The sequence below is a fragment of the Tyto alba genome, unplaced genomic scaffold (assembly GCF_018691265.1).
Source record: "Tyto alba isolate M040663 unplaced genomic scaffold, T.alba_DEE_v4.0 Super-Scaffold_41, whole genome shotgun sequence".
Taxonomy (NCBI): domain Eukaryota; kingdom Metazoa; phylum Chordata; class Aves; order Strigiformes; family Tytonidae; genus Tyto; species Tyto alba.
In genome coordinates, this window is record NW_024881317.1 from 14,592,241 (window position 1) to 14,880,598 (window position 288,358).

The 288,358-nt window shown below is 35.3% G+C and overlaps 1 protein-coding gene across 1 annotated transcript; it reads left to right on the plus strand.

Moving 5' to 3' along the window:
* The first annotated feature begins 14,322 nt into the window (after positions 1 to 14,322).
* On the plus strand, positions 14,323 to 226,706 carry UNC13C (unc-13 homolog C). The gene is made up of 36 exons (XM_042804059.1): positions 14,323 to 14,357; positions 35,108 to 35,174; positions 59,043 to 59,077; positions 59,639 to 62,859; positions 78,377 to 78,399; positions 78,923 to 78,987; positions 95,439 to 95,517; positions 97,330 to 97,335; positions 103,782 to 103,853; positions 108,719 to 108,938; positions 116,689 to 116,916; positions 119,838 to 119,979; positions 130,702 to 130,871; positions 132,874 to 132,989; positions 134,505 to 134,668; positions 143,037 to 143,187; positions 146,634 to 146,702; positions 148,080 to 148,169; positions 149,153 to 149,281; positions 158,358 to 158,491; positions 171,427 to 171,512; positions 184,181 to 184,307; positions 185,302 to 185,398; positions 185,836 to 185,979; positions 186,960 to 187,037; positions 191,488 to 191,565; positions 191,989 to 192,018; positions 199,421 to 199,509; positions 201,744 to 201,893; positions 204,607 to 204,730; positions 208,139 to 208,195; positions 209,299 to 209,379; positions 211,586 to 211,733; positions 223,344 to 223,436; positions 224,183 to 224,342; positions 225,310 to 226,706. The coding sequence occupies exons 4-36, from the start codon at positions 59,895 to 59,897 to the stop codon at positions 225,593 to 225,595; spliced, it is 6,651 nt and encodes a 2,216-aa protein (XP_042659993.1). The 5' UTR covers positions 14,323 to 14,357; positions 35,108 to 35,174; positions 59,043 to 59,077; positions 59,639 to 59,894; the 3' UTR covers positions 225,596 to 226,706.
* The last annotated feature ends 61,652 nt before the right edge of the window (positions 226,707 to 288,358 follow it).

Sequence of the window (288,358 nt, forward strand, 5' to 3'; positions counted from 1 at the left end):
ATCAATGTGACAAATATTTAGTAGCTGGCTATAAAAATCAACTTCATAGACTGCAGATGTGCATTGATCATTTAAGTCGATGGGAATGTTTCTTGCAGCCTTTAAAGGAAGTCAAGTGCAATGTGTAAATTTTGCGTTCTTGAAGTGTAGTTGAACTGCTGCAGTGTTTGGACTCTGATTGTGCCTCAGCGGCAGTTTGGCCTCTCCACATTTGCATTGAAAGTGAAAGTTTTCTCAGTGTTAAACATAATGGAATTATTCAGGCTGTCAGATAAACATTCTGCAAATATGATGCAATTCCATAGAATTGTTAGGGATGTTTAGGGATAGATGAAAGCAAGAATAAGTAAAAGGAAGGTAGGTGAAGTTAGGCTAGAGGGAAAATAATCAGAAAGCAATGGTAAGCTTTTGGGAACCTTTGCAGAGTAAAGTGGACTCAGCATTTTGTTTTATTGGCAATTACTAGGTCCTAAGTATAGTAGTCAGATATATGATATACGTAAGTATATCTTTAGAGCAGGTTTAATTTTTTAGTATTGTAGTGATATTTCATTCAAATTGAGCTGGACTGTCTTATGTGCATTGATATGGCAGGAAAATTTAAAGAATATTTAATTATATTGTTAGAAAGTCTAAATTCAGTGAACTTTCCATTAATGGAAGTGATACCATAGCATGGAATTTAAGGCTGTTGAGCAAAGTCAGGATTTTAAATGTTCACTTTTTAATTGGTAAGGTGTTTACTGAAGTATATCTTTTCTGATAGGCAGAGTAAATACAGTATGATAAAGGTTCCTTTATAAGATGATAGAAGCTTCTTTAGATTCTATGAAATCTGTGAGCTTTCTGTGACTATTACTGAGAAGAATTTTAACTACCATTATGAGGTGATGGATAGTATACTACACTTCCTGATCACCTAGTCTCCATTCTGCCCTTTGTGTTGTATGCACCTGTTAACTAAGTCTCTGTAAGCTGCAAAGGCTTTCCACATGCTTTCTTTCCCCAAGAATTCCGAGTAATCATATTCTCTTACCACAATGGTTCATACTTCTTTTTTTGAGTACTTTCTCATTTTTGACTGAGGTTATTTATACCACAGAAATCCCTTAGATTTTCTTTTTTCATAAAATCTATTGTCAAGCATTGTTAAGGTATTGTCTGACTATAATATTTTTTTATTATTATTTGTAGTGAAAAAAGGAAGGTTGGATAAAGCAGCTGGTAAGTCTGATTTCCTTTTAATTTCTGCTTTACATTTTTATTTTTTTGGGCATGCATGTGTGTATCACACTAAGGAATCATTTAAGCCTAGGATTACTTTCATGCATTTCATCAACATTTCAGTACAAAACAAATGAGGAAAAAATATAAATATATTTTAAAGATCAAATTAACAAACAAGATTGTGGCCTCAGAAAATCTGTTATTTTCAGTTATGAATTGTTATTATCTCTCAAACTAATGGTATTTAAATGATATTTCCACTATAAAGAACTTTTACGTAATTTGATGACCTAAATGTGGTGATCAGTCAAGAGAAACTATTTTTTTATATAAAGTGATGGATTTTAGCTTCAGCAGAACAGGGAGGAGATGGTGTCTGAATTTTCCCCCGTGAGGAAATACAGACGGGAGATACCTGTGGACAGTTATAGAGATGGAGTATAAGCCCTAGACAAGAAACATGACCAAATTAAGCTACCCATGACTCTGGCTAATTCTTGGTCCTTGAGGCAGATTTACAGAGTGGAAAAGAAAGTCCAAACAGAGCCAGAGATTTCTCACCCATAGGTAGACTATAAATTTAAGGCCTTCAAGATCTTTGTAATTACCAGTTCTGAGGATAAACTGGTATACAACTTAGTCAATGCAGCAACATTTGCCAGTAGAAGTCTGTTTAATACATTTAAGAAACCTCTGCAAATCATTTAAAGTAATCTGGATTAAATAAAGGTAATTGGAACTAGCACAGGTTAAGCTGCTTTCTAGTAACATGATTCTTCTTACTCTCTGTGAAGTAGTCATTCTTCACAGTAGGCTATGAAGTATGTGGATGAATTACAGGCTGAAGGATCATCTTCCTTTCAGTGAAATCCTCATGCCACCAGAAAAATATTCTCCTGGGTTCAGCAGATCTTGTATTTTGTTGATACTCAGGTGATAATTTACAAAAGGTGATTATCAAACAGAATTATTTGATAGCACTTCAGTAATTTTTATTTTCCTTTGAATGCTGTTGAAGACTTGCTAATGCCATAAGTAATGGCAATGAAGTTCGAATGGTGTATTCTCTGATAATTGGCCATGGTTTTTTGGGCAGAAAAATTATGTAGGTGGTGACTGAGAGCAGTATTGAGATACCTGCATGTTTCTCAAAACTCTGTAATTCTTCTGTGGTTTCTTTACTACTTTGTGTAAGCTGCCATGAAGCTGCTGTGCTCTGCTTTGGGTTGGAAGCTGAAGATATGAGCAAGGGGATAGCCTGCCCTTTTTCTTTTCACAAAAAGTTGCATTAGATGCCTCCATTTTTGTCATCCAAAGGCTTGGGAACTGTAACAATGGCTTTGTGGAAGAAAAGCTGTTTATCATTAAGCACTGAATTATAGAAAATAGATAACTTTGATAACTGTTGATTTTGTTTATTGAAAAAAAGAGTTGCCACTACATAACATCCTTTAGTCCTTTTGTCAAACACTATCATCAGTCCTAATCGACAAGATCTACATAAAGGATGTGCAGAGCTAACTCTCCTCCTTCACACGTTTTGTTAACTGCAGTGTAATTTGAAACAACCTAGTCAATAGCCTATTGTAGACAGCAACAGCTTCTCTCAACCTCAGTCTGGTTGATTGACCTGTGATAATATAGGCAGCTCAGAAATTACTTCTGTTCTTGTCTACATCTCATATGTATATTTTGGCAGTGGTTCTATTAAAAAAAAAAAAAAAAGTTCTCTTAACCATATGTCAGTGTTGATCCTTAATGTAAGGTGTTGGAGGCTAATGAAGGATGTGTTGCATGTAAGCTGAGAAGCTTTTCTGAACAGCCACATTCATCAAGATGACATAATACTCCTTTTTCTGCCTTAGATTCCTGTGTGAGGCCCTAAAGGGTAGAGCTTTCCTTAGTTTCCTTAGTTCGTTTGGTTTGGTTTGTTTTTTTTTCTGTCAGTGATATTTTCAAACAATTTGAAATTTTAAAAAATTTAATTCTTTTTGCTGAAAAGGTCTGATTTTATGAATATTCATATTGTGCATTTACAAAGATATTTACAAAAATATTTGAGTTCATTTGGGCCTGCATTTGAAAGCCATTTTGCTGCTGCATTTATATACAGAACTAGATTCACACACAAAGAAAGACTGAATTACATGTTACAAGTCTGTGGCCTTGCATTAATTGGACATAAAAGCCCATTAGCCAGTCACCAATATTATCATATATATTGAAAGGCAAAGAAAATCCTAATTTGCAGAAAGAGAGTGTGTTCTTGTTTCATGCAAGATCTGTCAGGGAGATCAACAAATAATCTAAGAAGCCCTGTCTGGAAGCTGATTCATAAAATATTTGCTCACATTCAGGATTATGTTCTGTCCCACCCGTGATGGGCAGAGATTTTCCTGTCATAATCCCATTAGAATTAAGAATTTCCTTGTACAATTCCACATATTTGAACCACACCTCTGAGTGTTTTGTACAGAGTAAGAATTAAACCCCTACTACCATGGGGCTGAATGTTTCCAGCCTCTAGGAAGAAATAAAGTGGGTTTTAATGTGCTGGTTATTTCTTTTTCAGATGCATTCAAAACCTATGTTGTTTTAAAAGTCCAAAATTTAAAAAGCACTACAATAGATAGAAGGGGAAGTGAACCTTGCTGGGAACAGGACTTCATGTTGTAAGTAACAGGGAATTCTTACCAATTGGTTTTGTTGTATCTTTGCTGTGTTTGGATAGTTTTGAGCAATTAATAACATCTGAGACTACATACAGACTGCAAAAGCAAGGAAAAAATATCCAGCTCAGAGAAAAGGTGCCGGGCTAGCTCTAGGGAACAGAACAAAGGTTAATTTTGCAAGACACATTGCAGATCAAGGCCAGCAGTCAATCAACAAGCAGAAGAATATATTTGTCTCCAGTGTCTTTAATTTCATGTTACATTTTAGGATTGCAGGAATGAGAAGAAAGAGAACTCAAATTGATCCTCATGCAACTTGATTTTTGTTTTACTCAGCTTTGTTTCTGTATGACTCATATTTTATACATTCATTTATCTATTTAACTTCCAATGTAGGTAGTTTCTTTATTATTCACCCATACTGTTTCTCACCTCTGCACATCTTTGTCCACTTCATTCAACTCTCCATCTTGTTATTCAGTTATCATTCTCATCTTTTCTCTAGAGCCTTATATTACAACTCATGGTTCAGGAGGGTCCAAACACTTATATACTGACTGAAATTCTGAGGAAACCTGTTTTCAACTGTCAATTTCAAAGCAGTTAAAATCAATAAATATATAACTTCATTAGATGCTGAGACAGAATGTTAATCTGTACTATTTTTGGCCTTGCCTTTCTCCCTGCACAAATCTTTCTCTGTCACCACATCATCTCTGTGGAAACATAGATTTTATTCCTGAGGTCTAGAGTTGGTTGAAATATTTTTACAGAATTAAATATTTGATTGGCTTTAGTTATGTTTTTTTTTTTTTTTCAATTTTGGGTTTTTCTAATCCAAGTATTTTAATATTTTGTGAGAAGAACAAGTTGTTTTAAATAATTTTTCCATACTTTCTGATTTTCAAAACTTATAAATATCTTTTGTCAGGCTCTATGTACACAGAAACTGACATTTTGATTGAAATAACACCCCCAAATTTAATTTTATTCTATTTTAAAAGAAGCATTTCTAAAACCTTCTCCATGATTTCTTCACAGATATTTCACATAAATTAATTTTATTTCACGCTGCTCTTAAACTCATTTAAGGGCTTCATCTTCATCACAATTTTTTCCTGAAGTTATTAATTGAATTTGGAATTTTTTTTTCATCTCAGACAACTGATTTCTTAGACAACTGTAGCAGACTACCAGCTTGCTTAACTGAAGACTCTGAGTAACCGAAGGGCCTGTTATGTTAAGCCAACATATATACCTTCTTTACATGTCATTTTATGGTTAGATGTAATGGCATATCAGAGAAGCTGTCAAAAAATCTGATTTGTGACCATATAAAACCAATCTTAATCAGGGGTTAGTTTCTCCCCCACTCCACAGTCATCAGACTGTTCAGAGCCACAGCCTAAATTATCCAAACAGGAGGATCATATCTGTCTTTGAAAATGCTAAGGAAAATTAATAGAAATAGTTAGCATTTTTAAATACCATTCTTATACTGCAGATTTGACCTGTAGAAAAGGTTGTCATGTTTCAGTGTAGATGAATCATTTCTGTTTGATAATACTGTGTTAACATGATTTTTTTGGCACTTTATTAATCCAGACATAATAGTTTGATAAAACATTGGGTGTGGATTGGGTGACAATGTAATAGTATATCAGGAAGTATATCAATTAAATTTCTGCATTTGCCCTATCTGTTACCTTTAGTGCAGGAGGCAATTAAAAAATATTTTAAAATGGGTGTGTGTAACCTATCCTCTAAATTTTCCTAAGGAATGTGTTAAAATATGGATACATTTCCTTTTCTGTTGTATAAATGCTTTGATTTTAATCATATTGTATGTAAATGAGTGTTCCATGGCATCAATGAAAATGAGATATTTATTAGGATTATTTTCTTAGTTTGCAATTTAAATGTTACCAAAGAGCACTAAACCACTTTTCTAACAGATAAGTTATGAGGTTTCTGTAGCTCCATCTACTGCCTACTCAACTATGCAACACTGCATACTTGTAAAAGGCATTATAAATTGGCATTTATAAATACATTGATATAGACTTTGTAAAGTCATACTTTAGTTCATTTTATTAAGGGCTCTCTCTCCATCTCTGCCTGTAAAATACCTGTTCTACTACATGCAGATGTTACCAGCTTGCATTTAAAAATGACATATTGTTTAAGCTTTCGATATGCAGTTTCATTGTTCAGTTATCAGTGCAGCAGTTTTAAAGCTGGGGTCCAAAAATACCAGAAGACAAGAATTTACGATCTGTCTTCCATAACATATTTGTAAAGGGAGAAGCTGAACAAAACAAAAATTCACGGTATCTATTCAACTGCATGCGTACAGTGGAAAATTAGACATTGAGGCAGCCAACATAATTTTTTTGAGAGTAATGTGATGAGTTCAGTACCTCTCTCAGGGGTGGCACCCTTTGCCCTTCTCAGATTTCACTTGCCCTTTTCCTGGTAACTTTAAGTACACAGTAATTCACCATGCTATATCACACAAATCAGTTGATTAGTTTTAGTACTTAAAATTCATTCAGTCAAATGGAGATTACATACAGTCAGTTACAGCAGAGAAACCAATGCCTACTTTATTATATTGTTCATATTTACAGAACTGGTCTGTAACTGCTTATAGTAATATGTAAAGGAATGCCAGATATTCCATAAGGAAATAACTTCTCTCTTAATTTTAGTTCAGTGTCATGTGTGAGTAATATGGCCTGGCAAAATTTAATTTTAAATTCTTGTAAAATAAGGTTGTGGTGTGATATGGCATTGTTTTGGTCAAAAACAGCTAGTAATAAAATACATCCATCCTATAAGTAGAACTAAAATAGAGCCTGGGTCTGCAGCTCTTGAGGTTGAGAACTGTTTTCCCATTGAATTTTTGTTGTGTAGTGCAACTTCTCAATTTTAATGCAGGAAAGAAGCTCCAAACATCTTTCATACCTGGTCTCTTTTACAATGAAAACAAGAAACTGGTTCAGTTTCCTGTAGGAAATGGTCTGGCACTTCCTTCTTCTAGATTTTTGTAAGGGAAGATGAATATTTTTCCTATAGCATTATAAATAATTCTTAGCTGATGGTCCATATTGACTGACAGTGTGTGCCGTTGTGGTTGACATTGCCAACTGTCCTGGTATGGGCTGAAATAGAGTTAATATTCCTTTTCAGGGACTAGATGCGTGCTGTGTTTTGGATTTAGCTTTGGGTTTGGTATGAGAAGAATGCTGATAGCACACTGATGTTTTCAGCTGCTACTGAGACTTCAAGGACTCTCCCACTACTCATGTTCTGCCCGTGCGCAAGGGCACAGGGAGGGAGCACGGACAGAGCACCAGACCCTAATTGGCCAGTGAAATAGTCCATATCATGGAACGTCATGCTCACTGTATAGAGGAGGGGTGGTTGGGAAGGGGCTCTCTCTCTCTCTCTCTCTCTCGCTTCCGGGATTGCGACTGCGGGATCTTGGTATCTAGGGGTCGCTGGCCGGGAACGGGCTGGGTATTGGTTAGCGGGTGGTGAGCAATTACGTTGTGCATTGCCTGTTTATATATTTCCTTTTTTTCCTATTATCATCATTGTTCTCGTTTTATTGCCATTATTAAACTGTTCCTATCTCAGTCTGCGAGTCTCCCTTCACCCCTCTAGTTCCCTCCCCCATTCCCAGGCGGGGAGGGGAAAGGGAGGGTGACCAGCTGTGGTGGTTGGTTGCTGACCAGGCTCAAACCACGACACCAACTCTCACTGTTTCATCGAAAATATTCCTCTGAGTTTTATGTTCAAAAGACTGATAATTTCTGTGGATCATAGTTTTACCTAAAAACTCACCTGACAAAAGTCTAGCTATATTATACAACTCCTGTACCTAACAAGCTAGCTACAGTGGAACCTGAGAATGCAGGTTCTTCAGGGCTGTCATGAGGAGACCAGTGTCCTGCTGAGGCAACTGAGGGATTCCATATGCAGAAACTACACAGAAGAAGCTAAAGCTGAACTAAAGGCATTTCCTGGTCCTGGTTTCTTCTTGGGTTATATCCAAAAGGGCCAAGTCTTGTAGCAAAATAAAGCTACTGACAACTGGGTCTTCTGTGTTACATTTTCAGCAGAATTGTCCTCATCAGTTTGTAAGACTAACCCTGAACAATAAGACTTGAGACTTGGCTTGTTCAGTCTAACCTTTGCATCATGCCTGCTATCTTGCATTTTATGAGTGTACTGAAAATAAAACAGCTCTGCATCTGATGTAAATCACTAACTCAAGTTGTTATGATAGATTACTGAGCAGTTGAGACTGTTTACAGTTTAATGGTTTGTGTATTCATTGTTTTTAGTGAAATCTGTGCTGATGGGAAGGGCTTCATTATAGAGCTGTGGAAGAAAGGCTTGCTCTGGGATAGCATTTTAGGAGTTTTATGGATTCCCCTTGCAACTGTGGAACATGCAACAGATGTAAGTTGACTTTCTGTGGAAATGTAAGATACTGAGTAAAATCCCTTTAATTTCTCATTCTTAGCCTTTCCAAATACTGTAAGGACACTTATGATTGATGTATATTTCTTTCTCATTTGTTTCAGTCTGTAATATTGAGGTATAATGCACATGTGACTCTCAAAGTGACAGCTTGTATGCGTTAGCCATATATCCTGGAGAAATGGCTCACATATTGAGTCAAGTATAATTCAGTAAGTGGTTTAGAGTTCATCTGCACTCACAGATTGTTAGGGAGGCAGGGACAGGTTGGTTTATGTGATTAGAGTGAGGGAATTTCAAATTGAGGTTCCTGGCCTGGCCATTCTTGTGACCTTGGGTGAATCTATTAAAATGGGCAAAATACTATTTTTTCTGTCTCTCAAGGGAATTGGCCATTGTCTCAAAGATGAAAACAGAAATTTGCCCTGTGGTACAATGGAAGAAATTAATAGTACAATGAGTGCATAGAGAAGGATGAGTGGAAAAAATGAGTCAATTGCAAGAGTTATGTATCCAGCATAGTCATACTTAGCCCCCAGAATGAGCATGCTTGCTCTCAGTAGGCTTGAAAATAAAGAAAAAAGGGTTCTGGGAATGTGGAAATACTGAAGCAATTTGCAAGTGCTGCAAAATTGTCTGAAATTGGAAAAAGTTAGAGGTGTTTTATTCTACTACTCCACAATTCTACCATTCATAAATATGCTTCCTTCACATAGTCCATGGAGTCTATTTTTAAAAAAGTAACTCTGAATTAGCGATTAAATTAATCTTTGCAAATAAAATTGTTTGCCTTCTTTAAATTTTCTAAAAAAATAAAAAAAGATAATTGATGATGAGGTAAAGGAGAGAGAATCAGAAAACTTCTTTCTACAGCATCTTCCATCAGTCTCTATGATTATTTCTTTATAGGAACTAATAAATATTCATATATAAACTGAACTGACATTTTAATGATTCTACTCAGAGAATGGAAGCAGGGGAGAAGAAAGTAAATCCTGCTTACATTAGAAATTTCTCTGTATCACAGGTGCCAAGTCTCGTTTCAGGCCCAAAGGCAACTGGATTTGCTCTGCTACCCTAGCTGTTGTTGAGTTACAACTTGCTGACACAGCAGTTGTGGCTTAAGAGTAAATACTAAATTTTAATCAAACAGAGATGCAAAAGTAGAGATTGTTTCTTAATTTCTTCAGACCCTCTAAGACTTAATTTATAATTAGGCCACTGTGGAGCCTTCCTAGTTATTTATCCTGCTCATCTTAACCCTGCAGCTTTGCTCTAGGCTATATAGCTCAGAAAAAACCTATAAGAGAGTGTTATTTCAGAAGCTATTTTTTGGTCTTGGTTATTAGCATACATTGATTGCTTCAGTCTTGCTAGAATATACTTGTTTGGTACCAGTTCAAAGGCAAACTGAAAAATCTCAGTTCATAAGAGTAATTTTCAATATTTGTATTTCTTGCTTCTTAATCATCTGACCACCTTAATGTACATTTGTCTATATTGTAGAGAAAATATTCTTTTGAATTTTATGTCGGTGAGTAAACTGGATGAAGTCCTAACTGATACTTACATACACAAATGTTGGAAGTGTCTAGAATGGATCCTAAGCCTATTGGTGTCATAAAAAACTCCTATTGACTTAGGGGAACCTCTTCATTCAGGAATAAAGTGGATAAGTGCTTTAAATCCTACCCAGGTAACTTTCAAATGTTTTTTCCTAGGAAGGTCCAGGTTCCTGGTGGACATTGCATTCTGAAGTAATAAAAAATGGGAGTGAGATTGAAGGTACAAAAACACCAACTTCACATGAGATCTTACTGGATGTCTACTTTGCATTACCATTTGGTGAGTTACAGGTTGAGATCTTGCTCCAGCTTTCCAACCATTCTACTCTACTTTAAGTTCCGGAAATACAGAGGCAAATAGTCATATTCCTATAGAATCTTAAATGCTTATTCATTACTGGAGCATTTATATAATGGATACTGGTAAATAATAGAATCACTGAGAACCAATTCCTGTGAGGAGGTGGATGAACCATTTCACTGGTTAATGTTCACCCACACATGGATTGTAGAGCTGAAGAAAGTGCTTTCTTAAGGATCAATCTACTAGAGCCTGTGTGTTTTAACTGTATCATGCCAGCTTTGACTAGCTGTTTGCACAATGTGTTAGTAAAATCTAGACCTTCAACAGCATTTTTTATCTTATTAGAAAATGTTGTCTGCCTTTATGAATAGTGCATATGAAGATGAAAACTGCATATATGTGTATGAAAATAATTCATATGAAGGTAGAAATGGAAACCGAGCATCAAATGATGCATCACCTCACATTATTTCTAGATATAATACAATAAGATTGACTTTATCGAGATTATAAGTCCCTCTACATGACATGGTCTAATATGCCAAATAAATTCACAAAGAAAAAAAAAGTTTATATTTTAGTCTTTAGACAGTCTAATGAGCTATGACTAAAAAACCTAATCTGAAAATTTAGACAAGGATAAAATTTAAAAACTTGAAGAAATGTGAATGAGAAACATTAATCTTTTGAAAGGGAAGAATAGAAGTCATACCAAAAATACGCTCTTCAGCCATTTAATGTTCGTTTTGAAATGCATTGTCTGAAAGTGAACTTGGCAATACAGCTAATGGTGATTATTACAGCAGACTAGTTATTTCTGATGCTTGAGTGCAGTCTCCATGACTACACTCCTGTTAATACATGTGGTAGAACGTATACCTTTTCACAGAGTAACTGTGGACTGTTGTGGATTCTTATCAGTCACAACAGGGCCTACATGCTTTTTTTGTTTGTTGGTTTGTTTGTTTGGTTGTTGTTGTTGTTGTTTGTTTTTTTTTTTTTTTAATAAAAATTACTCCTTATTTAGTAATTTTTAGCTAATAAAACATTTTAAAAGATAACCTAAGACCTAGTCACTTTCTGGTTTTTGTTTGGTATATTTTCTCCAGCAGTCACAAATACTTTTCAGTTGTCTGAGTAAAAATTCATACTTTCTTGCTATTCACATGTATCTCCATCTAGATTATTCTCACTTATGAGATAAATCTATTTCCTTGAAGTATGGTGGAAAGTGTCCATATGTCAAAGAGACTGAATCCTTAAGTATGATAAGAGCATAGTAGTACAAAGAAGGAGGCTTATAGAGAAGATGACAGAAAAAGACAACAGTTTGTGCAGTAAAAGTGGAATACCCATTATAAAGGGAGAAAAGCTGGTACAAATTGTATTTAATCTTTATGTGCCATAAATTCTTCTTGAACCCCCTTTGAATCAGCAGAATGTTTTAAGTGTGTCCTTACTTGGTTTTCACATCTAGAAACCTGGTGCAAGTCTGTTATAGAAACTCTAATTGTGTGTTTACAAGCTGTAAATTCAGGTTATTAATGATTTCAGGCTGCTACTTAGAGGGCGTGTCGGTTTGTAGGTTGATGCCTGTAATCTGTTTCCAAGTAAAGATATTTGAAATGGTGTTTTCAAGGCAGTCCCCGGGGCTGCAGTCGTGGAACACTGTGGACATCCCATAGAGGTCACTCTTACACTATGATTTTCTGTACAGAGGGAAGAATTCAAAAGCATTATGTGTGCAGTACTGAGAAAGCCACATGTTTATCTTTACTCTCTACCTGGAGTTTGATTAAGACATTATATTTTGATTGCTTATGCTGTTGAAAGATTCTCAGCTCAGCTGTAACCAGATTAGAATCTGTCTTTGACTAGTGGAATTGGTACAGCCACTTTGTTATGATAAATCACATTGGAAAGGTAGAAGACTGCAGTTATTTTGCACATTTCCTGAAAGATGTCCATTTGAGAATGCCAGATACTTGGTGGAAATATAAGAGCCTGCCATGCTGCTTTAACATTAATGGCTCCATTTGGACTTGAAGCACTGAATGTAGTGACAGGGAAGTGTTGTAACAGCATTAGCTCATTCATGAGTGTTTTTTTTCTAAAAGATGCATCTAATGTTAGTTGTGGTAGCAACGAAGTTGTCATTTCACCATTGCCATCTAGACCGAGCTCCATTAAAAGGCTGCTAAGTAAAATGAGGATCTCGTATATCTAAAATTCTGTAAGCAAATTCACAGTAATAAAATACAGACTCTAGATAAATTCACAGTAATAAAATACAGACTACAGCTGAATTGCAAATATTTTTAAAGTTTCTAAAAGCCAAGTTTGTAAAAAAATAAACAGGTTTTGTTATGAAATACCGTAACTGTGCCTCCAAATTGTTAGGTCATTCTTGTAAGAGATGACAGAAAAAAAATTAAAGGACAACACTTATTTTTTCTTCAGCATTAGATAGATATATCATACTCCTTAACATACAGTAATACCTTAGATAGTATAATCTAAAGAAATTGAAGATAATTTTACTTAAGTGGAATGTATTTGGTAAGTGAAAGTCATTAGTGTGACTTGGGAACTAAGATCTCATTTTGCAAAGTAGCCAACTGAAAGTCAACAGGATGTTAACCTCATGAGCAATTTTGGAAAATGCTATGCAGGTATTCACCTCGTAGGCTTGATTGAAATTTAACTCTATCACTTTCTGCCATATACTTTAGTTATCAAATGGGGATATGAGGTAACAAGAGCAAAGTAGCAATAATGAGATTGATCCCTGTTTCTGCATTAGACACTATACTAATTCACTGATACACCAAGTGATTAGAAAATGAGAAAGCGAATCAGTCTGATACAGTTTTGATCAGCCTAAAACAAGGTCCTGAAAAATCATAGCGGAGTGACTGGGAAAAATCATTCATCAAAGTATAAAATTCGAAGTGTGGAACACCTTAGTGTAATACTTCACGTACACTTGCAACCTAAAATTTGACATTAACTTATGCAATAAGAAAAAAACAAGATCCCGTTGTTTTCTAAAACATTATCTTTATCTTCTCTTTGTTTCTTATCTTCTTTGTTTCACAACAGTATTGCTTTTGTTTTGAGCGAAAGATATGACATAAATTTTACCTTTTTTGGCAGCTAACCAGGTGTGAGTAAACAGTGTAAGAAGAAATAAATCAAAACATATGCCTAATATGTAACTAAAACATCAAAAATGGAAGAAATGAGATGGGTACACAGATTTCCTTAATCACTATGGAAGAAAATTTCCTCACACTCAGGGCCAAATCATGAAACATTTCCTCTCACTGAAGCTAGTAGGATGATTTGCAGAATAAAATGTTCTGCAGGAAATTGGTTGGTACCTCCAATTACAGATGAGACTTGCCAGGTTTCTGCAAATAGATGAGAATTTGAAAAAAAGTCTGTTCTGGGCCAATAGCACATGAAATTAAAGTAAAACCTGATTCCTTACTTAAAATACAAAAACATCCCCCCAAACAAACAAATGAAAAACCTCAAAGAGAACAAAACCCCTCCTCACATCTTGGAATACTGTGCATGGACACATAAGAAATACATAGCCAATTAAGAACTGAAGTTGGACTAAAAAATTAAGAGAACTATTTTTTTCCCAATCCAGCAATAGCTCATTTTCAGTTGTAAAATGAACTGCTTCCAAGTTTGTGTAACAAAAAAGTAACTGGTTTAGGCCTCTTAAAGTTTTCAGAGCAACAGTTAGAAAGTGATCTTGGAACTCTGTTTCTGCTGTTCTTGTAAAAAGTGATTTAATCATAATAATGTTTTGTAATTGACTTGATTAATTGCCTATTACTATGAATTTAATGAATTAATTTCATTAGTTTAATGTGTACTTCTTCCTTTAGTAGTTCATTCTGTAGAATCAACTGAAAGATTTCTAGCAGCTTTTTGTTTCTCTACAGATAGCCACAAAGATGTAGATTGCGGAGGCTGGCAGAGAGGGACACCCCTCCAAGGTACAAGGCAATCACATCAAGATAGATGTGATAATCTGTCATCAACGGAAAGTGGTCTCAACATACAAGAAAGCAAACAAAGGTATTTTAATTTGTTATAATGGGCGTATATCATACCAGTTATTGATTTTTATATATTTTTTTTTAATTTCTGAAAGGAATTGTGATACAAATAGAATTATTTTAAGCAAGAGTGTGAGTGGAAGTTTTATAAACCTAAAAAGCCATAAGGCATATATTTCCATTATTATGGTAGAACAGAGCACAAATATTCATATTTTACTGAAAGAAAAAACATGAGGAATACTGTATCCTGCCAAGCCAGTTTGCAAATATGTGTGCCTTCTCAGTGAATCATTGATGGTCAGAAAAGAGGATTTTAGCCTACAAAAAATGTAGATATTAAAGGCAATCAGAAATACCCTTGGCAAATTTCTACAAAACAATAATATAATCTATTAATGATGCAAAAGGGGTAAATAACATTCTAGAATATTTTGCAGCAGATAGTTATGTATATACAGATGGCTTCAGAAGTGCAAACACGTTGATTGATTGGTCTTTATTTAAGGTGATTTTTTAAAAGAATATTTTAAAGACAATGCGGGTATTTATTAGCTTTCCTGTGTTCTTTAATGACAGAGACCTGGTATAGCAAGTTTCTTTCAAATAAAAAGAATATCTTACCGGAACTGAAAGTCACTCTTTCCATCCATCCTTGTCTCTAACCCTTCCTACTCCTTCATCTCCAGCCCCCTCTTGTAACCATGGGACTGCTCTCATCTCCTCTTTTCCATCTCTCCTGGAACTGTACTTTGTTGCAACAGGCTGTCTTGAACCCCGTGTTGAATTGAGAAACATGACGCCCCTCTCTTTGGCTTGATTTGGTATCCGTGTGTTTGGTTAATTGAATAGGTTCAAGGATGGATGGAGGACACTGAAAGAAGCAGTGCTTCTGCCACTGTCAGCTGATCACCGATTTCCCTGTGTTGTTTGCCTCCCTGGGTCATCATAAGAGTTTTTCTTGCCATTCAGTGAACCAGACTGGGAACTGATCTGGATTAAAAACTGAAACATTTTGCCAGATTAGCTCAGCCTTGTGGTCCATTTAATTTAGCAGCTGCTCAAATATTTTGTGTCAGCATAAAGGAAGAACAGAAAAGAGCAGGGGCAGTTGTAGCTTTTTCCAATTAAGTGTTAGTGGATCAACAGTCTAAATAATGAGACGTGCTGAAACATAGAGCAGGTAAAGTTTTTGACAGAGCTTCAAACAGAACTCCATCTTGCAACAGGAGGCAATAGAAAGTCTGATGCTACTGCTATTTACATTAGCATTAACAATGACTTCCCAGGTTGTGGTTTACAAGCAGTGCGCTGCCTGCATGATACTTTAAAATTAAAGTTCACAAGACATTAAAGAAATTAGAACTGAGACTGATAGGAAGAACAAATAACATTTCTTAGACTCCTCAGTGGGTCAGCAAAATTGACAGACAAGTGGTTGTAAGGTTCCTCATTACTGTCTTCCTGAAAATACACTAAGTTCTATGTGGCTAAGCATTGAGAACACTTCAGTGGTATTAAAACTGCAATGAACTGCAGTATTCACTATCTGCAACTGTGACTATGGGGGTCTAGATTGTTTTACTCTTTAAATAATCATCTCTGGAAACTCTGCACAGCTGAGACACATAAGAGAGTCACCTCAGTAGCTACCTTTCCCTAATAGTCAGCCTTCAAGCATATTTCATGAGATGGAGCAGGGAGGCTTCTCATTCCCTGCCTATGTAATGTACCATGGATGCAACAAAACCCAGTTCACCCATAGTTAGAATAAAAGCTATACAAAATGTGAAGAACTGCTTAGAAACAAAAATAAGGTAAAGAATTCAAGGATCCTGCCATAAACTGAAAACTGTATGGCAGCCCATCAAAGAAAAATTCTTGATAGGGGCAGTGAGGTATGAAAATGTTTGTTGCATAGCTATATGTTCTGTAAACACAGTACTGTATGTGACAGCAGCTTATATTTGGTGTACTATTGACACTGAATTATAATACCCAGAGCAGCATAAAATTGAAAAGCACAAATGGAACAGTGATGGATTTATATTCCTACATATTTTCAGAAAGGAAGAACCCTGCTTGATTTAAAAGTAGCAAAAAACAACAGAAGCACACAAATCTGTTCTAACCTGTTTCTTTGGCTGACAATTGATCTTGGGGATTTGCATAATGAAATTATGCTTGATGCAGACTTGTAGTTTAATTATGTTACTGTTTAGATAATATCTATTAATTTCCAGCTACTTTTTACACATCCCAAAGTATTAGATGCCTTTGCAGTATGTATTGCTGTTTAAGTATCACAAAGATTTTCTGTGTGCCTCGATTGTGTTAAAACACTAAAATGCTTTTCTGGTTCAGATATGTGGATGGGCATATGAGGAAGCAAGTGATGGGATACTGGAATTTGACTGTTAAATTCAGTTCCCTGGACTCCTTGGTATGCAGCAAGTTCCATAAGTGGTTTTGGTTTCTTAATGAACCCTACACCAGTGGATAGTTGCTTCTGTGGAGACAGGTTTCGCTTCATCTCTTTTTGCTGTATGTTGTTAGGCCATGATTTTACAATGCAATGTATTCAAAAGCAGAATTGGCTTAATTTCTGTTGCTTGACCCTGGTCTTGGCTCACTGTCCCCTTGAGTACGGTGGCACAAAACTTTGTCCAGTTTGTATTTTAAAAAAAAAGAAAAATTTTGTAATGTAGGTTATTTTAAATACAAATCTTTTACATTAATCTTTTTACAGATTTGGAAGTGGCTAGTGCAAATAGTTGTTCTAGTATGCCCTTGAACAGGTACAGATACAAGGGGTAGGTGATGGAAAGGAAAGGTTAGAACTGTTGCTAATGTCTTTGTATTGTGGAACTGCAGATTTAGAAGAGACAGAAGAGTGCTTGTAAGGGGAGTGCTTCCCTCTCATCTAAGTGGAATAACTGAGCTATCACCCATATTTAGAAACTAACCACATAAATTGTGTGTCACTTTTCTAAAACACTGGAGCAATGAAATGCTTAGCTATTGCTTTTTTGAGGTAGAGGATAAACAGTGTGGAACTAGAGATACTGGTGAGTGAAAAATGATAGCCAGCAATCATCTTCAATTAGAGTACACGTATTTTTCAACAGAGATCTGAACCTCTGAGTAAGTTAAGCTAAACCAAAAGAAATTACCTAACCTGACTACGGAATTCAGTGTAGCTTCTGCCCTTCATCAACAGTCTTGATACCCAAACCTAAGACTTTGATGAGAAGAATAGCTTAATCTGGTCCAAGACTGTGCCAAGAAAGCTGGACTGAAGGAACATCAGGTATTGGTTAGAGTAAGAAGATCAAAAGATAATGTATAATGAAATAAATATCCCCTTTTGGGGAAGAAAAATAGAAAGCCTAAAAGCATCTATCCAACAGGCCTTGGGTGATATGGGGTTTTGTGACTAACTATAACAATAGCTGGTTAAAGGGTAGTGTGTTTCACAATTCATTATATACTTCTTTAAAATTAAATTGGACATACTGATGGTGTTGACCTGTAGGGCTTTGTGTGTGTTCTGTTCTCACTCTTAGGCATGTGTCTACAGAGGGTTCAGCTATTGGATAGTGACTTTCTGAAAGCTTAAGAAAGGAAGGAAAGCAAGTCCTGACATGATTTTGGTGTTGTAACTGATCGATTGCATCTGGAGATCAGGAAAGGCATTTGATTCCATTTTTGAAACTAATGTCTTTACCGAGGAAGGCTATCACAATTCCTGGAAGTTTTCCAGAAGGGAATTAATTTTTTAATCTGTTTTCTTTGAACAAGCAACAATGCTGTGGAAAAAAAGATAAGGGAAAATAATTGCTGTCTTTCTGCTTCCCTGAGTGTGGGTGATGATGCATAATGTGTGGAAGGGGCAAGGAATGAAGTGGCAACAATTGTGTTACTTCCCTGCCGTCACCTTCTGTCAAGTGGAGTTGAATCCTCAGGAGGGAGTCCAGTCAGCCTCTAAGAACATCACTCAGCAGTGGTCTCTGAACAGAGCACGCTTTCTATGTGGTGGTATAATCACTTCTCTTTTGCTTGTGAAGTCAAATTGAGGGAGGGGAGAAAAAAAGCTGTCTCTCTTTACTGTTAATTTTGGTTTTCTTATCAGCTGTTGCAGGCTGTACTACTTCTCATGGTGTTCTCTATCTATAATAACTCAGGAAAGACACAGTCTGAACAGCTTATGCTCAAAAAGGTGTGTTGTCCTGATGAGGGATGGAACAGGCTCTTGAGAAATGCAGCAGAAATATATGGAGTGTCAGGCATTTGGCTCATGTTTAAGCCATGTCTAACAGCAGTGGCACCATGAAAATAGCCCAAATACAAGAGAAAAGATGATAAAAGCTATTACATTAAGTTATATATTCACTGAGGGTATAACGTTGTGTATGCACTTAAATGACCTTTACATGTGCAGTAAAGAAGCAGAGTCCTAGTGCATGTAGCTTCAACACAAAATTACAAGGAAATAAATGAGTCTGAAAAAAAGATCATCAAGCTCATGAATGCAGTTAGCCAGTACACTATATACACGAAGAGCTACAGCATCTTTTTGGCTGTTGTGATGCTTTGCCTGCTTACATTTGCTAGCAAGTTCTTGCAGCATATTTACAGAGAAGTACAAGTGCTTCCTTAGGGTGAGAGCTGTCAGTAATGACAGTATTCCAAGAGCTATTTCTCTATATTTTCCTAAGCACATGTCCAGTCATTAGCATATCATCTGGGCTGACATGTCTTTTTCAACAGAGATCTGAGCCTCTGAGCAGGTTAAGCTGAACCAAAAGTAATTAACCTAACCTGACTATGGAATTTTCCTTTGCCTCGGATAATTTTATTGAATTTAAAGGAACTTTTTTATTACTAAATTGAGGGTCACCAGTGAATTAGAAGTTAATATTTTCAAATTGAAAGCTTTTTCATCTAGTAATAGGTATTTTCAAAAACTATGACCAGAAAGATGATGATCATTTTAAAGCTTAGAGATGTGTATTTGTTCAAAATAACTGCATTTGTATACTATAAAAATACCTAAGACAAATCTGAGAAGTTAGGGAAGTAGATTAGACTGTTTGTTTTGAATGTCTGTATTAAACATCAAATTTAACTATCATGTATTAATGTGTACAAAATTTCTTCCTTAATCTATTCTTTACATTGATATTTATTTGCGAGTTCTTTGGTTATATAAATGGTGTTTAAGGCAATTGACTCTAAATGTAGACTGATATCTAATTAAGTGTAACTAATTAACTATTTTCCATAAATCATAAATTAACTAAATCAGAATTTGAAGGATGTAGTAAATGATTAAGTGACTTCTTATTTGAGCAATATATTTTCTCCCAGTCTTTAAAAAAAAAAAAAAAAAAAGAGAGAGAGAAAGAGAAGGGGAAAATTTTATTTAAAAAAAATTATCTGAGTTTTGCTCCAGTGAATGTAATTAATGAATGAATGACTGTAATTTTTTAAAAAATCAGCAGTCAAGTATTTTAGTATATACTTCATTCAGCTGTGTACAGTACAGCTGTGTACAGTAACCATGTGATAAATCAATTGGTTCACTCTGTATGCATTATTAGTATCCAGTGCTGAGTGCTACTACTTGCAAGAAATAGGATTCCATCATTAATCTCTTTGGTACCGTTCAGGTACAGATATGTTCCTATATATCCAAACCAGCCAGAAATTTATAGATTTTACACCAGAATGACTTATATAAACATATCTTATAATTTAAAAATATGTAAATGATGGAGAAAGACACCATGAATGAGTACTTCATATAATTATATGCTGCTTCTTCAGGAAAAATGTGCATATAAGTACTAAATCATAATTTTCATGTGTGCTTCTTGTGTGTCATCATACTCAGGAAGTAACATATACACTTATTGTATTAGCAGTATGATATGACATAATTGCCTTTACCTGCAATAATTTGAATTAGAACTGCAGACAAGTGAATAAAATACACCCAATATTACATGAAATGTTAAAGTTAATAAATAGCTTTAAATGAAAACTATGTTCTATTTAGTCAAGCTACATTAGCATAAAAATTAATTTATCTATCCAGTTTATATACTTGCAACTTGAAACACGTGACTAGTAAAATAGTACAATCAATGTTTGTATTCCCTATCAGTTTACAGTGTTTCTTCTGGAGACATTTCACTTAACTGGAAAATTAAAATAGAAAATACTCTTCACAATTGAAACCAATCTGTTAATCTAGAACTCAGAATAACCAGAATTTAAAAAGAGTGTTTTGTAAAATTACTGTTTTGAACAACTGCTGTTAGAAACAAAAGAAGGATTAGGCTGAAAAAGTACACTAGAGAAAAACATTAGTATCAAAAAGTAAGCTCTAATGTTCCATTTTCAAAGGAACTTAGTTACTTAGCTTTTGAAAATGTTACCCTCAAAATCCTGTATTAAAAATGTTTGCTGTATTTTAAAACCAGCAATCAAATACATTGACAATATTAATGACAAAAAATAGAAAATATTAATGTTGTGGTCCACAGTTAATCACCTAAACTACAAAAGCACTATGCAAAGGCCTGTCAATCAGAAACTAAACTGAATAGCATAAAACTGATTATGGGCATATCTAGAACAAGCAAAATTAAAGAAAAGATATCTTGTAAAAAACAACCAACCAGCCCCCCCTCCCCTCCAACCCAAGGGAGTACAGGAACACAGATAAGGATCTTTCTATTAAAAATAATATTGATATGTCCTGTGATACTTGTCTTCTCTGCAGAGCTATAAATCATTCACTGGACAAGGAGAAAAAAAGACTTGATTACATAAAAAAAAAAAATCTATTCTTGAGTTTTATTTATTTCTACTTCCATAGACCATATGAGTAGATGTCATCATACATCCTTACATTCACACAGGAAATGGAGAAGGGATATGCTGTCTACAAAACCATGCTAGACCTAAATAAATTTTATGGACAAAGTTGGTTTGGAGTATTTGGTTCTAAAGCTTTTGGCTTTGACAGTGTTTTCTCCAACCTAATGTTTTGGGTGATGGTAACTGCTCTGTGTTAAAAGGAGATATATTACTAAAATTGAACATCATCTGCAACCACTAGCAATGTTGATTCTAATGTAATAGGCATTAAACCAATATTAATTGAAGTAAATGAATGTGGTATGACAGCAACATACAGATTTTTTTCAAAGAGCTGAAAACTGAAAAGAAAGCTTGAAAGTGATAGTTTTAGAAGTTTCTTAATGCTTGAAACATCATGAGATTTAAATGGCCTCTTAAAAATGTAATTAATCTTCCCTGTTTTTAAATACAGAGAAGCAAACATTTTCTAAGGTCTAAATTCAATTGAAGTGATAAATTTACAGTCATTTGTCCAGTAATCTGTTTAATTATTCATGTCCAGATAGCAGAAAAATTGATAGGAAGGCATAAAATTATTTCTAAACCATGAAAATTTCTACCTCCACCTCTTCCTTACAGATCAGGAACTCCTGAAAGTAAAACTGTAAAACCAGCCATAGCTGTTCCAGCAATAATGTCTGTCCATGTATGTTTTCTGTTGTGATCATCCAATGACAGATTGTTCCTTGAAGTTATATTACAGAGTATCTAAGCGTAACTGATCTTCCATGATGTGTTATTGTTTCCTTTAATGTTTAGTGCCAAAAAGAAGTAAGGTCCAAAAGAAAGGAAAGGAGAAGGCAGACTGACAAAAAACATAGGTCACACGTAAGCCTTTGGCTATGACAGTCAACTGGTTCCCAGACTTTCAGAACCAGCATATTGCTTTTAAAATATAAAAAGCATTTGACATTGTAACTAGTGGGTTTTTTCAATTTAATTATTATTCTGAGGCTGTTCTCTAAAATGAAGCCATGTTACATGATTGCAGTCCATGTGCCATTGTTTTAGGGAGCTCTAGTTATATCACTGTGCTTTACTTTCTCCGAACTGATATTGTGCTTTTCCCCATATTTGAAGAAGGGAACTACTGCTTCCCAGGACAGCAGCTTCATTTGTTCTAAGTATTTGAGCTGCTCCAGCCAACACAGTACTGCACTTTCAGACATATTGTTCTTACTGGGTTCTGTGGTGGTTTTTTTTTTTGTGTTTCATGGCATAGGTTTTTTGGGGGGGATGGAGGAGGGGGAGGGGGATGCAAGGAGGGGTTGGGTACCTCCAAGGAATACTTTTCAAGCAGGGACATGGGTAGAATTCAGTTTGGCAAAACATAGGTGTACAATGTCATTTGAAATTTCCCTGCATTTCCTTCAGGATAGCACTACCAGATGCAAAAAAAATATTAAATACTTAGTCTCTTCTTCCTCCTCAAAACCTTTATTGATGAGGAAATGTAGTCTAGATAAAACAATTATAACTGAGTGATGTCAAATCTATTTTCAAGATAATGGATAAGCCTGGATGCATAAATTGTAGCTGATATATGTGAAGCTTCACAGTATATAGAAAGAGAAAATTAGTTTCTCATGATATCTTCTAGTTTACATAAATAACACAATATATGGGTCTTTAAGATGGAAACCAACAGTATTTTCTCATTTCTATAGCATCTAGTATGATCGAATCTCTATCTGGGATCTGTGTGCTGCTTGAGTAATTTTTTTACGATATGTGGTTATTTCCTACAGCACAAATTACTGGTTTCTAGTCTTTGTTTTAAATGCTCATAAAAAATATCGAGTAAACATTATTTATTTAATTATTTATTTATTTTAATGGTAAGGTAGGTAAAGCAACCTGACTTTTCCTTAGCTATAGAAAAAGTATATAAAGGACAGTTAGCAGAATTTTTTAATTAAATGGCCATATTAAGACCTAATATTGGCAAAAGCTGTTGTACATCTCAGTTGAAAGGCATCTACTTTAAGCTTGCATTCTTTCCCTAAGCCAGCATTGTAGTATTAGACATCCGTTGGTGCGTTTTCTGAAAGCACCATTTATGTGAAAGTACCCTCAGAGTAGAAAAACATAAGAAGAAACCTCTGATGTCCAGAACAGTTCAAAAGAAGAGTGAATCTAGTGAATCTTGATAAGTGGCTGCTGCAACTATTTGTTCTTTGATTTGCTGTTCTGAAAGAGCTGTTTTATTTTTTCTCTAGATAACAGTTTAACTCATGTAATACTTCTGTGTTCCAAAGGCAAGGTAAAATGGCTGTTTACATCAAACACCCACTGAGTGATTTCCCTGAACATGAGCTATTTTCATTTATTAAAGAGCATACCTCTAACCTCTTTGGCTGCTTGGGCAGCTGTTTGCTACTCGATTTACAGAAAGCAGTGTGGGTAGGAAGGTATTCTGCCTTAGGTGATATTTGGTTTAGGTTTTTAGATCAGTCATTTAAAACTGCAAATAAATGTTGTTATTAATTTATTTTATTACAGTGAGGCACATCTTCTCAGTAAGAGAAAAATGTTGTAATAGTGGCTTACAGTCTTCTGTACAATTAAGCCAAATGTAGTGCTGAGAGTTCACTCCATTGTTCCCCAGGCTTAATTCTCATCTGTCACTCAAGCTAATATGCTCATTGATGATCCTTCCTGCTCTGCTGTCCTTTCCAAGTTCAGTTCCACCCTCTTGTTTTGCTCAAATGTGCTTTTCCTTTGGATCTTCTATGGCCTAGAACTATTGCTCTTGATTGGAATAAAAGGAGTATTTTTAAAATCTACTTACAAAAAAAAAAAAAAATGCTCCTGAAGAATTTTAAAGAGTGCTTCAGTAGCTTTCCACATCATGGAAAGTATAGACAAAATTTACAAGTAGAGCTGGATAATGCTAAGTCTCATAAATATAGTGAATTTGAATTTTAAGGGATTTTTATAGGTTTTGTTATATGCCTCTCTGTATATAACTATTGTTACCGTTACAACTGTTACCAGTTTTATTCTTACATTAAAAAATATTGAGTGAAAAACATGGAAGAGAAGATAAATTAAGTTATCCATATGTAGAGAAAACATTGTACTTGAAAGAGATTGAGAAAAAGGACACAGAGAACTGAGAAAATGAACATACAGGAAATTGACAATTCTGTCAGAAAAAAACCCAATCAATTGTGTATAAAACTGTTAAGAGTAGTAGGCAACAAAACAGCTTTACTTTGGGCAAGGCAAGCTGCAGTTTAGAACAAATGATGGTGAGCTGATATGACATGTTGATACAAATTTTCTTTCCTAGAATTATCCCAACTAGATTTTGGTAGTTATTTTTGTTTGCTTGTTTTTCAAGTTAAATGCTTTAATTCACATCATTAAGTTCTCAGTAGCATCTATTTAAACATTTGCTGTAACGTTATGTAGTTCACAGCTATGAATCTGATCTTTGTGGCACTTCTGAAAGCAAAAATCTTCATACTCAGCTGAGTTTTTACAAATATGGAATGCAGAATTAAGGCCTTAGGTAACTGAACATGAGCCAGTGAGGCCAGCTGCTCCCCAAGGGATGGGCAGTCTGGCACGATAACACAGCAAGAAAGGGCAGGGGCCTCACCAGGCAGTGCCCCAACGCACTACCCCTAGGTAAGCCTGGGGGTAGCAGCAAGGGTCAAACAATAGTGCAGATGGCCAGGCAAGTTTGTGGTGATGAAATGGGTCCAAAAAAGGTCAACTTTTACAGGTCTGGATCAAGTCTAGTGGTGGCAACCAGGGTAAGACACAGCACAATGATCACAAGGCAGGTCCATAACAATGAATCAGGGTCAAGCTCAAGCTAGGAAATCAGTTCAAGGGTGAGGGTCTAGATCAGTGGGTACACAGGCAGAGCTGTACTTGAACTAGAGGCTGTCACTCTTGTAAAATAACCTCAGGCTGGGACTGGAGGCCCAGGGCTGAACTTAAATGGAACTGTGGGGCTCATAGATCCCCTGGGGACACCCTAGGTGAGGCTAGACTTATGAAGTCTATCGATGTACTCAGGGTCCTGACAGACACATACAAAATATTGATTAAAAAGGACTGCTGGAGATTTTTTTTTGTTATTGATGATAAATGGAATTGATGAATCTGAATTTTTATTTTAATAGTCTTGTCCAAATTATTTCTCATTAAAAAAAATATAGAGCTTTATATATCCATGTTATGTCTCTGTAAAGACAGGTGTTCTGTAGCAGAGTTAAAAGGAATTAACCTGATAAACTGTTCAGCAGCTCTGCTTGGAGTGCTCTGAATAACTTGTAGAAATTAGGTTTTGTGTTTTGGATAATTGGTTTAATACAGCACAATTTTTAAATAGACACATTTTTCAGGTCATTCCTTGTTTCTGAACATGACCTTGTATTCCAGTCTGGGAATGAGAGAATCTTGGAGAAGCTTCCAGTAGGAGAAGAGGTATAGTGTCTAATTCTGGCACAAAAGATACAGCTAAGCTTGATATCCTGCAGTATATATAAAATAACCTACAAAACCTAATTATAGAATAGGTTATGTATTAAAATAAATTGTAAATATCTTTGTCACATGGCAGATATTACTATTTGTTTCTTCCAATATCTATCCTTATCAGTCTATACTGTTTCACTCCTTCCAGTAATCAGATGTTATAACTTTATTTAAATCTTTTCACAAGTGTCTGTTTTGCTTGTGGTTATTGGAAGTGTGCTAGTTATTGGTTTGCATCCTATTATGACCTGATATTGAGCTTTAATTGACTTCATTATTAATATTCATGGGTTTGTATTGTCTGTCATGATGCCAACCTTTCATAATAAATGAGAAATCATTCTTACTTCCCCTGAGATTCTGTGTAATAACATTATTCATGATGAATTCTTTAGGTGTGAATAGAATAGGAAAGGCTTTTGGAATTTTTTTTTTTCCTAGTTTAATTAATGTCTGTACCTTCTTAGGTGTTTCTGTTCTCATGTGACTGTATTAACACTTTACTGTTATGCAGTTATTTCACCTTTCATTCCCAAAAGGTTTACATGTTGTAAAGGTTAACACGCTTTACTTAGACCTTACTTGCATAAGTAGTAATTTATTTAAGTAAGTAGCCTTGTTGGCTTCTGGGAACTAGTTTATCTAATTAGTACTTACAGCTGTGTGTAAAAGAAGTATATTCAATTTCTGTGCAAGTATTCCCTTGAAACTGCTAAAAAAGATGTAAATTTATACAAAAGCTAAAAGAGTCAAGTTGGGTATCAGTTCTTGTGCAGGGAAATTCCCTTTGTCTGTGTGACTTGATCTCAAAAAACTAAAACGCAGCTATTTCAGGTAGAGGCATAAGAACTCTACAGAAAGAACTGTACAACAAAGGAGAAAAGAGATCTCCCTTGGGAAGAGGAGCAAATGTTTATGAAAAGTTTCATTAGTCTCCTAGTGCTGTGTCATATTTCATCTTTAAGCTGCTTCCCTGAAAGATACTAACACATTCACATGCTGGGTAAACTTAACTGGAATCATTTACTATATTTGCATAGCAATTGATTGGTTACAAACCCATAGCTTGAATTTTGATTGGTTTACAATGAAAGCAGTAAGGTACTTTTTATAAATTCATATTTTTCTTTTTCCATAGAATGGTTTAGGTTGAAAGGGACCTTAAAGATCATCTAGTTCCACCCCCACTGCCACGGGCAGGGTCACCTTCCACTAGACCATGCTGCTCAAAGCCCTGTCCCACCTGGCCTTGAACTCTGCCAGGGAGGGGGCATCCTCTTTCCTCCAGAGTTTTATCCCATGTTACTCTGCCAAGCCAATCCTGGAAGAGACCAAAGTCTGCTCTCTTGAAGTCCAGGGTAGCAAGCTTGTTGTGCACGCTCTTCGCTGCACTAAGGATCTTGAACTCCACCGTTTCATGGTCACTGAAGCCAAGGCTGACCTTGAATTTCACATTCCCCATAAGACCTTCCTTGTTGGTGAGAACAAGGCCCAGCACAGCGCCTCTCCTTGTTGGCTCCTCTATCACTAGTAGAAGGAAGTTATCATCAATGCATTACAGAAACCTCCTGGACTGCTTATGCTGTGCTGTGCTGTCCCTCCAACAGGTATCAGGGTGGTTGAAGGTTCCCCATGAGGACCAGGGCTTGTGAACACGAGGATATTCCTAGCTGTCTATAGAGGGTCTCATCTGCTTGGTCTTTCTGATCAGGTGGCCTGTAACACAGCCCCACTATAATGTCACCTGTCCCTGCCTTCCCTTTAATCCTGACCTGTACACTCTCGGTGTGCTCCTCATCCACGCCCAGGCAGAACTCCAGGCACTCCAGCTAGTTGTCGCCACACAGGGTGACACCCACCCTCCTCATTTCCCCTGCCTGTCTTTCCTAAAGAACCTGTATCCTTCCATTCCAACACTCTAGTCATGGGAGCCATCCTACCACGTCTCCGTGATGCCAGTAAGATCACAGCCCTGCAGACATGCGCACCTCTGGCTCCTCTCACTTATTCCTCATGCTATGTGTGTTTGCATAGAGGCATTTAAGTTGGGCTCGTGATGAAGCTGACTCTCTGGCTGGGATTCCTTTGTGCTGCTCTTCAGGTGCTCTCCTGCTGACCTGTGATCCCAAAAGATGACAAAGCAAACTTCATAATCCAGAATTCCTCAGTTCTATAACATTTTTCAAAATTTGTTCATCCCTAGTCCTCTACTGGTTCCAATTTAATCCTTCTAAATTGCCATTTCCCAATGAAAAAAATGTGTGATTGTACCTCTCTGCTTCCTCTGTCAGTGCAGTTTAATTTTTCAGGTTATGATCATAAAGAGAATTTATCTGATTTCATTTAGTTTGACCCTTTATTCTGGCTGCTGTCCTGTTCATATATGGAAACTATCTTTAATCTTGAGGTCATGTGATTTTCCCAGCTCCATTAACTAAAGCTGTATTATAGAGAGATTTTGTCTCTTTTCACGTCAATAACAAAACTTGTATTTCACATAGAGATCAGTCCGTTCTTTGAAATGGTTAGAGCAGAAATTCAGATCTGGTGTCTATAGGTATGTCACAGTATGCTTCAAAGCCTGTGCAAGAAGTTTGAATGGTACTATGATGGGTATTACTCAAAAGAAGGCAGTGAAACATATATAATTAATTATAATTAAATACGTTATAATTGTTATTAATTAAATTGTAATTGTGTTAGTAAAATTCAGGACAAGCACAACTTATGCACTAAATTCATAGTGCACCAAATTAATGACTGTCAAATACAGAAGTTTAAGTAGTTATTTTCTCCTTTCCCAGTACCAATTCTTAGTTACACAGAATAGTTTACTATCTATGATGAAACAAAAGTTTGTTGGGCCATACTGTAAGTCAGAACACTAAAATAACCTAACTGGTAAATAACTGTTAAAGCAAGTTGTGACTTCCTGAATCAGCTTTAAGAGAGACAGCAACAACCTGTATGTATAGCCTGAAGGGTGAAAACACACTAGGGAAAGTACTTCCCTTGCAACAAATAGTTAATTATGCCCAGGAAGAGGAGGGGTTATCAGGCTGCAGTTACTGATGGGTTATCTTTAGCAGCTGTGCAGATAATGGACTTGGCTAGTGGTTTTTCTAAAAACAAGCAGGAATAGGCACCTTCCTTCAGGAAAATATGAAGATCAACATCAGTATGAATCATGCCTACGAAAATCTTGGAAAAAAGTGGAGGTAATATTTGAACTTGGAAAAAAATTGAGTTTCGATATGGGGCTAAATGCATACCTTGAAACTTCATTCATTTTCTCTAGACATGAGTCAAAAGATGTAGGTCTTATAAAAGACTTAATTTCTTAATGATTAGGTAAGTAAGAAAAATTCTAAGAACTTAACTGAAGCATATGTGTAAATGTATTTTAGTTTCTGTTCGTGTGTTACTAAACATTTGGATCTGAATGGTTAGAAAGAAGGTGGATGTTATTGTTGTACTATGTGTTATAGGCAGCTACACAAGGTGATCTCAAATATTTCATTACTGTAGATAATGTTGCTTTCAAAATACAAGCTGCTAAGATAAAATTTAGTACCTTGTCCTGAAGAAACTGAGGCCTCACAATTTTACTTTTAAACCAGACAAAAAATCTCCAAGAACTCAGAACTGTAAACTATTCAAAGTGAAAACCAGCAGTAATATAACTGATGTAAACATATGATTGAAGATGACAATATAGTTACTGGAACTTATAATTGTAGACAATAAGAAAGCAAATGCAAGAGAAAAAAAGTATAGTCAAATTTAAACCTAGAACTTCACTGTAGAGATGAGTAACTGGTTGCTGACCTATAAACAAGTTTTGTTCTCTGTTCTAGTGTTTGGAAACTAAATTTTTAAGTGCAGCTTGAGTATTTGTAAATGGGAACTTGTACAGGGGTATAGATTTAATGCTACAAAAAACATATCTTGGAGTGGTCTGCTTTCTGTTGTCACTGAAACACAAAAACATTTATATGAGGTAGTTGGATAATACTAAATTATCTGAATCTATGAGAGGCTTTAAAAAGTAAGTCTTACTGTGATAGACCTAACTTTGGAAAGCCTAGCTCACTTAATTCTCTGCAATTTTATCAAGTCATTCACTTCCTGTTAACATGATTACAGCTAAGATGGACACATACCTCCTCCAGTTCTTCCTAATGTCTTATTAAACTGCTACTTATTGCAGAGCTTTTCTATGTTGCACTGATTCTTTTATTTGTACTGTAAAATTTAGGCCTATGAAACAAGTTAAAATTGAGTTATCGCTTTATAGTACGATAATCCTTAATGGGATACCATTTTTATAGTTCCACATCCCAGATATACTTTCCAATAAGAATAGTGTTCCTTTCTACTGAGTGCATGAGTTGACTTGAAAACTAGGGATGCAAAGATGTTTTCAGCTGAAAACTATTTCAGTGCAGTCAGCTTCAGATAATCTGGCAGGTGCTGTAACAAGGACAAGCTTATTGTAGCCCAGGTGTATTTAATGCGACTAATGTCACTTTGTCCTGAAGTGCAAGGCTGTGGTAGCAACTTCTGCATCTAGTGCTTTACTGAACCAACAAAGATATTCCCAAAGAATTTGTGCTGCTGCAGTCTAAATGAGTAACAGATGTGTAAATACTACTCCCAAAGATTCAAGTATTTTATGAACTTATCACATTAAATTGTGCATGTTTCAGAATGCAAGAAGCATTAGAAGCATAGTACTTGAAAGTACTCTTTTTGGTATTCTAAGAAACAGAGAAGCCATTCTTCATTTTTATCCTTTCCTATCCTCCTTCTGAACTATAAAAGAATGCAGAAGAAAACTAGAAATTACCATCAGGATCCTTATCCCATACTTTTACAAGAATAACTGTTATCAGAACTTCATTAAAAGCATTTTCAAGAAAAGCAAAAAACAAATAACAGTTTTGTGGTAATATGCTACTGAAACAAAAAAAAAGGGGCCCAAACGATAGGCCTCAAACCAAAGTTGACTTCTGAGTGAATTCCCCGACCAACAACCAGCATCTTATCAGCAACCCTAGGAACAATCCCTGGAAACAATAAATAAACAGGAAGTAACTATAAATCCTAAACGTCAAAAAAACCAGAAACTCCTCAGATGTGTCCGGATCCTGGCCAGATCCGGACACGCCTGAGTGAGGCACGTCAATCTACCAGGTATCTCCTGTGCATTTTGTATAGATTTGTTTGTTAAACTGTATACAAGCCGGACCCTCTCACAGCACAGACGGAGACCCCACCTACGAGCGGACGCCCTGCGTGGGACTTCCCAGTTGCTGGGACAGGCTCTCCCACCCTTCGCTGTGACGGGGCTCCCCAGCTGATGCACGGGTCGGGGTGATGGTAAAGTATGAGGGCAACTGGTGATGTATCTTTCTTAATCACTATAGCTAGCTTCATGTAGTAATGACTAGGTGCATTACCTTGCTTATTCTTTCTGCTGCTTTAAACTAAAGTAAAATAAGCCTATTTCTTGAGCTCATTGTCTGTGTCCTTTGTGTTAACCCCATCAATTGGCAAAAAAGCTACCCAAGTACAACTCTGCTTGATCTGTCCATTAGAGATTGATTTAAGCACAAAATGTTAGTTCCAGCATGACTGTTACTAGTGGGGGAGTAGAAATCGCTGATTAAATAATGTAATAATATGTCATAATAGAGTGTAATTATTTCAGGTTTTCTTCCATAGTTTCTTTCCAGTTATACTCAAAGCTGACAAAATCGACATTAATGATGAATAGTTAGAAATCAATGTAGATGTTCAGGACAGCCTATTGCAAACAAATAAACATTCAGAGAATGCCATTATTTGTCTGTATGTGGCCATGCAACTGCTATGTAATTAACTGCTTTACAACAAAGTCTGTAGTGAGATTTAATTTTACAAGAAATGCCATGAAAATGCAAATCATCGTTGAAATAGTAGACCAATTTTGATGTATCTGGGCAGCATAATTGAGAGGGAAAATAAGTGTCAGTGTAACTTTTGTTTTCTATTAAAAACCCTTAGCTTTTGATAAACCAGACTGAACAGCACTAATCTTTGTCTAGCCTGTGCATTCCTTTGCACATAATGGTCTTCTGTTGGTAAATTGCAACAAGAATGGTTATTTTGATTCTTATGGCTAGGAGCTGTGGAGGTCTGCTAAATTTGAGACACAGTGCATCAAAACTTTGACCTAGGCTGCTTGCTGAACTTGTCATATCTGAATATTGCTGGACTCATTATGAAGCTTCTCCTCTGGTTTTCCCCTTCTCATTGTTGTGAATTGAACTGGTTCAGAGACCACAGTTGGGCATTATGTTGTAGGAACATTGCATCAGTATGATTTTCAGGCACTCTTAAGGTGTTTGTCTTGTTTGTTTTCAAGCGTTTTGGTTGTTCTACCATGGGGAATTAATGGTCTTATTATCAGCTACAATTCTTTTATTTTCCAATTTAATGCTTGTGTGGAATTCTTTTAATCTGCTGTTATTGCTTATATTCTTTGTTTCAAAAAAAATATAGCAGTGTATTTGCCTGGGACAAAATACATTCCTCGTACCTAATTCAGTTAGCAGTACAGATCATTCCCAGCAGTATCTGGTGGTCTGCTACTCAGAATTCCTGTAAACTGCCTGTCATCTGGAGGCTTTATTCAATATTGAAAAACTGTTTTCTGCCAGGTAACTCATTAGTTTTAATAGGTCTCAATAGAAATTTAATAATCATTTGTTGTCTAAATGGGACCAATCACTGTCAACAGGAAGCAGACAGGTAAAAATCTGCTCCTACTCTGTCTGTCTAGGCTGAGTGTATTGAACCACTGTATTTGTCTGCACTGCTCAGCGGTCTGATCATAGACCAATGACTTTCTACAAGTGTTTCAAACCAGTTAAATATTTTTGTCTGACTGTCTATGTTATGCCTCAAAACTTAAGAATACTCTTGACCCTACTTACTTTTAGTTAATGCAGAGAAAGCTGGTTTTCACTGTTCCTTTTGAATCACCACTGACAACCAACTCTCTATCTGACCTTGAGGTTAATTACCCTAATAATCCTTAAGGTTAATTATTACCAAGTATTTCCAGTCTAGTTAACAGCTACAGAAGAGGTGGGCTGATTACTAGTATTGCTAGTAAAAAGAAAAAAAAAAAAAAAAGTGAATAGATGTGAAAAAGCAAAAGGCTGAACCTGCAAACATGCAGCCTCAGAGATGAGGGCAGAGGAAGACAAGTCTCTTCATACTTAGATTGCATGATGTGCACTAAGCTGTGCATATCAGAGAGAACATTTTTCCCCTCAAAATTCCAAAAGTCCAAGATAATTAAGTAGCAATGTGTGGACCTAGGGATATCACTGCAGTATAATATAAATATGCTGCCACTTTGCTTAGTAGACAGGCCACCGCTGTCCTCTGTAGATTGTACCTGTAGAATTGTACTGTATGGTTGTATTTTGCTACTTAACTGTTATTGTACAAGGCAGTATCTTTTGAATTACTTAAGTTCTTGCAAGTGTGGTATAGTGTATACTAACTATTTTAACCTGTGCTTAACAGCCATGAACTGAATTAGTGTTTTTCAGCTTGAACCAACATTCTTCACAGGTGTGGTGAATAGCTGAATAATGACATCGCATTATAATTGGCCTGTGTAAGTGAACTACTTCTGTGTGGGGACAAGCAATTGCATAACAGATTCTTATTTCAAGGATTTGTTAGAGTTCTGTTAATGATGCTTACCTTATCAAATGTAAGTTTTTGTTGTGGTGGCTTTTTCATGGGGAGTGTTGTGTTTTGGGTTTGGCTTTTTTTTTCCACTTCCCTTGTATAGCTTTATTCCAGGCCTTGAGATGTATAAATGTTCTAGGATGTCTTCTCAGTAACTCCTTTAGTGCAGTTTGCAAAGACTTGGTGGTGGTAGCTCTGTGTCTCACAAGGATATGCCTTTACTGAGGAAATTCAAAGATGTCCTTTTATTTTTTTCTCCATTGGTGGTTTGTTTTCTTATATTGGTTGGGGTTTTTTTGTTTCTTTTCTTCTCTCCTCCTGCCATTTGATGTCAGAGACCATGTAATCCTGATTTATGAACCACTATAATCAGGAAATATTTTCCTTTACCAATGTTCTTTTATACCCTGTTAATAAATAACGGGCAGGGATCCAGTCTTTTCAAGCCAGTATACTCTTAGAATTAATGGAACCTCCTGTAAACTGAAGGGGATACTGTGAGCCACTCCCCTCTGCTTGAATGTATCTTATTTGCTTCAGAATGCCTGGATAGGTGGGAATGGTGTCAGAACTGCAGTTTAATATTTTGTTACAGCAGAAAAAAACAGCATATGGAGATCCTGCCATGTGTTGTGCTCTAGTTACTATTTAGTGTCTGCCTATTTTCCCCTGTACACTGAATCAACTATATGTATGCTATGCTCTAACTTTGCAGTCAAATCACCATCAGGTCTGGGGACTCTTCACTGAAACATTCTGTTCTATTTTATCAACTAACAGCCCAAGTAGAGAGTGGCAGGGTAGTTGGAAATTAATGGGGAAAAGATGGGAGAGAAATGTGATTCTCTACATTTATCTTCAGTTGTAATGAAAATAAGACAAAATATTAATTATCAAAACTTTACAAAATATTTTCAACTTGTTATACTTGATTTTTAACATTAAAATCCTAGGAGAGAAACAAAACTGTTTGCAATAAGAATATCAGATTTTCTTGGATTGTTATTTTTATTTGCCTTTTGGAAAAAGTGGGCTGGAGTTGAAAGCAGGGGTACATAAGAGAAAAATACATTAGATGATTTCCTTTAACCTGGTCATTCCCTGCAGCAAACATTGATCTAGCTCATGGTGTCATGTCATTCATCAGGTAGGAATAAAATAAATCTTCCATGTTGCAGGCAAAATAAATCATAATGTTTTTTTCCTCCATTAGTTTCAATAGCTTGTTTGGATTTAATGTTGACAAAGCAAAGCCACTTGTGAATCCACTGACTGAAACAGTACTTAACTGAACAGCTTATATTGACTAGGAGGATGAGAGTGTGTAACTTTGTATCCTCTCTTTTCCTACTAAGTGTAAAGTTACCCTTGTGCTGATACCAGGATAAGTTTTCATAACTTTATATTACGAATAACTTCCACAGAGCTAATATTTTCTAGTATATAGAGGATATTATATACAGAGGAAATGGATGATGATTCTAGCTGACTTTCAGCCACATGTTCATAGACTTATCGGAGCTGTTTTAATTTTTTTTTTTTTCATATGTTACTGTTTTGAGTACCTCTTTTTTTTCCTCCCCCTTTTTCCAGGAGAAATACAGATCAAGCTGATGGAAGTAATTATTCAAAAGCAAGATGGGTCAGGGCTATTCAGAAGGTAAGAGCTGCTCTTAAAACTACCGATGTGTTAATGTAATTTAAAGATTTTTTTCAGATGGAGGGAGAATTTACTATAAGGTTCTAGTTCATGTAAACTGCTGTTCAGTTGCAGCAGGATCTGAGGATGTGACTGCCGAGTTTCTGATAGTTGACACAATTCCTTCCGCTGGTTCTTACATCCATGTCATTCCCTCACCTTGGGATTTTTCTCTTCTAAACAGAAAGAGGATGAGTTTCTGGAACTTTCTTTAGATGCATGAGAAATTATTGTAGTTTGTCCATCATATGTGTTGCATATTAATCCAGAAACCATAACTTCAGACATCTATTTCTGAATAATTTTTGATATTAAGAAGCATCAGTACTTCAGTATTTAATTAAAATGGTTTAAGAATATTTGTTTTAGAATTTCTTCCTAGAAAAATCTTATGAGTTCTACTGATGATAGTATTGCTTAAACAGGCATTTTTTTACTAGATGTGATAATTAGGGGAAATTATTATGATCACTTGCTCTGTTTATGTGGTCAATAATGGTACCAATTATTTTCCTTCTCACTGTTGCTCCAAACTGTACAAACCATTGCCTCACACGAATGGTTGGCAATTCAGACATCATCAGTTTTTGCCCAGGTTGCTCAGTAGTACTGTCTGTCGTGTCGGTTGTGTGCCACTTCTGGTTAAAGGAAAGGAACTAATAATCCAACTCCTGAAATTTCATTTTTTGCATTAAACTGTTCCACTTTGCACAGCAAACATTACCAGCAGACATAGGCAAGCACAGATGTGCAGTCCCTGTGAAGTTTTCTTGCTGTGCAGTTATAACTCTCCAGAGAACAGTTGTTCCCCCTGCCCTGGCAACCTCAGTCAGTATCCTCAATCCCTCTGAAAGGGCTGTATGTGGCAGAGAGGTTGTACACATAGTAGGAACGGAATCCAATTTCTGTAAGTTTGGCAGCACTGCCTTAAGTAACTATTTTTTCTTTCCTCTGAAAAGAGACCAGTGAATGTCACCGGTCAGAGCAGGAAGTCATGTGCCTAAACTGAGGTAACCAACCCTCCAAGAGAATGTATGCTAGAGAAGCACTCCCAGAGCTCTTTCTGAGACAATGCCTGTAATAATAAAAAAAAATTCTATGTTTCTAGGGGACAAAAAAAGTGTTGTCATTGACTGAATGGGCTTTTTTAGGTGTGGTGTTAGGCATTTTCTTGAAGTTTTTTGCTTTTCTGTAATTACGCTTTGGTGTTTTTTGGGGGGGTTTGCTTTTCTGTAATTCCTTTGAAATATCTCAATTCTTTTAAAGCAACCAAACCATTTTGAAGCAATGCTTATAAAGCAGCTGTCTCCACTATACAGTGTTTGAATGGAAATTACTTCACACAGCTCTTTCAGACTGGTGTTTTGAAAGAAGCTTGAGTCAGGTTGTAGAAGACTTTGGATCTTTGGTCTAGTAAATATTTTGTGCATTAAAAGCTACTCCTGCTCACTACTCACACAGTGTGTTTTACAAGGAAAAAACTAGCTTATAGAGGGGATTTGTGTCTTGAATTAGAAAATAAAATACAGAAAAATAACGCCATCAGTTGCCTTCCTTGGCACTGCTGCGAAACTACGCCTGAGAAACACAGAAGTTGTATCTTTAATGTGTACAGTAACCTACCAAAAAAGTGAAGAGTCATGGCCTTATCTTCCTGTTTCATTTGTGTGGAGGCCTTCTGGAAATAGTGCTTATTCTTGGGTGGTGTGCTGTACAATGCCACTTCTAGGCTTTTATGACAAAGCCAAACCTGTTTAGTAGTAAATACTAGTTGAACTCCAAGGTGCACCTTCATCAGTTTCTTTTGAGCTACTTTGTCCCGCTCTTTTGGGGACCAATTCCTATTTCTTTTTTACTGAATTCTGCTGTGTTTATGATAGTTCATAGACTGAACCTGTGTGAAATTAGTGGAAGAAGATATCTGTTTATACTGGGGTCTTGTGGGAAGAGTGCATTTCTGATTCACACAATCTGTTTCTGCATCCTACACTGTCATTGGTTTGATTTTTCTTTTTTTTTTTTTTTTTTTGTGCCAAGTGTTAACTCACTAGAGAAAGCAGGCAGGACAAAGCTTGGTCCAGCCGACATCAAACACAACATTCACATATGCCAAAGAATCCAGTTTTGTCTTGTAGACAGAGGTTACACTAGTCTTAAGATGCCTTTTCAGGATTTCTTATCTGAGCAGTCACCTTTCAGTGCTTGTCTAATTCCTTAGTCAGTGGGATAAATTTATTTCCAAGTTTAAAACCAAATAACTAATGTCTTGTGGTCAGCAACTGTATGATTTGATGAATCAGCTGCATTTTGTTCAGTTAAAAGTGTTTGAATCAAGGAATGTTAATATTGCGCTTCTTCCCACTCCCATTCTTGGAAGTAATTTTGAGGTTGACAGTTAGAAGATGGTTAAGTAAACAAGTTAGGACACATGAGCTGGAATTGTGAGTTTCCACTGTGCAATTGAATTGTTTTCTGTAGCAAAATACTAAAAATATCTCACCACAATGAAATAAGGATAGATTGCTTAGCCGTTAATCTAGGATCAGGTTGGGGCTTTTCCTTCTTTTTTTACCTACCAATTAATTTGGATAAGATCTTTCTCCTGATAGTTATTTTGCCTGAAATACACTTACGTCTTTAGTCCTTTATGCTTCAGTGGATTAGGTTGTGGGTTGCTGTGGTCTTTAGTCTTTGTCTTTTTCTTTCCGAAGACGAACTGGTTTTCAGAAACCAGCATCATCCTATTGTTGATTTAGTGCAGTTGATGTAACATTAAGTGCCACCCTTTACTAAGAAAATCTGAGAGGCATGAAGGATGAATCTCTGCCAATGCCTAATCAAAATAAGCTTTATGTTTGGAAGTACTCTTGTGACTAAAAAGTGGGTATCAACAAAAAGAACATGCAGAACAAGATCAGAAAACTAAACAATCCTGAGATATTTTACAGGGGATATAACATTCACAAAGCTTCACAATGGTGGCAAGCAAACAAATAAAGCAAAATAAGTAATCTTCCATAGAAGGTATTCTCTCTATATAGGTATTTATCCTGTAAGATCCTGCTTCTGCAAGAATGGAACTGTCTCTATCCACAAGGAACTGGAAAAAGAAATAATGACCTTTAGTAACTTCAAGGGATGTTTTTAGGCATTGTAACAGGCTGTATGTAGGATATCCCATCACTGGTAGCCTTTAAGAACAAAGGAATAACAATAATGTTTTGGGGTTTTTAACTATTCTTGGAAGTTTATGGAAGTGGATTTAGCTTGGAACAGAGATGAATGTGTGTGTGTAGATTTCTCAGGTGGGCGGTCCTTAAAATAGACAACTACAAAATACCTGCCCATAAAGGAAAAATAAAGTGCTATTCCTTCAGGTATTTCCTCACAGGTGAAACACAAATGAATTCTTGCTACACTAGAAAATACATAGGTGGCTTAGATTCCAGTAAGAATATTTGGATTGTATGCTTTTAATGCTAACTTGTAGAAATAAGAATTGAATTAGGCAGTTTTGATCAAATATGAGATGTGTTCTGGGTTTGTGTGAGTAGCAGGAGAGGGGGCTACAGTGGTGGCCCCCTGTGAGAAGCTCCCCTGGTTCCAAGTTGGACCCACCACTGCACCAAGGGTGAGCCAATGAGCGATGGTGGCTGTGCCTCTGCAATAATGTATTTAAGAAGAGGAACCTGGGAGGAGGAGTTGTGCAGAGTATATCTGTGCAAACACTGAGGTCAGTGGAAGAGAAGAAAAGGGGGAGGAGTGGAGGTGTGCCAGTGCAGAGCCCCCCTGCAGCCTCTGGTGAGATGGCAGAGCTGCACACTCCTGCCAGCCATGGAGGTCTACAGTGGAGCAGATGCTGACCTGCAGCCTGTGAAGATTCCCCCCTCAGAGAAGGTGTCTGTGCCCAAAGGAGGCCAGGACTTTGTGGGAAGAAGCAGCCCCCAGTGTTGTAGTTTGGTGCTGGGAGGACTGCAACATGTGTGTGACCCACGCTGGAGCAGCTTGGGAAACACTGCAGCCCATGGGAGGGACTCACATTGGAGAAAGTTTGTGGGGGAGTGTCTCCTGTGAGAGGGGGACTATGCTGGAACAGAGAAAGAATGCTAGGAGTCCATTCCCCCCATCCCATCCTGTCATTTGTCCCCCCCACCCCAAGGTGGAAGAAGCAGCGGCACTGACTGCACCCCCCATTCCCTGCCCTCTGTGCCTCTGGGGGAGGAGGTAGAGATATCAGGATCAAAGCTGAGCCTGGGAAGAATGGAGGGATGGGGGGAAAGTGTTTCTAAGATGTGGTAATGCTTCTCATTGTCCTACTCTAAGTGTAGTTGTTACTGTTGGTATTAAATTTATGTTCTTTTTTTCCCTTTCCCTAACGAGTCTGTTTTTTGCCTGTGACTATGATGGGTGAGTCATTCCTCCCTGTCCTTATCTCGATTCCCAAGTCTCTTCATTTTCTCCTTTTCAGTGCTGGGAGGGAAGGGGGGAGTGAGCAGCTGTGTGGTACTCTGTTGCCCTCTGAGCTTAAACCACAATAGATGACATCCAGTGGTTCACCAGAAGCATTGTAGCTAATGAATATTTACTCAAATATTGGCCAGATAGGAAAAGTGCCAAGCTGTTTCAGAGAATGTATCTTTTTATAAAATAAACTGCCTCAATGTCTGCTTGAAATAGCAATAATTAGGCCTTCCTGAAATCATATAGGATATAGCAGCACTAAGATAAAAGTATTAGGGAAATCCTTTCCATATTTGTGAGGGGAGTGGAGTCAAGGACTTGAGGGTAAACTGCACATTAGAAATTAATAGCTTTTAAAAGGATAATACAGGATGAGATAGGGTCCTTTAATTGCTGCTGTGCTTATCGATTAAAACCAAAAATCCAAACTAGAATTATTTTACAATAATCCAATCCTAATGTCTGTTTTTCAGTTTCATGTTTACTGTGCTGCTAGAAATGGTGAACAAGTGGGGTTTTGTTTGTTTGCCTTCGTTCTCTAACAGATTTGAAATGAGTGCTATGAAGTACTGGCAAGAATTATGAAAAGGTGCATTTAGAGGGGTTTTTTCTTCTCACTTAGTGTCAGCCTTGAGTACAATCAAATGGGTTCTCCCCTTTCCTGCCCTCCCACCCCAGCTGTGTATGTCACTTTGATTATCTATTCAGCTACTAATCCTATGTGTAGTAGAGACTGTTTTGCTGTTGAAGTATAATCACTTGAATAAATGTCACCTCTCTGAGATGGATATGATTTTTATAAATTACAGAGCATAGTAATTGATTCCTAAGGCTAACATTAAGCAGGAGACTAGTCATGTGAATAACCCCTTATATCACTCCACAACTGTGTTTGGTGATAATAGTGAGTATTGGAAATAAAAGATGGCAGAATAGTGGCACTATATTCACTGGTGTTACAGCCTGGTGATCAACAGTGATAGTGACACGGATTTGCTTAGGCAAATCTTCCCTACATGCATTATTTCTCAGTTTGCAAAATGAGTATAGCACATCCGTATGTCACAGTTTATGCCATTAAATCAAAATATATTGATGTCTGTTCCAATACTAAAATAAAAGATGATCTAGCATTGAATATTCACTGTGGATTGTTCTTAAGTTGTTCTTTGTGATTCGTGGTTAATTATATGATGGATGCAGGGGTGAGGCTCGGTGTGAGAATGCTCACTAACGGAGAAGTTATCAGTAGCTTACTTCTGTCAGCACTATTGATTTACTGTCTTATTCAGAAACAAAACTTGATAACCTAATACTAAAGCAGATATTACATAGTGACAGCAATGGGAAATTAGGACTGGGTAAGCAGAAATTATTCTTTGTTTAGGAGCCATGGGGCTGTGAGATTAATGCAAAGCTTCCCTTTAAAAGATTTTAATAGGCCTGAAGAAATTGCAAATTTTTTAAAATCAATCTTTCAATTGAACAATTTTTTAATCCTGCATTCTAAGTAATATTTTGTGTGCGTGTCATGAAGTGTTAATAATAAATATTTTGTATCCTGATGCAATTCAAAAGTAATCATAGTGTTCAAGTGACCATCAGCATATTGATTGGGCTAAATTACTGTCAGCAAACAAGCTGCATTTCTTAAAGTTTTGTGAATTTATTTCAAATATGAAATATTTGAATAAAAAGTGACAAACTGACAATTTGAAAACAAATAAATGTAGAAGTGCACTTCTTTTTCAATTAAGTGGATTTAGTACCAGTACAAGTTTGTCAACTTTAAGACATTTTGACAGTGGTTTAGAATGTTTATTGATGTTATGAAGAAGCTCAAAATAGCTGAGGAGTTAAAGGACTTTCTGGGATGTCTTTTCTTTATGAATCACTCTTTTTTGTTATTAATTATGTGAAGAAAATTATTGATTGGCTCTATCAGGCAGTTCTATTTCTATGGTACAAATGGTGTTGACTGTGTCTGAACTGTGAGTTTATATGAAGGTAAAAAGGTCAATGTGGGGAGATTGGACTTAAAAGTTCTAAAATCACTCCATAGTTGCCCTCGAGGCTTTCAAAAAGTGGTGCTTGGAATGTTTACTTTGACAAAAAGTGATTCACTGATAAAGGCAGAAGTTGGAGAATGTATCTCACTTGTGTTGTGGCCACTGAACACACAACAAGGAGTTATAGTGCTTGCAAATAGCTTCAATTATTTCCTCAGATCATGTGAGGTTGCTTCATCTTTATTCATGGCTTCAGAAATAATGCATGACTTCATCCCGACTGCAGCCTGGAATACATGGTTCTAAGTAGAGATAATGGATTAGAAATTCAACTAATATGTCAGGATAACAACTCTCATATTGGAGGCATGAAGGAAAGTAATAAAAAGCAATAAATATTTCTAGCTGCTTAGAAGCAATTGCAAGTTTTATGCTGCCCTGTTGGTAAATTATCGAGCACGGATTAATTATAATTGGATTATGTTTTAAATTAAAATTTATTCCACCACCTTGTCTTCCATGTTTCATGGCTTTTGTGCAGGAGACATACTATGTGAAAAGATAAAATCACGCTTAGCTCAACTTCGACCAAAGAAGTGCTTTTGTTTCTTTTATCTCCTATCTTTTTAAGTAAACTCACTAGCATATTTGTTTCTTTCTGGAATGACTTCCTCTGAAAGTTTCCCAGGGGTAAAATGTATCATGAAGTCAAGAGAATTCTGAAGAAAAGAAAGTGGAGATTTCTTTTATCTAAATAAAGCTACAGTTAACTTATTTGAAGGCTTATTTTAACTTAAATCTTCCTATGATATTGTAAGTTTAGATATTTTATTATTTATATCCCCCCCACACCTCCTTTTAAATCAATGTGAAAGTTAAAAATTACTTCAGTTAATTGAAGGTATTAAAAACGAGAGGCCCTGGGGAAACCTTTATCAGCAGCTGCACCGTTATTTGAAGATTCTGTTAGGCAAGGTCAGAAAAAGAATTATCAATTTGCTTTCCTCTTCAGAAACTGAGATATCATGATTCACAATAGAGGGTAAGAAACCTAAGCTTTCTCTCTTGACTGTCATAAAAGAAAATCAACAAACAGGAATGTAACATACTCTTTCACAATTAAACTTAAATTCTCTTCTTTGCTTCAGAGTTCAAAAAGAGACCATTGTAACATTCTCTCCCTTCCTCCTGTTGCAATATCTATTTTGAGTAACCATGTTATAGTATTTTGCAGGTTGTCTTTGGACTCATGTTAAATGACTTATTACTGGTTTTATTGGTAGCCTGTGAATAAGTCAATGTGCTATAGAATTATACAGCTCCTGGAGCATATTTGTAATTGAACTATAGAGCATTTTGTGAACATTTGAAGCAACGTTTAGTAGGCTGTGAGACTCAATAGGGTTCTTATCAGAGAAAGTTTACAAGTGAGAATGTGTGCTTCACATAAAGCAGGAAAAATAAGCCAGTCAGTATGAATCACCTGGGCCGTCCTTTAAGGGCACTGTTCTGTGGAGGTAAAAGCTGGCTTCTGGAGTGCAGTGAAGGTACTGAAGATGAATAGTTAGGATTGTGAAGGCAAGAATCCATTATGTTAGAGAGAGTTGGGGGTATTAATTATAAGGCTTGGCAGAGTACCTCTCATGACGGCAAGAAAGGGAAAGAAGTCCCAGGATGAGGAGAGAGAAATACTGGGATGACCAGCATATCATGTCAGTGGGAGATCTAGGATAGGAAAGAGAGCTGCGAGCAGCTAAGAACGAAGCACTGATTAACTCAGAATCCTGGCAAAGGGAATGACAGGTCATACACTGAAAAGCTAATGAATGATATTGATAGAATCTGAGCAATAGATAGAGAGAGAGGGCTCAGGCGAAAAAAAAAAAAAAAAAAAGAGGTCCAGGAGAGCAAATTGCCTTGCTTCCATGTTTATGATAAATGATGTAACCCTTTGCTCTGGCAATCCTAGCAATGTGAGCAGGATTATTGTAAGTATTCAGCTTCTAGAATCCTTGAAACATCTGCCTTAGCATTCCTACTTCGTCATTATGGATTGTTCTTGTGACCTACCCTCCTTACCCATTTTCAAATTAGTGAGGTTTGTTGTTTTATTTCACTACTGAAGAAATTTTTCTTTCCAGTGTAAGTGTGTGCTTTTTAGTGCTAAATCTTTCCATGCTGCTGCCACCCATGACAAGTCTTGAGATAACTTTTAATTAGTGCTCTTAGTAGTGCTGTTAAGTATATACTTGAATTTAAGTATATGACTGAGGGTTGTGTGGAATCGAGATGCCGTAAATCTCCCATTCTAGGTCACTTTTGTTCCAATTAACTTTATCATATGCAAAGAGACTCTGAAAGTAGGGTAAATGTGACTTAAGAGTCCAAAGCAACTATTTATTAATATGAACAACAGAACACTAGGATTAGGAAGTTACTAGGCTAATCATTGGTATGTGCATCGCTGATAAGACTGAGTGTTTCTGTTCTATTTTCATGTTCCACTGGATTGGGAAAGCAGGGAAGGGGTCCCTCTGCCACTCCTTGAAATGGGCTGATCCTTGCTGATACTGAATTGCCATCCTCGGATTCTCTTTCCTTGCCCCTCTTCCTCTTTATAGCTTTTCATATCAGCATGTTATCTCTGAAATCCTTGAGCTGCTAACTTTTTTCCCTGTTGTTTTGTTGTTTGGCCTCCCTACCTTCTCCCACTGTTCTTGTCAGGCTCACTTACAGCTTTCTCAGTAAAGCTCACACAAGGTTATACATCAGTACTGTATTTGGGGAGACCTTAGATCAAAGAAACTTGAACCCCCAGGCTGAGGGTAACAATCAGTTCCTCAACTGGTACTAGAATGCATGCACTGATAGACCTGAGACAGGAAAGGTCCGAGAAAGTGTAATGCAGGTAATTAGATCTGAGGCAGCACGTGCATGTTGTGAGGATTATTTTATCTGAACCCAGATGTAAAGAATAAATAGAAATAAATTACTTTTAAGAGGGAATAATAAAATTTGACTTGTGTAATGGGGCAAATGTGAAAAAGCAGGCAAATTATGTTACTCTGGGTTCACTATACTTCCTGTAAATATCACCAGTAATAAGTTTATATGTAATTTTAAGAGAGTAAAAATAAGTATTTGCATAATGAAGCTGATCATTGACAATTTTAGCATAAAAGGAAACAAAAAAAGTAAGAATATTCCTGAAATATAATGCTTATGCAAGTCCTCAACCATTTTACATTAATTTCTGTAAAGATCGGCATATTCTTCTGCATAAAGTACAGAGCTGCTCAATTAGCTAGTTATATTGTGGTTGTGGACAAATAGTGAAGATCCATATTCTGCCTAAATTTTTGGTGTTTTCTTTCAGAATCAGAGAGTTTAGTAGAACAGTTGTCTGATTTAATATTTAGAATCAAATACTGTATTTTCTGTGATTAATTAAGAGTTTAATGCTTTAATAGTAGTATCTGTAAGAAATCAGTTACTGTAGAAAATGTTGTAATGATGGAAAAACATAAAGAGACACAATAACAGAAAGCAAAGCATCAAACTAAAAACAGTTCCTTACATGAAAAAATGACAACTGCGTTGAATTCTTGATTCAAAAAAATTCTTTAGCAAACATTCTACATTGCTAGACACAAAAATCAAGTAGTTTTTAGAATGGACACATTCCTAGAGGGCAATAATGAGCAAAATAATCATAAGAAAATAAAACAATGGGAAGATTACATTTCAGGAGTAATGTATATTGTTCATAAATTACTACTTCAAATGCATGGCGTTATGATTTTAGGTGCTTGATATATCCAGATGGGGAGAAAGCTCCCTTTTTCTTCCTGAAATATGCTTAGTTATTGGTCTTTCTTGATTTTTTTTTTCTTTTAGTTGTTGTTGGGCTTCACACACACCTGCCCCCCCCACACACACACACACACTCCTCCGTATTTGCTTTTCACTGTAATCCCATTTTGTGATTCCTTCTGAAATAAGGGCCAATTTTTGTTTAAATTGCAGCTTGGCAAGAAGCTGTTACCATGTTTTTTAATTGTTTGCCTGTTCCCCGTTAATTGCTATTAAAAATATCTCAGAAGTGGTTTTCCTGAATAGAATCCAGACTGTGTAATTTTATAAACCTGGCAATGGGTTTAAGGAAACCACGTTTGGAAAAGATTTAGTGCTGGGTAAGAAACGGCAATAGGCGCGCGGGGCCGGGGCCGGGCGAGGCCGCCGCGCCGCCAGCAGGGGGCGCGCTGGGAGCGGCACGGCCGCGCTCCTGCCCGGCCCCGGCCTGTGCCCGGCCCCGGCCTGTGCCCGGCCCCGGCCTGTGCCCGGCCCCGGCCTGTGCCCGGCCCCGGCCTGTGCCCGGCCCCGGCCTGTGCCCGGCCCCGGCCTGTGCCCGGCCCCGGCCTGTGCCCGGCCCCGGCCTGTGCCCGGCCCCGGCCTGTGCCCGGCCCCGGCCTGTGCCCGGCCCCGGCCTGTGCCCGCCGCATGCAAACGAGGTCCCGGGGCAGTGGAGCGGTGCCGTGCATCTTTGCGGCTGAAAGTGGCTAGAATGGTTTCAGTGACAAGTTGACTAGAGAAACTTGCTTTCTACTCTTCCCAGTTTCACACCCCCACAAGCCCCCCTGTCCTCCAATCTGATTAGGTCAGAATATTTTGATTTAAAAACTGGTTCTTAGAACCATAAAGTGGTTTGGGTTGAAGGGACCTTAACGATCACCTAGTCCCTGACCATGACATAGGGGTTGGAACACCTTCCCCCAGCCCAGGTTGCTCCAAGCCCTGTCCAACCTGGCCTGGAACCCTCCCAGGGAGGGGGCAGCCACAGCTGCTCTGGGTACCCTGTGCCAGTGCCTCACCACCCTCACAGGAAATAATTTTTTCTTTGCATCTAATCTAAATCTGTCTTCTTCCAGTTTAAAGTCATTACCCCTTGTCTTATTCCTATAGCCCGTGATAAAGAGCCCCCATCTTTCCTGTAGCCTTCTTTAAGTACTATAAGGTCTCCCTGGAGCCTTGTCTTCTCCAGGCTGAACAACCCCAACTCTCTCAGCCTGGCCTCACAAGGGCGGTGCTTCAGGCCCCTGATCATCTTTGTGGCCTCCTCTGGACCCACTTGAGCAAGTCCGTGTCCTTCTAATGTTGGGGCCCCAGAGCTGACACAGCACTGCAGGAGGGTCTCAAGAGAATGGAGGACTCGACCTGCTGGCCACACTTCTCTTGATGCAGCCCAGGGCACATTTGGCTTTCTGGGCTGCAAGCGCATGTTGCTGGCTCACACACAGTTTTCCATCCACTGATACCCCCAAGTCCTTCTCCACAGGGCTGCTCTCCATCCACTCCCCTCTCAGCCTGTATTTGTGCTTGGGATTGCCTCTCTTCAATGAAAAGGAAGAAATATCCATCCCATAAGCAGACTGAGAAAGTGGGGAGTAGGAGAAAGATAACTTAATTCTGTGACAGCTTTTCCAACTTTCAGTCTGAAATAAAAATCCATCATGAAATAAAAATTGCTTCTAAGTTGTTCTATCAATTTATAGTTGTCACCATTTCAATAGAAGTATTAAACAGTAGAAATAGTCAAGTAATATCTACAATAGTTATCTGTTATTTAACAGTGGGTTTATTACTTAAAAATACTGATGGATATTAGTGAAATATTTTCACTGGACAGACTTTTATTCCTAATAATTCCAGGAATAATCTCTGAAAGTCATGGTCACACAAACCTGGAAATAGACACATAGAATAGCTGTTCTCTCCATGAAGGCTTATATCTGCCCATTGTAGGGGTTTGGGGTTTTTCGGGGGGGATGTGGTGGTGGGGTTTGGTTTTGGTGGGTTTGTTGGTTTTCTCCATTAAGATCCAGGGATTGGCTGCAATTCTGTAACAAATCGCAACATCCCTGTACATAGTCTGTATTTTTCCTGTTTCTTCTACATGTGGGAGTGACATCTTTAGCACTGTGTTTGTGAAGTACAGTAAATTAGTACGAACCCTTAAAGGTGTAGTTCTTTAGGACCAGCTTCATCAAAAAGTGAGGTTACTTGCAAGTAACCACAAAAACGTGAATGGCTCACGGCGTGCAAACTGCTTCTTTGTGCTAGTTTATTGAAGGGTGACATGAATGCCTTTTCAAGATACCCAGTAGTTTCATTCCAGTCATTGGCTTACAAGTATCTGGGCTACCAGAACTGTGAGGATTTTAGTTACTGTACAGAATGAAAGCCTCTGCTCATATATTTACTATAGAAAATTCTCATCATCCTATTTATGTGAGGATTATATGAACAGGGATACAACATAACTTTGTTGTGAAGATGAATTTGGGTAACTCTCATTGCAAGTAACGAATATGTATTTATACATGAAACTAGATTGTTAATTGGCCAGTATCATTACAAGCAAAGTCAGCATTTTGCTGGCTTGGCCAAGTTCTATGTGAAATTCTAATTCTAAGGTAGATAAGTCATAATAAGTTCTGAAGGAGTTTGGATTGATTTTTGATTTGGTTTGATTTTGGTTTTCCTTCTTAAGCATCAATGGAATGATACATTTGGCAGAGAGCAAAATTCCCTGTTTGTGCTGGGCTATTAGATGAGTGGCTTCAAACTGAAACATTCAACATCCCGTAATGTAACAGATTAGTATGAACAGGGTCAATACTTAGAAGTTGCTTGAAGATAACAACATTAATCTGAGTGTTATGAGTTAGCATTATTTGCAGTTTTTTATTTAATGACAAAGCCTTTTGGTTTTGCAAAACATTCCCAATATTTACTGGTTTTACTGTCTGTACTCTCAAGACCATTTGCTTAATTTTGATAAAAACCCAATTTATTTCTGTTCTAGGTATGTATCTACTGTGAGTGGCCATGCTTGATTAGGCTGCCTGATTTTTCTTTTTTTTTTTTTTTTCTTAATCCTTACATGAGTAGTCCTGTTGATTCTGAGAGGCATTACTGTTACATCTCATGTAAATAGAACTATATCAGTGAGTATTGATATCAGTGGAATATTTCTTTTTGTGCACTTCTATAAAAGTTTTCTTGTATTCTGTGTTGACATCCAGTGTGGTAGATTTGAAGCATCAGCTTGTTTAAATTTAGACAGAATATTAAGTAATTGCCACAGGCTAATAACTACAATAAGATGGGAAAAACAAAGCATTCATTCATCTGGTTCTTAACTATAAATCTAATTAATGGATTATTTATAGGTTGCATTAATTTCAGCAGGACACAATAAATATGATGGCCCATAATTATTTTTACAATGATATACAAAAAAATACAAAATACTAACTTTACCACTTGATGTAGCATATTTTATTCTAGAACTGTTCTATTTATAAATTGTACTTAAAAAGCACTGTATCCCAAGATCACATTGCTACCAATAATACAAGGATTGCAGAAAGTGAAAGCTATAACCAATAAGCTTTAAATAAGTATTACTAGAAATTGTTAAATATTTTTAAGTGAGGTCTTTTATTCAAGGTATCCTTAATATATTTTTGATGTAAATAACTGAATTACAAGCTTCTGTGTTACAAATGTGCCAGCTGTTACCAGAAAATGCCAAGTTCTGTTTATACAGGAAATATGCATAATATATACTAGCTGAAAACTTAGTATTTTATGTGTCATTTCAGTGCTGCTACCTCCCAAGATTAAAGGGTATAATAATATACCTGTGGTTTCATACGTGTACATGTTTTGTGTAACTTTTACACTGAAGTTATGTGTATGCTTTGTATGTAGAATGATTTTATATAGGGTCATTCTGGATGTATTTCTGTAGTTTTTCATGTTTCAGAGTTTTAAATATATTTTGAATATATGTAAGGCTGAATGTGGCCTTACACACATTGTTAAATCAGTTAACATTTGAGGAAACACCCACTGTATTTTGCACAGGATAATTTACTTCCTGCATGCACAATATTAATCCCAGTAAACAAATGACTGAGTCCTACAGTCTAGGTATTGGGTACATACAAAATACTTTTAATGGAAAATAGTGATATGCTTCTTATTATCTGGAGCATCCTTAAATAATCATGGAATGATAATAATTATGAATCTGTTTAGCAGATTCATTACCAAAAATGATCAGTTGCTGCTGAAAGCTCTGCTGAAAGAAATAGCTATACAGTTGTTTCTCTGGGTCATGCCAGACTGATAAATAAAAGGTTAGGTGAAACATGGCCCTACCAAGCAAGAGAGACTATCTCACACTGTTATCCTTGTGGCCACTGATGCACCTGCTAGCTCTCACGATGCACTGCATGTGCCATTTCTGTGAGCAAGGTTTCTCAATAAGCCTATTTTACTCTATCTGTGAAGCAGAGGGGCTGCCTTCCGCGCAGGAGGGCTGTGGCTATTGCAGTGAATACTGCATTCAGAAGCAGTGGCAGGAGAAAACAGCAACGGGTGAAGTTATCAGCACGTAAAACACCGGGATGATTACTGTTCTCTCATGTTGATGTTGTATTTCAGCAGGAGTAAGATGCTGGCTCCTGGTTTGCTATTACAGAGGAGAAATAAAGCTGAGCTGCAGAATGAATTAGTAGCCAGCAACATGATTACTCTTAGCTGTTAGCACAAGTTGTAGGAGGAGAGGAAAAAATACAGGAGAGAGAGAAAAAAAAAAAAAGCATTTAATGCTGCCTAGGGAATACGGTGGAATTTAGAACAGATACTGTTGTGGACTAACAGCATGCCTGATTGCACTTGAGTTGAATCACTGAGAAGCAGCCTCATGTTGTATTGTACTGTTTTTAAGGCTGAAGGAAGAACGGCAAAATAGTAATGGAGTTGTGTACAGTATTTCTGCATAAATGGAAAATAATATAAAAATGGTGGTATGTAATTTCTATTTTATTTCTAAGAAGAATTTAACCCAGGTATGTATCCCCTTTGTATTTTTGTATCTAGTCTATATACATTTTTCAGTTTCCTTTGTTTCCTTTCCTTATTTTCATTCTGAATGTACCTCCCACTGTTCTAGCTAATGCAATGCATTGATTTGTAACTGATTTTCTTTCTAATGCTATAATGTTGATGAAACTGTCTGGGCTTGTGGACTTAAGAATCAACACTTAATTAAAAAGTGGGGCGTTTATTTTGTAATATTGGTAAGTTTACAATGTAAGTTGAGTAAGATGGTATAGTATTTGATTTCACAATGAGTTGGAACATTTTAATTGGTATAAAAAGATAAATTAAATCATTTAGATACATGAATACATGGTGAAAATATAGTATGTTTTGCTTATATCTACCAGTACTTTTTTCCTAGTTCATGATAGGATTAGTAATAAATTGAGCTTTACGGATGCGTATGTATTTCTGGGTCTTGATTAATCTTCAGGATGATCACCCTTTAGCTTTCTTTTGAAAAGGCAGCTTGCTTAGAATACATGCTTGATTCTGTTCCACAGCTAAACCTATGTGTCAGAATACCCTCTCTCATGTACCTCCCCCAATCCACAACCAAAAAGAACCCCATAGCTATTTAATACTTATTTGTCCATCCTTTTAGGCTCAGGAAGATAACATTTGTATTTTGCCTTCTGCAATTCCAGAGGCCAAGTGATAGTAGCTGAAACTAATTTCTTACTATAAGATTGATGGTTCATTTTGCTTTAAGAGGAAGAATTATGCAGATATAAAAATCTGACTGTATTCATTTACCCCCCGACTTTTAGTCATCTGGATCCTATTGTCTTCTTTGTCTTATTAATAATATTTTCTTTCAACTGACTGCTAATTTTATGTAATAAATTAAATAGAACATAAAGCTATGTGCCCTTAAACTAAGGACACAAATAGTTGTCTTAAAATGGGCATGTCTTGTAAAAATGGATTAAAAAGATTTAAGGCATTAGAAATAATGCTCATCTGATTGTTGAGTAGTCCTGAAATCTTGTAAAATGTTCTGTTACATTTCTAATTTGAATGCATCCCAGTTTTAAGTAAGACTTTTGTTTTTATAACGTGTTGATACAAAAAAGGGTTAACATCAGTTCCAGCATCTTAATACTGATGTTAACCCTTAGCTGACAGGAATTCTTGTGCCTTAAAAGCATTTAATGGTGTAACATTATTTAATTGTTTTCTGATGTGAAAATAAACTCTGATCATAAAGTTACAGTTATTTTTTCACGGAGGAGGTGATACAATCTTGTTTCCTGAACAAAGCTGTTAGTGATTATATAAAATAGATGCCTTTAGTGTAATACACAACTGTAATTTGGCAATTGAAATTTTAAGGTTACTGAACATATTTGAGTGTTTTAAAAATCAGTGGTAATTTTTACAAAATACATCAACATACTGAGAAAATGCTAAGTCTAAAAGCATTAAGAGCAAAAAGTAGTATTTAAGGTTAAAACTTCTTTTATTCATCATAAATTTCTTTTGTAAAGGATAATATGATAGAAATTATGGTTAACTGTCATCTCAAAGACCTTTCTCATAGAAAGAAGTCATCATGCAAGATAAATGAGGTTTTTTCAGTGGAATTTACAAAACCTGAAGAGAGTTGTATAAAGGTTTTCTGTCACTACACCATTTGCTTGATCCTGCAGTGATGTCAGCACAATATTATCATAATGACTATATATTGCTGTGGAAACACTTAGGAAATCACAGGTGAAGTACTGGGATTTCAGAGTATTATTAAGGAGGGGAAAACTGATAGCTTAGAATATCTGCCAATTCATTAAAGTAGCAAGGAGGACTGAAAATTCCAAATTGTCTTTTAACTGTAGTGTTGTAAAAATCTAGGAGGAATGAAGAAGTATACTAGATTCTGCCTTGTGAGACCATTACAGTAAAACAGAACCTCTGAAGCATAAAAATTCTTTGGCATCTGAGAAGGTTCTTGTACAGGCTTTGTTTATCTCATCTGTGTCATTCAATTAGGTTGATAGCTCTAAAGCAGGGATTCTTAATTTCAGGTGGAAATCTAAGTATCACTCTGTAGTTATCAGTATATTAAAGCAAAGAAAGCAGAGAATTTTTTTCTAATAAAATTTTTGCAGCAAATGTAGAATTATGTGTAGTATCTACTATCCTTATCAATGAATGTCATTTCAGATGTTTAGCAAACACGGCTCCTATCTGTGTGTGCCAACTCATCCTACTGTATGTTGCTGTCAACAGTAGTTGTTGTGGTTTGTGCTTGTGGCATTTTTCAAATGTAAATGTCAGATGATTGCTACAATTTATAAAATGAAAGACCTCTTTATCAAAACCTGTCAATGTCATACGTTTGTGTTCTAAAAATTTAATGGAGTTAATAGTCAACTACATTTTAGAAGATATTTAAAACCTTTTTGTGGGGGAAGGATGGAATCCAGAGGGCTTACAAGTAATATTTTGACCATTTAAATTTGTTCCCTTAGTCTGAACATTTCACAGAGAATTTTTGTAAGTAGTTTAAAACCAAAAAGCACCCCAAGAAAAACAAACAAAAGAATCACAGCTCCAAAATAATCTGTTTTATAGAGTGATGTAGTGCACACATGGTCACCAACTCCATGGCAGTCTCTCTCCAAAAGAGAACTAATTCACGGCAGAGAATTGTCCATCTCTAGGCTCAGGCCAGTACAATTAGATGATTAAAGTTCCATACCTGGAAAAAAATTGAGGGATTTTGTCCATCTTCTGATGGATTTACTAGAAGGACTGTTTAAAGTTTCTGAAAAGTTTGAAATGTTAGTATCATGTGAGACTTTGAATGTACACTCAGTATACTGTAAATATATCCTCTGCAAATGTGTTATGCTTCAGTGTAAATTAAATCACTTTGGCTCTCAGGATATAATGCTCTAAAGAAAACTGCTTATTAAAAACAGACAAAATTCAGGACAGAGCTGAGATTTGGTCAAATGCATGTTGATTCTTTCTGTTTTTTAAAGGCATTAAATGGGTTCTGATCATTCTGTACTCTATACAGTAAATCTTGTATATTTGTGGTAATCTGACATAATAGCATGCATGTAATAGTCTAACTCATATTTAGAAGATAATATGCCTGGTACTGACTTAATAATACAATTATCCCCATATTGTTAGCAAATAACTGTTCCCTCTCTAGGTTTTCCACTCCTTTTGTAGCCTTCATTTAAATAGGGATGGACTATGAAGTGTAATAATTGCTAAATCTTAGCAGCCTTTGAAATGACAGTATTGACTAAAAATAAGTTTGTGTAGGACATCATAAGTAGTATATACATCTGTAAAAGGTGGGAAAAGGACTCTCAGGTTCACTATTGCCACCTACCTTACACACTACAGTCTCTGTTTTTTTCTTCTTTTTATTTAAAAAGTTGAGGAAACAACTAGAAACATTAAATAAAAAAAGTTAGTACATTTAGCCAAATAATATGAAGCTGTGTTTCAAATCATCTTCAGTCTCTTAACCCTTGTGTGCATTAATATACTCAGCTACACTATACTGAGCTATCTACTGCTCTCCAAATGGAACACATTTTAACTTTAGGAATCCATTCAACAGCTTTTTACATTTAAGTATTTATCTACTATATTTGGCAAATCTCTTCCTTTTGTTTTTAGTTGTAGTCAAGGCCATTGTCCTTTAAGGACAATTGCTTCAAATATATTTTTTTGCATTTGTAATACACCATACTACACGTTTGTTTCCAAAGAAATAAATAGTGTTACAAGTGTCTTCAGCAATTTTATTAGTAGTTCATAATTAATTGATTGGCAACTTTAGCTTCACAGTTGCTGTAACCACTTGTTGGAGAGAAATGCGAATATTACGAATATACATAAAGGTGTGGAGAATAACTAAAAAAGTGAGAAAAATTATTGCAAAATAAGGGTGTTTATTTTTTCAACTCATGTCTATCTTCAACAGTAACTGAGGAAAAACATCTTTGACTGCAAAAATATCCTCTCTTCCCATAGTGGTCAGGGGAGCAGTGAAGATGACTTTTTCACCAGAATAATTACTCATTCTAGCTAGCTGGGAATTTACATTTTCTTCTAAACTGTCCTGAAGACAATATGCTTCTATATATTACAATGTAATTGAATTGCAAATAACTGTTAAACCACTGAGCTAATTCACTAATATACAAAGTTCTAGATGTGGTTTCTGTTTCAGACACTGTTCTGAATCACAGTGAACCAAAGTCAGTTTTAAGAATGTGCAACTTGCATCTGTTGTTATCCTTAAACTCTACTAAGTTGTATGCTGAAAAAGCAGGTGAGTAAAGTAACGGCTATGAATGACCGGTCTTGCAATATGACTGTTAAATATTTAGATTGGATTCCACAGTGTACTTGATGAGCATATGTGCAAGCTCTTCAGGACAGCAGTAGCCTTGTGGGTTAAAAAATAAGCAGTTTGTAGTCTTTTTAGACTGGGTTTTGGAACAGCAGTTTGGTGGTTAGTTGTATTGGCAACATTCCCCGTAAATAGAAAGACAACATGTTTAATGGTAGTTAGATATATTAATAGCAGGATCCATAAAGAAATAACACCAGATAAATAAGCAATTATAGTGAACTTTCTGAATTGTGTTGATGGACAATAGGAATAGCGTTCTAGACAGAAGGAGAGAGTGCTGATAGCACTCCATGCTGTCGTGAGTATTGGAGAGGGTGATAGGATAGGACAAAACTCTGCTTGTGAAAACTCGAGGAATTCCTGGAACAAAGAGCATCCAAAAGAGAAAGCAGAACCACTTTCTTGCTGTTGTCCCTGTCTTTGCCAGAGTCTGCAGGCAGGTCATCTATGTAGCATGTGTAGTATTATGATGAGTATCACTTTATCTTGGAAGACTCAATAACACAGATTAAAAATGGCTGTATTAAAGAATACACTGAGAACTTAGTAGTATAAAGGAGCAGATAATTGTTGCAAATTAAGTTCTTATGAATTAGGTCATCTGAGATTGTCAGTATAATGCTACTGTTATAGTAAACTAATGAATCAATCTGGAGTATACACAGTTATGCTTGTCTAAAGAAAGGTAGCGTAGGTTTTGCCCAACAGACATACACTGATGGTAAGTACAGTGATATCAGGATAACCTTACTCCCAGGCAACTGTGAGACTAGTAAAAGATGATACTTCAGAAATCTGTAGATCTGAATTCTAGTTTTTCTGTTCTTGATTCCTTATGTTCCTGATAGTAAGAGAACTTCTCTTAGCATCAGTTTCTGCAGCTGCAAAGTGGATTGTTTACATTTTGTTTGTATGTGTGTTTAATTCATTTCTGTGAAGCATTTTGCATATCACAAATAGATGTTGCTGCCTATAGACAGTAGTGACTACTTTGGCAGGAATGCAGAGTGGTATTGCTACACAAAAAGACTTTTTGTTTTGTTTTTGTTTTGTTTTTTTCCCCCCCTACTGTCTTGGGGTTGTGAACATGCAGCTGCCATATGCCTTTTTGTAGAGGAAGACTGCACTTTAGTCTCCTCTTCTTCCCTGTACCCTTCCAATACACACAGGCCCCCTGTAGTTGTTCAATAGTTTAAAGGTTAAGCAGGGCTATGATTCTGTTTGCCTCTTGCTCTTTTGAGGGGACAATCTGCATCCACAAAGCCACCTCTGAATGGAGAGGACTGCTGCTGTACAGCTTCATTTACCGAGATCTGAACAGAAGGTCAGCAGCAATCTAGCTATACTTTTTAAATATTGAAATTATTTTTTTAGGGTGATTCAGTTTTCTTTATCAAAATAGAGGGCTGGATCTGATAAAATGGAAAAAAAAAAAAAAGGAATCTGAGGATCTGCTGTTCAGACATGTACCTAAAATACACTGCTTGCGTTATTTAAAAAGTTATCATTCTTAACCCAGCCCACTCCACCCCCCATCTACCTGACATGTTAGTTTTGGATTTGGGAATAATATCATTTGTAAGTGATGCTTCCAACTGACAAGTTTTATTTTGACAATGCTTTGTTATCAACAGTGTCCTTGAAATCAATCCAAATTACCCGTTCATCATCAAGTGGATTGACAAAAGTCTGTATTCAGACTTGCTATGGGTAAAAGTTGAAAGAAGTGTCATTGTGTCCTCTCTTTACAGAAGGAACTCATTAGCAATATATTTTATTTCTAACCTCACAATCCATAACACTTTCCGGTTTCCTATTCTATAACATCTAGCATATAGTCTATACTGCTGTAATGTTTCAACTTTATTCCTTATGACTAAAGTGGGTTAACCCATCTGTGTTCAACTTTATCATCTAAATTTATTTAAGTCAATAAACAAGCAAAGTGAAATAAAAAATGGGGTCATGATGCTTTATCGGGAGACCTGGATAAAACCAGAAAAAACACTGAATGACATCTTGCAGCTCATTCAAATAATTGGCTTAGTCCTATGTGCTACTCAAAAGACAGTTCCTTGTTTTCTAGAGTTTTAACCTACGCTGATTTAAAATGGTAAGAACAATCCTATGCAAATCTTTACAAAAAGAAATGGATGAGACCTATAATGACTCAAACCTGATTCCATGTGTAGGTATACAATTTTAGAAAATGAATATTTGACAGAGCAATGATAGGCTGTAAACTGATGGACAGATCATATGACTAATATAACTGCGATGGAATGGAACTCGTGAGAACATAAATCTGCTCCATTTAGCAGTTCTCTGTGTTTGTAACAGCACAACTTTTAATTTACTGTGGTGTTGTCAGAAACTGGGTTTAGAGTTCCGAATTTGCAGCTATTTATAATACTTTCAATTATCTCTGATAAAAAGCATAGGCTAGGCATTATATAAAACTTAAATAGTTGGCTATGAAATCAAGATTCTTCTATAGAGAAAAATTAAGCCTTATTTAAAATGAATGGAGATGTTCCAGATCCCAATAACTTAATTATTTCTTGGTGTTTTGTAGGCTGAGCCAGTAAACAAGCCTTCCAGCTTGTTTATACATTGTTGGTTTGATGTCTTTTCAATGGGAAGAATGTCCAAGTCCTCTGAATGAAGTTTATATAAGAGGGCACTTAAAAAGCTGTGGTTGTGTGGGCAGAGAAGGCAGGCAGTCACACATCAAATCTTGTTCAGTACATGGTTACAAATATTCAGTGTAAGAGCTGAATGATTAACAAGTGTTTATACATCTAGAAACATGCCTTTGATATTGAAAAGTGTCCCGGGATTGTTCCTTCCTTTACTAATAGTATGTGAAAACAAGGCATCCTTGGCTCTAGTGAGAGCTTTGTAATATTTGGAGGTGTCATTTGCATGCCTTGAAAATTGCATGCAGTCTCATTGAATATAATTTTGCTTTCAAATATTGCTAGCATGCTCTTAATTCACTCTTAATACTTTGACTTAAGGCATAAGACTGGAAGAAAAAGAAGTCACAAGAGCTATACTGATGCATATATATGTTAAAAATCCAATTAATGTTCTGCAAATATTTCACCTTTTATAGAATAACAGGCAGAAACTTTGGGAAGGATGAAGAATTTTGTCTATTCTTGTTTTGCTCACTGTTGGGCTGCATCCCAAATTTGTTATAACTGGAAAAGAAATAAGTCTGTTTACATCCTCTGTTCCAGGATGCCAGAAGCCAGCCAGGCTTTTACCAGCTTTGCTTGGGCTCTATTCAGCATAGTGCATTTTGTTACTGCACTATGAATCAGTAGTTAATGTTTACTATCAACCATAACATGAGTATAATAGTAAGGTCAGCGAAGACAAACTTGGTAATGAAAAGACCTGATTTTGAGGTGTGTGAGCATATCTTAATGTTTCATACAGTGCCATCTTTTTTACAGACAAGGAAGACAGTTCATATCCTTTATGTCTCTTAAGACACCACAGAGCAAATTTTAACCTTTTGTATACCCTGTACCTAAATAAACTTCTATTCTGCCAAAGAATTTTTAGCTGATTTAGAAACAGAAATTGCCATTTTAAGAACTACTTTCTTGTTGGATTTTTCTGAGCTATTTGTCTTGTTTTTATTCAGCAGCTATGTGACTGGGAGGTGAATGATATGCTGTACAAAAAAAGTGCACTTACATGTTTAAAACACATTGACTACCTATCTATAGAATAGAAGCTTTTGTTTTATGGAATAGAAACGTTCAGATACTGCATGAAATCTTTTCTTACTTTTCCATATTTTAGATCCAATTGCCTTCCTGTTGTAATGGCACCTGTTTTTGTCCTGAGACTTGTAAATCATATTTGTTTCTCCCTCTTCCCCTCTTTTTGTGTAGGGTGTGTGTTTGTTTTCTTTTTCTATGACCAGAACTATGTAAAACTTATAAACTGTATGTGAATGTTCCATCAGTTGTCATTACAATTTTCTGTTATTTTCTATAGGTTTTTTTTCTTCTTAAAGAAGAGAAATCAAGAAGGTATGCGTACTTTAAGTCCTGGCTTACCATAACGTGTTACAGTCTAGCATAAAAAGAAAGCAAATCATAGTCATGCGCATAATTCAGTCTCAAAATAGAACAGTATTTCATGGATACAATCAGTACTGATTTGTTGCACAGAATCCTACCTTGCTTCAGAAGATGAACCAAGAGAGGCCTTTCTGCTTCTATTTTACTAGCCATTAATAGTTTGTTGCCCTGTCAGTTTTTTGACCACCGCTGTATATCATATGGACCTAAAGTGAATTGTCATCACTCTGGAAAAAAGCAGACAGCATTAATACCAAATGTCTCAAAGTCAGTTAAACTGGACAGAGAAGCCTGTAAATAAGTAAAGTTTATTAATTTATGTTAAAAATACTTACTTAGAACTCCTTTCAGCTTCAATTGTTCATGAAAATTTCTATTCAGATAATTACGGGGAAAGTATAAATACTTAACTCCACTGTGTTTCCATTGTAACCCAGTTAAAACAACATTGGTATTATTGAGTAATAACTTTGTTTGGCAGCCATTGTAATGTCATTCCCTCCTTTTTAGACACTTCAAGAAGCCATGTGCAACAGAGTGAGATTTTGCAAGACAGGCAAAACCCCTTCAGGATTTGATTTCAAACAAGCAGATGTATGATGATTTTTTTTTTTTTCTTCTGTCAAATGATACCAGACCATCAATAGTTTATAAGTCTATAGTCTCTGTTGATGAAATAGTTGCTGATGATCCTGTTGGAGATACAAATACTTGTCTGGATCAAAAATTGTGTTTTGTGGAAACAGCTTAGTATAAATTACACTCCATGGTTTCTGCCCTCTTAAAGAGCCTGATCTCATCTTACATATATAAGATTTGCAAAGGAATGTTTACAAAGAAATCGGGAAATAGTACAAAAAGGAAAGAGAGTTGTCAGAGCAAAAAGGAACAAGACTTAACTCAGATTGGACAAACAAAGAATCCAAAATTTTCAAATACCTTAAAAAGCACGGTTAAAAAGATTGCCAAGTGTCCATCTGCTCGCAACTTATCAACTGAAGAAGAGGAGAGTAATAGAGAATTTTCACTTTCTCCAACATTCAGTTACAGAGTCGCTATTGCCAATGGACTGAAAAAGCATATTTTTGTAACAAACAATAATAATGAAGATATAGTGCAAGATCTGTCTTCAAATGATAGTTCATATTCTGAGTCATTAAGTGAGGTAAAAATTAATAGCAAGAAAAACGAATACTTATCGCACACAATGCCTGTGAGACGCAACAGAAAAAGCTTAAGCAGCCTTGCACCATCAGATGGAAGCTCAGATGGCGAACGCACTTTACATACACTGAAGCTGGGAGCTTTACGCAAACTAAGGAAGTGGAAGAAGAGCCAAGAATGTGTCTCATCAGACTCAGAACTAAGTACATGGAAGAAAACATGGGGCTTAAGAAGTAAATCTCTAGATAGAACTGGCCGTCACCAGAAATCAAATACTCTTGAACCTGGCTTTAGTTCGACAGGTTGTATTAGTCAAACCCATGATGTTATGGAAATGATCTTTAAAGAGCTTCAGGGGATAAGTCAAATTGAAACAGAACTCTCTGAATTAAGAGGGCATGTTAATGCTCTGAAACAATCAATTGATGAAATTTCTTGTAGTGTAGAAGTCGTACAAAATGAAATTGAACAACTGCGAACTGGATTTGTACAGTCCAGAAGAGAAACTCGGGACATACATGACTACATTAAGCAGATAGGCCATCCAGGAAACAAAGCAAGTCTTAGGTTTCTAAATGTGCCTGAAGAGAGGCTTGAAAAAACTGAAAGCACAGTTTACAGAATATTAATAGATAAAATGGGGTTCTCAGAGGCACAGAGCACTATTAAAATTGAGTTTGCCCAAAGGCTGGGGCAGCAAAGAGACTGTCCAAATGCAAAGCCAAGACACATCCTTGTTTACTTTGAGTCATCACAACAGAGAGATTTGATTTTAAAAAAGTCTTATAAACTTAAGGGAACTGGCATTGGAATTTCTACAGATATATTTTCCCATGACATAAAAGACAAAAAAGAAAGAGGATTACCTTCCTCTCAGACATATGAGAGTATGGATATGAAGCTTTTAACGGTGGAGACAAAAACTAAAATGCATGACTGGGAGTCACCTGACAGTGACAAAGACTTGGAATCAGATATAAATAAGAATAGTTATGCAAAGATATCTAAATCAGCACTACAAATAAAGACAAGTACTACAAAGGGGAGTATTGAATCCCCAAATACTAGAGACCTTAATAGAACTGTTGACATTAGCACCTATTCAAACAGAAGAAATTATGGCACTCAGTCACCAGAATTTGACAACATGGAAAAACAATCGAAGACCTATTATTCAGATATGACTCCTCTATGGCATTTACAGAATGACTTTGCAACACCAAAACTTAGCCGTTCAGAGTCAGATTTCTCAAAATTGTGTCAGTCTTACTCTGAGGATTTTTCAGAAAATCAGTATTTTAGCAGAACAAATGGCAGTTCTCTATTGTCTTCCTCTGATCGAGAACTTTGGCAGCGAAGGCAAGATGATTCTACAGACTGGTATGGCAGTTCCCAGGAACAGACAGTTGTCCAAGATATGCAACAGTATCCACAGCAAAATGAAATAGAGAACACAGAAACTGTTGACAGTGGAGTAAGCAATGGAGTATTATGTGCTTCTGGAGACAGAAGCCACTATAGTGATTCTCAGCTTTCTTTACACGATGATCTTTCCCCATGGAAAGACTGGAATCAGTTGGAACAAGGGGCAGATTTGGGCCTAGACTCATCCACACATGAAGTTTTTGTGTATGATATGAGCAGCCCTTCAGATCAACAGACAGATTTTGGAAAGTGCCAAAGTTCTGACCTTCAGTATGATACTGAAAGCTATGATTTTACCCTTGATGGTACTTCTCCATCATGTCCAGGACTTGATAGCGAATCACAAAGTCAGTGGACTGGTCAATATGATGATTATCAGGAAACAAATTCTCTCTCCCCTTATCAGAATCAAAACAGATTGCCTATGATGTACCGAAGTCAGAGCGAACTACCAAGCGATGACTCGGAAGAAACAGCCCCTAAATCATGGCATAGCCGATTAAGCATAGACCTTTCTGATAAGACTTTCAGCTTTCCTAAATTTGGATCTACGCTTCAACGCGCTAAATCAGCTTTAGAAGTAGTCTGGAATAAAAGTACACAAAGTTTAAGTGGGTATGAAGACAGTGGATCGTCTTTCATGGGAAGGTTTAGAACTTTATCTCAGTCTACTGCAAATGAATCAAGTACAACACTTGATTCTGATGTTTATGCTGAGCCTTATTGCTACAAAGCAGAGTATGAGGAAGACTTAATTGAACCACGTGGTGAGAATGAAACAGACTATGTAGAAGTAATGGAACAAGTCCTTGCTAAACTAGAAAATAGAACTAATAGTAGCGAAACTAGTGAGCAGGTCCAAGAATATGAACTGGGGCAGCCTTTGTATGAAACTTCATATGCAGTACTAGCAGAGGAGCAATATGACACACAGTTTGACAGTGTGGTCAGTGAAGAGATATTGGAAGTTGAAAGTGACATGGCTGCTGACGTAGAAGTAAGGGAAGATGAAAATCAGAACGTCCCAGAGATGGTCACTGAAACTCCAAAGAAAAAAAGAATTCGACCATCATTTAAAGAAGCTGCTTTAAAAGCATACAAGAAACAAATGAGTGATTTGGAAGAGAAGATCCTTGCTGGAGGTAATAGTATTTTAATACTGTCTTTTAAGTGAAACTATTCTTACTAGAGTTGGACAATAACTTCAGTATAGTACCTGATCCTGCTTCTATTGAGTTTGGTGACAAAAATTCTGCTATGTCTGGTTCTGTTCATAAGATGATAGAGTCCTGTGGAAATCAAAAGGCTAAAATTTTACAAGTTTGTTTTGAAGGAATTTTCTGAGTGTTAGTCAAACGTGTTTGTAACCAATTGTATTGTTTTGAATTTCAGTAACTTGAAAATTAAATTTCATGAGTTTTAAATCTTATAAAAAGAACTAAACAGCACCCTGTTCTTGGTTTTCTTATAGCTTTATAAGTGTATCCACAGAAGTAATCCAGAGTGTTCAGATGTTACAGTGTTGTCTCTAACAGTTTCCAAGGCATGGTTGGTTCTATATTCATCCTGATCAGCAGCATATGCAACGTGAGACTGCAAGGCTAAACTGATTTTAATTCAGTCCTTAGTTATATTCCCAGTAAGCCCTCAAACAAGTAGCCAGCCCTGAAAAAAGGAAAGAGAAGGGTGTGGAGGAAAGAGAAAAGAAATATAAATGGTAGCACCCATGTATGAAGGTGTGGTGGTGTGGTGGAAAGGAACTTAATTCACAGAGGGTGTTGACACAGATTTATTCATGATCTTTATCTTCTGTGTTAACAGACTTCAAAGCAGACAGTCATATACATAACTTTAACACTTCCAGTAATACAGAGATATGGTGATTTTCAATATTAACATACACTGTAATGCTAACATCATAATATTGCATGTGCATTTAATTGGGAGCACATAATTACTATAGATAGCCAGATGGTAATTGTCACCTTGACTGAATCTTTGCTTCCTTTATTTGCCTTGAAAAAATAATGAAGAAATGTGCCTTTAGCTGAAGATCGTATGTAGTAGTAATGAGCATTCAAAGCTTGAGCTACCATGTAGTTTCTTTTGTACATGGACTACTTTTACAATGAAAATATAGTCAAGTTGTTACATAAGCAATTAAATATTGTTAATGTGAAAGTTTATTTTAGTCTATTTTAAAATTCAAGTAATGACACTAGATTGTAGATTTGCAGATATTTTTCTACAGTACCATGTTAGACACGAGATGATATATGTATGAAGAAGCAGCTAGCAATAGCTAGTATTTTCATGACTTTTTCATGATTTTATGAGGCATGGGAGATGGGCACCACAGTGTTTTTACTTAGTCATTGTTGTAAAATGGGAATATAAAGATCTGAGAATCTAATTAAAGAAGGCACACAGGGAATTCCCCAAATGGTGGTTACATTTCATACAATCCGTTTTATGAATTAAATATATTTTTTGTTCTTTTAAACAGCAGGTAAAAGACCTCTTTCAGTCTCTTAGTCTGTTGACATTTTTTTCTTCTGAATTACTGAAGCATTTCTTATACTATATTTACAGAGAAACCAGCTGATACCAAAGCCAATTTATGAAAATGTGTTATTTGGTGTAGTGTATAGGGCATAAAGTGTCTGCACGGTTATAAGATAACATAGTAAGACCTCCATTTTTTTTTCCACTGAAATAAAGGAGAAGGCAATATGTCAAGAGGTTGAAGGGAATTTACAGATGAGCTGCTACAACAACTCTACTTCTCAGATTATTCTGAAAACATTATGCATTGACTCGAGTGGCAATTCTGCTTTCTCTTCACACTGTTTTCCACCCCAACAGGGAGGATGTGTTTCAATCAGGGATTCTGCCTCAGCAGTCACTGGCTCTTTTGTTACAAATGTATCTTCAGGTCCTGTAGTGTACCTGGCAATACTTATTAACAAAACAGTCTTTCCTGTTTAATATCTAATGGATGGATATGATATTTTACATTTTAATGTCTGCAGAACTCCTAAAAATTTTTCAGTCTATATTTTCTAGATGGAGTTGTCTACTAAAAGAATACATTACCTGAAAAACTTCTACTGCTGAGTAACATGCAGTATTATTGGAATAAAATCTTCCTTGATTTTACTTTCAGTGAGCTAGATGACTGATATTATAGTCAGTCTATTCACAGATAATGGAATCCACAGATGACATTTCTATCCTTGGAGATATTCAGAAGCCATCTCAACATGGTCCTGGGCTATCTGCACTAGGTCAACCTTCTTGAGCAGGGTTGTTGGACAAGATGGCCTCCAGAGGACCCTTCCAGCCTCAACTGTTCTGTGATAAGGAAATACATTTTTTGAACACTTTTAATTTTTTTGAATATTATTCTTTCTGTGTGGATTTATGCATGTCCAGAGAATACTTAATTTATCATTTAAGCAAATAGTAGTTTGGGGTATTATATCTTCCTTTTAATATTTTCAGGAGCAGTAGTAACTTTAAAGAAGAGTGACTGATAGCTGATGTAGGGTTTACATTACTTTTATGAATAGGTTTATTTTGATTTTTCTTTTAACTCTTTTACCCCTATAACTGATTCACAGTCAGCTTCCAATTTCTAATTTGTAGATGGAAAAGTACTAGTTGCAGATCAAGTTCCTTGAATTGATCTTCATTATATAACCAAAACATAACTTATTGTTTAATGAATTGTTTTATCTCTCCATGTAGGCAGGAACAGGTAGACAGCAATCTGGCCAATCAGAGATATAACCAGATAATACAGTAGTGTTATTTCTCCAATTTAGTACAAAGAAAGGTTTGGAATGCTATTATTTTCATTCTAGTAGCACATGAGGTAAGGTCATTGAAACTTTGGTACATAAATAATTTATTAGTGCACAAGAGACACATCGGATAGACCTCTTCTCTGTCTGTAGCTGGAGAGAAAAAATACACTATGAGCTGATTGCTTAATGTATTATTTATTGCAATGTGGTTTTGGAGACATACTGGGATGAAAGTAATAGGGTATATGGATGAGAGGAGACGTGAGCAGTACATGAGTAATCCTCGGATTTAAAGTTCTGTAAGGACATAGAGGCATTGTGATGATGCGTGTATATTAATGGAAGGATTGATGGCTTTTTAGAAAAATATCAGAGAAATGCTAGCCAGTGGTTTGTTTTTTTGTACACTTTAATTGAGAACAACTCTTACCTTTTTTTTTTTTCCCTAGTTCCAGTCCTCACTTGTTATTTTCTAGCTTTCTTTTTCCCCAGTGGCTTCTTTCATTACATCCCTATCTTATCTTTTACAGACACCGTAGAATAAGCATCATTCTCTCTCCTGATGAAACCATCACTCTAGATAAGCTTGTAGAATTGCACGTACTCTTCTGCATTGCTTTTAATAATAACATAGACTCTTTCTATGAATAGTAGCTTATGAGTGATAGCTTCTAGTTGATCATCTAGTTGATGAAGATCTTGCTGATCATTTGGTGACAGGTCATATTTTAAGAAGCCTTTGGTCTGAATTTTCTGCCACAGAGTAACCTATAGATTGTGGTGTCAAAATGGGTGAACTCCTCTTACTCTTTACATTTATACAGTGGCAAGTCAGATTAGAGGGGCCAGGGATGGGAGTTGACTGTTCAACAGTGGATGAAAGTAGCTTTTCTATTGCTTTATAGGAAGGATTTGTATTACATTTAGTGGTGTCTGGCTGATGAACAGAACTTCGAGATCAGTATCAATACAGCTTTATTTTGTATATACTTGAAGGAGGAAAGGTGATGCTAGCTTTTGAAAACAAAGGAACCAGTAATGTATTAACACATTCCTCTTGCAGTGTGGCCGTTTGGTTCCACATTAAGAAAAGCTGTCAGCAAAATAAGTGTATTACTAAAGCATATTTCAAACTCTGTCTATTTAAACTATGCTCTTTTGAAACAAGTATATATTTTCTTATTTTGACAGCTTTTCTAGCCTTATTATAATAACTATGTGCTGGAACTGCTCAAGTCAACTGTATTTTCCCAAAGACTCTAGGCTTCAGAAGTTTATCTTACGTTGTCCTTTGGTACTCAGGCTTTTAAATCCAACCATGTTTGTTTGTTTGTTTTTAATACAAATGTATAGGTGCACACTTACTAGTAACTAATAGCTATACTTAATAGTATTGTACCAGTTCTGTTATGTGAATATAAATCTTGGATTTGGGCTTGAAAATATCTTGCTGTGGCTTAGATGAAAAGCAATTGATCTGGTATTGTTTAGTAAATGAATCAGTCATTTTATAGCCATTCAGGTAGAAACAGGATAAATAAAACCATTACGCTGGTCACGGCAATTGCAGATTTGATGCTGGTGACTGTAATGGGGAAATAAAAAGCCTGTTAGAAGATAAATTGCTTTTAATGATAGACTAAGAATTCTCCTACACTCAATCTACATAAGCTGTGTTGTGCCGTGGGATTTAAGAAAAGACCACTGTTTGTAGAAAGAGAAATGAAAATGGATGTATATCCCTTCTAATTACTTAATTGCTTGAGGTAACTATGTTGACTGATTAAATATTGTGAATTGCATTTGGGTTTGCAGGGTTTTTTCCTTAAAAATAAAGTTCCTTTTCAGGCTGCTGGTGCAGATTGGGTAAGGGAAGGATGTCTAGTCAGGTGGCAGAATTCTAGTTTAGTATATAAAATACTACAGCATTTAATAAAAATACACCATGTATATTTGCATGTGTTACGCCAAACTGAGCTACTAATTTCTTCATTGACCAGTTGTAACAGCTAATGCCAATCAGTCTTGTTCATACCACTGTAAGTCATCTTTGCCCTTTTTAACCAGTCTGCCATTGTCAAACAAAAGTAAGTTTGTCATCTTGTGGGAATTCTTTGAAATCTGCAAGACCCCTCTCTTGTCATTACCACCTAATTTCTTCAAGTATTTTGTTGTTAAAAAATCAAATTCAAACTTAAATTTATACTTATCCTTTAGTGAATAATGGTATCCTGGTACTGTTGAAAGTTTAGGTGTAATTAAATCTAAACAAGTTGACTTGAACGAATGTGGCTTTAAGTTGGCATAGTTCTGACATACCTTATATGGCTTTAGGTGTACTACACTGTAAACACTCACTAGAAGCTCCCACTGGAAGGCTTGAGGCAGAGTTGTGGCTACACCTTAAGTTTCCTTCGAGATTAGCATTACCTTGTACAAAATCATGAATTATTATTTTTTTTAATGTTATGTTTTGAGATGCTTTTCCTTCACTGAGCCTAATGGCATTGCTCATCTTTCCAATCTCAGGCATAGTCTAGTGGGAAGGAAAAAATAAGTTAATGGATGATTATACTGCAATTAGTCTTTGAATCATTGTGGAAGAATAGCTCAGACAGCTAAAATTTTAGTTAATAAAAGTTAATAGCAATAGGAAGCCCCAAAATTTTCTGTTCTGTTTCAAAATATTGAAACCACAGTATTCAGTGATACAAGGTTTTGTTTGTATTCTATCATAACCCTAATAGATTGTTTTTTGGTGTTGGTTTTTTTTTTTTTTTGACCTGGTATGACAAAAGACTTCGTTAACGTAAGGGCTGATTGTGTGTGTATGCAGTATGGCTGATATAGTTGATATGCAATATTTTAAAATATATATATATATTCACCTAATATATGAGGTATAAAGACCTGGATTTGGGAACATAATACTTTTCAACTGAAGTTGCTTCACCTATTGTTCTTCTCTTCATCTGTAAATAATGTAAACAGGTAGATTACAGAGACTTTTGATCAGTGTAAATTCCTTTCCGTATTCACATCAGAAGATGGTGGCAATGGAACCGACGTATTGTGTTAACAGGCTTGAGAAGAAATGGGTACCCTTGCTATACACTTCAATAGATATGTGGTACTGAGGAAAACAAGATTTACTGCAAGTTAAGGAATCTGTTTTGGTGCCTTACTGGGGATGACAATGAACTACAGAGCTTAATAATCCAGTTTTTCTAAATGTCTTTTTTTTTTTTTTTCTTTCCTAACATCATGTTTGTGCCTGCCTTTTTGTCAGGTAAACAAAATGATGGATACCTGTAATTTTTTTTTTTTTTTTCTCTTGTGAGGTAAGAAGCTGAGTGGGGGGAAATTAAATACATTTTCAGATGATGTGGGTAGGAATTAATAGTGTTCCTGCACTCAATCTGCTTAGCTAAAATTTTAGAAAATCTTTTTTCCTAGATATATATATAGGTACACTATATTCCTATATATATACACACCTATATATATATATATAGGTACACTCTGGAAATTTTACAATAGTATTATAGGAAGTAAAATCGTGTTTTAAACAATTATTAAGAACTTCATTAATTCAGTCAGGATGTTGCAGATGAACCAATATATAATGATTTGAATGAGCCTGTCTTGCATATGCTCGTGTTTCATGCACATAAGTATCTATGCATTTTTTTCATTGCTACTGGTTTCACTCTAGAGTCAGGCATAAGTCTTTATACTCTTCTCTTCCTGCTTCTTGTCTGTCTTTAGATGGGGAAAAGGAATATCAGAGATTTAAAACAGTAAATGGCAGTCCATTAATCTTGAGAATAATAGAACTGTAGAAAGGCTGCTTTAAAAGAATTACACAAGGAAATCTAATCAGTTAATGATAAACACAATACATCCATCTTTTGTTTGTGGAGAAAGAGCAAGTACTTACATTCACCACCTACTCTAAAGTTAGGACTTCATGAAGGGATGATCTGCATCAGTTGCTTGCTGTTGCTGCCTGTTCAGTACTTCAAAAGATGTATTAGAGTAAGGAAAAGTATAGTGAGAGTAGTGACCATCATCTCAGTGACTATTACCACTCAAATAAAAGTAAACTCCTATTAACAACAATTTACATTTTTTTTCCCAGATTGGTTTAAAAAAAAAAATCCAAATTTTAGAAACCTTAAGTGAAAGAATTCTTTAAAAAATAGTTTAATATGTCTTTCAGCAAACATAATATTGTCCTTATGACTGATTGTATTTTAGTTCTGTAGTTACAGACTTCATGTTTATCAGAAAATTTTATATTGTAATACTGCATCTCTTCGAACAAAAGGTAGTTACCAAATAAATTGAAAATCAACAGTTTAATTTAGCATAGTAACTCTCATTTAATCAAGGTGCATTACATCAAAAAAACGTGTCACACATACACCTGTGTAACAGTCTGGGAATTAAAAAGAATTCTATTCTTATTAGATGCCTTTTTGTTGGAATAGCTATACCTATTCTTTAATCATTAAACAAACAAACAAATTTTTAAAATCCCAATGAAACAAACCAAAACAAAAGTAATCCCAAAGCATGAAAACCCCCACATCCTTAATCAGTAAGGTTTAACAGAAATCATCCATATTTTGGCTGTTTATTAAAAACAAACAAAGAAAAAAACACAGCAAAACAAACCACCAAAACCACTTCTGTATAGAGAATGACTTTCTTTTTAAGGAAAAATAATTAAAACTGCTAGTTTCCTTTGTAAAAGAAAAAAGTCTATACTACCCTACTTCTTACAAGAACAAGAGACTATTTAACACTTCACTGTCTTTAGCATTAATACATATTGATTAATATTCATGCAATTTGCCTGCTGTTTTTGTTCTTAAACAGATTTAAAATAAATTTGCTAGAACTAAGAGAAAACCTGAGCATGCAAGCCAGTTCCTAGGACTTATTTATACTGATTCTGCTGTGGAAATGATTGCAAAACAATATTTTACCACCAAGATTAAGAAATATTTTCTAATTTTATTTCTGAAACATTTAAGCCTTTTCTTTATATCATTGTATTTTAGAAGTAGAAATAACACTACATCATTTTATAATGCAGCTTCAGGGTAGAAGGAATCTTGTTAAAGCAACTGGCTGAAAAAATATCTAGACATGCATTTAAAAATCATAATGACTTGGAAAACACGAGTTCATAAATATGCTCAAATCTTCCTCTGATCTATTGGGGAAGTAGAATATTAAAATAAAGCATAATACCAAAGAGATTATGTTTTGTTGCCAAAGCAAAATTCTGACTACTTTCACGAGACAGGTGTCAGAGTTTTTCTTCATGCACATTTTTTAGGTGATCAGTGGATCACCTACACAGTTGTGTCTCACTGGGATTCTCAATAGGAGAAGATATTATAGAATCACAGAATGGTTTGGGTTAGAAGGGACTTTAAAGATCACCTGGATCCAACCCCCTGCCACGGGCAGAGACACCTTCCCCCAGCCCAGGGTCCTCCCAGCCCCGTCCAACCTGGCCTGGAACCCTGCCAGGGAGGGGGCAGCCACAGCTGCTCTGGACACCCTGGGCCAGTGCCACACTGTGCCAGTACAGTGCCACCACCCACACAGTAAAGAATTTCTTCCTTATGTCTAATCTAAATCTACCCTCTTTCAGTTTAAGACTGTTATCCCTTGTCCTATCACTATGCTTGCTCCCTGATAAAGAGACCCTTAAAATCCTTCTTGTAGGACCTCCCTCCAGTTCCTGCTGATGCAAAAATACTGTTGAAACTGATAAAACTTTCTTAGCCATAGGATTTGCCTACTTGATCGGTAAAGAGTAATTTTAATGTAACTTGCATGATCAAAAGTTTTGGTAAACCTGAAAATAAAGACCCCATTAATTGATATATAAATAATTATAGCAAAAACCAAAGCATGCATACAGACACCTGCATTTTTATATTGTTTAATACGTACCATTTTTGTAAGAGAGTTTTCTTCTGCACTTGTCTCATGTAAAACTCTTATTCACTCCACTGAAAATTTTACTTATTTTTTATTAAAACCTATGTAAAGAGAGGGTTTCTAGGTAGCCTATATCTTCTAATTGTGTTGCTGATAGAGCTGTTTAAAAATGTCCTTGATAATATGATAAAGAATATGGTGTATAAAAAGTTACAAGTTAACTAGAAAAGAAAAGCTCATCTAACTTGCAGAGAAGATCGGCTGAAATTGACCTGTATGATATTGGTTGTTACTCCACATGATACTTCTGCCAAAGTAATTACTTCCAGATATCACAACTGAACTGCACGATGTTTTCTACCAACTGCCCCTTTACTCTATTTATCTTTCTTACATAAGGAATGTCATGGAAAACAATTTTCAAAAATCAAATTAACATTGTGTTATTTCAGGTTTTTTCTTTTTCTCATATCAGTTAAGCCAGTTTGCTTATCAACAGAAGAAAATAAGATTTTTTTGTCTTATCTCAGTAAGCAATGCCAGCTGATGCCATCTTTTTAATCTGTATGTGATTAAACGTTGACTCATTTTTTCTTCCACTACTGTAAATCTTTAAATTAGTCTGGTTTATATAAATTTTTTAGCCTCCTAGTTTGGGCTTTTTGGAGATAATTTTAAAGTGTTTGAGACTATTTTAGATAGTTCTTTAGGTCTTAGCTAGGAAGTGGTTACAACTCCACAGGAGAAGAAACAACTTCATACCAACAGCAGCTATGAATATCCTAGTCTGTGAAATATGTGACTGTTTCTCAAACATTAAGTTCTTCTTCATTGCTCTTGATCCTATGTCTATATATTGGTCTTGGTCTTTAACTGTAGGATATTTATATGACTTACAGGTTTGCCACCATTAGCCTTTTATTTACAACAGGGATAGACTTTTGAAGCAAATCTCAGTCTTCCCAATTCACTACATTTGGTTTGAACACTGGAATGACACTGAGTGTGATCTAGATGCAACTGAGCTAGATGATGCTTACCAAGATCACACCTAATGTGCTCAGCACCTAATGGCCTTTCAGTCCATAGGGCCAAAAATAGAACTGGTATGAAGTAAATCTCCCAAGAACATTTGTGGTGTGGACACTTGGGTCTTCAGCACCAACTGTTTTGACCTTCTGATCTGCTCCTTTGGCACTAAACTATTTGCTGTTGCACACGTACTCTTTGTTGCCCAAGATGGTCAGCGGCTCACTCCTATGCCCGAGGCAACCATTTAACATTCCTGCCCTACTGTCACTTCTGTCTATGCCGTTATGACAAACCAACTTGCATATCTTGGTGAAATCCATATGTTCAATGTAAGAAGCACCAAGGTTCCTTGGTTGCATTTTGTTAGAGTCCTGAGGGACTAGTCTCGCAGTTGGTGTCAAGCCATGTGGCTATTTGCTTGGATTTCTTTGGAAGAAATACAATGGGACTTCAGCTTGCAAGACCATGATATAAGTGGTCCAAGTCAAATGTTTTGTGGTGACATTGGCTGTGTGATATGGAAAGACTTGCAATAATCAATTATCTGTTTGCTTTTATGGGCTATAATTAATTACTTGGTTCCATTTATTGTTATCATTTGTATCAAGAGATAAAATATGCCTCTTTATCCTTTATAGATAATGTATGCTTTACCATTCTGATGCGTTATGGTGTCAGAATAGAGTGCTTAAAATGCACAGTGCAATTTACTCCCTACCATCATTCCAACAAGGAAGCCTGGTCTTCAAGAAGACTGTAATTTTTAAAGACCACCAAAAATTAAAAAGCACTAGTATCATACCACATTCTGTAATCAAATAGTTCTCTTGACAGTCAATAATTTATTCTTTTAGAGGTAAGTTTCAGAAGTTGCTAGAAGTATTTGGTAGCTGTAGACAATAGAAAAGAAGAGCCTTTAGAAGTCTAATGAGACTCAATTTCTAAACACCAGAGATGTTTTTAAACCATATCCTCTTGTTTCAGATTTGCAGACCAGTTTATTAATATAGACACAAATGCAGTTTTTATTTTTACCAAGCTGACCTCTTGTTTTGGCCGTCAATGTATCCACTAGTAATATTTCTACATCACTGCTAGTAAAGTGCTAGCAGCAATTCTTCTGTTTCTCCTGTCAACCAAGCTTTAGTCAAGTTTGACCTTCTGTTTGTCAGACAAGCATCACTCATCTCTTAAGATGTGCTAACTTTAATATTATCTTTCAAGCGTTATATAGTATATCTTCCTAGAATGTGTTTCAGCAACACAACATCCTCTAGGCTTACATACTGTCATATTCTGTTCTGTAGTGATAATATTACCTTCTGGGTACAGCATTTATTATTTTAGTATGTGCTGCTTTTATTTGACCCTGGTTTTCATCTTTTATTTCTCTTTCTTAGTGATAAATACCAATTAGAATTGTCCAGCTCAGACTACAAACTACTTCTGACTATGTGTATTTTACACATGTTTTTTCCATGGAACAGCTGTATTATTATCTAATTCCAGCAAGTATTATGTCTAAAGGGCTCGCTTCCAGGAATGACGTAATTATCAGTCAGTTTGGTGCTCTTGCAACTGTTTTGCAGAATTAAATATTAAAATGGTACTTTGAGAGAATAATGAACTTTAAATCTTTTTCCAATACGGCATTATACATTTATGCACACTTATAGGAGTGGAAATCAAGGTAGTATACATACTAGCTTTTTAATCCTAGGGTTTCCTAACAATTCAGATTTTTATGACCTTATTACAGTTCTTGTGCTATGGTGGGGGGGTGGTGAATTAATTTTTTGCCATCATTAAAGAAGAAGTGTATTAGATTAATGCTCTGCTGCTCAGAAAAATGCAGAAGTAGAATAATGACACAAGGCTTGATGGATGCTTATGACCGGAGGGGAGGAGGGGGAAAGTCTTCTGAACCTCTTTGATATAAAGATCTCTGCTGACTGATGAGACTGTTGTCCAGTTTTATTTCTGATGATATCATAAGCTACAAAAGCAAAGGTCTGTTTTTACTTCTATATCTTCCTTGCTAGTTTATCTTTCATGCTGGAAGAATCTGTCTTTTCAGCATCCTTTAGAGGTTTTTTTCCTTAGGAATTTTGTGTATAGAAACTAGTTATCTTGTATGCTGAACTCCTGTGTTGTGTGGCAAGTTAAAGGTGGCAATATTGCTATTAAAAATTGATAAATCAGACCATGTGTTAATTTGAAAACAGCTGATATCACTGTAAAGTTCAGCTTTTATAAGATCTATTTGTTTTCAGACTGAGTTTGAATAATATTTATGTAGTTTTAATAAACACTTGTTGGAAATTTTACTTAGCCTTCTCAAAACCTTTAAACTGATATGTGGACAGAAAATAACTTGGATGCTTATTTGAGGGGGCTGAAGGTATGCCAAATAAGTCTTCGTCACTGCACCTCCCCACTCCTCTCCATCTGGGATCTAACTTACCTCAGTGGATATTTGTGAACTATTTTCAACAGGAGCCAGGATTTAGTGGGTATGTTGAGTGTTATACAGCCTTTTAATATCTGGAACTTCTTCTAATGGAACCTTAAGGCCTAATTTTGAAGTGAATACTTTTAATTTCATGCTTAGCTCATGGTTTATGTCTTTTTATGGGAGGCTTAGGGAGTGGTAGTGAAGAAGGAGGATTAGCGATACTTGGTGAAGAATGGTATGAAGCAGGAGAGGACTTTTTAGTGAAGCAGGAGCATTTTAAAATATGGCTTGCTAAATATTCCTTAAGGTTGTCCTCTCCTTCCTAAAGTTTTTGCATTCTATCATCAACTCAAGAATTCTGCATAGAAAATGAGCTTATTTGGAGAAATGTGATATGATAGCTCATCATCATGCTTTCATTGCTGTAATTAATGAGATGCTACTTTTTCTTCTTCTTTGTATTAATTGTTATAATTATATAAATGTAAATAAACAACAGAAACCTTGTACCACTACAGTATCCTTAACTAAGTTAAATCAGTTTTTTCCTTTCTTTACCAGTTACCTAACTATGTTTGAATTTGAAATTTTGCCTTCAATATTTGACATTTGTAAATATAATTTTCAGTACTAAGTACCTAGATGACCATTCTACTCTTCATAATTCCAGATATAGATATGGAGTGCACTGAGATGAAATAGGAACAATTATAGAGCAATGTCACTCCATGGATTTTTCCTATAATCCCAGTAAAACACCCCTCTGGTTATCTAAAATGGCATATGGTGTAGAGGCATAGCATGAAGACTATACTGGTATTTTGTAATGTACTGAATTTTCACATAAAATAAAAACCTAAGGAGGAACAAACTAATTGAAATAAAATAAAAAGTATCCTGTAGGGTTAACTAAATGAACCAGCATTTATACTGTTCTTAGTACATTCATAACTTTTTTATGTTAGTTGCTTGCCATAGAATGTGTGGGTGACAGAAATGAGTTATATGAAGATAAGCTCTTTTAAGTAAATACATGTTACTCAGCAATATAATGTGAGATGTCTAGCCTTGTATCCCGGATTTGAAAATACATTCAGTGGTCTCTTACATAATCATAGTTCACTTCTTATCTACATCAAGGAATGTTGCTGTCTATTCTGGTAGCCTAATGACTACTAAAGTGAATTGCTTGGTGACTGTACACTTCCTGATTTGGTGATCTCATACACACGGAGAACACTTCCATAGTTCAGATAATTTCACTCATGGTGAGTTCAGAAAAAGCAATAAAGTTTTCAAACTAATTTTGTCTCTGAACATAGTCATTTGTTACAAAAAAAAAGAGATGCTCTCAAAATCTGGTTTTGGGAAATTCACATCAGTTATGTGCTTTATGCAATTTCTATTGAGAAAAGAGTCCATTAGACTGGTGCATTAAGTTCAGTTTTGTTTTGTTTTGTATTTTAAAGTAGCAACTGCAAAAAAACCCACAAGTTAAACCAAAAACATAATACCTTTTTTCCCTTCCTAATTTTTGATTGTCGCTCTCCTTCCTAAATTTAGGCAAAATTAGGTTCCAGTAAAGAAAGGAAGTGTAGTGAAATTAGATGAAGCTGGCTGAAACCCAGGAGAGGTAAAGAAAATTTCATATGTCCATTTCTCATACTCTGCAATACAAAATTCCATTTAATGTGGAAGACAAGTCTCAACAATTTTGTATTTACTAATATAACTTTCTGAACAACTGAATTAAAAATATAATTCATATGATTCTTTAGGCAGCTGGTAGCAAAGTAACTGAAATTTAAAAATTGCATTCCACATAAATAATACTGAGTTTTATTATGCTTTTTTAAATGGCAGTATTACAAAAATTATTATGGTTAGATATTCTAGAAAGAATGTGTAGGTTGCATGAACAGATTATGGTGAGGCTTCTTACCTTACAAGTGATGTCCTGTCTAAAACTTCCCTCAGTCCCCAAATTTTTCTTCACCTTTTGGACTTTTACAAGTTTGAGAATTAATTCAGTCTCAGTCTCTCCTACTTAGAGTCCTGTTGGTATACTCTCTCTTGCCTCTCTTACATTCACCTGTCCAGATGCTGCTCCAGCACTTTGAACTATTCCTCTTATTTCATAGGCAGCTCAGATACAGTCATCTAGTTACTCCTGGCTCTGCTCTTACCCTGCTGTAATAATTTTGTTGTAGGAAAGTAGGATCATATGGTCAACCAAATCTTCTTTATATGCTTGTGGAGAAAGAGTAGCCAATCATACCTGATGTTGTCAGACAAAAACATTTCTGTTTCTATTCTGCCCATTCTTATGCCTGTTCTTTGTTTTGATCACATAAGTAGCACCTAATATTAGTGGCACAAAGGAGGCTTTAGTTCCCTGGGTTGTCACTACTAGACTGTATGCACCTTTACACTTGCTAATATATTTTTCATATATGTGTTTGAATGTGCTATTTTCTTGTAGATGAATTTGTTTAAAAATTAAACATGGCACGTGTTTAAGGTATAAATGATCATTTTGTAATGTATGTAGTGTGGGATATTTCTGAACATCTTAAAAATACCTGAACTATTTAAAGGGCCTCTAGAATATGTACTCCATTTGGGGAGGAAAAATGGAAAGATCAGTAAGGTGACAATTAAAACAATGCAGTTTCATGTATGCACTGTACTATAAAGTGTCAAAAAAAAAAAAAAGATCCACTTAGTGGTGCAATAGTATATAAAAACAACAACTTTAAATGTACTTGCATTTGTAAATTGAAAAGACAATAAGGGTAGCTTTTGCTGTCAGCAAATATTTTCTGATAGTAAATGTGACTACATCACAGTTTTGCATTAAGCAATTGGTAGTGTTTTATCTGTATATATCATATACTTTCACAATTGTAGTTCTATTGGCATTTGGGGGGTAATTTCTGTCATTATATATCTGTGATAGAATAGAATAGTTAGAGTGCAGGAGGTTTGGAGGTTTGTTAAATTTCCTTAGTAGAAACATCCTTGAAAATAGAGCATTATTTTTTTGAACACTTACAACTGTATTAAATATATATTCATTACTATTTTGGGGTTTAAATATATAATTTTAATTTAAAAATCTATAAAACATGTGGAGATAGGATGCAGTATATGAATTATATGGTATCTACACAGACCTGCATAAGTGGCAGGGGTTCTTATCTACTGAAAACATCTTTGTGCTTGTTTAAAATTTAGTAACAGTGTTCTTGTTGCAGTGATAAAGTTAAGCGCAAATGTTACTTAGATTCTGCTCTGCATTAGCAGATTAAAACAGTGACAGTTTTTTGTAGCATAAAATATTTTCTCAGATACTGTTTTGTCTAACATGTATTCCCCTTCTTCCCAATTCTCTTTCAGATAGCAGTTCTGTGGATGAAAAGGTTTAAAATCACGTATTTACTATAGGGATCATGTGTTGTGTCGATGTTTGTTTGTGACTTATTTGACCGGTTTGGTTCCCTCATTTTAGTTGTGAAATCTGCATGTTATTCCCAGCTTTCCACTCTTTTGTTCTCCTTTGAGTGTATTGCAAATATGTTGCATTTATAAACAGGATAACCCTCACTGTTGTGTTTATCATAATTGCCAACCCAGGGGTCTGCTACTGTCAAACATGCTATCTGGGATTTTTGCCTCTAGTTATCATCTATACTGCATACACTATAGGACTTGAAGAACAGTATTTGGGAAGCAATATCTTGTCTTCCCATGAGTTCTTACAGTGTGTTTCACTAAATGCTGAATGCTACAAAAATGTACTCCAAAGCAATAGTGACTCTAGCTTTGGCCTGGAGCTGACCCTGCTAAACATTTCATATTAGGTGTTATATGTTTGATGCAGCTAAATTCTAAGACTTACTAAGAGCAACTGAGTAAGTGTACTTTTTCTGGTCTTTATTAAAGGCTCGGATAGTAAGTGGAAGTTCCTTGGATACTTCCAGGCTTTATGCAGTCCAGGCATTTAGTGGGTAAGTACCAACATGACTGTGAATTTCATTATTTATGTCTGTAAATTAGTCTTGTAATTTTACAGTATTTTTTCTAAGTTTTATTCTTGAAAGAAATTGAATTATTTTGAAAGGAAGATAGTCGGTTTCATTGTATATGTCTTCTCCTTTTAATTTTTTTAAGTCCCTAATTTTTAAGAAATCAATACAATTCAGTTACACAGGTCAACTGGATGACAAAATTTTTTACGTCTTTGCATACAAAATAACTGGCCTTTGAAGCTGTAGTTTGATTTTGCCTTCATTTTAGTAAATGTGTAGTAATATAATAATATCAGTCTAATATTTGAAATCTGAAGGGTCAAGGGAAAAAGATCTTGCAGTTGCTCAGAGAGAATGTGGCAGAAACCTGTATATTTTGTTTGGTTGTCTCTAGATAGAATTATCTTACTTTCAGTTCTAGGAGTTCCTTCCTTTCCAGAAAAACTCTTTTTCCTATTTTGAATACTTTTTTATTATTCAGTTTGGAAAGGAAAAACAGTAAAATCCACTGGTAAAATTTATCGGTTATATTAGTTAACTGTTTAAAAGGGATATTACACTCTTGCTGGTGTGCTATAATAAGCAGTTTGCTATAGTTACGCTTTGTTACAAAGACAATGTGATGGGATCAAATTATCTAATTTATCTTCCACCTTTTCATTTGTACATCTTCAAGGCTATACAAGAGATTTTAGATACCATGAAGTTTTCCCGTTTAGATTCCTGTGTTTTGGGGTTTTTTTCCCCTAAAAAATAGTAATGGTATTTTACTAATTTGCTTAATATAATTCAGATGATGCTGTGGATGGTATATTTAGAGTAACATTTGTACTTATTGATAAACCTTAAACAAATTTTGGAGCACTCTCCATCTTTTCAGTGGCTTAGGTAGTTTCCATATAGTTTGTCATACCTCAAAGTTTTGGATTTCTTCCTTTTTCAGCTCATAGAAACTTCAGGATTGCTGTAAAAGTGTGAGGAAATTTTGCTGTAAAAATGTGGCATTGTGCAGAATTAATTGCTACATTAAACATTTTAAATATTGTAAGAGATAATTGACGTGGGATATTTATTAACATGATTTTTGACATTGGAATAAAATTACAGTATTCTTCTCTTGGCCTGAAAACCACACATTGCTTTTACTTCGATCAGCTGCAGTTTTCTCATAAGGTCAAAAAGGTGGAAAGTATCTCAGGACAAAAATTATAAAAACTTTTGCCTTGTATATTGATCAGTACTATTTCTTACTATCCCAAAAGAACCAGTCCTTTTTTGAATGGGATTTTCTAAGTACATTTTTACATTTTACATTTTAAAAATAGAACCATGTAAGTGGTGTGAATTTTCTTTCCTGATTTCCAAATGCAAAACATTAGTATTTCTGTTTGAATGATATTTTTTGTCAACATGAAACTAACACATCTGAAGGAACTTTGTTTCTCTTGATTAGATTACTGATTTGAATACTTTTTCAGCAACGCATTAGACACAAAAACATTTACCAAAACTCTCTATGATCATTTTCACATTATTCTTCTGTTGGATTCATTGAAGGCTTTCATCAGATCCATTGAAACTGTGCTAGCAAATTATGACAATAACCTTTTGACTTGGTATATGACAATTTATATTTGGTGTCTTTTGAAAAAATTAATATGTATCAGGACCAGAAGGCATCACTGAGGCAGCTTCCAATATTTGCCTCAAATTGTCTTTGCCATATTAACAAAGAAAGTATATCCTTCTTTTCTCTTTTGTGTTATGCAATGCCAATTCATTTTTAGTCATAGGTTTTGATGGCTTCAAGTTTGAGTAATTTATGATTTGATGCACCACTAATAGTAACGAATCTCACCACTGAGAAGCAGGAATCTGATGTCTTAAAAACTACATGGTAAGCTGTGGTCTACTGAAACTAAGAATGATCATACTCACAAGATATGTGTTCAAGCTTGGCACAAAACTTTGGGGTTTATGTCTTAAAAAAAAAAAAAAAAAGCTGTTCATAACTTTCAACAACTGTTTTTGAGAAGTTTGGCATATAGGTCACTGCAGTTTTCAGAACTAGTAAGAGAACAATATTTAACATCAAAATTAGTTCAAATTATTGAAATACAGTGTAGAAACTAACATTCTTAGATACCTTTATAGGTCCTGTTCAGTGCAGACTTTTTTATTACATTCAGTGCTGTATTTCTAAAGAAGAAATGTGTTGGTTTGGTTTTTTTTTTTTTTTTTCTCTAGAAAAATCAGAAATCTGAGACCAAAAGTAAAGCTAGTCCAAAGTTGTCTTGGATTTAGCATCTGTGTTTTTTAATGACCAAATTTTGATCACTGAACATGGTTGGGCTTTCATTGCTTAAACTAGAGAGTTATTTCTTAACAGAACCGAAATCCTAAGGAAGATTTTCAATTTCATATGATTTTTTCCTTATCTCCCCTTCTTTAAGTAATCTACTACTTCTTGCTCTGTTACCTTTTATTGTTTTCCTCTCATATGAGTAAGCTTAATAAGAAAAAGCTCATTCTGTCATATTGCTTACAAACTGCAAAACCAGAAGAGAAATAGTTTAACATCTAGTTATTATGTAGTTTAGGAATAGCATTTTGTAAACAGACTCTGTGAATGAAGGCACTGACAATTAAGTATTGATACCTATGCATGTAGGAAGCTGCATGTGACCATACAGTTTTGCTGTATGCAATACTTTCCTTAGCCAATTACTTAATGACAGTTTCCTAATAGTATAGGACTTAGAAAAGTAGTGTACAAGAGTATGTAGAATTCTTACTTTTTAATGGGTTGCACACAAAAAACAATCAGATAGATGTAAGAAGACCTTTTGCCACTGACAAGGATTATACAGACAGAAGTTGCTCTTTTTATGCCATCTCTTCCATTCACAGATGAATAAATTCAAATATGGAATTCTCTGAGAATAAGATGTGTCAATCCCTTGTACAGACATCCTGTAGCCACTGCATAAGACTACTTCAAATGATTGACAGTAGCTCAATACTAGCTTATGTTTTTAGATTAAACCTTACTACTTTTGCTGACAAAGTTTACACCGGGCCTTTATTCCCTTTGCTGACTGAAGTATCTTTGTGCAAGCCTCTGTTTCACTAGGCCTCCCTGAAAACAGTGATGCAATTTTCATTTAACTTTTAATTCAGCTGAAGAATCCTGACATCTCAAAGATTGTTGTGGCTCTGGTTTAATCACACTTTCTATTCTACTCCTGCATGCAAAAACTAATCCTAAATTCTAAGATCCCTCAGCCCTCCTCACTGCCAGCATTGCTGGTTGCAGCCTTAGCTATGACTCCTTTTCCCTCTTACGCTCCCCAAAAGGCATTGCTGTTCAAAATGAGGGAAGATTCTTCCTCTCACAACCCTTGATTACCTCAGTTTATCTATATAGAAATATCTCAGTTGCCTCTCTTCTACCTTACTCTCTCCTCTCTCTCACAACACAATGCTGTGAACCCACTGTATATGCACCAGCATATCCCAGGTCCATGGCACAGACTGTAACACTTCATTCTCTGCAATGATCTCCACTTACCTGCATGGAATGAGAGAAAAGCCAGGACTAGAAAGAAAAGACAAAGACCAAATAGAGTTTTCCTGGGGCTTATGCTACTTTGTTAAAAGACAAAAGCTCCACCTTTCCTATTTTTTTCCATGCCAGTATCAAATATTTTCTTCATTTTATTTTTCTTCATTTTACTGAAGATGAGACACTTTAGAATCCATCCTTTCAGTATTTTTGTAAAGAACACGGAGATCAGCTGGGTTTTTCATCATGTATATGGATCTAGGCTAGTACTGTTTTACTTTTCCCAAACACTACTTCTGTATTAATTCACTGCTTGCCTGATGACATATTACCACATGGCCTAATTCATTCTGAAATTTGCTAATGGTACACAGATGATGCTGCATCCAGATGCTTACTCCTTTCCTTCAGTGGCATGTTCTCAATGGTAAAACAAATTTATTTTTCTTGGATTCTCTGACAAATTCAAATAGATAATTGTTATGCAGAATATCTTCAGAAGCACACCAAAAAAATAGTCAACGTTACTTTTTTTTTTTCTTGACTTGAATGATAACTTGTGTGCCTTCAACTTCATTATCTTTCATGTCAGACTGCTGTTGGGTTGTTATTATTGGAGGTAGGGAGGGAAGTAGACAATTTAATATATAACCTACATATCATGAACAATTTGTCTATGGCTGTGGTGTTTAATGTTCCAAAGACTATACACAAAGACTAATATTTCACTGTCAGTACAGCAATATTGCCCGGTTTGTTAATTCTAGTAATGTAACTATTCTCCTGTTGTTCAACAAAATTTGATCTCACAATCCAGATCCACATATTAATCTTTACTTCCAGCTGACAGCCAGAAATCTGTGTGTACTTCTTATGGTTGTCTTAAATGTTATTAGAAAGATTTAATTTCTTGTACAGACAATTTGTGCATAGGAGAATTTTTAGTTCATATCCCCAAAGTTCAGGCTGTTTCAGTAAAGATGCAAGAAAAAGTACGCAGTTCTGCACGAATAAGATTGAGATGTGTATTTTCAGCGCATATATGTATTAATGGAGCTGTATTTTCCCATTGGGTCTCCCAGTGGTTTCTACCCCACTTAAAGCTGAAATGTATCTTCCCAGGCAGGTGTACATTTATTGTTTATCTGTCTGTGAAATATGAGAATTTGGTGGGTCATCTTTTCCATGTCTCTACTGGATATTGTTCACCTATGTGTTCATATTGTGCATCAATCCACTTCTGTACTGTTACCTTTTAGTTTTTGTCTGTGTACTCGAAATTATTATTTTTTTTATTTAGTTCTGTAATTTCTTTCCTTTATATAGTGCTTCTAACTAAATATTTATATTGGGGAAAAAACTAATTAACAGTATCTTAAAATGTTTTAAAAAATATAAAATGCTATGCCCAGTCTACTACCAGGATTAACATGGAAATAATTTGCCTACAGACCCTCTTCAGTTGCTTCCCGCCCACCCCTCCTGATATATGTAGGAGTCCAGTGACTATTACCTTTAGCCTTCTGTATGTGCCTGTATCCACAGACTACCAGTCTTCAGCCTAAATGGGAGTGATCAGAATTATTGATGTAGCCCTTCTTTAGCATATTACCTTGTTCATGCATTTTTCTTCTGTCTTCTCACCAAACACAGGCTCATATCTGCTCTAAGCTCCTTCATCACATCCTTTCATACTATTGGTTCCTCCCAAGTTAAAAAATACGTTCTTTGTTGTCATTCTCTTCCTTTGAACCCCACACCTCAGCAATCCTGACATCTCAAACCACTGCAAGGCCACTGCTACCTGTTCCAGCCAAACCCTTGCCAAAGCTGCTTTTCTCCCTGCTTCCCTTTAATTTTCAAAAAGAAAGAAAGAGTCACTGTTTATCCCAAATTATCCAAAGAGGTAACCATTGGACCCAGATGGATTAGAAGTTTGATAAAAGGTTCACAAGTCCCTCATAAATTGAGAATTGATATAGCCTTAGTGGAGTATAACTGGAGAACAATTCTGAAAAATGAAAGCAATGCTGCAACTGTGGAAAGAATTATTCTTTCCCTCAAAAAAATTAAAACATGGATCTGAGATTTTAGTGATGGGTTGGATGTTTTGGTTTGTTGATTGCTGGAACATGTTGGGTTTTTTTTTCCTTTTTCTTTTTCTTTCTTGTTGAGAACTGTTTTGCCTATAACTATGCTTAATCACATCAGGAATATGAGGAGAGCAATTAGTGGTGCTACATGGTTCATGTAAAGTACTGCAGAAGTAGAAGACATGTATAGTTTTTCTTCTAGAAAAATAATTCAAGAACATGCTAATTCATGTTGAAATACAGAACACTGACTAATAAACAACATAAGACTCAATGTCCTGCAGGTAAAGCAACTGCTTCAGATAATTCCTTGGATTATAGTTGACTGTTGCCATAAGGAACACATTAATTTCTCATGCAGAAAACAGGGTATATCATAATTTCACTAGATTCTTATAGAGAAGGGTACCATTTTATGATGAAATAACCTGGAAACATCTTGCCTTATGGTTTCTTTCAATGTCATTTATAAGCTGATCTGTTAAAATATCTACTGGTAATCAAAAGGCAATTGGAAGGGGGTTTTGATGCATATTAACCTAAAATCACTGTTAAACTTGTGGATGCTGAGTGTAAACAATATAATGGGATTTTTAGGACATAGCTAACTAGAAACACTCTAGATGCCAGACTGTATCTAGCAGGTTTACCACAGTTGTCTTCTCTACAGAGTATGTATTCTATCAATATTACTGAAGTGAGAGAGTACTTTCAGATATTGATATCTTCCTAGTTTTTTGAAACTGAAATATTAGCCAATAACTAGTCTCAGCCTTCCCCCAGTCAACATATCTCTGATCCTTGGAACCTCTCTTGTTTCAGCAAAGGTTTTAATAAATGTGTTATTTGTATTTCAAAATAGTTAAAGACTAGGAGTAACAAATTTGGGGTTTGTTTCTTTTTGGTAATGCTTCAACTGATAATCACTAATATAGCTCTATATGGTATTCATGTTTGGGTTTCCTCCCATTTTTTCAGATCAGGTAAGAATTCTTGTCTGGTTCAGCTGGAATTTATTTTTTTTCAAATAACAAAACAATTTTTTTTTTTGGTACAGTTTGCTGGTAGATTGCATGGCTGATTTTCCACTCCCTGATAAAGCATTTTGTACTTCATCTGACAAGGTCTGAGTAAGGAAATCACATCTCACTTTCCAGCATTTTGTATACTGAGAGTACTAGACATCCTTCATTAAAATTACTCATTATAATAATAAAGAAAAGGATGCTTACATTTGATGATAATAAAGAAAAAACATTCTGGAATTATTTAGTGAAGGACTTTAGTCCTGAGTAACTGTGTGTTTGAGGTAAAAGTCGCATATTTTTCTTCAGTATGTGATAGTGCTGCCTTAAATACGTAAGGTAGGTGAAACTTAGACTTTGTTTACATTGGCATTTTGTCCCAGATACAGGCAACTAAAGAACAACACGATACTTCAGTGGAAGTAACATAAATTCCCAGTAATAAGAAGGCATAAGAAGTCCTTGGTGTCTCATTTTTTTTCTATGATCTTTACTATGCACTTATTGAATGCTGGAAAAAGAAGAGGCAGGAAGTATTATTTTCTTATACGAGTTCATCTGGTCAATGATTCATTGCACAAAAGAAAACAGATAGTTTCCTTTTTAAACAGCAGTTTCAAAATTGCAGTTCTTCCCTGAAGTCTGGTTTGTTTCTTTAATCTCTTAAAAGTATTCAGGTGAATAAGTACATACATGTAAGGACTCTCTGACATTCTTGTACTTCAGCAATTAAAAAAGTTGAGGACAAGTTGCAGAACCAGCTGGTAGAATACATAAACTTCTTGATTGTAGCTACATTACTGCCCTAGTATTGTCAGAAGAGATGGTGAAGCTCATTTAAAACCAAAATATTTCATGTCATTAATATTTTGTAGATGATAATTGGAATGAGTTTTAGTAATACATTTTTTTAAAAAAAAGAAAGAACGAAATGGACATTTCTTGACCATATATAACTTTTAAGCAAATATTTGTGATATTGTACAAATACACAGGGAAAAAATCAGATCTAGATGTTTCTGCTAAGCTGCACTTGAGCTGAAAATCATAATGAAAAGATTGGAGGAGGAGGTACAGATTAAGTAGAAAACTAAGCTATTTATAGACACAGAGGTGTGAGTTATGGCAAATTACTGACTGAGCATAAATTACCCCACTAATGTCATAATAAAATATCTTTATATTATATACTTCTCTGTCTTGGTTCTGTCATTCTTGCTGTTCCCTCAAAGGCCATGTCCTTTTCTTTCTTTGGTAACACCATCAGCATTCTTAATTCAGACATAACTTTTTCTCCCAGGAAAAGACTATTAGTCATTCTTGAATTTGGATTCTTTTTTCCTTGCTATATGCTACTCCTTAATGATCAGTGGGAGTCCAGTAAGAACCTCAATTTTAGTAATATTTTGTGTTATAGAGAAGAATAATAGATGGAAGTGATTTTATAGACATTGCATGTCAGAAGTAGCCCTTTGTGGCATAAGGATGCCTTATACATGTGGTGAGTTTTATTCACTGCTGATAGAATTGCTCCTGAGTAACAAAGAGCCCTGAGAATCTGAGTTTCTGGCTTTATCTCTTAGGTTTTGTACATTTACTTTTCACAACCCCAGAAATGTTATTTTATTTCTATCATGCTTTTGCTGAGATTTGTAGATATGTCTGGAAGTTGTAATTTAAGTCTACCTTGATCTTTATGTTCTTGAAAAGAAAATTCTAATATCAAAACCCTGCACCAAAGACTGTTTATGTGAAAATAGAAAGGAAATGCATAAATACACTATGAATCCCTCTCCCTTTCTTACAGAATGGTGCAGGTGCATCACAAGGAGGTATGGGAGAAAGACTGTCTCCTAGATTTAGAGGATAAGAGTTAGGATAGTGCTTGGAAAGTGGTAATACTCTTAAGGGTTAAAATAAACTCTCCTATACTCAAGATAAGTGTTTTACCCACTCAACGAAGATATGAAAGGGAATACCATATTTTTCTCTTTTAACTACAAGGAACTCTACAAACAAAACCAGATGATTTTAATTTGGGAATTTTCTGTGCAAAAAACTGTGTCAATATGGATTTGATGCATTAGGATAATTAGATTAAAATCCTAAAGATTGTACTTTAAAAAAAAATCCTAATTACAGAAATAATTTGAATTAGATTCTTACCTCTCCTTGCATATCTGTCAAACTTCAGCAATAACTACAAGTTAGTAGAACTGCTTACTCCTTGCTTAGCTTTTCAAGAATCACTGTTTGAAATTTTACAATCAAGAATGATGTGTCTAGTTTTGCCCTGAGAGGCTCGAAACTCTTTTCATCTGCTTACTAGCTAATACCAAATCCAATTAAATTTGTCCTCTTTATTTTCAAGTTTTTGTTCCTGCTTCTCTGGCTTCAGATCCAATGTCTCTGTTTTGCTGATTTCTCTACTTCTATTTCATCCTTTCTCTTAACTCTTAGATGAAGTGTGCTCTAGTTGTCATCCACACCCATAAAGAACTCAGCCTCCCAGATTCCAAATCTTTTCTGCACTTTTCATATTGATTTAACTCTCCTTGGTTTATGTTTAACTGTCTTATGAAAGACTTTCTGATCCAGCATGCGGTGCAGAAATAAATTGTCTTGACTGTCATTAAAGAAGTTTTAATTTGGATGATATCCAGACTGAAACATATATGGGCTGGGAATAGTCAATTATGTATTCCTGTGTATGTATTTCTAAATCCATGTGATACCCTATCTGCAGAAATCATTAATTAATCAGAGGTGGAAATGTAGTAAAACTGTTTGGCCATGATTCCATGATGATACAGCATGCTGAAAGTTCACAGCTACAGAAATATCTGAATCTAAAAGAGAAATTAAGGTGTTTTTTTTTGGGGGGGGGAAGGGGGGTGGGTGGGGTGGGGTGTGGTTAAGATACAGTCTCACCACCTTCATTAGGGTGTCACTGATGTTTCAGCATTGCTTTTAATCTGTTTTATCTCTTTCTGCTCTGGGAGGTTTATATTCTTATTTTGATTAGATGCTATGATCCTATGATAATGACAACCACAGAGATGCATATTGTCAAAGGTAAACTAAGCATAGTATGTTATTACCTCATCTGGTTCTAGGAAGGTCTATATCCTGTTTTTGAAAATGAATTTTTCTTGCAGAACTTCCTCTCCCCACCTTAGAAATTCTCACAAGCTTTATGCAAATTGGTTTTTTTCTTTCTCTTGTTGGCCTCTTTTCATTATGACCATGTTGATACTGAGGAAACCGTTTACATAGGCTTCAAGGATAGTAGAGGGAATTCGGAATGAGTCCTTGGTTTTATGATATTGCAACAGTTCTGCTAAGGGAGCATTAATTTTGAGAAGGATGTTCATATTTTTCTCTTCCCTGTAAATACTGAGACCAGATTCTCCTTCCAGACAATTTTTGCAGCACTGTGAATACTCTGTCTTCATTAGTGTTACTACTGATTTGCTCTGGTGTGAAGTTCAAGAATATCAACAAATGTAGTTTTAATGCTGTTTTGCTGATGCTTGGTTTTTAATAACTTTTTTTCGTTTGGGCCTTAGGAAATAATTTTAGTGCAGGAAGTGGTGGTGGGTGTTGCTTGTTTGTTTTTTTCCAAAATATAGAAAAAAAAAATAAAGGAAGAAAGTTTCCAAGTTGAAATTGTAGTGCTTTGGGGCCACATTGCCCAAGGCTAGCATAATGTTCGTTTGGTTGGCTAGCATCAGCTCCCTGTAATGTGACAAGAGGCATCATGGGAAAAAGAAATGAGGTCAAAACTTCTGTGCAAGCAACTTTATTTCTTCCAAAAGCTGCAATGGCTCCAGAGACCTGTTAGCACAATTTAGAATATTTGTTGGTCTGCTTTGTCTTGCACCTGGGGATGAAGTATTCAACAAATTTCTGATCAGAAGGCAGGAGGAGACTCAAATCTGTATTCCCAAACCCTGTTTTGCTACCTCAGCCAGAATCTATGAATATCTGTCAATATATCCTAATGTGTGATTAATTCATGTCTTTACAATAGAAATATGATTAACAAACATAATTTCAAAATTTTCATTATATGAATATGTATACTCATTTGAGCACATACTGTGTCAAAATTTGAGTGAATATATTCCTGTAATATAGCTTAGTCTACCCCAACATTTTCTGACAGCCTTTTGAATTGGCCAGGATAGCAGGTTTTCTTCTATGGAGGGATTTGGCTTATTTTTTTTTTGTTTCTTAATATGGTATTTTTAGCTCATATTAAGACTCTTTTAATCCAACTTTCATTTTCAGAGAAAGTACTAGGTATTTCTTTAGTAGCATTTTAATATACTGAGGACCAGAAAAAGCTGTAAATTCAGTCCTATAATTACTTCTATAATACTGGAGTTTTCTCCTAGTATTCATATACAATTTTAGATCTCCAATTCCAGTTTTCCACTCCAGCACATATTACTTATTGCTACCCAAGTGTGGATTTATGGATCTTCAGACAGTGTGGCTGTCTCATAATTATTTTTATTAACTTACATGGTTCCATTTTTATGTTTTACCAAAGGCCACTGCATTCTCCTTGCACTGAAAATGTACTTATGCTTTTCTCCCTTTCATATTCTGTTGGGTTTTGGGTGACATTTTGAACTAATGAATTTACAAGCTCCCAGTTTATCTACAAATAAATAAAAAACTCAGTTCCCTAGTGAGTGAGTCCTGACTTGGTAAAACTCTAGAATAATTAGATTTCTGTTGTCTAATCACTGGCAGAAATTAAATGAAGCCAATTGATTGTTTAGGATGACAGCTTATTTGATTAAGTATTTGTGTGTGAACCTAACACATCACTGTATTTTGTATTATATCTAAAGAGAGTCAATGAAAACAGGTTCATACAAGACTGACTCAAAACTATGAAGTAGAACTGATCAACTATAGGGAAAAACTTCTTGCTGCTGTCTCAGGCAGCTTGTTCATGCTACAGGCAGTTTCAAAATTTCAGATGTAGTGTATCATGCATGCACTGAGCTTTTGTTTGAGTATAGAGAAAAATGTGCTAGTGGGTAAAAGATAAGAAATATAATTTAACCAAAACTAGACCGTTCCAGAAAGTATAGGAGTATTTGAACAGTTCCTTTTAAATTCTTTGTAGGAATTAGAATAATTAATGATGCCCATGTGACAAGTTTATATCATTTATACATTATCTTGTTCTTTTGTCTACAAATATCCTTTGGTCCAACAGGCCTCTATGATCTACAGAAAATCTTCACTGGGTCAGTCACAGATGTTAATATCTTTTATCCAATACAGTGAATACCACAGAAATTATTAATCCACCGTAAGGCCATTGATATAAAGGCAGCTTCTAGTCCTTCATTCCTTACTGCCCTGGTAAACGATACCATGACATTCTATCACTGAAATATGATTAAAAAAAAAAAAATTTCAAATTTAGCTGCTTGTTAGTCAACTACTTATATTTTTTTTTAATGACCATGACTACTTTGATGTCAAAAGTAAGTTTATGCACAGAAGTGCTAGCAATAATATCAGCAATTTAGAGCCAGACCATTATGAAAGAACGTTCTGAATTCTTTTCTGATTAAAGGAGTTTCAACAAGAAGAATATCTAATACTGTTGTCTCATATTTATTAGTATAGAGGAATTTATTGATATCTCTCTCTTAGAGACTGTAGGCTAAGCTTTACTTTTTCAAAATCTTGAGAATAATCCCCTTTGTACATTGGGGTTTTTTTCAGCACCTAGAACAAGGAATGCATTCTTCCCATATATTGGGTTTATATCTTTAATTAGGTTTGGTCAATATGGATAAAAATGAAACTGCAAACTCTTTTCTTAAAGCTCAAAAATTACTTTCAACTTTTGCAGAATAAGAACTTATCTGTGAGCTAATAGGTTATCATACAGTAAAGTAGAGCCTAGGCCTTGTCCTTTAGCTAAATGCGAAAAATGTTCTGGGGAGTATGTAAAGGTCATGTTTATTTAAATCTTTCATTTGGAAACTAGTATCATAATAGCAGCTCACATCCCTTGCAAGAACTTTAGTTAGGCCCCTATAATAGGAAATTATTATCTGTATTCAGAGTATTACCCACAGTACACCCTGTTAGCGTAATGCCAGTTAATGACATGCAATTTAACAAACTTCCTTCAGGAGCCTATCTATTAACAATAAAGCACCTCATAACTTGAGGCAGAGAGAGAACATCCAAAGGCATTTTCACTGTACTCAACTTCTAGAGATCTTGATTTTTTTTTTTTGACTGCAGTCTCTTAAGCAAGCAATCTTCTGAATCTGTTTATGCCCTTATTCTTCACTTTATTGTAAGTGAGATCTGTGACTCAGTCCTGCACAGTGCCATTTTGAAGAAAAGGATTTGAGGAGGTTTGGCATCTTTCAAGATCAAGCAGTTTAATCCAACACCAAATGTCTGCTTTCTTTTAGAATAACAATATACAATTTAAGGATGAAAGCATCAGTTAATTTCTGAGCCATGTTATGAGTATAAAATATATCTGTTACTTTCTTTGCAAGAGAAAGGGTGAAAATTCATTGTCAAACAGGATTTCCCTGAAGAACATCAATGCTTGAGATGTTCAGAAGTTCTACTAGGAAATAAAATTTACTCTCCTACTATTTTTATTCCTACCAGCTATGTGAAACTAATTGTTGCTTTGTGACATGATAGTGAAATGTGATTTTTTTTTTTTTATATATAATGGGAAAAGGGACATAATTTATGGAAAAGCTTTAATAGTTATAATTTATTTGGGAAAATGATTGCATTTTCATGATCTAACTTTGGCACCATATGAAAAAGAATACTGAGTTACTAAGATGAAAGATCTTTGAAGTTTAAATGGTTGATGGTGCTGGGAGAGCTAGGCATAGGGCTTTTAGAATTCAGTCTTAGTCCTATGTGAATTTGTGGAGAAAGATTCTTGGCTCTACAGGGATTTTAAAGTTAAACCCATCAATTTGGGGGGATTGAATCTTGTGTATATAAGTGTAAATATTACAAGATCTTTATCAAGTATTTACAGGTATGTTGAACTAAAAGATTAAAGGAATGTGTAGATGTTCCTGAACATCATGTTTAATCTTTAAAAACCCATATGAGAAACAATGTTCAGAGTGTCTTTGTTTATCAGAAGATACAAGAAACTGGTTTTGTTCCCCTTGTGGGATTTATTTGTGTATCAACAGCTCCAAATGTATAACATCTAACTTACTTTTGAACCTCAATATTTGGCAGCTGTGATAAATACTTCATCGCAGTAATACAATCTGTAGGACTGGAGTGCGCAGCAGTATTTTCTGACGCATTATTTCTTGTATTAGCTTTAAGAGTCAACAAATCTCTTGATGCTAATTGATCTCTTGTATCCAAGGCACAGATTTCAGTGTTATCCATGCCACAATACCTATTGATTTTGCCCCAAATGTTTGTTTCCGCCCTGTGGTTTTGTAAATTTACTTCTGATTCCATCTTAGGGATTTGTCCCCTGCTATGTAAAAGTACTCTTTGATCTTAAAGATAGCTTCTCAAATTCCTTTTGCAATTTTATTCTACTTGGAGAACTGCCCACTAAGTAGTCTGTTAGCCCAGATTTGTTCATTTCATCACTTTTCTGGTGTAACTATGCTTGTGTCTTTCATATTTTAGCAACAGAACTTTGGGCAAGAAAGAAGCCCCATTTATCTGCAGATCAGAAGCTGGACCTGTCTGTAGTACTGATACTGCCAAATATAAAGTTTCACCAGAACTTCAAAGTATGGGAATTACTGAACAGAAGGTGAACAAATACACCCAACAATATAGATGCCATTATGCCATTTTACCTTGCCTCTTCTCTGAATTTAGTTCAGTTAAGCTTCACACAAGCTGAACTTTACAAGTCCCCTAACAAGCATGTTCCTAGAAAGTAAATTTGCTACTCCGCATCTGTTGAAAGTAAAGCATGGAAATAAATACTGCTAGTCTATTGTGTCCATTTCTTCCAGAATCCTGTGGAATAGTAAGGGGACCAAATAGAACCCCATTTTATTCCAAGTGAGAGATAAACATTATTGTAGACTTTGCCTGAAAAGCAAACCAACCAACCAAACACCCCCAACAACAGCAAACCAGCCAAAAACCAAATAAATGCCATGATACAAAGCCTGACCAAAGGTCCATCTAGCCCAGCATCCTGCTTCTGCTGACAGTGGCTAAATTGTCAGAAAAGAGTGGGCATAGCATAAAATGGTATTTCTTTAGGATACTCTCCTAGCCTTCTAGTCTTCTAATAGTTTGTAATTCAGAGAGTGCTTAAACCAGAGTTGGTGTCCTTTTTTGTAACACCTGTTAACATATTTCACCTATCTTAAATCATTTGGAGTTCTGATTTATGAGTTCTGTTGGCTTGCATTGATTCATCTTGAAGATATTAGCAGTGGAGGTATCAGAGTAGAGGGATATGTCTGCTCTTGAACTGCTTACAATCTGGCGTATTAGCATTGATTTCAGTTTATATCAGTGTGCCAGGCTGTACATTGTGACAACTGAGGTCTCTGATTCATAATTCCTTTTGCATTTAGCTGCAGCTGTGGAACTGTAACAACTATATCCAACAGGAATCATCAGCCAGAATCTTGACTTAAATAAATACGGAATTTGTCAGCTCTGCTAGTGGCAGTGGATTGTAATCCTCAAGTCAGCAGACAAGTGCTGGGGACAAAGTACTGACCCTTCAGAAGGAAGTGAAAATTCTGTCACTAATTTGAATTAAATCTTTTTTCACCCAATAATTGTGATGTGTATAAATAAAACTAGGGCTTTCAGGTGATAAATTGTTTGATGTGACGTACTTTTTTTATACATAGAGAGAGCAATATAAGAACAGCTGAAAAAGGGTATTTGAGACTGTGCCAAACAGAAGGAGCATGGAGGGGGAAATGTTGCATCTTCAAAAATATGGTATCACAGCTTCTCTGAGAATCTCAAAGTATTTCTGAATTGTATCTGGCAAGCTATATAGGAATCTTGCAACATCCTCTGTGGAAAAAAATCAGGAAGATAATACCTGTGTTACCAGTTCTGAAGAGTCGGGGAGATTGTTACAGGGCCAGTATTCTTCTAAATCCTGTTGATGCCAGCTTTTTTTCTTTGAAATGGCTCTAAGTTGTTCTTTGCTCTTGTTTCCAAGTTGTATGTGAGATCTAATATGAGGTTTAAATGTGTGCTTTATGAAAAAGCTTAAACCAGACAGGAGAAAATAATGATGGTCACCATGGATTATCTTAAAATGAGACTAGTTCTGTTTTCCACATTCACATGGACTCATGAGAAGGTGCAATTATGTTTTTAGTTAGGTATTTTACTCTTTGTATCAAACTTATGGCAGTAATGATATCCTGTACAATGTTGGGCTCCATCTCAACTACCAGATAGACAAGATTTTTCATGGAAAGCTACTGTTAGAACTTCAAAATCCATGGTTAAAAGTTTTAGGAGGTATTAAGCAACCTTTCAGCTACTCTTTGCTTTGGGTGAATGACAGGAGGAAAAGTCAGCCACAAGAACACTCGTTAATTTTCATAACAATTAGAACATTTACCTTCTTTAGCTGAAAACTGCTAATTTTTATTTTTAACTGTAAATACAGATATTGTGAGCAGTTCTTAAGGATGAAAACTTGTAAGCCCCAGGTTTTTATTTTCTTCTTTGCCTTTTCATCTCCTACAGTGCTGGCCGTGGGCTGTATGGAATTGATAGCATGCCAGACCTGCGTAGAAAGAAATCTCTTCCCATTGTTCGAGATGTGGTAAGTAACTTCTGATGTCATGAAACTGTTGATGCATTTGTCAGCTTTCTAGATATTTCATATAATTACTATTGTGCATGTGAATGATAGTTTGTCAACAATTGTTTTATGGAAAAAAGCGTATCTTGAGAGAATGGACTGAGGCCAGTAAAAATCGATTATGCAGTTGTTATAGTGTACTAGATAAGTCTGAATGTCTCATCAAATATTTAGATATTACTTGTGGAATCAAGAAATGAGCATTTCCTGCAATAATAAACTATTCATTTTTGTGTTGAACTAGCTTACAAAACAGCTGTTATTGAGTGCTTGGGATACCGATTGACTTGATTTATTATGATACTGATAACGTACTTTTTAAAAAGCAACTCTGTTTCAGTGTGAGTGTTTTAAAGATTTATGCATACTTTTTGTACAAGATGAGGTATGTTATTTTAGCAGTCATTGTAGACAATAATAATCTAGGCAAATCAATTTCAAAAAGGTGAAAAGAATGGCAGTTCCTTTGAGATTTATTCTGACTTTCAGTCTAAATAAGATTAAGTAGAATCTCTGCTCTGAAGAAATTCAAGTGCCATCCACATTTCTCTTTTCTTTTCCTGAAGTATAGAATTAATAATTCAATAAAATACATATTTAATCTCTGGTGGTGATGAGCACTCAAACCAGTTTCTCATTGTAAAGAAACAATGGGGAGTCAGCAAAAGCAAATTATTACCATAGTCATCTTTAAAAGATCAGTCTTGGAGAAATTATTATTCAGCATATTCTCAGCTAGTCTGCTCAGTTGCTTTACAGTGATACACCATACTATCTGAGTGGCCACAAAGAGGAAGCACAGCAGCCATTTTAGAGTAGAATTCCTCTGAAATCAATTAAAAGTTGGAATTTAGGACGTACTAGAGCCTGCATTAATTGAAACCATCTTTTTGAAAATAGTCACTTCACTGTAAATTGTATTCATGAGTGTAATTTAAAGCTAAGTTACAACACTTTTATGCATGTTAAATAGCACTTTGTTCTTAATTGTTAGAAATGTTTACAGACAGGTATAGCTCAGTACGAGTTAAGATATCAGAATCTTAATATTAACTATTCACTTTGAAAAACATAATTATCAAAGTGAAGCAAAAAAGAAAATTCACATTTTGATTGGTGGAATAAAACTTTAATTTTATTATTCTAATATGTCAGTGATTACTATGTAATGATTACTAATTTACTGTCCAGTCACTGAAGGATAACACCTCTCAAGGGAATTCTACCTTTATTAAGTTTAAGTTGTAGAGTTTTAAAACTGAAATTTATTCTGGAATTTAATCATTACAGACTTACAATATAGGTCCTGACTATATGTTCTTTAACTATAAACTTCCATAAAATAGTAAATTATGTTGCAATTCAGTTCTGCAGCTGGAAACTTTAAACAGTTTTACCAACTTGAGGAATTATTTCAGACTTAATGTAGGTCATCTTCATCTTTGAAAGATTATTTGTATTTGAAGGTATGTGCATTTTAAGCAATCTCTTGTGAGCTCTGAACTTGTAATAGGTTGATTCCAAAATACCTCATTTAAGTCATTATCTTAATTCTCCAGTCCTTGTAAGATGTGATACATTGTAAATTATCTTTTTGATGTTTACTTATATGACTGTTTTAGAAAAACATGAATAATATTGCTAGAAATGAGTGCTAGATTCTTTTGACACTGACTGAAATAGATATCATTTGATTTTTTTTTTTGTTGTAATAAATCTGCCAAATTATTAATATTCTTTATAATTTTTTCCCATCTCGGCTGGATTTTTCAGGCTATGGTAAGTGCTTGTATACTGATAAATGTCCTAGAAATATCATAATAACTCTTAGAGATATAATGAATGTCATATTTTATGATGAGCTTTTAATGGAAAATAGAAAAACTGGTTTATGACCAAGAATTTAATCCTAAATGAAGTTGTGCTTTATGTGAATGTCTTGTCCTCTGTATCATATATGCCAAAATCATTAGAAAAAGTTTATGCCAGAAAGTTATCCATGTGTTCCAAATATCCTTTCTAATGATACAAGCAGATTGTTTAGGACTCAATCGTGATGCTTCCCCTGTGGAACTGAACAGCCTTAGGTACCTAGATAAAGAGAAAGCTGAAAGTGTTCCCTGTTTTTAAATCCTCTTGTATCAATCAACTAAATTGTTTGACCTCTCTTGTAAAAGGTGAATTTCCCAAATCAAATAAAGACTCTTAGGTACTATGTTGTAATGCTTTCTGATAACTAAGTTAATGATTCATGCAAATATTGGGTTTTTTCCACCAACTTTGGCACTTGTAAAGGTCTCTTCTTATTTTCCTAGTCCCTCTGCACTTCCAATTTCTCTGCATTAGTTTTCATGCTTTCAGCATAGTATCTCAATGTAAATTTTATCAAAATTATGTACATCATTTTAAGATGATATCTTTGACTCTCATTTGTTTCCATAAATTCACATTTTGAAGAATCCAGTTTTCAACAGCAGCCTTACTAGTTCTTTTTCTCCTAAATCTCTGAGATGAGGTTTTTTTCACTAATGTGTTGGGACTCTGCTTTCCCTGCTTGTTTTGGATTAAGTCATTAGAGAGGATAAGGCAGTTAAAATCCTTTCCTGAAGAGGAACCATTATCTTTGATGCAGTCATGAATTTCGCTATGGGTCATTATTGGGGAAAGTTCTAGCAGAATATATGTGGTATAGGAGGGATAGACAATGAAAAGAGTAATGTTTGTTCAAGTGGGGTAACAATACAGAGATCTTGAACAGACCTCTGCTTAATGTGGAGCCAGAAAATAGTCAAATGCACTTGATGATGTAATTGCTGTAAATTCTAACTTTAAACAAACATTTGTACTAGTTAAAGCTTTTATTTGAGGTGAGACTGCAACCAGGGAGATGAATAGCAATAATTACAGTGGAGGTTAGAAGTACATAACTCATGGTGGCCAGATAGGGGCAGTGATCTGCCCAGTCATAGACAGAGGTAGCGAGCTCTACTCTTCTGTCTCACCATGCTTTAGTCTTTTCTTCTGCTAATGCAAGTCATCATTTCAAATCTGATGCAAAGTCTAGAAAATTCCTGGTTTAATTTGATTTAAAGATGACTTTATACTGTACAATCACGGTAATTAGGCAAATTTCTTCTTTTGATCATTCAATAATGTATTATTACTTATTTTTATCATTTGATTATAAGAACAAAAGAATAATTTGTAAATCCTTGCTGCTGTTATAAAACAGTCTGCTTTGTTCATACTGTTGAAGTGAACACACCAAATGAAATAACTGCTCATTTCAGCAAAAGCAATAATTCACTGATACTTCATTTTATGTGTCTCCACAACAAAAGAATTTATAGAGGCTAGAACTTGATTATGATAGCTTAAACTCTTTTAAGATTGAAGACATTCATATAAATTGCAGCTGCTGTATTCTCAGTTTTTGTACGTTGTCAGAGTAATCATTAGATAAAAGCTAAATATCTGCATTATTTTACATTAAATCTGCCATTTGCAGTCCATTTTCTTAACTCCTTTAATTATTAATATACAAATTGTATTAAATATTTTAATATTCATACATTAAATAGATAAACCATGAACATAATCAGATAGTATTTGTATATTTGTGGGGGTTTTTAATTCTACTAAATGGAAATCAGAATAATATTATTAGATATCTTTATTTCACACCTGTGTGTTCCAGCAATTAAGAATTAATTGTGGGGAAATTAAGAAATTATTGATGAACTGGGGTTTTTTTGTTGTTTTCCATGACATTTCTGACTAACCTTAATATTGAGAATTATCTTAGAGGCTGGATGGGGCATGCTCTTGTGTCTATACTATAAAAACAAATATGAAGAAGTAAATGATATTAGAGTGGTGTCCAGTAATGATTGTGTAATTAAGGTGAGTTGCCGTTTCCTTTCCAAATATGTTTTCTGGGCTTAATACTGCAGCTCTGTTGAACATTTCAGGATCAGTCATCAACTTTTTTAATAGAAAAATTATGGGAAGGTGGTAAGTAATTTCAGACAATAGCTTGTTTCCTTTTGAGTGATTTCTTCCTCCTTCCTGCCCCCTCCCCCACCTCCAAGCAACAGAGTAAAATCTGTCTTTCAAAATCATAAAGTCAAGATCTCTAGATCTAGAGTGATAAATTACCTGTAGTTGCTCAAAAAGAAACATTTCTGAAATTGTGCATCTTTTAAAAGCTGAAAGCAGTATTTTTTGTCAGATTCACCTCTAGTGATAACTTTTACATTGCATTAAAAATATAATAGTATTTGTAAAGTGGTAACAAAAATTTTGTCATCTTTTTTTTTTTTTTTTTTTTTTTTTCCTGGTGATAGCAGTCTGTAGATACTTTGAAAGAAAAAGAATTATGAAGGAAAAGATGATCAGGAAAACTGAAACTCTCTATAAAACCAGAGGAATGAGTATTGCATGGCACAGCCAGCATTCATGAACAATTGCAAAACATTAGCTTGATTGCTTCTTCTTCCCTGGTACTTCAGCTGCTCAGAACACTGTTGTTTTTCTTTTTTTATTTCATCATGGCAGGTGCCTGTTTTTTCACCCACACAATTTTTTTGTTTAACATGTAATTGTAGCTTGACTCTAATTCTCTTTTACTTATGGTTACCACTTTTTGATGGTTTTGCTAGAATGACTTCTATTGATACTAATTTGTTTATTTAAGCTACTAAGACAAATTTGAAGGTAATACATGAGACTGTAGATGGTGTAAAGGGCTAAAAGGACTTTAGCACAAAGGAGGCTAAGTTATTTTAAATCCTGTATCAGAGATCTGAAAATCATTTTAAAATTAAATAGATGATATTCTGCTTTATCATCTTCTCTTACTGGTTTTGGTTTGTTGTTTTGTTTGTTATTTTTTTTTTTAAATAAACTTGTCCACATGTTCATGATGCAATAGAACCTACATAGAGATCTTTACACTCTGCAGATCAAATGCTCATTTAAGGAAAGACATGAGGTAGTAGTTGAACATCAACTTGAGAGGGGTAAGCAAGTGTAAACTGCTGATGTCCTGTTAAAGGAGAATAGTGAAAGGCTTCATGTTCCTGTTGCTCATGCTGTCCTTTTGATGCTCTGGCAATTTGGACTGACTTCTGGGAGGCCCCAGATGGTTAGCTGCACTTACGTTTCTTCCTTGCTGTTATTTAAAAACAGAAGGGCAGTAAGGGGGAAAGTTTTATTGGTATATTCATAACCTGTCACCTTGTTTCCCATAAATGAGTCTAGCAGCATTTTTTCCCTTTCTCTTTCCAAAATACTTCTCCTTCCTTCATTCCACCCTTAAGAACAGACGCTGTTCTGTGATTGTTCAGTGCTTCAAGCTGTTGAATGATCACCAACTACAGTACTTCAGAACAAAAACATTTTATTTATGGGATTTCTCTTGAAGATGCAGTTTATTCTGACAGTGATGCATAAACGGAAATAATCCTTGTGAATTTTTTCACTAAAAATCTCTGTAAATTTAATCTATAATGACTAGTAACTTTACTGGTTTATCACAGATCCCTCTAGATATCATTTTCTTCTATTATGCTTCTAACATGACAAACATTTTATTAAGAACAGCCTAATTATCTGTTTCCTGTTAGGCTTTGTTATTTTATATAGGACACTGTACTATGATCTTAGGCACATTTCTGCTTAAGGAGCAAATCAGTTAAGCTGCATGATTCCATGAGTAGCCCTTGGGAGAACTGGGCCTCAAGAACACATGACAGAATCAAAATTGCTTACCTACTTTCCTTTTCCTCACAGGAAATAGTATCTGTTTATTGACTTATACTGGTAACATGAAACTGCAGTTCTCCTGATGGCTCATGTACTTTGATATATTGCTGGAGGACAGAACACTGTAGCATTCACTACCGTGTATTCAAGGTTAATGTTATTATTATGCCCTTTGTATTCCTGCCCTGGCAAGTAGTCGACATTGCTCTGTAGCCTGGAATGGCTAGTGTTGTGTAATTTAGACCTGAAAGGATCAAATCACTTTCGGAGTATAAGGGACACAAAGACTAGAGGTCAAAACTATAAAACTAACATTATTGCAGGCAAGTAAATGTAAATATCTACTTTCCAAATAGAAGAAATCTATTCTTCAAGATGGATTAGAATATGGGTTCTTTTAAAATGAATCTTTTTAAACCTAAAACTCTACTGATTATGACAATTGTTTATTTCCCTCTTAATGTTCCCAGCACATTTTTGCTTGCCATTTCTCACTTCGATGTGTGAGTCCTGTAGCATTAGGTTTTCTCACAAAAATTTTGAAAAAGCAAAGCCTGGGCTCTGTTTAATCTTTCCTGTCACTGTCAGGCACTCTGGCACACACTAATGGAATTTCCCATATTCACAGAAATAGAAGGAAAAGATTGTCACAGAGAAGCAAACACAATTGTTTACTTACTAATAACATATCAGGAAGACTGATAGCAAATTAATGGAATAGGCTTGGTAAACTTCTGAGAGTTTAAAAGAAAAAAAAAAAAAAGGAGGGGGTGTTGTTCCTTGCATTCAGTATTAACTGTAATAGGACTGTGATGAATCAAATCAAATATTTCTGTGCCAAGGATGACTTCTTACCCTATAATTGGTTTCTTAAGATTAATAATTTTGTGTCTATCTGCAAGTTTAGCTATTATCAAGGGAAACATCGAAAATTGAATGGGTATGTTCTCAGGGGAAAGGGAACATTTAAAATTAACAATAATATCTCAAAAAAAAATCAATTTAAATGATGTCAGTGTTTAAAATTATAAAATGGCAAGAAATTGGAATTGTCTCTCCACTCAAAGATTAAGGATGCAGTTCTGCTGATGTAAACCTAAATAGCTTCTGACCCAATATGTATTTCACAAAAATAAGAATGTCATATGCAAAATATCATTGAAAGGTCTGTTGTAATAACCTCTGTAGTGGTGGACCACAGAGACCCAGTTCACATTAAGGTGAAAATCTGTATCCTCACAACAGAGGCAGCAACAGATTTATGGTTCATGGGTGGTAGAAATGATCATCCTCACTAGAGTATGAGGGCAGCAGTGTATGACAAAGCAGATGCTGGATTGCAGAAGAACAGAGATAAAGCACAAGTATACAGGCACAAATGGAATGATTTAGAATAGGGGGAGGGATGCACAAGGTCAATTTTGCGCATAAAATACAGTCATATAGCAGTATTATGGTTAATATTTTGCACAGTGGAATAAATTTTACCTGTTTCTGTGAGGCCAAAAGGACTACTGATATCATAAGTGATATTCAGAGTTGAAATATTCTTTGGCAAACACACAGAACTCATTTCACCAGAGTCTTTTTCCTTCTAATCATTACATTCTTTAATTAATTCTCAAGGACTCATTTAGATTACAGGTATATTGCAGTAAGGAAGATAAAATTTCTTTGTTTATTGTATATTAAACGTAAGTTATTTTGAGTGCCTTTGTACATATGATATTAGAGCAGATGAGATTGTCTCTACAACAAAGGACATAGTCTTCAGAAATGGGAGGTGTTCTCATACCCATAACATCATGTGGGTAAAAGAGGAGAGATTAAGACAGAGTTTCAGCCTTTTTTCCTCCTTCCAAGAACCATAGTTTCTGTCCATATAGCTAGTCATAGTATTGGATGAATAGTGTCTTTAAGGAAAAAATTACTTTTAAGTTCCCCAAAGACTTTTTATTTAAGGCAAGTAGCATTTTGTATACACACACGCAGTTTTAAAATGCTCAGTGAGTCACAAAAAATTATCAGGACTGGCAATTTGAACCATAAGACTATTGCAAAATGATCTCCCATGTTGCTGCAGACACAGACAGCCTCCAGATTAGGGCAGGATGCCTATCCTTGTCCCACATTTATTTGGTTGGTAAAGCAGAAAAACAGTGACAGGCTGTGGTTTAAAAACACTGAGTCATAAACCTCTCAGTAACAGGTTTTATATTAGAAATGGCAGTTCAGCTAGGCACTGCTGAAAGAAACAGTGATGATGATGGAAATTGTGCTTGCGTTAGGTACTGAAACCTTAAAAGTTGTGTGCTGCAAACATTAACTAAAAGTTTTTGTAAATCGTACGGTTTTGCTTAAATCCAATAACATCAGTTAAGTACTACTTGCCTTCCATTAGATTCAACAACTGGATTTACTAGTATAATTTTTAACGATTTTGCATTTACTTTAAACAGACACTTGCAGCTCGGAAATCTGGTATTTCCATGGCCATGCTCATCCGGACCTCCATAAACAATGATGAAATGGTAAGTGTTTTCAGTGGCAGATTTCGTTCATTTAGATAGTGGAGAAATTTTTGTTCAAAGCTCTTCAGAAATTATTTCATCCTTAGACGCTCCAAACTGGATAAAACAGTGTATAAGCATTCCATTTATTGCACAGGAACTTTCAGGGATCTTGAGCAGCATTTGCTGCCTGATCCACAGTGACAATACCAGGTTTACTTCTGCTGACTCACATCCCTGACAGTCAGAAGAGGCTAAGCAAGAAAACTTTGTTTTACATAATAGCTACTTGGGGAAACATTTTATTTTAAATTGTCCAGCTGCATCATGCTTTACTTGCAGTCTTTCAGCATCTGTCTCTCTTCATCACACCAAGAGTACAATTAGAATGACAGGACTCTGCAAGAAGGTTTCTGTGTCATTATTATTTTTTTCTGTCATTATAGGTCTCTGGGACATTATTTGATTTTGTAAATGTAACTCCTGATGTGATTCTAGATGAGGAAATATTTCATTCATATAAGAAGTGACCAGGAGATCCTTTTGAAAAATAATATTCTCATAGCTAGTAAAACCTGTGTTATGGTTTTCCATTATTGACTTACATTTTGCAAAAGGAATTTATTTTAAGCAAAGATACAACGGGTGCCATTTTCTTCAGGAATAGTCGAAGTGAGATGCAAACAGATTTACACGGATGAACTAAGCAAAAGCACTAGTTTGAAGGAGTGCCCCTTTTGTGTTCCTTAAATTGCTAGTGCAAACATAGCATTCTAGAATATATCCTACATTGAAAAAAAAAATGAAGTGTTGAATTTTTCTTAAACTGTTGTTAAGCTCCATAGTAGAAGAATGGAAGAACAGAATATGTTGACAGATATTCTGTGAACAGAAACCCATAGCACAAGTATACACATATCCATCATTCTTCTCTGATTTATTGTGAACTTTCTGTGCTTATATGGTAATCATAAAGGAACAATTTGGTAGTGCTCAGCGATGGCTTGATGAGGCAGGAAACAGCTGGTGTTTGAAATGATCTTTCAGTAGGAGCAGTAGTTATTTTGTTCTGTTATCTCAAAATAGAAACAAAGGTTGATAGAATGAAAGAGAACTATGGAATCTTAAAAAGAAGTTAAAGTCTGAGGGAAAATTATAGACAACAAACTTATGCCATGCAAAATAAAGACTTTTTCCATCTATGTTGTAGCTTCTACAAAAATATCTAAGCTCAGTAAAAGACCATAAGATACTCCATATGCTTTACTAATAAACAAACAAATAAAAACATTTATAAGTATTACTACCTTTTGCAACAATAAATATAGGTTCAACTATTAATTTACATGACTCCCCTCATGCAAAAACTACCAGGCTGTGACTCTGGAGGGGTAAAGGTGCAAGTTATGGAGATAATATTTATTGCCAACAAATTCAGGGTAGGAAATAATAATTTGGACTACACTTACAGATTCTGACTTAAGTAGTACTGTTCAGGAGGAAAAAAGAAGGCAGCAAATCTCAGTGAGCAGCTCAATGCAAACATTACTTCAATGCTCTCTGTCGATCAGTAGAAACAACTGAAATATGATTCAGTAAAAATGGAAAGGGACAAATAAGTTGAATGTATTTTTATGCCATTATACTCTTTGGCCTCCATTTGAACCAGGCCATATGAAAAATTGTGCACCAGGAACAGATATTTCTTAAGAAATATTTAAATAAAAGCATTAGTCCAAAGGCAGACAGCAAATATAATTTAGATACATAAAGTTTCATTTGATGAGATAATGTAAAAAGCCACTTGAGAGAAGAGGTGAATAAGAGAAGCCTGTCTTATGCCAGACCTCACTAAACATACTAAAAGGAAGTGGGTACTCTTTCAAGAATAGATGTAATGGTACAGCCAGTAAAACCACATGCAAGATATTTAAAAGAAGTGAAAGGTAATACTTTTCTACTTGGTCTATAAGTAGCCAGCAGAACTTAATGCCCTAAGGCATCATTAAAACTGAGTATAGCAAGATTTGAAAACAACAAGAACAGGCATTTGCAGACATAAAAGGCCTCTCCAGGTAGTCCTCACAAAACCAGATGAAGTGCAGTCACCAATGAGAGTTAAGGAGGAAAATCCCCTTTGGCCAACTTATTCCTCTGATTAAGGCTTTTCTGGTTTTTACTCTCCCTCAACCTTTTCTGGAGGGAATACTAGTCACTCTGATGGAAGCAGGTTATTTGGCTGATTAGATTCAGTATGGAAGTTCTTTGAACTTCTGTCTTTTATTAAAAATCAAATGCCACATACTCCAGAAATTAAAACCTGAGGTTAAATACTTTGAGCTTTGCCACCCAACATTGCTATCCTTCTGGTATAACACATTCATGACACAGTGAGTTTGTATGTTCTCCTGCACTGATCCAAAGACATTTTAAGCAGCTTCAAAGTATTAACTTCAGTGATGCTTAAGCGTGTGCTTTCAGTTGAGGATTCATTTAATTGCTTTGCTGAACAGAGATAGAGCTGCAAGTTTGTGAAAATAATACATAGATGACATTGCAAAAGTATCTCAAGTAGTATATGACAGAAATGAACTTCACTTCAGAGGATAAGCAGATAACTAAATAATCCTCCTGTATATCAACAGTGCTAAATGTTGCCATGCCCAGAGCTCAGTGAATGCATAAGATAGATACATTTAAACAGAGAAAAGTATTAGGAATGAAAGCCTCTGGATGGTAATATAAATCAAATTCCTCTTTATAATTGTAGTTTCTTTATTACCAACAGGGGAAAAATCATGGTCAGCAGCAAAACCAATCTACAAATTTTGTCTTTCTGCTGAAAACTTTGCTTACCCTTAGATGTTTATTTCAAGACCTGTTGACCTGTGACATTTCGTTACTTACTGCCATTTCAGAAATAGATATAAGTTACTGGCAAAATTATTAAATTATTTACACTGTGAAAAAACAGTGAAGCTGAACAGGATGGGAGGGCAGAATTTGTACTGATACTAGTGGAGTTCAGGAGTATGAGGATGTAATCTTCAAAGAAATTTTCAAAGGCCTGGTGGTTTCTGAGAAACATGACTCCTCAACAAGCTGCCTAAATTCACTTTAGGTTGTTTTTGAAAGTTCTTTCTGATCCCTGTAGCTGGTAAGCTGTGACATGGGAGGCAAAGGGTGGAGAAATGCAGAAAGATTAAGTTTGCCATGTTATGTGGCCATGACTAGCCCAGTCCCTCTTAGGGTCTGCCAAATCAAACCACTGCAGACCTTTACTCACTTTCAGGGGAGTTACTAGGTGACTAATTGTCTAGGATCAGCTAAGAAAGCACCCCGTAGAGCAATTCAGTATTTGTTTTAGTCTTTCTTACTATATCAACTTCTTTCCTTAGTTGTTTGGCCAGGCTTCACAAGATGGATGTTGTTTTTAGCGTGTAACTATAGACTTCAATAAGAGCTGCTGCAGCCTAAGCTGCTTAACATTTGTTTTTGTTATTTGTAGTGCTTGAACCTGTGAATCAGTATATTTATGGCTACATGGTAATGGTTTTCGCATGGTAGCAAAAGTCCTTTAATTGATGGCTCTGATTGTGTAACATTATGCAGATATGCACACACAGAAAAATATTTTATTTTTATCAATTTATTATTAGCAGAATATCTCACATGTTTGAGCAGACATGCAGATATATAAAACCAAGATCATGTCAGCATGTTGTTAGACAGACTAATATCTTGCATTATATCCACACAAGATGAAGAGATGGTAGGACAGACTTTCAGAAATATCCCACTTCCCACTGTGCTACCTCTTTTAATATGGTTTCTTCTTTCTAAAAGAAACAATTTATTCATTTATAAGGGAACAGATCTAGAACTTCTAATACATTCATAGCAGCCATGTGTGCATTTAGTGAAAGAAAAAAAGAGTAAACCAAGGTCATTTTTTTGTGTGGTGCTGAGTGCTGCCTAGAGGTTTCTGAGTTTTTCTTATTCCAAATAAATCAACTAGACTTAGTGCCTGAAAACAATCAGCTGGATCTGGGTGCCCGAAAACAAATTGCAAATAAACAAACCAGACCATTGTGGCCATATAAGCCTATGTTTTATATACAAAACTTCAGGGACTGCTTTTTTTTTTTTTTTTTCATCTTATGATTAGCACTAAGGAGCTGATATTCAGGTTGTTTGCAGTACTAACCAGTGAATAACCGATTATTGTTCCTCTACCAGAAGTGGTCATAGGTCCTAAGCTAAAACAGTTCAAGAAACAGGTGTGAATTTTTGAGACTATGGATCATTCTTGTAAAATGCATCTTGGTGCTTAACAAGGAGGTAGTGAGCATGATATTACAGGAATACAGAAAAAATTAAACCATAGAATTGGCCCATTTTTATTTGATGAAGAGTTTATATAGACACAAAGTATTAAAGGATAGCGCTGTATATAATCAAAGTACATTTTGTGCAGTGTGTCTGAGTTCCTGTAGGGAAGTATTTAAATATTCAGAAGTTATGTTAGGTAGTTACTTAAAATGCATCACTGAATGTAACACTAATGATCTTTTTAATTTCTGCCTCAAAATATAAAAAATATGTAGGACTCTGTGTTAATTGACTGACTTGATTGCAACTTAACTCTCCTGTTTCTGTAATCAGTGAAAACAGTCATCCAGGGTTCTTTTGTCTTCAAAGTGCAAGGCAAAATAAGAAAATCAGTATAATCAATATTTTGCAAATTAGTTCATACCTCTATGTATATTCTGATACTTTGTGACATTGTAAGTGTAATGACATATACTTTAGCTCCAGTTAACTTGTATTAAACAATACTTCAACCGAAGTCTTGATTTTTATTTTATTTTTTTCTTACCCAACAGAAAATACATGTCTTCAAGAAGACATTGCAGGCTTTGATCTATCCAATATCATCAACTACACCTCACAACTTCGAAGTTTGGACAGCTACAACTCCCACATATTGTTATGAATGTGAAGGTCTACTATGGGGCATAGCCAGACAAGGCATGAGGTGCACTGAATGTGGTGTCAAATGCCACGAGAAGTGCCAAGACCTCCTAAATGCTGACTGTTTGCAGAGTGAGTACTTCCTAACAGCTAAAGCTTTCTAATATTTCACACCTTTTGATTTTGTGTGTATGCTTAGATATTTCCTGAAATGAAGGGCCAGATCATCAGAGACCAGTGAAGGCATGTTGATGTTCACTGGCTGAGGAGCTAGCCAGAAACTTTATTAAATGCCTACTGTTAATTTTGCCTTTGTCATTGGAACTTGATGAATGTTGCTGGTCAGATACAAAATAATGTTTGGTAGCATCAGTATATCATTTACTTTCCACTGCCTATGGCAACATTCAGAGCAATTTGTAACATGACACAAACGCTCATTGTATTATTTAACTCAAAACACCAGAAATGTCAAAGCAATATGCCATAGAATAGGCAAAACTATGAAACAGTAAATAGGATCTTGTCCTTTCAAAATACCAAACCATGTATGAGTAACAGAAAAAAAATATACTCGTTAGGAAGTTCACTGGGACAATAATTAACAACCTTTTTCTTTGCTTTTTTATTGGCCAAATAGATTCCAGCTACCACAAATTCTCCTCCAAAAATATCCGAGGTGCATTTAAACCATACTTAAATTACAACACAATTATTACACAAGATTCTAAATGATAGAAAATCAAGACCTGCAAACTTTATGATATTCTGATTTTGGAATGGAAGGGGATTTTACATCTCTGGAGTTATTACACATTGTTGACTGTTGATATGTTCCTGAGGTTTTACCTAGCTTCTACATGTAGGAAAAGTACATAGATATTGCAGTCAGGTCTTCTTTCTTCCCACTGTGTTCTCTATGTGAGGAGCTGTCACAAGGGATGGATTCTCATGACTCATATTGTTCAGGAACTAATCACAATTTCCCAGAGCAACTGACCCCATGAAGCATAAACCAGTGACAAATTTCTAAATCAGATCAAACTGCTTAACTCTGCTTAATTGTGATTTTACATTATGGTTGAAACTGGGCTATGTTTGACAGGTGAGCTTTTGATATCATTTCACAAGTGAGAAAAGAATATTTGCTTTGAAAGTCAAATATTATAAGAGTATATTGTGCAACATTAATATAGTTGCTGATGGTGAGTTTTCAAAAGTATATAAAGTAAAGAAGATACTCATGAGCAGCTTCTTCAATAAGTGCAAATACCTTCTGTTACTTAGACAGTAACAAAAGAAGATATGCTTTCGTAATGTCAGTTCCTGTTCACTCTTATTGACTAATTGTCCCATTTCATTCTAGGTACATTTTATGGCTAGCAAAAAATAATTAGTTGCATATCAACTCATTGGTGTCTCTGTTTTAGGTAGTCATTTGACACCTGGCTTCTACTGGGAATCACTTGGCTTGTATTACTTGGACTTAGCAGCATGAAAATGAATTAAAAGAATGATGAGCTTGTACTTCTACTGGCAACAGGATATGTGCAAGTCACTTGCCAACTAACTGCTCATTAAGTTGATGGAGGAAGTAGGAAGTAGAAATAGCTTTCCTAAATGTAATCTCTCCCCTTATGCACATCTTGTTTAGCACTATTTATGTACAGGAGGATGAAACTGATGGAAGAGGGGCACTGAATTGATTCTGGTATTTTCAAAATGGAATGTGGGATTCACCTTGTAGGACGGCCTCAAAACAAATCTGTCCGAATTGCAGTGGATGTGATTGAAGTTTACTCTGCACATTCTTCAAGGAATTGAGCTATTGATGGGTTTGGAGCTATTTTGTAAAAGTCTCATTTGCTGCTCCCTGAAAATGCTGATTGTGTTCTGTGGCAAAGAGATAACTACCAAATGTTCTATACAGTGTTGTGGGAATTCTCCTATCATAATTACATATATAATGGTCTAGAAATAAAGCATAGATGAAACTTTCTCCATCAGAAGGGGACTTTTTATTTCTGAGGATTTAACAGAATAGCATCTCATGTTCTAATGCATTGTTTCAGAAATATTTTTAGATAAAAAGATCAATATTGATTCACTCCATGAGCAAGACACCCACAAGACATCTTGATTTAACAGTAGTGTAATGAAGTATTGAAAAGATCAAATCGTTATGAACATTGTAACCATACCTTTCTGTTTGGAGGGACCTTTCTGTTGCTGTTAGTTGGGTTCTTCTTGTCTCACCAAATATATGTGAAAACCCTCTTCTATTCCACCAAGCTTCTCAATCTAGTTACTACATGTGATTCTGTCCCTTTTTGAATTGCATTAGAGAGTTGGGAGTTTTTTGTATAGGAACTTTGATGTGGCAAGGGCATTTATTTCTGTTTCATGGATTATCTGTCCTGTAGTGTACTCTACTAAGTACAGCACAACACAGATCAATGATGCATTCTAAAGAGATACCTCGTGTCTAGTCACCCTTGATATAAGAATATTTAGATCTGACCTTTAAGATTTGGATTCATTTTTATCAGAGAAAACAGAAGTAAAGTCTTTGTGTTCTCATTCCTGTAGAAGATAACAGAGTGAAAAATGAAAACTTCCTGAGATGCCTATGGAAGCATTTTTATCTATTTCTGCTATTTGAGAGAGTCACGGTTCAGACAGGAGTTGTTACTAAAGCTATTTCTGCTTATTTATAAAAGCATTGTGAGAAAAGCAAGATCTAAGATCATGTCCCTGACAATATCAGTATTATGAGTTTCTTGCAATCTTCATCTAGTTCATGATTTTTCATAATAGAGAATGGTTAGAGATATTCTTCTTTATGAGGCTTCTTAAAAGTAATGAAATCTCTTGTCACTGTACACACTGGAAAACAACACTCAAGCCAGCTAGGCCTGAATATAATACCTTTGTATTTCTGTTTGCATGACCTCCAATTTGATCATAGTTCACTTCCTTCTGAGCAAGAGTGTATGTTACCATGCCTTCATGGAGGGGCTGAGCTGTCATTTCCACTCAAAATTAGTAATCCTTTCCCTATGTGGTGAAACACCTTCACATGATATTTCAATTGTGACCACACTTCTTCCTGTTCCACCCTTCCCACTGTCAGGGAAATAAGCTGCTGGTAACTTTCTAAGAGCTGAGCTGCTTTTCAAGATGCCACAATCATGCAGGTGGCGTGAGAGATGTATCCACCCCTGTAATTGTTGAATCTTGGCTAAAACTGAAAAGCTACAAAAGATATAAAGAGCAAAAGTATCCTTTTTATCTTCCTTTCACTTATCTGAAGAAAAAGTCAGCCGAGAGGTTCCCTGGCCCATATCACCAGCCCCAAAAAATATAACATGTGGTTCAGAGCACCATATTGCCTTTGAAGAATTTTTACAAATATATAATTTGTAAGGTTGAGAGAGATCCTGCAAAAAAAAATAAATAGGATTGGCAGTCATCTGTGGTGTAAACAGTCTGGAAACATTGAACAACTGAGTCTTGAAAGAGCACACCTCTAGAAGACAAACTGCAAATAAAAAAGTATTTAACACACCTAAGGGATCCTGATCTTTCCATTGGTATGCAAATGGTTTTGAGCATCCTGTCATATTTTTTGCAACAGGTTAATTGTTCAGTGTGTTTGAATATTATACGACTTTGAAATGAGGCTCATGTACTTCATTTAATTTATGTTAAAAATATTTAACATTCCATGGAAAAAAAGTGAATTGACCAGTGCAGTTAGTTAAATCTCTATTTCTAAGAAAGCTGATGCTAACAGTGTCATAAAGTGAAATGAATGTGGTTCACTGTGGCTATTTTTATCACAGTCATCCTTTTGGCCATCTCATAATCACTAAGACATATTGGCCTCCAAGCTTCTGTGATTTTTTAAAAAATATGTTATGATTGCTAATGTACACTGTAGAAATGAATTAACATCTCAAGCTCTTGAAGGTCAATATCTAAGCTTATTCTAAATTAGGTAAAAAAAAAAAAAATCAGTACTACTTTCATTAGACCTCTCATCTTTAACAAGATATCCATCTCTAGTAGTAGGTGCAATATTAAATCAGAATTGATTTCAATCATGTTGAGTTTGTATCAGTCCCTAGGGTAAAAGGGGCTTGTTAACTTCCTGTGCAATGTAAATTACAATATTGTCTTAATTAGTCTGATCAATACTGCATGCAAATAGCTGTTGATAGATTGTCAGCAATAAAGGATGTAAAAATAGCTCAAATAATTTAGTATACATAGAAGGCTATTTTGATTTTTCAGTAAAATTTAAAGGAAGTTGCCTTTTAATACATATTCCAATTTTATCTGTACTGTTTCAAAAATCAGAAAGTTTTTCAGCAGGAATACGTTATTGCTATTCAGACTGTGTCCATGGTTTATTATTTGGTTGTGATGTTGTTTCTGTACTTTTTAAAGAAGGGCAGAAAATAAGAGAAAATGAAAAATGTTGCTTTCCTGTATCTTACCAGAACCACCTGTCACACTTTCCAGTCAGCTCAGCAGTCAACTCTTTTGTTATAAAATCACTAGAGAATTCTTCAACTGGTATTTGGCCTCATGGTAGTATTTGCTTCTTTTTCTACTAATTCCTAATATTTTAGTGTGGAAAATCCTTAATCAGAAGAACTTTAGTCTTCTGCATTCAAAAAAATTAGGAACTCAGACTAAGGTTTTCAAGATTTCTCAAGATTTGGTAGCCATAGAAAACACCTTGAAAAAGCCATATAATTCAGCCTTTTCACAATCTGGAATCACAGATATCTCGTGTCTCATCCCACACTTTTACCATCTTACATTATGTCTTCCTACCTTACTATATCTCTCTCTTTTTCATCCTCCAATGTGCAAAGAAACCTTCAGATACAATGAAAACAGTAAAGAAAACAAAGCATAAAATACTTGTTTTGTAAGACTTCACTGTGATCTTACACTGAAAGATGACCCTTTCCAGCTCTATAGATGTGTTGTTAATTTCTTCTTTAGCTATTGCAGGCTGAGACTGCCTCAAAAAAAAATTGCCATCAGAATAACATAATAGTGTTTGATGGTGTTGTAGAGGAGGATTTATGTTCCTCTTTAGTATTGAAATATCTGATTTCTAATTGGATAGCAAGTTGTTCAACATAATTTTGTCTTAAATTTACGATCCATTTCAAGGGAATAATAATACTTTGATCCTCCCAGGAGTTTGAGGATGGCTAGTTGGATGATGTTTTCACAACCTTTTGGAAGGGTAAAGTACTTACTGCTGCTAGTGATAATGGTGATGACAACTGTCACACTCAGTGACATGAGCTAAAATTCAGCAATACCTATAGCAAGTGGTAATGTGTCATTGATTATAAAATTCGTAATATTCTTTCATCTTGCTTTATATGTCAATCTCATCAAGAGATGAAATAGCTTGTTTAGCACTACATGAATTCAAAATTTTCCTTCTAACATTTGTAATACCATTCTGACCACACAAATCTGATGTTTCTTTCCTCACAGCCAGCTGAAAGATGGACATTTGTTTTTTTCAAGAGTACACTTAGGTTATTCCAATACAATATGTATTGTGCAAACATTGATCAGAAACACTTTCCTCTGATGGACAAAGGACATTTTATAAGGAGAACTTCACTTTGGCTTTTAAAGGGCCTCTGGGATGAGTTATGATTTTTAGAGAGACAAATCTCTCCATATCTCTCCTGGGAGGAACTGTGAATAAAACCTGGAAGGACATGACATCCTTGTACTCTTTTTTGTTAGGTTTTTTTTTTTTTTTTTTAAACCTGGAGAAGCTGTAGTTGTTTTGATGTCACAGACAAATCAGTAAATCACCTGAGTATTTTGTTTTCCAGACTTATTTTATAGGTTAGACCTAACACTGGAGGTTAAAAAATACATTCTTGAAGTTATTCTCACATAGATAATATCTTTTCATGTCTTCTACTATCCTCATATAATTACTGAAATTATCAATAATGACAAGTTTACTAGAGAGAGGAACGTGTCTGTTCCATACCTGTGTTATATTATTTTCTTGGGTGGTCACTCAAGAAGAGTTTTCCATGAGACACAAATATATACCACACAAACACAGATGTCGTGTCTAATGATTGAGTTTTAATATCACAAATGAGTGTCTACTGCTTAACTTTTTTCCTTTATTTTTTCAACATTGGCATTTGGTAGTACAGTGAAAACACAGAATTATAGAATGGTTTAGGTAGGAAAAGACCTTTAAGATCACAGAGTCCAACCGCTGGAGTACAACCAAGTGTGTTTTCATGTTACACTCTGGGTGAGTTACAGATCATTGCCAATGTGCTGGCAAAAGAGAGCAAGTGTTGCTTCATCTCGGAACTGACCATGCAATAGCTGTGTTCTGTCATTAGATCTCTCTCTGTATGACACAAGGCTTTGTAGCAAAGCAATTCATTCATTTCTTGAAAATACATCAGTTTTAGTCGAAGGTTCTCTACTTTCTACTGCCATGGTATTTACATTTATTAATACATCCGCATCTTTCTATTTCATGAGAGGAAGGAGACTACTGTTCTCTCCCTTGAATCCTATCCCTGGACTGCAGCTCTTAAGAGCAGAGTCATGCAGGTTCACATCAGTCTTAGTATGATGAATTTGCAAAATTAGATTTCATAAGATTCTCTATCTCCATCTCTTTCCAGAACCTTCTTTGTGTCTGCTAAACACAATATTCCTTGCAGAAATTCCCTGGGTGGTTCCAGTGTTAAAATTCTTGGAAGAGCATTCCCTTTAATCTGTTCAGTTGCAGCCTGAGTATAATGTCATGTGTACTGTTTGGGAGACAGTTCGTGGAAGAGTGGCTTAAGTAGCCATCAGAAGATTCCACTGTTGACATTGAGCTTTGTGAAGTACGCCGTGATGTTTAAAGAAGGGATAGAGGACACTACTGATCCGGAGTGAGGATGTGAATTCAATGTTACAGAACTGTTTGACAGTTAGTGTAATCCCAAATTAATCTAAATGCTTAAATCCAGTGATTCTTTACATTCAGTAGATTTTGAATACTTCGTTAAATCAACTTATGTGATAATTAACATTATTTTAATGAACATTGTTCTGGGAAGCAATGAAAAATTTTCCATGAGTGCAATCTGGAAGCAGTGAAGAAAGTGTGTGAAGCTGCTATGCTTATTTCTTTCTGTTGTTCATTAGATTTCCACTGTGGGAGAACATAACAGCTGTCTAGATTAATGTTCTTACTGTCAAACTAAAAATTCTCTGAAAAATGAGGTGGAAACATTACCTGATTTACTGTTTCTATTAATTTTGGGGGGGTTTTGTCCTAATGAACCAAGTATCATTTCTTGTACCACCCTACTCCAAAAAGAGAGCGAAACGAATGAAAATATTGTTATATCATGCTATTGTAGAAAAAAAAAATAAGAAATTATGTGAAGAATTATTGAAGTTTAGCTAGTGACAGAGGGAAAACACAGAGCAGGCAGACCCAGATACTGCACACTTCTATACACCTTTCTGGAAGATTCAGTATGACTAATTATGTAACAGATGTTACTCACGTGTTTGGATGTTTTCACAGTACTGATCAGTACTGAGTAGTACTGATTGAATAAATACTTCTAGGTGTAAGACATACCTGATTGAAGTTGGATATTAACCTGTCGTGCTAAACTAAACCAAGTGATAATTTTAAGTATTGCAGAGAATAAATTTAAGAGGTTTAATACTACCTAGATGAAACACGTCTCCTTTGAGTGTTGCAGTACCAAGAATTGGCTGGAGACTCTGGTGGAGAAAAAGTACGAAGATAGCAACTTTTCAATAGAAGTAATGGCCTTTTCTCTCATTTCAGGAGCTGCTGAGAAAAGTTCCAAACATGGTGCAGAAGACAAAACACAGAATATTATTAGTGCTATGAAGGAGAGAATGAAGATTAGAGAGAAAAATAGACCAGAGGTGTTTGAGGTGATCCAGGAAATGTTTAATATTTCTAAAGAAGATTTTGTACAATATACAAAAGCAGCAAAACAATGTGTTTTGGATGGAACATCCAAATGGTCAGCAAAAATAACCATCACAGGTAAATTTTCTTCTGAACTGTTTGCTCTAAGAGCTCTTTCTTTCCTAGTGCCATGGTTCAGCAATAAGATCTATTATAATTAGAGCTGGAACTGTGAGTTCAGTTGCATACTTGGTGCATCTATAAATGGTTGGATTTATAGCGTGCTAACTGGAAGAGTTTTAAGTTACAGCTGTTGGCAAAACTATATTCCACTGCTTTAGGAAAGAAGTTAAGTAAATTGTCTTGTTTCTCCTCTACCTCTTACCAGTGTCGCCTGTGCTAGTGCTGAACATTTTGCCACCAGTTGCAAGAGTTAAAGTTCACAATTTCATTATGTAATGCTAAGAACACTGCAGCATGCAGTTGCAGGCCCCATTAGTTTGAAACTCGTCATCCATTCTTGTAGCTTGACTAAGGTTGTGTTCCAGTTTAGTGATGCTGAGCCAGGGAAACCTGTGCACCCAGAACATACTCAAGATTTCTTCCACCTGCATTAGCCTGGTAGCTCGTAAAGATTTCTAGGTCCTCTGATTTTGGCACTTCAGTTTTTTAATTAAAACCTGAGCACAGAAAATCTAAAGAAAAGCTCAGCTAACTACACAGGTCAGCCTAACTTTATGTGATATTGGATTAGAGACTAATAGAGATTAATTTGTTAAAAATATAAAAATGCAACACTTTCCAATTAGTTTTCAAGAACAATTGGTTGACATCAGGCAAGACAGAAAATTATCAGCTGAATTTCAACAAAATCCTCTGAGTAATTGCTGGATGGGATTGAAATATTAGTGTAGTGATTTTGTAAATGCAGCCAGTGATGAGCTTCTATTTGGATCTATATATCTTTGTGAGGTATCTTTTTCAGGTATGCCAGACATTAAAACTGAGTATGAAAATAAAGTGGATTTAGACTCAGATCTTCATATCACTGTATCACAAAGTGTTAAAACAATATTTTCAAAAATAATGAAGCATATTCAATCACATTGCTCTCACTGAAAGTATTACTAGTAGTAATTTTTTTTTGAGAGCCAGAATTTTTGTGACATAACATTTTTTAACATTTTAAAAAATATTTATTATTTCATCTTTATCTCATTTTTTTTTAATTTCTGGTTTTGTGTATGTTTTATAACATATATAATGTATTAGTACATTGGTACATATATATAATTTGTAAATAAATAAATGTATTTGTATTGCATGCTCAAAAAGCTTTACTATAGTACTTTTAGATTCCATGGGACTTTTTCTTTATATATCGAGGAACGGTCATTAAAAGATGAAATTTCCATTTCCAGTGCTGAAATGTAAAGCTGTCATTCAGGAGGGGAAGGTGAAAAACATTTGTCAAGTGGACCAAGAATGAATTACTCTGTGAGAGTTAGTGGGTGGCTCTGTAGTCCAAACCAAAGCTCAGTCACATTTGGAGCAGTACTTAAACTGTACATGGAGCTGAAGAATAACAGATATGTGCCAGAAGAAATCTAGGGAAAATCTAAGATTGTGAGTCAGATGGGTAAGGAAGAAGGGAGGCCATTCTGAAGGAGTGGGACAGTGCATGAAACTCAAAAGAAAAATTGTTGAATTTTGTGACTGTTGCCAAGCACTGGGGACATGAAGGGGTATGGTAGGGAAAATACTTACATCCTAGTCTTACTTTTAGTTCTACTTCTAAAGGATACTCAAGGCTGCCTTGTATCCAGGCCAGCATAACAATTAACAATTCTGGAAGACATTTCTAAGATGGAACTTAATCCTGTATAAGTAGGAGAGGGATACTTCCTTGCCTTCTAAAACTTTCCCTTTGGATTTACAGTGAGTGAGGAAGACAAAATATGTTCTAGTTTGTTTCAAAGAGTTAGTCTTTTCAGGAATGAGATGTATAAGAAAAGTAACAGAAACTTATTTTTTTCACTGAAGTCAGCAGATACAACTGAACCCATACCGGGAGCTGATTTGCTGAGTAAGAAGGTGCAATTTTTATGTAATAATTTTTCTGAGCACACTGAAGGAAATTCATTATCCAAAATGATTGACATTAGAGAATGTTAACTGAATATTATACTGAGATGGTTTAAATAATACATGCAAAATAATAAAACTGAGCTCTGCTGATTCTAGAAGCCATGGCAAGTGTTTTAGCTGCAGCTCTCTGGGTTTGGTAGACTGCTATTTAACAGCTCTGCTTTGTTCTGAGATTTCCAGTTTTGAGAATTATGATGGAAAATCAAATTGTGTGTATATATGCAACAAAATGCATATGCATTAACTATACACCCTGTCAGACATTAACTGTCAGAAAGGCTGACAAATACATAAATAGTTAATGATAATTGATCTGAACTGTCACCCTGTCTGTGATAGAATAGGAAGTATTATGAAAATCCTCATTGTTCATCTCTCACTAGGAAAACAAATGACAAAGCCATAACCATGCCCCTCATGTTTAGTTTCATAATCCACAGTGCAGATTTTTGAAAACTGGAGGGTTTATTTTGGAAATTTTAGTTTGGATTTTGGAGAAATTTTGGAAATATGCATTTACTTTGGGGGGAGGAATGGAAATTTTAGGGAATTATTAGACTCAAGCCAAGTTATATAACATTGTACTACTTGTCCTGCTGATTAAACTAAAGATTGAGAAGAATGTATGACTTATGCATGGCAAGAAAAGTATTTGTTTTGTGCTCTGTAGTGAATCTTTAAATTTATTTCTCTATTAAACAATATTTGTGAAGTATTTGTAAAGAAGGATAGTTAGACAAGCCTTGTCTATCATCAGAATAACAGATGTTGGGAAAATTCGTCCAGAAAGCTTTGTTTCAGGAGCACTCAGTTTGAGGGATTTGTTTCTTGTCGCTGTTGTCACTGTCTCTTTTATTTATTGGCAATGGAGGCTATAAGAGCTAAAGGACATTTATCTCCTTTTGTTGCAGTTCTTTGCGCACAGGGCTTACAGGCTAAGGACAAAACTGGCTCAAGTGACCCATATGTTACTGTGCAAGTTGGCAAAACCAAGCGGAGAACAAAGACTATTTTTGGAAACTTGAATCCAGTATGGGATGAAAAATTCTATTTGTAAGTACAGAAGATACTGCTGTTTCTTGCTTTTTAAATTTACATTGAGGTAATAAAAGACTATCGAGTGAAATAATTACTTAATTTTAAAATATTTGTTGTCTATACTGTGCATATTCATAGCATTAACACTTTAGCAAGTTCTGAATGGAGAGAGCATCAAAGTTTATTGTGACTTTATCATATACTAGTCATACAGCTCATAATTATGTCTTTTGGGGATCTATTGGTGGTGTCTATTTCTTCTAAATTTTTGAACTTAATGTTGGCATTCTAAGTGTCTTCCTGTGTCTTGGATAACGACCACACAAGTTACATGAATTTTTATTGAACATTACGATTCCCGTAGGTGGAACTGGGGAATTTGATAGTAACTGGTTTGCTTCAGACTCTGGGCTGAGCTATTTGTAATGCCTATCCTTTCCAAGACTGAGTATTATCCAGAAGTCTAATGTGGAGAGTATGGTATGATCCTCCCATCTCCTTTCTTTGGCCACAGCCTCTGAACTGAATACGGTATAGTTTGTTGTCAGCATATCACAGAATTTCAACCCTGACTACAAGGTAGATATTTCAGTCTGTAATACATTGACTGAGGTTTGAATATGATTTCATTCTATGAAATTCTAGTTCTGGCAATGTTCCTAGAGCTTCTTTCAGAAAGACTCGTTACAGTTGTTACAGTACAGGAAATTCCAATTCACAGATACTATACTGTTCCTTTCCGAGAACTATTGCCTTAGGATAAAACACGTTCCTGACTGAGAATGTGACCAACCTGATAATGGCATCAATTTGCTCAGTGTTATTCCTCTACATGTAGCAAAAGTATTTCAGTATTTATTCTCTTCTCAGCTTGGTTACCATGTGACACAGTATGTGATGTACACTTAACTACTATTGTTAAAGTCAGTTAAGGATTCTGAAAGGCTAATGTAAACCCTACATTTTATTCGGAAAATTCTAAGGGAAAGAAAACTGTTCTTTTAGGCAGATTTTTTAAATTGTTCAGAGAAGTTCCAGTCTACCCTGAAAGCACCTACCACAGTAATATCATGTGAAATTAGTAGATATTTTATGGAAGCTGTATGAAAACACTAGTTGAGTAAATTATGAAAAAAATAAATTGTAATAATAGAAAAGTGTATACAATTTCAATGTTTGTTACATACAACACTTTTATTTGCATTTGTACTGAGAATATATGCAAACTGTTGACACATTGTATTAGTCTAACCTTTTGGTACTACATTATAAAAGTCTAATGTGTTTATGCCTAATAGTGCTATTCAAAACTGGATGTTAATTTGACACAACTTGATGAAACCTTGTATCATTGAGTCATGATAAAAATTATGTGTCATTTTTTAAAGCAACCCTGAATTTATGAAGCAGCAGCAGAACAGCTCAGAATCCTGCAGACTGCCCAGTCAAGTTTCAGATTCTCTAGTTAGTCACTGTGTGAAACAGACAATTTCAAAATAACTACTCACCACAGTGTAAAATAATTGTCTTCGGGCTATAATATTTTTTATTTTCTTCTTTCATATATTTTCACCTGTGAGGAAGACATCAGTTATCATTAATCCTATCTACATAAACCATGGAAACAATTTCTGTTAGGGTTCAGGCATTTGAAATAGAGCTGTTCTCTTCAAGAGGTGCAATGTCGTAACATGAGAGTTACCTTCTTATCATGTAACACAACAGCTATTTTCTCTTCCCTGCATTTTGGCTAAAATCTGCTACCTTATTGTTGAGGAGGTTATCATTTCGCTAGTGAGTTTGAAAGAGGTATGACCCAAGATGCTGCTTCTATTTGTGTGCAAAAGGTACTAGGCAACCCAACTATAGCAAACAATGTGTGCCCATTCCTTTCACAGATTCAAAGACCAGTACTAGAAATGAATAGTTAACTTGGAGAAAGCACACACTCAGAAACTGTTTACAGGCTTCCCCTATGTAGATCACACTTTCTTTTCAAGTTATGTGTTACTCCAGTAACAGTTGAAGTATCATACTTCATTGAATGACTATAAGTAACCAAAGGTAGGAGATTAATTACTTTCTTGCATTTAATTGTATGAGTTGGGTAGTTTCAAAAGTTGGATGAGCAATTCAGCAAATTTGGAATAAAGTTTTAAATGTATTTTCTCAAAGATGATATGAGCAGGGCTACCATAAAATCCCTGGAAAATTGAAAATAGTATATATTTTTTTCACCCAGTGCTAAGTATTGCTATCATTTGCTATTCTAGCAATAACAATAATTAAAAATATCCCAAACCTTACTATAGCATAAATCTCCTGGATAACTGCTTTGAACTGAATATATTTTCAATCATTTTTATAGCACTTGTACTTTCTAAAAAAGTTATCTCTCCGACTTACTTAATGCATTGGAATTCAATTGAAAGTCTACGAGAATTTCTAAAGTGTGTGAAACAAACTGTAAATGTTTAACCACAAGATTAAAGTAGATCAATATAACAGTTTCATTGACTCATGAAGTTTCATTTAATTTGGGCTCTACTAGTGATATATGATAGTCCTATTTAAAATCAAATACTAATCATCATTATAACTCCTAAATGATATATTGCAAAAATAATATATATCTCAGAATCTTACGATCATATATTTATTTATAACACCAAAATGTTCATTTAAATCTCCCCATCTGTTCCAAAACAAGGACTTGGAAAAAATTGTGCTTTTGCTCTGTCAAAGCAAATAGAGTGAGGACAGTGTTCCAGTTTGCAGAATCACACATAACCCTAATGTAGTTGTGTGGTAAGCAGGGGCTGAATGTTTCTAACAAAATATAATGTAACCCTCTGCTAAATGACCATGGGATACCAGCATAGATTTTAATATGGGAGCTCATAAACCATAAATAAAGTAGAGCTTATGTACAGCTGTATGCTTCTCTGTAAAAAACATCTTTTCTTGAAATGTGTATTTTTTTTTGTACACAAGGTAGAGAAGTGTAGAGGCCAGCAGATGCTCCTGTAGTTAATGTAATATAGGTGGTAAGGGCTTTGATCCTTTCTATTGGCATTATTAAAAAGGGGGTAACAGAGCAGTTTTTATTTTTCCAGTAAAACATCAGTGATAGGAGAATTTTTAGAATGCCCGAGAAAAGGAAGAGTTTTTCAGCTGTTACCTTCCCTCTTCTGGTTGAGTGTGGCATCTGATATAGGAACAGGGACTGCATTTTTAGTTTTTAGTTACAAGGAAGAAATATTTTGGCTGTATAACTTACAGCTTTGTACAAAATTTTAGATCTACACACTATAATAAAACTCTTATTCTTTACTTGACTGTTTTCAACAGTTGATTGCAGAAATATAGAAATCTGCGTTTGCTGGCAGTGTTGTCTAGCAAGCACACATCTCCAAAGTGCCTTGCAGATTTTGCAGGTATCACATTTCCTCTGACCTCTCATTAACACCTCAGATACAGTTGTATATTACAGAAGTCTGTCATAAAACTGCATGATTATTTCACTTTACTTATTCTTTATATTTTGGCTGTCACTAAGCCACCATACGGCTCTGATAAATAGCTTTATTGGATATCTGTTATTCCTTTCAGTGCATGAAAACATTTGTTCTAAATTATTTAAATTAGACCAATGCGAAGGGTTTTTTTGAAGACTATGATTACCACCTGACCAACATAAGGGTCATCACTAAACTGTTAGAATTTGTCTGATTTCTGACATTCTTAATGATTTACTGGTGTTATACTGAAAATATCAATGCAGACATAAAATCAAATGGAGAAAATATTTACCATTTCTTGCAAAAAAGAAAAAAAAATAAAAACCCACAAGCCAACAAAACTGTTTGTTCAAACAAATTAGAATGTTGCTAAGAATTCTTACTGCTATATATTTTAGTAGATAATACTGGGAAAAAGTATCGTCTAGAACCAACAACATTGATATAGGTTAGAGACCACGATGGTTAAAGTTTCTGTGTTGGTCAGAGAAAATGTTAACTGTTTCATATTTTGGATATTTCAGTCTAGAGTTTCTGATAAAGTGAAAATTTCTGGCAGCTATTTCAGGCATGCAGCTGTGGATTTTATTTCCTTAGAATTATCTTAAAGAGCAGCACTCACACAGTTTATTTATACTGCAGTGATTTGTGGATTCGTTTATAGCAATGCTTACCATAAGCAGCCATGTATAGGAAATAAATATAATGAGGACCTTACTGAAGTCCTTTCCTACTGTCATTTTATACATTCTTGATCGACTGAACTGACTAGTAAAAAGTTTAATATGCACTGTACCCTAAGACAACAAGATTGGTTAACTGTTTAAAAGGTGTTCCACTTTCCAGTGATATCTAAACACAGTCTTGTCAGAATTGGTGAAACAGCTTAAGAATTGTTTCATAAGCAAGAGTGTATAGTGGAGAATTGTATTACACAAAAATAATTGGGTAATAGAAACCTGTGAATTAGTTTACTGGATTTATCCATTCTAAAAATTCTTCAGTAAGCAGCCAAGTCTCTGAGAGACATCCTGCTAATTAACTTTATCTCTCAGCCTCAGCCTAAAACAATAGAGCAGAACACCTCTAAGAACCAATTGAAATGATAGATTGTTTGTTCAGCAATAATGCACAGTAAAACACGTTTGGACTGAGTCTTTTTTCAAACTGCTGTCAATCCAGATTTATTTTATACAACTTTCTTTTTGTTATGACAGAGTAAACTAATGCAAGAAAAAGCATAATTAGTCTCACTCTTCTTTACCAAAAAGCATGCCCTGTTACCACACTGTTAAAGAATTGGGACTGTCCAGACTAGAGAAGAGACAAGTAGTGGAGGTAAGGATGTCTTTAAACACATCCTTTCTCCTGCAAAAAGGAAAGGAATAATCTATTTTCCATACTTACTACTACAGTAGAACAAGAAGTTTTCAGCACAAAATCCATTTAGAGGCTTAAATCAGACTTCATAAAAAGTTTGCCAGTAGTGGGGCTAGTGAAGTAGTGGAATAGGCAGATTTTCTGAGAGACTATGTAACTATCTCTGAACACTTAAGAGCAGAGTGGAAAGACTTCTCATAGCAATTCCATTGATGTATCTGGTTTTGGTTTGCAGTAATGGCAATAACAATGAAGATGAGGGTAATAATAGCAGTAAATGGCTTCCTGAGCTTCATTATACTATCTTCCATGACAGTGTGGTTTTTTATACTTTTAGGATGGAATCTCACCTTCCATTCCCCATCTAGGTCATGTGGCATCCAAGATACTTTAGTATAAGGGAATAAAATTGAGTAAGAATTTAGCAAGGTTCAACTCTTGGATAGTTTTATGTTCATTACCTGCTATACAAAAGGTATTCCTTAAGCTTGTTTGTCTGGGGGTTTACAAAAACCAATGATCTGTGTCATGCTTTGAACCCAGTCAGCAGCCAAATACCACACAGCAGCTTGCCCACTTTCCCCCGCCTGGGAATGGGGGAGGGAATTGAAGGGGTAAAGAGAGACTCATATGTTGAGATAAAACCTGTTCAATAATGATAATAAAATAAAACAATAACAATAATAGAAAGTATAAATGGGCAATGCACAACGCAGTTGTTCACCACCAGCTGACCGATACCCAGCCCATTCCCAGCTAGCAATCCCGAAATAACAAGATCCCACAATCACAATCCTGGAAGTGAGGGAGAGAACCCCTCCTTTTTGGCCACCCCGCTTTTATATACTGAGCATGACATTGCATGATATGGAATATTTCACTGTCCAATCTGGGTCTGGTGCTCTATCCATGCTCCCTCCCGCTTCTTGTGCACTTGAGCACAGGCAGGACATGGGGAGTTGGAGAGTCCTTGAAATCTCAGCAACAACTGAAAATGTCAGTGTATTGTCAGCATTCTTCTCATACTGAATCCAAAACACAGCACTATTCTAGCTACTAAGAAGAAACATTAACTCTATTCCAGCCCAAACCAGGACAATCTGTCATTTGGTGTGCTGGTTTGGTTTGGTTTGGTTTGGTTTTTTTTTTTAACATGTGTTATGTTATGAGCTACTTTTTCGCATCCATAGTTCATGCAGCCAAGTGGCACTTTTATTTTTATCTGTTTTCCAATTAAGTCAATGTTGACTTACTGAATAAATATAGCACTTAACCAAATATTGTCCTTTAAAATCTATTCCTTTTGTTTGTGGAAGACATCTAAGGTGTATATATAACGGTCCAAAATTAAAGGAATATCCATCTGAAATAATATGAATAAGTGTATCTATGGTTAGTACCATGAAGTGGTAGATATCATGTTTTCTCTTTACATATCTTAATGATTGTATGTCCAAAAGCAATTCAGGTACTTTTGTAACAGAATAAACAGAAATAGAAGCCACTGGAGAAAGAAAATTAAAACAAAAGCAAAGGTTGTGTACTTCAATTACAGTGGATCACAGTGATTCTTCAGTAAGCGCTGAAGGCAGTCTAGCGGTCTTCAGCTGAAGTAGCCTGTTGAAAACAAATTAAAAGATCTTCAGGTTTGTCCATCAACAACCAGAATGACTTCTCTGGTACTTTGGCAAGTCATGTTGGCTCTGGATTTGACATTTCTGGAAAGTTATGTAGGTGAATATTATTTGGATTTTGTAAATCCTCATTGGAGAGCAGAGAATGTTTATAGAAGAAACTTGTCTCCCACTTCACTATTTTCTAAGTAACCACTGTTGGGAATAAAAATGCATGCTAGTGCTTCAGGAGAAAGGAAAAGCTAAATACATTTTGAAATGGAGGAATGGGCACTATGAGAGATAAGTAAAGAAGATACTTTTAGAGTGGTTTAATCTGTCTGTGAATCTTTATCCCAGCTGTAAAATTGGAGTAAGAATAGTATAATGCTTCCCTTTTTTCCATTTCTTTTTTCTGTCACTTTAGAGGATACTTTTTAGAAAGAACTTGGTCTTTATCTGTGACATTGAAAAATTTCCTGTTAGAGTACAAGTTCTTCAAAGCTTTTCTACCACTAGCTGTCTACTCTTGAACTAGTTTGCCAAGTGCTCAGGGAATACAAGACCAGTTCTAAACAGATTGTCTATCATACTATGACAAGAAAGATTTTTCTCTTCTTCTTTGGAGCTCTGATTCAAAGTAGTGTATGTTTCATTTTTAGCCTACCCATTTGTGAAATGATCGATTAACGTTGATTTAGAAAAAAGACGATAAGCTACTAAGTGTGTAAAGTTGGAAGTGAGCAGGCAAAGGTGTTGCAAAGGTTTGTCAGTCAAGTTCATTTTCTACATCTCAGGCATAACCTAATTTGTTTTCTGATTGCTTACCGAATTTCACCAAAATAGTGGGGTTTTATTTTTGAAAAATTATTTTCTTCGAGTTATATAAATAACACTTCTTTAGAATAGGTGGGTTGAAAAAAACCTCTCCATCTAGACAGACTATTCAGGGTATGCAAATTTTTTAGTGAATGTGAGTTTTTACTGAAGACTACTAGGAAACAATGCTGTTATGATTTATGTATTTCATTTTGACAGAGTGGGAAATTAGTCTCCTACATTCTTTACCAGCATCTTCATTCATTTGCATTTATTTCTTTACTGAAAGTAGCATGGTATCAATTAGTTGTTATTTTAACAGTGGCTGCAGATCTCTTATGAGATGCACAATCAGGTCATGCCAATGCATCTAATATTAAATTTATATTGAGCTACTATAATAAAGGTAGCTTACTATTACATTGTTTATTACTCTAGCAATTAGATTAAGCAGGAATGCTGTGAGGTTTTTTTTCATGTCTGTGTGTGGCATTCTGTAAATGCAGAAGTAATGTAACATCACCAGATTGTTGATAGAAGAGATAATTTTAATAATTTATCTAGCATATCTGAATATACTGCAGTTTTTCCAGCTTTCAGAAGCATCAATATCTTCATTGTCTCTTTGCTAAAGAACAATTCACTTCCCACCTTCCTGTATCGCACCTTAGTGAACACTTTTACTAAGTATATAAAGTGGAGTGGCTGGAAGAGGAACACTGAAAATAGTATATTTTGTCTTTGCCTTGAAGTCCCTGGGCTGATTTTCCTGGATAGAGTAAGCAGAAGTAGGAATCCCTCCCAATAATTTTTGCAGAGCCACAGAGCTTCTGCACAGATGTTACCAGTCACTAAAGCAGAATGTGCATCTCATTACATAGTGCTGTTTCTGAGAGGCTGGGCAGGTAAGTAGAATCGTGCAGGCACAGCTCTAAATTTAATAGTAAATCTTCCTGTAACCTCACTGCCACAGGGCAGGCCAGTAGAAATACATGTCCATCCACCCTTCCATTTTTGTATCACAAATCTATGTTAGTTTGGGGATCTTGCACAAGAACATTGTTATCATGTAGCAGAGCTGACTCAGTGCTAAATGCTTAGACACGAAAGTGATCATGTGAGTAAACCCATTGGTTGTGATAGGTCTCACCACATTTCACTAACTTAAGATTAATGGAGGAAAAGATGTGGGAGAGATATCAGGGAAAAGTACAGTTGTCCTGACTATCTAGGTAAATATTCCTTAATCAGCTAAGTGTACATCAGAGGGAAACGGGGATTGTCTCAGGAGAATAAAAATATGCTGTTTGTACTGAAGTACCATTTAATGACTTTTTAGATGCAGCCTCTCCCTGAGAAGCAAAGCAGGAACAAGATTTCTAGTAATAGCACAGATATGGTGATGAGGGTCCTTAATGCTTCACCAGTGATGGATCTCCCTATGCCACTGTAGAAATACCCTGCTTATATTTCTATTGGGTATACAGCTATATGCAATTCAGGACTGTAGCAATGTTAAGATATAATTCAGGGCTATATTTTAGGAAAATTAAATGGTTACTGTGTTTAGCCTAGTTTCTTAAGGCAAAGATGTTTATTTGATCCATCTGCGTCTTCCTATATTTTATATGTCCTTGCCAGTAGCTTTTAAATTTTGTGGTCAGTCAAAGAAACTTCACAGATTGACTAACACTACATCCATAATGTTATATGACAATAGGTGATCAGACAGAGATGAGATCCTAACAGCGTCCTCAGTATGAGCTCACCCCTTAATAAACACCACGGAGTCCACATGAAGGGGTAATTTAGGAAAATCCCGATTATGGGAAAAGATTCAATAAGTGATTGCGCTTTGTTAGATGTCATGGAAGCCAGTCATAAGACAAAAGGAAACTAGACCTCATTAGTTTTGCTAATCACAGAACAATGTGTTTTTTAATTACCAGAGATATCTGCAGTGTTAAAATCTGGAGTACAGACAGACGCAAGCATTTCTGTGGTACTGAATGATGGCGCAGTGGGGCAGAGTAAAAGATGTGCATGCCATTTTTAGTGACTGATTGGCCTTGACAGTAATAATACTACTTAAAACACTTTATACTTCCAAAACCCATTACCACCACTAATTAATTCTTAGAAAACCCCTGAGGGGTGCCAGTTGGGAGATAAGTTATAGTATTACTGTCTTAATGTTGGAAACGCTGAGCAGTGATAGTGCTTGGAATAGAATTCAAGTAAGAACTCTTAATCTAGTGTCAAACTAAGACCTTGCTGAAGATGAAAATTTGTTGCCACACTTCAAAGCTATTTTTAAAGGTAGCCATAGATTCATAATATTTAAAACGCTTTTGTAGTATTACTGAATGGATATTAAAAAAAAAAAAAACAGTTAATACAGATAAATTAGTATGATATGGCTTATAACTGAAGCAGGTCTGCACTAGCCATTAAATGTCATAAGAAAGTTTTTCACTACCACAGAAGTCTGCAGTCAATGGTAGGATATTCCAATGAAGTCAGCAAAAACCAACACTGACCAATAATAAACAGTCCTCATTGTGGCTTATAGGAATAAGCAGCAGTAGAGTTCCTTTTACATTTCTGTGCAAATATATTTAGGATGGAGCTGGGAGTGAAAATTATTATCCACTGGGAACTCTGCAGATTGCAAGTGAAGCTACCACACTCTCATACATCCAACAGTTTCTCAAATCCACTCAACTCATGAGGAGTTAGTAAGCCCCTTAAATTTGCAAGGAGTTTATTAGTGTATGGCAGTCTGTCCCTACTCCTCCTTCTTACCAGGGAATGGAGTAATATATCCTTTAAAGAAAACAGCTACTTATTTCCCTAGTTTTTTATGATTGCCTGTCTTGTCTTGCTATGATGTTTGTGCATACTTGTTGGGTTTTTTTCAAAAACCTCCTGCCATATACTGAAAATATTCTTTAAGAATTTCTTGCTTTTTGTATTATAACATTCTAGGCTACTACTTTTGTGGTCTACTCTATGTACTACATAGCATTCCTAAGTGAATAAACCTGATCTAATTGTATCTTTCCTAAGATATTTGTTAAATAATAGCATCAAGAAGGACACATTGTAAATTACTTAATAATTTTAATGAAGAGTTCATGACATTCCTAAATACAATCTATATATATATACATAATTCAGTCAAGTTAATCTCTTAACTTTCTCTTATATATAGTAATTGTGGTTTTGTCCCTGGTGATCTGATATGGCCTTTCATTCCACTGAATGTTGCAGGTTGGTTGTATTCTGTCATTTTATGCAGTTAAGCAAGTGTACAGAAATCAAAGACAATGAATTAGGCAGCAGTACAGATGTATGTAGCTTTTGTACCACTCACATTGTGTAATTTATTATTATTTTTACAGTGAATGCCATAACTCTACAGATAGAATAAAAGTGAGAGTATGGGATGAAGATGATGACATCAAATCTAGAGTAAAACAACATTTCAAAAAGGAATCAGATGACTTCCTCGGGCAAACAATCATTGAAGTAAGAACTCTGAGTGGAGAAATGGATGTATGGTATAATTTAGGTATGATTCTTACTGATGTTTTAAAACAAATTTGGGTAGAATCTCAGCATATGTAGATTTGGGACTTCAAAATGTATATCTTTTCTACCAACATACAACTTTTAAAATCTTAAAAATTACAGGTTGATTTGAAAATTAAAGATACTCTCTTGATTTTGATCCAGACTTATGACAGTTACAGAGAGCAGACTAATAAAAACAATATCAAAGAAAAATATTTAATTTTAATGCAAAATTAAAAATATGTAATAAAAGAAAACATTTCAGAGTAGTACATTCACAGTAGCATTCTGAGAAATACATCTACAAGGATAAGTAGGAAAATCTAGCAAATATTTTGCTTGTTGTCCACATTCATTTTATCACATATTTTTAAAAATTATTGATGTACCATTAGGGGCATAATCATTTTTGTTTTTCATTAAACTTGTTTGCTTGAGTTTTCTGTTCTATACATGTCAAATGTGTTTACATGCAGAGTTATAAACTGAAGACAGCATGCTGAAGCTCAAAATGCTCTTTGTTGTCCTTAATGACTGCACTTTCTTGTCTGGACAGGTGTTAAGAAGTATCATTCTTTAAACCAGAAATAAATCAATTAAAGTGTGTCTCAGAATCTATTTCCATTATCTAAATCTAAGCATACAACTGGTCTTTAATTGTAACGATCTCTTTGTGTGCACTAAATGTTCTAGAGTAGCACTTTGAAAGTTATTCTCCCATATTTGATAATAAAAATGTGATATAACTTTTTTTATCTAGGTTGTCTGCTCTGTGAAAACTTTGGGTGAATTATGTGTCATAATTTTCTGAAATTGTAGAGCATTCGTTTCCTAATCAACAGTCCGTGTTTCCTTGTCTAGTGTTTCATTTCCCAGTGACATATAGAGATGTGTCAGGGAACTATTTGGTTCTTACTGACAATTAAAAGAAAGTCTTGCTTTATTTCCTATTTATAATGAGACTTATTTTTTTAAAGGTAAAAAAAGGGTCGTTATAAATTCTGAATTTTATTCCTTCAAAATTTCAGTTACTTAAACTGATATAAATACTGATATAAATTATTATGAAATAGATTTTAAAAATAAATCTTGCTGATATGATTTGACTGGAAGCAGTTTAATAACATCAAAAATCTATGTGCTCTGCAAAAAGAATCTAGAATGAAAATCTTTCAATCAGCATCTAAAAAGAAATATTGGTTAATGACTTGTGATAATTCTAATATTCTAAAAAGAATGGCCTATTTTATTCTGATACATACACACATTGACACAACCACAATAAGTCACATCATAAAGAGGAAAAAGGAGTGAAATACTCAACAAAATTGTATTTGTGGAATACCAATTCTTATTAATTGTACTGTTTATCACAACTCACATCAGAGCACTTTGTGCAAGACTTATAAAAACTGTATTACCTGTTGACTCAGTTACACTACTAGATAGGATTGGAAAAGTGAAAATTGGAGTCAAAGATTAGTAACCTCCAGAATGAGTTTCAGCAACTAAACAAACTAGTACAAGTAGAGTAAACAAAGTTCAAAGTATTTCTTCTGTAAGATTCAGCTTAGCTCTGTAATTAATTTTGCCAAGAATATTTTGACTTTCTCTTGGACATGGTAGTTCAGGTTGTTGCTAAAGTCTTCATAACTGAAGGAAAATATCAATAATGAAAATATTAATAATTAGTACAGATACCAGATAGAAAATGAAAATAATTTATATTGAAAAGGGTAAAGTGTTGAATAAAGAGCTGTACAGACTGGTTTGAATTTGGCAGATAAAATAAGAAAGATTCTTTAATTCATAGTTTGATATTCTGCTTCATGGCCTGAACTATATGTCAAGTATTAAAAAAAAAATTCTCTTGTTCTCAACAGCAGGACTTTCTGGCTTTAAAAAACATTCGTAGTAAGATAGAATGATTTCTGAAAGCTTTTCACATGACATATATGTATACTTGGTACTTACTAATATATTATTTTTCTGCTCTTCAGAAAAGCGAACTGATAAATCAGCTGTCTCTGGTGCCATTAGATTGAAAATCAATGTTGAAATAAAAGGAGAAGAAAAAGTTGCTCCCTACCATGTGCAATACACGTGTCTACATGAGGTATGTTGGAGAAGTTAAAAAAAGCATACTCTATAGAAATTATTATTCAGTAGTTGCATGGTTAAGGAAAAAAGGCTACAGGACGTTAGAACAATAAAGCAAATATCTGCTGCTACACCTCAGGACAAGTTTATTTTCCATTTCCCAATTTGTATTGCTGATTGCATATCAGGTTCAGAGTCACAGGCAGAGCAATGTACCACCAACAGATCATTCCTGCCAGTAGGATTTAGAAAAAAGAAGAGGTAGAGTCAGATAAGTTTCCCATGTACCATATTTTGGTTTAGCATTTTGGTGCTCTATGCATGTTTGCTAACATCAAGAAGATACAACCATTTCTGTGTATTACAGAAATATAGCTATTACTTGTAAAGGACTTCTTTCCTGCTACATTAACTCATATGTTGGAGAGAACGAGTAAAAGCAGGAGAAGCACAGACAATATAAAATTTCATTGTCCTATTATCTAGATTGCTTTTGTCAATGTTGAAAAAAAAATCTTCACTGATAAACCAGTGTGTCTTTTGAAATACTTTCTTTGTATTGGATTCTTCTTCCATCATGGATCCACAATGAAGTTCTATTCCAAAAATACAAGTACTTTCTGACAGCTGATAGATAATATATGGCTGAAAGTTCAGCACTAGTATGTATCCACAAGATCTCATTGTTCAGCATTTGTAAAACTGAATGTTCAGGGCATTTGTGCTCATAGATTTTGGCCTGATATTGCAAACATTTTGACATTTGAAGTAAGTGGAAAAGTTATGTTCCTTTAAGATAATCCAAAAGACAGTTACAGGCTAATTAGCAAAATCTAAATTATTTCAAAGTTTGGGGGATTTTTTGGTCACTGAAAACAGGAAATCAAATCGGCTGCTCAGTTTGTGGCTATATGTGGAGCAAGGTAGTCTGAGAAGCATTCTATGGTATTAACATCAAATTAAATACTAGCTTTGGTCCAAAGGTTGTTTAACCTTATTGCATACCTTTCACTACTTGAGAGGCTCCTGCAATATTTCTGCTAGGTTTCCTGTAATTTACAATTCTTAAATAATGAATTTGAAATGTTTTGGTCACAGATCCAATTAAAGTTGAAGCACTATGTAGTGAGCATTATAACATCAAAATATTATTCATTACCAAGGGTATGTGATAGAGAAGACAAAGTTTCTGGGCTATTTTATGTTGCAGTCTCTCTGTGCCAGTTAACTGATGTGACCTTATATCAAGGAGATAGATCAATACGCTGAATCACAAGCCTGCAAAACCAGAGTTCCATTACAAAGAACACACTTAGTCTTGAGGTTCCTTCATTTAGCAAATGATGACTAGTTGTGACAGTCTTCTGAAAAAAAATAAAAAAAATATATATTAAAAAAAAAAAAAACACAAAAGCAAACAAACAAAAAAAACAACTAGCAATTAACATATTGATGATTATTATGTAGGATATACTTTCAGAATGCCACTTAAAATTCAAAAATTCCTGTTTGAAACATTTCTTACATTTAGAATCTATTCCATTACTTGACGGAAGTTAAATCTAATGGTGTTGTAACAATCCCTGAAGTGAGAGGTGATGAAGCCTGGAAGGTGTACTTTGATGATGCTGCACAAGAAATTGTAGATGAATTTGCAATGCGTTATGGAATTGAATATATTTATCAAGCTATGACGTAAGTATTGTCATGTTTGATTTTCTATTCTACTGTCAAGAATGTGTTTGAGGGAAGTAATGAGTTCCAAGTCTTCATGCTTTCATTCTCCATTTCACTCCTGTTCTTGATTTAAAAACCTTGTTAACATTTTTGTCTGATTCTCATTGAGGTGCTTCTCATCTGCAATGGAATTAAGTTATATTATAAGCATTTTATAAATTGTTACTGCTATTATCACTAATGCATTTCTTAATCCTTATATGTGGCAAGGATCAGAAAGACTTCCATTGTTCCAGATAGGATTTGAATGGTTGAACAGGGTTTCACAAGCTCTGTGCTCCTTTTCAGGAGTATAGAAAGCATCACAGAACACCAGCAATGTCTATAGTAAACTTCCATAGTATATGTAAATTATTAATGCAAACCACTTTTAATAGTATTAGAACCTGTTACTACATTGTCCATACTAAGGTAGTTGTGTCATCACTTTAGGACACAGCACCACTGAGATTAGAGACATGGGGATAGAAGAGCTCCATCATGTATTCTTAATTTGTCCAGTGAAGAGGACTGTATTCTGCTCCTACTGCAGCTGTAAAAAAGCAGAGGACTCCAAATGAGTACTCTAAAGAAGAAATACAGAATTTTTTCGTAAAGATGATATTGTGAAATTTTTAATCAGAACATGTATCTCATTTCCTCTATCTCCTTACAGTACATGCTAAAAGAATTATTTTATAAGTATGAAGGCACATAAACATGTGAAGTTTTATTTTTATTGCAGGATATAACACCACCATCTGCTATTGTAATGAACTTGTCTTTCACTTTATGTAGCTCATTGTGAATTACTGTACTGTACATCTAGTAGGAAAGTGGAAGATGTATTTGTAATATATATATTTTTAATTCTCTTCTTCCAAGGACTATAAACAACATTGCACAAAACAATTAAGCCTGACAGTTCCCCTGTGGTATTGTGTATCTATACAACATATGGAGGAACTCATGCATTGAGTTGTATAAATATTTGGGGTTTCATGTTTTGCTTCTCTTTAGCCATGTATGTCTCTACATCTTGATTAAGTTGTTACTTACTAACTAGCATAGTATTATAGGTTTATAACTTGATTTAAGTTGATATGCCATTTTTACCAAAATGTTAATCTCTAAAATGATAGAGGAGTTCCTGCTGTATGTATCAAAATTAGTTCAATATGAGATGAATTCTCAAGAGCTATTAACACCAAGGGAAGGCTGTTATTACTGTTTTACTTAGGAAATAAAGCAGGACTGTTTTAGCATTAGTGTTTCCTCTTAACTATAGCCCCAGTAGTTGGTTGTTTCAATACAACACAACTGTATTTTGGATGGACAACCTCAACAGAAAAATTATTTTTAAGTTTCTTTTCCTTCATCTCTTGATGAATGCCAGTACTCTTAAATTTTCCAGTGACAGCTTGAAACTTTTCAGGAATCTTTACTCAAAAATTCTAACCAAATCATTTTAAGTTAAACGATCTACTTTTTGTTCTTGCTTGCTTCTGTACCTTTTCAACCAAAGTTTCTTATTGTTGATGACTGCAAACCAAGCATTTGAAGGCAGCTGTATAAGAAAGTGAATTCAATATCGGTGGTCACAGGTAATTTACAGAGGAAATAAAAGCTAAGATTTCATTGCTCCCATACCCATGTCCATTTACATTTTAACATGTTGCATGTTAATAATGAGCAATCCCTATTTGCAGGGTAGGCCACATACTGTTTAAAGCCATATTTTTAAATTAGGAATAAAATCAATAATTAGTGTAATCTCAAATAGTACTTGGAGAAAAATCTATTCCTGTAATGTTCTGCTGATTAATCTGCAGACATGTTTCAGAGCATTCGGACTTTCGGGAGAAGAGTAGTGAAGATGCTAGATTTGTCATGGGGAATTTTCTTTTAGTCTATTATCTGTTGCTTTTTTTTGTGTTTATGAGATCACCTTTTTCTCCTGGAACAACTTCAACAGATGGGAGAAAACATACAGCTTCTTGATTTGGAAATTAGAATGATCAGATTCTGTTTGGTAATGATGTACTCGTACTTAAACAAAAGCAATTTTCTACTATACAACAGTGAGTGAATTTGAATGTAATCACTTGGCCCAAAGGAATAGTGTGTAAGCATTTTATGCTCAAAAATCTAGTTGCAGAATATTTCTATTGCATGTCTTATGATATCATTGTAAATTAAAATGTTCGAATTTGTAAATGCAAAACTGACTATGTTTTAATAGCCCATGATCCAGATCCAAGAGAGCATCCAGATACTTCTTATGCACTGTATCTGCCTCAAGTGAGTTTTAGGGTGTTGCTAATGAGATGCTGGTTTTTTTCTGAATGTAAATTTTAAAATTCATATTTCTTTGCATTTTTTAAATTACCTATTATATAAAGTTTCAGTGCCAGTTGTTGATAGGCAGTCTTGACCCTTTTAGATATGGATAGATACCATATGCTGGAGTAAGCCTTCCTAAAGTACTACTTCCTAGCACAATTTGGCGTCCTGTTCAGCTAGTGATAAACAACCTCACTTGTCTATCATTTCAGGTTCATGATGGTGGTTTTGTCATGTGTAATCCTTTTAGTAAACCCTGATGATTTGTTTCTGGATCTCAAATTAATATTTATTTACATTTATTCCTTTAGAGCATAGAAATAATATTTCAGAAGAATAGCCTTGATTTTCCAAATACACTGAGTAGACTCATCAACCACAATTGTGGCAGCTCAGCAAAGATAAAGAAGAATTTAGACCAGTTTATTCTTTCAGTACCTGATTACTTCATGGAAAATTAGTCTGATAGGTAACTAACTAAAAGTCCTGAAAACATAAAGCTCAAACTCTTTTCTTCTCTCAACCAGCATCAGCAAAGAAATTCTGCATTTTTGGCAATTTAAAACATGTCATGAGTGAGTCAGTGTTTGATTCTAGATTAGAAGGATCTACCCGTGCACCATGAAAGACTTACTGAATGTGGATAACAACCCAAAAGATATCAATCAGGTGGTTACTTATCTGCTTTAGTCATTGTTCCCGGTAAGACCGTTTTCATTAAACTTATAAAGAGACTGAATTCAAGTATGATTGCACCTGTTGCTGGAGACAGAGATATCCACATTTTTATGAGACTAAATATAGACAGTTTTTCCCTAAAGGATGCCCATTTAGGAGGGTTATCTTACTCTCAAGATACAGATTCCAACTGCCCATTTTCTAAGCAAGGAAATCTTCTGTTAAGTTACCAGATGTGGAATTCATGTGAATAGAAAATCAACCATTGACCCAAACTCAAAATACAACAAAAATACTGCTTGTGTTGCAGTAATAAGCAGCTCTTTCAAAAGTCTTGACTGTATAGATTCCATAGTACCCTCTTCTTTCTTATAATTATTATATTCCTCCACTCCTTGTGGAGTCTGTATTGGGAAAAGACATGAAAGCCAAATACAGCTATTCTTATATGGGTCAGAAGAGATTTTTTTGTGTGATGGATAGCAGCCAAATAGTCACTCTTAGCTACACAAATGATAGGTGTATACTACCAGGAGTCAAATGAAGTGTGTGTGAGAGAATAGGAAAGAAAATAGATATGACAGAAAACAGATCAACAAAAGCAGAGCAACAGCTCAGTGATTCTGGTGGCCTTTATTTTGATGACTGCAGTGATGGATGGTAATTTATGCTGTAAATTCCACGTCTTGAAGGAATCATACTGGAAGCTTATTTACATACATATATTAAGCCACCCCTCCACCACCAAGAAAGAATAATTTTCTTCCTCTGCTATTTCAGCATAATTTATTTCTCTTTAAAAGGCAAAAAGTAGAGCACGTATTGAAACAATGTTTGACTAGACACTGAAATTATATGTAATATCAGCATCCTGGATTTACTGTGTAGTGGAGTCAAGTGCAATAAAAGCTCTATTAAGATTTTCACTTCTTACTGGCAAGAGTCACCACAGGTAGAACCTAATGCTTCTAAGTCAACGACATAGTTGTCATTCCAGCAGGTTAATGGGCATTAACTATGCCATGTTGTTCGCCTGCTAGTCTTCAATTAGTGTGGCTGCATCGCAAAAAGCACGCAAATCACCCATTAAAGTAATTTTCATCAATAGCATTTACTTACATTAATTATCCTTCTTTCTTTGCCAATTCATGCTAGCAGGAAGATTGGAAGAATCATAGGCAGTACATGTTGGTCAGGAAATAAGAAAGTTGACACAAGCAGGCCTGGTTTTAGACATGTGACTCTAGCTTAAACAATGTAATATTACTCTAAAATATGTGAGACTTAGCAATAGTTGCTGTGACATCATATGCCCATTAGAAACTGTGAATAATGCATGCTATTGACTGCTCTTTTTAGAGAGCTACAAAGAACAAGGAAGGAAGTTTCCTCTTTGATTTATTTATTTTAGGAAGCAGAAGGAATCCAGGTGGCTTGCAGTTTTCTTACCTGGATCATCAGTACTTTGAGAGTCATGACCCATATTGCATGTGATAAACTTAATTTTACACATTAATTTTAATTAAATGAAGGAGAGAAGCAAAAATTCACATAACCTGTCTCTTGACACAGATGTTTTATCATCGATGTCACTAACCATATTACAGGTGGAACACTGTAGTAATATAATAAGGACATGAATACATTACATCAATAGGTTTAAATTTTCCTTAAAACATAGTACAATTTGGGTCTATTTTCAAGTTAAGAGCTCAGTCCAGGCCTTGGGTAGCTCAATGTGAAATCATTAGCTGAACCTGCAGAAGACACTTCACTGAACTTAAAGCATTGACCCATACTGTTTTTCCACGATCTGTCATATACCCTGCAGGCAGTTGATACTGTCTCAATGGCTTCTCAGGTAGTGACTGCTGCTGATTGCCTGTCTCCTTCCCTCAGCAGAGCATATGTTATAGGTATGACTCTAAGGCCAGGGGGGTTATTAGTGCCTTCTTATCTCCAGTTTGAGATTCCTCATGCACCAAGGGTCTTCAGGTCCACTATAAGATTTTTGGAAAGTAAAGGTCAGCAGTAAAAGTATATGTTAATTATTTTGGTGTCAGTTTTTTAAAGAATAGTGCTGATCACCTCTACATATATTTCTCAAAACGCATGTGATAAATATATCAGGTGAGATTTCTATTAACTTTAAAGGTTAACTGAAACTGGTGAGAATCACCTGGCATTACTATTGTATTCTATACAAAGGAAATTATTGTTCTTCTAATTAATAGGAAACATGTAGCATACAATTAAAGATTTTCCTAAGGAGTAGGTAGCTGTATTTCACTTTTGTCAGATTCACATTGCGGTATTTAAAAGCAGTTCTGAAAAATACTGGCAATGAATGAAAGGTTTGGTAATATTATCCATATGAGCCACATAGCTGGGAATGCTGAGTTCTACTCCTGGCCTACGTGATTGATTTGCTGTGCAGTTTTGAGCAATTTCTCTCAATTTTGTAAAATGGAGATAATAGCACTTAGTGATCTACCTTACAGGAATGCTGAGAAATATTTGCAAAACACTTTGAACATGATTACCATGATACAAGTTTGAAGTTCCGATATATATTACTACATCAGTGCAAGACTATGATACATAAACTCAGCTTGAAAATACTTTAAAGGGAGACTAAAGCTAGAGAAAGCTCACAAAGTGGGTGTCCTGGCTTGACCTGGAAAGGCTACAAATACAGGGGGACCCCACATATGAAGACTGTAGTCCTAGGCTCTCTTTTATATGAGCCTGCCTCTCTTGCCTTCCACCCCCAGCTGGATCACTTCTTTTACAGATTCTTTGCCCAGTCAGGTAAACTAGAAAATCCAGCAATTATTGAGCTCCTCATCCTACCTTTGGAGTGGGATTAAGGGCTTGATTCATCAAAGTATCCACTGCTGTTGAAATCTCAAGTCCTTAACAATTCAGAGACTTTGGAGGATATTTTAAGGTAGCAAAATATGAACGTGTGCTGGTATTTTCTTTAGGTATTTGTACATGCATAATTAATTACTTGTTTTTTTCTTGGGAATGATGACAAATTATAAGAGAATTTATCTTGAGTGATATGCAAAAGAGCTAGAAAATTATTATTTTAGTTTTCCAGTCAATTGCTTTTCAATTACAGAGTCAGTTGGTATACATCTCTTATGCTCTACTTTTTTTAGAGAAAAATGTAAAAATACCTTAATTTATGGATCGTACATATGTTTTGAGTACTCACTGATAATTCAAACATACTTTACATCTAGGATGAGTCCAAAACTTTTGTCCTGAGTTGACCATAGTGATCATGTAACTGTAGTGACAGGTGGATGCATTCAGCACCACATTACTGCAAGTAATGTGCAAGTAGCTGATTTTGTTTCAGATCTCTTACTCAAATCTTCTGTAGCTTGTTTTGATAACTAAGGCTGTTGAGGAGAGCAGTTTGGCCAATAATTATATGGTGTCCGTTTTTGATATCTAGGCACTGAAAGGATATCAAGTACATTAATGAAGACTTACTCCTGGTCCTGGACACTTACCAAGTTTTGGAATTTTCTTCCTTTTTAACATAGCTGTGACCTGTCACAGATTTCTGAAGCAAACATTGCAATTCACGTCTCATTTGCAAAGTAAATTAAAGTGTTGGAGAGGGCTTGGTTTGGAGTGATGTAAGGTACTGACAACCCTCAGCATTTTTTTTAGGCCCATTTCTGAATCTGTAGATGAGCATCTGCAGTAGGAGTCTGTGCACAGAGAGGGGAGTACTGGAAAAGCAGAAGCAAGAGAGACTTTGTGCTGCTTTCTGCTGACAAACTCCATTCCCCCAATTTTTCTTTTAAAAACTATGGCTAACAGAAGAAGTAAGAATTGTTTAGTAGATGTGAAAATGCAGATTACTCCAAACTGTTATGAAAAAGTCATCTGCAAATACATGAAGTCAGTGTAGAAAAGATACTGTTGTTTCTTTGGCAGATGCAAGTTTCTGCAGCCCTGGAACATGAGAGGAATAGGATGAACAGTCAGTCACAAGAGCATGAGGCAGGCCTTAGAGTGAAAGAATTTAGAGGACCACTGAGACAATAAGAGGATATCAGAAAGCATAATGTAGGTAGAGTGAATTTGCATGCAGTCTTGTAAGAAAGCATAAAGAGCTCATTTTTATATCTTTAGGAACAGGAATCCAAATACAAGATGCAAATAATCTTGAATGATGTGGTTGGAAGATTATTTGGAACGTGACAGCAATTGAGGGTACTTAGCTTAAATTCAGCAGGACTGAGTTCAGTTGTACCTTGTGTTAATTTTTTTCTTGGGTGATCACTATGGCCCAGGTGGTTCAGGCCCAGCACACTGCTTTGCCTTATGCTCGTAAGGAGAAACAGTAGAGAGGAGCCATAGACTCCAGCTAAGAGGAGAATGCTGCCAAATCAGAACTTTCAGACATACAGTTCCAGAGTGATTGGAGTTTCATCATCCTCTTCTGTTTGATTGTATACTCATTTTCTCTATCATCTTTACTGCCTAATCCCCCTCTCTTTCCTATCTGTATACATTTACGTTTTATCCCTTTATCTTCTTCCCAATCCTGCCTAACTATAAATCTTGAAATTAAGATTTTATGTTTTGCAGTGATGTAGTTCACTCTCCTCATGTGTTAGATCTTTCATCCACTTGTATCTCTCATGTTTTCTTATGTTATAAATTCTTTGTACATTATAAACAGGTATCTGTTGTTTTAAACAAGTAAACAGTGCTGATGCATTGCAACTCTGGTTTGGCTGGTTCAGGTGTAACAAACTGATTACCTAAACTTCACTAGCCTTAATCAAAGTGAAACAGTTTCAGTTATGGTCTAAATCAAATCAGGGTGAACCCAGAAGTTGCTTAATGCCTCACCTTTCATTAATAATGTAGCCTAAAATAGAAGCCAAAGTGAAATGCTGGTTTGAGTCTTTTTGTTGGCATCATTTAAATCTTTCTCCACTAGTGTATAGATCTCTTGTGGCCTTTTATGATGAGAAGTTCATGTTTGATTTTAAGCTTGTGTTTAATAATGGATGTTTTGCTTAATAACAATTAAAATAGTTAAATCATGGTTTTGTATTTAGGATTAACAGAGTAAGAAGCAAATGTGAATCTGTTGTGTTCAATTTGAAAATATCGGTGTGCAATAAGTGACAATTATATCAAACATATCTGGATTTTTGTTATATGTATCTGCACAATTGGCCATGAGGTAGCTTGAAAGTTACATCTTTGGAGCTGAGAAGAAATTGTGGTGAAGGAAAGAGCAGAATCTTTGCCATCTTTAATAACTGATAGTTTGTTTGTCTTGTAGGCACTTTTCCTGTCTGTCTTCTAAATATATGTGCCCTGGTGTTCCAGCAGTTATGAGTACACTGTTAGCCAATATAAATGCTTTCTACGCTCATACTACAGCGGCAACTAATGTATCTGCCTCGGATCGGTTTGCTGCTACTAACTTTGGGGTAAGAAGAGTTTCTTTTTAAATAGAATACTAAGCCTCATCTCTATTTTTTTTTCATAATATATGATACTATATTAACTTTCTAATTCAAGCATTTTTAGAAAGTTGGTCATTTTAAAGAATCGGAGTTGCTGTTAGGTTTTGAAAGTTTTACCCCTGAATCTTTACAATGAATCACTGTAAAAGCTAGAGAAGATACTATTCAGTTCCTTATATAAAAATATGTAAGGCATGTAGGGTAGTAAGCACTGGCACACATGCATTGTACTAAATTCTTAAAAAATCAGTTTTTGTTTTTATTGCAGTGAGACTTGCAATCTACTAACTGCACTAGACTAAGTATCGTTTGCAATTGCTTTCTTGAGCTGTGTCGTCAACGAACTCAATAACCTAATGGATCTAGCTATAAATAAAGTTGTTATCCTTACAAGAGACTATAATCATGCACTGTTATTTTTGCTGAAATAATGGTGCATTGTCCAATTCCCAGATCTAGATATCAGAAATTTTTAGGAGGAATACCAACATCTCAGTATGTGGTAGCACTTATTTTGTTGTTGCTAACTTTCCTTCTGTGGATAAGTATCTCACAGTGTGGACTTCCTAGTCTCTGAAAATGATAAAAAATAAAAATACGTTCACTCTGTGTTCTAATTTGTTCACATACTCTCACTGGGGAAATGAGAGCAGGAAGGGAGAGAGATAATTCAGAGGTTGCTTTCATGCTTTTACTATTACATATGATATAGTCAGAGATAGAGTATAAACACAATTTGATGCTGAAAGAATAATTCTTTTTTTTTTTTTTCATATGGCTGTTATTTGTATGGCTCATATGAAAGCTATTTCTTATTTAACAGTATCTATGAAAACATGATAATGTCTTCTAAGGTACCATTTATTGACATGACATAAAATATTAAACATAACTAAATTTTATTAAACACAGATGATAGTTGTTTGAAGTAGCATTAGAGGTACTAATGCTCTTTTCCGTTATTAAGAATAATAGAAACATTATGAATTTGGGGATTTCCAAAACAACATTATGAAATTATACATGTGGACAAGTAAACCAGGAAAGACTTAATTCTGGTTTTTCTTTTGTCTTCCCATGAGAAGTTAGAAACAAAAATAATCAGACTGTGCTCAGCAAAGTAGTTCAGTCCATGCCTGGAAAAAAAAGTGTAAATATTTATCTTTGTAAAGAAAATTTTCTCTGGATGTTAAATCAAATTTGGATTTGTAGCAAACAGTGTATTAAGTACAGTATTCCTGGATAATTTTTTCATACAGGGCCTCGAATTGTTGAAACTAAGTATTAGTTTGCATTTCATGCACATGTATCTTTGAGGTAGAACTTATATCTGTAAAACACACTTTGTGTAGTAATCGTACCAAAGATTGATTTTTCTTACTGCTGAAACCTGAATGTTCTTAGGATATGATGCTACTACTTACAGCCTTAAACAGTCAACAGTTAGTTCCAAATACTGCTAAAGTAGTACTAACATTAATATATTTTCAAATTTAAAGGATGTCATAAGTCTGGGAAAAAAAAAAAAAAAAAAAAGGAAATCCATCAAGTCATTATTTTCAGGTCCATTCAGTAATTTTTTTAAGAGAAATATTTACTCTAAATATCAATTTGTTTTTATTTTAAATGTTAAGTCTGGTGGAAGTTGTCCCATATAAATGTGAGCAGAGCTGGGTCTTTAGTTTGGAGAAAGCATATTCTTGAACTGGAACTTTATCTCCTGCTGCTAGAAGTTTGCTTTGAAAGAGGAATATTAACATTGCTCCATTACTATAAATTTAAAAAGTTTTATAGACAAAAAGCACTACCAGAATACTTATGATTTAATTGTTTTATTACCATGACAGCACAATATTGATTTGTTGTTATTCAGGTTTCTTTTATAAGCCAATCGATAGTTTATAATGGAATTACTCTAATCTTTGTTTTTTGAATAGCTACTCTTTCAATGTCTGAGCTCTATTAGACTTCTGAGTTTGATCCAGCTTTTGAAATTTGGAATATTTTTGCTGGATTTTCTGTTTCTTTTTTTCCATTTTTCTAATGATCAGAACTACTTTTATCCTCAGATTGGATGGAGATTAAGTTGTCTCTCTGATGTTAATGCCAGTTTACCTTTGACGCAAATTCCAATCCAATTCATAGTTCAACAGATGGATGGAAAGGCAGTAGTAAGCATTACTAACAGAGATTTGGAGCTCTTTTTTAAAACAATTGACTTATAGGCAAAATATTAGATTATTATTCTCTCTTGGGTCAAAAGGCATTTGTTAGTGGATAGTTGCACATCATTCATCAAAAAGACCATCTCAAATTCAAGTCCTCAGGCAACAGCTGGGAAGGATTTGGCTGACTGAATATTTCAGTCCAGATGACATGACAAAAAAATTCCCTTTTGATTGATCCCTTAAGGGAATTCTGCCAAATTAGTGGCTTTTGGTGTAGGTTAGTGCTCCACTGATGAGAGACAGTGCACAAAGAACTCTGTTTTCATATTAGTGCTGATCATATTTCAGGGATGGTGTGGATATAATCATGCATCCTGAGAACTATCAGATCTTGCTACATCCATAAGCTGGCTGCTTTCACATAAGCTGACAACGATTTCTGCGCAGTTTTGTGTAGTGGGCTATAGAATATGTTCTGACATGAAGATTGGTAATTAAGAGCTCTCATTATAATTACTTGAGAATGGCACAACTCAGCTGGGTATCTCACAGCAAAATACTTTCACTGCACCTTCATCTACCAAGATAACAATTTCATCTCCACATTGAAAGGAAAAAACATAACTGCATAGTATTACTTATCTTGTTCCTACAAAAGCCACTGTTTCTGAAGTATAATTTTCAATCATACTTTTACACAAATTCTGCTGTAAATGAACATCATTTCTTATACATTGAAGGGAAAGTGCTTTTTGTAAGCAATTACAAGGCAAGTATAACAATTTAACAAGCTTATCTGTTCTAACAGGGCTTGCTAACATAACTTAAAACTTCGGACTTTTTACTGAATTGATGCTGTTACTGCATTTTTGGTCAGAGACATCAGGCAGTGCTTTTTAATTTTTATGTGTTTTGAGTTATTTAACAATGCGTTAGTCGTTAAGAAAGGAAAACGCTGCATAGGAAAGTCTATGTCACCTCACCAATGTATTTCTCAGCTGCATAATGTTGAATGCATACCAGGTAAATCACAGTATAGGATAGAAAGGGAAAATAAAGTGATTAAAAGATATATTGCATGGCCTTGAAACACAGATATCTCAGACCAGCACCTTCATATGAAACAATGAAAAACAATCTATTTTTCAAATAAGTTAAGAATGGAAAACAGCTTTCTAAAAACCCACCAATTACAGGAACCTACAAATTCTTATGCAACATATTCTTGTTTTCTTTTTACAGAGGGAAAAGTTCATAAAACTGCTGGATCAACTGCACAATTCTTTGAGGATTGATTTATCTAAATACAGGGTATGTGCAATGTATTCTATCTAGAGGACAACTCATATGGTTTTTTTGTGTACATATCCCGGTGGGCTTTATCTGCTTAAAGACGTTTCAGAGATTAATTCCTCTTGTGGTACTGAAGCTGAATATATTGGATGCTCACATGAGACCCCAAATCCTTTGAAACCAAGCTTATAGAATTTAAGCAGTTTAACAGCAATATTTTTTCCAATTCGAAAAAATTTCTTTTTTTTTTCCAAATTTAAGAATGGATCAAGAGATGAGCAGACATTCATGAAAGAAAGAGTGGGATTCAACTTGGATTAAATTAATTCATAATATTAAGTTAATTCATCTGGGAATTACCTTCACTGACTCATGTAGTGCAAATTGCAGCTACTGCTGTATTTATTCTGAGACACTGACATCTTTGCTACAATTTCCATGCTAAGATCATTGGAATGTTGAAAGAGACTTGACTCCTTATTTTTCTACATGATAGGAATTTCAATATAATTTCTGCCTCATGAAAGCTCTTTCCACTGAGGTATGCTCCAAACCCAACCTTTCAGGAAAGAAGCATGCACTGAACACCTGCCAGTTCTCATAGTGTTTGAACTCCCTCTCTTTTTCCATTCCACTGGATCATGAAACTTTTGGATGATATATGAGCGATTAGGGTTCCATCAGCTATGGCTCTCTTTGCAGCTTCTAGCAATGGCAGCTTCCAACTCAAGGTTTTCTCTGTTCATCTGGTTTGCTTTCTAAAACTGAAGCAGAAAGGGAATGTTTAAAAGAACCCCAAGGCATTAGAGGTAGTAGAAGTTGCACATATTCAGTTTTTAAGACCATATCTTTCATGCAACGGATAAGTTAATCCTAGGATCTTTTAATTTTGAAGATTGTTATCCATATAATATGGGAGCATGGGGATATTTGGTTGATGTTTCATTAGTAGGAAGCTGTTTAAATAATTCTACCTCCCATCAGTCTTCCTGTTAACCTAGAGATCATATCAAATATTTAATATATTATTTATTCATTGAGCTTATTAATGCATTTAAGCCTACAAGACATTTATGTACCATGGAGAACCCATAAATGATTTTCATTAGCTCCAGTCTTTCTGTAATACTTTTTACTCCATTAATGTTTTGGAAATATCACAATACTTTAAATAATTCATATTACAAGTACCAGGAGTGTTATCAGAAGTGTTCCTATTCATGTTAAAGAGATACTTATCACTAACTTACTTACAGGTGGAATTCAGGTAACATGTAAACATTTCTAATCCTTCCAAGCAGCAGCTTTGTTTTCCTAGAGGATTTTTTCCTAGCTATTCAAGGATCTTACTGGTAACTCCAATTTCACATGATTCCTCTCCTCCTGATTCGCCAGGATAATTTTCCTGCCAGCAATTCTGAAAGACTCCAAGATCTGAAATCAACAGTGGACCTGCTTACCAGCATTACTTTTTTTCGAATGAAGGTATTATCCTTTATTTGCACACTGACTTTAAAAAAAAAAAAAATGCTGATTTACCTTTTATTATGTAGGAAATCATACTCTGGTTAATACTCTTAATCTATTCATCTCCTTCAGTTCTAAATTAAATCTCTTAACTTACTGAAGATCATTGAAGTAAAGTCATCTTATTCATACTTTGTATTAACAATATGGTAAATAATTTTTACACCTCCTGAAGGAACCAAAAAATGTACCTTTTTAATTAGTTTAAAGCTAAGACACATAAAGCAAACTCAGCTGAACTCCTTAGGAACATGGGTCATATGGAATAATGTTCTCCTAGTAATATCATATCATATGTCATACAGCAAAATAAGTCTGAAAACTCTACTTGCCTCAGTCACTCCAGGTATTGGTAGCTAGGTGGTCAAGTTCTGAAATATTTTTGGAATGTAATGGTACACATTAATATTACGGGATGAAGATACAGTAACACAAAGCAACGTTTGTCACAATAGCATGCAATTTCAATGCGTTAGACCCTACATAAAGAGAATTAAAATAATACTTTAAGTTGATGTTCAAACTAATGTATCCTAAAGTGGAGTAAAAGGCTGAATCCTTTAATTTAAAAAATTAAGAGCTCTGGCTGATATTCTTACTCAGATGAAAGTTTATAATTATATGGTTTAATTATTTCATAAATAATTGAAATAGTGGAAAAACAAAAGATGTAAACCCCTGGGCGTGTATGCCTCTTTCATCATATGAATGATTTCATTCAAATATAGCAGTGATATAACCTACTTGCTTAACTTAAGTATGTGTTTTAATGCATCTTTAAACTAAAATCACTGTAAATCAACACAATTGTGAATATTTTTATCATTATTATATTTCAAAACTTTTCATCCTGTACTACAGAACTACATTCATTCCAACACTAGCATTATTTGTGTTCAATCTAATTCTGATATTCTACCATTTATGAAATACTGTCTTAGGTCCTGGAATTGCAGAGCCCACCTCGAGCCAGTACAGTGGTGAAAGACTGTGTAAGAGCCTGCCTGGATGCAACTTACAAATACATATTTGACAATTGCTATGATCTCTACTCCCAGTTAGTGGATCAGGTAAGGTAACCAGTCATTATTGTTAGTTTACCATAAGTTAAATACAAAGCATTCCAGTATTCCTTCATACCAAAGCACTCAGGTTATTTTAATTTTCTTTATGTGAGAAGGAGCAATATATCATAAATAAACCCACAGATGGCTATGAACTCTAAAATGTTTAATAAGATCAGTTTCAAAATGAACATGTTAACTCCTAACTTAGTCATCACATTGAACGTGACTGTAAAATTGTCCTGTAGCTGTAGGGGAGATGTCATTAGATTGATTATTATTCACTTAAGATCCATAATTGCAAAATAGAATTTTAAAATCTAGTATTTTACTCAAGTAACTTCAGGAAAGAAGCATTATAATTTGTTGAAAATTATATGCTCTTTCCAGCCTTAAATTTTAACACCTATGATGCATATTTGGGTCCAAGCTTTAGTAACTGCTTCAAGAAAGCAGAGGATAATTCTGTAATATTTCTTAATATTAGTCCGTCAGGCTGAACTGTCAATGCAAAATAATTATAGCATTTGTCATATTCCAAATGCCATCCAAAGCCTTGAGAATGCTTTTTTTTCCCTATAATATGGCCAGAGTGTATTCTATAAGTAATGTTAAAATTAAGAAATGCGTACCTGCATAATAATACAACTGTCTAAAAGGAACTTTGCTGTTTTATCACATTACCATTTGTTTCTTCCTTTTGCCTTCTGGGTGGTACACTGGAAAAATGGTATTTCGGTGACTATTGCAGGATAAATTAAGTTGTTTGGCAAAAGCACATTTGCTGTATAGTATATAATAGATAAGAACAGTCATACTGCATGATATAAGAAATCAAATTTTATCTGAAAGCACATTTCACCTGAATCCAAAATACTAATCCCTGTATTTCAGGAGAGACGGTATATGCTAGATATTCAACTTCTCTGAAATGAGAATGTATTTTATAATGTTGGATTCCTGTTACATGTGATAATTTATCTCTAGCCCCCAAGCTTTGAGCATAATTTCTCACCAGCACTCATAAGTGCTCCACACCCTGAGTGTTCGTGTATGTATCCAGACTGATTCTCCAACAGATTACACTGTAAAGTGAGCAGCAGCATAAATTAGTAGAAGGAGCAGCTTCAGACATCACATCTATTTGCCTCATAAACTGTTATGTTTTCTTGCTAACGTTTACTCTGCAGCAGTTTGATCTTGTCTGTTAAATACGAGCTGTTGCCAGACTGGGTATTGCATAAGTCTGCAGAGTTTATCAGCACATGCCAGCCATTCTAGTAAACTGATAAAAGCAAAGTAATCTTCTGCAAAGCATTGTGATACCTGCAAAATCTTATCTGTATTTAAAAATTTTCACTACTTTTTTTCTGTCAATTCATAAAGTAGTTTAGTCTGTCTGTTTTAGTAGATGGTTTAAAAATGCAGGGATATTACACCCTTTGTTTTTGGTAGAGAATCTCTCTCCAAATTTTTGTATCTTTTTGAGCAGAATGGACAATGTCATTATATTATTTTTCTCTTACACAACTCTACTTAATGATAGAGTAATAGGAATTCCTGAAATTAAACAAAACAAAACAAAACAAAAACAAAACAAAAATCTACAAATATTCACTCACCTGGAAAACTGAATTAACTGCATTTCACTGTATTTGTATGCCTCTTCTATTCTCTTTCATCAAGATTTCCAGCAGATGAGTGTTTCTATGTAGAAACATTAAGCAGACAAGTGTCTATAGAGTTACAGTCGCTAACAAGTATAAGAGATTTTAGTGAAAATGTGGAGAAAGGAAAATTTTAAATTAAAATAAATAGACCACGTTCAAAATAACTCATCACTAACAATAATAAGTCAGCAATCACTTATACTCTTAATAGCAGATAGTAAAACTTTCTGTTTCACAGCAGGTCGGAGGCAATTCTGAGAAATACAGTCCAACTAATTTAGCTTTAATGAAGAGATGAGTAAAAGAATTCAGTTACTACCTAAATTTTGCCTCAGCTCTAAAGTTGTACAAATAAACTGCCTTCTGCATTATCCTCTTATAGTTTGCTACCAATATATCTGCACATGCATTTAATTTTAGGAAGAGCTAATTATACAGCTTGTTGGAACCTATAGCTCTGGAGGTTTTCCAGTGGGTCCAGATGCACTGCAGACTGGCTTGTGGTATCACTGTTATAATAAGGAAGCAGTAACCAATACTGTAATTAACATTTCATTAGCTTCATGTCCAAAACCTTTAGTCCGATTACACCAGATTCCATCCTTAAGCCTTCTTCATTAACCATTCTCTTATCTCTGCTTACCTCCCCATCAGATGAGGCCTCTTTCTCTCACAGGGAGGAAAGGAGTTCATCCTAGTATGATGGTGCAGCACAGGAGGTTCATGTTTTAGCTGCACAGCTGAGATTTGAGCTGTGAGTAGTGAGAACTGAAATCGATGTACCTCAGAGCAAGAAGAAATGGTTCATATGTAGGTCATCACCTGCTCTCACTCAGGAGAAAGACTGGCAGCTGTTGTCCTGCTGATGCCCACTGCAGGCTCAGGGTTTTACCATGGTTCATTTCTTGCCTGAATCATATTGTGGATGATGTTATGAAAAAGTGAAACCTAGACAGTCCACTTAAACAGTAGTATTTCCATCTGGCCAGAAGTGGCAGGTTCCTGCGTGTTATATATACTGTCTCTGTGTGTAACTCGTGTTAACCACCTTCTGCATTTCCTTTTGTCTTCAACCTAAAATTCTCAGTATTTCTAAAAAATATGTTTAATGTCTGAATGTGTGTAATTGTCTGATTTTGGGCTGAAAATAGAACAATGAACGATGAAATTGAAGGTGCTCAAGCTGGAGCAAGAAGAGTAACAAGTAAATCACAAAATATGCTCAGCAATTCCTGCTTCCTCTTTTTATTACTCTCTATGTTCATGTCAGAGAGGCAGTCACTGTTATAAAGCAAATACCTTGCAGCAAAATATCACCCCTGGGGAACAGCAATATTTCCTGGGGTGAAATATGGTAAGTTCTAACAGTATGCAAAAATGTCACATTAAAGTTTCATACCAGAATACAAAGAACAGCCGATGACAAAAAACAAATGAGTACTACAGGTGGTAAAACATGACATCTTGACAGTCTTACTGACATGTAGACATGTATATTACTGTCCTCATTATTTGAGACAAAGCACTCTGATAAGGAACTACATATTTCCTTATGCAGCAGATGTAGTATTTTCTCTTTTAATTAATAATGATCCAAATAAAGAGCTAGCTGTCTTACGTTGCAAAAAATAATACCTTGAAAAAGTAGTTTAGGAGGAACTTTGATAACTTTGACTCACGCACTTTCTGACACATGTCACTGTTTCTGTTTTCTTAAGAAAACAAAAAATTTCATAATCTTGGCTGAAGCTTATAACAACTGAAGTCCCTTCAATAATTCTTCTTGCAGTCTTCTCCATTGAATGAAACCCAGTAAAACGCAAATCAAATTCTTCCTGTTCTCTGAAGAACTCTTAATCAGTACAAATAATTTCATGACTGATAGCACAAGTATACTGAAAAAAAAAAAAAAAAAAAAACAACACTGGAATACTCTATATTTAACACCTCCTTAGGAGAACAGTATTGCAATTATACCTGATTTTGGAGATCTCTTTCATCTGTTACTCAGATCTGTGTGTTGTCACAGTGAAGCATGGTGCAGAAGACTAAGAGCTAGCAACAAATTAACTAGATCTAGAGGCAGGTGTTACACAACTCTAGCAACACAGTGCTCTTCCCTTGAGATTTATCTCTGATTAGAGGTATAGATCAGGTTGATAATGTACTAGTAGTATCCTAGCTTTCGTGAATCAGAGTTTCCATATTAACAGGATGCTGTTGGCTAATATGCCGATGGACCTGTGCTTTGCAAGCTGGCTCCGTTTTGCTGTACTCATCTGTGAGCTCCTGGTCACTTTTCCGTTTGGGAACCCAAACCACTTAGTTGCTTTTGTACCTCTTTTTCTTTAGTAGAAATGACAAAAAAAAATATAGATTATTAATTTCTTACAGAAATACTGTAACAATTGAGTCATGAAGCATGTGATCTGTGATCTCCAAAGATTTTCAAAAGTATGTAGCAGGAAATAAAGTTGTGCAGTAGTGAAAACCGTTTACCCCAGGGAGTCCTACTTTTCAGGCATGCAAATTTCAGTGCCAGTACTTGTTGTGAGACACTTTATTATATTTACATACTGCTTTAAAGGCACTGAAAAGGTTCTAACTTCTTCAAATCTGGCATGCAGAGGGCACTTAGAGGCCTCTCCTTATGTTGTAGCATTGTATTTGACAGGCAGCATATTAACCACAGTAGTAGAAAAATCTTTGATAAAGTACTTCAGAACAGCAGAAGGATAGGATGCATTTTTCCTGTGATATTTCAAACCCCATTCTGAGATTTCTCTATCAGAGAAAGACTCATTCTTACAGATAGACAAGCTTTTAACAAGCAATTTTGAGAACACTGCTTAGAAAGTCAAGAGAACAGCTCATCATCCAGTGACAGCAGAAATGTAGTAAAAGAGAAAGTAGGAGAAGCCATAGACCTTCAACCTTGAAGTAAAAAGGGTAGTAATATTGCCATCAGAAGAGATGAACAAACTAGTTTGTTATCCAAAACCTTATACTCGTCAACTGTTTATGTTAACTCTAGGTGCATAGCAGTAAACTGTTGGCAGTTAATGTTAGATGTCCAAAAATCAAAATATTTTACAGTGCTGAAATCTGACTGCTGTTAAAAGTTGGTTATTAATTAAGAACAATGAGCAAAATAAACCTAAACTTTGCACAGGCCTTAAATACAAATTATCTCATAAGCAACAAAAATCTGATCAATGTTGATTTTTGTCAGATTGCATTTAATTCACAAATTAGCCCCTTTAGTTGTGAACATACTCAGTGTTTTTAAAAGAAGTTCAAATGATAGCTCTTTGCAAACAGTTCACTGTGATTATTTATTGATCATTATTATTTACTTACTTATACTATGTGATTGGGCTATCCTAATATTTCCAGAGAACAATATAAGCTGGAGTGGAATGCCCAGCATTCAGATTCATACAGTCCTGAGCTGTATCATCTTGGAGAAGCATGATGAAAACGAGTCATATTTAAAAGCAGAATCAGGGAAATAGCTATATTCATTAGTACCCAAGCCATCACATTTACTGCTCATGCTTATTTCATGAAGTCCATTTTTCTGAAGTATTTTATTACTTAAGTTTGCCACTTCAGTGTTGCTGCTTGACATTTTTGTATGGTAAGGGGTGTATGATATGCTACAACTTTAGAGTCATCCTAAAGACAAGAAGTAGCCAAGTCAATTAACCTGAGCATATAAAAACCTGTATTGTCATGTCTTGATGGTAAGTCATCATCTGGTATTATTGTTTGTTTGATCTGCCAGCAGATGCCTTTTAAGAATATCTTTGTTCTGCCTTTGTCCAGTTAGTTATAGAGCTTTTCATTATAGGATTTATTAGAGTATCTTCTTATGGCATTTCATAGTTCTGTGCATGTGGACAGCATTACCATCCCAAGTGACATTACAGTGGGTCAAGATATTTTAAGTAGCCTTTACTAAGTGAAAAGACTAGTGAAAAAGAATATGTTTCTGCTAATTGGCAAACTTCTATTTGTATCAATACTTCCTGAAAGCTTTCTTGGTTACTATAAAACCAATCTGTGATTTTAGCTTGTTCAGTGAATTATGTATCCACCAAAAATTGAAGACAGGCAACTTCAGAAAATCATTCTTTAAAAAAGTCATGAGTGGTATCTGTTAACTAGTGATTTTTTCCATCTTGACATATTGAGAATTTATGTTCCTCTTGACCTTTTTAGATGTATTTTTTAACATATCAGTATTGGTATTACCCTCTATAATGATAAGCAGTATTCAGTGGCTCATATATTTTGTCACTGTATTTGCGCCAGTGTGGCAGTTATTGAGTATATCAGGTATTTAGTTCATGTTTTTATACTGGCCGTTTCTTTCTAATTGATACAACTTGAGTAAAACCAAGAAGTTACTATTATCAAGATAGGCTTTTTCCACTTAATAGACCATGTAGTTAACCATTCTTATGCTCCAGAAATTTTGTGTGTATCAATTGTTGTAAGCACATATTTTGCTTATGTACAAACTAATCTAAACTTGGCATTTTAAAAGGCCTTTGCACAACTTCTTCATAGACTGTAAATACACTGTAACATGTAAATGCACATGTATTATTTCCTAAAGTGAAAGTATGCATACTGTTGAGAACTGGTTGGATATGGCACCAAAGCACAGGACTCAGACATGAGCTATTATCATCATGGTTACAAAATTAGAGCAGATATTTTTTTTTTGAGACCACAGAGAAGGAAAAACAACTTTTTTATTCATTTAATGAGGACATTCTTACTGACTGTTCACAACAGACTGATGGTCAACCCATGTCACCAAAGCAGACTTCAGCAAAGCAGTATAGAAATTAAACTTCAGTGCCTCTAAAAAGGTGCTTCATTTCATTAAGAAAATTCCAAGATAGAACTTTCTTCTGTGCGTTTTGCAAGTTAGCAACTAGTCAATGTAATCAAACTTCCAACATCGTTTTACTTCATTATAATGTTTCTGTGAAGGCATGGGTTGCCAGAAACCATATAAAACAAATAATAATGCCAGCAATAATAACAATTAATGTAAAAACAACTGGAATTATTCTAAGCATTTCTAACCCATTAGTTAGATTCTAGGATAAAGAATGGAAAGTACAACTATGTGTTAATGTGAAACTATATAAAAAATACCTTCTCTGGGGATTTTGAAAAACTCACCTTGATTTTTAAAAGATTTCTGTGTCGGAAAGTATTTGTAGAAAGCGCTTTCTTATGAAACTATTAATTTGTAAATTAATTAATTTTTACTATCTATATTAAAGAACAAAGTTTCATATTCTGTGATTCACATTCACAATCACGAAAAGCTGTCTCAGCTACATGCCATTGCAGGGGTTTTTTTGTGAACTATAGATCTTGGATAAGATGCTGGACTAAATGTGAACTGGCTTTATCTTTTACAATTGCCTTTCAGTTGTTTTGGCTTAAACATGCACTAGCTTCTGAGGAAAATGGTATATTAAAAATAAACTTCATATAGAGAAAAAGCCTTATAATAAAACTATAATGTACACCAAGGAAAGCCCTTGTGAGTGACATTCATGCTCCAATATTAATTTCTGTTTTGAAAATCACTCTTGTTTGCATATGTGGTGGTAATTGCTGGTGATACTAGTCACTGCTTCTGAGCCTCACCTTTATTTCAGTTGCATTAGACACTAAAGCTGTAGCATTTGTAGGTCAGCTGATTACGTAGCAGTGTGATTAATGATACTTTTCTAAAATATTCCACAAAAACAATCTCAATTAAGTGTTGTTGAAATTCCCTTTCTGCCAGTCTAAATGCTGTTAATAGATAAAAGTTAATTGAGGTTGAGATAACATTTAATTAATTCACTATGACACTAACAGTGTCATATCTATTAAAAAAGATACAGAGTCTATTGAATGGTTATATTTAGACTACAAATGAGAAGTACAGGGAATATATGCTTGAACTTTCAGGATAATAAGCATGTTGTATTTTTTTATGTACTAGTTGAGTGGAAAGACCCCGTTCTCTGACAGCTGTATAGAAGAGCATGTGCAGACATACCTCTGTGTGACAGAAATTATGTGTGTGTGTGTGTATGTCCATACAGATAAAAAAATATTTCTTTTCATATTTGGTTCTCTCCAGTGAAGTTACTTACTGGACAATGATAAGGAATCTGATCCTTCTGTCAAGTGAAGAGCTGAAGAATACTTTTGTCTACGAAATTGTAGACTAAGAATTCATAAATCAGAACTGTAGAAACAAAATCTAGTTGTAAATGCATATTTTAGTGAGATTAAAAAGTATTACATTCTCAATAAAAGTTTTTGAGTGATGAATATTAATACATACTTTATAACTATATAAAAAGGTGTAAAAAGCAGTCTTTCAGTCAAGAGGAATACAAGAACACTGCTATAGGTACCAACTTCTAATTAATGACTGGAGAGTCATGTTGGTAATACATCTGATATGTGTCATGATACAGTGTGTCATGTCCTTCCTCGTGATTATTACAGAAATGCAATGGGGCATCTCAGGTTTCTCTGCTTTGGATGTGAAACTGGTTACAGTCCTCTTCATTTACAAGGAACATACAAGTACCCTGTTGCCCTGGATAAAAAAAAAAAAAGGAATCAAACAACAGATTGGGTTTGCCCACAGCTTTAAAATCTTTGGCAAGACAATACCTTCACAAGCCTTTCTTTTGGATATTCCTATGTACCTTTTCCTAGTATTTTTATGAGTCCACAGATTACTGTTTTTTTCACTGTCCTACTTTGTGGTGTTTTCCTCTGCCTCTCTTAAATGCACAGTCTGCGGTTCTGCCAGTCAATGAGTCCCTGTAAAACCTCTGTGCAGAATACTTTGGGCAATAGCCTTACTTATTTTAGCTATTAAAAAATAAAGGGAAATCTAACCACTTCTTCGTTCAGAGTGAACAGCATAGCAACTGTTAGGCCCAATGACTTCAGTTTATAATTCAAAACTAAGCAAGAAATGTTCCTTATCGTTGACTTGTTCAGTACTTATTGCATAGGGTATAAAAGTTCAGTCTCAGCAGAGAATTTTACTTGTACTGTTTCAGCACAGCAAAGAATTTAAGAGAATGTATTTAATTAAAGTGTGGACATGCACGAAAAATCAAGTCTCTATTGATCTTCTTTGCTGACCTGGCTGTCTTTGCACTGTGTATGTTTTTTGATATATGTCCATACCCAGGTACAGTCTGTCATACAATCTACGTTAAGTGGGATAGACAGTCTTTGTCCAAAATTTCTGAAGATTCTTAATACATCACTCTTTCCAACCAATTAGTAATCTGTAAGCAGAAATCCCATAATATTTTCTCTAATTTCTCCAATACAAAATATATCCAATCTTGTTTTAACAGGGTAAGAAACAAGAAGTTCCTAAAGAAGAACAAGGACCAACAACAAAGAATTTGGATTTCTGGGCACAGCTTATTACTCTGATGGTCACCATCATAGATGAAGATAAAACAGCATATACACCTGTCTTGAACCAGTAAGTAATTACTTTCCCTATAAAAATTAAGAATTACAGCTTTATTTAAAAAAGGACAGGAAATACACCTGCATCAGTAGTTGTATTTTAAATATAATCTAGCTAGAGATTTTTGCAAATTCAGAACATAACCTTGACATACTTTGATAAAACCGTAGCGCTCTGATCATGGCAAGAGAACCTTTTGTTTTAGGAACACTAAAGACACGTGGTATATGAACCATCCCGAAAAGTTAAGTGGCAAAATATTATGCAGGAGAAGTAAATGGATAGACAGAAGGGAAAGTTAAGTGAAACAGTGTGATAGTATTAATGTTATGATAGTATCTTGGCACACAAAGTGTTCAAATCATGCTGAGACTTTTTTAGGCATTATAATATAGTTTTTGGGATTTATTTGTAAAAGAGTAATGAACTTAACAAAAAAAAACCTCTCCAAATTTATGATATGCAAGAGAGAAAGCCTAGCCAGACTGACTAGGAAATTTATAAATTGGAGAGCAATATCCTGGACTTACCAGAGATGGAAGTTGACATCTCAGAATTGAAGACATAACAGATGAGGGAGGTACAATCAATAACCAAGACAAGTTGACTAACTTACGGCTGATACACTGGTAGAGACAAGAGAGCCAATCAATAAACACAGAAAGAGGAGATAGAGTGCTGGGTTTTGAAAATGAAATATACAGAAGGGAGTGCAAAGGAACACGTTTCACATATTAAAGCTGGAGAAATGGCTGTTGCACTAATTGAAATGTGACCAGATGATGACCTAGGGAAAAGTTTTAGCTTTTTTAGCTGTCTGGAGCTATTTTACAGAGAGATCCTAGAAAATATGGGCAAATTCTAGCTGTGATGACTTATGCAAAATTTAAAATTCAAACTTATGTCTGTATTATGGCTAAACAAATGATAGAGGGGTCTGCAGTGGCATTTAATTGAATGGTCTGAAGGGGAGCAAGAACAGGTCTGTTTCTTGTAGCCAAAATAGGGTAGATACTGAAAGGCACTCTATACATGGAGATGGGATTGTCTATTGATAAAAGGTACTGTACTTTTTATGGACCCACGGTACAATTACCAAAGAGACCTCCTGATGATAACCAGAAGATGGAAGAGATTTCATTGCCTTCTGATTTCCTCCTTTCCTTTAAATGAATGAAAGATTGTTTCAGTCCTGTTCAGTCTCTTTGTTCAATTATTTCCTGCACTGACCATATTAGGGAACAAGTTCTTGCCCTGCAGAGGAAAGAAAACTCTTTACCAGTTCACTCCATTTATACAACTTAGTGGGAAGTTCCACTATTAACAGAACCTCAATTTATGTCTGACTGTCTATATGCCAAATATACTTATTATAAAACATATAACTGGAACAAATACATACATGTATTCAATTTCAGTCTCTTAATTTAAATTAAACAAGAGTAATTGGGGGTTAATTATCCTAAAAATTGTTCTAGCTATATTCTTATGCAAATGTGAGGAAAAAAGGAAAAGGATATAGAACAGAGTTCCTCTGAGGGGATTAGGAAGTTCCCTAAAGTACAGCTCGGTGATTGTGTAAAATGTGAAAAGATACTCAGGAGAGGACAAAGTTGGGACAGAATAAGGGGGAGAGTTTGTGTGGGTGACTTTTCTCCCCTTTTTCACTGTTGCTTTGGAAGTGGAAGGGTGAACACAGGGAATAAAGTGTCTTGGAGAAATAGGAGACATCAGGAGCAAGAAATGAAGAGGCTGTGGGTGTAAAAACTTGAAAAATTGTTCAGAGTTGCTTTAGAAGCCTTTTTTAAAAGGAAAAGCCTCTCCTAACACAAAAGCAGTATGTAAAAGCTGTTGAGAAAATTGACAGACAGCCTGTTCCCCCTTGCTTACCCCAGAAAAGAAAATGGATGAAAGGAAAATACAAGTTGAATGCATAAGAATATTGCAAAACTATGACTCCTTATCAGAAATCTATGGCCATGGCGTGTCTCGGTGAAATATTCAAGTCTATGTCTATTTGAAATCTATTGTAGAAATGAGGCTACTGAAGAACTCCATGAGAGCTCCAAACATTCTGATAGGAGTTATTACAATGGTGTAATATTGCTCAATATCTTTTTCTCAACCAGTTTTGGAAAACCTATTTTTATATCAAAAAAAGATGCTTTGATAGAGTAGTTTGAACTGTATCAGATCATGAATCCAGATGAAACATGACATCATTGCTTCAGCAAGCATTGCAGCAACTGAAAGACCACATCAGCCCATTCAATGGGAGTTGTGTGGGCAACCTGCAGATCATATATGTCATAAGTAACATGACAAGTTTGAGGGAAAACCGTGAAATCTGGTATTTAATTTGTAAAATTCCCATTATACTAGTTAAAACAATGGAAAATGTGATTAGAACGTGATTCACAACCACATCTAGGACTTCCTGGCACTTGTCAAATTGTACTGTGCACACTGCAAGACAGAAGAAATTTCTATCAAAATAAAATATCTGTTCATTTAAAAAGCACAACAAATCAAGAATAAAATCTTCAGCTGAAATATGCTTGTGTATTTGGAAATCAGGATCTAAACTTTGTGTCCTGCCCATCTTTAGTAAAAAAGCTTTCCCTTTAATAGTACAGCACGTATACTCAGAGTAGTCATGTGTGCTGTAATACAATTTTAAGAAACAAGACAGCTCTTGTGGGACTTTTAAATAACTTTTGTTATTTACTGATTCTTACATCTTTGCAATGCAAGTATCTGTTTTCTCTGTGAACACTCTGTGTTTCATACTCTTATTTACTACTTTAGTGCTTCTTTAGTACTTTTTAATACTGTCTTTTAGTGGCTCCTGCAGAGCATATTGAAATACTGTCTTAGCTAGCCCTTGAAATTTTTAGTCTCCACTTGACAACTAAAAATTGCATTTTGAAATGAAAATAAAGACTGTAGTTACCATTGAAGAATAAATGCTATTAATGTTGTCTGAGATTGCCACAGTTGGATACCAACAAAATTTTCTGATTCACTTAAGAACCAAGAAATGATACTGTTTATTATTTGAGTAAAGAAAGCATAAATGATGTTTCAGAAGAGCTGATCAAAGATACCTAGAGAAAGTACTCATGTGAAATAGTATTGCAAAATCTGCTAGGAACTTGTATTTGCAGTTAGAGATAAGAACTTGGAGCAGTGTCAGCACTGTGTTCTTGGAGAAGATACAGTAAATAAACAGCTCAGAAAGAATGTTAGGGTAAAAAACAGAATCTACAAGAAATGGGGAAAAAAAGTGATATGATTAGCAAAGTTAAATTTTGGAAGTCAGAAAGCATTAAGTTAAAATTTAAAAAGTCAAGATAGATTAAACATTGCAAAAGAACATAAAAGAGAGCAAATTAAAATTTAATGCAATGGGACTGAGTTTTATTTGCCATGAACATGGTATTTAGTTGAAATATGATCTGGGCATTCAGAAATTAAAGGAGAATAACACAGGACAAGGAACCTAACTGAAGAATGTTGATACCAGCACAGAATGGCAAATGATACTGAGTGTTTGGAAATAGAAATTATCAGAGCCATTGTAAAAGCAAGACTCCGGAAGGTTTCACATGCTCCCTCCCCATTCCACAGTGTAGAAAGAACTGGCATGTGAAATCTGCAGGAGCAGATTTCTTCATGCTTCAGGATCTAGGTTGTTTAATAAATCTGTGAAGTCAAGGATAATAACCTATATGGAAGGAACAGCATAATTGTAACCAATGAGTCTGTGAGTTATGAAATATACATCAGTGGGGAAAAAAAAAAAAAAAAGCATGGAAGGAAGTGAAAAAATCAGGTAAACTATATAATGAATTTGACTAGGTCAGGTTACCTCTAGAATGTTTCTTTAATAACGGAAAGCGTATCTGATGTGTTTTGTGTCTTCATTCAGTGATATTCCCCATTATCAGTTACAGTTCATTCTGTGGAATCATATGAATATCACTTATTTAATTGAATTTGTGAACATTATCCTGTTTGACAAAGCAATACTCTGTTCTTTCAGAAGACCTGCTGTCATTTTCCCATGTAGCAATATATCACACACTTTAAGAACAGATTAGTTATGTAGACTGTATACGGTATCTGTCTTGTCCACTATGTTTTCTTTAGGTAAAGGAACATTGCTTTGGTTAAAAATAAAACTTTGGATAGGTGGAGGATAGAGCACAAAAAGTGAGAATAAATGAACTCTTTGCTTACTGTTTAAATAGAATACATATTTTCTAAAATCAGATAGAACTTTTGTCTAGCCCAGCACTCCACAATTAATTAGTGCAATCTAACCTGTTGCTGTATGCACAACACAAAAATGAGTGTATTCACACACCAAAACCAGACTCTCTTTAGCACCTAATGAGACTGAACCCACCAAGCATGGAATATGAGCTATTCTGAGAATGTGCATCTGAGGTTCAGGGACTTCAATATTCTTAAAATGTATCAGATTGCAGATTTGACAGCGCAAATTAAGAAAAAACATTTTTAATCTTCATGATAGGAATTTCTTAGTTTAGGATTGAACTGGAGATGTGCAGTACTATCTAGGATAAATGCTTTGGGGGTTTATTTATGTTTTGCTTCATACATTGATCTCATTTTCTTCCAAGCTGAGTTCAATTTCATTCCATTGATCTGTGGTTATATATATAGCACGTTGTTAAAACTAGCCAGTGTGAACAGTTTTCTTAAAATTTTTGCTTAATGAAAATCAATAAAGGGAAGACATTCACAAGTGGCTACCTTTTACATGCAGTTTTGTATTTCTGGAAATACATGGAAATGATCACGTATGGTCAACCTAATGGTTTATTTATGTCCCATGAAAACCTAGCATATTCCGTTTATTAAGAAGTTCCACCAAATAGTATTGAATGGTTGACATGAGTTGAGGATTACAGACTGTCATGCAAGTGAGGAAGGATTTTAATAGTAATGTTTTGGATAAACTGAGATTTTTTTTTTTTTGTAGTATTGCTCTAAGAATGACAGAGAAATTGGGAAAATTTTAGGGGCCTTGAGACAGAAATAATTGTAGCAAGAGGAAACTAAAGGACTAATCGAGCACTCTCCTGGTCATCTTCTTGCTTCACTGAGAAATCTGAAAATGTGTGGCTTTTACAAAGGTTAGAAAATGTAGTATGTAGAGGTTTGTATGGGAAATTTCTCTGCTATTTTGCTGATTAGGGACCAAATTCTGAAATAGTTTGCAAAAGACATGTCTTTTTACATAAAAATAAGGTGATAAAATACAAATAATACAAAATTCTTACTTATATAGGTGCTTTAGAATTTGACTTTGGATTATGCCTTCCCTTTAATAAATCAGCTGCTGCTGTTACCATTAATCTTTAGCATGTGGAAAATTTTGTATGCTTCTGTTGTGTGTTAGGCTTTGTTAGCTTCAACACTGCAACAATATCTGTGATAGTTGAATAATACCCATAACTTTGATAGCCACATAATACTCATCAGTCTATGATTGTTTTAAGTATGGAAACTAGCATGAGTTCTAGACAGGAAGTTCAGAGACAACTTGGAATTAAGTATACCTGTAGCCCATAAACACTAAATTAAAGTGTACACCTGATAGAAACACATATTTTAGTAAATACTTTAGGCATAGGGAACAGAGAGAAAATTGACTCCACGACAACAGAAAATACAAATCCTTGTGTGAATTCACACACAGGAAACTCAAATTTTCCATTGTGTATAGTTCTTAGATCACAGGCTTAACAATGCACAAAAGGACAGCATATATAGACCAATAAAATTGTGCTTCATTACTGAATGAGGAATAAAACAAATTATGGAATAATGAAAATAATAATGACTATTAGGCACATACTCATAATGCAGGAGACTGGAAGGAGTCTTATCTCCTTTCTGTGCTGCTTTACAGCTCTGAGTTAACAGCACCTCCACTTTTGAGATGGCTACCATATTCGTTTTAGAACAAACGATCTCAAATGGAAAAGGCCTTTGTATAACTAGTACTTATGTGAATACTGTTAACTCTCTTTCCTCCAACTTGATGAAGAAATTCTAGGTTGCATACTACTTTTCTGACAAATGTGTGTCATATATTCATTCAAATATATCTCCTTCTTCTGAGTAGGGTAAAAGATTTTGCAAAATACAATGAAGTCAGTAATTTCTGTCTTGGATTTCCTTCAAAGAGTTTGATCTGAGAGAGGACTTGGGATTTACTCCAGTAATGGAATTTCTGAAGTACAGTTAAGATGGAGCTTAGGAAAAAGAGAAATGACGGCTTTTTTTTTTTTTTTTTTTTTCCCAGACCTTTATCTGAAATCCAGGAACATGAAATGCTGTTTCATTAGAATAAGAAATATGTGATAAGTCAGTGTTTATTTGCATAAAGATGTACCAAGATTCTTGGTCCCTTTATTACAGCAGAAATACTAGTCATCTCCTTGATCAAAATGATGAGATGAGCCATTGCACTGAAGTATGGTGCCCAGTAAGCTCCTTGTCTTCCATTTCTGTCACTGTCATTTAAAAAATTCTTAAGGCTTTTTCTGCTTGAAGCTCACAAGTTAGAGATGGTGTCTTAGTCTTTGATTTGCAAAAGTAAACCCTAGACTATCCAACATGGTTCTGACTAGCAATTTGACTAGTTTCTTATTCAGCCCATCTCTTTTTACAATATGAGGAGACTTGTTCTCTTTCTCTTGAGCTTGTTGCAGTGCTTGGCATACCCTTTGACTTTATTTGGATTAGTTTTTGAATCCAATCCCCAGCTTTAGCATCCATGAACATCTTGTGCACAGCAATAAATCATGCTTAAGAAATCCTTGAGCTGTCTGTAACTTGTTTAGAACTTAATAATAATTTCAGTCCTTTAGTGAGGGATGGTTTCTCACTGAGCTCATTCATCTGTAGATGAAGTTTCTCTTACATCAGTCCTTAGTAAGAAACAGAGTATCAGCCATGCATGTGACTGCAATTGTTGTGTATTTTGCCAGAGAACCAGAGAACTTCTACACTAATCTAACTACCTGGTTCTGTGAAGAATTTGACTGTGACTTTTTTTAATATGGTGAATTCAAAATAGTCTTCTTGGGGACTTCTTTCTTTATATTTTAATGCTTTGGTTAATTTTTGCTGTCAATTGTGTTTGGTGACTGCTGTGAACTGTGGCACATGATTTTCTTGATCAGTGTCTGAGTATTCTATGTGAAGGTCACTTTTAGGGAAAACAAATTGAATTATATAACTTCTGTCATTTTTCTTAGATATAAAGATATATTACAATTGAAAAAAACATTACTACGGCTTCTGACATTTGGAGCCAAACTCAAGATGTGCCAGATTTACAGCACAAATTGAAAGTTGTACTTACAGTTGTCAAGTACTGATTTTAACATTATAACATGATGTCAGAAAGGAATGCAATATAACATGGAATTTATAATTTATAATTTATTAAAGTAAACATGCCTACTCATGCATAAGGCCGTCTCTGAGGAAAATTGTAGCAGGAGTGGTGCATATCATAGCCATACTAATTACACTTCCCCCAAGGAAAAGGGCTCGCACTTGGATATAGTACATCTATACATTAAGTCTTCATCAGTATTCTGCAGTGTCATGTGCCCTTATATTCTTAATCGAATGCACAAATGGTATTATGACAATGGAGTAGATTGTTTAAAATACATAGTAAAAGTTAGGGAGATTAAAAACAGATATCTTAGTATAAATTGTGAAGTAGACATGACAGTTTTTAGCCCTTCCCTCAAATAAAATACAAACCACCCAGCAAGTTCCAGAGACTAAAAGGATACTGTGAAAATTGCCGATATTATCCAGTTACCTGGCAGATTGTAAGCCACTAGAAGCATTCTTGATTTTTTCCTAGAAGAATAAAGACTGGAAAGGAGTCCTGCAGGTGTTAACGAGCTTGTCACTGTGACATATTGCTTCATAACAATCAAATCAACAAAAATGAATATAATATTAATTGAAATAATACCGACATTTCCCGCACTGTTCACACAAACAGTTTTGCTGGTTGAAATTAAATGGAACATTCCTTTCAAGCTTGTCATTTTACAGTTCGTTTCTCTACCTGCTGTGGTAGGACTGATTTGTATTGGCATTTGTACTTACCATAGAGATGATGGTGTATGTTTGACATTAGATATCAGGCACAGTCAAAGTCAGCCTGTCCTCATAACACCTGTGTTGGAATCAGTAATACTGCTTCTCTAAATGAGATCTGCAGTGTCATTATCTGTGTGACACAGTGCAGAAGATGCAGATCATGGTGTCTAATGAGATTTACTATCACTGGTTTGCACCTTAAGTCCTAACTAAATGTAGCTGAAAGAGCAAGGTGTCTTGCATTATCAGCAGCACAGAGGTCAGTGCACTTTTGTTCCATGCCCATCAACACAAGGTCTGGGATGTGGTATAAGAAAGCTCTAAAACATTGTCTGCTTGAAAGAGGTCACCTCTGCTACAATCAGTGAAGTTGAACAAGCTTCACTGATAGATACTGTGGGTTTTAACTGGATGAAGAACCTCACTTCTCACCCACTGGGGAGAAGTGTGGAAGGAAGTTTCTGTTTCTGATGTGCTACCTTTAACAACGTACATAAAAATTTTGCCTATTTGAAGTTCTACAAAGCTTTAACATGTTTCTTGAGATCTATTTTAGTATGCCCACACTTCCATAAAAACTCTGACAAATGGAAATGGATAATTGAGACCTCTGTGGATAATTTGACATGTTTTAAAATGTCTATTTCAATGGATTTCTCTTGGGTTTATATTTAAAATACATAAGTGATTGTTTGATTTGAATAAGAAATTAGGAGGTCATTAGGACTTCAATTTTTTTTTAATCTATGGAAATGTCAAATATTCTTTTTTAATTTCAGGGTTGTTTTTAATTACCTCTTTTCAGGCTTTGATAAAGTAGCTCTCATAAACCATGACATTTGTTACTAAAACAAATTTCATGCAACAGAGGAATGTTAATCAAAACATGGTACCATGAAAAGCTCAGCTACCATTTTAGAATTTAAGGACCTTAAGAAGATACCAAATCCTGCTACCCTCATGAATAAAGCTGCTAGTGCCAGAGAGTTGTATTCTGCATAATAACATATTGGTCTGCATTAGGAAGACCTCAGCCCATGGGTTGAAGGAACCTGTGACACACCAATTTGGATGGTTGTTTCCAGTTTTGATTCCCCACTACAAGACAGATATTGTCAAACTGGAAAACTAGAGAAGAACAACTGTGATTAGGGGGATGGAACACATGATGTGTGAGGAGAAGCTGAGGGAGCAGTTTGTACAGTCTGAGCAATACACAGGTAAGGGCAGTGCTGATTGCATTTTTCAACTTCCTAATGAACTGTTACAAGGAAAAGGCAGAACCAAACCACTTCCAGAAGTGCACAGTAAAAGACATGAGCACAATTTTCATGTAGGGGAACTCACGTCAGCTATACAGGAGCAAATTCACATTCCACAGTGAGAGAGTTCATAGAAATATGTTGCCCAGAAAGGTTGTGCCATTTTAATGTTTGGAGGTAGTCAGAATTCAGCTGTACGGGCCCTGAGAAACATGACATAACTTTGAGGTTCTTTCTGCTTTGAGCTAGGTGACCTTCAGATGTCCATTTCAGCTTCAATTGTTCAAAAATTCTAGAAAAATAGCTGCATTAGCTCAAAAAAAAGGTCCAGTCTAATGTCTGTGTGGTCAATACTGGACGTCTAGAGAAAGAGTGTATCATGGTCATCATTGCTATCCTGGCCACCTAATGCTTGAAATAGCAGCCAAAATATTATAGCTTTTCTAGTTAAAGACAAAGTTTTACTCCATCACAATTCTGCAATATTTGTTGACACAGGCCTTAGCTTTATTTCCTTTTCATTGACATTCAGGATGAATCTTTTGAATGCATGATGTATTCTGTCAATCCTGTACACTTTGGTCAATATTAATTAAAAGAATAGCTAACTGAAATTACACATAAATATTACTTAGATAGATGTAACTGTAAACCAAAAAGGGAGAACTAATCCCAGGATTTTGATGTTAGCAAATGCAGAAATTGTTGAAAAACTTAAAATTATTTAGGTCTTACATTTCATTTAAGAAAAAGTATTTAATGCAGAAATGATATATCAGTTATACACTGCTAATCTCTGTCCAATCCTCTGTAAAATAATAATAATTGAAAAATTTAAAATCAAATTGTCTACACCATACCCCTTTAATGTCTCCATGCAATTAAGTTTTCAACCATTATAGTTAGTATGCATATGAAAGGAATTTTAACAATGGTAGATAACAGCTATTTATTTCTGAAATATACTTATAAGTAGTCATTTTTTTTAAATAAGCACCTTGTGGCTAATTAGTTTTGTGGTGCAAGATGTACTATCTCCAATTGCTGTACATCAGTGAACAAGATAAAAAATGCAGAACAGAGTAATAGAACAAAGCTTATTTTCTTGTGTCAACACAATTCATATGAATGACAGTAGAAAAGAATGCCATGAACCAGATGTGTAAAGGTTATTTCTAATGTGTGAAAACAATGTTTGTCACAGTTTCTGTTGTGCATACCCATCTGAGCTGGGTGAAGCTTCAGTAGCAAACATTCAAGCTTGTGAAGACAGTGTTGAATACTAGAAATTTACTTTGCTTATAGGATTCCACTTATTACCAGCTCTGATATGATTATTGTTCATAAATGTAAAAAGTGGAAAAGCAATAGTATCATTGTGTGGAATGATATGGCTGGGATAATGCTGGAGCCAGAGTTCTATCGTTATAGTGTGATCAGCCAGTAGTTTTACTTTCTGAATCAGGATTGAATTATCTGAAATTCAGACTTTTAAACTGTAGGAAACTTTCATGAAATAAAGTCTAGCTGAACCCTGGCAAGCAATGTGATGTTGTTTCTGATTATGTTAATGCTTGGAGAAGTGTATTTTGTGGCTAATACTGCAACACAATGATATCTACAGGTACTATTCCATTAACATGTTAAATCAATTTCACTGGCTGAAAATGTTGACTAGGTTAACTGTTCACTTTACATTGCTAACCTACTTTGGACAAATTAAAAATCTGTTAAGTCTCTGATACATTCACCTACAGGTATCATAGCTTCCATGAAGAAAAGTAAAGGTTTTATACTAAAATACAATACTCTCTCTGTTGTATGATCATTTTTGTCACAGTAATCTCCTGCTAAGATGTCATTTTCTTGGACAAAATGAAACAGAATGTATGGGAATGACAGTCAGTCCTGTATACAAAAATGTATCCATGTAAGGATAACATTGTAAATATCCATACACTAGGCATTGAATGGAAGAATTTAATTATGTCCAGGTGATGATTATGCATTAAGTTTATATTTCTCAGGGACACAGAATTTGATATCTTTGGGCATGAACTTTAGGTACCTAACTGAAATCAGGTGGGATGAAATGAGGATACTGTGTTGAACCACAGTAATTTAAGGAACATAGTGAAAAGAGAATTGCAGTTTGTGTTTCCATGTGTTTTCACAAGTTAAAATGTATAAATATATATACATACTCCACAAATCAGATTCATTTTTATCGGACCCGGGTTTGCATTATGGACAAAAGACAATGTCAATATTAAATCAACTTATAAATATTTCCTCAGAGCAACACTGTCAAAGTTCAAGTCTGGTGCTAAGAGAGCACTCAGACTGGACTGAAGGTAAAGGAATTAAGACAAGTGAAATACATTGAGCTTTTGAACAACGACTAATTTTGTGTTAAGAGAATTAATACAAAATTCTGTAATTGACCATCCACTAGCATAAAGGCATATTAGTGATCAGAGCTAGCAATTGCTTCATATTAAAGTGACAGAGCTAATGAGCTGTTTAAGTACATTTTCTTTGCAGGTATGATCAGGGTCAAATATGTCCCTGGAAAGAATACATTACTTGGATCACATTGCTACCACCTTAAAGTTGCACATCATTCTCATTCTTTCTTTAGCCATAAGAAAATTTTAAATTCTTAAATTTTTACAAAAATTATTACACAATATTTTTTGAATTTGATTAGTGCTTCAATAAAAGGTCAAAATAATTTGAATCAAATTCTCTGATAATATAAAGTAGTGTATTAAACTCAAGGCAAAAACCACGCAGCTCTGTGTGTTTCCTCATAAATACGGTGTTTGATTTTATGTATTCATGGTGAACTGCTCATATATTTGTATGGCTCTCACTGCACCACTGTACTGTAAACAGCTGTTTTACCACTCAGATTCTGTGCAGTACTTTCTGCTCTTTAGTTTTTTTAGCAATTTTTTGGTCTACTTCTGTACCCTGAGAACTGCTCATATTTGTGTCAGTCCCACACCTGCCGTAGGGACAGCCTTACTTTTATTTTTTTTATTCTTTACTTGTTTTAGCCATACTTCAAGGTGAGTCTTCAAACAGTGATTTGGATTCAACTACTATAAACCAATGCAGTTTCACAGACAACTTCACTATTTTCCAGTATAATAAGGGAATTAAGGAAAACTTGTAGCTGCTAAACATCTGAGACAACTGTTTCAGGTTTTTCCTAAACCATCTGATTTATCTAAAGTTGAGGAGTTATCTGCAAGATAAATGGATGTTTCTTGATTTAAAATGTCATGTGAGGGAATTTGTGCAATGTTCAACAAATTACTTAGGCCCCTGACATTAGACTAAGGGAAGTTTTTATTTGAAGATTGGATGGTTCATATAACTCTAGAAAACACAAAATACAGTAAGTACATACTAGGGGAATTATTTTGTGGAAATTATTGCTTTTCTGCTGTGCAGCTGTAAGCCTAATTTCTAGCAGCAGGTGAATTGATGTAATGTGATTGATTGCAGGTTCCCTCAAGAGCTGAACATGGGAAAAATCAGCGCTGAAATCATGTGGACCCTGTTTGCCCAGGACGTGAAATATGCTCTGGAAGGTAATTAGAACAAACAATTAATTACACTAGAGAGTTCACCAAGACTGATTTCCACTGCAAATGACCCCTGGCATCAGATTTCTGTGGGTGGGAAGAGCTTTGAGGCATACTTGTTTAAGATGTTTCATAGGTTAGTGAACAAGAATGATTGCACTTCAACTATATGAAGTTGCCTGTGGAAGAAGGAGACAAAAGAACTGTAACTTGAAATACTGCTTCTTATTACCTAAATCTGAGAAAGTCATCAGTGTCCAAAGAACCATAAATATGATTGCTAGAGAGCATTATAGCCATATTTTCTTGCTAGCTGAAAATTGCTAACTTGCCCATAAGAAACATTTGCAGAATGAAGTTATGGAGAAAACACACACAGATAACTAACCTCTTTGTGTTCAAAAGGCAGGTTGTATTCTTTCTAGTTCCAACAGAATTAAATGCAGCTTTCTTTTATTCTTTCAGATAGTACTGTGGTTAGCCATAGGTAAAATATATTTTTTCTTTTCTACAGCAGATAATTTCCAACTAATGGTTTCAAATCCACTCATTAAAGCATGGCTATCACAGAAAAACAAGTAAAAATACCTGCACAAAACTTTTTTATAAAATACTGAGGAGAAGGAATTAAGGAAATAGTCTTAATTAGTGATAGAAATATTGCCGGTCCATATACATGTATTCACATGAACCTTTAGATCACTGTTAAAATCATGACTCTTGAGATTAAGTTCATCACACTCTCCCTAAGTAGTATTTATTTTTGCAGAATAAAAAAATGATAGTTTCTATGGTTTCATTCCTAAACAGGAACCTCAATAAATCTAATCATAAAATACAGATCAGCATGCTCTTTCTCTCTCCAGCTTTGCTGTTTTTTAAATCAATTTTTTCCATGGACATTCTACAAACTGAGTTTGAGTCTGCAGTTGTTAATGACATTAACATATTATGCTCCAAATTCTACAAGATTAGGAGCAAGCCTTTAAATATGGTCACACTCAATCCTCATGGATTTAATGGAGTTCAGCAAAATGCACTGCATTCTGCTATGTCAGTCTCGCCTTCCAAGTTATTAACATAGGCTACCATCTGTTCATATGTAGTGCCCAGGACTGTGATTGCAATCTTTGCCTGACTCAATTTAGTATTAGTCTCCTGAAACAGCATATTTTGTGTTATAAAGTTGATTCCTTTATGCATCCAATCAAGAAATAATGAAATAGTCCAACATTGTTTGCAAAAGGATTGCTGATGTGATAAAAAAAGATTAAACTAGCCCATTCAAGATCCTGTTTCTGGTTTTTCCCACCTTATATATTCCCAAATATATCCAGCCACTCACATCAGCTTAAATTCAGGAAATGAGTATGTCCTAACTCTGTTCTTTAATAGAAGACCAATACTGGAGCATCCAGGTTATATTCCTTTTTCCCTTTTTCCTGAGAGCAGTTCAGAATGGCTGTTCAGGCTGTGTCCCCTCGCTGTACGGATGACTGCCTCCTGTACCAGCCCGGGGGATGGATGGAGCTGCAGCTGCTGTGGGAAGGATCAGGGCTTCCTACCTCCTGTGCTGAGCCAGGCACCAGCAGCTGTTACACCCCTCTGCCTTGTCTCCTCCCTTGATTTTTGCCCAGGACAGACTAGCTAGGAGGGTCTTGTTGTGACATGGAGAAGACAGAGAACAGCAGCAGCAGTGGCCTTTTGCTGAGCGGAGTATAGTGGCTGCATGTGTCTCTGAATACCAAGGCAGCATATTTGCATGTGCCAGGGTAGATGGGTGCTGCCAGGGGAAACAGCTCGCTTCTTGGGTGTGGGAGGAAAGGCCATCCCAAAGCACAGTTCAAGTCTCCACAGCTGCCAGGATCAGGGTGACACCGTACCAAGTTGACATGCCTTGCAGACAAAACTGTACTAAAATCTGGTATTGAGTTTATCGTTTCATTCTAGATCTTTTTCCATTTAAAATTAATAACAATGTTTAGCCTATGCATAGTATTAAAAGTTTTATGCAAACTTTAACAAATCAAGTTCACACGAGTTTTAATTTTTTGTGATTTAAGGAGGTTGCGATTATTTTCATGTATAGATTTTGCATGGAGAAGGTATCACATAATTCCCTTTGAGAACTGATTTGGCCCTTTTTTTTTCCCTCTTGGCAGGTTAATCATGAATGAACAGTGATTTGCGTGATAGATTACACATTGATGTTTGGCATTTAGTTTACACAAGTATGTCTGAATTTATAGGATGTTCATATTTTTGTACTGTCTGGTCCTCAAATTATTCTGTGTTTATGGTAAAAATAAATGAGGACAGAGAGAGCATTTCACAAGCAGTGCAAGGGATTTGTTACTGTCTTCATAAGGTAATAAATCTTTTCCTTTCCAAGTATGAAGATGCAAAGGTTACAAGGTGATGAGAGAGTAATGAGCTGAAATTAGACATGTAATTACAAACATATCTTTTTTATTCTATGTCCTCAGAAATGTCTTTTTCAGATCTTTCATATCTCCAACTTTTGAATAGGTCAGAGTTATCCAGTCTGTTAGGAAGAGAACATTCTAATTGCTGTTGTTATGATAATCTAATTCTGATAGTGGCCAGAAGTCAAGACCAAGCCAGAAATGAATTAGCTGCTATGTAAATACAGCAGTAGACAGTCTCAATTCTGCAGAGCTAAGATTCTGAAGTGTCGGGCCTTATAAATACAGAAGAAAAAGAAAGTCATTATTTTATGCATTTAACATAAGCTTGCTGTTGTCCTCAATGCGTAAGCAGATATCATCTTCCTGTTTCTCTGACAGACTTCTCTTTCATCACAGAAACTGATAAAATGATTTGAAAGAGAAGATGCAGGTCTGTGAGGTGATGCTGAGCACAAAGTCAGCATAGAAAAAAAATGAAAATGGCTAATGCTGTCCAGGGAAACGTCACACTATTTGGTGGCAGATTTCCAGTCTATTTTCACTCCCAACTTTACAATTTACAAAGTTCTCCTTAAGACAGAATATAGCATTGGCTTAGAGGGAAACTACAGAGCAGATCTGGGGAGGTGGGGCTAAGGTTATGGAAGGGAAAACAGGGCAGCATCCACCAGAATTCAGGGTTTCATCAGGGTATCAAAGGATGAAACCTTTTTATTGTAGTGAATCTCATTCTGCATTCACATGTTTCAACAACTGTATTCCATCCTTGTTTTTCCAGAGGCCTGAGGAATAAAGTCATATGTAGTCTCATGGGGAATTCAGAGAAACTGTAAAGGTAAAGAGAAGGAGGTAGCAGTTTGGGTTAATAATAAGCTTTCCCTTGGCAGATAATGAATAAGATTGAATGTGACATGATTGGACGAAGAGGGGAGTTAGAAATGTTCTTTGGTCAGCACAGCAGACAATGATGTTAGTAATAGCAGCTACATACTGCATGTACTGGAGGGCTGAGCTTTGTGAGTGTGAGAATCCACTTAAGTACATATCACGTGCAATGCAGATCCCCAGGCTTGCCTAAAAATTGCTGTAGCCATACTAAATGGCACTATTTTTTTTAAGTTAATTAGACTCACTAATTAAGACAGATAAAGTGGACAGAACTATTCCTAGGAACTAAGTTAATATTTCTTCATGGCATTGTATTAACCTGTATCAATGCGTCTTCTTACTTGGAACTACCAGAGAGACCTCCAGTATGGCACAACCTTGCACTTGGGGGCATGCCCACTATATCATTTAGTCATTCCCTAACCCATTTTCTTTGATTTTACATACTGAACCATAATCAGAACAGTAAGTACTACTGAGTGTTTATACTGAAGTACAAGTCTAGAGTAATCTTAATAAGTTAAAGCTTCTTTATGTCTGATTGTAGGTGTATTCATGGTGCCAGATGTTACTAGAAAAAATGTAGTGCATCACTGAATGCCCAAATTCATTATTTAGTCTTAAAGTTGTCGCTCAGTAATAGCAATGTATATTGCCCCATATATTTAATCATGAAAGCTCTGCCCTTATTTAATCTTCTTTTAAACACTGAATATTAATCTTGTTTTGAAATATTAGTAGCCCTTACCCAGGCAGTCACCAGTTGTAAAGCATTTGTGTATAAACTTTTCCTGAACGTTGCCTAAGTATGACAAAAGCAATTTTACTAGTCAGCATGTACTAGTACTACCATGCTATATAGGTTATTAGACTGTAAATGATGCTTTAAATGAACCCTACACTGATGAATATGTATGGGTTATTTACAGCTCACACGGCCCTGTCCTTTCCACAAACCAATGAGTTGAGTAAGCAAGCATGGAAGAAGTGTTCTGTTCAGCTGAAGTGTCTGTATAACACCTATAGGAGCAGGAAAAGAGCTCTGTCTTATACCAAGGGGCAGTCAAGACTTCCTCTGTAGTTTATTGACTATTTCAGCCCGGAAGAATATTTTGCCTATACTTTCTTATTGTCCTTAATTACTCTTCTTCACCTGTAAGATGATACAACTTCATTGCAACACACATTTTTACAAAAATTAGAGTTATGTCTTTTGTCTGAAATAATTTTATGACTGCAGGGAGAAGAAAAAAAAAAAAAATGAAGCGAAATTGTGACTGTCCCCACAGAAAGTCACTTAAAGGACCTGCATTGTTTAGTGCAGTTCTGCATCTGCTGGTTGGAGAAAACATTCATCCTTTTCTTCCTACAGGACATTCCCCTAGTGCACTTGTGTAGTCCAGCAGCTAGGGCTTGAATTTCCCTGTCCAATTTCCATTGTAGGAGTGGAACCTAGCTGTTGTGCCTCTTCATTAATTCTGTGAGCTAATCACCCCGTGAATGCACTCATATTTTGGACTTCTTTCCTTTTAGAAACAGATATCAATGAGAGCTTTCTTAAAACAAAATATTTTTCTTTATCAGCTGGAATAAAACATTTGAGGAAAAGAAAATTTAAAACAACAAGCAACCTGCATGCTATTTTTTAATCCTGCCTATTTTTAAATGGCACACTAAGACATTTTGTAACAACTTTGCTCATACAGCAAACGACTGTTCCTCTCCTAGCCTCTGTGTTATTAAGGGGAAGACTCAGTATTTTACTTTCAGGACTTTTCCACATATGGAGATCCACTAGTGTCTTTTTTCTCTTGTAGGTGAACAGGTAAAATTCCTCTTATGGGCAAGTGCATTAGTTTTAAACTAAATATTTGATACTGGTTCCAGCACTCCCACAAGAATAGGATAAATCCATTAAAATTGCTTGTTTCCACATTATCTTCTAATAAGCCTTAAGAGCAATTTGTTGGATAACAATTGGAGAACACCTCTGTGTTTTTGCCTTTCCTTTTGCTTTATATACAGAGTCAGATATAACACAGGTAGTTATTAAAGTATAGCCTCATATTTATCTTGCTGCCCAATTCTTACTGGTTTGTACTTTATTCTACTAATTGCTTATAAAATGCTACCATGCCTATTTGGTAATGTTTTATGCTCACTTTGCACTTTTGTGACAAGCCAAAGAGCAGAGAATCAAATCTAAATGTTTCCTTCATGGAAAGATAAATTTTTTAAAAATTAAACAAGTAAATGAAAGTAACCTGTCATAAAAATTACATTGAAGGTGCAGCTGTGTATTCAGCACTTAAACCCCAGTACAATTAAGGCTGCCTTTATTACCTTTATTCTTTTTTCCCTCCTAGATTCAATCATTGTAAAATAGCATTTAATTATGTTGATAACATTTCCCAAGAAGCAGTGATTTCCAAGAAGTATGTATATTCTCTTCTTACTTTGCAATTTTTATACATATTAGAGGTTTATGAAAGCCTAATCAATGTAAATTGGATTCCTATACCATCATTACTTTTACTCTTTTATTAACTTCGGATTAGGTACTTACTCTGAATAAAATTTCAGTGCAAACTATTTGAAACTTCCATCTTATTCTTCAGTACCAGGGCTTTAATCATCATCAGAGATCTTATATCAGATAGGATGGACCATTTCTTCTGCTCCATTCATAGCTTGCATTTCCTTGGGCTTTCTGTAGTCAGTTCATGTGCAAAGCAAAAATTCCACTAACAGTAAAAAGACACAATTCAGGTTATTTCTGTCCTTGGAAGCAAGTGCTTATTTCCTTCTGTAATCAATGGTAGCCATGTATATCCAAAGACAGAATTTTGTCTCTGAGTTTAGCTTTCGTGCTACTTAAATCTCACTCTGATGTGATATTGAAGGGTAAAAGTTATACTGAGGTTGATTTTATTAACTTATTTGCTGTACTGTCATTTTTTTTGTCTTAGTATGATGGATGTACTCAACCGTCCCTCCCTCTTTGCCACCCTTTTTAAATGATTTAAATCACTCAGCTGCAACACTTAGTTGCAAGCAGGACAGAGCAAGTTTATGCTTAATCAAACTGCATATCTTGCATCTTGAGTTGCCCTGTTGGTGATATACCCATCCACTTTTCTGGAAATATTTGGTTGTGAAGCATTAATTAACTGATGAGACTAATAGGCTAAATTTTCAATAAGTAAAAAAGGAAACTAAGTAATGTTAAGATATCAAAGTTAATTTGCCTAAAGTAATTTGAAGTGTTTAGGCAAAATAACACAGTAGGTAAAAAATGGCAGATGCAATGTTTTGTAGTAGAAAATAGGGTTGTTTGCAGCAGATCCATACATCCCTCGTGATATTCCATATTGCATCTCTTAGATAGTATTTAACATTGGTATTTGATGTCCTTGACACTCCCACAATCAGTTTACCTCTCCCGGAAAGCAATGTACAGCTCTGCCTTTTCACATGCTAAGCAGGTGGCCCTGAACTCTCTTGTACCTGCTGTGAAACTGAAGCAAAGCAGAGCACACAGCAAATGGCCTCTGACTTTGAGAGCTCCTCCTTGAATATAAAGGGCAATGTCATATCCACTTTTAAAGTGCACTGCATTAAGTCAAGGATTGATTAGCCCACTTCCACTGCAGACAAAACAAAAAAGAACAGTAAATCTATTTTTTTCTCACAATTCAGAATGAGACAATCTGCCTTCCTTCCCTGGTTGCTGTTCAGTGAAGAAGTATGACTCTGTGGTTAAGAAATCTTTAACAAGATCTCCACTACCTTTCATAATTTACGTATGTTCCCTTAGTAAATTCACTTGGTCTCCCAATACCTCAGTTTCTCATTTGTAAAATGTAATAAAGCAGCTTAATCACCTCATAGAGTTGTTCAAGGTGTAATCCACTATGTTCGTGAAGTGTTCAAAGATATTTTGATGAAGATTTCCAAGTAAATGCAGAGAAAAGATTGAATATGTAGAAGTCTCTTATGAAAGACACAATATATTTTTTTAAAGGAGTATTAGAGGGGTTTATTAGTAGTAAGTCAACTGTAAGTGCAATCCCAAAAAAGCAGGTAATGACACTTGGTTTTCAATATTTGTTTTATTATATTTATCTTGACACAAAGGGCCCTTTCAGAAAGGCCAGTAGTATTTTACATTATCAAAATCAACGTAAATTATACATAATTATCTATTAGTTGTGTCCTGCTCTGTATTTCAGCTAATAACTAGTGACTTCCATTGCCTTTAGCAAAGTACAAGAACCCTGGGATGAAATGTCTAGTAGAATCCAATGTTTTCTTCTAAATCAGTAATGAACTTTGTTTGAGATTACATTTTTCTTCATCTGTGGCCTGATCCAATATGTTACATTCAGAGTCTTCCAGTTCATTTCAGCAGTACAGGAATTAAGTCTAGAGCACTATAAGCGTAATACCCACATTAAAAGAGGCATTGGCATAGCAACTTGTGCACTGTAGGGAAATTGCATTGGGATCAAGTACCCAAAACATTGACTTCTACTTTTATCCAAAACATAGATGTATCATACTGGTGTAATGTTTCCATAGTGGTTCAGAGGAGGAATGGCAATTCACACTCAGTCAATATAATTCCTCACAGGACTTCCTTAGGAGCTCTTCTTCCACTAGCCATACTCAGTCTGTGCCATACAAATACTTCCCAATTATACGACTGAAAGTTTGGAAATAGCAGGTTTTCTGAAAAAGCAGTTCTGAAAGAAATAGATGAAATATGCAGCTAGTAGTCTCTAGAACAATTGGTAAGTAATTATTGCAAATAATACGGAATTATGTCACAATGGTTGAAAATAGCATCTGAATTTTCATGGGAAATCTTGCATTTAATCCAAACACAATTCCCTTATGCTTAGTCTCAAACATTTCTGTTTTAATAAACTGTAGTGCAATGGCATGTATGTAACAGTCAAGCCAACTGATTGTGATATAATTAATTTGCTACACATAAATATTCTTTGTAGTAGTTATTAATCTCTGAAACATCATCTTTAAAGCCAGGAAAGAGGGCAAGCTTTTTTTTTTTTTGTTAGATATTCATATATATATATATACACTCGATTTGTTCATTTTTACAGAAACATGTCCTTCTTGCAGTTCTTGTTCATAATGATTTGAAATATTTTTTAAAACCATCTCATTAAAATACTTCAAGTAATTTAACTGGATGCTGTTACAAAAAACAGCGGCTAGGAAACTGTTGTAGAAAATAAACCCCTTGCTCTTAGCTTTTGTACCTAAGTAAGGGAAAATTAGACTTGAACAAAATATCAAATCGATTACCTGATTATTTAAAATCTTCATCTTTTATGAAGTTTATTAGATTACCCTTGTTTCCTTTTTTTTAGCAACTAATACATATCAAAAATTACATGGATACTCAGAGTGATGTTATTACTTCAAGGTTAAAAAGGACAAAGGATTCTGTAGTGAACAGGAGTCTGTTCCAGTTTGTTAAATGGCATTATGTCTTTAGTGTCATGTAGATGTTTCTGCTTAATAAGATATCATTATGGCTTTATTGACAAAATAGTACAACACTACAAACATCAGACCCAAGCATAATAGTCATATCACAGTTTCTTTTTGTTTGCTGCCTTATGAAAACCTTCTCAGCTTTCTTTAGCAATTACTGGAAGAATGAGCAAGAAATCAAACAGGATTTCAAAGTATTGCTGTTTGGCCACAGGCCTGTGAGGAAAGTACCTTGGATTATAGTCCTTCCTACAATGTCTCTTTATACGTTTTTCTGTAAAAGAATAATTGCCTGCAATTACATTATTTCCTAGATACTGTGTCACCAGGTCCATGGCTGATTTCATCACACACCAAACATATTTGCATATATTAATGCATTCTACAGAATAGTATTTTTAAAAAATATGTCTCTTCTTTCTTGGTTACACAAACAGCACCAGAACAGAAGATTTTTTTTTTTTTCTGTCCTGTTGCTTACTGGAAGTGATCTTGAAGTTGTTACTGTAATTGTAATTTGAACAGCTCAGATGGAATTACTTTTTATACAGTTTTCATTGTGGTTGCAGTTACAATGTCTATTACTGCAAACCTGTGGAAAGCATATGTGCATCACAGCATTACCCCTAAGGACATATTAAAAAAACCCCAGTGTAATCAATACTGAAAAAAAAGATACTTTTACTGGAACTGGGATAGATAAAAGCAGTTGAAGTGCCCCATACATACAGATTACACCTTACAGCTTTTACAGTTTACAGAAAACTTATCAGTATTTTTTTCATTGATTCATGAGACAGTAATGTAGAATAATGTGCCATTATCACTAATGGGAACTGCAAATGTCCTTGTTATGAAACTCAGTAGATTAATAGATGCTTGTAAAAATATGCTTCATTACAAGGAATGTTTCAGAAAAGTAGCAGCACACACAAAAAAAAGATTAATAATATTAGGATTACTATACTGGAGATTCCATTTATCTCGAATCAATTATGAGAAAAGGCTAGTATTTCTATCATAATCTCTGCTGAGCACATTTGCACAGTGTACAATTGACAGGTTTAGTTCAAGACTGACTCAGTATTATAATAATTTTACAAAGCAAGAGTGAACTTTTTTAGAAAAAACATGTGCAGTTAGATGTACAGTTGCTACATCTGTCTTCCAGAAAACCCAAAATAGATATATCTGTATAAGAAAACATGGTGCCAGCTTTCCTTCCAGCTAAAAGACACAGATCTCCAAACTCCAGACATATATCCTGTGTTGTCTCACATTTGCATCAACTTGTGCAAGGTTTTCAGAAATTAAGAAAGCAATCCACTGGTCCTAACCTGAATTCAGAGTGGCTACAGTGATGTTCCTATGCTTTCTAACTGAAATCTATGGTTGCTGTGGATAAACCCATGTAATATCCAGTTAAAATTGTCATGGACTGACTCATGTGGGCACCTGATTTTTTTTTTGGTCCTTTGGTTTATATAAACTGAAGAGGTAATATGCATGGATACAAAATGACTTTGTAGATCGTATGAACTATTTTTTGATGTCCTTATAGGCTAATATTAGGAATTGAGGATGCATTTTTCACTTATCTGTAGCTACAAGTAATATCCTAGGAGACTCTTTTTAAATATTCTTTTCAAGGTATAACAGCCTGGAGAAAAAAACTCAATTATTAACGAATGACACTTGTGGTCACTTCTAGTGTGTTATAATTTAGATCTTAACTTAAAAAAAAATACCAATGAATGGTATTGTGTAAGCGTAGCATCCTGGACAAGTTTACCCATCATTGGCAGCCGCTAATTTCTCAAACTGAAATAAGCATTTGCTTGGTATGTGATACTATAGAAAACATTCTTAAGTTGCATTGTATAACCTAATAACCCATCCATGCAATGCTTGAATAAAGAAATTGTATTCTTTTCAGAAATTCCACTCTTTTGGGAGGCAGTATAAGACAGATTTTAAGCAGTAGACGTGCAGTGAATTTGATAAAAATAAGATAATTTTTCTCAGTCAAAAGGCTGGTCTCACAAGAACTACTTTTTAATGAGCAAATGTTTGGTTATCTAGCTGTCTACAACAACAGATTGTGAAAAAGCTCTTACCAGAATGAAAAAATAAGATTCCTCAGGTCTGTAGAAAGTAAGAACCATCAGAGTAGGCAAACAACTTTCTCAATGTGGTTCTGTTTAAGGCTGGTAACCAATGATATTATGCTAGGGAAAATTTGTAATACTCTCAAGTAGTGATTGGGCATGAAGAAGTGCAATATTTAGACAGAAACAGATTTACTGATTTTTTCTGGAGTGTGATGATAAAGCACTGAAGTTGAAAATGCTAACACAATGCTAAAAAGGCAATAGGAGCCCATAGGGGCACTCCATAAATTGATTCACACAAAACTTAGTAGTTCGTTGCTTAATAATATGCTTCTGAAACACTTCCTGTATGGCACTGTGATATCACTGGAGTGATGATTTGGCATAATAACAAAACTATAAATTTCCTTATGTACCTGCTCAGACCTGAAAAACACAGAATGTGTACTTCACAGTGCATTTGTACTGACAGAGAACCGAGTGGTATATTCAACTGTGTGTATGACAGAGGATGGGATGTTCCTGCTGTTATATAAAATCAGGTTCGCATCCAAATATATATGAAAAAATTGCATAATACTATGTTATGATGCAAGCAGAAGTAAGGACCAAAAAGGAGGTTTGAAAGAGGTAAGTTCTTAATATATACTATTTACACAAGAATGCCATTCCTGCCGAGCATCTGTATTAGATCACTTTTTAAGGGAGCTAAGAAAAGAAAATAGTCTTTCGCTTAAGGAAGAATGTGCAAGTGACATGACACAGATGAGATCTGTGGAGATTTTAGGTATCTGTGAGCAGTCAGTGAGAGAAGGATTACTCTGCCCGGGATTTGTGGATACATGGTTTCCTGCTGTAGGAGAAGGAAATGAAAGATTTGAGCAAGGAGCCAAGATTTGAGCCCGTCAGTCAATGGAGTGAGAGAATGGAGCTGTCTAGGCGCTGAAGTGGCTGGATGGGGAAGACTGCAGAGCACGTTGCACATTGGATAAGATAAAATAAGGACCATAATCCTGGAAAAAAAGATGGATGTTTTTACCAAAACAATTAAATCAGACTTTAAAAATGCAGGAATTGGTTACAGGTGGCTCCATGAATTCTGCCATCCATGATCAGCTGCATATCCAGTATATTGAAAACAGGAGGACATGGAGAAGGTGAAGCCTATTTGAAAAACTTCAAAAACACTTGATTAAACTGTCTTTGCTACTTGTGCCATGTATACATCAGATTGATGCAGAGTTGTCTCCTCTTTCTTTTTCTTAATTATATGTGATAAATGGAGCCTAGTTACTAATGCAGGTTTCACAGATTCATACAGGACTGGCATTTATAGTTGTTACTTCATTTGGCTACTACACAGTGATAGTTGTCTTTTCCAACTTAACACCTGACACAGCTTCTTAACCATTTTGTAACAATTAAAGAAGAATCTAAAGAACAGGAAATCAGCGAATTTGTGGGGTTTCCTCACTGCAGTGAAGAGAGTTGAAAAGCCTAACTTGTGGTCTGGTCTTTGTTTTGTTTTTTTTTTTTTTTTTCCTAAGGGTACTCAGAACCTGAAGATTAAGATTGTGGGTACAAGTACCTAAAAAAATCAAACTAATTGTGCTTTAAAATGCAAGTACTGTATTATTATGTCACTACTGCACTGAAGCACAAAAATGATATTTACTGTTAGAATGCTGTTAAATGCTTTTATTTCAACTCATTCTATTTACAGAACATGAAAAGCAGCGGTTATGCAAAAGCACAGACTATATGAATTTGCACTTCAAAGTGAAATGGTTTTATAATGAATATGTACGAGAACTCTCTGCTTTCAAGGATGCAGCACCTGAATACTCTCTGTAAGTAGCGTATAGGGAAGTCTCCCATGAGTTTGGTGCAAGGTTTATTTTGGTCAAATATTTATGCTCAACTTTGTGCAAGATCTCAAAGTGAGTAGCACTGACAATTCCTTTACTTTTCAAACTTTCCTCCTCTTTAATTCTTCTTTCTATCAAAGGAAATAGCCCAGGTGTTAAAAGTGTGGCTAGCTGTTTCATAGGACGCTTCATCCAACTGTTGTAACTTCAGGTCTTCATAGATGATGAAATATTTCGGTCAGAGAATGTCTGAGGAAGGTATGAAATGTGGGAACAGCAGCAATATTAGTTATAGGCCCCTGCATTTGTTTCATACCCAAATTTGGATAAAGATACAATGCTAATGGAATATACTACTGAAATTATTCTTACTGCATTGGGTTAACATTCAGCTGCTGCTTTAATTTGCACCTTCCTTCCTGCAATGCATTCAGTCGTCTTCTTTTATATGAGCTATCCTTAATCTCATTCCTTAATCTTCTGCAAGTCTGCTGATTTGCCAAGATGTTTTGGGACCTGTTATTGCATTTATTTTTTTTTTTTAAAACAACTAAAGAAAAATAAAACACAGATTATGTTTTATTAAAGCAAAGTTTTATCCAAGTTATTTCACATACAAATAAAAAACAAAAGTCAACAAAGAACCAATACTGATAAAAGACACATTCTAAAATTTAAAAAAATGTCTAGACTATGATCCTCTGCAAAACATGGACACATTTCTCTGGTGGGTACTGTTAATTTCACATCAGTACAGTAGACCAGTTAGAGTATTGCGAAACTGAAACCTGGAAGACCTTTTGGTAGCCACAGAGTCTTTGCTGACAAAATTTTTTCTAGAATGATAGACTTCTTAGCAACTAGAAAAGGTGTGAAGACACAAAATGCCAAACTGCTGGGTGGTACAGCATCCCCCCTTTCAGGATCTTTATGAAATGTAGTTACATTACTTTCTAAAACTGGTTTTAATTTTCAGGTGGTTTGAACCATTTGTCATTCAGTGGCTGGATGAAAATGAGGATGTCTCAATGGAATTTCTTCACGGAGCACTAGAAAGAGACAAAAAAGATGGGGTGAGCCTTTACTTTTTAAAGAAAATAATAGAAAAAGTATTAAGACAGTTATTTAGTATGGCAAATCCAGAAGTCCCACAGTATCCTTGTTAGACCTCAGGAGATATGCTGTTAGTAATGGTTCTTGGAAGATAACCCTATGAACAAATTCCTGCTTTAATTCCATCTGTCTAAATTCTCCATAGACTTCAATCTATGGTTTCACTCAATTCTGATGTGTTACTGACATCATAAAAGAGAATTTTGTTTTTATTTTTAAGATGTTGAAAAGTAATAGAAACGTGAAAGCCACATTTCTCTGTATTAATAGTCAGATTTTTTTTTATTTATTTTTATTGATTACTTTTTATAACTGTAGCAAGAATTTCAAGTTTAAGAAAATCGGATAACACAGTTTTGATCTCTGAACAAACATTAACTCATTTGAATGTTTCTAGTTTCAGCAAACATCAGATCATGCCCTCTTCTCTTGTTCTGTGGTTGATGTCTTCACACAACTCAATCAAAGCTTTGAGATTATTAGGAAACTGGAGTGTCCTAATCCAGAAGCACTATCTCATTTAATGAGAAGATTTGCAAAGGTAAATTAAAATCAGTGCATCTTGACTAAGCTTTGAGTGAATGACTCTGTTGCCATATACTTAAAAACTAAGTAATTCCAATGTTCTCTGGAATCAATCTCTTCTATCTCTGACAGGGATCTTAGAAAGACATTGGTGTCTGTGGCTTAAGACTGTTTTTCATCTACTCTGCCAAAATAATTTACCAGTGTGAGAAGTTCTGTTCTCTCTGAGGTTTCATATTTATATATGTTATACAATCTTTTATTATTCTTGATAAGAACTGATTACAATTCCATTAATGGAACAGTTTGGTGAAATGCAATTATCTAATTAGTCAGAGCAAGGGAAGCTAAAATTCAAGGTATGGCAATAAAGTATTGTTGGTTGAAGCCCTGAGGTGGTAGTTCTTTTTCATCTGCTCTTAGGCCACCTTTCTATTTGGATTGTAACGTTTCCTCACAATCTTTAGATTTCCATTATAGTCCTGACAGCTTTAAAAAAGTTTGCATTTACATTTATTCCTGTTCTTCCATTGCAACAGTTTTCTGTTTGCAAACAAAGTTCCTATTTACATTATTATTGTAAGGTAAGATCATATTGCCAGGCTTTGAACAGTGCTCCCTTGGTCTTCTTTTTCCATTATATTTTTAATCTATGTATTTCCACCCTAGATTTCTTGAGCTTGCTACTATTTCATTAAGTATGTAGCACATTGTAAGGAGTAGAGCTCTCAATGCTTCTCAAAAACAGTATGACTAAAATTAAAGTATCTCTGCCATTGAAGATTACATTCCATGAAGAACAACCCACCATCTGTTGTGCAAGGATTTGAAAATGTGCTCACAGGATTGTTTATATCTGAAAAAATACTGTATACTAAATGTGTAAGCACCTGTAAAATCTATAACTTGTATAAACCTCATTTTTTGTGTTTTTTTTAATTATTTTTGTTTTACACGATGTAATTTACCATTAAAAATATTCTTCTCCTCTCCTAGACTATCAACAAAGTGCTTCTTCAGTATGCTGTAATTATTTCAAATTACTTCAGCTCATATTGTGATAAAGAAAATGTGGTGAGTAAAAACCTGTGTTTTGTTTCTGCCTCAGAGATTACCTTTAAATGACTTACTGTACTTTTTGAAAATGTAATCACTTTTGTATCTGAGAAAAAGAATGAGTGGAGGAAGGGATTTTTGTTTTGCTTTATTTTTTAATAAGGTCAACATCTTTTCATACTTGTTTACATTGCTGTATAAAAGCTGGAATACCTGGAATTAGTTAAGAATTTCAGTATTAAAGTAGAAAAAACTTTACAAGATGGCCAGAAACACTCCCTAGATAACAGCCTTATACAACAGTGAATGTATCTTCATCTTTTTTTCCAAACAGAAGAAAATATTTTTGAGTTTTCATTTTGCATTGGCTTGCTTCTCCTTTATCAATGCATTCATTAGAGAGTTTATAAGATCATTGTTCCCTGTGCAGGGAGTGTGTGCAGTCTTTTCTGCTACTACCACTGATGCTCTGTGCTTTATCCATGCAGCAGTGAGATCATGTGCTGTTTTGTGCCTCACTGCTTACAAGGGACTCCCTAATGAAGGACCAGATTGCCATAGACTTACAAATAAATGAGATAATGGACACTAAAGATGTGGCTAAGCAAATCAAGACACTCTCAATAGCTGAACATAACCAAGGAAAACTGTTCTTGAAAACTGACTTTTCAGTATCCTTGATATTCAATCAAAGCTAGTACTACTGAGGCAGGCATCATTTAGCAATATGTCTGCTATATTTAGTAGTATGTTGTACAAATGTATTAATCTACAATTAGATAAATAACTGCAGCACCAACCTCATACTATTCACCTTTAGTGGTACAGCCCTTATATAGCTCATACAAAGATCTCAGCTATACTTGTCACATCCCTGTGCGTGTCTTGAGAATGCACTCATTCCTTCCAGTGCTCTCTGTAGTGTGAGACCGTGTCATAATCTCCAGGTCACCAGCATACACACAATAATGGAATTCAGAAAGACATCTATTGCAGCTAAATGTCAACTATTGATGGTTCTTATGAGCAGCATTACAAAAGACTAAACTTAGTAATTTTTGAGGCCACAGATATATTTGCTAGGAGAGACTTATACCATTCTGTTCCTTTTACATAATTTTATCTAAAATATAATTAAGAAATAAAAATACCAAACTCAAAACTTTATTATTAAGTAGAAGTTTTATATACAATTTTTACAGAGGAGTGACTTTTATGTATGTAGATGTGTCATGTCTCAGATTTAACTTCCCGCTTCAGATATTTTCAACCTTGAAGCCATTTGCAGTGAACACATGGAGAAGACTTGCTGTAATATATATCCACACATCTTTATTCTGGCAGTACTAAATCTTTTTAGCATCTGAAAAGTGTAAAAGCACCAGACCAAGTTTGCCAATCTCTGTGTAATGAGAATCAGTCATAGCTGTAGAAACACTAGGAAATATGCCAGTTCGACTAGACTAGACTAGACTAGACTAGTTCAGCTGTAAGGGACCTTCATCATCTAGTCCAACTGCCTGACCAATTCAGGGTTGACCAAGTTAAAGCATGTTGTTAAGGGCATTGTCCAAATGACTCTGAAACACTGATCGCCTTGAGGCATTGACCACCGCTCTAGGAAGCCTGTTCCAGTGTTTGACCTTCCTCTCAGTAAAGAAATGCTTCCTGATGTCCACGCTGAACCTCCCTTGGCACAGTTTTGAATCATTCCCATGTGTCCTGTCACTGGATACCAGTTGACATATGGTAGACCAGCTCACCATATTGCCAGGTTTTTTCCCCATAATCTATCAGGATGTAAATCTGCAAGCATTTTTAACTTTACAGAGACACCTTTTACATATTCCTTACCTCTTTCCCCTCCAGGGTAAATACAGAACTGAAAATAACACAATACTTCCTTGTATGGAGGAGTAAATTTATTACACATCTTCTACTTTAACGTTAATCAGTCCAAACCAAGCTTCGTCTAAAAAAGCCTGTCTCTGTATTTGACCCAATATGAGCCATAACTATTCTCAAAAAGTAACGTAAAAAATAATTAAAATTTTTAGCTATTTTTTTCCATTTATTTCAATTTAATGCTAATATTAAATAAAACTTACTGCTTTCTAGAGTAAATCAGTTTTGATAAATAGCGTTGAGTTGTCAGGACAAACTGTGTAGTCTTTTGGCCTGTCCAATGTGATTGTTTTAATTGTCATAGTGATTGATTTCTGAAGTCACCCTGGTATGCCAATCTTTAATAAGGCTTTAGACAGAATTAATCTTATTATGGTATAAAGTACTATATCAAATGCCTTTGGGGGACAACTTATTTTTAACATAAGCTACCTTTTTGAAATACATACTTTTAGCTTAATAAAAGACCATTTGATCTGGTAATCTCAACTGTATTAAAAGTCCATCTCCTGCATTAGAGTTGACAGTAGAGATTAGAACAACTACTTTTTATGATTAAAGTTAGATTTTGGCATTCTTTTTGAGTCAATACTTTTACTATTTTTATTAAACACTATAAAATGTGCACATAAACTGTTCGAATATAAAGCATACCAAATGTGCTTTTCAAAAAGACATGTATCTAATGTAAAAACATCTTCTTCCACCTCCAGTCAGAGTTTACAAACAAACCTAGGTTTATGTATTGTACTTGCCTCTCACTTTTATGTGTTGTTGCATCTGGCTGCTTAATTTCTGTAAACTTCTGGAAAAAGTATTCTGAAGGGCAAGATGATAATGAAATATTAAGATGTGAATGTTTCTAAGCTCTGGTTCTGTTATTTACTGACAGCAATAGAAAATTTTCCATTGAGCCAAGGTAGGCTTAGGATCTGAAAGAGCAACCTTGGCTAACCTCAAAGGAAACTCTGAAAACTGCCTCAGTATGAAGTATTTATCTCATAGCTTCAGCATATTGCCAAAGGCATTTGCACTTGTTTTGAAGAAAATAAGGAAAATGTTATATTCAGCTACTTACTTCCCCGTCAGAAATTGTAGTCATTGATTTGTGATATTGCAGATAATTTCCAGAATAATTAATATGTCAGAAGAGAGAACATAACAAGAGCAGAGGACACAGTCTTAGTGATCATAAATTAATAGAAGATAGATAAACAAATAGAAGTGTAGTTTGCAGATTATTCAAGAGACACAAAAGCAGGTGATATTTCAACCATTATACAAAGCTAGCTCTCTTTTGCAGGAGGACAAATAGCATGCTTTACTGGGAAGCATCAATGTAAGTATTCAGGAGTTAGATTAAATTTCTTTTTTTTCCTTCAGTTGAGAAGGACTCTGACACCAAATTCCTTTGAGAGTCATGTAGAACTAATTAAAGCTAAATCATGTTATTGACCTTTTGAACGCCAAAATCTAATTCCACCATGTTTCAGCACTACATTCTATTAACTAGAAAAGTACAAATGAGTATCAATCTCTGTAATCATTCCATCACCTTCTTGTTGTCTGAATAAAGTATATGTGTGTTATTGAAATGCATCACTTCAGTGTCTAAATTAATCCAGTCAGGCACTAAAACACACTGACCTTTGCCAAACAGAACTCTTTTAGCAAGTATTGTCTTATTGCTTCCCCTGCACCACACCAAACTAGCATATAATGTCATCTGAGTACAGAAAATTCTAGTAATAGATCCTTTCTTCTATAATTTTGTACTAAGCTGCTCAATTTTACCTATGTTTTACTTTTTATCTTATCTTTATCCAGCAATTGCTGTCTTTTACAGTGTGGTTCTGTGTTCTGCCTTAAAGAAATGAGCTTAAACATCAATACTTTTAGACTAAAATAATATGATTACAAAAGTCTACTGCCTAATTCATTCATCAACTTTTCAAGCAATGCAAAATGTACATCTCTGAAATATTATTCTGTTATTAACAAAACTGCCTGATGATTTATTCAAATGCTTAAGCATCAGCATTACAGTGCTGTCAGTTTTCTGCAAAGAGTGGGTCTAGAAAGCACTCTGGCAATCCCTCTCCCTCAGTCTATTTTCACTTCCAAAGTACTTTGATCATTATTGTGTCTGTTCTCCAAGAGACAATAATGTACTACCTGCATTAATCCATCAGATGTAATTGTATTAAGTATGCATAGAAACTGCATGGGATATAAGGTCCAGGACGTGAAATACCGGGATCTGAAACCTGCCCAGCTGGTTGGGAGAAGGGCTTCAGTCTCCTTTGGGGCAACACTGTCTTAAGGGCAGAATGGGCGGTCACTGGCTATGTGGGTTTGCAGCCTGGGCAAGGAGGAGTGTGAACTAAAGAAGGAAGGGAAGGCAGCAGTGGCTGGGAACCTGAGATCCTCCTCTAAAAAACACAATTGCGTGAATGTAGGGCTGCTGAAGAACTGGTCTTCAGCCTGGAGGCTGTGAATACACATATTCATACATAAAAGGAACATAACATGCACTTTCTTACACTTGGTGTTCTCTTTGTAGCCCTGTATCTTGATGAACAACATTCAACAATTAAGAGTCCAGCTTGAGAAAATGTTTGAGTCCATGGGGGGAAAGGAGGTGAGTGATATTTGTTTCCAGGTTCATTCATAGTTCCTTAGAGATCATTAGCAACATGTTTTCAACTTAGTTACAACCTTCACTTCTGCTTGCAAAGAAAATCAAAATATTAAAAAAAAAAAAAAAAAAGAAAAAAGAAGAACTCTACAAGAACTATTTAATTTCCTGACAGTACTAGAAAGACCTAACACTATTTCACAGAAACATGCTAATGATCTGTAAAGTTCAACCAGCACTGGGTGTTTTGTGTTGCAATCTGTAGTGCCAGCTTTATTTTAATGTTTGTATTGGACTGTACTTTGCTTTTCTATGTATAGGTATGTTTTGCCTGTATCTGAAAATTTTGTAGAATACGTGCTTGTGCCTTGTCTGTAATGTGTCATGTCTTTGTCTAATGCCTTTGACTTGCAATCCACTGAGCAGAAGAAAGAAGGAGAGAGATTCTCTTATGAGGTTTGTGATAGTAAGCATCTTTTATTATTCTTGACCATATTTTCTAAGGCTAAGAACAGTCACATTTCCTACTAATTTCCATTGATGCATTTGTGTAATTCCCTATGATCTAAAATCAAAAAGAGCTATGCTTGGGCATACAGGCGACACTCTACATTTAAAAGTTTTACTGGGCAGATAGTGTAAAGTCTTTCAGAGTTTCTAAAAAACTCTATAAAACATTTTTTAAGTGCACTTTTCAGTATCTGAGAGCCTGCATGTATTAAAGATTTGGCACCGTTTTACCAAGAGCTGCAACTCAACAGTCCAGAACACGCTTAGCTTTATCTCCTTCGATATTTGAGAGGACTTTAAAGTGCCTGAAGTCCTGTCAACAGTAAAAGGACATATACATGTGCTTCAATACTTTGCTGATTGTAGCCTTTGACTGTTTTGAAAGCTAAGGAAGAAATTAACATCTTTTGAAGATAGAGAATCCTGTCTTCTTGTTAAAAAGGAGTGTTTAGATCATTAATATAATATCCTTATTATTAGCTGGCTTTAAAAAATAAGTTACACATACATCAGCTTTTTCTTGTTGAGACTATAGTTTGTTAGTTTCACAAAACTTTGATCTAATGTGATCACATTATAGAGGGAATTGGAAAATACATTACTTCATATTTCCACATCCACAGTGGGACTCTGCAGGGTAAGATGCAATTGCATGATGTGTCATGCAATGAATATCACCTTCCAAATGAACCTACAGATTAACTCTGTGGTGAGGAGGTTTTGTTGAGTTAGCAGGATCTTCCTGAAGCTGCCATGGCAAAAGTACGTGCTGCTCAAGAGAACATGAAATAAATTTCTGCAGCCATAAAAAATTTTATATCAAACTTTGAAAATATATATTTATCATCCAGATGTACCTGTGGTTTTTGTGATTCTTATTAATTCCTGTTACTCTGCCAATATTACAAATAACCTTGTCTTCCATGTTCTTATGTTCTGTGAAAAGTACTTTTGTATTAAGTTCTTGGATCCAATCCTACATGTTGAATGTCATGAATCCTAAAAACAGCTAAGTGTCAATAAATTCTGATGAAGGCAAGGGCAAAGGATAGTTGAGTAACACTTTATGTCTACATCTATCAAATTATTTTCAAATTATAATATTTTCTTGAATCTCCAAAATGTTGCATTTTCCTCAAGAAAATATGCTTCCTTTTGTTTCCAATAGCTTATATAATAAAAAAATATAGTCAAAAAATAACTAGGGTTTTTCATAGCAGTTTTCTTTCAAAATCTCTCATCACTTATTCTTTTTGCTTTCCCTTTTGATGTTAATGAGGATGAATTATTAAGGGTGTTACAGTATCAAAGCAACATTTCCTACAAATGTGGTGCAACATGCAACTCTTGGAGAGAATTTTGAGATATTTTTTCTAAAATCCCTATATTAGGTACCTAAAGCGCATCTGTGATTCACAGTCTAAGAAAAAATATCTAAAAAATATATGAAAAGTTTTGTTTGTTTCTCATTAGGGGAATTTCTTGAGGAAAAGTACATTCATGTTGAATTTCTTGTCACCCGTATCAGAGTGCCCCTAAAATATTTATCCTCAAATTGGAATGCATATTCCCCTAGCTATTTCAAGAGCATAAATGCTAATGGCCAATTTGCCTTATTGAACTGGTACTTATAAGAAACAAAGCCAGCAACAAAATCTGTAAGCAGTTTCCTTGCAGGGAGAAAATAGTTTAATATTTTGCTTGTGGAGGGCATAAAAAGTCGGATGATTTTCGGCAGAATAATGAGACCTATTTCAGTTGAAACAAAAGTAATTCTAAGAAAAATTAAATGCTGTTCATTTCCTCAGTGTCATATTGTGAGTAGTATGTCTTTCAAACTATGCAGTCAAAATATCACAGTCAAGCAGCAGTCTGTATGCTCAGAGCAAGCCTGCTGCATATTGCTGGGCAGGGAGCTCTATAAATAGAGAAAAACCTGGACTCTCAGCTCCCTTGCTGAACAATATGAGTTTCTTTATTAACTCTCCACTTCTGCTGTAGCCAAGCAGAAAGAGTATTTAAAAAATTATATAAATGAGGCCAGTCCACCATAATAAAGTAAAAGTAGTGAAGTAGGATCCAACCCACTGTCTTTTTTAAAAAATCAAGTCCAAAATAATGGGAACAGATCATCATAATGTAGAATTTTGGTGGTTTAGCTCATTTGTTTCGTCTAAAATGAGTGTCTACATTTGCACTAAATCATTTTTTCATGTCTGACAAGTTGGAAGCTGATAAAAAGAAAAAAAAGTTAATGCTTGTGTTGCTTTTCACCAGATGGCAGAACATGGCAGGAATGAGTTACAGCAATTAGGCTCAAAAAAAAAAAGGTGGAAAGCAAAAGAAGGTTGTTTATGTATTACAGTATTACATTCACTGTAGGTAAATCATATTTCCACTCCAGTAAATTCAGTTCTGACTCTATATGTAATTCTTAGGAATTCCTGTAGAAATCTGTATGTGGTCCTGAAGACTTTGATGGGATGACAGAGGCCCAGACTTAAGCAGAATAGTTCTGAAGTATCCATCTCTAAATCTGTAAAATCAGACACCAAAGTATTTACAGAAGTGGCAGCCAAAGATCTCAAAAAGGAATTCGCTGTACCTAGATAGTTGGTGGAAGGGTTGGAGGGGTGATGCTATCAGAGACAAAAAGAGCCATTAAAGTGACAGATCTGATAAATACCCGTGTTTTTACTAGATGTACATATAATATGTAAAACTATTTTCTGAACAGAGGTAGCCAGCTGGCCCCACTAGAAAACTATAAGCAATGAGACCTGTGAAATTTTAGATAATTTCAGTGGAATTCAGATTAGAGAGGTTCCATTTAACTCATGCAAAAAAGTAATTTGCATCTCTGTAGTTTCCTATAGAAACACTACCAAAATTTGCAGTTAACAAGTCCATACTAGCACACATTAATTACAGCATGGAATAGCTCAATCTAACACATTATGTCAAAAGCAGCCAAATTCATCAGATCTTTAACTCTTTTCCAGGGCTTGTATGTATGAAAATTTCAGTTTTAGACAAGCAGCATTTGGAAACAATGATGTTCAAATATTTATTTCTTCTTTTTCAACATTACATTATTCTCTGCTTTTCTTTAGCATTCAGAAAAATTCAAACTTCTAATTATTTATTTAATAATCCATAATTAACAGATCTTATAAAGCATGCCACCAAAATTATTAGTATGTTCTGTTGTGAGTAAAAATTAACTGTTATTTAAGATGGTAAAATAGCAGAAATATTTATGAACCTAAGAAAACCAAGCAAAACAAGAATTAGTAGAATGATTTATGTGTTAACAGGGTAATAATATTTCCACTACCAAAAGAAGTTTGTTCTTCAGAAAAATTCAGATTTTGACACCTGAGCAACCTACCAATATATTTTAAGTCTAGCCCACACATGCTGTGAACTGTAAATGGAACCCAAGAAGCTAAGGGATAAATGGTGTTCTCTCTCTTTTGATGCTTAAATTAAATATTGGACATTCATTACATTCATCTTTTTTTTCCCCCAACAATAATCTGCTCAGCTAGGGATTTTTTTCTTTTATTTTCCTGAAAAATTGTTCAGGCATGGTTTTGTTTTTCCTTCTTCATCAAAGTCTATGGAGCAGATGAGACTTGAGGAGAAGTCTCCAATACTGTAGATACTTTATTTTCATATCTGTATATCCCTATATGACATCTTCTCAGATGCAGATCAACATTGTCTTTTGTCTCACTTTTATCCTTTCCTTCTGGTTGATTGCAAAGTAGGGTACCGTTAGGGCTAGGTTAGCCCTGTAACTCGTCATTTATTCACATCTTGGTGGCTGAGATTTCTGCAGCTGAGCTCATCTGTATCCATTTACTTAAACTGCTACTAGTAGCAACTAGTATGAAGAATTACAGATTGTATTTACCCAAATTCTTATACACTTCTCTTTTATGATAACTCTGCACTATCCAGAAAGAGATTGGCTGATGAAACAGAGATGGTTGTTTTTATTGTTACTCCCTTGCTGGTAAGCAATCTCAGCCAAGGCAAGAATGCTGAGGACTTCTCTTAGTCACTGGAAAGTCATAGATAAATGAATTAGTCTCTTCATCACTGATTTGCCTCACTGGGAAACTTACATTCTTTACATAGTGGTTTTGAGAGCTATGTGTTACTGTCTCCAGTAGTGAGTGTTGTGATGTCAACCTAGATAAGTCTTGCAGCTTGTCAACCTCATTAAGGCAAACCATTTGCACAGTGCTATAGTGCATTTCTCAAACAATGTGTTCCTGAGATTAAGCAAACCTGGTATAAAATGTGTTAGCAGCAGTTGTTCAAACAACTGCTGAAATAATAGTTCCTTCTAAATCACAGATAAAATCCCTTTTTGTTCTTGTTGTTGCAAAACTGTGATGTTTTTCACAGTGTAGTCATGTCGTAACCTACAGCCTTTTAGAATATTTAAGAGGGAGAGAATAGCTCTTCCTGCTTCCACTGAAATTTTTTCCCCACAGATATTTTGGTTTTTCAGTAAGGCATAATAGCCAAACATATTTATCATACTAAGAAAATGAATTGATAAATTTATGCATGAAACATAATATATACAGAAGATAATCCACAATAGTTAGCGTATGTGATGTGTAGAGGTACCAAAAGCTGACTGACCTATCTCTACTGCACAAAGCCATCCTAAAATGATCTTTACCAGTTGTGAAGTCCCCCCAGAATATGGGAACAGTCGTAATAGCTCCCATCTTAGTTGTACCATATCTGAAAAAAAAAAAACAACAGGTCATGGCTGTGGTACACTTGGATGATGCCAATTAAGGGCTGATGCCTGAGGACCCTCTGGTCTGCCCTGGGAACACACTAGCACATAGAAGGCACATGGTAAAATAAATGAAAAGTGCACATTTTAGTCCTGGTGAGACACTCAAATTACCATATTTTCCAGTAGTTAAACAAAAATAACAACAGCATTTACAAATCTTGCTAACATATTCTTAGTCATCACAACATCACCAGGTGCCTAGCACCTGGATGGTCAGCCGGCATATCTCTTTATGTTCCACTCCTCCCTATGACACTGCATTAATAAGCATGAGCATGTGTATACACAAGGCTGGATGTCCTGCTAGATGCCTCCAGCTGTGCACACACAAACCTGTTCATGCAATTTGTGAGCACAAAGCCCTCTAAAACATCTAGCCCTTGCATGCACCTTTCTATAATGTGTGTTATGTCCACAGTCTGATATTAGTATTTAATCCCATTTTGGCCAGACTAAATCCAATTCCAGGTGAATTTAGCAAATATACTGTGTTTTCTGGTTATCACAACAACCTCTGATAGAAAACAACTACATTGGCCCTTGTAGTCCCAGTAACAAGATGATTCTCTAGCTTGTGCATGATCTGGTAAGAAATTTTGAGTCTTCTGCCTGCCCAGTATTTTGTGCTTTCTCTGATGCGTACCATGTTCAAAGTGAATGCTTGTGTGTTCAGTATTTGTTAAATGTTAATATTCTACTGGTCTTAAATTTGTGTTCTGTATATATCCCACCAAATGGGGGTTGTATAATTTCCTAGTGAAATGCATTTCCTGGAAAAATCTTTGCCTTTGTTAGTAAACTCTTAACTTTGTTAACTGATATAGACATTTCAGTAAAATTAGCTTTTTTTATCCCTGCTTTTCCTGTGAAGGAAAACAATCACTTTAAGTGTATGAACAGTCAGGGTGTATGTGCTAGGGAAACTACTAAGACATGAAGTGGAGAAGCAGCAGAACTTACCTCGATGCAAAGTAATTAAAAACTAAATCACTAAGTAGTCACTGTTAAAATATGAGTTTCTCAGATTAGAAAGATGCTCATCACTGAGCATCTTCTAAAGGATGTCTGGCAATCCCCCTTGTCACCTATTTCAGCTTTTTGTCAAAAAATGTAATGAATATCTTGGATTTTCTATGCTTTCACATGACATATAACCTCTAAGGAGAGAAAGGATGGTGTAAGATCAGAACACAGTAGATCTTTGGTCATGTTTCAGAGTTTGTTTTTCTTTACTTTGCCTTAGAATTCCTGTTTAGTCTCATGTAAGTTATCCAGTGTGTTGTGCACAGCTTCCCCTTGTCTCTAAAGTATGATTAAAAGAGCTGACCGTCTGCACCATAGTACTCTGAAGCATCAGAGAAAGAATAAACATGAAGCACTACTCATGCAGTTGAAAGATATGAAAACACAAATAAAGTCAGACTTGATTATGTATTCCAAATGCACATTTTCCTTTGAAATTGTCCGAATATCTGTATCTGACCTTATTGCAGAACAGAGCCCAGAATTTGAGAATTATCATTGAAAATCATTCCTTCACATTGTGATTTAGATAGCTGAAAGACTTGGAATATCAGCTATTAATTCACATTCAGCTTTTGATCCTGGTGATCGTCAATCATATTCCACAATGGACTGTAACTATTTTTCCTAAAAGCTAAAGCTCAAGGAGACACAAAAGGTCTTTTTTTATTTTTTAATTTGAAAAAGAATGCACAGCAAATAAACAAGCTGCTGATCAATATCAAAGGAGTACCTTTTTGATTAAATATCTATGCACGGATCGCTATCCCTTTAAATGTTAAACTATATTTTTCCCCTGCATTCTCTTTTTTCCTATGTTTAGAAAACCTATATCAGAGAGGTACAGGAGCTGGTCTCCCTGTACATCAGAATGTGTTGCTCTGTGCTTGAATTGTGTATGTTTTAATGGCTTTTAGAAACAGAAGTACTGAAATTCAGTAGATTGCCTTCCCTCATACTGTATCCGTAGAAGCAGCATGGATAGCCTTCAAGCCATCTTTTCCAGTGTTGGCTGTTCTACTTTTACACTTTGCATTGATGGGAATATGGAAACATCTTGTACACAAATCACAAAAAACATACTGACATTGATGAAATGTACAAAAAGTAATTGACAGAGAAAAAGATCTTAGGTACTAACTTCTCTTGCATCCTTCTCTTGGTACGCCTTGTGAAAACCATTTGCCTGAATAATGATAGCTGTAATATTGTGACTGCCAACACAATTTGCACCATCCAATAGAAAGCTGTTATTTAATGGCACAGTTTTGATATTTACAAATACAATTCTTCACTATTATGATCAAATAGTTTCCTTTAAATGGTAATTGAATTTTTAGGCCTACCAAAGCAATCATGTGTTGTAACAGGTGTTTCCATGTTTGGTTTTCCATAGTGCAGTGTTTCATTGCATATAATTCCTAATTCATTAATTGTAATGGAAAACCCAAAAACATAGTGTGTAAGTAAAATAGAACATTACTTATCTCTTTGCAGTTGGATCCTGAAGCTAGTGTTGCTCTAAAAGAACTTCAGGTGAAACTTAGCAATGTATTGGATGAACTCAGCGTAACATATGTTACAAGGTAACAAACCCATTTTATTGCAAACCTTAGAGAAATATCCCTTTTCAAAAATCTACCTCGTTGATTAAGTCTAGGAGGTTGTTTGCATGTCCTGAGGTACAGCTTGCTTCTGCCCTGATGAAGTGATGTGCGTGTGTGTGTGTGTGTGTGTGTGTTTAGACTGTGAAACATACAGCAATAACCTCACTGTAAAGAAAACTGAAAATCATCTGTGAGTGTGAATATGTTACAGAGGTGAGGCTGATGACTTTTGTTCTGCTTTTTGGAAAACAAAAATTGTAGGTTTGTTCTTGCCTGATGTTAAACTTTTCTCTCTGACCATGCTTATGTTACTTCCTGAGACTGACAGCATTTCCCAAGCAGCCTGCCTCAAACAGGGATGTCTGCCTGTGTTTAGCCTGCTTCAGATGGTTTCTGTGAATGGCCTTCTTGGGTCATTTGCTTGCCTGTGGCTCTGCAAAAATTGTCTGCTGAGCCTTACTCTCAAAATCTTTCACTAATCAGGGTGCCCACTAGTCTTGAAAGAGCATGGTGCTGTGCCAGCAGTGCCTGTGCTATAAGAATCTGCAAGTCATTTTTGCTTCAAATTAGAAGGGAATCTAAGAAAGAAGGATTTGCGCTGTAGTGGTGTTCATTAAGCAAAATCTGTAGTTGCTGATTTAATCCATCGATGAACCATCTGGGTGGAGAGTGTGCACTTTTTCTGAGTGCGCTTAATTTGTCATAGTGTCTTGCTTTATCTTTGCTCCCAGGCCCTGATTCTCCGACCATTGACAGTGTACAAATATTATTTCTTTACAAGGTTTCTTTTTGAATGAGCCAACCAGGTTTCTGCAAAGGAAAACCTGGGAATAGCTCAATCTAGGATATACTCGAGATAGCTAGAACATTCCCCATGTGTCAGTTTATTGCTGGGATTTGTGAAGTTAAAAATGTTAGAAAGATGGCTACTGTCAAAATAAGTCAATGCATTATTTTGGCTTTTATTGGAGAGACAGTCCCAAGGATTTACATGAGCAGCTTCAATAGCAGCTTCATATTGATTTTATCTAGGGCTTTGAAGTGTATAGGTAAGGTATACATCCAAGTGTACTTGGAAAATTTCCAATTTTTCCAGTTGTTTCACATGGAGATTTGCATTCTGGTTTTATGATTAGCTATATAACTGGAACAGCTTACTGCCTAATTATGTTTCTTTTCTCTCATAGTAAATTCTCTTTCACATTCCTCAAGTTAATCTTTGCCATTTATCTTTTCACATTAATAGACTTGGTATATTTATTGCCTCTCTTTTGCATTTCTGTTCATAAACTAATCCTTAACCAATTCAATTCATCATAAATCAATTAATAAACCAAAATACCATATGTGAAGAGTCTTATTCTGCCTCTGAACTGTTGACTCTGATTAACTGCTGTTCTGCATTGTTTAAACATATTGACTGAAGACTGTATCACATCAATGATACTAGAAGACTGTCAGACATGTTGCTCAACCACATCACTTGGGAAACAGAACAGTTTTCAGAAAAGCTGAATAGATACAACTTGAGGGGCACAAATTTGTTCATACTCACCTTGAAATGGAAAGATTCCTTCCAGGAGGAAGAGTCTAACTATTTCATAGTGGGGGTTTTTGTGAAAGAATATTTTACACAGTCCAAATGTTTTAGATCTCTCTAGTTGCAAAGAAGTAAGCAAAGCTTCTGACAACACTGAGTTTGCGTGAAACCCAGGGAAAAGTCAAACTGAGCCAAACAGGGCAAAATCAGTAGAAGTTTCCTATATGTGCTCAAGAAGAATATCAAAGCTTGGTTCATTTAATCATCAAGAGAAAAATAATTGGTAGTCATCTGTTCCTGTTGTCCTTACATCAAAAATAAAATCTTGAGAAATTGTTGCTAGCTGGTAGTCAATCATACCCTAAATTACAGAACCTGATACATCTATTTCTTTCAGAAAATAATTAATTGACACACCTACAAAGGCATGAAAAGCGTAATGACAGAATGGAAACAAGGGAGAAAAAAATCAAAACATTAATTAGTTATATGAGCTGTAAGCCTCAGGAAGAGATATTTTTAGTCTGTAGCACCTGCAGTATCTTGCATTTGTGAACTTTCCATCATTGCAGAAAAGATTTAAAACTTGTAGAAGAACCTGATGCAAAATGATAAATGTTGTTTTCTATCCCAGAATTCTTTCATTGTCTTTTTTTTTTTTTTCATCCTGTAGTTTCCAATTTATTATTGAAGATTGTGTAAGGCAAATGAGCAACGAATTGAATCAAATGAGAGGAAGTGGGAATGCAGCAGCCAATAAGAACAGTGCAGCCATTGATGCTGAGATTGTGCTTCGGCCTCTCATGGATTTCCTGGACAAAACGTAAGTGTGGCAGATTAGGAACTGGACGCAACAGTCAGGAATACTTGGGTGTACCCTGAAGCATCAATAATACCTAGAAACACTCTGTAGCATTTTTAACATTTGTAGTATACAAATATACATACGTGCAGGATACTATGCTTAACCTGTTTACTTACACTAAGCAATTTCTACAAAGCTACATATTTGCTTCTCTATGTCTTGCCATGTTTTGAGTCATTACAAAGGAGCTAGTGTGTGGTCTCTCTTCCCCGAGCTGCGGTATAAAGATTTCCTATACTGAAATTGTCTGGCATTTGTTCTAGGCTGGCACCTGGTGTCCCCCTGCTTATTAATATGTACTTCTGTGTCCCCAAAAACCTGATCACCATTTAAAGATTTACTGAGCAGCTTGAGTTTTTGCAGATGGTAAAAAGCTGCATTTTTAAGTAGTCCTGCATACTCACTCTGGTCCCTGAAAGTAAGGGTGTCTTATCTTCTCATCACCCAGCAGTAACAGGACCAGCTGTTCTGAAAGGCCATGTGCAGCACAGGCACATCTGTAAGCGTCTAACTGTCTTTGGTCAGGTCATTACTGGTACTTGTGAAACACCAGTGGCCTTTTGCTGGAAGCGACTGTGAGAACAAGCAGCATGACACTGATCTCATGCCTCAGGTCTCAGTCACACGTACATGAGTTACATACCCTTTAACCTTTTGGTTCCTTGTGTATATATCTCCTATCCAGACATTTTAAAAGTGAAAGTGAGAAAGGTGTGCTGAGGGAGAATCTGGCTGGAAGCAGAACAGGAAGCATAACCAGGAGGAAGTGTCTGGGCAGGACTGGGGTTAAGGCTGGAGCTGTGAGAGAAGATATGAGGAAGGGACTGAGCTGGGCAGAGAGCAGGCTCAGGGAAGCCTGTGACTTCCAGAAGTCACCATGCAGAGCCTTTGCAGGATGTTGGGACTAGCAAGACCTAAGTCAAAGGTTGATTGTAAGAATTGATTCATAACTGACGTTTCCTTCTCCAGGACATTACTTCACTTCCTTATTGTTTCCAAAAAGGGGACTGATGGGCTTGCTATCTTAGAAACACAACTAGAATCACAGCTCCCAAGTGTACATATAGCCAAAGTCTAAAAGTCAGTGGCATAAAGGGTGGGGGAAGAAATTGAAGGGGATTTTCAGTTTTATTTGGGTGGTTCATTTCTCTAGGCTTCATTTTTTGAGGGCTTTGCCAATCACATGAACTTCAGTGACAGCTGGCAATGGGAAAATGCTTATTTTATGTATTTGATAAGCTTTGACTATTTTTGCAACACTGTCAAGTGCAGTGCCTGGATTCCTAGCTTGGAAAAAAATTTTAGCTACTTTATATGTATGTCAGCCTTTTATTTTTAGCAATCTACCTAGTCCTGTGTGTTAAGTTGCAAGAGGGATATGTGTTGCTTTAAAGCAGTATGGTTTTAAATTTTAATTATCTTTAAGACATCTAGTCATAGCACAAGTCTTGAAGAAAAGCCAAATATGTTTATGCGCTTACATTTGCTATCCTAAACTCATCATTTAAAAAACTGGGTAAACTGACTTTTGCCTGTCAGATTCAATTCCAGATTGCCATTTCTCAAAGCTGTCTGCATAGTTTCTTAGACATTTAATTGAATACTGACATAATGGAAACAAAAATGGGGTTTAAATTACTGTCTGAATAGAAAATATTCCTCACCACAGGAACATTAAATAGAATTTTAGTGGATGCTAAACCCATGCACAGAAAATGAAGATGCGAAATTTAAAAAAAAAAAAGGCCAAAACCAGCAATCTGCTAGAGAATACAACTTTTCATATAAAGATGTATTTACAATAGTATTATAAATGTACCATGTTATTATGGTTTGGATTTTAGCTATTTCTTAATTATGTTTTTATTTATGTGCTTATTAAGGGTAGCTAAGATGCTAGAAATACGAATTGGCATATTTATGATGTGATATGTATAATGACTTTACAATATTTATTTTTACATTAATAGACTAGACATAATTCTGTAAAATTCCCCACATACACATTTGTGTGATATTATTTTGAAATATTTTTTCCTGTGCCTGAAAACTGCCGCACTTTATTCTTGATGCTACTTATTCATGTGATGCATACAAGATGGTTTTTGACTATACTCCTAAGTTAAAAAAAAAATCTAAGTATATGGAGCCTCCAAAAATGTAATTTTACCATTAGGAATAGATAGTATGATTGCACAGACATGCCAGTGTATAGAAATAAATGGTTACAAAGGTAGCTCTGAATTTGCATTAGTTATCAATACCTAGTTCTACATCACAGTCAAAATATAAGACAAGGGAGATGTTTAGATTTTATTTTTAAGATATAAACAAATTATATATCAAAACTTTAATTTAGGGGCTTGAGAGTGCTAAATTGTATCATCTGTCACACTTTATAGCTCATCATCATTTTGCATTTTTGATAAATATATATAATATATTAAGCAATAAATTGGATAGTGGAGATTTACATGATTTTATAATCTGCAAGTCTTTCTTTCTACCAAAAAGATTTACTGATAATATTGCAAAATAAGCCATTGAGAAATCCTTATTGGTAGAGAAAAACTAAACCATAATGGCCATTAATCTGAGCATATAGTGATACAGCACTTCTGAAGTCTTAATGATAGTTTTGGAGACTGGTTTGTGTTTTGTTTTATTCCAGTTTAAGTGTCTCTGCGAAAATCTGTGAGAAGACAGTTCTGAAACGGGTTTTAAAAGAGCTATGGAAGTTAGTCTTGAACAAAATAGAAAAAAAAATTGTGCTTCCACCACTGACGGACCAAACCGTAAGTGTCCCAGGAGTAGTTCACAGATGTTATAAAGGATTGTAATAATGTGCTTAATCAGGTGTTTGCCAAGGGGTCTGATACTATCCTTTTCTGTACCTTGACCAGAAGGAATATATTGACTGTATGAAGTGTGTTGCTCTCTAGTGTTTCAAAGCAGTGTAGCTAGGTTGCTCTTCTATAGCTGGTGAGGAAGACCTTGCTCTTTCAGACCTTGCCCCAACTTGGAGCAGTTTTTATGAATGCAGTATAAAAGAAACCGAATCACTGCCTTTGTAGCATGCTTTCATTTAAGTTCGATTCTCTTGGTGTCATCATGCACACTAACACTAAGAGTGTTCCTTACCCTTCCCACCTGCACCAGAAATTCAATCACTTCCATTTTTGCAGCTCCCAGAAAGCCAGGAATGCCTCATCCCACTCTCCAGTTCTGCATACTGTGCCATTTCTCATCTTGAGGCAGCAATTAGCATCAGGAAGTTGAAGCCAATTTTAGCTCTAAAGTTTGGTGCTATTATAATAGCAGACTTGATAGGAGATCCTCTTTGGGCAGGGCTCAATTTACAGCCTGACAAGAAGAGGGAAAGAATCTGTAAGTTAATACGGAAAGTAGTGCTGCTACACACAAGACCAGTGTGGGTGGTGGCCTGACATGAACCCTGAGTGGTGACAGAGCAGAGGGCACCAGTAAAATCTGATTTTAAGGAGGCTGGTTTGGAGTGCCTTTTTTTAATTGCTTTTTACTTTTGTGAGGGACTGGGATAACATAAATGTTAATTTGTGTTTTCAATCTCATGTAGAATAAATTCACCATTTTTATGACAAGCTAATCATGACATTCCATAGCGTGCCTCTGGGCAACTTTACTGTATACATCCTATGATATCGGTTAAACTGCTAAAAATCAATTGGTCAGTATCCATATGTTAAAGACATATCATTAAATCATATTATAATATATTAAAGATACATGAAAGAATATTGCTGGAGAGGTAAGAGAAAATCTAATGGAACATGTATAAATGGTGTTAAGGTAGTAATGAAATAACCTGAGCTATTAAAACTTCTAGACTAGAGATAATCACAAGATCATAGCCAGGACTCCTGAATTCACCGTATTTCTTCATATTTACTATAAGGCTCTTATTTACTGTGCATAATTAGGAACAGCCTCTCTTTCAATGAGTAACTGTGCCAAATTTATATTTCTGAGATTTTTAATTTCCTTTTCAATTTCATTTTGGTGCAAATTTTACTTGCAAATACATAAGTAACATTTAAGTTGGGTAACTGCATTTCCCATCCAGCCTTAGGAGCATTTATTAGCTTCAAGCATGATCAGTTGTTACACTCTGATTCCTAGAACAGCATGATTCAGAGTTAAGGAGGGTTTCTATTGCTTTTTTTTAATTGGTTGCCAAGAATACAGATTTACTTGTCAAAGACTTAGGAAGCCCACTTGGACAATAGCACAGTATGTTTCAGTTAGGATAATAAAACATTTTTTCAAACATTTCCTGCTAAGAGTTTGAGTGTACACCTTTATTTAAAAAACAATACAAATATTTTAGTCTTTCAACCGTAGTGAAAATAACCTTTGACTGCCAGCTGAACACAGATTTTGGTTCATCTGCCTGAATCTGCAAGCAGCTCTGTTGTCCTTACTGATGGTCAAAAATCACACCAAGCAATAAGCTGTAACAGTGACATTATAGCCCATTTCAAAAACGCTTATTCCAGTCATTAAACTATGAGTGTGCATCTGGAATGCAAAACTTCCGCATTTCAGCCACAACAGAGAAAGGGTGGTGAAGAAGCAGAGACAAGGAGCCCTCCTCCCCCCCTCACCGAGAATGAAGAGTCTTCTGGATGGACATCAGATTAGTTGGTGGCCAAAGGTAGGAAGGCTCCTGTTTATCAGCAAGTTACTGATTAAAGGCAGAGACTGCGCCTATCATCCAGGGCTCTAAGACATTGTCACATGGTCAGCTGGGATTTCCACAAGTGATTGGCCCACAGTCTTCATAAAACTGAAATGACCCTTGCTGATCCATACGCACTGAAGAAACTTGAACCTCTGACTAGAAAATTGTCTGCAGCATATTTTTTTCCAAATTTTTCTCAACATTTTTATAATAGAAAATACAGTATCTTAAATATATTGTCTGTAATGACTAAGGAACATGAAAAATACGTACAATTACTGGAGTAGGCTTTCAGAATGTTTGCAGTATCACATGTGTATGCTACACTTAACCAGCTGCTGGGTTTTGCTAGTGGTAGCCTCTATATAAAGTGTTCCAGTTGGCAGGCATGGTGAAAGTTGTATAGCTAGTGGGATTTATTTTGCTACTTCTATTTACTATTGAACACACAATTAAACAAAATCAATGAAAAGTAAGAAACTGTAAGATGTTTCACTTTTGTACCCTTGAATATTACTTTTTCTCTGGGGGTGAGGCACAGACATTCAGAATCAGGGTTTATTTTTTTAATTGTTATATTTATCTTCCCATTTTCACTACCAAAAAATAATGAGAATTTAATCTGCAGTTCTGTATTACATCTTTTCCAATTGAACCATACAGAAGCAAAATTATTTCTGAAAATGGAAACCTTTCAGAACAGAGGGACTAATGAAAAATTGTTCTCTATTGTGCTACGTAAGTTGGACTGACTTTTTTTTTCCCCCTGAAATGCAGATATTCAGAACTATGTCTTGCTGAACTGCCAACTGCACTAGTAATTATATTTCTTGGAGTAACTGTGATTAAAAATGTGAGCATGAAATTATAGTAGGAATCTGTTTGTCTAAGATGAACATGTAGGCATTGGCCTTTGGTATCATGCCAGGATTTGGCTATTGTAAAATACTGGTTTAACTTCATAACACTTTGGTATCTTTTCTCAAAAAAGTGGCTTTAGCTTAACAGTACACCATTATGCTGTGTGTTTCTCAACTGAGGATTTCACTGTAGACATTTAAGCTTTTGCAGGTTCCTCAGGGCTGCTCACTTTCCATTATGATTATTATATTAACATAGCACCTGAGAGCTATGATTATGGACAAATATCTCACTGACACACTGTATAAAAACAATTCCAGCCTTAGCTTGAAAATATTAAATACAAAATGAGATAGCAGACAGGAGCACATGAAACCACTATCAACCGAATATGTAATATTTGTATCAAATATGGGATACTGGAGGAAATCATATTGCAGGCATTCAACTACTTGGCCTTATCAACTGAATGAAAATATATCTCACTTGTAATTGAAATTTTTGTTCAGCTTTGCAAAACAGTGACTTTGGCTAATGTCCTGGCAGAAAATAAGATCATGTTGACATAAAAACCAAACACGCTGTAGTGAGTTTGTTCCTTGAATTTTCAATGTGATTACAGGGGCCCCAGATGATATTCAGTGCAGCCAAGGATCTTGGACAACTGTCAAAACTGAAGGTAATGGGAGCCAAATAAAGCTGTGAATGGCTTTCTCTAATGAAAGAAATTGATGAAATATTAGTGACTGTGAGGCCAAGCCTCATGCCTCATTCATGTGCTTATTTACTATAATAAGATTGACTATGGCAGTAACTATGCATAGATGAGTAATGATTTTACAGCCTCATCAAAACCAAATTAAGAATAGAAGACTGCATGCTTATACACTGAAGTCATCACTGGATGGGTCAAGAAGATATCATTCCCATATTGCACAACTAGGCCTTATAAACATTAAATATCACAAAAAAAAATTATAAGATAGTTCTGTTCCTTTCCAGAACCAGTTCCGAAAAATTGTAAGGTGGGAATAGCAGTAATTTTTTTTCTGCATAACATTTATGGAATGTCTTGAAATAGAGCATGTGTCTCTACGATAAATTCGTCAGCACTACGTTACTGAAGTCTGTAATATAGTTGATGGAGAGCTTAGACATTTGATACTGATGGTGTCGGTTGTTTGCTTATCAATTTTGCCATTAGGGTTTCAGATTTTGGCAGAAATGTGGTAATTCATGATTCTATTAATAATTGCTCCATTTTCTAGAGTTAAAATGTTGCCTAACTAAATCACAGGATGCTTATTTTAGACAAAGACTTCACAGGACTGTAGTCATTTCATGTCTATTTAACTTATGTTCTAATATGAAACCCTTTTTTTTAAAATATGGGGGGCATTAACAATCACTAGTTAAACTGTCAGTCTTATTTTAAAAATTATTGCAGTATTATCTAATATAATTATTTAAACTTAAAATTTAACCTTTTCCCCACCTCCCAGAACAGAGAACTCATTCATCCTAGGAAAAGAAATAAAGCTACACAGATGCTTAGTATTAAACATTGGTTCTTTTTCCCTACAATCTATGTGTTCAAGAAACAACATGACTGCTCTACGTTTTAATTTGTTGTAAAAAGTCTGAAGTTGAATTAATCCCTGTTAATCTTAGGGGCTTGGGGGAATTTGGTGGTTTTGTTAGTTTATTTGTTCTTCCAAGAATAGACAGGCCACAATACTGTCTCTCTTTTAATATTAACTGCAGTCTTAACTTGCTTTGCAGGACCATGTGATTCGAGAGGAAGCCAGAAGCCTGACCCTGAGGCAGTGTGCAATAATGGAAGTAGCACTAGCAACTATAAAGGTACAGCCTTATGTGGTTTTCTGTTCTGGAATGACCAAGAACATGATTGACATAAACAACAGATTCTAGTGTAGAACGGTCCCTCAACATCATAAAGATTCCTTTAATATGTCAAGAACCATTTGATCCTAAGCTCCTCAGTAATAGTCATAATAGCAAGAATTAACAGAATTTAGCACTTGCTTATAAATTGATTAAGATCCTTGGTGAAATCACAAATACACTTTTAAACAATTAAGGCAATTGAAGTTTCTTTGGAACATATAGTGTGAAATAATTCACTTGGAGAGTTACAAATTTCACGTAAAAATGCCATGATGAGAAGATAAAGGTGATTTAATCAGAACCTCTTAAATTGACCCTAACTGCCCTCATAGGATTAAAATAATATAAAACTTTTCAGTCTGATGACTTCAAATCCTTTGTTTTGCTCCTACAGATATTTTTTTCCCTGTAACAATCAGTAGCCATCCACACAGAAATGTAAATAATGAGTTTGTTACAAAAAGTACATTTATGTGTCACCTCCTGCAAGCATCTTTAGAATTGGAAGGTGAAATGTGTAGACTATCATGCACTGGACATGTATGGACTGTAGGTCTGCTTTGTCAGAGATATGCTTAGCATAAAGCATTTAATATATCTGTATGTATGTGAACTGAAATATATATATATATTGCATATATTCCTTTGGCAACACTCCAAAAATGCAGGGACAGTAGATTCTACTTACAATTCCCTACACTCCCTGTATTGAGAGAACCAATATTGCAAATCATCAAGTAGTCAGTGTTTTCCTGAAAAACATTGTTCCCTTTTACTAATTAGCATTAATCGGAGCTTTATACATCAATCTTGAGACCTAGAACTGTAATGTAGATTACAAAATGCTTTGCAAAGTGTTTGAACAAAACACTGGTTTTAAACTTGTGTAGCAAATACATCTTTTCTTTGTAGCTTAAGTGGATTAGTTCATCAACCACTCTCTTCTATAAAATTTTAGTGAAAATCCTTCATTCGGGGAGGAAGAAGGTAAGAATCTGTCCTAATTTTTCTGAACTCAGCTTTGGAGTTGGAAACATAATATACTACTTGCAATAGTTTATATAGTCAGCATGGCATCAAAGTGATAAATATATATTTTTTTCCAAATCTAGCTGTGTCAATAGATCAGGACTCATCTTTTGTTTAAAGTATTTATGCTGATTTAGCTTTTTTAAATTTTTTTAATGAAAGAAGTAAGGGAGCACTCAAATTATCAGTGTAAAACAGAGAGAAAATGGAGAGCTGCTGTCTTGTAAGCAGGCCTTGATGAACAACTTGCAGTTGTAATCTCGGCACTGGTGCAACTGCTTGCAGAGTGAAGATTTGCCTCATTTTAGGTTTGCAAGAAGCACTGCTGGTGGTACAGCAGTTCTGCCCCAAAGGAAATCCTCTTTTGTGGGATGAAATTTATTTCCCAATTTCAAGAGCAATATCAACCAAGGAGCTCCTTTACTCTTCCATTGTTTTGCTTTCACAGTCCAGGAAACCCTAGTGTGGTCACTTAATGATGACATATATGTCATACAATATACAATTATATTGTATATATGTCATACATATATACAATAATGTATATCCACAGTAAAACAGGTCAAAATTGGAATAAAAAAAAATTATCAACATGGAAGTTTCCATGGAATTCCTAATAATTTCCCAAAGCATAATCATAATGTCAGGCACAACTACAATGCAATGCTAATCCAAAGCTTCATATTCTAGGATCTTCTCTCTTAAAATTTTTACAAAATTCCCCTTTCTCTCTGTAATAATATATTCTTTACTCTTGCTGTAAAACACTCCTTGATTTTAGAGATTTTGTTTCGATACAGAATTAAAACCGATTCCACTTTCCATAACCTAAAAGAACTCTACAAACATCTATATTCAACTTTGACATAAGTACTTGAGATCATGAAGACCAAAATTAAAAATGTGTATATTTTTTTTCTCCTACAAGGCTTGAATTTTTACCTTTGGAAAGAGGCTGTGTAGTAGATGATGACAGTTATCTCAACTGCTATAACCATAACTATAGCTACACATGCCAGGTGTTATTTTTAAAAGTTTGTGCAAGACTTTTACTTAAAATTGTATGTCTGTAACTGAGGCCTCTCTCAGATAATTTGCCTCTCTGAACAGCTATATTTATTCTTCATTTTAGCAATACTTCCATGCTGGAGGAAATGGGCTGAAAAAGAATTTCCTGGAAAAGAGCTCGGACCTACAGTCCCTGAGATATGCTCTTAGCCTTTACACACAAACTACTGATGCCTTGATAAAGAAGTTTATAGACACTCAGACATCTCAAAGTAAGTCATCTGTAAGAGACATAAGTACATCAAATTATATTTCAAATGTTTTAACTGATTGGTTGCTAATCACATTCCCCAAACACTGTGGTATTTTAGAACGTATTTTCACAAATTTTCCCATGTGCTGTTATCCCCCACTAGCTGCTATTGGCAGTCAGTGGAGCTTATCTGAGGGTAGCACATTTATCAGCTTGGCACTGTACATGAACAGGTCCCATAGCTCTCTGTGAACACTGAATATCAGAGTTATTTACAAGAGCACTCCACACACAAACAAGGTTGTAGTATAACTGCAGAAATTAAGTAATTTGTAGCATTCAGTGACAGCAGGAAATACTTTCAGAGCTGGAGGATATTAATTACTAATCACAAATATCTGCAAAAAGGATGGCATATCCCTTAAGGTTTCCTTTTGAGATTAAGAACAATAAGTTGTGAGCAACGTGTGCTTAACGTAGCACGCTGATTCTGTATTACAGAACCCACACTACTTTTAGCAGGTTATCTGTGGATTCAAAAGGAATAGAAGGTTTCTGTAGGCTAAAATTCAACATTATTTTTTTTCCTTTGTGCATTTCAGGATTCAGATTCAAAACCATCCTGATGAAAATGTCACATCATTTTTTACGTCCACTTATCAAAACTCAAAATGTTGATACTTTCCCAAAAGAAAGCCTAGGCAGAGAATATGCAATAATATGATATTAGGTGTACTTTGTATCTAGACATCAGCAACACTGAAGCCACTTTTTCCCGTTCTAGGATTTTGGTGTCGGGCACCAAAAAAATTGAAACACAAAGTCATCTTCCTTTAAATTATATATACATGATTCATTAATGGTATATATCAGAAGAGGACTTTTCATGGTTTTAATAAGAGGGCAAGAATTCATGGTTATACTTCTAGGCAGATTCCTTCTATTTTCAAAAAGAAACTATTTCTTACCATTTTTTTTATCAATCTAGGTCAGTGTTTTCATATTTCTACAGTACATTCAGGAACTGCTTTTATGTAGGTAATGTGCATTATATTCCAAGCTGAACAGTTTCTTCATTCTAGAAAGTGCATTTTTTTTCATAATAATAAGCTTTACTAGATTTCTTTTGAACGTAATGGATATTTGTAAAAATGGCCTGTCTACCACTTAGTATCTTTGAGAAGGAATACAATTTGTGATCTATAAGGAATTACCCTGCTCCCACTCATGAGAATCAGAAAATTTTTAATTGTACAGTTAAGCTGGAAATCAATTGCTTTTACCTCTGAAGTACATTATGTTACAGTTTAAAAAAAGCATGAAACATTAGTTTTGCACCTTGCCCCAAGATTATTTCCAAGGAATGATTTTCTAGGCAGCTTCCGTATTAGACTGAGAATCTCTGTTAATAATTCATACATTACAAGTGAGAAAATTGCTATAAAACTCTAATATGTAAGGAATAGATTCTTTTTTTCCCCCTCCAAAAAAAAATAACAATTTGAGTTTAGGCAGAAAATTATTAATTACTAGTATATTTTTATTTTCCTTGTGCATACTTTCATTGAAATTCAGCAGAAAGTATTATCCAGGTTGTAGCCATAATCAGGGATCTTTTATAAACCCTGAACCACAAACTTGAGTTTTCTGATTTTCATCATGATTTCAGCCTGAGATGTGTGTTCATTTCTGTTCGCACATTAGCATGCCTATATTTGCACACCAGTATTACCAGAAGTCTAGCCACTGGGAAGGAAAGTTATGGAAAAGTGACTCATAGCTTTTCATCATCCTTTAATGTCTCATTTAGAAGAACTAAAAAATTCATCAATCACAACTTCCAGCCTCACGACTGTAGCTATATCATTAGGATTTAGTTAAAATGGCCCTGTCTGCAAATCAGGAACTTTCTCTGAAGTATAATTAGGTTTATATCTGCCCTGATATTTTTGTAGGTAACCAATCCATAACCACCAGACAGTTGGATTTAACTGAATTCAAAGAAAAAATAATACTTTGAATCTAAAGAAAATAGCATACTGAATAATAACTATGACTGTAGATAAAAGTGGATGCTCAATTTTCCTGTAATGACAATTAGAATCAGACAATAATTAGGCTTACTTTTAACCACACGTGAAGTTACTTTTTCATTTACCATGATTAAAATGCAACCTTTCTAAGAAACCAAACAGCAGAAATTTGTTTGATTGGTGGGAGGAATGGGAGTTACTTTCCCCCCACTAGAAAGAATAATAGCTATGTAAAAGTGTATGTTATGGTCCTTGATAGTTCCTGTATCCGTGTACATGCAGGGTCAAGTTCAGTAGGAATAAATAAGTTATCCAAGAATGCTTTTGCAACATTTCTAAACAAAGATGATTGCTTGAACCAGAGATTTGATTCCCAGCCTTTTTACCTACACAATCCTAAAGAACTTCCTGGAGACAAAGCGATTTGCATAGACAGTAAAAGCATTCCTAACTTTTAAAATAAAGACTCAATCTCAGGGATCCGTGGTTTTTCAGATGGTGGTTTCAATAAACTAAATACTTGAAAGCTAAACTCTGATTGCCATTTGCAAATACAACAGGAGACATTATTCTTATGGACATATGATTGAAAAGCAAATTATCACACAGTTAGAATTAGCAAAGTTAATTGCTGTAATCTTACTCTGATGATTTTTTCCTTTACAAAGTACCACTACAGACTCTCAAGACTGTTTTCAAAACAGAAAAGTGTTTGAATAAATAAACGACAATGCTAAGCATAAACCAGCAGTAACTTTTTGAATAACTGACAGCATTGCTTTTTTTTTTGGTTTTGCTTTTTTTTTTTTTCCTCTCCATATAATGATTTGCCATTTAAAAAGAAAGTGATTATGAAAGTTGAAAACTCAGTCCTAACTGTTAGGAAAACAAATCTGTGACCACACTATGAAAATGAAGGATAAAAGAAAAATGTTTCTGTATCAACTTCGTTAGACAATACATCAGATTTGTATACTTGGTGACATAGCTTAATTTCTGGTATATGCTACCATATTAAACACCTGTTTTTCTGCCTGGCACGGAAGAGAGGTTTCTCTTCTCTGGTTACATGCCTACTGCTATCCCAGATCTGCCACGCACTTTCAGCTTGTTTGGAAATTAAATACTGCTGAGACTCTGTTAGATTTTAACATTGGTATCAATATGATAGTAAGGAGGAGGATTATGTACGTTTGTCTCTTACAATAAAAAAAAAAAAAAAAAGGAGTTTTATTTCCAGAAAAATAAGCAAAACCTGCTGGCACTTGATCTATTTTAATACCATTCTCTTCTGCAAATAAATTATCAGTATTGTTTGGTAGGAAAATCTTTACAATTTTACATACAATGAATTATAAACTGCTAACAAAATTTAGTTCCACTTATTTGAAGTTCACATTTAATATTAGCCAGGAGGTGTCCAGGTGATTCTGCAGTGCCTGTTGTAAGCACATTCTGGATCAGTGTTTTATTATTTAACCATATACTACTGTTAGCACTGCCAAGAACCATTTTGTGAAGCAGGTCACTTTCAGAGTCTCTAAAATGGACATCGATATAGACCTAAAGAATTTTTAAAAACTTGAAGGCAGTTGAGTGATGTGAACTGCATTTCAAATCCTGAGTGACTAGTATATGACTCACTATATGGTCATTGATACGTCTGCAAAGACCATATAAAGCACATCCAAGTGAGAACCTTGTAGCATCAGTACACCATTACCAAGCAGATCCCCTGAGGTTCAGATCTCGGATTCTGTTTCCCTTGGACTTTTGTGAGCTGCAAATTGTCACTTTTAGATTGGGCACTAGTAATACTATACATGAGCTCATGATGTAAAAGGGATTTTTTTTTTTCCTCCTCTAAATTCAGCTGCAGGATAACGTTTTTGCATAAATTCAGACTATAATATGGATTGTTTTCAACATCTTTTGTGACCAATTGTTTGTGCACACTACACTTGTGCCAAGCATGAATCACTTGTAAAATAGTAGTACACTGCCAAGCCTGACCTATAAAACCCTGCTCAGTTGCAGGGCCTCGGAGGGTCGGTGCTGTATGGCTAAAATACACCAGGGCTGGCTAACAGCTAGGAGGCAGCCAGTAAGCCAGCATAGAATAATATCATCAAGGAACACTCAGAGGTTTCTGAAAAAGACCATATATTTGTACACTGATACAAGTTAACCTACAACAACTCTAACAATAGGTCATATTTCAGTTCAGGAAGGACAAGCTAATTTTAACTAAACTTGAGCTAAATACAACCACATTTTTGAAATCAAGACAAAACTATAAAAGCCAAAGAACAAATTCTTACTATATTTCTGCATTTCAGAAGAGAAGGAACAGACTCAGAACACTGAAGTAAAACTAAATCCATAGCTATTGGCCTATTGTACAAACTTTCCCACTCTATGATATAGTTGACTTACTGTTACTCAAAGCTCAAACCAGTCCTGGTGATGCTTCTCAAAACTCATTCCTAAAAAGAGAGAGAATTTTCAGCCTGGCAGTCACCTTTTTATTGAATTAAGTTATAGCTTCACCTTTTAGACTACTTAACGGATTTGAAAACTAAAAGGAGATTTTTGGCTGTGGTTTAGTTTAACAACAGTCTGAAATCTTCAGTTATTCCATAAACTCTATTACATTTGTTTAGCATCAACTCTAATAATGTTTGGACAAATATGATTTCGGTTTTAGCAAACTAGATAAAAAGACAGCAGCTCAAATATAACAGTGCCCTGAATTTGCTCTCATTTATTACTACCAATTTCTCCAAAGTAAATGCCACTGTTGCATCTAAAATGGAAATAAAGAAATATTTTTTCTTATTAATTTACAGCAACTTAGTTTTATATAACCTTATAATGCTACTGTTATTGTAAGGTATACGACGTAGAAATCCATAGTGGCAGGACTGCAATATATTTTTTAGCTTGACTTTATAGCATTTGTATTACTTAAGCAGAAAAATCAATACTCATCTAGCAACATTGAGCTCATACTACAATCCCTACTTGTGCATTTAAATGACTGCAGAAATGGCTATTCTTTCACATCTGCTGATTTGTATCAGATTTCTTTGTTCTTATGCTGGACAACTGAAAGCTAAAAGGGGAAGAAGCATCTGAAAACAATAAAATATAATAAGCAGAATTAAAAATATTTAGATAATGAGCATGAGTAACTATAACAGTAACTCCACACTCTCTTGTAAAGTCAACAGTGTCAGGAAGGAAATTACATGATCAAAAATGAAGAGAAATTCTCTTCAAATGCCAAGCCAAAATTCAATTCAGTTTTCCTTTGCAACCTGTAATGATACAAGGCAAAGCAGAACCTCCTTATCTTCTGTCTTCTTAAATATATGGAATCAGATTCAAATACTAAAGTGATAGTTAACTTAGAAAACAGCAAACATATTATAGTTTAGGCAAGCAGATAGACATCAGATTCTGGAAGATAAAAATCATTTAGCAGCTCTTATAAATCTAAATAGAAAGATTATTATTTTCTGGGGGCTTTTTGTCAACTCTGTTGTATTATTAACTGTCGTATTTTTAAAGTATACCTGTATTCTATCATGAACTTTAAGTCCTACAGATCATTTCCAGTTCTCTCATAACCTATACTTCAGACAAAATTTAACTCAGGAAATAATCCCTGCTTCATCCACTGCAGTTTCAAATTGAGGTCACAGTCATGTGGTACACAACCTTATTTCATGAAAGAAACAAAAAAAATAGACCTGCATTATAAGCTACAGTAATCAACGTACAATTGCAAGGAATGTATAGTAATGAACAACCGAAAACTTAGAACAATGAAAAACCTTGCAGCATTACAACTAGTAGAAGTATTCTAGCATATGCTAATATCAAAATAAATGCATTCAGAATAGTGATGGAAAATAAATATTTTAAAAGTTCACATATAAAGAAACCAGACTGCTGGTGAAGCATTGTTTTTTGTAGAGTGTTCACTGAAGAGGCTGTCACAATGGAAAATTTATTTGGTTACTCCTTAAGTGAAACAGTAAGGCACCTAAATTAGAAATTAATTGTATGTTACAGGGTTTTTTAAGTCTTCAAGAAAATGAACACAAGCTACTGGTATCCATCAGTTACAGAATATCAGTTTTAAAAAATAACAACTTCTTAGTGATATCAGTGGAACATACACTACATCTATAAATCACTTAACATTGGAGGGTATACTTGCCTGTATATTGCCTGGTTAAAACGCTGGACAGTACATACATATACGTCTGTGTGTGTGGACGATGCTAATTGGATGCTCACCTCCCAGATCAAAGCTGACTCATCCCTGGTTTATTACCCTACAGACATACAAGCAGCTACAGATAATGGAGGGTCACAAGAGGATGTGCAACTGCCAGCCCTCGTCACGTGAAGCCTGGCTTACTCTAGGCAGAGATGCAGGGGAAGGCCTTAACTGGGGATTCCACCCTGACACTCAAACCAGTACTTTCTACTCACACCATAATATTCTGCTTTTGTATTACTGTCTGACATTACAGAAATTCAAAGAGGAGGCATTTTGATAGTGTGGCTATGTACAGCTGAGAGGCTTACAGATGCTGCAGAATCTTCTGTCAACCTCAATACCTTCACACCAAGAGATCCTTAAGATAAAGGATTTATGTTTTCTAATCAAATATAAACCTTCTAAATCTTTTCATGGCAGCCTGATGGAAGACTGGTTGCTGAAAATCAGCCATCAAGTAACTGAACTTGGTTCTCAGAATCTCTCCAAAAAAACAATTATCAACAGCTTTCATAGCAACTTCTTAAAGCAAAGCATGTGTTGCTGTTAGCATGGTTATCATTACTAAAAACAGGTTTCCCTGCTTGCCTCCCTTTTCTCTAACACACATGCAGAAGAGATCATTTAGCTTACTACATCTAGCTCTTAACAATATAGCTTTAACTTTTTGTATTAAATGAAAATGTTAAAACATGCACTCAGGATTTTCCTCTAAATTATAGAGCCTTAGAGTCCTGTAAAAAATAACTGCATTAGTCACCCTGATCTTTTGTCTTCTAATAAGTAATCAGATAAGCCCCAGACAAATACATGTGTTTCATTGGCATCGTTAATCAGAAGGTGACAAATGTTTCTCTGAAATAAAATGTTGATTTCATAGCTGGTGCGTTTCCTGGAGCACTGAGCAAGCTTGAATATTTGTTCCAACTTTTTCATTCTTATGTCCTATATAGAAAATAAGGTCAAAGCATAGATCCAGTGCTTAAATAAATGGTCAGATTTATGCTGAAGAAGCTAGCTAGCAAATGGGATAGGATAGGGTTACCACAGGGCAACATTGCCAGTTCAGCTGGTTTTATTGCCTGGCTCACAGTGCTTAGTGAGCTTTTCTGTCTCAGGTACTAAAATCATGTCATGCATGGTGATTAGTTTGAAGGTAGTTGTTTTTCTTTTAAACTAGATTTCTAATCCTCAGAGAGGTAAAGAAGGTCTTGAAATCCTGAATCCTAAAAGCCGGAATATAAAGAGGAAAAAAAAAAAACCTTGATAGATTTAGGAACTTTTAATACAGCTGTAAAGATTGTTTCAGAGCCTAGGTTATCATCTTTGACTACTCTGGGGCAAAAATACTGCAAAAGTTACCACTTGCAACAACTTTATGAATGCCTGGATGAGAGGAGGAGAAAGTCAAGCAGCTACAACAGTCCAGGAAGAAAACAGTCTTTGAAAGAGCATCTAGTCCCAGAACTATAAACAGATAAGGACTCTAGACATTAGAACAAGGCAGTGTAGGCATACAGAGAGAGAGACAATCAAATAAATATAAAGGGGAAGGCTGAAAAAACTCAGTAAGAAAGAATCACTTCCATTTGGTATGGAAGTTGGGGAAATCAGAGAGCTCAGGTAGAGCATTAAGGAACAATGTGAATAACCTAAAGTTGATTATAGATCCATGCCAACTGGAAGAAGAGAAATACCAAATACCAACATGGTAATATCAATTTGAGGAATGAGCAAATTGTGAAATTCTAAGGTGAACAAAATAATAATAAAAAAAAATGTCAAATCTCATCTTACCTTTTCATTAATATTGTTACATAAGCACTGATTTGTTCAGTACAAAACACAATAGTATTTACAGTCAGATGGATGTTTGGTAAATGTCAGATTCCCTTTCTGCTTAATGAAGCACTTTCTTTGAATAAAGTAAAATATTTAATTCGTGTTTGCTTTCTGAATCTAAGGGTCATTTCAGCCCTTCAATAAATGTAAGGAATCATGAACGTATGGAAAAACAGAATATAATTGTGTGAAGACAAAAAAAAAAGTAAATTCAAGTAAAGGACTTATAACAATATATTTTTATAGAGTCAGTAAATTCTAACGTTCAGTGCTTTCCTTGCAAAGCAAATAATAGATTCTTACATTGTAATAACTGCAGATAGTATAAAAGTCTTTCAAATACAAATAGCAGCTCTGTTTCCAAACACCTGGGAACAGACACTGATCTCTTTTGTAGACTGCTTAATAGATTCCAGCTTCCAGAAATTTAATCAATCTCTCCTCAGAGATGTTAGGAGAGGGATATAGTACATTTCTGAGTTCTCTGGAAACTGAGCTGAAAAAGACTATGAATCTAGATCCACATCAGGTTTTGAACACCCAGGTGCTGGTTTTGGTGACAAAGTTCAACCCTTATTTTTTTACTGGTTTTGCCTGAATTTCCAGAAAGCTTCAGTTTTGACTATGCCTTCTTGTCTCATATCTCTACTCTCTCTCTTATGCATACACTCTGACAACTTAACCATATACTTAAGGCTCAACAGATCTAGCAACTGGACAGAAGACAGAGTTAAAAAACAATCCATCTTGTTAACTGCAAAGATTCCTTTTGTAAAATAAAATATAATCTTTTTTAATAAAACACAATTTTCCAAACAAGCCTTATGAACTTTGCAAATGCAATGCAAGTTTGGAGAAAGGCTCATAGAGACAATGGAAGGTAGAAGAACATCTCATATTGTCCTGATAAATATTTTGCAAAAAAGTGAGTCTTAACTTTACAATAGGACTGTATAGTTAGAATTGTCCCTGCAAGCAGCACTAAACAAGAATGGACACTGCACAGACCACAAACACTTTAAAGATTAATGCTTCTGGAGTTCAACAGTAAAAAAAAAAAAAAAAAATTCTGTTGTTACTGAAAGCTATATTTGTTATTAGATGAAACGAGAAAAATATGTCCCTAGCTAAAGAACATAAACAATAAAAACATTCCATTATTCTTCTCTTTTGCTACTAGATGACTTTGCAGCATAAAAAGAATCCTTGTTTTGCAAGATGCCCTTAATATCTCTCTCTCTGACACACAATTTGCTATTGTCTTTTATTCTTTATGTTGTGAGAAACAGACTCTCAAATAAAGCCTCTTCCAGATTTAAGGATGTTACATGAGACTACCAGCAGGGAGATATGTTGAATACAAAAAGATCTTAAAGCAGTTTCAAAAGAAAGAATTGCTATCATAAAATAGAACATAAGATAGTTGATGTTCCATATCATGAAATGATATGTTAACCTAGGACGACACAACCATTTTCAAACTCTAATACAGGCACAGAGCTGATAAGAGAAGGCTCATATAGCTGAGTGCAGGGACAGATTTTTCTCTCAGGACTCAGTACTATGTATTTCTGTCTGACTTTTTTACGCCATCAAACTACCGGGTTTTCCACTGCTCAGTTTTGAAGGCTGCTGTGTTTCACTTTGTTGTAGCTACAAAATTTTGCCATACAGAACTGTAAACAGAAGAGACTGCAAGACTGATAGTAACATTTGTCTAAATACGATACCAGATTAAAACTAACTTTGTTAACAGATAGGTCAAGCAATACCTTTTTTCAGACAGAGCAATTGTCTATCTTCCATAAATGCTTCTGCATGAGAATTTGCATCACAATGTAAACTTTCATATGTTTATATTAGAATATATAAATATTGCAAACTTTGGGCATAGCGACAGTGCTTGTTCTAGTAATTATGTACACAAACTCTGCTATCTTAAATAGTCATAGCATCATAACTCTAGTAGTTGGAGAGCAAAGCCAATACCTATGAATAGTCCAATGATTAGCTCACCTTCTCCGAGGATCCTGAATTACATCTAGCAGTAAAATTTGTACAGGTAACCTGTTATTCAGACATAGCAGCTATAATCAGATCAAGATATTGAGACTATATCTTTGCTAAAACACTGTTGACTGTGATTCAAAAGTGGATTCGTGACAATTCCAAGCCAAACTCACCTGAAAGTTGGAGAATGCAACAGCATTCAAGGATTCTGAGCAAGTTAATTGAGCACCGAATTTCCACATTTTGATGTATCAGAAAAAAAAAAACTTGTTCTCTGAAGCAGTAATGCTTGGGGTAAGAGTATTTAATTGACCTTGCAGTGTTCAACCAGCGTAGAGAATGTAATTACAGATTATGCCAACACAATGAATAAATGAATAAACATCACTGTAGAACGCGTTTCTAGGAAGACACTGATGTTGAAATCCAGAAAAAACAATGCATGATAAAGGAAAAAAAGAATATTCTGGGTATAAACTCACTCAGGGGAAAAAAAAAATAAAAAATAAATAATTTTCCCCAGTAAAAACACCACTCTTCTGTGTACCCCCTCCTTAATTCCTGTATGAGCTGCTGGAAAACTTCTAAAGAAATATTTTCTTCTCCTCACATATAGGTGGATGGGGAACCAGTGAATAAGAAATTTCTGTATAAAGAAGATAGAAACTTTCCTCTGGTAACCCACAGTAATAGTAGCCAGTTATAAAGGGGTAATAATTTGCTTTAGTATATGGTTCACAGAGATTAGACTGCGGAGCGAGTGCACTGTTCGCAGAGTTTGACATTCACAGACATCCAGATAAAGAACAAGTAACCATATCCAATTTTGTTTATGTTGTACTGTTATAATCTGATATAGAAAAGGACCTTTTAATACATACTCAGAGTCCTTTTCAGGAACTGTTATGTGCAAATTGACTTAGAACCTTCACTGGTGCTCAGAAGTAAAAACTTTCAAAATTAAGTTCTTGGCTCCTCCGCCATCCTTACAACCCTCCCTTTTTTTCTTTAAGCCCCTGTGCCTGTGCTAGTGTAGAACTTGAGCAGTTTGCTTATACATAACCCCCAACAAAGAATTCATCAATAACAATCCAGAGATAACTTTCCAAATGCATACTTGCAATAGGAATTTTGGGGTGTACATGCAAACAAAGTTTGACAAAACCACCAGCTTTTGCATTTCAAGATGCAAACGCACCTAATGACAACCAGAATGGAAGGTTCCAGATGAAAGGTGGGGATTTTTAACTGAGGCATTTTACATAGACCTTTGCAATTGCTAGGTACTTCTGTGGCAAAATCACTTACGAATCTGTAACTGACTCCCACTAAAATGTGAAATATATGTCAGAAGTTTGTGTTTCCAACAGAAAATACCACTCACCTTCTTTCACTGTTTCTCTTGATGTATTGAGAAGCCAAGTGTGCTAACCTACTATTATTATTTCAGTTCAAACCACCAATAATTCAGTGGGTGAGATATCTATACAGGTGAATGTCTCTACACATCCTGGAACTGGTGAGCATAAAGTCACTGTAAAAGGTAAGTTTCAAATAGCTAATTTTAAAGAGAAAACAGCAACAAAGTCAAAACTCCCAAGCACTACATCCTAAGTAAAACATACCAATCATGAAATAACAAATGTTAAGTATTACAGTACTTGTAAAGCAATGAGTATGCTTCAGGTGATTGGGATCGCACTTTTTCTTTGCTCAACATCATCAGAAGTTAAGAATATGCAGGTAAGTACTGTCTGTGCTTCTCTGTGTAGACAGTTAAAATTTATATACAAAGATAAGGAGTTATAAATTCTAATGTGCCAAAGTACACTTCTGATTTGCTTGCATATAATTTAATTTTCCAAAAGCTGTAGCAAAGCTGGGTGGTGAAAGACTTCACCAAGACTTTAAAAGTTCTATTTTTAACAAAATGCCTTTGTTCTGCACAACCTGAACTCCAGAGGAAAACCAGTATCATTTAGATTAGTACAAGATAATTTTTAAATTACAGTAAAGGTAGCAGATAAGAGAGCTGTTAATGTAAAGCATTTGTAAAATATATGTTTATATTTGCTACTGTTGTAACTGAAAGTAGTCGGACATCTTACTTGTCAGAGAAGTGGCAAAGCTCCTCCTAGGCTTGCCAAGTATTGGTATTTTATAGGAAAGCTCTCAGATCACCTTTCACTGGATAAAGTCATACTGGATCATTAAACAGTCATACTGGATAATTATGGGGGCTCTTCCAAGGGAATTTTATTTTACTTCATTTCTTTTCTTTCTTTATAGTTGTAGCAATTACTAATCTAAACTGGCAAACAACAGCTATGTTCCGGCCATTTGTAGAAGTCTGCATATTAGGTCCTAACCTAAGTGACAAGAAAAGAAAACATGGAACCAAGACAAAGAGCAATACATGGTCACCAAAATACAATGAAACTTTCCAATTGTAAGTTTTTTCTGTCTGTTAATTGCATACTTCATGCAAATTTCATTAGAATTTCTTGCAGTTAAACCGGTAAGTACATTTAAAAAAACATCCTAAGGCTGCTCTATCTATCAGAGTCCATGGAAATAGACACCACTTCAGAATTATTCAGTAATTTGTATCTTTGTTTTATATGAAGATGAATGACAACCACTAAGCTTTCAGGCTTACGAAAGCTGGTTAAAATGTACAATTAATTTCTCTGCATAGGAATAACTATTTATTTACCTAGGAATCTATTTGCCTAAGTAGTTATCTGGACTGAGGCATTAATTATTACTTCTAGATATGACTTGAGATATCTAAACACGTAAGGGGTTGTCCCTGTGTTAATGGTATTATTTATCTCTATTATTTAATCCTTAAAGCAATAAGAAACTTTTACCTAACCTGGAGTTTTAAGTTTAGTAGTTCTAACAGCACTTCTCTCACCTGTTTACTCCTCCCTCCCCTTTCATAACCAAGATCAATTCCTTTCCCTCCCATTAGCCTCCCAACACTGACTAGGACAGAGTTTACTTTGTCAGTGCCTGACCGCAGAGTTCCTTTTGAGGCTTGCTGCCAGTGATTTTCTATATTTTTTGCAGTTGATCTAAAGATGCGGTTGTAAGAGTTGTGGAACTAGTTGAACATTTTAGGTACTTTCTAGGGAAAGGCAACAGTGTTTATTGCAGATACTGAGAGAATGGTGGATTCTCTGTTTCTGTTCACGTAAGTGGGAATAGATGATACATCATCAGTAGCATCTGAAAGGTTAACTGTGTAGAAGGTTTAAAACTGAATTATATTCTGTTGCAATAAAAATGGAACTGCAAAAATTAAACTACCACTATCACTTTAAATTTTACAAGCTTTCTAAGGTATATTCATTCCTTAGGGGAATTAAACTGAACTCCTTGTTCTAAATTCATATTTTTAATCCATGCAGCATTTTGAGTAATGAAGATAAGCCAGGAGCCTATGAACTTCACCTCTCAGTGAAAGATTACTGCTTTGCTAGGGAAGATCACATTATAGGAATGACAGTTATTCAGCTGCAAAACATAGCAGAGAAAGGTAGCTGTGCATCTTGGTACCCCTTGTTGAGAAACATCTCTGTAGATGAAACTGGGTTAACAATTCTTAGAATACTTTCTCAGAGGACCAATGATGAAGTTGCTAAAGAATTTGTAAGACTTAAATCAGAAACAAGATCTGCTGAAGAAATGGCCTAAAATACCCAAGTAATGCAAGATTGTCACCGCCAAGAACATAGATACAATGCTGTTGTCTGACTAGTGCATGCATGTGCAAATCTGTGGGAATGTTTAACTATGTTTTCAGTGTTTGCCAGTACTTATGTACTATATTTGCAAGGTATGTCAAGGAGCTGTTTATCTTTTATACATATTTTGGTCTTTGGTAAAGTAATTGTTCCTATGAAGTGCCAAAACTAAGATTAAGAGTAAATGTTTCATCGTGTCTTTTTAAATGTTTCTTTCACCTCATCACAATTCCTTTATTTTTAAACATTAATAAATAATTAGCTTTTTACATGTATTAATAGGTTGTCTCTGCTAAAATACTGTGTTGCTTATTCTAAATTAAGTTACCTCCCTTACTATTATTTTAAAAAAGACATACCTAATTTTCTTCAAACTACCATTTTATGCAAGCCTCATTTTAGATATCTTACTGATAACTTTTTCTATCATTACTACAGATGCAGTTATTATAGAAAGTGTTTGTAATTTTATAATTACCAATATAAAGTAATGACTTTTGCATAAAAACTGAAAAAGGATGGAAATATTTTATGCTAATCTTTTTCCAACCTTTCATAAATATCACTGTGAAGAAATGCTGTTAAAGCAAGTTCTCAAGAAGCTGTGCTTATCAGAGTTTGTTACTGATGTTTGATATCCTGAGATATCTTTGTTCTTCAAAACTGCCAAGGTAATAACATATTTGTATTAAGAGTAAGTCAGTATCTGTAGAAAAAGACTGTCATACAGTACAGTATATGTGCTTTCAAAAATATCATTTTTTAAATGATATGGTACTGTACAAGGGTTAGTAGTTTGAAATATGTGAGGCTGGCTTGTGGTTTGTTTCTAGAAATTGTTTATGAAAAGAAAAGATGCTGTTAGCATTTTCACTCAGAGTTACTAATGTTGCTTTACATACTTAGCTGTAACATCAGTTAAGTGCTTTATTTCTTTATTTTTTTTTAGAAGTTCAACAGTTTGTACTTATGCAACATTACTATGTATTGCACTAAAGCAAACTCCGTGTCCTGTAAATATATTTAGTGAGAAATTATAAAATAAAGTATGAAGAAACTGCTTTCTAGTTTTGTCATTTGATATTATTTATGTACCTATAGGTTTTATGTGCACATGAAGCCCATGCAGTGGGCTTACAATATAGCTTTATAATATATCAAAGTATGATTTCCAGTGTGTAGCATCTGGCTCTTTTTTAAGTGTAAGATTTGATATGTTAGTGTCCTAAAAAACTATAATAAATGTGGTAGGTGTGTATATAAATATATATATATATTTTTATATATATATATATATAAAAATATATATATTTTTATATATAAATATTTATATATATATAAATAACATAACATTCTCTATACATATTTATCATTGGTTTTGGTTACAAGTGTTTCTAATAACACAGGTTGAAGTTTTCAGATTGTTTAGGGAAAAAAATAAATAAGAGGAAAGGGGGACATATAGCTAGTATGGATATTCTTTTATGCGATATCTTTAAGGTCCCATCCAACCCAAACCATGCTGATTCTATATTTAGATGAGATTTTAAGGATGTCTTTCAACACCCTCAAACATCTGTTTCTGCAGTTTCACTTCTCAGTGACAACTGATGTAATCAAAAGTCTAACTGGAATTCCATTTGTATTAGTTTATTAAGATTGCAATATAAATAAATACACTTGGGGAAATAAAGGAAGACAATAGAACAGCAAAATTAATTTGAGAACAAATTTTCCATTCTCCAAGGAACAGTTGCTACATGAAAACAATCTGATGTGAAAAAAGCAAATACAATCAGAGGAGCTTGTCATATAACAGCATTTCAAATTAACCACTATACTTGGAACTGACACTTTTATATAACTCTGGTCAAAAAGGCTTGAGACAGATTTTTGTCCTTTATATTCTGTTTTCTAGGAAGCAAATGTAATAACCAAATAAAGGGAAGTGAATTAAATTTCCTATGATGTGCTTCATAACTAATATCTGACAAAAAAAAAAAAAGAATTAGTAACGTGTGAATTAAATACATAAATATAAAAAATAAGCTCATAATAGCAGAGATTATAAAACCTAAAACAACTTACCTAAAAAAAAATTATTTTGTCTACTGACATATTTAAATAATGCCTGCATTAAGAACGCAGCATTTGAACTGTCCTTTAGCTTTTCTTATGGGACTCTGAACCCAGGAAACTGCTAAAATACCAATAGAAACATCTATGACATGGAACTAGATCTGCATGGTTCTTCATACACTTTTCTGGGAAATTAAATTTGCATCAAAATAATACATACATAGGCGTTGGGCCATCACCAAGAGACTCATCAAGTCCCAGAAACAAACTAAGAAAATATTTTTCAAACTATTTCCTCCCTATTGGCTACTATCTATAATCTTGTCTATGCAAGTAAAGCTAGACATCAGTAAGATTTCAATCTTCTCTTATGTCGCATATGTTCCATTACTGAAAATCCCCCTAAATTGTATTTTACTGGATTGTAAATAACTGTAAAATTTTTGACTATACCCTGGCAGAATCAAGAGATCTTTATAAAGAATTCAAGAAAGGCATGTGCATTTGCAAATGACACCATTTGGCTTAGTTATCACTCTAGTGATATTCCCCATACACATGCTTTAGCATATTCATAACTATTTCCTTTGTGCAACTTCTTCACGGGCATTTCCCTTTAAAAAGAGATCATTTATACAAGCTTACTTAATACAAGTATTCCACACTTAAAAGGAGAGTTAATTTCAAGAAGCTTTATAAGTCAATATATTTGTTTCTCCTATTAATTTAAAAAGTAATTTACACAATTTATTCACATTAGTTGTTAGTAATTGTTGGCCACTATCCAGAAGAGGACACACCACAGGACAGGAATCTGTTCTCACTGAAGTCAGTGGGAGCTCTGTCCAATGCCTCCTCTTCAGTCATTTAATTCAAGCTGAGCAATTTAGCCTGAGTTACTGTAATCACTCGGTATCTGGTTTTCCAGTTCACAGGTTGAATGGAACTTTGAAACTCATTAAAAGTTACAGTGTTCTTAATCAAAAATACGTGTCAGAGGGAAGTTACACTCCTCTTCTGAATGCTGGATGTGCTTTAATAATCATGTTACCTTGTCAAGACTGTTTGCATCACTAGTACAGGCTTAGACAAGAGAAGGGATTAAGGTGCTAAATGCCTACCCTAGAATCAGGGAATCACATAAGGTTGGAAGGGACCTCTGGAGAGCATCTGGTCCAACTCACTCTCAAAGCTGGACCAACAAAAGCAGGCTGTTACCATGGCGAACTACAAAACCAGATCTACCTTTAGGTTTCTTACCTGAAGATAGATGCAATTAGGACAATAGACTAAGTCTAACAAATAGATCAGTCCTGTGACATATGACAAACAGTACATATAAACAGCATCTTCCATGGCTAACAAAGTTGAGTGGTCCCCTACCAAAATTAGCATCATTGCCTTATGATAATGATGGTTTCAAAATCTGTACAAGGTCTCTGTGTAAAGATCTTTCATTATGAAAACAAGATGCAACAAAATTAGAACATGGCTGAGTTTATGGGTTTAATCATTATAGTTAATGCTAATCAAGAATATAATTACTATTTTGGTTTTAAGCTCTCCATTAATTCACAGCTGTCCAAAGGCAGCTGTAAATGGTACATCTAATTTCTAACACTATTTTATGGTAACAAAGAGACTACACAGAATTTGCTTGTGGAGATATTTCATCCTTTCTGCACACCTTTTGCCCTCTGTGATTAAATGCATGCTGATATGCAAGGTGTAATCAACTAGAAATTGTATTTAAAAGAAAGACTTATGTCTCAGTTCTCTCATCGAAATTGAGAAAAAAGTGTTAGATATCAAGTGTGCACAATAGGAGAAAAAAATCTGGATATTTGAAACTGCAGATTTTGGTAGAAGATAATCCAGTATATTTAAACCAAGAAAAGTAGTATTTTCCCTGAGCAAGAGAAGTCTGACTTGAACTGTTGGAGTCTGCATCAACAAAAGTCCCTGGAATACATATACACTGTACATACTGGACAACTTCCTATGAAAAACCATCCTGACAATTAGTGTGGAAAACTTGCCAACGAGTGTCAAATAGGAAAGAGTATCTTTAACTCTGACTGATTATCCACAGAATTACTTGACAAGCTTACAGAACAGAAATAATGAAATAAGATTGTTTTTCTCTAATCTGTTTTAGTAGTTTTCATTGATATTCTCATGCTAGTAACTATGTAAATCACATTTGTAGGCAAATACTGAAAACAGAAGAATAATTAACTATTACTCCATCCGTCTGAAATAAATACCCATTCCTTACAAATCCCTTGAAAACTAAAGAAGAGCTGAACAAATATGTGGAAAATGTTAAATTATTGTATTAAATTACATTCAACTAGCAGAGATAAAATTAACTCAAATGAATTCAGTGTTATTTGTAAAATACAGCTGGGCAAGTGTTGAAAAGTATTCAGTTGTTTACACATGCTTATTTTGATGGTATTTTCATATCATTTGTCTTTGCCTTTCAGCATCACATTTACACAATTGACTTGTGCTAGCAAAAATTCATTTCTATGAATTTTCAGGAAACAAATTCAAAAATATGTTAGCATTATAAACAAGAGATGGGAAACAAACATGAAACTGTGACTAATAAAGCAGAACTGACATATTACAAAAAGATGTCACTATAAGTATTCGTTGAAATAAAGAAAAATTAAAGCACGTATCTGGAGAATATACGCTTCTCTTTTGTGTGCTACTCTGAGTAAGCACATACACACACCAGAGTATAAAACAGTTTGTAAATGATGAATCTATAAAACCTGATTTGAAGACAAACCCGATTGAGAAGTGAAAAAAAAAATGATCTTTTCAAACAGATTCAATAGCTGAAAATCAGCTTACCTAAACAAACTGTTCCTAAAAGACTCATACCCCATGACCATTTTGCTATAAGACTTCAGGTTTAGATTTCAAAGACTACGGCAATTAAAGCTGAAAGCCTTCCCTATGAATTTAGCTAAATAAATTAATCACTGCAGAATATGAAATAACAAGTGAACATACTGTAAACTTTGTAGTGAAAGCCATTAAAATGTCATAGATTAATTTTCAACTAAATAAATACAAGATAATCAGAAAATTCAAAGAACAAAGTCTGTTTTTGTTACTTATTTCTACTGCAGTACTGACAGTACAGTAGTACCCTACACTGCAATCCCAGGATCCAATCTGCACTGATTTAGGGTCTCACACAAGTTAACACCTATTTCTCTAGTTTTTCAGAACAGTATTAGGAGCTCCAGGCAAAGAGGACAAGCCAGAGAGCACTATGGACCACAGAACCAACTTACCAAGCAGTTCATGGCTCTGGTCTGTAAACTGGACATATACTGTTGTTGAACTATATACATAATGGATAAAACATACATTGACAAGCATTTTGACTTACTGAACTTGTAAGAGAACACGCTCAAGCAAAAATCAGAGATCTCTATCTTCACTTGCCCTAGATATACGAGAGCTTGCTGATAATTACTGCTCTTGGTTCACTGCAGTTCCTCTGATAGTTACTGAAGCAGCTCTAACTTTCATTCCTTTGAAGTCTAAGAGGCCCCATACATTTTGTTCAGTAACGTTTATCCATTTAAGCAGAAAGTTTTTCATTGCTGAGTGATGGCAGTTGACTGCAATGTCAACTAAGCCTCTGGGCCTGAGGTCATGACACTAAGAAAACAAATGTCAATTACTGACTAGCAGAATTGAAAAATGAAAAGGAATTGCCAAAATATGCACTGAACAGTGGAACGCTAATGGAAAACTAGAGTGTAGTGAATATGCTCCCCTCCTCTAGATAACTCTCCTAGATTCTTTGAGCAGAGAAGGCACTGTACATACACAATACCTGCTAGCTTAATTTTAGTTTGGAACACATGGCAGGGCTTTGTCCATAAAACCCACACAGAGTTTATATGCATTACACAGCAGTTGTACATAAAAAGCACTACATACAAGTAAAATGGGTACATAGAATAGCTGCAGTTACATTTTAAAATTCTTAGAGACCAAAATTTTAATACTTGAAAGATATATATTAAAAAAAAAAAAAAAAACAAAAAAAAAAAAAACAAACCACACAGAAATGCACACCATGACCTTGCCTTGCTTTTACATTTGAAGTGACACAGCATGGGTGCTTTGACTGAATAGCTGATCATTGTTCTTGGGATAGAAGAAAATACCCTGGAAGACAAGGAGGTAGTTGCTAAGAAAGAGAGAGGAATCTCAGCAGTGGTAGCAGGAAGAGAAGACTGAATTACAGGCGAAGGGTGAAATGGCATGAGTATTGGGATATTTTACAGACATTAGGGAAACAATCATCTTCATAACATAATCAGCCAGTGAAGTAGCTTCATACATAGTCACCTTCACTGTATTTTTCCAATGGTATTGGGAGACACTCAGAGAAAAAGATACAGAGGAAGAAAAGAGGGGGATGGACATGGAAGGGGGCTGGCAGGCAGTCCAGCCTCAGATTGCGTTCCTTAACTCATAGCAGAACCAGAAGATACTAGGTGTGACTTTGATAGACACAGAAAGGTAGATATGTCTATTTTTGTTATGTTCTAATCGATTCCAAAAGTCACTTCTGTTGTGATTTCAGTGGAGGTACAAGACAGAATTAAATCCCTGAGGGGTGTCCCGACTCCTTTTGTATTAAGTAGAGTCTGAATACACAGGTTCTGCATTTAATTAACCTATGTTTCAAAAAAAAACACATTCCCAGCCTGGAGGCCATCACAAACAAGTTCAAACTAAAGAGTCTGCAGAGATTATTTCCCCAAATAATGTACAACCAAGACACAACATCATTAACTAGGTGGAATATTCCCTTAAGGATCTTGAGAAACTAGCAATTTGCATCTAATGATGCATCAATGTATCAACATGCTAATTTGCACCTAGGTGACAATATTAACTCAATAGGCCTTTAAATACTATCCTCTCTGTAATTTGTGAGAAACTCACAAAGAAGCCAGACGGAGCTTCTTCAGCACAATGACCACTATGAAATTAGGTCAAGTCCCTCATTCTCCCCTACTCAGCTTGACATCAGAGGCAAAAGATCATAGTAGCCACTGAAGGGAGCTGGAGTCAGTAGCAGCAGTGAACTTTACTCCTATTAAATATGCCTTATAATGTTCAGTAGTCCATGTAATTGTAGCACATTTTCTCTCTACTGCAGACAATTTCATTTCTGATCAGTGAGAAATTCCACAGAAGAAAAAAAATAGAAACCAGGAATACTGTTTAACGTTTGGTTACTGCGATTTTATTAGATGGAAACAATGAAGAGTGTAACTCTGAATATATCCTTCACTGTCACACAGACAATAAGCAAAGGTTATATGCAAAATTTATTGCATGAATTGAATATCTTTTCTATTTACAAAGTGTTTATAAACAGCTTGCAATTTTGGCAAATGCTATTATTTAGACTGGCTGACTAAATTATCTGTGAGAAGGGGTTAAATCTTTGTTGAATGCTCCGCTCCGAATCAGCTATTGAGGCTAGCACCTACTAAGAGAGTCATATCTGGCTGAATGCAATGGCTAGAATCAGCTTACTGAAACACATAACTGGTTTAAAATCCACTGCTTCATACAATGTTTCTATTGGCAAACATCATTAATTTGAGGACTTATAGAATAACATCTGTCTTTATGCAGAGAGCAAAGGGAGCACATTAGAAAACATAATTTGCCAGAGAAGGAAGGCTTGGAAGAACATGATTATTTACAGTAGCTGTTTGCATCTGAATGACAGTATCAAATAAAATACCACTGAAAGATACCCAAGAACCAAAACAAGAGACATTACAAAAAAGAGAAGGAAGGGCAGAATTAGAAGAAAAGGGCCCTTCTACATAACAAAAGACTGTGCATTTCTCAATCAGATCTGTCAGCAAGAGTCCTCTGAGACTTTTACTCTGTAAATTATTAGACAACTGACAGAGGATCTATATACCAAGGTGACTGTGATTTACTGTAAAAAAAAAAAAAAAAAAAAAAAAAACACAACAGAAAAAAAACCACTCACACCACAAAACAACACCAAACTCTTCAGACTATATTGTGAAGGAGGTCTAGTTGGAGGAATAGGAATAGAGTTCTAGATACATTTTGAGATTCCATGATAAGAATAAAATTTATTAGATTTTTATCAAGTACCAAATATACTTTCAGTATTTCTTTGGTTAATATGATAGGGAAGTGGTACAAGAGGCTTTTTCCATTTCTTCCCACGCCCCATGCTCATGAAAGGTTTGTCATCAGAGCACTATTTGAACAGATATTTAACACTGAGTTCGATAGCCATTTCAACATACACAGCATGGCAAAGCATCTTTTAATATGTAAAATTATAGTCAGATAATGCCATAATATCAGAAAAATAGGCTAAACCGCAGAGGGTGGAGGACCACACAAAACCATTAATATGAGTTGTACTATGTCTAGTCAAAGCTAAAAGCGTACACTGTGAGTGAAGAGACATGTTAAAGACCGCAGGAGCGCTGGGTCACTACTTACGTAAAGTTTTGCATTTATGTGACCTTTCAACCTGGGAATCCAAACGATTGTGCCCTTGCTTCTGGGCCTGCTTGAGGCAGAGTTCTTAATTTATGTTATCTTTCCCTCAATATTAAAGTACAGAAAATGGTCTAGCTGTTGAGGTTAACAACAATTCACCACACAGCAGGCCTTTGTAGTGGCCCAAAGATTTGAGTAGTAATGAGTGTAGTGTGGCAGTCAGGAATTTACTGGGGGATTCTTTGTCTCTAACCCAAAATTAACTCTTTGTATTTAGCCAACTCATTTACATAAGCGAAAGGCAAGTTAGGAGAGGATAGTTTTTCTCCAGTGTTAAAACTTCAAAAGTTTATGACAATATCCACGATACTTCAGTAGTATCCATGGAGCAATCATGATCAGGTAAACAGTTCGATAAGCACTGTGAACAAAAGCTACCTGAACCAGAATTTGTATTCCAAAGGAACATATAAATGGATGTATAAACTCACATTCAGAAAGATAATCTCAATACTACAATGTTTAAAAGAAATCTAGGGAAGTTGTTCAAGATTACATGTCTAGTAAGGATATTTGTCCATTTTTTTGTCATTACAGTTGAAAGTAACCCTGCAAATAATTCTGTATCATTTAAAGAACCGTGAAGAAAAGGCATATCGCAATTGTAGCAATATTGATCTTGTACCAAAGCCTATCTATACCCACCTATTTTTCAAAACAGTCTAGTAAGAGCAGATTTACATTCTGCAAAATCAGGACCATTAGAACAAAAAAAAAAAAAAAAAAAAAAGCTTGATAAAATAAACTATGAATATGGTGTTTGTGACCAGCATAATTTCATTCACAAATGTGATTTACAGAAAGAAAGGATTCTCAATGAGATTTGTAACCTGTACAATAGAGGCATGATCTCTGTGAAACTGTTCTTGAAACAATGGCAGGACTCAGTGCTAAAAGATTCAAAAAGAAGAATTAGAATCCATAAAACTAGAAAGGTCAAAGTCACCTTTGGCCGCTAGCCTATCAGACCATTTAAAATCATCTTTTATATCACATTTTGGTGTCAAATTTTTTAACAAAAGTAAATTCTATTTTATTTTGCCAAAGAAAGAGCATTATGATCAAGAAAATGAAAGCTATTCTCACTTTTAAATTAAGTATCATTAGACATTTTTTTTTATGTTGAGATTACATCGATACACAGACTCAGTACATACAATGTAATTCATCTTCAGTGAATTAAATTTTCTCCTTTGAGAGCTGCCAGATTTCAGATTTTAACTTTTTTTTTCTCCTCTCTGAGGCCTGATTCATATCCCAATGAAAACAAGTTTTTCCTGTTGAATTCAATTGAATTCTTACTAAGAAAGAGATGTGCCAAACATGATGTGCAGTTATGTTTGTGTAAAAGCAGATGTATCCAGAAAACAAGATCATGTGCTGTGCCATATGTAGGTTAATTGATTCATAGGCTCTGTTACAGATATATACATTGCTTCAACATGCAGCCTCATTTTTTAATCCGTATTTCTTGGTAGTATTATAAGAACAGATTTATGATTAGGCCATTAATGAGCCAAAGGTCACAAGTCAGGATTTCAAGAACAGCAAGTACCTCTTAGCTTTCATCCTGTGCTGCTAACCTATCCATAATCACATTATTCTGAGGGAAGCAACGTCCCATCATAATTACTCAAGCAGATAGAAATGGAGGGAGTAGGATTAAATTATTTGTTTAAACTATAATGGGCCAGTGAGAAAAATCAGAATTGAAATACACACAGCGTTAGCTTCCAAATTTACTCTCTAAGCGTTACACCTTGGGTTTTTTCTGAGGCACAATATGGGGTATGTCACTATCTTTGCCTATAATTATGGGTGTTTACTGTTTGATATGCTTCAGTGAATTCATTAGATCAAGTAAGAAAACTTCAACCAACTTTTCAAGCAAACCTGCCCTCTGGTAATCGTAAGAAAAAAAAAAAAAGGCCTGTGAATAACCCAACTATGAAATTTCTAGAGAGAGATATTAATATGAGTCCGTTTTCACTGTAGTGAGGGTAGCAATATTCAGAGGCAATCAGATCATTAATTCACAATTTAAAAGTCATCACTGGAGAATATTTTGTAATGTTTCTTTACCTATATATCGAACATTTGCTTTAAAAAAAAAAAAGTTTGAAGAGCTAAAGAGATCACAATTAGCTACAGCTATATTGTTAACTAACAAACACCGTAAGTCAAATTTCTATTAACCCTTTCTGTGTGATATGGGCAAATGCTTAACGTAATCAATATAACTTCTTGGATCCTAATTACAATGAAAGCAAAAGCATGAGGCACTTAGGAACACTGTTTACACAGACTTTTGAAATGGAACATAAATATGCAGCTCAAGCTAGGGGCTCATAAGTAGCTCTTAATGGAAAAAAAGACCTGGGGAAACCACACAACTGAACAGGCAGATGAATTAGAAAAGTAAAATCCATACCTCTTTGTCTCAGTTCAGAACCTTCTACAACTTCCACTTACAGCCAGTATCACCTTTGCTAAGAAAAAGCTAGTAGGTTTCACTTAAAAACTAAAACTAAGATGCCATATACTCACAGACAATTACCATTAATAAAATTTTCTTTGTTATCACCTGGTAGAGATGCCCAAGATTTGATCATAATACAAAAACTTGAGTTTTTACCATTAAAATCAGACATCCTTTATGTCTTCTGAAATACTACATTTTTATTCCATATGAAAAATATACCACATTTCTGCAATTATTTGAATTTCTCTCACACAACTCAGAGAGACAACTTCTTTTTTTGAAAGAGGTTATTCAATAAATTAATGTCCTTTGCCAGCTAAAAATGCAATAGTTACTGCTAGGAACTAAAAGATGTTGCATGCTCGACAGCCATTGGTAATTCCTGCGAGACAATTAACAATTTTTCTGTTAAACTGCAAATAACAAGATTACACAAGTGCTTAATTATATCACAGCCTCACTAATACGTTAAAAAATTCCCTATTGAAAAAAAAGAAGCAAATTAATACACATGCCATAGTATTTTTTAAGCTTCTGATATACACTTCACCTAGAAGTTAGAGTCAAATAGTTCTACAGTGATTTCCCCGGCTATTTTAAAGATGCCTAGCTGCAACAGTACTATGCAGAAATGAAATGTTATGGCACCAATAGGAACGGGGGGTTGTTCCCAGAAACAAGATAGTTCACAAATAAAGTATGGAATAGTTTAAAAAAGCCCAAACCTATGAGGTTTAGGTCATTTTCAGATATTACTTAATCTGGCAAAATTCTAATACTTCTACATTTGCTATTACTACATAGCAAAAAGGCAAGTCCAAAGCACAAATTTAAATATCCCAAAAGGCCAAGTATTCTTCAAATTTAAGAAACTACTTACATTCATTAAGTTATAAGGGCAAATTAGATTCAAATTAAAAATTCAAAGCTGCCAAGGTTTTAATTCAGCCTTAGCATGCTGTCTGATGATGATTATACTGAATCTTAAATTAAGTTACAGGCAACTGTGTAAAATACTTTCATCTAGGAAAAAGTAGGGAAGAGTTATCTGCTTATACATTTGTGTTTTAGTAGAACATGTTTTATAGCGTATCTGCTACAGATATACTTTATATATGCCACCTATTATCTGTTAAAATTAAATCAGAGGTAGATATTTTTGCTATAAAGGGTTTCTCAAAATAGATAAGGCACACTAGAATACAGGGAAACAGAATCAGAGACAGATGCCTAAGGTCGTACAATAAATCCATGGCAGAACAAGGAAAAGAGCCAGGCTTCTGAATGTCGATTCAGTCATCGAAATGCAGATTATGCACTTCACAAATATTCTGCAGCATTATTTTGACTAACCCAGGAAGTCAAGAAATTAAGCTTTGTTTCATTGGAATGTGACCACACTATTTCTAAACTATAACTATGATATTGCTGAAAATTATTCAGAAACATAAAAAGGCAGAGAACTGAAGGCCATTTGGAAATATCACTAAGAACATTTCTACAAGACCACACACACAATCATATTGCTATTTGATAAATTTGTGCCTGTGTTCAAGCTGGAAAAATAGGGACTGTAAGTCTTATTAGCCTGAGCTCTTCCTTCATCAATTTTGTATTTCTTAATGTGAGAGAACTGAACTGGAAACCAGCCTCCCCTACATCTCTAAAATGCCTTAGTTAAATCAAGACTATTTTTATTACTAATCTTGAATTTTCCCAGTAGTTACAAGATAAGGAAGTATTAAACATTATATGGCAAAGATCTTCTGCTATGATTGTCGGATAGAGAGAGGCACGCCTGCTGGACACTGAGGATTTGAGGCAATTCTTCTTCATTAAAAATATATCATTTTTACTTATTAAACAGGAGCTGTTTTTATGTTATGAATTAAACTTCACAGAAAATGGCTTAGATTTAAAAAAAAAAAAATAAGATTTTTTCATTCATTGTTGAAGTAATTAATTCCCATTGGATGGTCCTAGGATAGCAGAATAAATAGGTATGAAAAAGTAACAAAGGCTAACACCTACACAATGTCAATGTTATTCCATCAGCTGGCAAGAGTTACACAGCACAAAACCCATGCCTTTTTAAGAAGAGGTGTATTTGAATTTTAACTTTCCTTTAACATAAATTGTCAAAGAAGTAAACCTCTACACTTGAAAAACGGACACAACTACTATTTATGTAGTTTGGGTTTTCTCACACAATATTTTTGAAATATAACTTGTAAGTATTTACACAGACAAAGTGGATCAAGTCCATTTCAAGAAGGATGCATGTGTAATGTAGTGTCCATGTACGGTTCTTCTAGATTCAAAATTTTGAGAAGAAATAGATTGACCTTAACTTAAATTTTAAGGACTTGATGAAGAAAAAAGAGCAGAAAACACAGCTCAATTTGAAGCTTTGCAGAAACATTCCTACAGAGAACACATTAATTGAAACTGTCTTATTTACAAAGATACTTAATTATTTAGCATATAGTTAGCCTTTAAGTCTTGACTATACCTCAGTTTTTTCTAAATAATAAATCAGAAAAATTAGAGTTACTGCTTCAAAACATGCTCAAGAATATCCCTTAAGGAACGCTCCAACTCCATGAGGAAGAGTTCTTCCTCTGAAAGTGAGTTATCTGAAATAAATGAATGCTCTGTTTTGAATGTGTACATATTATATCTCTCCTTCACAAATTTATTAATAATTAAGAGTCAGAAAAACATGTAAAAGTGCTCCTACCAGATCATGTGAAATTATCACACAAATCATAAATCTAACAGATCTCATCTGGTTGGAATGAAGGTCACAAGTGTGAGGTTCCATTGTTTGATAAAGCCTCTCTCATTTGCATTCACAGTTGCTCACGCAATTTGGCAGATAACACTGATGAACATTCCCAACAGTTGAGCCTACAGTACTGTTACATAGAAACCCAAAGTAATCAAGAGTATGTAACTGGACATATTCCTGAATGCTTATCAGACTTGGAAAAATTGAGACCACCATCATATGCACATAGAAATACACATTCTGAAAACCAAGCTCAGATGAAAAGGAATTAACGCAAACATTTTAGGAAACAAACAACAAAAAACAACAACAAAGTTGTCAGAAACACATGAAAAATGTCCAAAAAAAACAAAAAACACCTTCACTGCTTTGATGGACTTTCAACAATTCTGCTTATTTTTATATTTTTTTAAATATATATTACATATTCATATAGAGATAAATATTTGTTGAATATGCTACCTGCTTCTAATAACACTAATTCAAAGGGGAAAAAACAACACAATAAAAAACATCTCTTTAATGTTCAAATGAGCAACTCCTCTTCAAATTATGTATAAAATGACAGATGCTCTAAACATAGGATGATTTATTTTTCTTCAGTAAATATGTTTAATTAATTTTACTATAGGAAACCATGGTTTAATTTCCCTGACCCTTCCAAAATATTCAGCAACACACACACTTCCTGACTGTTTTGAAAATACCTAAACCACACATCAACCACTATAGTCTAGCCATTGAGTTCTTTTGTTGGATTTTAGCTTAGTAAAAGGAATGGTTTATCATTTCATTTTATTAACTATTCTGCCATTGTATCATGCATCAGTTTCCTTTAATCACAACGCAGCATTCCCATGTTTTCATAAGGTTTTTCAATTCTGGCTCAGCTGCACAAAAGCACTTTACATACACTTAAAAACTATAAATGAGTCAATACAGACTGTCAGTCTCATAAGTAATTATGCATGTCATCCTTCTGTTAACAGTTGGAATCTACAGAGCTTAGCAGACCCTGTCTACACCAGGAAACACCTTCCTAAGTATCTCACTACTGCTGACACACTTTCACCTCTGCTGACTTTGATATCAATGGGTAGATTTTTCATTTCTAAGTATAGAGCAGTCATATATGAAGTGCTATTATGCAGTTATGTTCTGAATTCACACTTTCCAGAACAGATTTCACTGAAAAAACACAAACATATTCAGAATCAAGACACTTAATTTTAGAATTCTCACACCTGTAGCAAGTAAACATGAAAATGAAACATCTATGTATGAAGTTTACAGGTCACAATCAAGTTCAGTTATGAAAAGCATCACCTGAGGAACTTAGAAATATTTGTACACCATTGAGAGGTGGTTCTAAAACTGCATGCCAAATCTCTGAGGAACACAGAGAAGCTCTTGTCCTCAGATACTAAATGTTTGTGGCAATTGCTTAGTGAAGGTTGACTGGATGTTACCATTTCCATCTGGTTAGGGAAAATACCATACAGACAAAATTTTTTAAATATACAGGGCCTTATCTGTTGCTAGTAACACATGACTGAATCTTTTGCATGAAGCTTTTTTTTTCATTTTTATTTCATTTGTTTGCCTTTAAAATCTCCACTCCAAAAAAAAAAAAAAAAAAACAGTTACCCAGACAAACATTTCCCAAGGAAAGAAACTAAACATTTATGGAATTAAGGGAAATTTTGCAAATCATAAAGATACATGATTTGTTCATCAAGTGGAAGAAGGAAAGATGATACAGGTAAGACGTAAAATACAAAGACTGTCACCTTTCTTTCTCCTATTTCCTGACTGAGGATGCAGTGAATGGTGTTCAATTAAAAACACACAATGGAGAATGACTTTGCAGTACTTCTCCTTAATGCTTTTAGCACTTCCATAAAGGCAATCTCTGCCTAGGAGAGCCCTCGGAGAGAATAACAGCTATTTACAGAGAAAAATTGATCCAGAAAGGTGGATCAGCATCTTGCACTGAGTTTTGGAGCACATAAGAAACCAATTCTTACACTCAGACACTCTAAAACAAAATTATGATCCCTGTCATCACAAATTGCTCTGTCCTGTCTGCTGGATCACTGACAAGTTGTCAGTCTGTGTCTAGACAACCAATATTTATCAAGACTTGATTCTTCCCCATTCTGAACTCTAACACCAGTATGAAGAATGTGTAAGCAAATCTTTAACAAATTTTACATCTTTCACAGTCTTCTGCGCTAGCATGAATAACTATATAAGGTGCAAAGCAACAGAGAACTATATCTACATCACACTGCTGTCGTGAGGCAAAGGTGACTTTGCAACTTTGACTTTAGCAGCCAGCTGTCAGCAACTCAAAGACATGTCCTGTTTATTGCATTTTGAGCAAGTACTTTCTTAGCCTACACTGTTGCTTCCTTATTGAATCTTGCACTGGTACTGTTTCACTCTCCATGACCCTGGAGGTCAAACGCATTCATCAGGGAACAGCTACACAGGCTGAGCCAAAACCAGCGTCTTCACAGTACTGTTGATCCTGCAAACTGGATGCGTCCTTCAGATGAAAACATGGCATAGTTTAATTACTGCCAGAAGCCAAGATCACATTCTGTTTACAACAACAGTTAGAAAGAGAATAGAAATCCAAGTTCAAGTAATTAAAGTACACGAAGATGAAAGGATCTCATATAGGTTTGAAAGCAGTGATCTTTGTTTTATTGAATTAATTCTAAGGCCTTTTTCAGCTAACTGTCTTTGAATCTCTCCCTGTGTGTTGCTGAAGTTTCCCATTAAGAAACACAATGAATTTCAGCCCTGAGATTAAAACACATTCTGACACCACAGTTTCTCATTACAAATTCTTCACAGTTAATGCTGTTGTGGAGTTCCTAGTTGAGAAAGGAAGGGGCTGTGTGAATGAAAGAGGGGTATCTTCCTTTCAATAAGCCTCTTGTATACACTGTGAGACCATTCAGTCCCATCTTATCTTTTCATGATCAGTCCCTACCATATCACTACAGAGCAGCCCTGAAATGCTACACAATGCTTCTAGATTCAATCAACCACCTTAAAGTGAATGTGCAGTCATTACCTTTGCTTCCTACCCTCAACCAGGCCCTATTTCTGGAAAATTAGGTCACATTTCTGCTGCAGCACAGTAGAAATAGTGTGGAGTTATACACAAGGTAATAACACAGAGATGATAGAGTTAGACAACATTGATGAGATCAGCTGCAGTGCTAGGAACAAAAGTAATATCCAGAAAATACTGCTTTGTATTGAGACACAAAATCCCGGCAAAAAGCAAACTATCTTCTGGCATGTAAGTGAAAAATATTCACATCAAGTGCTTGGGTTTAGGTTTTTATGATGCTGCATGATAACATAATCTGCTTTCATTACTGATGTATAATTGCTGTGATGTGCACAAAAAGTCTGAGGATGAATGCAAGACATACTCATATTATCTGACTCTGCTTCCCCTTGCCTTCTGATACAGTACTCTATTTTATACCCTAAAAAACAGTTCCACCATTTACTGTACAGACAGTACAGACAATTTGTCACTTACTGTTGTGACAATTAACAATCCTTATCCTCCACAGACCTAATGTGCTGTGATAAGAGAACATTCATTTTCAGAAGTTCTGAACTGCATCAATTTGAAAATCTTGCGAGAAGACAACTGCAAGTCTTCTGAGTTTTGTGATTCTCTTCTCCTTATTTAAACAGTGGGTCAGGAACACAGCAAGATCAGCCATCTTGTGCCTTTCAAGATTTCTCATTACAATGTTTGTAGATGTAAAGGACAATGGAAACTTATGCAATAAGTCTTACCATGCATTTTCCAACAACAACAAAAAAAAAAATAAAAACACAAACAAACACACACACACAAAAAGCCAAAACAAAAATTAAAAATAACTAACAAACGAAAAAAAACAAAACAAAACAAAAACATAAGTGGCTTCTGGTAGAAATAGTCCCAAACCATACACTTCCCAGACAAGACAAATAAAAGCTGGATTCATTTGGATGCAGGAACCTATTAACAAAGTTATCATTAACAAATTTGCTTTAATAATTAGATCCCACAGGGAAGCCAAAGGATCAGGAGTTTAGGACTGTCTCTTCTTGTCCTTTTCATTTGATTTATGATCTAACCAATCCTGGCAAATATTTGTTGTTAGAGATTATATTAGGTGTTCTTAAAATCACAGTAATAGAACTAATTCTTAATTAGGCTCACTACAACTTGAGAATTTCACTATCATTTGATATTCTTTCAGCCTCGAAGTCTGTCCACAAAGAACAAGATTTTCAGCATCAGGTTAAGCCACCTGCTTGAAAGAGACCCAGAACACATAGCACCTTTCCCTGCCCCCCATCCCCTCCTTTCTTTCAATCTTATTTTGTGTGATTAATCAGATGCATGGTGCCTGGCTTTCTACAGACCTCAAAGTAAAGCCATTGCTGTCATAAAAAGCTATTTTGCATAGTCAGATAACAAGATTTAACATGCCATTTGTCTTCATTATACAGCTGATGAGCAAATCCTGAGTTGCATGGTTTAGTTCTCCTTCATGCTGATAAGCTACTATAAAAATGAACAAGTTTTAGAGCATCCAAATATGTTGATATATGTAAACAAGAGATGAAATATAAAGAGGATGATACATAACTATTTCAATACAGCCTGAAAGCATATATACCAGAAGCAGCAGAAGTTCTCTTTTTTTTTTTTTTTTCCAGAATACACCTTCATTTGAATTTCCTTTCACCTATACATTTAACAGTTCATCTGATCAATGTGCATTTCAAAAGATTAAATGTGCACAGACAGACTTCAAATACTTCCTGGAAAGATGTGAAAAATAAAATTGCAAAATTCACCATAAATATCTACAGAAATAGAAGAAGCAGCCTTAATATTTTGGAACTTATTGGCCCCAAATCCTCTTCCAAGCTTGTTCCAGGGTGCAGAGGGAAGAATGAAAGTAAATATTTCTGATAAACAGAACCTTGCACACTGATGATGAGGCAACCTATTTAATTTAATGCTACTAATACCTGCTGTAGATACAGCCAAGATAAAGCTGAGTATTAAATATTCTCTTAAAAGGCCTGTTTCTCTGAACACAGATAAATGTGTGGAGATTTCATTTGTTTGAACCAAACCCATTAGATATATAAACCCAAGTTAAGGAATTCCTTGTTTGATGTTTTGTTTCAACTTTTGACATGCAAGATCCACATCACTGTACATATAAGATAATGTATAAGTGGTTCCTGGGTTGTCTGGTGGCACCTGTATCATTCAGGCACATTTGTACACACTTTCTCCACAAAAGGTGCTATTTGAAACTCTTTTCTTTCTGCTTCCATTTCCATACATACCTGTTCATCTCTTTTTATTCTCTCTGATTTGATTTGTGATTTGCCAATATCCTTTCAAGAAAACCCTTGCAATGTTGAGTGTAGCAACTCAGAAAAGGCAGATTTAATAATTGCTGTACATGTAACTTTGTGCAAACTAGCACATCAAAAATTATTTCATTTGTTCATACATCTACACTGTACAACAGGATAATTTACACTTAAACTAACAACCCAAGTAGAACTTCCAAAGCGATAATTTAAAAAAAAAAAAAAAAAATAGAAGTATCACTAAGAAGTAATCATCTCTACCAGATTTAGTAAAGCCTCCATCAGAATGTGAAGTATTTGCTATTGATGGCTGCTTGTTCTGGGGTTGTCTAGAATCCTTCACCAAAAAGAGAATTGCAGAGCTGAAAGGAACTTTTTTTTTTTTTTTTTTTTTTTTTTTCAAAAAAGCTTCTATCTTGTTTTCAGTATAATAGATGAATGAGTATTTATCTCTCACTTCACACAATTCTGAATTATAAGATGGTCCTGGTCAAACTTTTCCCTTACAGCACCTGTGAAAATTCATTTCATCTCCCCAGAGACCTGTTACCAACTCTCCAAGCTTTTTTTCCTAAGCTTTATTCTTCTGCAAACTTTGGAATATAGCCTGAGGAGCTAGGCAAACTTAGATACACTCCCACTCTTCTCTCAGTGGCTTTCAGCCTGCAAAGTATGTGCTCCAGATAAAGGTTATTTTTAACCTCAATTAGTTGGCTGTATTAGCACAAATAAGGAGATGGCATAAGGCTGAATAAGCAATAAAGTGCAGGGAAAATTCATAAATTAGCATTGCTCAAAATAAAAGAATAAATTAAAAAAAAAAGGTGTGTGTGTGTGTGTGTGTGTATATATATGCTTCATGCACTTTTCTCGGCAGTCTCCTGCATTACCTTTCTTTCTTCCCAGGCTGATTTTCTGATCCAGCCCCTGGCTCAGGCTTAATGTTCTCAGCACATCTTACATTTGTGAGCATGGTTTTACCCATCAAGTCCCTCAACATGAGGGATAATGTGTCATCCACAGGCAGAACTCTGGTTTTCACAAGGAGGACTGGAGGGGAGACACGTGCGCAGAGTAGTGGCTGATGTAAGACATGAGGGCACAAGCACACCTTTTGGAGCCACTCCAGCTGGCCAACTGGTGATCATTCTTAATATCTTCTTTTACTCAGGAAATTACTATCAAAGACCAAGTTTTTCTCTCTCCAATAGTTGAGGTATGTTACAAAGAGAGAGAAAGTAACAACATACTTCATAAATGAAACTGGAATTCATATACTAACAGATGTATACACTTACCAGAATTTCCTCAAATAAAACCTGCGGAATAACAGTATTTCTTACCAAAAATTTTAATTTTCATCTTTACTTTCTAATAATACCAGAAAAATGGGCATGACAGAACTACAGATGTAACCAATAAAGGGACTATTGTTAGGCTGCACAAGTGCAGGTGAACACAGAGTATGATTTCTATGCACTTTAAACATCAAAACATGTTTTCTTCCTTCACTAATATCTATATCTCTTAACCAAAGAAAGTATTCGTCTGTATTGCCTAGCCATTCTATATCCACAGCCAATGATGAAATTAAATTTGCTTGCCAGTAGGGTCCATGGAATTTGTCAAATAGATCATTTAAATGAAATACTATACACGATGTACATGATACTGTTAAATATTTTTTATTTGTTTCTCTTTCTTTCCACAGCAGCATTCATTCTGACACTGCTCTTCAAATGATGGCAGATGTCTGAGGCTTTGCAGGTCAGCTTCCTAACGGAAGAATAACAAGTAATGTCAAGTCTGGGTATAATTTATGTGTAACTTGTTCTATTTATGTAGGACCTCTGTTCAAGGCTTGCAACAGAAAACATCAAGTCGCCTCTGGGCAATCTCTTCTTTCAGTAATAAGCCCAACAGCAGTGGGTTGGCCTCAAAGAGCAGCTCTGCCTCAAGAATTGAATTTAATCAGAAACCTGGGTAGAGAGCAAATTCTCCTGTTGCTCTCACACACCCTCTCCAAAAGACCTGTCACTATACTGAGACTTGCATAACCAAAGCTAACAGCAACACAGCATGTCTTCCCAAGACTGAACATATGCTCATAGGCTAAGGAAAAAACCTAGTTGAAAGACTGCATGTAATAGTACCATCTGTTGACACCTACCATACCCCTGTTATTTGCCATTTACAGAGTCGGCACCTACAGGTCAACAAGTTTGAGGATTTATTGTGCTAGACTTCCTGAAAATACATCAAACATGACAGTCAGCCTCTCTAAACATTTATATAGAGCACAGAAGCACCAGCAGTCATTTACCAATTGCTAGCAAAACAAGGGCACTTTTACAATTTGTGCATGAAGCAGCTCTTCAGATGTATTTTTCAAAGTGGGATTTTATGTTTCTAAACACCTAATGTACAGCATTCATTTTAAAATTCCAGATTTGTGTGAAATAATAGTTTCTCTCCTTTATTATGAGCTTGTCAAAAAAAGGGGTGTTATATTTATAGGCGAGATTACCAGTCAGTAGCTGAGCTGAAACCTTGGAAGGCATCCATTGAAGATGACAGTGATCCACTGAGCTATGTCAACAAGGACAGAGCACAGGGAAAAGAAGCGAACACAGAAACAAACATTGTTGAGGACCAATTCTGACAACACTAGAAAAATCAAAGAAACAGAAGAAAAACTGACTGGCAAAGCAACATAGAAAGAGTAATAGTCACAAAAGGACCGTGAAGTCAAAGATAGCAATATAGACACCTGCCCAGGCAGGTGACTAAATGCACTGATGCTAAAGGTGAGGCTCCAGTGGTGACATACTAGGGGCTGGAATATTGGGAGCAACTGCTAATGAAGGGACAATATATGGTTTAAGTTTTAGGTTACCCTGGGTTGTCAGGAATTTGATTCGTTGGTCCTCATAGTAGCTTCTGACTTGGGATATTCTATGTTGCTATGAAAATGGTCATTTTTTTCCTCTCCTCCCTCACCAACACAGCACTTGCTGTCCCCATCTGACTCTTCAGATGCTTCCCTCACATTTTTCCCCTGTTCAACTACCTTTCTTTCTATGCCAAGAATGGCCAGGCTCCTTCACCCTGAGACAGCAAAATTCAGTTTTGAAAAGCCTACACCAGCTCTTAAGAGAACAATTGGAAGGCAATAAGAGAAAACAGATGACGTGTACACATCAGGAAGATTAGAAAGAAGAGGTCAAACATCTCTAGGAGACATACCAACGTGTTAATGCAAACGAACATGGCAATAACAAAGCTTTTGGCATATCTTATTTAATTTTGATAACACGTTCAATAAAGATGGTGTTTCAAATTCATATTAGCTAAAATGTAGAGATGGACTAGAGACAATCACAGGAAAGACTAAAAAGTTTTTCATCCAGCAAAACTGTGGCTGAAGGATAAAATCGTTCTGTGTCCATACTCCTAAGACAGAGAAAGGATTTCTCCAACCTACATGCCAATAATAGCACTTGTATGCAAATATACATGAACAAGCTATCAGTACAGCAGGAAATTCTAAGGCTTCAAACCACTGTAACAGTGAGGTTTTGGAACAGCTCTGGAATTAATACAGTGAAGGAAATAAATCAAGTAAACACACAAGAAAAAAAAAACAAGCCAAACCAACAAACTCCAAACAAATTAACAACATTTAAAGTAGAGCAAAAGGAGTTTATGATAGAGATTAGTGCTTGGGATAGCAGTGGAGTAGAGAATTTCATGTCCTTTTCCTTCTCTCCTCCACCTTCCCTGTACATTCTTCCTGAGCATTACCCACCATACCAGCTGAAATCACAATTGTTTGTCTGTCACATAATGAATCACTCAGTGCTCCCCAATATGGATCAGTGCTTCAAGCCACAGTAACTTCATCAAAATAAGAACTTTTGTAGATATATGTTATAAGGAAAAAACACCCTATAAAACTGATTTAAACTTCTTATATTTTTTCATTTGTTCCATGGAACAAGAATTCCACTTTGAAGTGCATTATACAAAAATATTTACTTAGAACTAGTTTATACCAGGGCCTGTCACACCAAGTACCTCCCACAGAAGTCAATAATATGCTGTGAAAAATTGCTTTTTCTCTGCAAGATGCGAGCATCAAACAGGAGCTCTATGCTAACAAGAGCAGTTCCTATCATGAAACAATTAAGCAAAGACTGATTTGAACCTATGGGGAAAAAAAAAGTTAAAATAAACAAAACTACTGGACTTTGTTAATTTGATTATATCAAACAGCATGTTACAATATGCTCTTTTCAAAACTTTAAAAAGCATGAACATAATTATTCATGAAGATATTTCAGTGCAAAAATTATGCCAATTGTAGTCAAATAATTGTAGATCAAGTCCACAATGGAAAATCCAAGACATTTCCATTTTTTAATAACTTGACTTTTGGATATTTTTAATATCTTGATTAATTGGATTTCAAATTTTAAGTGCAATTATTATGTTTATTACCCCAAAATTATCTGTAGATTAAATGTAGTTCATTAGAAGTGATCAGTGAATGTATATATGTTTAGCTACTGCATTCTCCAGTATAATACAACCCTATTTCCTCAGGTGTTAAACAATGTTTAACATTTTGTATTATTATGGAACTAGTAGAGAAATAGGATTACACTAAAAGGAAGAAGAGGATGCTAACCTATAAGTCTTTAAAAACCTTCCTTTGAAATTACCATTCTTTAAAAAAAAGTTACATATGAAAACATTACAAAGACAACGGATGTGGGAAAAATTACTTTCCCAGTCATTCAACTGATAATTAGAACTGTCTGCACTAAAACAAGTAATGCCAGATATATAGCAAAAAACCCTAGAATCTGATTTTCCAATTTCATTCACAGGACTTACATAAACATTTGTCATTAACTTGAATGTTACATGAGACTTCAGAGTTATCAGTCATCCCATATTTCAGTGGAAATACACAAATAGCAAGGACGAAGGACAAATAAAGAGATAAGCTAGAATCACACACAGAATTCTTTGTGAATAAGTGACTCCAAGGTCTGCAGTTTTTTCTAGATACATCTGTATTAGACTAAGTTCCTTTCATGGGAGGAAAAAAAAAAAAAAAAAAAAAAAAAAAATCAATTGCCTAGAGACAAATCATGTTAAATTTAAAAATTAATTATTAAATCTTAAGCTGAGCTGTTTCTCTTTTCTTACTTCTCTATAGAACACATTGGCTCCACTACTGCTAAAACAATTAACTGGCACCCCCACTACCTGTGCAGCTGCTTTAGATTCAAAGCACTCAGACATATAAATAAAGCATGATCCAATGTCTTTTTATAGGATATTAAATAAAAAAATTTTTAAAGCCCTAGGGAAAAAAAAAAAAACAAAACAAGCAAATAAAAAACCCCACTTCAATTTATATTCAGGATTTGATTCAGAACTACTAAAATCTAAATCACTACTGCTAAAAGAATACAATTTATTAAAATAATAGCAATATGCTTAAACATTTCACTTGGTTATGTTCACTCAGTTTCTGTTTGAGACTCTTCCAGAGAAAACCACCATAGGTTTTACTGAATCAACCATATGATGTAAACAAGGGACAGATGGAGAACAAGACGGTTTCAGTGCACTCACAGATGGAGAAAACTGTAAATGATATATTCAAGATATTTTACATCACTCTCTTGATTAAACAAAGAAATAATATACCAAAAGGCTATCATTGTTGTTGCTAGAAGTGACAATTACTATTTGCAAAACAATGCTAGCATGCTATACTCAGAACACTTCACTTTAAAAAAGTTTTAATTTCTGAAATGCCCTCGTATTTTATGTCCGAGAGACCAGTTTCAGTAACTACTGGGTACAGTAACTTAATCTAAATCAATTCCAGATGAATTCGCAATAGATTCCTAGCAATTCTCCAATCTGATTGCTCTCAAAGGGAGGAATGTCAACAGCACTAGCCAAATAATTGGATAGACATTCTCTAGAAGTTATATAAACAAAGATTTACTACTTAAAATAAAGAGATTGATTCATTTCATGTGGGATCACACAAAGTAGTAAACGAGCTACAAAACAAAACTAAACTCTTGAGTTGCACCAGTTATAGATTTTAATGTAATATTTTCCCATGTCATATTACTAACCTTGCCTGAGGTATTTACCGGGAGAAGGTATGCAGAAGTTCTCTCTCACAAATCATCACTAGTTAAAAAAAAAAAATAACAAAAGTGAATGTAACTCAAATAAGGTTAATAATAATTGTTCTTTCCGGACAAAATTTGTAATATTAAACTTTTTTCTTTATAAAAGAGAGCATAGTAGTTTATAAATATGAATGGTTACTACTCTGTCTACAATGAAGGATTAATTTCAAGGGATTATCATTGACATTCATTCTAAGTACCTAAGTCTTCAGATTACACAGTGTCTTTGTTTTAAGGAAAAAAATAAAATCTATTGGCTTTACTAACTAAAAATGCAAAATGCTGGATCTTGAACTAAGATTAATTAAGTTTAAGTAAACAGTTGCAATCTATACAGATTTGATAAAATAGACTTAATTTTAAATTAAATAAATACTACTCATATTCATGATGAAGTGTGCTATAAATATATGGTACAAATCAATATAAAAAAATTCTGTGGTCATCTTAATTTCTTTTCCTCTGAGACAACAGAACACTACCATCTGCTCATACTTTTATTACAGAAATCAGTTCCTCTAACTGTTCAGCTATGTGCCACAGAACAGAGGAGGTAACAGGTCCAAATTAGTATGGAATGTTGGGCAGCATTATAAAATTCACTTTTGACCTGTTTCAGCATTTAAGAAAGTTCTTTTTCTGAGAACTTACAACATATATATTAACATCATAGCAAAGGAAAGACCTTCCCCTAATTATGTTTCACTTAGGCTGTTATCAGTTTTTCCCAATCTCCAGCAGCCTAATTTACAGTATAGTATTTATAAATGGATTTTTAAGATGTAACAGCCTTGTCTAAATTTGATTTTTTTTTTTTTTTTTTTTTTTTTTAATAACGAGTTATCTGGATTTCCCATAGCATAGGTACCAGTTTAAGACTTTACTAAGCATAGGGCAAGCATCTATTTTTACCCCATCTTCTATTGCACTCCTTGGAATTATATCCAACAGGTGTCTATGCTCATATAATGCCAGTTGCCTTGACACTCTGTACCACACCAGATTACATGTGGGATCTCATATATCGGACAAAACTCTGCTGACTAATGTAAGAAGAAACAAACTGAAGCGCCTCAGGTGGCTTCCACTGGTTGTGCTGAGGATCATACATGCTATATATGTGTTATATGAAGGAGCCCAAATACACTTTGTTCTTCCTCACACAATTTCTCAAGACAGCATTATGCCCTTCTCTTTCCTCATAAAATCTGACAACACTGGTATTCAAACAGTCACTAAGTATTAACTCCTACTTCTGTGAAATATGCCATGGTATCTTAATAACGTTCTTCATTAAGACAAGTTTCTCTGTGGGGGATTATCTCTGGAGGGTAACACTGTTCATGCCACATTATGATTTCAGTTTGATACCAGATCTGATTAAACCATAGCCTCCACTTCAGCTGTGTCTAATTGACCAAGTAGTGAGGACTAATAGCAGCACATCTGCAGAGTAAACCCAAGGACATTAAGGTCCCGAGATCCACAAAATACACAAATCATAGAATGTTTTCTTGTAGTTTAGTCTTGTGGATCATCATCCAAAATTTCCAAAGTTGAATGCTCATCTTTATGATGTGGAGCAAAGAATGGTAGATGGGAATGATCAGGAGATTCATTTCTAAAGCATAACCAGTCCGAATGGAAGGAAACACTACTGTAGGCATACCCTTTAGATTCTTATTCTGAAAAATCTAGGCTTAGCATTTTGTGCACTCTTAACATTTGCATCCTGAAAAACTTGCATAATTAATCACATATCAGATTGCATTTCCTCTTCTCAACACTGCTTGTTTGGCTAGCCACAGATCCTCAAGATCTGCTATCATAAATGAAGTGCAATGTTCATTTCAATGATTCCATACACTTTTTTAAAATCGCATTTTGTCCTGGTTTGGGCCAAAATAGAGTTAATATTCCTTTTCAGGGACTAGATGCGTGCTGTGTTTTGGATTTAGCTTTGGGTTTGGTATGAGAAGAATGCTGATAGCACACTGATGTTTTCAGCTGCTACCGAGACTTCAAGGACTCTCCGACTCCTCAAGTCCTGCCCGTGCGCAAGGGCACAGGGAGGGAGCACGGACAGAGCACCAGACCCAAACTGGCCAGTGAAATATTCCATATCATGGAACGTCATGCTCACTGTATAGAGGAGGGGTGGTTGGGAAGGGGCTCTCTCTCGCTTCCGGGATTGCGACTGCGGGATCTTGGTATCTCGGGGTCGCTGGCCGGGAACGGGCTGGGTATTGGTTAGTGGGTGGTGAGCAATTACGTTGTGCATTGCCTGTTTAAATATTTCTTTTTTTTTTTTTTTCTATCTTCATCATTGTTCTCGTTTTATTGCCGTTATTAAACTGTTCCTATCTCAGCCTGTGAGTCTCCCTTCACCCCTCTAGTTCCCTCCCCCATTCCCAGGCGGGGAGGGGGAAAGGAGGGTGACCAGCTGCGGTGGTTGGTTGCTGACCAGACTCAAACCACAACACATTTGCTTTGGGCTTAGGGAATTAAATATAAATATTATATCAAAAGACACTCTGCATCTTTTAGTGTGACTGACTAGTAGTAGTTAAATTTTGGTTCATATGTAGAGATGCAGAGTAAAGTTCTTCAAAATTGATATAGTAGTCAATGAGATAAAGCAACCATCTGATATCATGTAATTGTAAATGATTTATGCTGCAGATTTATACAGACTTACCTTCACTCAAAATCAGATGTAAAATAAACATTAAACAAATAACTGTACTACATCTCTGAAAATAGTTATGGTATCAATTGAGGTTTTTTGTATTAAAGTTAAAAACTGTATCACTGATATTAGTATAGTAGATCCCTTATTTGAGAAAGGTCAATCTTGCAAGCTGAAAAAAGTACCAATGTGAGGGGGAGGCATAGGAAAGGGCACATAGAACAAGGAAAGACTTGTTGCTTTTCATTACTTACTGAGCAACCCATAAAACAGAGAAAATAACATGAACATCTGGATAAGTATACCATCGTTTTGTCCTTTAATTTAAGCCTCACATAAATTTGTCCCACTTCTAAGTCTCCTTTCAGTTTTAATTTTTTCCATAGTTTTCTACTCTGATATATTATTGTTGAGAGTGTGGCTATCTTGATCATTTAACGCAACAGGTTTTTCCTACAGTCGCAAATTATGTCAGAATAATGCAATTACTTTTTATTATTTCTTACTCAAAAGATGCAGTCCCAGCAAACAGTCAGATACTCACTGCTTTAAATCACCAATATAAATGATAAAAATAAAGCTTTCAATTCATCCTGTATACAAATATATAAATACTTGTCTAAAAAGTCTTTAAAGAACAACTGTTGTTTTTAAATAAAATTAGATGTTCTTTCTTGATTTATGTTATGAAATCAGTGACTAATTTTCTGTGATGGTAAATGAAGTTATGTCATGTACAATTTGGGCCCAATGGATCATTAAAAATAGCCAATGAAAATTCACAAATATTTGTGAACTAAGTGAAAAACAGAAACCTTAATAAGCTATTCTGTTGAAACCTACACACAGTTATTCTCACAGCTAAACAAACCATTTTTCCAATAAGCAGTGTTGATGTCTATATGCATTTTATGGCTTTAAAACATTCTGTAATCACATTTTCTGCAACAGAATTCGACTGTTTAGTCCTAAACATCATAAACTACAACTAGTCAGAAGCTAATATTTTGGCAAGTGGGAAATGATATGTCATTTAGCTAAACCTCACATCAGAGAAAGCACAAGTTCTGAAAATAAAACAGATAAATTCAATAAACATAATATTAAAATTTATTAGCAATTAGCAAATAAAAGCAATAGACCATTCAGGCTTAGAGGTACTCTGGATCCTCCAGCTAAAGTCCTGTGGCTTTAGATAATAAAGACTAGAAGCAAAAACATACAAATTAATATTGTACCTTATACATTTTTTAGTATTACTGTGTAATAATCAAATTACTAATGTCCAAGTAGTCATATTTCTATGTGCTAAATAAAGAGCTTACTCCCTCCCTCAGTTTATTCATCCTATATAAAACAGCAGCTGTCTCCCAAGATTGAACTCAATGCAGAAGCATTTGCAAGCATTTGGAAGTTTAAACAGAAGAGTGAGAGTGGTTAAATATCTTCAGAACTTACCCTTATTTTAATGGTTTTATAAAGTTAAAAATATAACAAAATCAGTGTTCACAGTTTTCAGCAAATTCCATTCAAGACACGTCTATCTACCTGACCTTCGGTCAGGAATGGGCACAACATTCATTCAAGAGGAAGAAGCAAAAGGGGAAAGTAGGTTGTTTTGTTGTTTTTTTAAAGTATTAACAGACTTCAGTTAAGCAATAAAAATATGTTTACATAACACAGCTATTCCTATTTAATTTTCAGACTTCTGTCATTTTTTAAACATAATCTTATTACAACATTAAGAACTTGATGTTTGGAGTCCAAAACATGCAAACATTAACAAGATTGGTTCCCTTAAACGATTAGGTGTATACAAATGTTGTATCTTATGTTGCTACGTATCAAATGGATAGACTATCTCATCTAATGCACCTTGAAAAACTAAAAACTGATCTTGCATCTTTACAGGTCACATATCCTTTTATTTAAGTCATGTACTGTATATTTGAATGATTTATCAGGAACATGAAGAAAGATGCACTATGTTTTGCAAGAGCAAATAGGAGTTCAGAAAGCAGTAGCTCCTAAGCAGTTCAATGATTCAATGGATTAACTTCACACCAATGACACGTTAATGCTCCCAGAGACTACAGTATCCACTCTTACTAGTGTTCACATAGTTTTATAAGTTCTTTGAAGCAGATAATTCTGTTGTCCTCTCCTGTGCTATGCCCATTTATTCTTGGCACTAGATTATCTGTATCTTCTGTCTGAACTCTGGGACTCATTTCCAAGTTGCATTGTAGCTATAAACTGATGACTATCAGGTGCATGTAGGGAAGGACAATGAGGAAGCCTATCCAGGGCCAGACTACTCTACAGCTTTAAGTGGCACAGCTGCTCCTATCCCATAAGCAGATGGGAACCCCAAGGGATAACCTTAAGTTTTCAAGTCTCCTACCTCATACAATGCATAGTCTCCTCACCTGTAAGAGTGATACAAATAGAATGACACTATAAAACCACTGCCAATATGTTTGTCATTCAGGATGTAAAACAGTCTAGGGTATGCCTAAAAGCAGATGGACCTCTGCACAGATTATCTAAACACATGGCACCCCGGGGACACTCCAAGGATGACACTATGCCACAAGACAACACATCTCCTTGAAAACATATGGGGCAGAGGAACTAAAGATCTGCCAAAGAACCCCCCATGGCAGATCAGGCTAAATTTAAATAACATTCCATGATACAAATAGGAAAGTGGTTACTTTGTACATACAATAAACTCTCACCTGACAGTTCCCTCACTTAGGTTTCAGACCTGGGGATATAATAGCTAATTTCATGAAGCTGACAGATTACTCTTCAATGGCAATCAAAAAAGCAAATTGAATCTTAGGCAGTATTAAGAAAGAAACAAAGACCAAAACATCACTGTGCAGCTCACGGTGGACTCAAACGCCATCAACTTTTGGTCTCCCTGTCCTCAAAAAGAATAAACTAGAACAATACAAAGTGCAGAGAGGGCTGACAAAGATGAGCAAAGCTATTAAGTGGGTTTGTATCAGAACAAACAAGGACTCCTCAGTTTTTAAGACCAATGGATAATTTTGATAGAAGTCTATAAAAATCAAGGGTAGCGTGTAAAATAAAGCATACACAATGACACAGGCAGATGGCAGGTTCCAAACAAAAGATATGGCCCTTCACAATATTCAGGAATTACACCAAGGCACTAAGGAAGAAAAAATACATGCTTTCTTCATTTATAGGAATTCCTTTTTGTTCAACATCTTGAGTAAATCTCACAGAAAACCAAATCAAGTAAGATGTGAGTTCAACTGGGAATCAAAAAATCAGTAAAACAAGGATCCCTTTAAATATAGGTCAGGTTACATTGCAGTATTAATCCTCCTCTAAGGACAGGTTGCTTTATCTACATTCTGTTTTCTTATATTGCAAATGCCTTCAAGTATCATGAATTATTTTATGCAGAATAAGTATCATATTAGTGTCTAAGCAGTTCAAACAGCACAGAACTCTTGTTCAGGATAGGAAGGTTTTCTCAAACGATGAAAAAAAGAGATATATATACAGATACACACTACATAGGGAGTTACTGACAAAGCAGAATAAATGGGTCACACAGTGTTTTAAAAAGTCAATTACTGTGAAAATACATGCCCACTAATGGGATATAAAACCAGGTTCTCAGTAAATAGGTCATGCAGCATTTTTATAGTCTATTAGAATATACACGTGCATACTAATGGAATACAAAACTGGATTCTGTAAAAGTAAGAAGATTAGAGAGACCAAAAAAAAAATCCTATGACATGGATGGGGTCTCAGGAGGTTACTCTTTTAGACAGCTGTATATATTTGTCAGGGATAATCTCTTTCCTGAAATATTTCTGTCTCTTTTCTTACAAAGTTGTTTGGAACCCTCTAGGGGAATCGTGATTTTCTGTTAGCTCAGAGCAATAAAAATATAGCTCATGTCTAAAATTGGATGTTAGAAAGTAATTCTACCTCAAGAGAGCATTACTTTAAGCAGTCCAAAGAGAAAAGGAAGCTAGATGACAGAAAAAAAACTAAGCATAAAGTAATATTTAAAGCTATCATTCATTCTCCTATAATTTGGTTGACAGACTAATTAAGCTTACTTACAAAATAAAAACCACATTGAATTGGCATAACGTATATCTAAAATAAAACTACAGCAATATAATATAAAGAATATAAAACAATGTGAATAAAATGTAAACATCTATCTTCTGTACTTTTATTTAAGAATACAGAATATTTATAATTAATGCTCATTTTAATGTATTTTATATTTAAATAATTTGAAACCTACCAGACAAAATCATCAGTTCTACTCCTAAGAGTGATTTGTCACAACAAAATCAAGAGATATTGAAGCAAGAGATTTCTGATGAGTGAAAATATAACCTCAATTTAAGAAGCGTATTATATATCTCGAAAGTGAAAATGTATTGATCCGACTAGTTGCAAATTTACATACCAGATGACGGCTATATTGGGATCTAACTACTCAAGAATCTAAATACATTCACAGCTTAAGTGCAGATGCAGTACTTGAGTGCAAGTTTCATGTCTTGGCCTTGCACGAGTAGTCATACATTTGTAAAGTAGGCTGCCTTGAGTGAAAGAAAGAATTAGTACATCACATTCTTCATCCTTCAACACAGTAGGCTTGCTGAGGCCCCCATCTTTCCTCAACTTGAGAAGCACAAATTTCTTTAAGAATGACAGTACATTACAACCTGTCATTCATATTATGTTAATGTCTGCAAGATAACACATCTATATCTTGTCAGACACTTGACATTGTAACTACTGATTTGAATTGTATGCCTTTGTAAATACACTCTGCATAGATTCCATGATGTCTCCCTGACTGCACTGACAGACAACTAATAAAGAACTTAAAACTGTCAGTTAGAGGTAGATTCAAACGGATTTTTTGGAGTTGCCACTTACAGAACCAAAAAAGCTACTGAATCAGAGAATAATTTTCTCATCACTACTGTTTTGGGGTTTGTTTTTTTGATCAAATACTGTTTCAGATTAATCTCTCATCCTGACACTCTTGCATTACTATCAACCATACAACAGAGACATGCAACTGGAACCTAACATAGCAATTATATACTTAATATTGCAGTTACTCAGAGTGACATCAGTGAGGAAGAACATCTTAGGAGCAGAAGAAGCAGAAGATAATAAGAGTTTTCAATCCCAGAAGCCACTTCAGATTTCCAGGAAAAAAAAAAAAAAAAAAAAAAGAAAATTAATGTTTTATAAATGAAAGATAAGATAAGCTAAAAGCAAAGGGGTAATGATTCTAATCACAAGCATCCAAGGTGGATACTCTCCCAATAGACCACAACAATATTCATTCATTCAGTATCCTTTCATTTCTTTCCTTGGCTAATGGAAAATATAGATAGCATGCAGCACAAAGCAGACATGAATCCAGCACAAATTATAACAAAGAAATGCAATTAAGACCCTCACTGAAAGAAGTCAGATGAGAAAGGCTGAGTGAGTAGAAGCTAAGTTTTACTTCTTTCGGGGAGAGAAAGTTGGAAAGTGGTGATAGTTCCAAATTATATTATTAGTACTGAATGTTAACTGATGAACAGATCCATTAGAGCGAGAACTGGTAGCTTTAACTTTCCACCAAAATGAATAAATTAGCACACTATCAGAAAAAAATAAGCTAGCAGTTACATTTTTTTACTGTTAGCTGTTTCTGCTTACAGAATTACATTTCGTTTAGGTTAAATAATTCCACATTTTCAAATATTTCCAAGAAATTAAAGAAAATAGTTGATTTAATCAAAACAAATGTCTACTTTTGATAACAGAAATATATTTCATAAATGCTCGTCCCAGATTAATTACAATGGTTAGACATTGTAAGGAACCTAAAGATTTATCACTATCTTTGCCAAGTTTATTTCTAAATCAGAACTAAAAATGTTACTCTGATGAGTCTGTTGAGACTTCTTCTATTCCTTGCTATCCCTCAGTTCACAAGGGCTCATGGTATTTTGTGTCACAAGCTGGGACTCAAGCTAGAAAATGTAGCCCTCTAAATAAATAATTCCATCAGTAAACTACTGAGTCTCAATCAGTTCCATCAAGACATTTAATCTGTACAGTAACACGGACCTTTTGGTGGGTATAGGATTCATTTTGTTTCATGCCACCCCCTCTCCCTGAGGACAAGGGGTCTCACTCCCACCAGTTTAACCCAGCAAAGAATGACTCACACCACAAAAACAGGTCCCATTTCCTTTATCTCCTAGAACTCTCCTCTCCTCTTCTGCATGGAAAATAGAAATAAGGAAATCTTTCGCTTACCAGAGTCCAAAAGATACCGAGTGGACAGCTGCCTTTTCCCCTCTGCCACCACCTTCTTCAGCTGCTCACCATATTTCTGCTGACCATTCCTCCCCTAACACCATTTTCTGTCTCTCTCAGGGGATGTCCCAGCTCTGCTAGACACACCCCTGTTTTATAGGATGCCCCAAGCCAGGTCAAGTTTGGTGGTAGGCCTGCTGACACCTTCTCCTGCATCAAGTCCCTAGTAAAATAGAAAAGATTTCTTATTTTAAGTGGAGAAGACTCAGAGGGACTAGGGAGAGGACTCAGAAGTTTTACTGACCTACAGCCCTGAAAATCCAGCCGCCACCACCACTCCCCAGCTGCACCCTGATGGCTCCAGAACCTTCTTCTCACACAGGTGCTGCCCTGCCCAGGGAGGCTCCCCTCATTCCTCTGCCCGTTCTCACCTGCCACCCCTCAGCAGGGCACCTCTCACCCCGCTGCCGCTCAGTAGAGCTCCCCTCACCCCAGCACCCCACTGCCACTCAGCAGGACTCCCCACAGCAGCTGCAGCCTCTGACCGGTAGCACAGGGCTCACTCCCGTGCCCTTCCCCAGCCCCGTAGGTACAGGTGTTTCCCATCTTTTCCTTCACTTTCACCCAGCTGTGGACAGTAATTAGACTATCCACCCTCCCCGTCTGACCTGCACATCCTTATCACATCATGTCCAGAGCTGAAGGAAGAGAATCCAAATATATTTCATTTGGAGCAGAAAATTACAGGTTTTGGTTTTAACACTCAGAATTTTAGCACGCTCAATAATACTCTCTACTGCTTTGCTGTGAAGTAATTATGCTATATGAACATCACAAAGACAGCTATATTTCTTTAGCCTAAAATAACAGATCTTTTTTCCAATATAAACTGTCCCCTTGTTCTGATTCATACTTTCTCCCCTGTCACATGAAAACCATCATTACTAATTAGCAACATCAGGTGTGGGGTGGGGAGGGTTGCTTTTTTCTTTTTGCCTTTTTTTTATTTTTAAGTCTGGAAATGAGAGCAAGGAAAGATAATACAATGCAATTGTTGTAAAACCTCAGTATACAAAGACAAGCAGAAAACACTGAAAGTAAAAAACCTTCAGGTAATACAGAAGGATTTATATAAGAATATATACACATATTATCAAGTAACACTGATCTTGTTATGTAACTTGTGAGATCATATTGTTTATAGTCTAGAATTAGAAAGCACAGCTTTTAGAAACAAAAGTTTTTTGGCACCTAGGAACTTTAAAATAAGTCTTTAAAAGACTATGGACCATTCAGACACCTATATGATAGTCATTTTAAGCTGGAAATTGCCTGTCACTTAATTTTTTTTCCACCAGCAAATAATCCTTTAATAATGAAAGGCCCAGCAGTGTTGACCGAGCAGCAGACTCTAGAATGAGAAAATGTACAGACTACATCCAAAATGAAAATTACATTGCCAGAATTTACTGATCTGCACCCAGGTTTAGGTTCATTTTGAGCTGTTCTCGTCACCTATGGGGAACACTTGCAACATGCCACTCATTAAAAGTAAGGCAATGCATTTTGTTCGACACCTCGATGTGCAGGAGATGGCTTCACTTACTTCTTGTCAGCTTATGACACTTGCAATTTCCCCTGCAGGTTTGATTTCAATAGAATTTCCAAAGTAAACCACTTCACAAAGGTTCTTGACTTTCAGCAGCTATAAAAAATAACTCCTATTGGCAAAAACAGAACAGATTGTTTTCATCTAAAAATGACCTTCTCATTTCTAGTGCCTTCACCCTGAGCTGCTTGCCTCAGGAAGGAAAGGATATGAATGTCCATTCAAATATCTTTTTTGAATTTATACTTCGGTTTTTGTCTGACACAAAGGTTTTGACATGCCAAGAAACACTAATTCTCATGTTGCTTCTAGCTCTAAGGAACCCAGAAATAACCAAGGAAAGAATAATACTCAATCTACATCAAGAGAAAAAAAAAAAAAAATTAAATTCACAGTAAGCTGTCTGCACGGGCTGCTTCTAAATGGCAGCTAAGGTAATATATGCACATCATGTCAAATAATGCTAAAATCTCAGCTATTGATCAGAAACAAAATTAAGGTTGTCTGAAACTATCACCAAGCTTTTTGCAAAAAAAAAGTAGGGTTTCTGTAGTAACGCGGTCTCCCACTCTGCAGAACCATTTTTCAGTCTGAATTGTGCTATGAAAGAATAGTAAATTCTCCAGAGCCTGGATGTACAAATTGTTTTTCACACTGGAGGATTGGGGCAAATTCCCCTAAGAAATAATTTATATTGAAATTCCATTAGGTGAGCTTTATGGATTCATCTTACCCACACCCTATGAGCTTTCCTGCAAATTCTGGACAATGTAAATCAGATAAGTATAAAGGGCTTTGTTCTTTCTGAATTGTAAGGTTTCTTTCCAGCCTTACACATGCACTGCCCGAAGGCGACCCTGAGGCTCAGTGGCAACAGATGAACAGCACTTAATTCTCGCAGGTGCATTTTGGAAACATAGCAGAAATGTAGCTTGTGTGGAAAACCTCTGTCAGACTCATTAAGTAATTACAGTGATTTCTCTGAGGAATATAATAACTCTTCTTGTAATAGCACCCTTAAAAACAAGAACTATTCTTATAGATGCACTGCATTGTTCCATAATTCCCCATGTCATAGTCTACCTCAATGGAAAACAGCTAAAAGTCTATTACATGTTCACTTCTGATCAGATTCTCTCCATGTCAAGTAGCATTTCTACGATCTCACCATGACTTATCCTCTACCTCAAAAGTTGTTTCATTAAAGACATTTTCAGCTTAGTTTTGTTTTGCTTTTTTGGTCTGTCCTGGAAACAACCATCTTTTGGGGGCAAATGTCATTATTTAAGCACATATAATGCTAAAACCTTTACCACAAGTAAGATACAAGGTAAACACATAAAATAAAGTTAGGTCTGAGAAGAGAACAAAACAACATACTATACAAAATGCAAAGAGTAAAAAGAAATCATCTTCATCCCATGCATTTTTTCCAAATACCCATTCATGGGATAAATACCAGCCAAACTTCTAAGTAGTACCATATACTAGCTTGATTGGGATTTCAGAATGGTGGAGAGGGGAATTGTGTTTTGGTTTGAGGAAAGGAGTTGGGATATTTGTTTATTTTTTATTAAATAACACTTGAGAAACACAAAAATTCCAGGAAATACTCAGTTGGCCTGTGAATCTAATAGAATGATCTGAGTTTTTGCAAAAACTATGAATTCCAGAAAGACTTGCTGTATCATCACAAATACTTGTTTCAACGTTTAAATCTCTTAATTCTTAGCCAGGAGATATTACACTGCTCTTAAATTCAGCATCAGCTGTTATTAGAATGCAAAATTATGCAAAGGCCAAAATCACTCATAATAGAAAGATCTCACTGACCTCACTAATTCAATTAACAAGAAATGGTCTCCAGTTCATGTAATTTTAAACAAGGAGGTATGCTACACTGGTGCCCATCCATCTGGTTCCTCAGCATGAAAATACTTACCAAAGAGTCCAGTTCACAGTAGTGACTCTCTCATGGGAAAATTCCACACACATTTTGTGAAATAGAAGGATAACAAGTTTGGAATGTGACAACTGAAATTCACTTTAATAAGTGCAAATGCAGGGCACAAAAACTTGACACACTGCATAAAGCAGACTTCACACTATGTGCAGCATTGAAAGAACATTTGTATTTTACATAGAATACTAAGACATAAATGAAAAAGAAAATATGTAGATTGACTGCAAAGGATATTGATCATGATGGGAGTCCTAACACAGAACTGCTTCAACTTTTTCTCAAATAAAGGCTGGAAGCATTTTCATGCTGACTTGCCTATAATGTCAAAGAATGATATGGAGAAAGTTAGTAGGAATAATTGCTCTGCTATTCTGGTTATTTCTAGTTGAAATGTTTATAAGTGTATGTGATTAATTGTAATCTGTCACCATCATCACCTCTCAAAAGAGGAAAAGGCTAATATACAGCAGTTGTACCACCATATGTTGTCAGAAGAAAACAGAAAATCTAAAGCTAGCCATTACACCTTACAGAGCCAGAAAATGCCAAATACAAAAGCAACTGTCAGAGAGGTCCCAGAAGAAAAGCTGGCTGGCTGGACAAGTGGAAAAGATTAGCCCAAAGCAAAAAACTTTCAGCAAAACATATGTAAACAGAAGAGTTCATCTCATATTCATTTTCTTATTGATAATGGTGAAGAGTGTAGCGCAGGAAGAAGGCAAAAGGAAAACTTGTCTCTGAAGTAGACAGGAAGGACATACAAGTCTCAGTGTTGTCTGGATTGTACCTACAGATGTTTCAGTGGGTATGTCAAAATCATTTATTTTAATAGGAAACCAGAAAAATGTAAAAGATCTCACAAATTTGAAAAAAAAATCCAGCAATTCTACTTATCATGTTTTCTCTCCAGTGTGCATGTGGGAAATCTCAGGACAAAGTCCTTTTTTTCTACTCTATTCACAAATACACACTATCTATTGTCCAATAAAATGGAAAATTAAACTGCACTCTGAAAGCACCAGATGCATTTTAATATGATTTCTGTGAACAATACAATAAGGTCAATCATCATGCAACATGGAGGGCTTTTTAAGCAGTTGCTATAATACAGCAAGATATTCAGACAGGTGACTTAAGCAGTTGCTGTAATACAGCAAGATATTCAGACAGGTGACACAGTGCTCTTCACAGTCAACCACCTACACATTACTCTACAGAAAGTATATGGTCTTCTAAGACACAATATAACAGCACAACTCTTACTACTGTCAGAGACCATCCCGGTAAACTGAATTCAGACACATGCAGCACATTTCTGGAGACAGCATTACCTGACACAGGCTTTAATCAACTATTTCTAAACCTAAATAATTAATTGTAATGATACATAAAGTTTTGAACTCTTTGGCAGCTTCAATTCCAGGCAAAAGCAGAATATGAACACAATAAGGATCCTAGTAGATGTCCTTCGTCTGCATCCTTAAATCTAAATAAAGAACACATATTTCAGAAACACCATGAAATGAAATGGAGAAGAATAATAGTAATTTTCAGTATTTCCTCATTTGTTGATTCTCATTAGTAATATTTAACACCTGATTCATCTAAAGATGAATTGCAAGGAAGTGGAATGTGCCAAGGAGTCTTTACTTTCATGCTTTAAGTTTTGTTTAGAAATTACTTTATTGTTTCTAAGTAGATTTAACAGATGGGACTCTCCAAAGATTTTCTTGTGGCAGTAAAAGGAACGTGTTGAAAACACTCTGTAGTGCTTCATATGCTCTCCAACTATGCATGCATAGCTTGTTTCTGAAAATCTTTGTCAATGAAAATCAATTAAAATCTTTAAAAGATGCATAAAGAACTTGTTTCTCAGCCTCTTCTTGTTTTCACCACGTATCAGTAGAAACAGCTATGCCTTTTGTAAGATTTATATATTACTCTGGAAATGCCCTTACATAGCTTTGAATTTTTTTTCTCAATCTAGCCTGCTACTATGCTATAGAGGTCGGTAACAGCATACTTAAATACTTAGAGTATGTTAGTAACAGTATAGTAGTGGCATGCAGAACTATTCAGTCTAATTCTAATAACCTCATTCTGGCAACAGAAGTACATCAGTATTTTCCTGGCTATTTACATCCTTCTCCACTTGCAGGCCTTATATGACTTTCCATCCTGAGAAGCATGTAAATTCTTAGCAACAAAATGAAAAAAAAAAAACAACACTGTGTTTATGTTTTAGTCCAGGGAGAAAGTTTGTATGTTCTGCTGTGATGCAGTTAGAAAGTCATGGTGCATTCAATTTGCAGTTAATAGGCATTGGCACGAACTGAGTACACACTTGGTTGTACCACTACTCCAATTCCTGCTGCTTTCTCTCTCAGTCCCCATCCTTCATCATTGGACCTTCATTTATTTCTAATCTCAGATATATACCTTAAAAACATCTGCTGGAAAATGTTCCACTTTCCAGCTCACACTTGAGCTTTATATTTAGTTACCAATTTGTCTTCACCTTTCTTGTGTAAAATGACATTTTTATGTGAAAATAAGATTCTGCTCTAGCTGGTACCTTTATTTATTGTTTTAGGAGCCAGTGAATTTACTCATCTTCAGGAGCACCCAAAGATTCCTGTATCTGTCCTTATTATAAACTTGGACACATCGTTTTACTTCTCCCCAGTTCATCTTAATGTAAAAGTCTTAACACACTTGCAATATTGCTCATTGCTAGAAGTAATATTTCCACTTATTTAAAAACAAAACAAAAAGAAAAAAAAAAAGAAAAAAAAAAAACACAAACAAAAGAGAGAAAGTTAGCTAATGTCCATACTATCAAAAAATCAAAGTGCATTTCCAGAAGGTAGCAAGGTAGCATAGCAAACATCATTAGCTAGATAGTATTTAAGGAGGCAAGTGCAGTCTATTCTTTGCTGCAAATCAACCACTTTCCCTCATAAACAGATTTAGGAATTAATCAAAGCTCCCTGAACCACCTTTAATCCAGGGGGAAGTCCAAAGAAAGACTGGAACGGTGTATTTGAAAACCTCCAATATGAAAGATCATTAAATTGGGACTTCCCTCGGAGATAGGGAAGGTGACTGTTCCCTAGTATGAATTGGCCAGATCAATCATCATAGTTGTAGTGACACTCCTGTAGAGCAGCTGACTGCATTAATTCAAAAAAAGAATCATAAAAGGGTTCAAAAGTGACTTCAGCTAACTTTTGCAAAGTATTGGAAGGAGAAGTTAGTCAGATCCTGCCAACTTGAACATGGAGTATCATGTATATAACAGCATCATGTATATATGAGATAGATATATATATATATATAGGTCAGTATACCCTGAAGTATCCCAAAACATTTGTTTAAGGTAAATTGACGTAAACTTTTATTTCCTTGTTAACATGAATCTTTGTAAATACTGAAACATTAAGCATTTTTGCAAAAAAAAAAAAAAAAAAAGTTATTAGACACTTTAGCCTTCTCTGAATCAGAGAATTTATAATTTTTCTGTTTAGAAGTGGAAATATACTTCATTTCCTCTTAGTTCTAGTCCTGTTGTTTGATACCTTGTATGTCCCTTCTTAACTGGAATTCATATCCAATTTTATCCCTACAGATTTGTTCTATCTTCAAGTCAGTGAAGAGCTCCTGATACAGCCATTATGGTCTGCTTCTATCATTCCTACATCACCTCCACATTGTATAATACGTACAAAAGCAAACTCTCAATCTCCCTCACCAGCTGCACTTTTTTTATCCCTTAGCTTATCTTCCCAAGAAATCCTACATATCAGTTCCCTGAATTTGTGGAAGTCTGTTTCTCTGAAATGTATTATTCTGCTGCTCCAATATCTCCTTTTTCTTAAAAAGTTAGTTCTATCATAATTACTATATTATTTTAACTAGTAATTGCCAATAAATATAATATATAATTATGTGTAATAGAATACATAATATGCCATGTATAATTATATTATTATGTAATTGGTTTTATATATAGTAATACACTTAATATAACATATTACTATTACTATTTTTTTTTACAGTAAAGTGAATTAATACAAGTGGTTATTAAAACAACTCAGGAGAAATTATTTACAGTATCTTGCTTGATTAACCCCAAACACAGTTACATCTATTCTAGCACAGAGACATTATTTTCAGTGTTTATGATTTTCCTAGTAACTTGTTACCTTTACTGTGGCTCATCAAAGACCTCATTGAAAGTATATCCAGAATATAGGAGCATAATATGCACAGCCAAATTTCCATAAGCTAATCATTCCTCAGAGAAAAAATATGAGTATATGATTTGGTTAGAATATTTTATCAAGACTCTAGAATAAAAACATTCTTCTCTAAAAATTGATGAATATTTAATATAAAGTAAGAATTCACATTTCACAACACAATAATCTTTGCAATTCTGAAAATGTTTCAAGTACTGTTCTATATAATCACTTTAGTAATTATTGTTATTCAGAATTTCTGTGTTCCCCTGCAATCTTTTTGTATAGTTCTCACTTGCAGACTCTAACCAAAACATGCTGAAATAAATAATAAATTTTGCATTTTACTTCCTTACAGCCAAGGAATTCTAGGAGATTAATTATTAATGCATTACTTTAGACTCATAACAACTCTAGAGTTTCATTTTATGCAGCTTCAAATATACCAGCTAGAGATTAACAGAAATGAGAAGGATCTGGTCTATTCAGTATAAGCTCCAATTCCACTAATCATTATGTGAAAAATAAGATGTTCTTATGTTCTTGCTTGCTATAGACAGCAATTACCCAAAAAACAAGTTCACATGGACTGCCTTGATTATCTTTTAAAAAAAAAAAAAAAAAAAAAGCGCACATTAAGTCATTAAACTCTATTAATCTGTGAATCTTTCAAAGACAGTCTTTAGAGGTTTTATGAGAAGCAATGCCCAATAAAGAGCCTGTTGACTACTGTAGGAAAGGAAAGGAAAGAAGTAGAGGTCAGTATTGTGTGAAGCAAGGGCAGTCAGTTGGCCAGACAGCACGTGCACAGCTCTATATCTGCCACAGGAAATATTCTGTCTCTTGGCCAGTCAGACATGTAAGTGACATGGGAGGGACCTAAAGGCAAACTGAAGGATACCGGGACATAGTACAAATACTATAAGTACTAGTATTTATAATAATAAGGCATTCCTTCTATTAAACAAATTAAAATACATATATATAGCAAAATACATCAGATAGACACACACATAGGGTAGTATAGGAAAGCCATGAGTTTTCTCAATGTGGAAGGGTGTGCGTTAAGCACCACAAAACCCCACTCATTTTGAGTTTTCCTGGAGAAAATCTGAAGCAAGCTGATGTTACAGATGTTAAGTTTGCTGTATCTTACTGAAAACTGAAGTGTTTTCTCTGCTGTCAGTGGGGAAAGTAGAGGACGGTACAATCCAGGTCCCACAACATACAGCAGAGTCCTCTGGACAATCCTGTTCAGAACTTCAAAACAATACATCTACATTAAGATTCATACCTTCACTCTGCAGAATACACTGAAGTCCCTCAGGAGAGCTGTAAAACATTTTCTGAAGAAGTTCCTAGTATCTGAGAAAACATCCCTTGAATCTTCCTACAGAAACATGTAAACCTCAATGAAGCAAGTCAAACAATAAAGAAAACAATGATGACATTATCGTTGTAGGGTGAAAAACTTTCACACTTTGGTAAGCATCATTATGACCAATTACTTTGTTTGTACATTTAAAAGCACCAAAGAACTTTCTCCTCTTCCCCAAGGAACAGAAAAACATAAGCCCTGGGATGAAATAGAATGCAAACCTATCTGATGGTCCCTCTTTTCTCTGAGCATGGCAAGTTCTAGCAGAAATGAACAAGACTTGAAGACATACGTGGAGACCACATAGGGTCAGAGAGACACAAATGCAAGTTCAAGAAACAGTAGAACTAGGTTAACTGGACACTCTGAATTAACTCCCTTGAGCAGAGCTTCAGTTTCAAAGTAGCTCTTACTGAACTAACCCAGGGATGTTTTACCACACTGAAAAGAATTCATGTTCTCGGCAAAAATGACTGTTTTCCAAACTGGGCTTGTAACTAAACACCTGCATAGCCCATCCTGTTTACAATGAATATGTTCATTTTTTTACAAAGAATACAGTTCTTGAAAAACATTTGGCTTAACATCTTACAGACAGAATGAGCATAATCTCACAGGATAAGCCTATATATTTGAGAGTTAATATCCAGAGACACAGAAAAATCTAGCACTGGTTAATGTTGTGAACATTAACCATAAGCAAAACAATCGAATTAAAATATTTTGTGATCTACAATCACATCATCCTTTTTGAAGTTTCATAGGGTTACACCAAAGTAACATTTGACAACTGATTATGAAGCTTATATTTTACAACATAATAAAAAATATATATACAAAAAGTGGTTTGGAACAGAGCTACAGAATTTAAAGTTTCCCTAGATGAGCAATAAAAACACTGTAGAGTCAGCTACAATGCCATTGCTGTTCTTGCAGTCTAAAAAAGCCATACAGAAGAAAAGAATATGCAGGATTCAAGGTCAAGCATAATTATTTCAGAACTTAACAGAAACAGTGACCCTGAGGTGGCCAGAACTTTGCAGTGCATCTGCAGAGACCTTCACCTGTAGCAAGCTCCCAAAAATACTGAAAGACTTTTAAACTTGAGAGAGACAAGTTGAATTGGAATTAAACTAAAACGGTTGCCTTCTTAAATGGATAAGGCACAAAAAGAAAATGAAAGCAGGACACAATAAAAATATACATAGTTCTTCCCAGCCTCATGTCCATTCCAGCATACCTTTGTTTCTAGAGTTGATTTTACTCAGCTCATTAATTTTCTGAGTTGCAGAAAAATCTACCCAGTCTCCTCTGGTCCTTAGGAAGTTCCTTCCACCCCCTGTAATGCCAGGCTGGCTGCTCCCAATTCAAGCCTTCTCACTTGCTGCCAGTTCAGTCTTCATAACCTCCTCTTCAGGCAGGTTCAATTCCACCTAAACTTCTTAGAGAAAATTGATGCCATTACAAGCAGAAAAAAAAACATAAAAGTGATCAAATACTGTCCATAAGAGATAGCAACAGAAAAAGAACAAGATCAAAAGTGAGAAACTCTCCACAAAGTATACATTATCACTTTGTGAGTTTTTATTTATTCTTACAAATTCAGAATATTGCATAATTCAAGCACACATTCCTACACTGAAGTTCTTAGTAGGAAGCCTAAAAAATTATGCTTATCGAAGAGAAGGTGCAACATCTTAATTGCTGGAAGAGTTCTGCAAAATAATAAACAACGGTTTTATTTTGAAGTGCTAGTAGTGGTATTTTAAAAATGTATTTCAAGTATTATCTTTTAGAGAAAATGTCCATTTACTATCTCCTTGTTTCTAAGAGGAAAAACTATCTAGAGGAAAAACTAAATATTATAACCATCTTCCAATTGAATTACAGAATTATAGGAGCTGAATCTTCTCTGTTGTCAGTAAACTTGGCTTTAAAGCCTGGATAGGTGTTTCATAAGAATATCAATTTAATTCTGATTTGGCCTCAGTCTCTCTCTTAATTTTTGATCAACCATAAATTCTGAGAAAATTTTGCCCTAAAAACACTGAAGTGTAATATTCCTGAAGCAAAAGGTCCTGGATCATGTCAAATGAACTCAGCAATTTGTTCATAGAACCAGTGAAGCACAGAAGACCCTGAGAGCAGGGCAGGGCTCCTCCCACACTGCTCCCTGGGCAGAGCAACTGTGCTTCACACAAGCTGAACCCCAGGACTGCAAGGAGCCAGCCCTATCCTTAAAACAATTTCACTCTGAAGTGCAGCAGGACTCAGGACTGAGTCCTGTTGGTTACTTCATGCCTTGAGAACTGAATTCAACACATTCAGGGCCCACATCTCTGGAGCAAACTTGTCATGGGAAACCCCTATGGCCTGTGGCCTAGAGTTCCTATTCTCCATGAATGCGACTGACCCACTAGTCTCATCCAGCAAAGAAAGTTACTAACTTTCAATATCTGTTGGGTATTTTATTTTATTTTATTTTATTTTATTTTATTTTATTTTATTTTATTTTATTTTATTTTATTTTATCAGAAAATCTCCTACAAGCTCTTGTTGCCAATTGCTTCCTACACAATAGGTAAATTAAAAGAAAAACAACTCTGTGCTGCAAGCAGCTGCAGCACTTCTAGTTAATGCACACCGTCCAAGCCATGGCAGCGCATGCACCATTCATTAGCTCCATCTGGGTACTCACACAAAGGCTGTGACACAGCTGAACACCATCTATGAGGCTGCCCCAGGCAGAACATTTGGATATTTTCTTGAGCAAAGGATATCTGTAATCATTTTTTTGTCAGAACCCAGTGGTGCGTCATGCATGGAAATCAATAACAATTTCCTACTGTTGTCCAAGTCTTTATTATATTTATATTTTAAATTAAATAAAGCTTCATAGAAACTGCTGCCTGTAACTATGTTTTGGTATACCACATCATTTGAGAATCTATCTTTTGCATTTCTATGGGGTGACATATATACTCCTACATCTAAAACAATTTAGTTATACAAACAGGAGAAAGAAAAACAAAAACAAGACATGACTGTGATTGCATGTAAAAGTTAATGGAAATCAGATCATAATCTGAATTTTTTGTTTTCTCTCACCGGTGGAAGACAAGTTGAACTTAATCATACATTTCCAAAGGAAGTCTTCAAGCATTTTAAATTATTTAGGAATAGTCTACCAAGGTCTTCCACTTGGCCTTAATCTGCTTCTTGGGGTCTGAAAACACAACAGAGGATGTCAGCTGGAATGTCACCTGGAAGAATTAGGGCCCACTGAACAGTCATTCTCTTGGCCATTACATTGAGCTGTCAGAATAAAAATGTTTTCTCTTCATATCCTCTCATTTCAGTAGGGATCAAGTTACATTGCTCACATAAATCTATGACAGAGAGACTGTGTAAGAGATTACCTAAAAATAAAAGCTTCTAATGTGTTTCCAAACTTAAAAGTACATCAAAAATATGTATTTATCTTAAGCCAAAAGACGTGTAACCTTTTTATTTGTTTCTGTTAATCTGTGCTATGAAAGCAGACTGAAATTTTTTTATTTCTCTGGTCTGCGAATGTTTCTAACTAGTCCACTTCAGTTGAAATGGAATATTTCCTCAGATTATTTTCATAGAAAAAACTTCAGTCTGTCTTCCACATGGCAAGTTTCAAAGGTCTGAACACCGACGCAAGAGACAGCAAATAATATTCTGGAACACACTCAGCTTCAGAAGATATGGTTTTGGTCAAACATTTTCAAAATAATCAAGAATCCGCCATTAGAAAGAAAGTATTTCTAACAATTAACTGTAACTATAGATGGAAGAGGTCCTTTGTATAAAATAATAAACAGAATACTCATGTGAAATGCACATCCTATATGTCTGGACACCATCGTGTTTCTGCATTTAAAAAAAAAATGAAAAGAAAAAATAAATTAACAGAAAGTCTCCCTGTACGTTCCATTCACTTCACCTTCTTTGTATGCATACTTACGCATGAAATCCAGTGTTACTTCTGCAGCAAATAATCCCTTTATTGGTTTGGGGTCTTATCTACACCATTAACATACATCAGCAGCAAGTTTTACATCTGCATCATAAAAATGCTCTAAATTAACATCAACCCTTCATAGATACTGCAAGTTACTGTCATTATTTTTGCTATATGCAGCACATACATACACATATGCATTTTACTCTATATTTTGTTTGCAATATACGTTCCAATATAATGTTTTCAACATCTAAATAGATTAATGCTGATGGTCATGGAAAGTTGAAATAAAGCAATAAATATTCTATATACTTTCACCAAAAAGATATGGATCATCAATACTTATGATACAGATACATAGTCAGATAGAGGACAGAAAGTTGAAATATTCTGAGGAAATTAAACTGAGATATGCACAGTAAGGTTTAGATAAGGAAATATACAGGTGAAATGACAACAAGAATTTTTGAGTTTTTTGTATCGTGAACTCCCTTAGACAACGAGATCATATCACCATCACACCTTTTTGAACACTGTCACATTGACTACTTCTCACTAACATCCATTAAAAATGTCTGTTTAGGAACAACTTTGTGCCAGGGAGATTAAATGAAAAACCTTTCCAGCTTGAATCTGTACTTTAAAAATGATGGGCGTGTTCATGGTTTAATGCTGAAGACTAGAATTGCACTAAATTCCTCCTACGTTATCTATATCTAAAGTATTTAGGTGGCTCAGCTGAGAAAATACTTTTCTTATTTGATGAAATACTGAGCTCTGTATGTACCCTTCCAAGGCAGGATTGCAGAGAATTAAACTACCACACATGGGTCCACTGCTTTTTAAATTTTAAATATAATTTCTCAATTTGGGTCTTGAATCTAGCATTTATACACATTTGCATAATTTTAAACGCTTTTCTTAATGGAACTAGGTAACTGTGTGCCTATCCTACTGAGATGGACTGAAAAATCAGAGCCAAGGACCCAACAGTTCTACTTAAAAAGTTGTAAGACAATCATTCTACAAAACTGCACTTTATTATCTATCCCTGCATAACATAAATTCCACAATAAAACACAATACCTCTATCATTTTCACTAAATGTTGCTGCAATCCCTTTCAATTTCAGTAAATGTTTTTAACCCAACTTTCTTTTCAAATTAATAGGCTATCAATCAGACCTTTCTTAAGTATGATGTAACTCCTATAATAATCTGAAGATAGTTTTCAGATGTAAGGTTATATTTCTTCCTTTACGCACATTAGCTTCTTTAAATTATGGAATTTCATTGGAAAATATCATGGCACATCATAACTAGGAATATATTTAATCTTCATTTGATTGATGAAGAATGTTATAAACCTATCATAACCAGATTATTAATAAGGCCTTCATGTCCTTCTATTTTATATTAAGCCATAAAATTACAGTGTATTTTCTGATATATGAAGTGGACATAAATTAGTCTTGTAGTATTCAATGACACTCACTGTAGAACTATAAATAGATTCCTTTCATTTACAGAATTTGAATAAAAGCATATAGTTCCAGTATCTACAGAAAGTACATGTATTTTCACATCTCATGTTGTTGTTCAAAATTACAAGATTATGTCTGAGGAACTACTAAGTATTTCAAGTAAGTCCCAGAAAAGTCTGAAAATGCATTCCAAAAGATGAAATATTCAGTAAATTAGATTTTATTAAATCTCAGTGTCCTAAATTAGATTATAGTAAATCTCAATGTCCTATATATTGCAGAACAGATTGTAAAATGATTAGACTGTATCTGGCATACTCTTAAATTAATGATTTATGGGAGAAAACTATTTATTGTTATGATTTCCAGTCACTGAGATTGTAAAATTGTTTGAATTATTTAAAAGGAGAGTTTTTAAAAGTGCTTTAAACATATTCGATTCTTTGCATTTTTTCACATATAATAATGAGGTTAAGATTTAGGAAGAAAGATATACTTATTAAAAAAAAATGTTGAGTATAAAGAGTAAGACAAGAACTTAAAAAAAAAAAAAGGAAAACAATAAGACATGTGGGGATGTGTAGATCTATCTGTGATCAAAGCAACATGTTATCATGATCAGTGGCTACAGTATTAATCAATGTTAACATTATCTTTTTATTACTTTTGCAAAACTAAAACAGTACTTGGTTTAGAAAATGAGCTCTCCAATTCACCTTCTTACCTGAACATTTACATTTTTAACAGAAGATCTTCCCTTCTCCATGCCTAAAGCAAATCAGAAGTTTCCAGTCCAAACAAGGGTTCAGCTTGCTGCCTCCTTCCATCCACAGAGTTCCAGCCATCGCTCTAATGAAAAGAGCACTTGTGGTGCTCCTAGTCTGATACATTGTCTGACCACGAATTCAGAATAAAAATTTCTGATACTGGACAGCCTTGCCCTAAAGTTCTTGTGGGACTGCTAATTTATACATTCTTTCGCATTTAAGGGGGAATTCTAGATACGAGCAGCTCATGAGATGTAAAGGGTTAAAGCAGCTAAAATGGGAATAGAAACCGAACATTTTTCTATCTTGTGGGATAGCACTGGGAAATGAAAAACAGACATTTCTGAATCTCAGGCATGGAGCTTAGGCAGTGTTAATCATAGTTCAGTTCCAGGTGTGATAGGTATGCAATTAATTCTTACAGCACTTAGTTACCAAGTGAGACTTTGTAACTTTTTCCTTTGCTCTTAAATTCATGTTTCAAATTTTACATTGTTTGGTAGCTACTTACAAAGTGTGTCTGGTGGAAAGGTATTTAAAAGCTGATACTAACTGCATTTCAATCCTGGACCTAAATAAAACATACTATAACCTAAAATTAAAGAAACCATTAAGTTGATTGAAATTAATGTGCCATTTCCTTGCGACAAGCCCAGAACACAGCTAAACTGTCCAAATAGTAGCCAAGTAATCATTTTGGCCAGCATTTGTTGCCCAAAGCTTCTAAAAGTTAACCCTTCAAAGATTCATTTTCAGTTATGTGGTAAAAAAATTACACAAACATTTAAGTATATCCACTGATGACATTCATACATTTAAAGTATTAATTTGTCCAGATACCCATCTATTTAAGTATCAAGGATTATAATTATTGTTTTTGATGGAATTTGGTATTGTGCTACCAAATTTGAGTGTACAATCATCTGTAAAGTGAGCACAAAATTAACATTAACAAGGTCTAAGGAAAGTCACATCAAAATTAACATGTGTGCAGCTTCTTTCAGACATGGTATTCTTACCTCACTCACCTGGATCTAGTTGTAAGAGTACATGTGTATATTCATCTGTGCGTGTAACAAAGCAAGCAACTGTTCCAAACATTAAGTGCATGCTAAAACATTTACAGCTCTTCACAGTGCCTGTGCTGAAAAGTTATTGGAGCTTTCAACATTACTTAAAACATATTGTTTTCACTTCTGCCTCAATGTTCTTTCCACCTTGTAATAGAGACACAGGTGAGACGTGTTGTTAGATTTAACATTTTTTTTAAAAAAAAAGTGCAAAAGTGAAACGCTACTGGCCTTGATTTAAAAAAATAATCTGAATCACTGTTGCTATACAGGGCAGGAACACACACCTCCAGCTTTATTGCATCCTGAATTTTAATTGTCACATCATTACTTAACCTGAAAATGCTAGTATTGGGGGGGGGGGAGGTGGGGGGGGGGGTGCGGAGTTAAACGGCAAACAACAGGAAGTGCAATGGAAATTTATTCAATGAGAAATACAGAAAATAACTTCTCTGAATTTTTATGAGCATAGTATTAAAACTGCATTCTATTCCTGTTAACATCAGGAATTTTAGAATGATTCCTCTGAGCAAATATGCTGAATCAGGGTCTGTAAATATAATTTTATACCAATTGCCACTGTATGTTGTTCACTCTGGTTGCAGGTACACATACATGTCATAGTCCCATGAAATCCCAAAATGTAAAAATAATTTATTTCCTTACCAAGTTCTTGCTTTGTGTAAATACCCAGCTGAGAATGGTTCAGCTTCTCTGGTGTGATCACACAATCTCTGAGAAAACATGGTACGTTAACATCTTTTTTAATAGTACTTTTCACTATGAGCAATAATCGCAGATGCCTTAAGAAGCATAATGCAGCTGTACAAACATGTGGAAGGGGCACTGAAATGAAAAGGGCCGTGTCATGCATCTTCAGTGACAAAGATAACCAATAAAAATTAAATTACTTTGATCAGCTTCTACTCATAAAAAAGAACTGTGATTGGCTTAGGATATTGCTCAAAATTTCAAGCTTTCTTCCCATATGCACTTTTTCTAAATGAGATGTAAAAAAGAATTAATCTTTGGAAACTCTGTAAATTCTGTCATCTCTAGTACCAATATTGCTATCATACTGAATATGATTCTGTGATTAACCTTCCATTCACACTAGAATATATATGTGTGTAAAACAACACACATATTCTGATTAAAGTTATATATACAAGAATAGTTGATCAAAGTTAACTACTGCTATGTGAAAGAAAAATCCACCCATTGCAAGATACCCAAACAGAGATTTCTGGAAGCAGCCATATTATAAATGACACTCTAATCACAAAATTATACTATTTCCCACTGCAAGTTTCCTGTCATGGGATATAATCTGGGAGGACATTTTAAATTTGGCAAGCTTCAGCTATGACATAAATATGCAAATAATAGACCCATCATTTTGTCACTGTCTGAAGCTTCAGAGTCCATCCAGCTCAGACAGGTGAACTGCCCTGAAATACAATCTCCCTCTGCCACACTGATGGATTTTCATTAGATTTCATCTCCAAGAGCAACTTTGTCATTTCCAGATGAGTTTCAATTTCATTTCTCATCCTGACAGACTATGGAAACAACATTTCTAGATGGAGATTTTTCAGTATCATGAAGACCAAACTAACACTGCTTGTTTTGCCAGTTGGTGATTCTTCTGTTTTGTTTGTTGTTCTAAATAAACATATAGCATTTCTCAAATAGCAACTTGAAATACAAGTTAAAAGCCTCCTCAGAATATTTATAGTAAAGCTATTCATACAGGCAGTGAAGCCATTTTATAATAGGAGAGTCACAAAGACTTAAAATTAAGTGAATTCACATCTTGTTTATTTAAAAGCAGCAATGCTGCATACAGAGGAATAGAAAAGAGACAAATACATATAAAATAAAGAGGCTTTACAGGAAACAGCGTGAAACTACATTCAAAAGGGATCTAGGCGACAGAAGTAAAAACTGAAATACTCAAAACCACGACTCAGCCCTCAGTACCTCCAGGGTATACCTGAAGTTCATATATGGCTAACTTTTCGATGTGAAACTTCTGTATGTGCCACAATTCTGCAGAACGTTTCCACTCTGGGCAGGGTGGTACATATCTTTACATGAATCAATCTCAGTCATTCTCTGGAGTGTTGGAATTGCATCTCTTATCATGTCAACCCACAGGCAATCCTGAAGGGCTGGTTATTTCAGGGCTGATAATTAGAAAATGCGGTCAGAAAAATAATGGGCTGGTCCTAGTGTTAGGACCTTTCTCTCTTCAAAAATAACAAGTAGTACAGTGGGTAGGGCACTTGTACAGTTCAGTTCCCTGCTTTGTATGAGGATTTTGGAGCCTAGGGCTCCCAGCCCCAAGGAAGTGTTCTACAAAACTGCTTGCTAGTCAGGAGAGAAGGCACTGGCAACTCACCTGGTAGAAGTGGCTCCACTCTGCATGCTGTCATCCAGTATCAGGTCAGAAAGTCCCCAGCCTGAAAGGAGGAATTTATAGTTACTTTGTTTCAATAGATTGCCATTACTTTCTGTAAAGTATAAAGTATGATTTCAGACCTTCTCCTGCATTCTCTATTGAACAGTGAACATGAATTTGTATGTGTTTTCCTGGCTTTCTGAATCTTCTGAAGAGCAAGCACTTCCTTTGAATGTTGTGAACCTTGTAGATTATGGCAAAGCTCAGTGTTACCAAAAATAAGCCTAAATTCATGCAAATGAAACTGTGCACTAGGAATTCTCCACTTGCATAGAAACAGTGGGGCTCTGTCATGAAAAAAATCCCAGAGACATCCCAGGCTTTCAGCAGGAGCAATTAGCATGGACATGATGACAGCTGTAAGATACATGGCTTCCAGAACTGGAATTAGCTTGGAGATTTTTCTGCTACCCTCACCTGTAAAATGTCAGATCTGTAGAGGGAGAAAGCTGAAGAATAACCCTAGAGTCACGATGGAGATTTTTTTTCTTCCTCAACTGTATATGCCAAAAAAGGCTGTAAAGACCCCTGCCCTGATGACTGTGGAATTGCTCCCTGACCTTAGGCATCAGCCCATCTTCCTTGTACCCTGACAAACATTCCTAAATCCCCAGGCCTCCCTCTGTTCCCGCTGCCATCATTAAACACGCAAGGTTGCTGAGAAGTTGCTTTCCCTTCTATTCAGCTACAAATAATCTGTCTTCCACTTTCAAACCTGAACCCTAGCCCACTGTAGATAGTGGTGGCTGTAGTCAGCTTCATTCATTAACCCCTTTCTGAAGGTTATATGGTTTGCATTAAATAACAATGATGCTTAATAATGACTTCAGAAAAGTGCTACTTTTTTAGCTGATGCAGTTTATTCCAAGAGGTTGAAGGTAATTCTCTATAGTAACATAAATTATAAGTTACACACTGTAAAGTACTGAGAAAATATGTTTTCCCACTATTAAGCTTAATCCTCAGAAAGCAAATGTGTTAAAGACATTGCAATAGGACAAATAAATAAAGGGCTAGATATTATTCTTCTGTTCTTCAATATGCCTGACAAGCATTCACTGTATCACATACAGCAAATCAAAAGAGATTTGACTTTGGAGACTCATAGAGATAGGAAATATATAAAATGGGCACTGTTATCCATTAGTGACCATCACAAATCTTCATGAATATGTAAGCCATTGAGTTTTAAGACCTGTGAAGTTCATAGTTGGTTTTGCTTATTCCCAGCCTGCAAGTTCCTAGCTGTGTACATTATTGTCTGTAAGGGAATTTGAAACAAAATATTAAATAATTGTAATTTTAATTCAAAAAATATTTTCCCAAATAAAAACCCAAACACAATAAGCACTAAAAGGTTTCAATTGTTACTGATTAATTGAGTCTGACTCTCCTAAGGTCTCAAAGGAGTACTTGAATTATTTGCATAATTAACTGTTGATATCCATATTAAGAATTTGCTGTGTGTCGCGGTTTAAACTCGGACAGCAGCCAAACACAACACACAGCCACTCATTCACCCTCTCCCACCCAGGGTATGGGGGATAGAGTTGGAGAAGTAAAGATTAGGAGACTCGTAGGTTGAGATAAAAACAACTTAATAATTTAAATACAATAACATTGAAATAATAATTATAATAATGATAGTAATGATATAATATAGAAAAGAGCAATGCACAATGTGACTGACTACCACCCACCAAGCAGTGTCCAGCCCATTCCCAGCTGGCGAACCCAAAGAAGAGAAAAATCCCAAAATTGCAATCCCAGAAGAGGAGAGCCAGTTTACTGGCCAACTCTCATCTATATACATTCTTCTCATACCAAATCCCATCCTGAATGCAAAATACAGCACTATTCTAGCTACTAAGAAAAATTAGCCCTACCCCAGCCAAAACCAGGACACCGTGTAACTTGAACACTAATAGAAAGTAAACTTTGTTTTATTAGGAATGTAGATAAAATAACAACCTATAAAATTAAAGAAGATAATACTAGGAAATTGCATCATCTGAGGAGTAACAAGGCTTGCACAATGCAAGGTTAAGTATAATCTCCAATTTGTGGTTGCAGAAGCTGAACCAGAAGACAAGAAAACCTCCCTTCTCCAATTCCAGAGCATGGCCAATTTGCATCTTTTGCAATTATGCAAAATCCTATAATTCTGTTCAGTTTCACTGTCAGATGAAACATCAAATTAAGATACCACCATCCCAATTTAGACAGCAAAAAAGCAAGAGTGTGCAGCACTGACACCTTGAAACACAACTGCAAAAATATTAATGAACATTGTTTATTAAGTCAGTGACAGAAGTATATGGAGAGACCTCATGTCACAACACCCGTGGGAAGCCGTTTAATATAGTGTAGGTAATTCTGTGGTAAGTAGTTCTTACACAGTCTGTTCTTTATTGTTCGTGACTTAGAAAAGAAAAAAACTAACCAGCTGTACATGGAGTTAGCCTATATTCATAGGCACTGTAATTGTCAATGTCTTTTGCTCATTCCCAAAATGTGTTTTAACCTGAAGCTAGCTCTTTCTTACAGACACAACACACACACACACAAGCTTATATTGAGAACAGTCTCTTATCAAGAACTATTCAAGCAGCACTTATAGCCCTGAATCTTCAGGCAAGGACTTACATGTGTTCAGTTAGTACATGGCAAACACTACTTTTAATATGAGAGGAACTGCATGTGCTGCATAAAATGAGCCACATAAGTGCATATTCACAATACCAATAAGCAGACGGTAAAAACAGATTGTCCTCTTCCTTCACATTTCCAGAGCATCTAATATAGTAGTGCTTTGACTCCAAGCAAGGTATTTAAGAGTGAATGGACTACAAATTAAGTAAGTGATTAAACAAACACAAGGTAAATACTAAATTTCATTAAGGACTTTACAGAACACTATATAAAAATAAACAACAAAACAATCCAAATAAACTATTAAGCTCAATGTATTTTTCTTTTTAATAAAAGTAAATATCTTGAGCCAAAACAACATAACAGAACAAGTAAAACTTCTCATAGTTGCACACACAGGTTTTACTAGAGAAGAACATTTTACAGCAGAATAAGTAAAATTAGTCCAACAGGCTTTAAAAACCTGCTACTGAAATCCCAAGAGTTTGTAGTAAAATAGGTGATTTATGACCTCTGCTTACAGACAGATGCTAAAAATGGATTTGTTCAGCACAAGTCTCATGGTGAAAAAAAATCAATTATGGATTTCAGTGAATGAAGCAGTTTGGTAAAGATTCATGAGCTTTATATATAATGAACTAAAAATCAAAGTTGTGTGAATGAGGATCCACTCCCTTAACTGTCCTTCATATACTGAATAATGATGCCATTTGATACTTATTTAGTGGTTTTAATATTCTGGAAAAGAGTAGTTACTTCAAAAGATTGCACTTCTGGGAACAATGCCATATAAATCAGCACAGCCCACTGCATTGTCATACTGGGATGAACTGCACCAACTTTAAGGGTTTCATTTTGGATCCTCCATGCTGCTTCAGAGTAAAAGATGTGTGTGGGTTGGCCAGTGACTTGGTCTGCCTTCCTTACGCCACCACCAGGTGTTTTTTGCTTTAGTAATATGCAAAATGTGCAGTTTCCCAATGCCAATAAGTGCAATAAGACAGGCAATGCAATTTTGAATTACCCCCATTTGTAAGTACGATGCTGCTCCACGGTTGAACTAACCCATAAGAGTTCCCTTGAGTTGTCATTAACAGGGAAACCTCTGCATATACTGTGGTTCACAAGCATGCAAGACAGTGACCTGGTCTGAAGGACCTTCTTATGTAAACTCTTTCCATTTGGAAATGAGAAATTTTTTGTGTTCCAATAGTGACATTTCTATGAAAAAGTACTTAAAACTGTAAACTCTTAGATTATAAAGTCAGTATAATTGATTTTAGATATTCAGTGATCTCCATGGTACTGCTGAAGATAAGAGTGGCTCAAACTCTACAGTTATTTTTTATTCTCACTGACTCACGGATCTAGTGCCCCACAGAGGGTAAGCCTGTTTCTACACTGCTGATCACATAAAATCAATAACCAGATTTGTTCTCTGCACCTTTCAGTTACAACTGTCAGACAAAACCTCAAGGCAATGAGGCTGCACAGATGAAATGCAAACTGCATCAAGACAGTTGAGTCAAGGGCCATATCTTGGACTTTATCACCATTCAGAATGATTTAAACCAGAAAGTAAAACAGATTTTTAACTGTCTTGTTGATTTTTCTATTCGCAAAATTAATACATTTGCCTGAAAGACATTAAAACATATAGCAGGTCTCCATATATATATAAATTATTCATACAATAACAGATACACCACAGCCAGCACACTATCTACACAGAAAAATCTTTGAGCTTTTCCAGTTCTGAATCTTCTAGGCAAACATCTTCAGTTAATTTTGTCTGCAAAATAGACACAAGGTTTACCTTACCGCTGCAAAAGAATCTCCCTGTAAAGCCATTTTGGATCATCTTTCCTCTAACATCTAAGTATTTATATGCAATGTAAATATTTAGAGATTCATCCCAGACGGAAATGAAGAAAAACGTCTAGAAAATGTATTTTGTGACTAAGGCTTGGGAGGATAAAGATGTGTACAAGAACAAAAAGAAAAGACATCTCTAAAGCATCAAAGTAGCCTGCAAGTATTCTCTCCTTTGTAGGTCTTTACCCCTCTAAAGCATCTGTTTCATATAAAATAACTGACTACTGCAATTGCTCACTAAAGCCATCCCTTTAATTCAGGCCTTCTTTCTCCCATTGTTAGTACCCTTACACAAGATTGACTGGCAGTCTAAGCAGAAGGTCATGTTCAATAGTTTCTGTCATGTGTAATACTTCATGAGTAAGTACTTGAGTTGCAACTGGTGTCATCCTTTCACCACCTTGGCAACAGAGATCTCCTTGTGTCCTGGTTGGGGCTGGCATAGCGTTCCCGTTGGTTCGGCAGCGGGAGGAGTGCTGCAGCACACTGAGACCCCAGGGGCTCCCCAGGCCCCAGAGCCCTCACCTGTGTGCGGGGGCAGGGGGAGCACAGCTGGAGGGCTGGGCCCGGATTGGCCGATACTCCATGTCATGTGACATTGCGCTCACTATATAGAGGCAGGAGTGGCCCGGGAGGGGCTCTTACTTCCGGGGGTGCGCTGCGGCGCCTTTGTGTTCGGGATCACCAGCCGAGAGCAGGCGGGTGTCAGGCAACTGTATTAGACATTACCCGTTGATACTGCTGTCATAGTGTTACTGTTATTAAACTGTTTTTATCTCAACCCGCGAGTCTCCCTTTGCCCCTCCAATTCCCTCCCCGTTCCCAAGTGGAGGGAGGGTGGGTGAGTGGCTGCATGGCGTTTAGCTGCCAACCAGGCTCAAACAATGACACCTTGGAACAGATTTCTTATATGAGGATGCCTCTTAGTCTGTACTTGCTTTTGGTTTGTTTTTTTCTACACATAAAGTGCAAAGCTCCATGCAGATTTCACTAGATACAAAATTTCCTGTCTAAACTCCGAATGACCTTTCTATATGCTGATAATCACCACGGTAATAAACCAGACACTGAGCCATCATAACTTTTTTTTTAATTGGTTGTTACCTTTGAACTACATTCCTAACATCTAAAAAAAAAAAAAAAGCTTTTTTGCTCATCCAAACCAGAAGTAAGGCTTAAAAAGTGGTGGTGTTACTGTTTCATCCATTCACATCTTATCTGGGGGAAGAACAGCTCAAGAAGCAAATCAGAACATAGTCTTGCTGTTTCTGTGTTACAAAAATGCTGTATGAATGTCATTATATTTTGCTCTAGAAATACACTTGCAGAACAATCACACTGTCTCCATTGCTTTTCAGAGGCCCACAGGTTATTAAAAAAGAGAATCATATTCATGAGTGAAACTGTTTGGGAATATCTTTAACTGCCTATAAAATGCAATATTAAAAAAATCTGTCTGTTTTTTCTGACTGGTATAACCATTATGACCTTGGGCCACTTACAGTGTCTCTGTTTCCACATTATATTGTCCCTGAAACAACTCTGATATCATGGAAACATAAAAAATGAGTAACTGCTGTAATATCAGTAGATTTGCTGCTGGTACTCTGGGTATGCACCTAACTAAGCTTTACGATGGAATAGATGGTGCTAGATTTTGATTCAAATATATATCTGAAATTCAACGCTGTCTTCCCCAGCATAGGAATTACATCATTCTAATCAATGATGTGCAAATAGCTTTTTTTGGGTTTATGAAATCTGATGTTATTAAAATACAGTGCTCTTTCAATGAGGACAGTTTCCTTATTGAGAGGCCAAAGGCACAATCACTTAATTGTATCCCTCTGCTGGAGGGGTTTTCACATCTTTAATTATTATGTCTCTAATCATCTGTTTTGCATCTCCAATTATAGTCAGACTTGGCGAGTACAGCTCCACCACCAAGCTAGAGCTCATTTACCCCAACATGTATAAGCAGGATCAAGCATACTATCTTTACATTTGTATCCCAGTTGCTCCACATCTCTTCTCAACAGTGCTAGGTTCAGGAAATTTAGTAGGAAATTAATAAACAACCCTGATAATAATGACTAAGCAAGGAATTTTGCAAGGAAGAACTATCACAGTCACCTGCAAGTGTATGGGGGGGTTGGGTTGGGGGGTGGTATCTTGGATAAGCCCAAGTAATCGATATACTAAACATAAATGTACTTGATATGGTACATAAGAGAGTAAATGTGTGTAAAACTGCCCTTAATATTGCTCTGTTATTGCTATGATTTTCCAAGCAATAACACAAAGAGTCAGACAGGCAATATAAAGGAAGACAACTGCTTTTACTGTTAAATTCAATTTTTTTTCTATTTATCGAAATATTATACTCTTCTTTCAAGTAGAATGAGTAAGATAAATAAACTAGTCAGAACATTACTTAGAAAAAAAAAATACTAAGTTGGTTTTAGGTTTGTTTTACCTTTTCTATCTTAATCTTATTTCAGAATTGGAAAATTAAAATTTTCCCCCCTGTGCTTTCCAAGCGCAGCTTGTTAAGTTCAGAAATTTGAAATTAAGGCTATTTTAGCCACCAAAAAATCAAGTCTGACAATCAGAAACTATTAATGACGGAAAATTCTATAAATATTATTGTGAAACATTGAGCAGGTACATTATCAAGAGCATAATACTTCTGAAGACATATGAGACTAATCAGTCAAAGGTTTGAAAACTTAATCTTTCATAAATGGAGTTTCATACAAATTAAAATAACCCCCATATAAAAGTTGGTGAAGAATGGGTCACTGCTACCTGCAGCACAGGTGCACTGAAGGAAATGCGCTGGAAGCTGTCCAGTATTGCACAACAATCTGCCTCAGTCTGCAGTTTCCAGGAAATGACTGTGAGCTGCTCTAGTGTGCAGACAAGGTGCCTTTCAACTTATCATCAAAATCTCCACAAAGTTTTAACCGGTGATCCAAGAGAAAATTTTATTCAAAAACAGGCTTGCTCAGTCTGGTCAACTATACAATTTTACGTTCTGTGGATGCTCACTGCTTTATCAAATCTCAGGGAGAAAATTATGTAAAATTCAATGCCTATTTCATATTCAAATTATTAAAACCTCAGCATACAAAAGATAACTTTTAAAATGTGAACTCAATGCATTTAACAGAAAATTAAGGATTGGTTAATAGCTCCTAGAAACCTGAGGTCTGAATGACTAATCTCACAAGGAATTAATTAGACACTGCAAAGGTAAATACAGACCCAGGATTATACTATTCAATGCAGGCACTCCAACTAGAAGAGTTTAATGTTTTTTACAGCCAGCCTAACAAGTTCACAGTGGGATTTTTTTTGTATATATGGTAGACATTACGTGGCTAACATCACAACCATTTTCTAGGGGACAGATACAGGCCTCCAAAAGCTCCCCACAGAGAGCCCCAATCATATGCATTTGAGTAGAGGCCATGCTACTAAAACATATTCCTCACTTTCTGCAGGCATGATAAATGGATGGGCATAAAAGGATGGAGAAGTACAGTGTAAGCAGATATTAATCGTTTCCACTGGATCCCTTACTGGACAGTACAGACTCCTTAAGGTTGTGCTAAAATTTACACAGTTGCCAGTGGCACATAACTGCCATGGAAATTCAGAGCTTCTGCACAGGGCCCAGTATCAGTGAGACTGAGAGGCAAGTCCATTGAAGGGCAACAGAAATTCAGACTTTCCCCTGACAAAGCAACAAGGAAAAAGTTTCATGGAGGAAGGGGAATTACTATGGACTTTTCTTCTCCTGAGTTTTTATAGTGCAATCTGAGAACAGTACTAATGACTTCCTTCCAGCTTACTGCTAAGATAACAAGCCTCCTCAACATCCAGCTGAGATGGCCATTGTACAGATGGGAACATTGAAGTGCAGGAAATTAAAACTCATATTTCAAAATTGTCTCAAATTTCATTACTTGATTTTCAAAGGGTTTTTTTTTCTACAAATCTAGAGTGTACTTTAAGTAGTAGTTAATAGAAAAAGCAGGTGTTCAATCCCCTTGAATTTGGAAAAAACAAATGGCTAATATTAGATACCAGTAAAGATCTAAAAATGAAGGCCGTATTTGAAAACAGGAGCTTCACTCATTTATCCAGAGTCCAATATTAAATTAATAAGTGAGAACAGTTTTGTTTCTCATATTTTCTGTATGCACAGTTGAAAAGACTGTCAGTAATGTAAATGGTAGAGAAGAATGGTTAAGACCTACCAGCCTTGCACTGTAAAACAACTATTTTCTAATCTCTTCCAAACCATCCAGGCAATCCTTGTTCACATAAGAGCATAAAAGCTTTCCCACGGCTGGAACTGATCAGTATGGTTATCAGGCTCTACAGGTGATGTGACACAAATTCATTTTGTACAGTTTGTGATATATGCATTGCTGTCACAGTCAATTTTTCGATATCTCCAGAGATGAATGCACAGTTCTTTAAGTGCCAAGAGAAACACCAGCTATCTAAGGAACAGAACACTGAAAAATCTGTAGAAGGTTTTACATTTGCAGCTG

Coding starts and splice junctions, on each gene's coding strand:
- UNC13C (XM_042804059.1), top strand. CDS start 59,895: ATGGTTTCTGCCCTCTTAAAGAGCCTGATCTCATCTTACATATATAAG. Junction 149,282..158,357: donor ACTCCCAGTTAGTGGATCAG/GTAAGGTAACCA, acceptor TTGTTTTAACAG/GGTAAGAAACAAGAAGTTCC. Junction 185,980..186,959: donor TAATGAGAAGATTTGCAAAG/GTAAATTAAAAT, acceptor CTCCTCTCCTAG/ACTATCAACAAAGTGCTTCT.